The following is a 288358-nucleotide window of genomic DNA, read 5'->3' as shown; positions in this document are numbered from 1 at the left end:
TGGGATGGGGAATACATGTAAATCCAGGGCTAATTCATATCAATGTATAACAAAAACTACTGTAATGATGTAAAGTAATTAGCCTCCAACTAATAAAAATTAAAAAAAAAAAAATGCAGACCAACAAAAAAAAAAAAAAAAAAAAAGAGGGCTTAATCATACTTTTTCACAGCTTGCCATTGAAATCATTCTTGATAACTTTTGATTCCTTTTTTATTCTTAGTTTTCCTGTGTTCCAATAAAATGTATTAGTTGTATGTCAACAAAGAGACACTCATTTTTATATAATTAGAACCTGTTAGATATCCAGATAGCTGGCTCCTTATACACAAGCAAAAGAACAAATAAAACATATATTTGTAAAATATCACCATCATAATTTTAAATCTGCACTAATCATTGCTCTAATTTTCAATCAGTTGTGTGTCTTTCTCCTTTGATCTTCACCCAAATTGTTCCCATTAAAAGACCCTCAGATTGTAAGTTTTGAATACAACTAATTCTGGGCATAAGGAGATGAAACCAAAAGAGTGCCAAGAAAAGAAATTTTACAAAGGCAGCAAGGAAAGAATCTAGTGTAAATTTGTTCTATTTAAAGATTACTCTAACCTGACTTTGAAGATGCACAAATATTACTTATCATTTCAACAGGCGTTAATAGCTTCTCAACATATAGAAAAATCACAGTTACTTAATTGATACCATCACTGCAACTTTGCACATCCTACTTTTTTTAGCTTTATGAATTTTATAGTAAGTTTATGAACTTTTAATTAGAACTAAAAAGTGGGCAGGATTGTGAATATTAATACCTATATATTTTTATATGTCTTCAATTCAGTTCAGTTGCTCAGTCGTGTCCGACTCTTTGTGACCCCATGAACAGCATGCAGCATGCCAGGCCTCCCTGTCCATCACCAGCTCTCGGAGTCCACCCAAACCCATGTCAAATGAGTCGGTGATGCCATCCAACCATCTCATCCTCTGTCGTCCCCTTCTCCTCCTGCTCTCAATCTTTCCCAGCCTCAGGGTCTTTTCAAATGAGTCTGCTCTTCGCATCAGGTGGCCAAAGGATTGGAGTTTCAGCTTCAACATCAGTCTTTCCAATGAACACCCAGGACTGATCTCCTTTAGGATGGACTGGTTGGATCTCCTTGCAGTTCAAGAGATTCTCAGGAGTCTTCTCCAACACCACAGTAAAAAAGCATAAATTCTTTGGCGTTCAGCTTTCTTTATAGTCCAACTCTCACATCCATACATGACTACTGGAAAAACCATAACCTTGAGTAGACAGACCTTTGTTGACAAAGTAATGCTCTGCTTTTTAATATGCTATCTAGGTTGGTCATAACTTTCCTCCAAAGAGTAAGGGTCTTTTAATTTCATGGCTGCAATCACCATCTGTAGTGATTTTGGAGCCCAGAAAAATAAAGTCAGCCACTGTTTCCACTGCTTCCCCATCTATTTGCCATGAAGTGATGGGACCGGATGCCATGATCTTAGTTTTCTGAATGTTGAGCTTTAAGCCAACTTTTTCAGTCTCCTCTTTCACTTTCATCACGAGGCTCTTTAGTTCTTCTTTGCTTTCTGCCATAAGGGTGGTGTCATCCGCTTATCTGAGGTTATTGATATTTCTCCCGGCAATCTTGATTCCAGCTTGTGCTTCTTCCAGCCCAGTGTTTCTCATGATGTACTCTGCATAGAAGTTAAATAAGCAGGGTGAAAATATACAGCCTTGACATACTCCTTTTCCTATTTGGAACCAGTCTGTTGGTCCATGTCCAGTTCTAACTGTTGCTTCCTGACCTGCATACATGTTTTTCAACAGGCACGTCAGGTGGTCTGGTATTCCCATCTCTTTCAGAATTTTCTACAGTTTATTGTGATCCACACAGTCAAAGGCTTTGGCATAATTAATCAATAATAAAAAATATAGGTGTTTTTCTGGAACTCTCTTGCTTTTTCGACGATCCAGCGGATGTTGGCAATTTGATCCCTTGATCCTCTGCCTTTTCTAAAACCAGCTTGAACATCTGAAATTTCACGGTTCATGTACTGTTGAAACCTGGCTTGGAGAATTTTGAGCATTACTTTACTAGTGTATGAGATGAGTGAAATTTGCATATTTTGAGCATTCTTTGGCCTTACCTTTCTTTGGGATTGGAATGAAAACTGACCTTTTCTAGTCTTGTGGCCACAGCTGAGTTTCCAAATTTGCTGGCATATTGAGTGCAGCACTTTCACAGCATCATCTTCCAGGATTTGAAATAGCTCAACTGGAATTTCATCACATCCACTAGCTTTGCTCATAGTGATGCTTCCTAAGGCCCACTTGACTTCACATTCCAGAATGTCTGGCTCTAGGTGAGTGATCACACCATCGTGATTATCTAGGTCATGAAGATCTTTTTGTACAGTTCTTCTGTGTATTCTTGCCACCTCTTCTTAATATCTTCTGCTTCTGTTAGGTCCATACCATTTCTGTCCTTTATTGAGCCCATCTTTGCATGAAATGTTCCCTTGGTATCTCTAATTTTCTTGAAGAGATCTCTAGTCTTTCCCATTCTATTGTTTTCCTCTATTTTTTTGCATTGATCACTGAGGAAGGCTTTCTTATCTTTCTTTGTTATTCTTTGGAACTCTGCATTCAAACGGGTATATCTTTCCTTTTCTCCTTTAATTTTTGCTTCCTTTATTTTCATAGTTATTTGTAAGGTTTCCTCAAACAGCCATTTTGTTTTTTTTTTTTTCCATTTTTTTTTCTTGGATATGGTCTTGATTCCTGTCTCTGTACAATGTCACAAACCTCCATCCATAGTTCCTCAGGCACTCTGTCTGTCAGATTCAGTCCCTTAAATCTATTTCTCACTTCCACTGTATAGTCATAAGGGATTTGGTAGGCCGTACCTGAATGGTGTAGTGGTTTTCTCCACTTTCTTCAATTTCAGTCTGAATTTTCAATAAGGAGTTCATGATCTGAGCCACAGTCAACTCTTGGTCTTGTTTTTGTGTCTTATCTAATCTTAGTTCAGAGAGAGTGTTTTCTACTGCCATTAGTGTTTTCAGCATTTTGTCTCAATAATATGACAGTTTCTTTTCTTTTTTTATTAATAATTCTGTGGGTGACAATGCACAAAGAAAGTTTAATGCTTTATGTGGGTAAAAATTTCTCTTCATGTAATTACTCAAAGCAACCAGAAAATAAAAGTTTACATAGGCCATCACACTCAGTCTTCCTTCCAATCATTAAGTATAAAGAGGGAAAAAGCTGACACATGTTATTACAGTGGAATGTTGCATAAGCATGAAAGTGAATGTCTATATGGTCATAGACCAGAGCAGTTGCCTAACTGCATAAGAGAGTCGGGGAAAAAAAGAAATCTGAGGCGAATAAAACCATGCAGGTCTTTTTTTTCCCCCACAGCTGATCTCTTAACACTGAAGCATATTTTTTAAAAATATGAAAGGTTCTATACATCTGAGTCTCTTTTTCTGTTTTGCATGTAGGGTTATCGTTGTGGACTCTGGGAGAAGGCGAGGGTGGGATGTTTCAAGAGAACAGCATCGAAACATGTATATTATCTAGGGTGAAACAGATCACCAGCCCAGGTTGGATGCGTGAGACAAGTGCTTGGGCCTGGTGCACTGGGAAGACCCAGAGGGATCAGGTGGAGAGGGAGGTGGGAGAGGGGACCGGGATGGGGAATACATGTAAATCCATGGCTAATTCATTTCAATGTATGACAAAAACCACTGCAATGATGTTAAGTAATTAGCCTCCAACTAATAAAAATAAATGGAAAAGAAATATGAAATGTTGTGTTTTAGGATTGAAATTGAGAGTGTAGAAAACCAATATGTTCTACAATGTATGTTTATATTGTTCCGAACCTGAGTAACCACAGATTGCAGCTAGCTAGAGAACAAATATGAATGGGTTTATATGTACCTTCTTGACTTGAAATTAAATAATGCAAAACTGAGTTACTGAGCAGTGAGAAAAAAATAGATTAATATACTAGAGCATAGAGTACTTGAATGTATTGATAGTATTCCATTTGATTTTGCATTATATGCATTAAAGCATTTCTAATTGGATGCAAAGGGAAATCCATAATGAACTGAAGCACTTTTTCACCTTATAGTTAAATCTCACATCAATAGTATTTTTAAATGTCTATATTACATTATAATATTATATTATATATTTTAAATAGCTGAGTGCATTTAATTCCATTGGGTGTCTTTATTATCCCCTTGGACTTCATGGGTGAAAATGACTGTGTCACAAGGCAGAACACGTGAAAAAGACATGACTGAGACATGAGGTGGAGAAACAGAGAGATGGACAGGCTGTGGTTACTGGAGATACAAAGACATTCAGTAGTCAAGAAGTTAGAATGTCAGGAGGGAAGTTCAGAAAGGACAGAAACTAGAAATGAGATATATATCATATAGATCAGTTCAACAGAAATTTTTCTGAAGATAGTCACAATTTCAATTTGAATCTGTAATGTCAATATCCCAGTTGCAAGGGCCCAAACTGTGGGGAATTCTAGCAGAGACACCATCCTAAGACTAGAGATTCGCTGTGTCTTAGTCACTTACTTATTACTTGTAAGAAGGTGAGAAGACTGGGGAGAAGATTGACATATGTTTTTTTTTTTTTTTTTTCATTTATTTTTATTAGTTGGAGGCTAATTACTTTACAATATTGTAGTGGGTTTTGTCATACATTGACATGAATCAGCCATGGATTTGCATGTATTCCCCACCCCAATCCCCCCTCCCACCTCCTGACATAGGTTTTTGATAGATCTGAGGTCATAGGGAAATCTAAGGGAAGAAATAACTAACATTGATTGGGAAGAGGTAAAGGGACCTTAGTTTTTGAAAACAAATTGTGAACTGTGAAACATGTTTGTTCTGATAGCCTTCACTTGTCAAAATTGAGAAACAGAGATGTTTTAAGTTACTGTTTGACTTTATACCTTTCTTCCCTCTCTAAAATTTTTCCATCAGTGTCAAGGAGAAGACATCTTTTCAATTTTGATTTTGGAAAAGCAATACAAAATATGACTATATTAGATGTGTTTATTTATTTAACTTCACTTCAGAATACAATTGCCTGAGATGTGGCAGAAATGCAGTAATGTGAAACAGCAGACTCCATACTATAAAAACTGAGATTAAATTTCCTCATTCTTATAAGACAATACTTATATCTATCACCCAGTGTTATATATAATAATTATTATATAGTTATTCCAAGCATTTTCAGTGTCAAGAAATTTTCTAGTTTTCTTATATTAATTTACTTGATTCTCACAACTACTCTATGACATAAATATTTTTTATCATTCTTTCCTATATAGCAGGAAACTGAAAACCAACACATTTAAGTAAATTATAATCACAGACTCATATGTAATAAGAGATATTTGAGTCTAATCTGGCTTCTAAGTCTGTAATCATATATGTCATATCATTCTTACTATTTATGAATCCACACTGCACATCATAGCTCTCCCAGGTAATTTGGGTTACATCTTAGTTGAAATTCAGTTAGATGACTTAAAATTTTAGGGAACAGATGGGCAAGAGATCATGGAAGAACTGAGGCTAGGTTTTGAAAATGGCTTAGGTTCCAAATTGGTAAAGAAAAGAGTGCATGAATGTGTCTTGCCCCAGCCTGCTAAATGGTAAGACCTATGTTTGGAAAACTAAGTTTAACAAATAAAGTAGCTCTCATAAAGATACATATGATTTTTCTTTCTTTCTTTCTTTTTTTTTTTTTTTTTTTACTATTTACTTGAGCACATAGGTAGATCCTCAGTAAAATATACAGAATGAAGCAGTCAAAGGATTAAAATTATTCCAATATAGGTATTCAGTCATCTGTTGTGAAAGATTAGATAGAGAACCAACAGAATCCTCAGGGTTCCTAATCTGGATACAATGAAGCATTGGCCATCTTCCCATGTGGAACCCATGGATATGTAGAACCCATGGGGAGCACATTGTATATATGACTATACTAGGAAAATAGAGAATGATTGGTAGGGAGCTATACCTACCAGTATGTCCAGGAGAAGAAAAGAAAGATGGAGAGTGGGAGGGGGAGAGAAAGAGAAGAGAGAGTGTTAGGTGTGGAAAAAGGGACTAATCAGTTGGAAAGGTACTGTCACAGGATACTTAAATTTTCTGTCTAAATCTTCTGTTTTATTTTTAAAATTTTATATTTGAGACAAAAATTGGAAGATTATATGATTTGTATATAGCTTCAAAACTAGCAAGTAATATAACAACAGTTCTAACCTAAGTACCATAAAGCTTGAACTGTTTTCTGCATTCTTCTAGAATGAAAAGATTGTGTAGGTAATCATTTTAATGTGAAAATTTACCTACTATTGCAAATGTATTATCTCCCACACATGGAAATAAATCAATGATACTGGTAAGCAAATCACATGTTTGGTAATTTTGAAAGATTTCTTATAAGTTGTGCATTGCCATGGTTACAGAAATGTATGGAATTGAGAGGATGTTAGATAAAATATCTTAATAGGAGGCAGCACTTTACGAAAATTGCTATGAAGGTTTCACTTCTGGCAAGGCAGAATGAAGACCTCCAAAAATGTAGCCCTTTGTAAAAGCAATAAGACCTCTAACTAAATTGATAAACCAACTTTTTCAAAGAAATTAATCAAAGACTTGCAACAATCTAAGTAAAGTTTACTCAAGAAAATGACAAAAACTAGACATGTGTACATCTTGTGGCATTTTAACTTGCACTATCCCCAGGAAACCAACAACTAACAACTAAGTTACTATGAAAATCATAAACAACTATTGGAGAGCCATATGAATTTGGAAGTCTTCAAAATGCCAATCCCAAGAGTAGTCACTATTTGACCAGCCTGGCAGTTTATTTAAAGATTTCATTCTTGGAGTTGCCTTTATTTGATATGACTCAGATTTTACTTGGTACAAACAACATTCCCTACAGATCAATTATTGAAAATAATCAGTGACAACTGTTAAATGTCTCATTTGCTTGAGACAGGATTACAAATTATAGCCAACAAAAGCCTGACCAAAAAATAAGGAAAGAAATAGCGAGGGGGAGGGGGGAATATTGTTCATAAGGGACTTTAAAATGTTCAAATAACAATAACAATGAATTCTGAAGGAGGATTTGATTTTTGAAGTCATCACATTATGTTATTGCAAAAAATATGAGACATACACGAAACAAGTCAGTTTGACTCACACACTGAACAAAAACAAAGCAGTCAATAGACACCATTCCTGAGAAAGCTCAAGCATTGGACAGAGTAAACAAAAACTAAATCAGCTATTACATAAATATGTTCCAAGAACAATATAAAATGTGGCTAAATAATTAAAGTATGAAAACAATCTCTCATCAAAAAGAAAAATATCAATAAATAGAGAGAGATTATTTAAAAACTCCTAAACATAAAGTCTATAGTTGAAGGGTATAATAATAAAAATGAACAACAACAAAAATTACTAGAAAGACTCAAAAGCAAATTTGAAGTGGGAAAAAAAAAAAACAATCTGCCAAGTTGAATGACTTGAATGCAGGTCAATGAAGATTATCTAATTTGATAGAAAAAGAAAAATTAACAGGAACTCAGAAACCTCTGGAACATCAACATACACATAAAAGGAGTCCCAGAGGAGAAGAGAGAAAAGCACAGAAAAAAACCTTTAAGGAGATAATAGCCAAAAACTTACCAAACTAGATCGAATACATTACTCAACACTTATTTTCTCCTCTAAATGGGAGATGAGAAGATAAGAATCACTTATGAATGTCACAGCCCAGGAACACATTTCCATTAAATGACTGAAATATAGTCAACTTTATTGAATGTTTCCACTTCCTCCACAACTTACCACTATATCAAAAAAAAAAAAACAAAAACAAAAACAACCAGTATAATATCAGTTAATAATTTTCAAAATAATTACAAATTTCTGAATTCAAAGAAGCCTAGGGAAAAATGAGGAGTCAAAAGAAAGGACTTTAGAGGATATTAATGTCTCTGACAATTATGATGACAAGAAATGTTAAAAGAGTCCACTTTCTAGCCAGACTAAAATGAAAGTTCACTGAAAAGACCTATTTGAATCAGTTCTTATTATCTGATACATCATGCCAGCCTTCAACAAAAACTTACAAAGTATAATATAAGGCAAGATAAAACAATATGAAGAGACAAAGCAAGCATCAGAATTAGATGCATATACAAAAGGGAAATACAAGAAAAGTTGGAAGTCCTTCAGAGAGAATAAAAATTATTTGTCACAATCCTGAATTTACATAAAAAGAATATTATTATGAGAAATGGAAATCAAAACTACAATGAGGTGCCACCTCACACCAGTCAGAACAGCCATCATCAAAAATTCTACAAACCATAAATAATGAAGAGGGTGGTGAAATGGGAACCTTCCCACACTGTTGATGGGAATGTAAATTTTTGCAGTCATTGTGGAGAACAGCAAGGAGGTTCCTTAAAAGACAAAAAATAGAACTACCATATAATGCAATAACTTTGCTTCTAGGTACATACACAGAGAAAAACACAATTTGAAAAAAATGCATGCGCCCAATGTTAATTTAGCACTATTTACAATGGCCAGAACATGGAAAACCCCTAAATGTCCATTGCTGAATGAATGGGTAAAGAAGACATGGTACATACATATACACAGTCACAAAGAAGAACAATATGATGCCATATGCATGAAAAGACCCTGACACTGGGAAAGATTGACGTCAGAAGGAGAAGGGGACAACAACTGTTGGATGGCACCACCAATTCAACGGACATGAATTAGCGTGGACTCCAGGAGTTGGTGATGGACAGGGATGCCTGGTGTGCTATGGTCCATGGGGATGCAAAGAGTCAGACATGACTGAGTGATTGAACTGAACTGAACCCAACTTATGAAGGCAGATGTACCTAGAGACTATCATACTGAGTGAAAAAAGTTAGACAAAGAAGGACAAATATCATGATATCACTTATATGTGGAATCTAATAAAAGGGAATAAAATGGACTTATTTACAAAACAGAAATAGAATCATAGACGTAACAAACTTATAGTTACCAAGGAGGGGAAGGAAGGAAGGATAAATTTTGGAATTGGGATTGACATATACAGTTCAGTTCCATTTAGTCAGTCAGTCATGTCTGACTCTCTAACCCCATGGACTGCAGCACTCAGGGCTTCCCTGTCCATCACCAACTCCCACAGTTTACTCAAATTCATCTCCACTGAGTCGGCAATGCTATCCAACCATCTCATCCTCTGCCATCCCCTTCTCCTCCCACCTTCAATCTTTCCCAGCATCAAGATCTTTTCCAGTGAGTCAGTTCTTCACATGAGGGGGCCAAAGTATTGGAGTTTCAGCTTCAGCATCAGTCCTTCCAATGAATACTCAGGACTGGTTTCCTTTAGGATGGACTGGTTGGATTTCCTTGCAGTCCAAGAGACCCTCAAGGGCCTTTTCCAGTGCCACAGATCAAAAGCATCAATTCTTCTACATTCAGCTTTCTTTATAGTCCAATTCTCACATCCATACATGACTACTGGAAAAAGCAAAGCTTTGACTAGACACACCTTTGTTGGCAAAGTAATGTCTCTGCTTTTAAATATGATGCCTAGGTTGACCAACTTTTCTGCCGAGGAGCAAGAGTCTTTTAATTTCGTGGCTGCAATCACCATCTGCAGTGATTTTGGAGCCCCCCAAAATAAAGTCTGCCACTGTTTCCCCATCTATTTGCCATGAGGTGATGGGACCAGATGCCATGATCTTAGTTTTCTGAATGTTGAGCTTTAAGCCAACTTCTTCACTCTCCTCTTTCACTTTCATCAAGAGGTTCTTTAGTTCTTCTTTGCTTTCTGCCGTAAGGGTGGTTTCATCTGCATATCTGAGGTTATTGATATTTCTCCCGCCAATCATGATTCCAGCTTGTGCTTCATCCAGCCCAGCATTCCTTATGGTGTACTTCACATGTAAGTTAAATAAGCAAGGTGGCAAAATACAGCCTTGCTGTATTCCTTTCCCTATTTGAAACCAGTCTGTTGTTCCATGTCCAGTTCTAAGTGTTCCCTCTTGACCTGCATACAGATTTCTCAGAAGGCAGGTCAGGGTGCCTGGTATTCCCATATCTTTAAGGATTTTCCACAGTTTGTTGTGGTTCACACAGTCAAAGGCTTTGGCATCCTCGACAAAGCAGAAGTAGATGTTTCTCTGGAACTCTCTTGGTTTTTCAATGATCCAACAGATGTTGGTAATTTGATCTCTGGTTACTCTGCCTTTTCTAAATCCAGCTTGATCATCTGGAAGTTCACAGTTGATGTACTGTTGAGGCCAGGCATGTAGAATTTTGAGCATTACTTTTCTAGCATGTGAGATGAGTGCAATTGTGTGGTAGTTTCAGCGATGTTTGGTATTGCCTATCTTTGGGATTGGAGAGAAAACTGACCTTTTCCAGTCCTGTGACCATGGCTAGGCTTTCCAAATGTGTTGGCTTATTGAGTGCATCACTTCCACAGCATCATCTTTTAGGATTTGAAATAGATCAACTGGAATTCCATCACCTCCACTAGCTTTGTTCGTAATGATGCTTCCTAAGGCCTTTTAGACCGCATTCCATGATGTCTGGCTCTAGGTGAGTGATCACACCATCATGATTCTCTGGGTCATGAAGATCCTGTCTGTATAGTTCCCCTGTGTATTCTAGGCACCTCTTCTTTTGCTTCTGTTAGATCCATGCCATTTCTGTCCTTTATTGTGCCCATCTTTGCATGACATGTTTCCTTGGTATCTCTAGTTTTCTTGAAGGCATCTCTAGTCTTTCCCATTCTATTGTTTTCTCTATTTCTTTGCATTGATCACTGAGGAAGATTTTCTTATCTCTCCTTGCTATATTTTGGAACTCTGCATTCCATGTGTATATCCTTCCTTTTCTCCTTTGCTTTTCACTTCTCTTTCCACAGCTATTTTTTAAGGCCTCCTCAGACAGCCATTTTGCCTTTTTGCCTTTTTTTTTTTCCCTTGGGGACGGTCTTGATCCCTACCTCCTGTACAATGTCACAAACCTCTGCCCATAGTTCGCCAGGCACTCTGTACACACTACTATATAGAAAATATGTAACTAAGAGGACATACTGTATCACACAGGAAACTCTCCCCAATACTATGTAATGGCCTATATAGAAGAGGAATCTAAAGAAGTGTGGATATGTGTATGCTTATAAATGATCTACTTTGCTATATAGTGGAACCTAATGCAACATTGTAAAACTATACTTCAATACAAATTAATTCTAACAGGTCTTCAAACACAGAGGATAAGTAGCATGATGACATTTCTAGAACAAAATATTCCTTTCATCTGTTTCTGTTGGAATGATTTTATACTCAATTATTTATTTTCAATCTCATTGATCTATAAACTTATAGAAAACAAAATACGTGTGACATTAGACATCAACTGATTTCATTTCTTTATCAGTTATACTGCCAAGCAGGAGATGCAGGTTTGAGTCCTGGATCAGGAAGATCCCTTGGAGAAGGAAATGGCAACCCACCCCAGTATTCTTAACTATGGACAGAATATCCTATGGACAGAGGAGGCTCATGGCTACAGTCCATGGGATTGCAAATGAGTTGAACAGGACATAGTGACTAAACAGCAGCAATATATATGTATTTAGAAACTATATTGTTAGATGCATAAAATATTTATGCCTATATAATGGTTTATTCCTTTTATTGTCTTGATGTATCCTTTCTATCTGAAAATTATATATTGCTTCCTTAATACTTTTAATTATAATTTTTTTTCATTTGTTTCAGATTTTCTGTTACTTTATTTTTGGTATAGCACTTTTTTTTTTAATGTGTAATTCACTTTATTTTTTTTCTCCATTTATTTTTATTAGTTGGAGGCTAATTACTTTACAACATTTCAGTGGTTTTTGTCATACATTGAAATGAGTTAGCCATGGATTTATATGTATTCCCCATCCCGGTCCCCCCTCCCACCTCTCTCTCCACCCCATCCCTCTGGGTCTTCCCAGTGCACCAGGCCCGAGCACTTGTCTCATGCATCCAGCCTGGGCTGGTGATCTGTTTCACCCTAGATATACATGTTTCGATGCTGTTCTCTTGAAACATCCCACCCCCACCTTCTCCCACAGAGTCCACAAGTCTGTTCTATACATCTGAGTCTCTTTTTCTGTTTTGCATATAGGGTTATCGTTACCATCTGTCTAAATTCCATATATATGTGTTAGTATACTGTAATGGTCTTTATCTTTCTGGCTTACATCGCTCTGTATAATGGGCTCCAGTTTCATCCATCTCATTAGAACTGATTCAAATGAATTCTTTTTAATGGCTGAGTAATATTCCATGGTGTATATGTACCACAGCTTCCTCATCCATTCGTCTGCTGATGGGCATCTAGGTTGCTTCCATGTCCTGGCTTAAGACCACAAAATTGTATCTAACTGAAGTTCAATTTAATTTTTCACATTGAGTTTAGCAAATTTGTTTGCTGTATTGTTATATTAATACATTTTAAGTTATTACTGTGATCTTATTTTGCATTTTTTGTTAACCAAGTGTTTTTGCTTCCTGTATTTAATATATATTGCAATTTTAACAAATATTTTTCAACATTTTTTTAAAAGGCTTTACTGAAATATGATATATGATATTGTATAAGTTTAAGGTATACAAAGTGATGAAACATTATTCAACCTTAAAAAGGAATGAAATTTGACCTCTGTGTCAATATTTGTTACTCTTCATTGATTTGAATGCTACTAATTATTTTATATATTTTTGTTACATTGAACAGATTTAAAAGTCCATAACATTTTCTAATGTAGTATAAAGTTCTTAGTAAGTTTTAGGTATCAATTCCAGAATACTCTCAGTCCTTTATCCTTATAATTACTCTCTGGAATATTAAATCAAGTCTTTATAGATCATTACTTATTTGTGATTATATGGGGCTTCCTTGGTGGCTCAGACTATAAAGAATCTGCCTGCAGTGTGGGGGACCTGTGTTCAATCCCTAGGTTGAAGATCCCATGGAAAAGGGAATGACTACACTCCAGTATTCTTGCTTGAAGAATTACATGGACAGAGGAGCCTGGCAGATTATAGTCCATGGGGTCACAAAGAGTCAGACATGACTAAGCAAGTAACATTTTCATTTTCACTTCACTTCCATATAAGTATGTATTAAAAAAAAAAATATGGAAGGCATTTTATGCTAAATCACACAGTTTCCTGGTCCCTGTGCTCATCACTCATTTATCTTCATATGATTTTTCTGCTGAGGTTGTTACTTCAGTAGTTCTTTCAGGAAAGAGTGGACCTCAACAGAAATTTTGTCATCTAATATGTCTTACACATGCTACTTTATTTATTTATGCTTTGAGTATACATAATATTTATATTATATACATAGGCTTCTCTAGTTGCATATTTCATGTATTCTAAAGATACATTCTTCTTTTTAAATGTTTTACTATTTTCTACTTTGATATGAGATTTATAGTTGATTCTGTCTTACCATATAATAGGCAGTATAGGGTAAAATTTTAATGGGCAGTATCTTAGTGGTAAGTTAAAATAATTATGTATCTGGCTTCGGTTCCACAAAACAAGGTATTAATGTTTATTGAGACCTTTCTTTATCCCTTATTTTTATCCCAGGTATTATTTTTAAAGCTTTAAATAAAGCATCTTTTAAAATTAGCCTGAAAATCAAATAACTGACAAGGGAGCAATATTGAGACCCAAAACTAGTCACATCCCAGAGCTCACTCTTTTGACAACCATAAAATAGTGGGAGTTTGTGAGCCTCTTTCTAAATTTTATAGAACCCCTCACTCCTTAGTTTTTTAGAGTCCCAGATAACTAGCATCACATTGAATAAATAGTAACAATGCCAACTTTTGCCTTTGACTGATGATTACTGAAACAGAACCTCCAGAAGAAGGGCTTTGTTTGCTGTGTGTTATTGTATGTTCACAGTGATTTACATATTCAAGCTAGTTAAAACACTGCCTTGGCGTAGTTATTCTGAGTTCGTTCCTTTTTAGTGTCTATTACTTCTTACCAACAAGCAAAGTCTCAATATGCGAGCTATATCGGACCATTGCTGTTTAACTCAGCAGGAAGCAAGAGTTTTTAATATTAGTTGCTTCCTGAGATCTGAGCTAAACCCTACATAGGGAGCTTGTCCTTTACTATTAGCGAGGAATATTTCAATTTCAACATATTTGGGACATCAGCACATCTCATGACTTATGTGTCACTTGGATCCCTGTTGAGGACTTCTGACTTACTAACAAGAATCAAAGAATGCTGTCTCTAAACCACTTGAGCTTTTAGCCTTTGAATTTGGAGCTTATTTCTTTGCAAAACTGTCTTACAATTCTAAAAATATTTGATAAATATCAATCTTCAAATATACTTCCATCCTCCCCATTTCTCTCTCTCCTTCTCCTTTCCATCTCTCTTTCTCTCTCCCATCTATTCTTTGTGTTATGATTCTGTGGCTACGAGAGATAAAGCAGATTTTATATTTTGTAAGTTAGTTTCAGACTAGGCAATAATATTGATGGAAAGACTCTTAGGTCATTGCATTTTACTCTATACAATGGAATATTTTCCATTTTGGTGTATTTCTTAAATGAATACATGATAGCTTCCTCATTTAATTCCTTGCAGTATATTGGGCTAAATGTTATTAATGTGAAAGTCTCTATCAGGTGGAACTCAGATGAACTTTTAGGTTCAAATCAAATCAATTTGAATGAAATCAAGTTGAAAGTTTGATCTGACCTTGATGTCAAGCAAGATTCTCTCAATTTGGCTGGGAAATTGTTCTTTCAAGAGCCAAATTCATTTTCAAGCTTTATTTCATTCCCCCTTCTTTCAACTCTATTTCCCTGAAGTAAAAATGCATCAAACCTAGAAGCATCTTTATTATTTTAATTGGATAATTTCAACTGACAGACTGTATTTCAAAACTCTATTTCTAATCTTTTATAGTGGAAAAGTTTAGAGAACTTGGAAACAACGGTTTTGTAGAAAAGATCATTATTCCTTGAGCAGAGTGAAAAAGGTTTTGGAGAGGGTGCTACAGATTTGGCAGGGTTAGAAATAAATAAATACAAATTCAATAAAATAACTTAGCTAGTAATTAAGTGTCAAGGTCACAAATGTGTCCCCATACCTCAAGAACTCTATTAATCTGTATGTAAAGTTAAGTTGGTAGTCAACATAATCTCCTCTTTAATAAACTTTAGAAAAAAATACATTAGAATATGGGCCTTCAAATATAAAAATGAATTAAAATATATGTCTTTTGTTCCTAATATTGAACATAATTATTATATCAAACCAGGTTAATTCATTCCAAGTCTGTGAGGAATCTTGAAGTAAAAATTCCAGTTATTTATCACCAGCTGCCCTGATCTAAATTATGATAATGAAGAAAGATTCAAATTTGTTGTATCTCTAGTATATTTACTTTGTTTCTCTCATCTTAAAATCTAAAATTATATTTTTACTAATCAGTTCCTAGTAAAAGCATTAATATTTATTTTCTTATAATTTTCCTAACTTTTAAAACATATGCAAAGTTACCTGAGACAATTATTGACTGAACTTTTCATATACATTAAAAATAAACTTTGTACATATCACTATTTTGTGTTTTTTTCTTCTTGATTCAATACTATTTTCCCACATTTACCTACTTGATTATCATTTACCTACATTTCACTTATAGATCCCACATAATGACAACTTTAAGACATGTAGAGATAAAATTTGAGTCTTTATATACTATTTTGACACAACAACCCCTAGTCAAGACAGTAAAAATGATCATATCATCACTTTTTAATATACATGTCTTATTTTTTTGTTTATTTTTAAGACCTTGACTCTTTCATATTTGAATAGATTAACTTTATACATTTTAATTTTTATTAAATTTGTTTGGCTTCTTAAACAGATACTGTCACTCTTATTTTACAGAATACCAAGCCTCAATGTTTGATAGCTATTATCTTCTGTGTTTACTGTTTAATCATGCCTGGGTATTATTTCCATGAATCTATTGATCTAATATCCTTCCCAGTAATAGTGGTTCTCCTTTTATGGACACACTTCAGCAATTTTTTTGTGTGCTTCTTTACCATGCTTGGTAACTGGGCTATATTTACACTTTCTTGGAGTCATAGACTGTTCATTCTGCTTTTAGAAATTTGTCAACTAACTCCAATTTTTTCTTCAGTCATACATCCACATGAAGTTAGGCAAACTATGAAGTGAGAAGGTACCATGTTCCAAATCATACTCACTTTTAACCAACACCAACTGCAAGTTTTGGGAAAGGGAGAAGAAATGGACCAAACCATCCTCAATGATTCACAGGACCAACTGAAGGCAATTATACTCACAGTTGGGTTTCCCTTGATCAGCTAATAAAGACTGTGTCTGCCAGTGCAGGAGACACAAGAGTTGCAGGTTCAATCTCTGCAGCAAGAAGATCACCTGGAGAAGGAATTGGTAACCCACTCCAGTATCATTGCCTGGATAATCCCATGGACATTGGGATAATACTGGATAATCCAGTATCATCTGCCTGGCAGACTACAGTCCATGGCGGTCATGAAGAGTCAGATGCAACACACACACACACACACACACACACACACACACACACTCACAGTTATGATTTATCATAGGTTAAGACCAAAGATTAAAATCAGGCAAAGGAAAAAGAGCAGAAAACTACTAAATGCAGAGTTTCTATTGCCCTCAATAATGTATCACAATTTGCATGGAGTATCACCAACCAGGGAAGCTAACCTGAGCCTTGTACTCTGAGCTTTTAATGAGACTCCCTTATGTAGACAAGGTTGATTGTTCATATGGTTGGTCTCAATCTCCAGTTTGACTATAGCATGTGATCTAATGCCTCCTTCCTAAATCACATCCTTGATTTTTATAACATAGCTACACCAACCCTAAGTCATATTAAGATATGGATGTGCCAAGGACCTGGGACCAACAAAGATTACCTCCTGGGAACTGAGAATAAAGGTTAGACCTCTTTTTGTGCAAGATTAAATGTGTTACTACATAAGCTACCTTCTAGGCTTTGACGAAGTCTCTCTTACAATAAAGGAACAGTATTTGGACATATGTATTCAGTATAGAATTTACATGACAAACACAGCTATAATATAATGGATATTCCTAACATTTGGATGAGCCCATGTCACGTAAGAATAAATTTAAAGAAATACATTTATGTACTATGCTGACACTATACATATTTTCAAATTTGTGTCCCTTGATCTACCATAATTTCTACTTTATGATTAACATATACAGAAATATTTAGCATAGAAATCACTTGATGGATAGCTTTAGGCCAGTCATTTTCCATCAATATTATATCTTTGGGTGTGACTATTCAATTTTCCAATATATTTGGCCATAGAAATCAGTATTATAATTTTACCACCAATGCCAGTGTTAGACTAATACTGGTATCACAGTGGAGGTAACCTGAAAATCAAGAGTCAAAAAATCACGCACATATTTAAGTCTCACACAGTCATTAAAGGTTAGTCTAGACCTTCATTATATTATATGACTAAAGTATCTCCCAGAGTGGTGCTACTCAAGTTTGCTGGCTTCCATTTTATTTTGCCATATCCCAAAAGCAGAAGTGGTCTCAGCAACACATGATTTTACTCTCTTATGAATCAGGTATAACTGAGCTAAAAGTCAATATTATCTCTGGCTCTGAAGCTCTTTTGGGGAATCACTGTAAAACTGGATTGCTCTCATTGCATAACCGATTTATCTTTCCCTATGCCCTCAGCTACTCTTCCCCTTTCTCTCCACTTGTACTCAAAATCTTGTACCTTTGGAGGGTACATTAGATTCAGCCACTGTGCTGGTCTGGATTTCCAGCAGCAATACTAGTCTATCAAGTGCCTTGTCTTCAGTTTACTGTCATTCACATAAAGTAAGATTGCTTATAAATTAGGGTTACTTGGATTTCCATAAGAGCTATATCAATCACTAGACAACATGGCTACATTCATTGTGTACAATTTTGAAAGATGGGATGAAGGTGGAACTTACTCTATTGGGCCTTTAGGAATTGACCAAAATTTTAAAGGTATAGTTGCAGTTCCTTGCATAAAAATTATCCACACTTCTAGCACCCACAGATATGTAGCCTGGAATTTGAGACTACTGCTTCACATAGGAAAAAGGAAAAAAAAAATTTTTTTGAGGTAATCTTGAGAAATTAGAAAAATAATATAGTCATTCCACCATACTAACTTACTTCTTTCATACCCAGTTCCTCCAGACAATTGGAGAAATCTATTTAATAGGAACCCATCTTTTGATCCCCTCTCACTTTGAGTTTGAGTGTACACTTGTGAAGGTGTGTAACCTTCATGCCTTCATCCCCCTTGGAGAATTTCTGCTGTCATTTATACCCAAGTGTCCACATTAGTCTCTAAACCAGGTAAATTTCAAACACACACACACACACACACACACACACACACACACACACAGAGCTTCTATTAATGTTTAATAGATATGATATTTACATAAAGGAGGTCATTCATCATATTCATGTTTTCATACAACTTAAATATGTTTATGAGTCAGTTTCAATTTAAGCCTGTGGAAGGGGACAGCAAAGAATCACTACATACACTCTATAAATAGGAAAATAATACTCAAAGAAGATAGTTGATTTACTTACATTGATTCAGCAAAAAATGGCATATGTATCACTAAAACTAAATCATTAAAAAAAAATTATATGGACATTTCTAAACCAGTGTTCTAAATGTCCTGCAAGCAAGCTCCAGAATTTACCTGAACCTTTACTCTGTTTATATTTCCACAATGGCATATTTCCTGCTGATTGCCAATGTGCTTCTTGTATAGAAAGAAACTAGGGACTAAAACCCCAACATGATCATCATGAAGCTTAGCACAAGCAAGTAATTGTGGTAACCCCTCAGATAATTTAGGTGAAAACCTATTCCAATCCTTCGAGCCAAAGTATCAGAATAATATGAAATACTGGATGTTGCCTGTTGGGTATGTGACAATGTGTATATTTGTAAGATTGCAAATTAATGAGTACTCAATTAATATCTGTTTTCAGTTCCATCAGTTCAGTTCAGTTGCTCATTTGTGTCTGACTCTTTGCGACCCCATGGATTGCAGCATGCTAGGCCTCCCTGTCCATCACCAACCCCTGGAGTTTACTCAAACTCATGTCCATTGAGTCAGTGATGCCATCCAACCATCTCATTCTCTGTCATCCCCTTCTTCTCCTACCTTCCATCTTTCCCAGCATCAGGGTCTTTTCAAATGAGTCAATTCTTCATATCAGGTGGTCAAAGTACTGGAGTTTCAGCTTCAACATCAGTCCTTCCAATGAATACTCAGGACTGATTTCCTTTAGGGTGGACTGGTTGGATCTCCTTGCAGTCCAAGAGTCACTCAAGAGTCTTCTCCAACACCACAGTTCAAAAGCATCAATTCTACTGTTCCATGTTATAAGGTTAAAGTGAGCTACAAAGATAGTGTAAGAGAAAACCCAATTTATTATTGGAGTAGAGTTGATTTAAAATGTTGTGTTAGTTTCAAGGGCACAGCAAATTGGATCAGTTACACATATATTTAGATCCACCCCCTTTTTTTGATTCTTTTTCCATATAAACCATCATGCAATATTGACTAGAGTTCTCTGTGCTATATAGCAGTTTCTTATTAAATATCTATTTTATATAAAGTAGTGTGTGTATTTCCATTCCAAATTACCAATTTACTCCTCCCCTTATCCCCTGGTAACCATAAATTTTCTCTCTACATCTGTGGATGTAAGTAAGTTCATTTTTCATCCTTTTTCAGATTCCACATATAAGCAATATTATAGGATATTTGTCTTTTTCTGTCTGACTTACTTCACTCAGAAGGACAATCTCTAGATCTATCCATGTTGCTGCAAATGGCATTACTTTGTTCTTTCTTATGGTTGAACAATGTTCCATTGTATATATGTACTACATATTCTTTATCCATTCCTCTGTTGATGGACATTTAGATTGCTTCCATGTCTGGCCATTGTAAATAGTGTTGCAATGAACATTGGAGTGCATGTATCTTTTTGAATTATGATTTACTCTGGGTATATGCCCAGGAGTGAAATTTCTGGGTAGTACATTAATTCTGTTTTGAGGTTTTTAAGGAACCTCCATACTGTTTTCCATAGAATTTGTACCAATTTACATTTCCACCAACAATGTGGGAGGGTTCCCTTTTGCCCACCCTCTCTAACATTTATTGTTTGTAGATTTTTTGATGATTGCCCCTTTGACCTGTGTGAAGTGATACCTCATTGAAGTCTTGATTTGAATTTCTCTGATAATTAGTGATGCTGAACATCCTTTCATGTATTTGTTGGCCATTTGTATGTCTTCTTTGGAGAAATGTCTATTTAGATCTTCAGCCATTTTTGATTGGGTTGTTTATTTCTTTATTTATTTTTGATATTGGGCTGCAAGTGCTGTTTAATCACTTGTCAGTTGCTTTATTTGTGAATATTTTCTTTCATTCTGAGGACTGTCTTTTTGTTTCATTTATGGTTTCCTTTGCTGTGCAAAATCTGTTAAAAGCTTAATTAGATTCTAATTGTTTATGTTTGTTTTTATTTTCATTCTGAGAGATGGATCATAAGAGATATTACCGTGATTAATATCAGAGAGTATTTAGTCTATGTTTTATACTATCTGGCCTTACATTTAGGTCTATAACTCATTTGTAATTTATTTTCTATCTGATATTGGGGACTGTTCTAATTTCATCCATTTACATGTGGCTTTCCAGTTTTTCCAACATCACTTATTGAAGAGACTGCCTTTTCTCCATTGCATATTCCTGCCTCCTTTGTCATAGACTAGATGACCATAGGCAGATAGGTTTATCTCTGGGCTTTCTATCCTGTTCCATTGATCTATACTTCTGTTTTTGTGCCAGTGCCATACTGTCATGATTACTATAGTTTTACAATATATTCTGAAGTCAGGGACCCTGATTCCTCCATCTCTGTTTTGCTATCTCATGACCACTTTGGCTATTCATGGTTTTTTGTGTATCCACACAAATTTCAACATTTTGTTGTTGTTGTTGTTCTAATTCTGTGAAAAATGCCAATGGCAATTTGATATTATTGAATTGAATCTATAGATTGGTTTGGATAGTACAGCAATCTTCACAATGTTGGTTCTTTCCTTCTGAGAACATGGCATATTTCTCCATCTGTTTGTGTCACCTGTGATTTTCTTTTTGGTATCTTTTAGGTTTCTGACCACAAGTCTTTTGCCTCCTTAGATGGGTTTCTTTCAGGTATCTTATTCTTTTGTTGTGATGAAAAATGGCATTGTTTCCTTAATTTTCTTTCTGATCTCTAATATTAAAGGCCATATACAACAAATTCATAGCTAACATCATTCTCAGTAGTGAAAAAACTGAAAGCATTTCCTCTAAGATCAGGAATGTGATAAAGATGTCCACTCTCACCACTATTATTCAATATAGTTTTGGGAGTCCTAGCCATGACAATCAGAGAAGATTCAAAAGAAATGAAAGGAATTCAATTCAGAAAAGAACTAAAACTGGCACTGTTTGCAGATGACATGATATTATACATAGAAAATCCTGAAAATGCTACCACAAAAGTGCTAGTGCTCCTCAATGAATATGGTAAATTTTCAGGATACAAAATTGATACACAGAAATCTCTTGCATTCTTATACACTAACAACAAAGAAGCCAACATTTAAAGAATATCCTAAACCAGATATACTTCAAAAACTTCCAATCAGAATAAAATAATATATATATATACATATACATATATATATATATATATATGTATATGTATATATATATATAACCAGAAAATATATATACATATATATATATATTTTACCAGCAAATATGTATAAACACTTCTAGCCTAACTGTTATATTATTTTATGTGTTTGAGTAGCATAAAAAACTTTAAAAAACATCTGAAATGAGCTAGTAATACATTTGGTTCTTTTGGTTATATAAAAAGACTGAAACATTGTGATGAGATGTCAGTATTGCAGGTAGGTAAATAGTCATATGTTAAAATTCATCAGATCTGTCTCATTGGCACATTTATGTAATTGCACATTTTGGTTGGGTATGGTGTTTTAATATTTCAAAAGGTCTTCTCAGTAGTTAAATACCAAAGGCATTTCCTTAAAAATCCAGTTTTCTAGATTCTAGGACTTCCTTACTTATACATAGAAATGCAATGTAAAAGACTTGTCCTCTTATCATATGTAATTATAAAAAAAAAAGTGTAAAATACAATACCCTGTATGAATTAATATTTATTATAAGGGGGCTTTCCAAGTAGTGCTAGTGGTGAAGTACCCACCTGCCAATGCAGGAATTGTAAGAGACTTGGGTTCAATGCTTAGGTTGGGAAGATCCCCTGGAGGAGGGCATGGCAACCGACCCCAGCATTCTTGCCTGGAAAATCCCATGGACAGAGGAGTGTGGCAGACTATGATCCATAGGATCACAGAATCAGGCAAAACTGAAATGACTTAGCATGCACGTTGACAGATAATGAAGCAAGAAAATAAGCAATTCATAACAACTGACACTGAGATAACAGGATGTTGGAATTAGTATAGAATAGCACAGCTATTTTATACATTATCAAGAACTTAAAAGAAACATGATTTTATCAAATACTAAGATTAAGAATTTATAGAAATGGGAACTATAAAGAAAACTCAAATAGAAATTTTAGAAGCAAAATATAAATAATCAAAATTAAAAATTTATTGGATAAGTTTAATAGAAGTATAGAAACATCAATCTGAAGAAAAATAACAAGCTTGGGGAAAATGAACAGAATCTCAAGTAACTGGGACTTCTCTGGTGATCCAGGGGTTAAGAATTCACCTTCCAATGCAGGGAAGGTGGTTTATATCTCTAGTCTGAGAACTAAGATCTCACAAGCCACAAGGCAACTAAGGACATGTGCTCTTGAGCCCCAGTGTTCCAACTAGAGAGAAGTCTGTGCATTGCAATGAAAGATCATGTATACTAGATTCTTTACCACCTGAGCCATCAGGGAAATCCATAAGTCTTCTAGTTTGAAATATAATTTGCCTTTCCTGAATTCTTAATCACTTGAAACATTGAATCATTTTTTTTTCAACTTAACATTTCAATGTGCATGTTCCCTTTTGCTTTCTCATTCATAAAAGTGATCCAATTGCTACCAAATATTCAAGTGGGGCTCTGGAGTTAATACATTTTGCTTTTATTAATTCTCTTCACTCTATTAAAAACAAGCAAAAAAAAATTTACAGACTAACTCTCATCTATTTGAATAGCAATTTTTGGTTGAAGGGAGTTAGAGCAATCTACAGACCTGAGCTAATTTTCTCAGTCAATGGGACTATAATGATTTTTCCTACCATCAGGGATTAATGAGACACTGTCTAAAAATAAAAAAATTAAACTTGTCAGAAAATATTGTGGCATTCAGCAAAGGCCCTGAAGGTAATCAATGCACTCATGTAAATTTCTAGTTGAAATTACTTTTTTTTTTTTGGTATGCTGAGTTTCTTTGTGTTTAGTTCCTCAGTCAGACCAGTTGTCTTAATATGCAGCCCAGTCATTGTAGTTGATAAATCACTTAGCTTCCTTTTGTGGTCTAAAATACTTGTTTTTGTTTTATAAACTTTTGTTATGTTCTGTCTCAGAGTTTCTTACTTTGTGCAATTTAAAAGTTAAATAATTAAATAATTCTGTCAAAGATTATAAATGGTTTATAACTTACCCTGGTTGCTGGAGAACCAAATTAGCTTTCAACATTTTCATGGATGCTGGCAGAAGACATGATACTTGTGGGTCAGAAACAAAGAGGCTTCATTACTCATAGCACACCATGCATCATGTACTTCACATTTACATTGATATCTTCTGCTTCTAAGTCCCAGGAGGGTGACAGATAGAAACCTCAAATGCAGGGACTTTTCTTCACAACTCAGAGAATCCAGAAGTAAGGGAGCTCAAGTCTTTTATAATCAGCTTTAGGCAAAATTGCCTAAACTTTCCCTAGAGGGAAATATTGTATTTCTCGTATTAGACAGCAAAGATCCTCACCCTTTACTCTGAAAAGAGGCATTATCATAATCTCCCAGAATTGTTGACTCTATAAGCATTCTTGAAAAGACAGCTAGGAGTAAAAATGTCAATGTCTCTGCTGACGAGATTAGGTAGATGTCAGACACTCAGGGAACATTTTCTCTCATCAAAAATTCTTACCTAGATAGACTGTTTCAAGGATTAAAAAAGCATGATTAATAGCTTGAGATTTAAGGCATTTTTCCCTAGCAAATGTAAATGTTTCCCCAATGAACTTATTTCATTTACCAGTTATTGGTCTCTAACACTGATGTGCAAATATTTATTGGATACACTACAGTTAAAATATACTAATGGATGGCTTTGATGTGAAGTATCATTTATATTCCAAGTCAGTATCTCTACAAGATGGTTAAGGGCCAACTGGAAAGCAAGGATATACTTAGTCTTTGTGGGAATGGGGAGAAAGGAATGACTAAAAGTCAAAATTGAAGAAGAGTTCAAACAATTTTAGCCACATTCTTACCACTTTTACTTCAACTTGTGTAATTTCGATTTATTCATGAGACAATGCATTGAGAGCAGCAACCTTTTCCTCTTCATAGTAGATATGCATAAATTTGTCTCTCTGAATGAACTTTTCCATGATGTTCAGACTAATTTAGTCTCAATGTCTTTCCGTCATCAAACCAATACTGTCATTTTTTTCTTAGTAAGCATTCTCAGATTCCATTTCTCTTTCTCTTTCCCTCTGACCTAACCCCCTCTTGTGTGTGGGAATATACATCTCTTCAACTTTCCTGCTGTATGATTGTGTAAAATACTACCACAAAGTTAGTGGCTTAAAAAAGAAACACTCACTTATTACTTCACAGTTCTGTAGGTCAGAAACCTGGGCACAGCAGAGCTAGGTTGTCATCTCATTGTCTTCTAATGCTGAAACCAAATTGTTGGCTGGATTGAGTTCTCATCTGGATGCTCTGAGGAAGAATCAACTTCCAGGTTGTCAGCAAATTTCAGCTGTTTGCAAATTGCAACATTAATACACCCATTTTCTTTCTGGCTATCAATTAGGGGCCACTCAACATCTCTTGAGAACGTTACTTGAAGTATGTGCTGCCCTATGCCCACAGTACCTTAGGCCAGTCCAGTCCAGTCATTACCATTTGGATCAGAGCCCATGTCAACATGTCTTGCTCTCAGCTTGCTGCCACACTTATCCCATTGTAACACCCAGTTTCACCTAACCTTTGATTGAGCTGCCTGTAAGGTAGATTGAGCCAGAACCCTTATTATCATATCTGGGTCTGGGAGACAAGGGGCCTCTAGCAGGCAGGGTTTCTAGATGTGACTCACTTATCTGAGGATTCTCCCTGTTTCTTCAAGCATTCCAAGTTCCCATGGGATTGGGCTTTTGCCCACGAAGGGTGGCCAGGGCTCAATCTTGGCCTGCTTCCACAGTCATCTGAGATCCCTCTGGTTCTTGACACCTTTCCTTGCTCTCCTACCAGTCAGACTGGGGTCACTTTATAATTCTATCACAGGGATATTTGGTTAGAACAATCCACTTAGGATAATCAATTCCCCTTTTAAGAGGACAATTGGTTCAAGTAAAATAACCTAATCACAAATGTGATTTTCTATTGTATTCATATATTACTCCTAAATGTGCTGAGAAGGATTATACAAGTGTGTAGGTCACCTAGGTTCTGCTAACCTACTATATAGGTTATATATCATATAGGTTATATATATATATATAAAACCTATATTATATAGGTTGTATATCATTAAGTTATATATATTATATATTATATAGTCTAACCTATATTAGACTTCTGCTAACACTCTTCAATAGTACATGAACTGGGAATTTCCAGATGTTCAAGCTGGATTTAGAAAAGCCAGAGATCTAATTGCCAACTTCCCTTGGATCGTCGAAAAAGCAAAAGAGTTCCAGAAAAACTTCTACTTCTGCTTTATTGACTACGCCAAAGCCTTTGACTGTGTGGATCACAACAAACTGGAAAATTCTTAAGAGATGGGAATACCAGACCACCTTACCTGCCTCCTGAGAAATTTGTATGCATGTCAAGAAGCAACAGTTAGAACTGGACATGAAACAACTGGTTCCAAATTGGGAAAGGAGTAAGTCAAGGTTGTATATTACCACTCTTCTAGTTTAACTTATATGCAGAGTACATCATGCAGAATGCTGGACTGGATGAAGTACAATCTGGAATCAAGATTGCTGGGAGAAATATCAATAACCTGAGATATGCAGATGACACCACCCTTATGGCAGAAAGAGAAGAAGAACTAAAGAGCCTCTTGATGAAAGTGAAAGAGGAGAGTGAAAAAGTTGGTTAAAACTCAACATTCAGAAATCTAAGATCATGGCATCTAGTCCCATCACTTCATGGCAAATAGATGGACAAACAATGGAAAGAGTGAGGGATTTTATTTTCTTGGACTCCAAAATCACTGCAGATGGTGATGTCAGCCATAAAATTAAAAGATGCTTGCTCCTTGGAAGAAAAGCTATGACCAATATAGACAGCATATTAAAAAGCAAAGGCATTACTTTGCCAACAAAGTTCTGTCTACTCAAAGCTATGGTTTTTCCAACAGTCATGTGTGAATGTGAGAGTTGGAATATAAAGAATTGATGCTTTTGAACTATGGTGTTGGAGAAGGCTCTTGAGAGTCCCTTGAACTGCAAGGAGATCAGACTAGTCCATCCTAAAGGAAATCAGTCTTGAATATTCATTGGCAGGACTGATGCTGAAGCTGAAGCTCCAATACTTTGGCCACCTGAAGGGAAGAACAAACTCCTTGGAAAAGACCCTGGTGCTGGGAAAGATTGAAGGCAGGAGGATAAGGGGATGATAGAGGATGACATGGTGGGTTGGCATCACTGACTCGACAGACATGAGTAAACTCTGGGAGTTGATGATGGACAGGGAAGCCTGGCGTGCTGCATCCATGGGGCTGCAAAGAGTTGGACACAACTGAGTGACTGAACTAAACTAAAAAACTTTATTGTATAAGGAAGCTGTAACTTTTCATCACAAATCAAAGTTTCTCATAAAACACTTCAAATTTTACTTTTAAACTAAAAATTAAAAGAAAGCATTCTTTTATTATCAAGCTGTTTCATCTTTTATAGCTTTTATATGTGAAATGACAATTTATTGCAGAATCATGTAAGTCCTCATTACAATATAAAGTTATCACTTGGAGACTTCATTACCATTTAATAAGTAGCAGATATATCTTTTTCTTGTTGAAAATTTACATTGTTTTCTAGAAGCAGAGAAATTTAATAGATCAGAATTAAACATCGGCAAAAAGAAGCTCAATACATCAGTAAATGCCAACACATACATTATTAACTGAAAATTTGGTTGAAATAACAGTATATTCTATAGGAAGTATAATAATTATATATTGCTGAGTAATATTATTACATCAAGCATAAAATCTTAAAATACCATACATTTGTTATCTCTTAGTTTTTGTCAGTTAAGGCTTAAATAGATCCTCTGCTTAGTTTCTCAGAGTGCTATAATCAAAAAATTGCAAATCTATGGTCTCAACTAATAGTTCCATTTGGGAAAATTCTACTTTCAAGCTCACTCTGTTGTTTGCAGGGTTTATTTTATTGCAAGTGTGGGAGCAAAAGCTTCAGCTTCTTGCAGTATCTCAGGTAGAGACTGTCTTCAACTCTTAGAGATTTCTGAAGTTCCATTTCAGAAATGATGGTTAATTCCCAGCATTAACCCTTACTTCAACTAGCAGCAAGGAGTCTGTAACAGGGGTATGGAAGCAAGACAGAGTTTTGTTATAAAGTAATGTAATCACAGGAGTGACACCCCATCACCTCTGATATATTCTGTTAGTTAGACGAGAGTCACAGGTCCCAGTTGATGTTGAGGGCTTTAGATTTTATAAAGCAATTAGCACCAGAAAGTGGGGGACAGGATGTGTGCATGAGGTGAGGGGTTACAGTCGATTCATCACTAAAGGACAAGGGTGGAGAAATCACCATGGGATGAAGATTTCTGTGAAAGAAAGGATAATTATGGGTCTTGAATAATTGGTAATGATAGAAAAGATAGATTCGGAGGGTGAGGGATTAATAATATTTTAAGCTCTGCTATATCAGACAAGGATGTCTTTTTTTTGGTGTTAGTTCTAAAAGATCTTGTAGGTCTTCATAGAACCATTCAGCTTTAGCTTCTTCAGCATTACTGATTGGGGCATAGGTTTGGACTACCGTGATATTGAATGGTTTGCCTTGGAAATCAACAGAGATCATTCTGCCATTTTTGAGATTGCATCCAAGGACTGCATTTTTTAATCTTTTGTTGGTCATGATGGCTACTCCATTTCTTCTAAGGGATTCCTGCCCACAGTAGTAGATATATTTATCATCTGAGTTAAAGTCACCCATTCCAGTCCATTTTAGTTCGCTGATTCCTAGAATGTCGACATTCACTCTTGCCATCTCCTGTTTGATCACTTCCGATTTGCCTTGATTCACGGACCTAACATTCCAGGTTCCTATGCAATATTGCTCTTTAGAGCATCGGACCTTGCTTCTATCACCAGTCACATCCACAACTGGGTATTGTTTTGGCTTTGGCTCCATCCCTTCATTCTTTCTGGAGTTACTTCTCTACTGATCTCCAGTAGCATATTGGGCACCTACCGACCTTGGGAGTTCCTTTTTCGGAATCCTATCATTTTACCTTTTCATACTGTTTATGGGGTTCTCAAGACAAGAATACTGAAGTGGTTTGCCATTCCCTTCTCCAGTGGACCACATTCTATCAGAATGGAATGCAAAATTAGGAAGTCAAGAAACACGTGGAGTAACAGGCAAATTTGGCCTTGGAATATGGAATGAAGCAGGGCAAAGGCTAACAGAGTTTTGCCAAGAGAACACACTAGTCATAGCAAACACCCTCTTCCAACAACACAAGAGAAGACTCTACACATGGACATCACCAGATGGTCAACACCAAAATCAGATTGATTATATTCTTTGCAGCCAAAGATGGAGAAGCTTCATACAGTCAGCAAAAACAAGACCAGGAGCTGACTGTGGCTCAGATTATGAACTCCTTATTGCCAAATTCAGACAAATTGAAGAAAGTAGGGAAAACCACTAGACCATTCAGGTATGATCTAAACCAAATCCCTTATGACTATACAGTGGAAGTGAGAAATAGATTTAAGGGACTATATCTGATAGACAGAGTGCCTGATGAACTATGGACAGAGGTTCATGACATTGTACAGGAGACAGGGATCAAGACCATCCCCATAGAAAAGAAATGCAAAAAGACAAAATGGTTGTCTGAGGAGGCCTTACAAATAGCTGTGAAAAGAGTAGAAGCAAAGGCAAAGGAAAAAAGGAAAGGTATTCCCATTTGAATGCAGATTTCCAAAGAATAGCCAGGAGAGATAAGAAAGCCTTCCTCAGCAATCAATGCAAAGAAATCAAGGAAAACAACAGAATGGGAAAGACTAGAGATCTCTTCAAGAAAATTAGAGATACCAAGGGAACATTTCATGCAAAGATGGGTTCGATAAAGGACAGAACTTGTATGGACCTAACAGAAGCAGAAGATACTAAGAAGAGGTAGGAAGAGTACACAGAAAGACTGTACAAAAAAGATCTTCATGACCCAGATAATCACAATGATGTCATCACTCACGTAGAGCCAGATATCCTGGAATGTGAAGTCATATGGGCCTTAGAAAGCATCACTACAAATAAAGCTAGTGGAGGTGATGAAATTCCAGTTCAGCTATTTCAAATCCTAAAAGCTGATGCTGTGAAAGTGCTGCACTCAATATGCCAGCAAATTTGGAAAACTCAGCAGTGACCACAGGACTGGGAAAGGTCAGTTTTCATTCCAATCCCAAAGAAAGGCAATCCCAAAGAATGCTGAAACTACCACACAATTGCACTCATCTCACACACTAGTAAAGTAATGCTCAAAATTCTACAAGCCAGACTTCAGCAATACATGAACTGTGAACTTCCAGATGTTCAAACTGGTTTTAGAAAAGGCAGTGGAACCAGAGATCAAATTGCCAACAACTACTGAATCATCGAAAAAGCAAGAGATTTCCAGGAAAAAATATCTATTTCTGCTTTATTGACTATGCCCAAGTCTTTTACTGTGTGGATCACAACAAACTGTGGAAAATTCTGAAGGAGATGGGAATACCAGACCACCTGACCCACCTCTTGAGAAACCTATATGCAGGTCAGAAAGCAACAGTTAGAACTGGACATGGACCAACAGACTGGTTCCAAATAGGAAAAAGAGTATGACAAGGCTGTATATTGTCACCCTGCTTATTTAACTTATATGCAGAGTACATCATGAGAAACGCCAGGCTGGAAGAAGCACAAGCTGGAATCAAGATTGCCGGGAGAAATATCAACTATCTCAGATACGCAGATGACACCACTCTTATGGCAGAAAGTGAAGAGGAACTAAAAAGCCTCTTGATGAAAGTGAAAGAGGAGAGTGAAAAAGTTGGCTTAAAGCTCAACACTCAGAAAACTAAGATCATGGTATATGGTCCCATCACCTCATGGGAAATAGATGGGGAGACAGTGGAAGCAGTCTCAGACTTCATTTTTTTGGGCTCCAAAATCACTGCAGATGGTGATTGCAGCCATGAAATTGAAAGACGCTTACTCCTTGGAAGGAAAGTTATGACCAACTTAGACAGCATATTAAAAAGCAGAGACATTACTTTGACAACAAAGGTTCATCTAGTCAAGGCAATTGTTTTTCCAGTGGTCATGTATGGATGTGAGAGTTTAACTGTGAAGAAAGTTGAGTGCTGAAGAATTGATGCTTTTAAACTGTGGTTCAAAGTTGGTTGGAAAAGACTCTTGAGAGTCCCTGGGACTACAAGTAGAACCAACCAGTCCATCCTAAAGGAGATCAATCCCGGGTGTTCATTGGAAGGACTGATTCTGAAGCTGAAACTCCAATACTTCGGCTACCTCATGTGAAGAGTTGACTCATTGGAAAAGACCCTGATGCTGGGAGGGACTGGGGGCAGGAGGAGAAGGGGATGACAGAGGATGAGATGGCTGGATGGCATCATTGACTCGATGGACTTGAGTTTGAGTAAACTCCAGGAGTTGGTGATGAACAGGGAGGCCTGGAGTGCTGCAATTCATGGGGTCACAAAGAGTCGGACACGACTGAGCAACTGAACTGAACTAACTGATTCCAGACATGGGCAATGGTCTTTGCTATGAAAAAAGATATGACTGAGTACTTTGATTTTCAGGAAAACCTATTAAAAAATTAAGATCAGTGTGGTTATGTTCATGGGAAAGTGCCCCAGAAATCTATTCCACAAATGGCCCCAACTTGGTCTTCTTGTCCATTAAATCAGGCTGGACTCAGAGACTGTAGAAACCAAACCCAAACCAGTTTAAACATTAAAGTTTATTAACATAACAATGGAAGTTGATATATAGTTTATTGCATCCACCAGTTTTCAGTGGTCTATCAAAAGCTGATAGTCTTATGATACAGTATCTTGTTTATTATTTAACAATTTATTTTTCTTTTTTGTAGTCCATCCTTAGATAATTCCATTATATGGAATAACAAGGATTATTTGCATTTCCTCCGCTTGGTTAGATCAGAATCAAAAGGAGAATCTCACTCTCCAAGATCACAGAACCATCAGTGAAAACTTGCTGAGATTTCTTATTCACAAGTTAAATATCCCTGTATATAAATATCTTAGCTTATGGAATGGAAAACTGTAATTGACTAGTCTGCCTTATGTGCTCTTTATGTGGCAGGATGTCACCTGATTATCAACTTCAAAAACAGAGGAAATGAGCAAACCTCACAGTTAAAAGAAGAAAATGGCAACAACACCTCTAAAAATGTAATAGAAGAGTTGTATTACCAAAAAAAAAAAAAAAAGTGATGCAGAGAAGGGTTGAAGACAAAAAAAGAGTGGGCAGCAGAGGATGAGATAGATAGCACAACTGACTCAATGGATATGCATTTGAGTAAATTCCAGGAGATAGTGGAGGATAGAAGAGCCTGGCATGCTGCAGTCCATGGGGTTACAAAGGGTCAGACACGACTTAGCAACTGAACAGCAGCGACAGTATTTGTACATATTTGCAATGAACCTTTTTTTTTTTTCATATAAAGCAAGCTAAATTTAAATATGTGACTGAATAATAATAAGCTGAAATACTGACCAGCACATGAAAATACTCTGTAAAATATAAACTCACCTAAATATGTTCATTAATTTTAGTAGATTATATTTAAAATTATGTATTTAAGGACTTATGTTCAAAGTAATGATGATAAAACAGAGTTTCAATATGGTATTAGATATATTTTAATGGATAGCAATAATGGATAATTTCTACATCAAACACTCCCACCTGCTCTGAACTTCCTATGACAACTGACCAAAATTCTTTCTAAAGAGCTGAACCAGGAATGTGAAATAGAATGTCTTTTGGAGTATACCTTCTGCACAATATTGTTGGCTTTGTACTGGAATCTCCAGAAGGAATTGCGCAGAGTTTCCATAGTAAGCAACATATTAAACAAACAAATAGTGAGATATTACAGAAATATTTGTTTTCCAAGAGTATTGCATACTTAATTTGTTTCTAAGCACAGGTGAATATGTTGGATGATGATCAAGTAATCTGTGAAAAATAATATTTCATTTTTTCTCTCAATGTTTTTGTTTGTCTACATCATTCGCCAGAATACTCTTCACTTTCTTTTCAGTGTGACTTTCTCCTTGTCCTTGTCATAAATATTCTAATTAAATCTAGGCTTTGTTGTTGCTGTTCAATCAACCATTGTGTCCAACTCTTCATGACCCCATGGGTTGCAGCATGCCAGGTCTCCCTGTCCCTCGCCATCTTCCGGAGTTTGCCAAAGTCATGTGTATGGAAACTGGACAATGGATATGAACTTGGGCAAATCTAGACTAACAGATATTAATTTATTCTGTTGTGTAGAAGGCATTATGTTTAGTCTATCCACTTGAATAGACATGTGGCTATGGAATGGGTTAACAGTCCACGTGTGCTGTGCTATACTTAGCTGCTCAGTTGAGTCTGACTTTTTGTGACCCCAGGCTCCTCTGTCTATGGGGATTGTCCAGGCAAGAATACTGGAATGGGTTGCCATGTCCTCCTCCAGGGGATCGTATCAACTCAAGGCTCGAATCCAGGTCTCACTCACTGCAGGTGGATTCTTTACCATCTTGGCCATGAGGGAAGTCCAAGAATACTGAAGTGGGTAGTCTATCCCTTCTCCAGGGATCTTCCTGACTCAGGTATCAAACTGGGGTTTCCTGAATTGCAGGCAGATTCCTTACCCCATGAACTACTAAGGAAGCCTAAACAGCCCATAGATAGACATGTTAGGTTTATGCATGTTGTCCCAGAAAAATTCCTAAAAACTCCTTTCACTTTCATGTTCTGGATTGGATGATAAATTATATGGTCTCCCTAGGATTACAAGCCTTCCTTGGACTCTAACAATACTACTGGATTATTATTTCAAAATCTCAAACGTTATATAGTTCTATCTGTAACTATTTTATAAGGACACTTAAAAAAAACCATACCAGTAGCACAACAAAAAATAGCAATAATTTTGTGATACCATTACATATACAATCAGTGTTCAAATTATTCCAAATGTCTAATATTTTCAGAGCTTATTTGTCTGATTCATGATCTAAATACATTCTCCATGTTGCAATTGGCTTACATGTCCCTTAAACCAGTTAAATCTCTGTTTTTCTACTCTGTTTATCTTACTGTTATATTTGGAGAAATTAGATCATCTGTTTTCCAGAGGTTCTTCATTCTCAATATTATTGATTCTATATGTGTACCTTCTGTGTTCATTTAAACTGGAGTATATATCAAAATTTTATTAAATCTGCTTATTTCTTCCCTTGTTTCCTTGCTTACTTCTTCTCTCTTTTCTTTCTCTACTTCTTCCTTCTTCCCTCCTTCCTTCCTTTCATTTGTATGAATATTGCATATATTGTGTAATACGAGGTACATAATATCTGCTTATTTAACTTATATGCAGAGTACATCATGAGAAACGCTGGGCTGGAAGAAGCACAAGTTGGAATCAAGATTGCTGGGAGAAATATCAATAACCTGAGATATGCAAATGACACCACCCCTATGGCAGAAAGTGAAGAACTAAAGAGCCTCTTGATGAAAGTGAAAGAGGAGAGTGAAAAAGTTGACTTAAAGCTCAACATTCAGAAAACTAAGATCATGGCATCCTATCCCATCACTTCATGGCAAATAGATGGGGAAACAGTGGAAACAGTGGCTGACTTCATTTTTTCTGGGCTCCAAAATCACTGCAGATGGTGATTACAGCCATGAAATTAAAAGACGCTTACTCCTTGGAAGGAAAGTTATGACCAACCTAGACAGCATATTAAGAAGCAGACACATCACTTGCCAACAAAGGTCTGTCTAGTCAAGGCTATGGTTTTTCCAGTGGTCATGTATGTGTGTGAGAGTTAGACTGTGAAGAAAGCTGAGCACTGAAGAATTGATGCTTTTAAACTCTGGTGTTGGAGAAGACTCTTGAGAGTCCCTTGGACTGCGAGGAGATCCTACCAGTCCATCCTAAAGGAAATCAGTCCTAAATATTCATTGGAAAGACTGATGCTGAAGCTGAAGCTCTGATACTTTGGCCACCTGAGGCCTAGGACTGACTCATTGGAAAAGCTCCTGATGCTGAGAAAGATAGAGGGCAGGAGGAGAAGGGGATGAGAGAGGATGAGATGGCTGGATGGCATCACCGACTCAATGGACATAGGTTTGGGTGGACTCTGGGAGTTGGTGATGGATAGGGAGGCCTAGCATGCTGCAGTTCATGGGGTTGTAAAGAGTCAGACATGACAGAGTGACTGAACTGAGCTGAACTGAATAGCTGGTTGTGCTTTTTTTTACTAAGTATAGGGTTAGCATTTAGTTGCTCAGCAGTAACCTTAATCTCTATTTATCTCCAGGGATGCCTGGAGCCATAAAAAAAGATCCTCACAAGGAGCCATTGATTCTCACAAGAAGAAGTGCCCTAGCTAGTTGGAATGCCTTAGCTAGAAAATAGTCAAACTATGTAATGCCCAATACTCATCTGGAGGGACTTTATGCCAGTGTGCCCTTTTATCTATAGTGAAAATTGGTTTGTATAAATTGATGATCTGTGATGGTTTGTCTGGTTATGCAGCTTGATTTTGGCTCTATGGCCAAAGAGTTATAAAAGAATCATCAGTAAACATATGACTTAACTTCCCTGAGACTAAAATTTCTCACATGTATGTTGTTGATTCATAATCTAAAGAAGTAAATCTGGTGCAACTGAGAAATGGCATTGAAACCTGCATTGCACCTGAATATGCACCTAGGCTTTCTTTCTCCAGGTTTTTTGAATCCCTTGTCTTTATTAAAGCATTAATTAGCGATACCATGGTAGGCTATTGTGAGCTTTCTCATGTATGTGGGATGATGAATAATTAATGTAGTTATAAGAGCAAACAACGATGATTATTACTTAACTCCCTCATATATATATAATTAAAGAGACTATTATTAAAATTTACACATGGCTTATTTATTTGCTGGATAATGTATATCTTCAATTATGAGTCTCTTGATCTATTATTTAGTTCCTTGAGGTACAATTGGCAATAAAAATAAATGCTTGATATTTTCCCTTAATTAACAGTTTTCAAAATTATGCATTATTTCCCTGTAAGTGTCCAAAATTACCAAGGATTCTCTATATGTGTTCATGTATATCTTAATGTTTGCTTAAATTTTAAATATTTCTATGTATTTAATCAATTTCAAGTGCTATTCATTCTGATATTTAAGGTTTCTGACATTAAATAATGATACTTAGGGAAACTCCAGTGGAAACCTTTTCAGGTTGACACTGTTTAATAGTTACCTTGATGTTTGATGTCAAGAAAGTTAGAGAGATGCATATGGTTAAAATATTAGCATTGAAGACAACAGTTCAGTTCAGTCTTTCAGTCATGTCTGAATTTTATGACTCCACAGACTGTAGCACTCCAGACTTCCCTGTCCATTACCAACTCCTAGAGCTTGCTCAAACTCATGTCCATCAAGTTAGTGATGGCATCCAACCATCTCATCTTCTGTTGTCCCCTTCTTCTTCTGCCTTCAATCTTTCCCAGCATTAGGGTATTTTCCAATGAGCTAGTTCTTCACATCAGGTGGCCAGAGTATTGGAGCTTCAGCTTCACCATCAGTCCTTCCAATGAATATTTAGGGTTGATTTCCTTTAGGATTGACTGGTTTGATCTCCTTGCTGTCCAAGGGGCTCTCAAAAGTCTTCACCAATACCACAGTTTAAAAGAATCAATTCTTCAGCACTCAGTTCTCTTAATGGCCCAATTCTCACATCCATACATGACTACTGGAAAAACCATAGCTTCGACTAGATGGACCTTTGTCAGCAAAGTAATGTATTTGCTTTTTAATATGCTGTCTAGGTTGATTATAGCTTTTCTTCCAAGGAGCAAGTATCTTTTAATTTCATGGCTGATGTCACCATCTGCAGTGGTTTTGGAGCCCAAGAAAATAAAATCTGTCACTGTTTCCATTGTTTTCCCATCTAATTGTCATGAAGTGATGGGACCAGATGCCATGATCTTAGTTTTCTGAAAGTTGAGTTTTAAGCCAGCTTTTCACCCTCCTCTTTGACTTTCACCAAGTGGCTCTTTAGTTTCTCTTAGCTTTCTGCCATAAGGGTGGTGAAGACAACAATATGAACTGTTTACTACATGTGCATAGAGTTATATTGCAAAAAAGAAACAAACAAACCAAATACAATCACAGAGATATGTCAAGAGGACATGTGTCAACTGAAAGAGATTCCAGTGGCCAAAGCTGGAATATTTTGACCTACACAATAAATAAAATGCTATTGAAATCTAAATGATAGAATAAATCTAAAATCTAAATGATAGAATAAATATGCTACATGAATCAATACTGATATAAAGTAATGATTGAATTAATCAACAGGTAAGGGAAATTAAAAAACTGTCCCATTTCATAGAATAATTTAAATGAATTCATATAAGTGTAAATCAAATAAGTGCAGTATAATTTCAGCTTTCATAAATGTGTGCTGTGCATGGCGACTTCCTTCCTAAAAGTATAGTATGCAATATGGGGAGAAAAGTGTAACTTTAGAGTATAGATAACTGATAATCACTTTCTCAATATAGGTGGTCAAGTTATACATCCAAAGTGAGAAGTCAAGGCCATGGTATGTTCTCTTGATGTGAAAAAATTAAATGGTTAAATGGTATTTACTTATATTGTTTTCCTCTTAAAAACACATTTTCTCAGTCTAATTTAAGAAAAAAAATAGGGAAAACCTAAATTGAGAGACATTCTACCAAATATTTGACCAGTGTTCCTTAGACTTCCAAGTCATCAAGACCTGAAAGACTTGAGAAACTATCATGAGGAGTCTAAAACACCTGATTGGTAAATGAATCTAGATCCTGGTTCATTAATAATAAAAAAGTGTGGTTCATCAATAATAAAAAAGTGTACCATACCAATATAAAATGTAATAATAAGAGAAACTGGACACAGGTATATGATAACTCTGTGTTCTCTCTTCACATATTTTGTGAATTTTAAGCTACTATATAAAAGTTTATTAAAAATATGTATTAGTGAGGAAAAGATACTACCAAAATTAAACTAGTGGAAAATTTGAGACTGACCACTTCACACAATGAAATTTTAAAATTCTAGGAATGGTTTAAATACTTGTTAAATTCTGGTGGAGAGAAAAATTATTAAATGAGAAGATAGCTCTGAAAATTTCACAATTTTTTTTTTTTTTTTCAGAGGAGTAGAGGTATGGAGAGTGACACAAAAAGAATGCTGGGTATACACAGAAGAAAAAATATATATGCTGTGTCAGTTTTCTATTGCTGGATAACAAATTAACTTTATTGGCTACACGCAACACTCATCATTTCACAGTTCTGTGGATAAGGAGTCTGAGCAAGACTTAACTGAGTCATAAGTTTCTTTTACAAGCTACCATTAATACGTCAACAAGGCTGTCTCAAGATTTGACCAGGACAGATACACTTTCAAGTTCACTTGTTTGTTGGCAAGGCGGTAGGTTCTTAGTACCAAGGGCCTCAGCTCCTCAGTTGCCATTGGTCAGAAGTTTGTCTCTGTTCCTTGCTACTGAACCTCTCTGCTTAGCCAGCTTGGGTGATCAAAATGTGTCAGTGAGAAAGCAAGAGACACTGTCTGCTAACAAGATCAAAGTCACAATCTTTTTTCACAGAAGTGATATCCCATTATCTTTACTGTATTCTCTTAATTAAAAGCGAGTCATTAGAAGAAAGAAAGAAAAGAAAGTGAAGTTGCTCAGTGATGTCCGACTCTTTGGAATCCCATGGACTATAGCTTGCCAGGCTCCTCCGTCCATGGGATTTTCCAGACAAGAATACCAGAATGGGTTGTCATTCCCTTCTCTAGAAGATTTTCCTGACCCAGGGATCGAACACGGGTCTCCCACACTGCAGGCAGACTCGTTACCGCCTGAGCCACCAGGGAAGCCTAATCATTAGAATCAAGGCATACTTAATTACTATTATACAAGGCTTAGTTGTCAGGAGATGGGTGGTATATTAGAAGTCTGCTTATCACATATGCATGCACATATCGTCTGATATTCAGAAGGAATACTCTCTTTTTGAGTTGATGTTGACAATGAGAAAAGTTAATGTTCTGAGTTTATGAATAAATGAGTTAACATAAATTTGTACAGTCAGAAAAATCAATATAAAACAAATAAGATAAGTACACTGAAAAACATCCACCACCAAAAGACACATTCAATGAAACTATAAAACACCAAAGACAAAGAGAAGAGTTTTAAAAAGCTTAAATATGGATCACCAGTGAAGGATTAATATTTATGCTGACAACAGATTTCACATCAGCATAATGGAAGTTAGAGAAAAATAAAGTAATACCTTCAAAGACACAAGCAAAATTTCAAATTCTTTTGAGATCCATGTATTAGCTGAGAGAAAAGTTAAATACTGATTAACAGATTTTGTTGCAAATATATGGTAAAAAATTAGAGTAGTCATTAAAATAATGGAAATAGAAATAAAACTGATGTAAAAAAGGGAAGGCAATAAAAAAGAAAAAAATGGGGAAAGTTAAAATGCATAATATCAAACAATCATTATTTATAGGACATTGAAGTACATTTAATGTCATTTAAGAGAAGAGCTTTTCAGATTTCATATAAAAAAAAATCAGCTATGTTTTTGCTAAAGGAACATATTAAAATAAATGAAAGTGATAAAAATAGAAAAAAAAAAGATTTTCCAGGAAAATGTAATTATATTTCCAGGAAAATAAAAGAAGAAACTATTGTAGCTACCATACAAATTAGAGTTAAAATGATACCGATTATTAGGATGAAAGATTTTTATTCTGTTATAATAAGTCATTCAAGTCCTATACAATAAGCTATTACAGTTCAAACTTGCAATTTCATGATGAAAACTTCATATTAATGTCAGAAACAGATATAAATTAATAAAGAAAATGTTATCCTAAATATTATCATAAAATATATGTTAATTATTCATAAATCATAGATATGAAACATTAAGAAAATATGTACTTTAAAAATAGAAGTAATAAGGTTTACACTATGGATACATAGAACGTCCTGAACTGAACAATTAGAAAGCACAGTCTTCCCAGGCTTGTAGAGTTGGTTTATAATAATTGGTTTGAATATTATTATAAAGCAAGTAAAGCATATAATTAAAATTATTTTTATTTTATAACCCATATCTCTGATGATAAGACTGTGTATTATATTAAAAGGGAATCACATTATGACATCTGAAACCCCACCACTCTGTATAATGGGCTTACTTCGCTCTGTAAGCCAGAAAGATAAAGACCATTACAGTATACTAACACATATATATGGAATTTAGAAAGATGGTAACGATAACCCTATATGCAAAACAGAAAAAGAGACTCAGATGTATAGAACAGACTTGTGGACTCTGGGAGAAGGCGAGGGTGGGATGTTTCAAGAGAACAGCATTGAAACATGTATATTATCTAGGGTGAAACAGATCACCAGCCCAAGTTAGGTGCATGAGACAAGTGCTCAGGCCTGATGCACTGGGAAGACCCAGAGGGATGGGGTGGAGAGGGAGGTGGGAGGGGGGACCGGGATGGGGAATACATGTAAATCCATGGCTAATTCATTTCAATGTATGACAAAAACCACTGCAATGCTGTAAAGTAATTAGCCTCCAACTAATAAAAATAAATGGAAAAGAAAAAAAAAAAAAAAGAAACCCCACCACTATGACAAACACTGATGTATTTCCACCTGTATCCATTTTCCCTTTCTATTTTAAATAATAAATTATCATATAAATTTTAAAGGAAGATAGATGCCATGTCAAAGAATCATGACCAGATGGATAAGATCTTGGCAGGGAATTTTAAATGCAAATGATATGTGCAACTTCTACATAGTTTCCTTAAAAGTGATTGGCTCTTCTACTCTTTCCTAATTTCCATGTGTGCTGGTGAACCACCCAATATTGATATTTCAGAGTAGGAAAACATGCAAGTAATGAGACTGAAACAATAGGACTCACAAAAAGACATGGATGCATGAATGACGAATGAAGCAAAACTCTCCTGGCTCTGGACTTACTAGTTATCTCTAAATCTTGGATAAGAAGTAAACTTCTACTTCATTTAAGCCACTGATATGAAGATTATTTATTATTGACATTGGCTAATTATATTCTCAGATATATGGGATTAAAGTAATTTCTCTTTGTAGCTTGTCTTTGTAGTTTTATTTTGATAAACAGAAATTTTAAATCTGAAATTAGATGAAAGCATAAATGGGCTTCCTTGGTGGCTCAGTGGTAAAGAATCCACCTGTCAATGCAGGAGACTTAGGAAACATGGGTTCGATCCCCGGGTCAGGAAAATAACCTGGAGAAGGAAGTGGTAACCCACTCCAGTATTCTTGCCTGAGAAATCCCATGGACGGAGGAGTCTTGAAAGAGTCAGGCACAGCAACAAGACACATACATATTGTCTTCAGTTTAGTGTTTTTGTGTCATATTAATAAATTCATTTTCTCTCTCAAGGTTATAAACTACATTGTGTAACAGTTGTTCAATATTTCTAGACTTTCAGCTTTTGCATACCCAGAAAGTTCTTACAAGTTCCTCAAGCATATTTAGTTCAGAACTTAAAGTCTTTTCACTGAAGCGTCTGCAAGGGTTTGGGGGTTTGCTTTTCTACATTATTTTTTTTTTCTTTCTAAAATTTACGTCTTTACTTTCTGTGTGTTCTGGAAAGTCCAGTTGTATTCCTCAGTTCATTTTTACATGGTCTTACACCATCTTGAACCACCTAGACTGAAGAGAATCTTCTGAACAAAAGTCACAAAGCACAATTCCTAGTCATTACATTGCCTCTCATTCAGTCATCAACTGCCTTCATTTTCTGCCAGATTTTGGCAACTTTCCAGTGCCTTCACGTGGTTAATTTTATTTTATTTTTTCAGTTTTATTAATATTACTTGTAACAGTAGGCTTGATCTAACATGAGCTAGCATTACTTGAAGCAGAACTCTATTATTGGCAATTTTTGTTTAAATATAGGCACTGAATTACTTTGTCTACCAAGGTCTGTTTAGTCAAAGCTATGGTTTTTCCAGTAGGCATGTACAGATGTGAGAGCTGAACAATAAGGCTGAGTGTCAAAGAATTGATGCCTTTGAACTGTGGTGCTGGAGAAGACTCTTGAGAGTGTTCAGAGGATAATCTATAGCTTTATCTATAGTTTTTACAAAACATAAGAAATATAATGATTTATATGTCTACCTTCAGAGAAGCTAGAAAAAGATAGTGAAATTAAAACCAAAAGAAGTATAAATCACTAACAGGGTAATAAAAATATAAACAAATCAATTAAATTAAAAAACAAACTATAAAGAGAATCAATGGCTCAGCTGGTTCTTTAAAAATATCAATAAACTTCATAAGCTTTAGTCAAATCCTTATTACAGCTTCCATTCTCACTTCCTCATTTTGTGCCTTGGACTGCAAGGAGATCAAACCAGACAATCATAAAGGCAATCATCCCTGAATATTCACTGGAAGGACTGATGCTGAAGCTGAAGCTCCAATACTCTTGTCACCTGACGCGAAAAGCTGTTAGTTTTGTTATTCTGCTGATCACCCAGAGAAGCTTTAACATCCACTGCAACTGTCACTTATCAGTATTGGTCTCTAGTTTCCTGAACCAACTTTATCCATGAATAGGCAGAAATTTCTTAATCACAGACAATCTAACATCTCTCTCATTTGTTTCTATGTATGTATTTTATTAACATTTTATAAGATTCTCAAAGCAAAAAGAAGAAATCTTGGAGCTTTAGTTAGCCACCTTGAAATTACATCATTCACATGCATCATTTTATTAATTTAAACTGATATCATGGACAGTAAAAATGTGGACTTTTTATATCAAAACTTTTCAAATGAATTTCTCCTTTTTTAACCTTGAAGTGTCACTTTTAAATTCCAGATGAAAATATTTTAGCAGTAATTATACTTGATTTTATTTCAAAATTTGTATACCCTCTTGTTACCCCTTTAAATTGCTTTTGACTCTATTTTGTCATCTGAAATATCATAGCTCCCTCCTGCCAGTAGACCATCTGTAATGACATATGGTGGTTTAACTTTTACAGCACGATTTGAAAAGGATCACTGCATCACTGTCAGCCTGAATCCTACCTTAGATAACTAACCTAAGGCCTATATCCAGGTGCAAAGGCAAATCTTTTGGTCATTTTGAATTGTTTCCTTGATACAACTAAAGCTTTAGTGCATTATCTCTATTAAATCTCAAAGATGTAATGATATACTGCTCTAATAATATGGATGAAGATACAGAAGCAGAAGTTGCTTATGTGATTTTCTTGGGGTTACTTAGACAGTAATTGAAAATAATGAGATTTGAACACACAATCTTTCCACTTCTGCACTTTCATTTTAGTGTGATAAAATAGCAGAGCTCAGTAATTCCAATTCTTCCTATATGCTGATCCCAGGCTAGACTTTCCAAACCATATTTTATTCTTCCTTAGTTTGTTGTTTCAGAAAGGACTATGTTTGCTGTAATTAACAACCAACAAGATTTCAGAAGGTTGGCAGTTTAACTCATTTTCACAAAGTTGTCAAATGCCTCTGAAATTCTCTTTATCATTCTCTCATGAACAACAACAACAACAAATCACTGTAAACCATCAGGCATTTCATCTGCACCCCAAAGAGGGAGAAGGAGAATGCCAAACAAAACATGCCATAGATTACTATGCTTCCTTTAAGATTTTTTATTGAAACAGAATTGACTTACCATGTTATTAATTTCACATATACAGCATAGTGATTCAACATCTTTACACATTATGAACTGATCAGCACAATTAGATGTCTAGTAAGATCTGTCACCACACAAAATTATCACAATGTTATTGACTATATTCCCCATGCTGTGCACTGCATACCTGTGACTTATTCATTTTATAACAGGAAGTTTGTACCACTTATCAACTATTTTGCCCATTTACCCAACTTCTTCCACTGTGGCAAACACAAGCTTGTTTTCTATATTGATTTAAAATCTGGAGATCCAGGAAAGCCAGTGGTATAATTCAGTTTAAGTCTGAAGTCCTGAACCAGGAGAGCCAATCATGTAAATACTAGTCTAAGGGCCAGAAAAGATGAGTCCCTAAGGGCAGACAAGCAGAAAATTAATTCATTTTTCTCTTCTTCTGTTCTATTCTGCTTGTCAATGGATTGAATCATATCCACTCATAATAGAGAAGGCAATCTACTGAGTCCACCAGTTCAAATATTAATCTCATTGAGAAGCATTTTCACAGACACATCCAGAAAAAATCTTTAATCTGGGCACTACATGACCAGTCGAGTCAACACATAAAATTAGCCATCAAATTACTTAAACTTACCATTATTTTCCTCATATCTTTAGTTTTCAATATCTGTTGACATTTGCTTTTCACTGGTAGTCTTGCCTTTTCTTCTCAATTTGTAAGAGATCTTTAAAATTTCAGATGTTATTCTTATGTCAAATTTAGAAATGGAAATGCAGACATGCCTTGAAGACATTGTCTGTTCTGTTCTAGACCACTGCAATAAAGTGAATTTCACCATAAAGTGAATCACACAACTTTTTCTTTTTACTCCCCAGTGATATAAAAGTTATGGTTACTCTATACTGTAGCCTACTAAGTGCACAATGACATTATGTTTAAAAACAATGTACACACCTTAATTAAAAAATACTTATGGTTAAAAGGTGCTAACCATCACCTAAGCTTTCAGCGAGTCCCAATAATTTTGATAATGAACTATCTTTCTTCAGTATTGATGACTGCTGTCTGATTAGGACAGTGGTTGCTGAAAATTTCTTAAAATAAGACAACAATAAAATTTTCTACATAAATTGACCCTATCTTTAATCAACACAATTTCAGTAAAATATAATGTTTTTAATAGTGTTTTACCTATAGTAGAACTTCTTTCATAAATGGAGTCAACCTTCTCCAAGCCTATCACTGCTTTATCAACTAAGATTATATAATATTCTAAATATTCTGTTGTCATTTCAATAACATCCCCAGCATCTTCACCAATAATAGATTCCATCTCAGGAAGCTACTTCCTTAGTTCATGTTGTTGTGCTCAGTCACTCAATTGTGTCTGACTCTTTGTGACCCCATGGACTGTAGCCTGCCAGGCTCCACTGTCTATGGGATTTTCCAGGCAATAATACTGGAGTGAACCGACATTCCCTACACTAGATGATCTTTCTGACCTAGGAAATGAACTCTGACCTCTTGGGTCTCCTGCATTGTCAGGGGTATTCTTTACCACTAGCACCACCTGGGAAGTCCATCTTTGTTTATAAGAGGCAGCTTTACATCCTTCAGTTTGTATTATGAGATTGCAGCAATTCAGTCAGATATTCATGCTGCACTTATAATTCCAGTATATATTTTTTTTTTGCTGTTTTCATTTACTTCCTCCACCTTAACTCTTGTTAATGTTGCTATTGTGACCCTACTCATGACCATAAATGTTATTAGTGGCATCTAGAATGATGAATCCTTTCCAGAAAGTTTTCAGTTGACTTCGCATGGATCCATCAGAGGAGTCACTGTCTATAGAAACTATGGCCTTATAAAATGTGTTTCTTAATGAATGAGACTTGAAAGTTTAAATTACCTCAATTCATAGGCTGCAAAATGGATATCATGTTAGTAGACATGGAAACAACATGGAAGCAAAATTAATCTTGTACACCTTCAGAAGAGCTCTTGGATTCATTGTCAATGAGAAGTAAGATTTTGAAAATAATTTTAGCTTCTGAGCAGTAGATCACAACAGTAGGATTAAAATAGTCATTAAATTCAGTTCAGTCAATCGCTCAGTCATGTCCGACTCTTTGCGACCGCATGAATCGCAGCACGCCAGGCCTCCCTGTCCATCACCAACTCCCAGAGTTTTCCCAAACTCATGTCCATTGAGTCAGTGATGCCATCTAACCATCTCATCCTCTGTCGTCCCCTTCTCCTCCTGCCCCCAATCCCTCCCAGCATCAGGGTCTTTTCCAATGAGTCAGCTCTTCGCATGAGGTGGCCAAAGTATTGGAGTTTCAGCTTCAGCATCAGTCCTTCCAATGAACACCCAGGACTGATCTCCTTCAGGATGGACTGGTTGGATCTCCTTGCAGTCCAAGGGGCTCTCAAGAGTCTTCTCCAACACCACAGTTCAAAAGCATCAGTTTTTTGGCACTCAGCTTTCTTCACAGTCCAACTCCCACATCCATACATGACCACTGGAAAAATCATAGCCTTGACTAGACGGAACTTTGTTAGCAAAGTAATGTCTCTGCTTTTTAATATACTGTCTAGGTTGGTCATAACTTTCCTTCCAAGGAGTAAATGTCTTTTAATTTCATGACTGCAATCACCATCTGCAGTGATTTTGCAGCCCTAAAAAATAAAGTCAGCCACTGTTTCCACTATTTCCCCATCTATTTGCCATGAAGTGATGGGACCGGATGCAATGGTCTAGTTTTCTGAACGTTAAGCTTAAAGCCAATTTTTTCACTATCCTCTTTCACTTTCATCAAGAGGCTCTTTAGCTCTTCTTCACTTTCTGCCATAAGGGTGGTGTCATCCGCATATCTGAGGTTATTGATATTTCTCCCGGCACTCTTGATTCCAACTTGTGTTTCCTCCAGCCCAGCGTTTCTCATGATGTATTCTGCATATAAGTTAAATAAGCAGGGTGACAATAGACAGCCTTGATGTACTCCTTTTCCTATTTGGAATCAGTCTATTGTTCCATGTCCAGTTCTAACTGTTGCTTCCTGACCTGCAAACAGGTTTCTAAAGAGGCAGGTCAAGTGGTCTGGTATTCCCATCTCTTTCAGAATTTTCCACAGTTTATTGAAACCATGTTGTAAACATCTGTGCTGCTATCCAGGTTTTGTTGCTCCCTTTGTAGTGCAGAAGCAGAATAGATTTAGCAGAATTCTTAAAGGCCCCAGAATTTTCAGAATAGTAAATGACATTGGCTTTAACTTAAAATCACCAGCTACATTAGCCCCTAACAGGAGTGTTGGCCTGTGCTTTGAAGTTTTAAAGTCAGGCATTGACTTCTCCTCTCTAGCTATGCAAAGTGGCATCTTCTTCCAACAGAAGATTGTTTTACTTACATTTAACATTTGTTGTCTAGTGTGGTCACTTCCATAAACTATATTAGCCAGATTTTCTGGATACCTTGCTGTAGTTTCTCCATCAGCATCTGCTGTTCTCCTTGCACTTTATGTTATGGGGATGACTTCTTTCTTTAAATCTTATGAACCAACCTCTGCTAGCTTTATTATTATCATTATTTTTTTTTCCTGCATCTTTTTTAGCTCTCTCAGCTTTCATAGAACTAAAGAGAATTGGAACTTTCCTCTGGATTAATTCCTAAAACTTTCTCCAGATCAGCAATAAGGCTGTTTGTTTTCTTACCATCCATGTGTCCACTGAAGTAGCACGATTAACTTCAAAAACTTTTCCTTTGTAGTCACAATCTGGCTCACTGTTTAGCACAAGAGGCCTAGCTTTCAGCTTATCTTGACTTTTGACATGACTTTTACTAAGCTTAAACATTTGACTTAAAAATTAATGAACAATAGATGACTCTTCCTTTCCTTGAGCACTTAGATGTTACTCAAGGGTTATTAGAGGACATAATTTCTACATTTCTATATCTCAGGGAACAGGTAGGCCCAAGGGAAGGGGGACATGTGGGAAAAGAGTAAATTGGCAGAGCAGTAGGAACACACTCATTGATTAAGTTTGCCAACATATATGAGCTTGGTTTGTGGGGTCCAACAATAATTACAATAAAGACATCAAATATCACTGATCACAAATCAGTATAACAAATATAATGATAGAAAAAAGATTGAAGTAATGTTGAAATTACTAAAATGTGACACAGAGACAAGAAGGAAACAAATGCTGTTGCACAAATGGAACTGATAGACTTGTTTGAAGCAGGATTACCAGTAATCTTCAACTTACAAAAGAAGAAGTTGCAATGTCTGCAAAGTACAAAACATAAAGGAGAATAAAATAAGGTATGCCTGTATATTGTTTTGGATTTTATTTTAGCAATTAGCTTCATGAATGAAATTATTTAATTTTAATACCACCAATTCATTGAATGAAAGTACATAATGGTAATAACATCAACCATATTTCTTTATTTTCCTTTACAAATTTTATTTTGAGTTTTTATTTAAAAAGTCTTTCTCTACCTTTGCTTTCTTCAGCTTCTACTTGTGTTTCTTGTTCACTTCTACATATTCCTTCTACAAAGCACATTGATTCAATGTCTGTTTCCATTTACGTATCTTATTTTTTTTTTTTTTTCTGAATTAGATTTCCTTGTGCCTGTCTTACAAGGAGTCTTGTGATTACATTAGACTGACTTGGATAATCAAAAATAACCTCATAATTTCAAGATTCTTAATTCACCAAATCCATACCATCACAATGTAAGGTATTAATATCATACTCATAGGTTCCAGGTATTAAAACACAGATGCAAATTTGTGAAGCATTCCATATTTTTTGGAGTAGCAACCTACTCTTATTTTTGCCTGGGAAACCCCATGGACACAGGAGCCTGGTGGGCTACAATTCATTTGGTTGCAAAGAGTTGAATAAGACTGAGCATATACCTCTCGCTTCTCATCATTTTGGGACCATTATTGATCTTGTGCTAAGATGCTTCAGTTGCATCGGACTCTTTGCAACCCTATGGACTGTAGCCCACCAGGCTCCTCTATACATGTGATTCTCTAGTCAAGAATACTGGAGTGGGTTGCCCCACCCTCCTCATTACTGATCTCACCACATAGTAAAAAATTATGAAAAGATAAATTAAAAAATAACAAATCATAAGAAAACATAAATTAATGCTTTGATATCATATAGTAGACTTCAGGAAAAGAAATACTACCCAGGGAAAAAGATATTTTAATACTAATAAATTCATGCAAAATGTATAGTCTAAATGTATATGCACACAATCATAGGCCATTACTAAACACATAGAACATGAACTGATCAAATAGAAATTATAAAGAAGCAAAGCACCAATTGTATTTGGAGAGTTCAATATTTACTACTCAGTAATTGATATTACTATTAAACAAATTAAAATTAATAGGATATGATTTAAATATATGGCTAATTTTCATTTAAAATTAAAGTTTCTTATTAATTTAATTATAACTAAACTTAATTAAGAAAACTAGACTTGAATGACAATATTTATCAACTCAACCTAAATGATATTTATATATGATCCAAAATATCAGCATCAGATGGAAAGTTCACTAAGAACCTTTATAGTTGGTAACATTGCAAATTTAAATTCTGCACATAACTGAAACACAACAAAATATAATATCTTTATGCAGTAAAACTAAGTTAGTGTTTAGAGGATGATCTATAGCTTTACATATAGTTTTTACAAAAATATAAGAAATATAATGATTTATATGTCTACCTTCAGAAGCTAGAAAAAGATAGTTAAATTAAAACCAAAAGAAGTATAAATCACTAACAGGGTAATAAAGATATAAACAAATCAATTAAATTAAAAGACAAACTACAAAGAGAATCAATGGCTCAGCTGGTTCTTTAAAAATATCAATAAAATTTATAAGCTTTAGCCAAACCCTTATTACAGCTTCCATTCTCACTTCCTCATTTTGTGTCTTGGACTGCAAGGAGATCAAACCAGACAATCCTAAAGGCAATCATCCCTGAATATTCACTGGAAAAAAGTAGAGAGACATAAGTCATAAATTAGGAAAGAAAGAAAATTAAGAAAGAATTCCACTACAATTGATAAAATGAGAGACTGTCAATTTCAAATGCTGTTAAGGAAGATACAGTCAGTTTGGAAAATATTTTCACATTCTGTTGTAAAAGTAAATATCTCTTTATTAAACATTATTATTCAGTAATTTCATTTTTATATATTTAGGTAAGTAACAAAAAATTTGATCATGCAAAGATTTTACATTAATACCCATAGAATATTCATTTCAAGCTAAAATGAACTAAATTTCAAATACAACATAGGTAAATGAATAAACATATTTTACTATATCTATACAACAGGATAATATTCAGCAAAACAAACAAACAAATCCCCCCAAAAAATGATATCTCAATATTCAAAGCACATGGATGAATGTGACAACAATTATTCTAAAGGAACAAAGATAGACATTAAACATAAACATTTATATTTCCATTTATATGGAACTCTAGAAAAGCCAAATCTAATATATAGTAACAGCAAATGTATACATACACACATATAATGGAATATTGCTCAGCCACAAAAAGAACAAAATATTTCTACTTGCAACAACACAATCAGACTTGAATGGTATTATCTTGTGTGCTATGCTTAGCTTCTCACTCATGTACAACCCTTTGGGATCCCATGGATTGAAGCCCATCAGGCTCCTCAGTCCATGAGATTCTCCAGGTAAGAATACTGGAGTGGGTTGCCATGCCTTCCTCCAAGGGCTCTTCCTAACCCAGGGGTGGAACCAAGGTGTCCCACATTGCAGGCAGATTCTTTACCATCTGAGCCACCAGGGAAGCTGGGTATTCTCTTATCCTTGGTGAAATAAGTCAGAGAGGGAAAGACAAATTGGAATCTAAAAACTAATGTAAGTGAATGAATATAGCACAGTAGAAATAGACTCACAGGTATTAAGAACAGGCTGGGGTTTACCAGAAGGAAGAGGTAATGGGGAGACATGGAATGGGAGTGGAGGATTGAGAGCTGAAAAAGCAGTTTTAAAATGGATATGCTACAAGGAAATATAGCCATCATTTTGTGGTGATTTTAAGTGGAGTAATCTATAACAAGGTTGTTATATTATAAACATGAAACTAATATAATGCTGTAAATCAACTACATTTTAATTAAATATATACATACATACAAGGACTCTGGAAAAATTAAATAAAAATAGACTACCTAAATCCCAAAATTTTCACATGTTGCATGGTGAAATGAAAATTCCTAACCATATTTGGTGATTGAAAGGGTTTATTTTGGCTTGTGTCTGTCTCAGTGATTTGGAACTTCCTAGGAATTTATGATTTTGTTTCAATGTGTTTGATACCCCTGGAGAGATCTAAATTAATCAGAACTCTAGCTTTGCCTTAGCAGTGTACAATTTTCAAATATGAAGGTAATTAAAAGTGTAAGCTGGAATCAACTCCTTTTTATACTTCTTGATTTCACCAGCTATTGTATGATCAACTAGTTTGTGTTAAGGGAACAATAAACAAACACGGGGCCTGAGTGTCTCTCAAGAAAACATGTCACTCTTAATAGGTTTGCTGTGAGAGACAAAAACATATAAAAGACTTGCTTATTTACTGGCACAGAGTGAGTATAGGATTCAGTTCTCTTTCAAATCTCCATCTCTCTATATTAAATACAAAATTGGGAAAATAATTGCTTTTTTTCCCCTTTTTTTTTACTGTTGTGAAGGTAGAGATGATATAATCTACATGAAAGCATATTCCAGAGTCTTAACACATTTATAAATAGTAGATCTCAACTGTTAATGACAACAAAATTCACATAGTTTAATAAATGAACCAATAGTGCAATGACTGGGGAGCAGGATTCCAAATGGCAAATAGTACTGCTAGATTTTTGGAGAAGGCAATGGCACCCACTCCAGTACTCTTGCCTGGAAAATCCCACGGACAGAGGAGCCTGGTAGACTGTAGTCCATGGGGTCGCTACTAGTCGGACACGACAGAGCAACTTCACTTTCACTTTTCACTTTCATGCATTGGAGAAGGAAATGGTAACCCACTCCAGTGTTCTTGCCTGGATGGGGGAGCCTTGCAGGGATGGGGGAGCCTGGTGGGCTGCCATCTATGGGGTTGCACAGAGTCGGACCCAACTGAAGCGACTTAGCAGCAGCAGCAGGAGAAACTGCTAGATTTTAGAGCTTGAAGAAGAACATAAGACATAGACAAAACCTGAGCATGTATTATTTGTCACTTGAGGTGATTTTTCACATTTATTTATTTATTTCACATATGCATGGTTGATTTCACACAAATTTGTGTTGAATTCATGGATGTGTCAGTAGATTAAGAACTGTTTCCTGATGACTTGTCCACTCTTTGCTTTTGATGGGCTCTCTTGGAGATGTCTCAAACTCCCCTAGATTCTGTTTGCATCTTATTTTTCCACTCTCTGTAGTTATGCCCTAACTGCCATTCATGATCACTAAATCCATTCTTTAAGTCAGTCTCTGGCACAGGGGTAATCTCCTCAGATCAGCTTGTTCACCTCTCCTTATTCACACCAACTTCACCAGATTCAGACAGTCAAAGCTTCACAGATTACTTGCTGTATTGATTTGAATAAAAGTTGGCAAGTTAGATCAACTCACCTAAGTTTCCCTCACCCTTTTTTTCCGAAAGATTAGCTGGCTAGGATAGGGGAAATATTCTTTGATCTTAAATTACCTACTGATTATTTTCCTTCTTCAATCATTCAGTTTATGACTGAAGGGCAGGGATACTACATGACATAAGAAAGTTACTTAATCTCTCTGTGCCTCAGTTTCCTCATATATAAAATGAGAATAAAAATAGCACTTAGGTCTTAGGGCAGTTTTAAGTAATAAATACTTTTATACTTATAACATTTAAAATTATTCCTAGATTCTAGAAGTGAGTAATTATTAATCTTTCTCCTTAGCATATTACTGACCCTCCTTAGCATGTTTCCTAATATGTCTTCTCCCTAGTTGCATCCATACATCTCTATACACTGTGTGTGAATATGTGTATAAAAATCTCTATATACAAATAGAAAAGACCTGTTTTCAATTATTTATTTAAAAATGGGCTCAACAACCCTGCTCACATGAAGAAAGATATTGAAGGTTATTCAAAATCAATGTGTGTATCAACATACTTAGACAAATGGTCAATTGGCCTTGTGATAAACACAATGAACAAATCAATGAAATCCATTAGAAGGTACTTAGGAATAATAAATTTTAAAGAGCCAAACAACACTTCAGCAATGGTTTGGCCTTGAGACCTTGAATGGAAGGTGTCAGGTTTAGAATCCACCTAAATATTCCCTGTATAACATATGCAAGGTGAAATATATAAAACGTTTTTAAAGAAGCAAAACTTCTCTATATAACAAAGTTTCTTGGTCAATTTTCATGTAAGTATTTCTGTCTGTAAACTCTCCTTTGCTTGTGTCAGGAGCGCTCCCCTCCCAGCCAACGTGGTCTCCCTCCAACCCACCTCCTATTTATAGTCACAAAGGAGAAAGCATTGGGTCAGAAGACCTAAGCCATCATTACCACAGATGCATAAGCAGTACGGGAAATTTGTCCTGACCCAGTCATTGAGCAAAAGCTTATATTTCATTATAGCATATGTGTTTATTCCTGGTTATTTTTCCCACACCCATTATTGTTAATGTGCTTATAGTAAAAGATCTGAGTCTGGGGTCAGTGGAGGATCAGCTACAACTGTAGTTAAGTGGAAAGCACCTAAATAGCTATTTATACTTAGCTTCTTAAAACCTCCAGGGGAAGTTCCATTTCAGCAAGGGATAAGACCTAAGTCACAGAAATGAATCTATAATGTTATAAGTTGAGGTGTGAGTTGAGCAAGTTAGGAGGAATTAGGGCTATAGAAGGACTGGCCACTTTCCCTGAAATCACATATTCTATTCAGGTAGCACTTCTCTTCTCAATAAGACCAGAGTCACCCTGGCTTTTGGATAAAAATATTATCAATCTGCTCATAGCCTTCTGGAATTTTGTACCCAATTAAACCATCTGTTGGTGCCCTGGAGCACACCCACTTACAAATTTCTCAGCTAATGAGTTGCTCATTGGTTTCAGTAAGATTTCCTCCTCAAGGGCAGTGCCTTATCCCATTAAAAACCTTGCAAGAAACTGCTAGAGCAGAGAGAAGTACAAGAATATATAGTTTCTATGCTGTAAAAAAGTCAGTGTCAGAACAAGTGTGAGAAAAGTAGATTTGTTCAGTTCAGCAAATGGATGTCCTCTTCATGGCATTTCCAAGTTTACCACTCTTTAGAAAGAAATTAACAGAGTCCTGAGACACTGGCTTCTCTGACAGTCATGAAGAAGATATCATTCAAAAACATCCTCAAAACTGGCCAGGTGCTGCTTACTGATATAAATTTTGTTATGATCCATAGTAAGCAAGTGTATGATGGGCATGTACATTGCTCAGGTTCCTTGTGTGTGAGGGTCCTGAAATAATTACTGATATATCACTGAAAGAAGTGGTGAGGGTCCTGAAATAATTACTGATATATCACTGAAAGAAGTGGTGAGGGTCCTGAAATAATTACTGATATATCACTGAAAGAAGTGGTGAGAAAGAGAAACAGAGATAGCAAAACAGAGACAGACACAGAGAGTTAAGGAGAGGGAGAGAGAGAGGGAGATGTAAAGAAAAAAAAAATGAGTAAAGAGAGGAAGGAAGGAAGAAATTAAAAGATAAACTAGACAATAAAGGGGGAAAGCTATAAAAAATAATAACCTCTTTATCAAATTACTAATTTAAGTTTTTTCTAACTGAAGGGTTTTAATATACTTGTTCAGAAAATATTCATTTTATATTTAGTCTTTAGTAATAGTTGATTTAATAAATGTTTACAGGTATGCTCTCCCAACACACAATTGCAGGAAGTTATTTTTTAGAGATAGCTTGCTGTAAATCAATTATTTAATCTTATTTGCTCTTTTTGTTAAAACTGATGATATCTGAGAATCAGTTCATAGGATTGATGATTCACTACTGCCATAGTTAAAGGAAAACATCATGACCAAAGAAAAATTTTGTCTGTTAGCTAGAAGCTTATATGGATATTGATATAAGCTCATCTTATATGTCACTTCTCAATAGTGGGTAGTAACTGCCTGGGGGTTGAATTGAAGAGACTGAGGTCAAGGACAGGCACAGAAGAAATGAAAGACAAGTCTTACGCTGGCATAAGATGGGGAATTGTGTCATATACCCCAGATATTTGTGACCTGTTCCAACATTGCATTATTTGAAAAAACTAGCCACAAACCACATGCTACTATTGGAAACTTGGAATGTGGCTGGTCTGAAGTGAAACAAACTATATGAGTAAAATGCTCACTGAATTTCAAAATTGTCTCCAAAACATGTAAAATATATTGTTAACAATTTTTATATTGATTAGAGGTTAAAATGATTTTTTAATGTGAATATTTGAAAATTTAAAAGTACATATATAGCACACATTGTATTTACACTGGACAGGGCTGATTCAGAAAATCAACTCAAATGTTGGACTTGCTGATCATTTCAAAAACATGTAAGGTCAATATCCTTTCATTTTTTTATATGATTCCCACATTATAATAGAATTTGCTGACTTTTTAATACTAAGAAGATCTGAGTACAGAATACAAAAAGGTAATATTAATAATATCCAACACTTGCTATTTATGATGTCCCACAAATTATACACCATAGTCCTATTTATAGATGGGGAAACTGCTTAGTGTGTGTGCTTAAGGAACTCACCGAAGTTGACAGTTGGGAAGCAGTGAACATATGACTAAATCCTGGGAGTTTTATATAATTATTGTGCTATTCTCCCTGTCTTAGGCTTATAAAACATGAAATTCAGTATTATAATGGACTCTGTTATTCTTAATTAAATATCACAGAATGGCACATCTCAAGTAAATCAGGACTTTCACCTTGTAGGATCTGATTTGTAGAGGATTTAGAATGTGATATAAATCACTTCTTCTCAAGGAAATGCAAGAAATATATTTCTATTGTTTACATCACCCAGTTTACAGTACTTTGTTATAACAGCCCACACTGACTAAGATGTCATTAATGATTCTGGGTGAGCATGGGCCTCTGCGTGTGTACCACTACATATGACTAAGTATCACAGATACAGTTAACATCTTACCTGTTCAAATTTTTGAGGATCAAATATAATATGTAATTTGTGATATAGCCTAAAGAATTAAAACTTTTTTTAACATTTTCCCCCCTAAACCTCATCCTTAATGTTTTCCCCTTAAATCACATGCCACTGACCATAAGTAGGTTAAAACTTATAAAGATCATTTATTTAACTATATTTGCATATAGGTAAACCTCCAAGGTCATTGAAATATATTAACATTACATTTGGGGGAGGGAAAACTACCTTTGACTAATGGGAATGAAAGGAAATTTCAGCAGGCAGAAGGAGCTACCTTTCTAATTTCTCTCAGTGGAATAAATCACCCCCACATTTCTCTTTTCATCAAATACACACACACTCACATACAAACAAACACACACACATCCTTGTAGTGGTTCAGCTTGAATATCCTTTGTCTTTTCCTTACCTTGAACTTATTATGAGATGCTTGACATGTGGAGTCAGCTCATGTTTCAATTCTTTTTAGAGTTTAGTGCTTGTATGTCAAAACTGCATAGGTTTAAAACCACAAATAAATTGTACCACATTTACTCCACTTACTTCGATGTAATGATGTGGAAACCAAGAAGATGTAATTTTTTTATTAAAAAAAATGCAAAACTTTATTTAGTTAGTTATTTGATTGTACCAGGTCTTAGTTGAGACACACAGTATCATTGATCTTCATTGCAACACGTGGGATCTTTAGTTGTAGTGTGTGAATTCTTAGTTGAGGCATAATGGAATTTAGTTCCCTGACAAGGATCAAACTCAGGCACCCCACATTAGGAGTGTAGAATCTTAACCTCTGTACCACCAGGAAAGTTCCTTTTATAAAATAGTCTTTTAAAATCACTTATTTACTGCAGATTTATTCAGTACAACAAAACATTGTTTAAAATAAAATACATCTATCTCAAATAACCTTCCTCTAACTAACCTATTAATTTGAGTTAGGGATGGAAGGCCACAGTAACTCGATTCCAAGGTAAGTCATCATGATGGTCATGCAGACATGAATGGTTACTGTCTCCCAGTGAGTGGCCTAGGACTTGACTGCGAGAGTAGGTCTTCTTCTGAGAAAGCTGAGACTTCCCCTTCAGAACATTCGGAAAACTGATATGATATCACTGCAGTAGGAGTAAATGTCAAAATCTCAAAAATTCAGAGATTTTATACTTGGAAATCTTGAATACGTTTGCCTCAGATTGATATTGACAAGGTCCTTCAGCTAGAGGTGGGAGTAGACTCAAGATTCATGTATACAAATACTCTGAAACATCTAAAAGCTATTGACCTCCCTCCCCAAAGAAAACCATTCTTCTTCCCACCTCTCTTTACATTTTGCTATCTCTGCTATTTATTTTTCTCTCCTTTTTCAATGGAACTCACTACCTTCTTTGAACACTTGCCTTCTTTAAAATCTATAATTTTCTTATAACAACTTCCATTACTACATATAATTGTCACTTAGGTTAGACCTAAAATATTGTAAGACAAATCAAAACAAAAAAGAGTGAAACTTGAAAGTGTTAGCCTCTCAGTCATGTCTGACTCTTTGCAACCCCATGGACTGTAGCCTTCCTGGCTCCTTTGTCTGTGGAAGTCTCCAGGTAAGAATATTGGAATGAGCTGCCATTCCCTTCTCCAGGAGATCTTCCTGACCCAGGGACACAACCCAGTTCTCCTTCATTCCAAGCAAATTCTTTACCATCTGAGCTAGCAGAGAAATCCTAGGGTGAAACTTAGCATTTGTATAGTTGCAATAGATTGTATAAAAGGAAATTATTTAAATGGAATGAATATTTGAAAATATGGTGATGTCTCAATTTCTTATTAATATTTATTTCCCTTAATCTTCATTGTGAAAGAATGTATGTATTTCTGATCTTACAGATACTTATGTGTGACTATTAAGTTTCAACATCCCCAGCAACTAGATTGCTTGAGTGTTCCATTGTAGTAAAATTAATCTCAATTTCCACGGAATTAAACTATAATTGGATTCAGTGTGACTATTTTGCAAAAGGGGTATCTTATCTGGAGTTTACAGCTATCCTTACTGGGTAGTTTGAGAAATAACAGAAAAGAATGATCCCCAGGAAAGTGCCATATGTTTGTCATAGTCTGTGAGATGACACCATCAGTGATTCCTTAACTTTCTGATATGTACTGCCTTCTGTGGACTAAAGCTTTGAAATGGAAAAAAAAAAACAAAAACAAAAACCTCAATTATTTATCAATTGGTGTGAATTTACTATTTCCTCTAGAAGAAGGAGATTCTGAAACAGATGAAAGTATTGCCGCATACCAGGAGGAAGAAACTTGAATTCAACTTGGGTCCCCAGGGGTGTTCTAGACATTAAATACAATTTTCTACATTTTATAGACAAAGTACATAAGAATAAGTGAGGAGATGATTTGCTCTATACTTCATGTGTTTGTGCTATTACATGCCCAGTGTATCCTGCTTTTTTGGTCATGTCTCCTTTATTTTACCATCCCACATCCTAAAAAGACCGTCCAAATTTGGAATTCTAGTATAAAGACAAGGATGTCAGCTTCACCACCAAAGCCAGTATTTCTAAAGGTCTTTCTCAAATGGCAAAGTATAACTAATTGGGAAAATACATCACTTTATATATTCTTCAGTAATTTCTGTTGATAACTTGCTTTAACTCTCTTTTGAATGAATTGATTTATGCCTAAACTATGACTATAACCATCTGCTTCTTTTCTTTTGTTTGATGTATTTTATTTTCAAAGCACCCTTATCTTATGTTCATCTCCTTGGTAAATGTAAAACAGCCATCACATGTTGGTTACAACACTGCTACCTTATGCCTCAGCACCTAAAGAATTGTTGTGTCTATTTTCTTCAACTTTTATCTATGCTGGAGATGAGAGAGTAGAAAGAGGCGAGACAAGACAGTATTTATAACTGTGATCCACTTCAAAAAAGCTCTGATCATAAAAGAAGGTAAGAGCTTTGCAAGTTGACTTTCTCTTCTTGCATAAAATTAGCTTCAAATTAGCTAATTTACTCCATAATTACTATGAAACCAGATGGCCTCTAAAACGAGGGACACTCTTAACATGAATGGTTTCAATTCAAATTTCTTTCCACTCAAAAGTCTATATTGAATTATACCAGAGAATGGATACTGTTGTGGGAATCAAGACTGTAAAAAATTTAAAATCCAGTGCATTTTCTCAGGTTTCATTGTTACTCTGTGGCCCAAATATACAAAGTATCAGGCATAATATATAGCACCTTGGAGAAGGGAAAACGTATTTTAAAATTTTATGGATAGTATACAGTGAGCAAGTATTAAGAGGTAAATGTAAAAACTCAAAACTGAGGAAAGCCTAAATGTCTACCCTGTTTTTTTTATAGTTATTTATTTATATTTATTTTTGGCTGTCTGCGATCTTTCTTTAGTTGCATCTAATGGGCACTACTCTCTAGTTGTGGTGTGCAGGCTTCCTGTTAAGGTGGTTTTTCTTGTCTCCTGTGTTGGTAAACATATTCTTAACCACTAGACCATTGGGGAAGTCCTACCTTATTTTTAAAATATAATTCATTGAGTATTCTGAAATAGACATTCCTCCCTGCCCCTGATTCCACACTTTCTATAGACAGGACTAAGCTGACCATTCTACCACAGATTATTTATCTTGACAAATGCAGTTATGAACCATCAATTGACCAGTCAATTTCAATGGGAGTAAAATACAGTCAAACTGATTTTTTAAAACAATTGGCCTTTCTCTACAGCATTGGGTGGTTTGTATGGTTCATGAGGACAAAACCTCATGGATGATAACCAGGGTACCTTGAGCTCATTACACTAAGTTTGTATTATTTGTGAACTACTTACTGAAATGAAATTTGGATTAAATTAATTTGTAGTATGCTAGGTAAGTCAAAAAAGGTGGATCTGAGTTTACAGTCTTTCATTTCCTATTTGTGAACACTACAAAGAACACAAATGGTATTTGAGACAGGAATCAAGAGAGAGTGTATGCTGCTTTACTATGTCTTTCTGACCCACAAAGACACAATAAAATTCTGCGTTCAATGCAGCAGAAAACTCATCTCTGTGGTCTCTCTCTAACACAGTTAGTTGCAGCTGAAGTTTGGGGCATATCAGCTCTCAAGATGACCTAGTCTTCTAGGGCTGCTAAAATAGACTACCGTAAACTGGATGGATTAGAATACAGACTTTTCCTTGCTACAACTCTAGAGGTAGGGAAGCCCAAGGTCAGGGTGCTGGGAGATTCCAGCCTTGATGAATGCCCACTTCTAATCTTGCTGAAAGTTAATTTCCAATAATACCATCACAGAGCAGAGAGAGAGAGAGAGAGAGGAGAAGGAAATGGCAACCCACTCCAATATTGTTGCCTGGAGAATTACATGGACAGAAGAGTCTGGCAGGCTACAGTCCATGGGGTTGCAAAGAGTTGAACATGACTGAGTGACTAATAAGCTCATGTGTGCATGCGCGCGTGCACACACACACACACACAGCAGAGAGAGAGAGAGAGAGAGAGAGAGAGCTTTTGTCTCTTCCTCATCTTATAAAAACACAAATCCCAGTGTGGGGACCTCACCCATATTCCCTCATCCTAATCTATTACTTCCCAAGGGCTCCACCTCCAAATACTATTACAGTGTGGCTTAGACTTCAACACATAATTGTGGGGTTAAACAAACATTCAATCCATAACACAAGAGTCTACCTACAACAATATAAAGCAGTCTTTATGCTCTCACTCCACAGTTTCATATGGAAAATATGTTTCTGTTGAGATTTAAAGACAATTGGGATGATGTTAAAAAGGAAGTTTAAGAATACATGCCTCTCAACTCCCTTGTCTATAACAATGTGTGTGTGCTTAGTCATGTTGGACTCTGCAACCTCACCAGGCTCCTCTGTGCATGAGATTTTTCATGCAAAAATACTGGAGTGGGTTGCCATTTCTTTCTCCAAGGGATATATTCTTGATCCAAGAATCAAATCAGTGTCTCCTACATTGTCAGGCAGATTCCTTACCACTGAGCCATCTGGGAAGTCCATCAATAATGAGGTGGAGGGTGTAACATGAATGATTGAAAGCTGAAAGTTTGAAGGGAATTATCTTGCCCTCTGCACTTGAAACTTAGGAAAAGTGAAATCTAAGCAACCATTGTGTATAGAGATAGATTTGACCATTTCAAGGAAAATGCAGGAATATACGGGCTTCCCAGGTGACACTAGTGGTAAAGAACCCACCTGCCAATGCAGGAGATGTAAGAGATGCAAATTCAATCCTTGGGCCAGAAAGATCCCCTGGAGGAGGGCATGGCAACCCACTCTAGTATTCTTGCCTGGAGAATCCCATGGACAGAGGAACCTGGTGGGCTATGGTCCATACGGTTGCAAAGGGTTGGACATGACTGAAGTAACTTAACATGCATGCATGCAGGAACATAAAGGAATCTTTTTCTCAAGAACATGCAAAATACCAGATGGAGGTGGTGTGGGAGAGCACTGATTGAAATGTCTGCAAAATTCAGAGAGAGCTCCAAAGCTAGATGATTAGAATCAGCTTTTTAAAGACTTTCTTAAGTACGAATATCTCTGCTCTCTTGAAGAGGTCATAGTCAGAGTAAACAAGATGTGGAAGGAGAAATGGAAGTGCTAGGTAAGAAAAGTAGTAAGTTAGATGTTTGACCCTTTGCCGAGCTGAAGCTTTCTGTCTCCTGGTTTATTACCAAAAATTATTATATAGGGTATAAATAAGCATCTAGATGGGAGAAAAGCATAGGGCAAGGTATGTGGGAAGGGGTGTAGATCTTCCATGCTCTCTCTGGGTGCGTTATGCTCCTAGAACCTCCACATATATGCCAGTATGAAAGCACTCTGAACCTCACAATTTTGGGATATTTATGGAGGCTTTATCACATAGGCATAATCAATCATTAACTCTATTTCTAGCCCCTCCCTAGCAGATGGGGATGGTGCTGAAAAGTTCAAACTTCGACTCATGACTTGGTATTTCTGTTGACCTGCCCCCACCCAGGAAGAGTCACCTCATTAGAACAATGGGGATTCCTATTGCCTTGGAAGTCCAAGAATTTAGAAACTCCATGTCAGCAGCTAGCATTAAATATCAAATATTACACAAAAGAGACTCCTAGAGCTCTTATCTTTACTTTCACTTTCAGAGCTCTTATCACTCAGGGACAGAAATGAATATACATATTTTTATAAATTATGACACAGCATCTTATCAAATTTTCAGAAAGGGAATGAGAAAAATCTGACCCTACTGACTATTCAAATGGAGAGAAGGAAATCAAAACATATGCATTAATAATTATATCACATGTGGAGCCAGTTAAATGTAATGATTACATGTTTACTACTGTATGATTAAGCCTAAAGCAGGCTAAAGCATAGCATACCACACTTGGCATAAGTGATTAATTGCAGGGTTGCAACTCTTTACAGGTTTAAATTAGCGATCCCAGTGCACCAGCCCTGAGCACCCTGCCTCATGCATTGAACCTGGGCTGGAGATCTATTTCACATATAGGGTGGAGACAAAAATGAACCAATAAAATAAAATAAAATAAAATAAATTAGCATTCAACTTAATTTTTCCAATAATTGCTCAGCAATTTGATATAACCCCCTTTCCATTGATCCCTTTTATAATTTGTGACTAAATGCCATACAGCCAGTCACTTCAGTTAATTCAAACTATATCATTTCAGTTTCAAAATGTATTCCTACTTATTTTAGAATTTCACTTAAAGTACTTCTCCCTACTTCCTGTACTGTAGACAACATCTATATTACTATAGCAGCTTGGAGTCTTGAGATAGGATTGAAGTGAAAAAAATAATCTCATCTTCACTTTCCTGACCTAATCTTTCTTCTGTGCATCTTCTCTGCTATTAAGAAAAGATAGGGGAAGGAACAGAGGTCTAAATAACTGGGAACTTTTCTTTCTCTATTTAATAAGAACTGTCTGAATCAACATATTGTGTGTTTGGCAGAATGCTTGTGAATTGTCTGGAGGGTACTATAATTCCAGGTTTCTGATCTTAAACACCTAGTTCATTATCATCTTATTCTTTGTTTCTTTGTCAATGGTCTAAAGATAAATCCAATCCACAACACCATAGCATATATCAGTCAGACTCCCAGATATAACAGATAGACTCAGAAGGAGTGGTTTAAAAAAAAATCTTAATAAATAAGTTATTTGCATAGGTGTGCACTGGATTCAGTGAACCAACAAAGGATGGTGATACACCCAGGGATTAGAAATGTCTGGAAACTGTTACTACCACTAGTTCTGAAGAGCAAAATAAAGAAACAATTACTGAAGCTCACTGAAAGCTAGAGTTGTGCAGATGGAATCATCTGGCAGGGCTATGACTTTTAGGCACTGGGAAAGACCCTCTAACAGAAGCCATGGCATAGGTAGACTAGCACAATCCTTGTCAAGTATCAGGTATAGAAGACATGGTTCTGGGGAATAAATATTCCTCCTTTTCTCTCCTCCCATCTTCTTATGCCCTTGGGATGCCTCTTATGGGAGGAATCCACCTGGAAACCAGAGGGCAAGAGAAGGTGTCTGTATGCCAATATGCCATCTCAAAGAGCAGAGAATAGAAAAAAGTATATTTAAAGAGGTGAAAAGAAAACACACATCTCTCTCTCTCTTTTTTTTTTTTTTGCTTGTTTCCTTCATTCAATGAGTAATCATTCTCTTGACAATTTAAAAAAAAAGGTGGTTCAAGTTCATCCATTCCAGTATGGTCAAATGGACTCTAAGGGAAATCCATATTTAAGTCACATCACATATTTATTGTTCTTTACCTATCATACCCTTTAAGTTCTTCCATGTCTCAATACTTCAGGAGCCTCAGGAACTCTGAGTACTCAGAGGTACAATGACTTTCACAGGGGGACATTTTAAAGTCCTTGATTTATCTCTATACATTACAAGTGATTCTGCTTTGTTATGGGGAGTAAGAGCTCTGCCATTTCTCTCCAAAAGGAGGTATGATAATTTCTCTGGAAATACACATACACACACACAATAATTGTTTCTCTCTGAGAGAAGCCTTGACATGAATTAAGATAAAATGGTAGAACCCATTATTTCGAAATTGGGATCACTCAGTAAAGCTTGACAAAAGATGCTCCCTATTGTGAGTGGTTGTCTGCACTCACAATACAGGGGAAAATATCATCGGTTTTCAGGTAAAAATTTTAAACACCAGGAAAAAAAGAGCATTCTATAAGTTATCACAGATTTAGAGAAAAGAGAAATCTATAGGCTGGAATCAAGATGTCGGGAGAAATATCAATAATCTCAGATAAGCAGATAGCGCCACCGTTATGGCAGAAGGTGAAGAAGAACTAAAGAACCTCTTGATGAAAGTGAAAGAGGAGAGTGAGAAAGTTGGCTTAAAGCTCAGCATTCAGAAAACTAAGATCATGGCATCTAGTCCCATCACTTCATGGCAAATAGATGGGGAAAAACTGGAAACAGTGACAGAGTTTATTTTGGGGGGCTCCAAAATTACTGCAGATGGTGACTACAGCCATGAAATTAAAAGATGCTTGTGATTTGGAAGAAAAGTTATGACCAACTTAGCATATTAAAAAACAGAGACATTACTTTGCCAATAAAAGTCCGTTTAGTCAAAGCTATTGTTTTTCCAATAGTCATGTATGGATGTAACAGTTGGACTATAAAAAAAGCTGAGTGCTGAGAAATTGAGGCTTTTGCACTGTGGTGTTGGAGAAGACTGTTGAGAGTCCCTTGGACTGCAAGGAGATCCAACCAACCATCCTAAAGGAAATTGGTCCTGAATATTCATTGGAAGGACTGACGTTGAAGCTGAAACTTCAATACTTAGGCCACCTGATGTGAAGAACTGACTCATCTGAAATGACCCTGATGCTGGGAAAGATTGAAGGTGGGAGGAGAAGGGGATGAGAGAGGATGAGATGGTTGGATGGCATCACCAACTCAGTGGACATGAGTTTGTGTAGGCTCCAGGAGTTGGTGATGGATAAGGAGGCCTGGCCTGCTGCAGTCCATGGGGTCAGAAAGAGTCAGACATGACTGAGTGGCTAAACTGAACTAATAGGCTGGTAGATTCAAGGGTGAAAGTTAGCAGAAAAGAGAAAGGCATGTGTGAACTTAGAACTTTTAGCAGAAGCTGTTCTTTTCTGCTGTATTCTATAATTCCTGCTGTGCTTGAGTTCTGATTGCTGTTGAGGCAATCATATAATGTTAGTGCTTGAGTGGCCTAAAGAGATACTCCAGTATAAACCATTTTTAAGATAGAATTATACTTTATTTCTTTAAGATGGAGAAGTTTAAATGGAAGAGAAATAGAAGCTTATGCTTATATGATTTTTTAATTGATGCAGATTCCCAGTACTACAGTAAATATCAAATACCTTTTCATGCTTTTCATAGATATGTGTGTGTGTGTGTGTGTGTGTGTGTGTGTGTATTCATATTATGATGTTCTTGAAGGGAGAACTTTCTTCCATTTCTGTATTCTGTCAGACTTAACCTCACTGGAGAATACAATAAGTGTTCAACAAAAGTTGATCAACTGTATGTACTAGGCAGTGAGTATATTATCATTATTCCAGTTTATAGGACTTTATAGGTATTTCTTAATTATCACATATAACCTTATTACTAATGATTCATCTTTTCATTCCGGGTTCTAAAATATTTGCTCTTAACTTAAGGTCAGGAGACATACTATATTATATGTAGAACTTTGCATATTTGTCTACTTTTGAGGGAAATAAATTTGTTTTGTTTTATAATGAAATTCCAAAGAAACAGGTAGCCTAAAATATATAACAACTAAATTTTCTAGTGAATGAAAATTTTAGAGAAAAAAATAATCTCTATTAAAAGCTGAGAATTGGAAGCCTAGGATTCTATACTGACACAGCAACTACTCAGCTGTCATTTTTTTGCAGATCTTTTATTAAATGATAGCATCTCTCTTGCTAATAATTTAAATCTCTCAATCTGTATCTCATTCTCTCAGGCATCACCAACAAATTTGCTGTGATGATAGTACACTTCTTGATAGTAAAAACATGAGCAGTGGAAAACTCATGCTCTCTAAATTTGCTCACTCACAGAATAACTAAGTAGGTGCTCTGAACTGAACCTTTACAAAGTCCATGATGTAGTAGAAGAACCAAAACTTATCCTCTAAGGCCTAAACAGATTTATCAGTATTGGTCTTCCTCGATATAGCTCAAAGGAATCAGTATTGTAGAAGTTTCAGTTCCCGGGACAGAGGAGCCGGGCAAGCTACCATCCATGGGGTCACAAAATCATATACGACTGATCATGAGCGTGCACACAGGACAGATTATTCCAGTAATGTGGATTTTGAAGTCAGACAACTCCAACTCCTGTCTCTCCCCAAACTATGCTGGGAACATGCACAACACATTTAATGTATCTGCTTCAGTTTACCGTTCTGTAAAACTGACATAATATTATTATTTGATTTACTTTTAAAGAAGGTATTAGCATGTGAATATTTTTATATTTTATCAGATTGTTACCTGTATTGTATTAATTAATGTACTAATTAATCTACCCAGCTTTATTTATGTATAATTGACAAATAAAAATTGTAAATATTTAAAGCACACAATGTGGAGTTTTATATAACACACATTGTGAATTGATTACTATAGTCAAGCTAATTAATGTATACATCAGCTCACATTATTTTGTGTGTGATTAGAAAGCTTAGCATCTGTTCTTTTAGCAAATTTCAATTATACATTACAATATTACTAACAGTAATCATTATGCTGTACATTAGATCTCCAGAAGTTATCCATCTTGCATAAATGAAAACTTGTACCCTCTGAAACACATCTCACCATTCCCCCACTCTTTAGACTCTGGCAACCACCATTCTACTCTCTGCTTTTGTGAGCTTCGCTTTGTAATGAAACATACATTGTTGACAGGAATGTAAATTGGTACAGCCATGTAAGAAAACAGTATGGAAGTCCCTCAAAAAATCTAAAGTAGCATTATCATAGGTTCTAGGGGTCCAACTTCTAGAACATATGAACATAGAGCTGACTCTTTTTTTTTTTTTTTGATGATACTGAAGCTCCTTGCTTTTATTTTTTTTTTAATAGGCTAATTACTTTACATCATTACAGTAGTTTTTGTCATACATTGAAATGAATTAGCCATGGATTTACATGTATTCCCCATGCCAGTCCCACTCCCACCTCCCTCTCCACCCGATCCTTCTGGGTCTTCCCAGTGCACCAGGCCCGAGCACCTGTCTCATGCACCCAATCTGGGCTGGTGATCTGTTTCACCCTAGATAATATACATGTTTCAATGCTGTTCTCTTGAAACATCCCACCCTTGCCTTCTCCCAGAGTCCACAAGTCTGTTCTATATATCTGAGTCTCATGGACTTTAGAGCTGACTCTTATTAGCAGCATGGAGGTTCGGACGCTGTCCCTCTGCAAAGTCAAAAATCACCATATAACTTGTAGTCAGCTCTCCTTACATGTGGTTGCTTAGTACCAGTAATTTCCCATCCTCAGATTCAACCAATCTCAAATTGGTTAATATATTTAGTCAGTTCAGTTCAGTCACTCAGTCATGTCTGACCATTTGTGACCCCATGGACTGCATCACATGAGGCTTCTCTGCTCATCACCAACACCTGGAGCTTGCTCAAACTCATGGGACAATTTGATGGAGGTCGCCATTATCTTCATTACCTCCACCATAGTTTGGCCTCAGGTCAAACAACAAGGAGGGAACACAGCGCCGCCCATCAACAGAAAATTGGATTAAAAATTTACTGAGCTTAGCCCCACCCATCAGAATATTTCCATAAGCCTCTAATCCTTCTCCATCAGAGGGCAGACAGTATGAAAATCACAATACAGAAAACTAACCAATCTGATCACCTGGACCACAGTCCTGTTTAACTCAATGAAACTATAAACCATGCCATCTAGGGCCATGCAAGACAGGTGGGTCATGGTGGAGAATTCTGACAAAACGTGGTCCGCTGGAGAAGGGGATGGCAAACCACTTCAGTATTCTTACGTTGAGAACCCCATGAACAGTATGAAAAGGCAAAAAAGATAGGACACTGAAAGATGTACTCCCCAGGTCAGTAGGTGCCCAATATGCTACTGGAGATCAGTGGACAAATAAGTCCAGAAAAAATGAAGAGACAGAGCCAAAGCAAAAGGAATACCCAGTTGTGATGTAAAGGGTGTAGTACCTTAGCATTTGCTATTATAAGTGGCTCTTATAATAGCTCTTATAAGTGGGTCTGCTAAAATGGCAACCCACTCCAGTAGTCTTGCCTAGAAAATTCCATGGCTGGAGGAGCCTGGTGGGCTACAGTCTATGGGTCGCAAAGTGTCGGACACGACTGAACGAGACGTCTGTCTGTCTGTTAAATCAAAACTACAATGAGACATCACTTCACACCAATAAGAATGGCTATCATCCAAAAAAAGAAAAAAATCTTCAAACAATAAATGCTGGAGAGCATGTGAGAAAAGGGAACCCTACTGCATTGTTGGTGGGAACATAAATTGATACAGCCACTATAGAGAACAGTATGGGCATTCCTTAACAAACTATGAATAACTCTACCATATGGCTCAGCAATCCCACAACTGGGCATATAATCTGAGAAAATCACTATTCAAAATGACACTTGTACCACAATTTCATTGTAGCACAATTTACAACAGCCAGGACATGGAAGAAACTCAAGTGTCCATCAATAGATGAATGGATAGAGAATACGTGGTACATATATGCAATGGAATATTGATCAGTCATAAAAAGGAACAAATTGAGCCCATTCTAATGAGGTAGATGAAACTTGAGTCTATTATACAGAGTGCAGTGAGTCAGAAAGAGAAAAACAAATATCATATGTTAATTCATATACATGAAATCTAGAAAAATGGTACTGATAAACCTATTTGTAGGGAAGGAATGGAGATGCAGATGTAGAGAATGGACATGTGGACACAGTAGGGGAAGGAGAGGGTAGGATGATTTGAGAAGCTAGCATTGAAATATGTACTCTACCATGTGTAAAATAGATAGCTGGTGGGAAGCTTCTATAGCACACAAGGAGCCCAGTCTGGCATCTTGTGATGACCAAGAGGGGTGTGAGGGGAGGGAGCAGGAAGGCTCAAAAGGGAGGGGATATAGCTACATTGTGTGTAGTCGCTCGGTCGTGTCTGGCTCTTTGTGAACCCATGAACTGTAGCCAGCCAGGATCCTCTGTCCATGCGGGTTCTCTAGGCGTAAATACTAGAGTGGGTTGCATTGCCCTCTTCCTGAGGATCTTCCCAACCCAGGGATCGAACTCAGGTCTCCCACATTTCAGGCAGATTCTTTACCATCTGAGCCACCAGGGAAGCCCAAGAATGCTGGAGTGGGGAGCCTATCCCTTCTCCAGAGGATCTTCCAGGCCCAGGAATTGAACTGGGTTCTCCTGTATTGCAGGTGGATTCTTTACCAGCTGACCTACCAGGGAAATTCAGTGGATATATTTGTGTGTGTGTATATATATATATATATATACGACTCATTCACATTGTTGTACAGCAGAAATCAGCACATTGTAAAGCAATTATCCTCCAGTTAAATTTTTCTTTTTAAAATAAGAATCAAATCTCCCCTTCCAAAAAAAAAAAAATGGATCTGTCCTGTTCAGCCCATGGTGTTCAAAGGTCAACTGTGTATCTGAAAGAGGTGAAATCATTATCTCAAAGAAAAATCTACATTCCCATGTTGATTGAAGCATTAGTCACAGTAGTAGATGCAGAAAAAACCTAAGTGTCTGTCAACAGATGATAAAGAAAATGTTATATACAAATGTGATGTCCATACACAGTGGAATATTATTCAGCTTTAAAAAAGAGGAAGATCCTGTCATTTTCAAGAATATAGGTTAACCTGAGAGACACTATGCTAAATGAAATAAGCTAGTTCAGACATATACATTATGATCTCATTTATATATGGAATCTAAAAATTTGAACAGGTGAAGTATTTTAAATGATGTCTTCTTATGGAAAATTCTTATACAATCTTAGTAATGATCATATATAAGCATTATAGCTAATACTTATTTACAAGACTAATTTGAAGCATTCTAAGTAGCATCAGTACTAATGAGAAGAGGCACACTACAGGAGTAAATATTAGTAGCATAGATTCCAATTTTAGAATGTATCCTGAGTTGTTATATGTCCTTGGCATTAATCTCTAATGGTTAGCCTTAGGTTTCTGTCCTGCAGAGATCTGCATACTATACTTTTAATGAATCTCTATAATGAGTGGGTTTGATTTGGTAATATCTATACAGCAATTACTTTCCAGATTTATTTATAATTTTAATTTTTGCTTTTCTTTAATCTTTTTTCTAAAGTCAGAATGAGTATCTTCTATATACCAGACAGCGTGTTGTCTGCCTTCTTACCTTCAGAGTATTAACTTGACATCTTTCAGGTCTCATGAAGCTTCTCTTCTCCAAACAGTTTTTCTTTCCCTCCCTCCCTGTTTTATTCCCATCATTTTCCTTTCTCATGTCAGAAGACTATGCAAAAAGAGCATATGCTTTTTCTGCTTATATTTCTTTTCAGACAAATGGAAATACAATGCTACTTTGGTTCAAGTGTTCCCCACACCCAGCTAATGAAGTCCTTACACATAATATCACTTTGTCAATAAAATTATAAAGGTTCCTAATCTTACTTATCAGCTTCTTGCTCCCAAATGCATTTCTAAGCAAAATTGCATTAAAAAGTCCTCTCTTTGAAACTACTTGTTCCTCTATTTTTTTGTTCAATTTTTTATTATTTGTCAGATATCTGCCTTTTGTAGCTTTCTCAAGGCTGCTTTGGACAAAAGACTATTTTGTCAGAGAATCATGCTTAACTTTAAATGTACCTCCAGAGGCATAAAGGAGAATATGAACAATACAGAGTCAAGAGACTTAACTAAGCCCCAGCTTGATCACAAGAAGGCTAGATAATTTTAACCAACTTCTTCCTCTCTTTGGGTCAGTTTCTTGATCATCAAGAAAGAAATAATATAGAGGGAATGACAGGGAAGAAACAATAGAAAGGTGACAGATTTTTAAATGGACACCTTGTTCATCATGCCATCAAGTTATGGTTCCATCCACATACAGGAAAATGTGGAAATGTTAGGGGATAAGTTCTTGCTCTAACCCTTCTTAATATGTGCATATTCTGTAAAATCTCTTCTTTGCATTAAGTCTGCTCATAGTTTGAATTGCCATGTATATATTATCCTTTCCTGCAACCTACCCTCAAGACATAAAACTGAGTAATATTACAATTTGGCAATTTAAACGTAAATAAATGTGTGCACAAATTATGTACATTTAAGGCATCTCTACTTCAGATTCTAATTATTTTTATGGTTTTGCTTCATTAAGATGATCAGAACCTTGTTCAAATATTCCCTAGCTTATATTTTATGTTTATATTTCAGGTAGTAAGCAGTTCCTATCAATTGTGGACTGTATTCTACTAGAAATTATTGACATCTAATAAGTCGCAGCTCTGGGTTCAGTATGCAAAGAATATTTGTTTAGGATTAAAGATTAAATCTTATGTATGAATATTGCTTTTAAAAGAGCTTTTCAAAATTAAACATTTAAAAATTCTAAAAAAAACCCTGTCCAAATAAATAAATAAAATTAATTAATTGATGAAATAATTAATAATTAAGTAAAATGTGAGTAGTGTCATGTGAATCAATTTCTATGTTTTATCATATTAATAATATATAATCATATGTAATATTCTAGTCATGTCAAATTATTTGGATAATATGCATAATAACCCATAGAAATAATTTAAAATATACCAAACACTGAGTATTTAAACTAGTCATGTCAAATTATTTGGATAATATGCATAATAACCCATAGAAATAATTTAAAATATACCAAACACTGAATATTTAAAATGGCAAATTAATTTTACTTTAGTCTTATAGAAGAATTAAAACAAAGCCAAAGTATTTGCTGAATTTCAGATAAATCTTTTTTTTTTTTTTTCTCAAGGCATGTTTTATTGTAAAATACATCCCTAAAATTAAGAAAAATATTATAGAATGCATCAAATACATGTTTTAGTTTTGAGTAGAATTGACTCCTCATGTAGTAGGATAGAACAGTGGCCCCTGTAAAATCATCTTTTCCCTCCATTTTCCAAACTATTCTCTTTGGAAGGAAATTACCATGTGCAGTCCTTATTTAAAAAGTTGAAAGTTATTTTTCTTTCTTAAAAGTGTATAGTATCTATACAAATTGTTTGGAATACCACATGGAAGATGTTTATCGTTTGCCATTTTATTCTTCACTCAATTATTTGTCACTATGGGCTCATGGGAAGTTGCTATATACTTTAAGTTTTAAGACAGCAGTACTTATTATGTCTAATGTTCTAGTTTTGGAGCTCTTCCAGTTGATTTCTTTGACATACTCCCATCAATGGGTGTTTCGTTTTGTTTTGTTTTCTTAGCACGCCTTCAGTTCCTAGCACCACAAGGTATTATAGTTTAATTTGTATTTTCTCTGACCCAGTTCTGGAATCAGCCATTTTCCCAGCAAATCATGGTTCAGTTTTTAAGAGAAGATATTAAAACTAGATACTGTGTGCACCCAGTGTTCCTAAGAAGTCATTGATTATTTATCCTTTCAAGTGACAGAGTAAAATAAAGGATGGTTATTCATCCTTTCAAGTGACTGAGTAAACTTTGTGCAAGCACATATCTATACATTTGTGTGTGAGCAAAAGCAAATTGTGTGTGAACACATATCTATACATTTCTAGAAGTATCCATCTGTATACATGTATAAAGTTAAATCCAGTTTTACACTGATGTCTCCAACTCTAATCCAGGACCACATGGGTCATTCTAGCCCTCCTATATTGCTTATCTATAACCTATCACTCCAACAATGAGAAAACTGGGTCCCATTGTCTATCATCCACTGGCTTAATGCAAAATTCCATACCAATGTATAGTGGTATTAAATTTTATTGAATTGTACCTTAATGGGAAAAATCTTTATCAGCTAAAGTGCTTAAGTATAACACCTTTTGCCATTAGTCTCATAATCTGAACTAATTACCAAAATTGCTTAGGTGAGCAACTTATCCCTAGGTGACATTGTTTCATATATCTATCATAAATTTGAATGCCAGGAGTGTCTGAGGTCAGTTGCAATTACTCCTGTGTTACTTTCATTTTATGCAGCTGTTTAATATGTAGTCTCTTATCTTTTCAGATCTCTGTCTTAACCACAGTGTGCTTCACTGGTAATATTTGTATCATTTTTACTTGAGATTTCTCCAAAATTCAGATTATTTGCTCTCTTTATTTCAGGGAATTTTAATTTGTTTATTATTGTGTAACATGTGCTACACATCTCATTTACCACAGTGTATTAAACTTTAGGAATTAACTTAAGGTACTTAGATGTTTAACATATTTCATTTAAAAATGTTTCTTTAAATCACATTTTTTAATTAGTAAATGGATTAATTTGGCTGTGTTGTTTCTTATTTGTGGTATGTGAGGTTTTTATTTTGTCATGCAGGATCTTTCACTGGGGCATTCAGATTCTCTAGTTGTGGTTTAGTTGCCCTGCATCATGTGTGGTATTAGCCCCTTGAACCAGGATCAAACCCATGTCACCTGCATTGCAAAACAACTTCTTAGCCACTGGATTATGAAGGAAGTCCCTTAAGTGCATTACTATATTAACTGCACATCGCTGGCTTTTGTCCTCCTCCTCATTTTATTTTACATCTCATAACTATTCATAAATATTTATGCTGTTTTTTAACCAATATCTATATCAAAGTGTTCATCTTTTTGCATTGTTATCTAATGAAACTGTCACTCCTTTTCACTCATCAATGATTTAGGGAAACTTGGGCAATATTTCTTGAACCCTTTGCATATTTTCAATACAATGGCTCTTGTTTTATGAGGCTTATAGCTTCATACTTCAGCTAGATCAAACTGAAAGCTTATAAGCTCTAAGAATGAGATCAACACACTACAGTTTCACCTCCCTAAACATTCATTGCTGATCTGGCATAACCTCACCTGTCACTCATTGTTCTGCTGCAGAATGCCTACCCTTGTTTAAAGAACCCCATGTTAAGCTATGGGCAATATTATTTCTGTATCATTAAATGCAGTTGGGATGTTGTCCTAAGACGTAAGTTGCTCACCTGGAATGATTCCTATGGAGGTCTTACCTCAATAGAATATCTGGGAGTCATACCTCCAAGGGTCAATGATCAGCAGACTATCATCTTTCACAATATTTCAGAATCCACTTTCCTGTTTGCATAAATTCTTCTGATTCTAGCACATTTGGTTTACTTGGCTAAGGAACATTCTGAGAAATTACTAAAAAATTAGCACTTTAAATTACTCCAATTTAATATCCATATATATAACATAGTGTAGCTAGTATTCAAATATACCTTAAAAAATTAGGTATTAGTTTATATTCAAGAAACCAGCATAAGCCTTTCATTTTGAGAACTATGCTTAACCTATGGTGAAGGATATGAACAGTTCAGGAAAGGGAAAATTGGGTGAATAAAATGAGAAAGAAAGAAGAGGTAAAGTGTTTTATAAAGACAGGTAGAAAGGCTCATTTGGCTGGAGTAGAGAATTCATGTGAGAAAAATCTACTCAGTGTTCTGGGGTGACCTAAACAGGAAGGAAATCCATACATATGTGTATATACATATGTATAATGGTATATTATATGTGTATATATACATGTATATATATATATATATACATATAATGATATATACATATGTATAAGTGATTTCCTTTACTGTAGAGTAGAAGGTAACACAACATTGTAAAGCAGCTATACTCCAATAAAAATTAATTTAAAAAAAAGAAATAATAGAAAGGTGAGAAAGTACAAGACATTGCACAAGTACAAGAAAGTACACAGGGCATCAGAGATTCTGAATTCACATCCACCCATGGACACAATAAATCTACTACAACTACATATGGAATTATTCCCTCTGAAAAGGACCTGAAACCTAGATGGACAGAGTCTCAACAATAGAACTACAGTAAATGAAATACCAAGTTTTATAAGCCTCCACACAATCTCACTCAAGCCTAAAATCTGTGCAAAATATCAGATTAAAGAACGCATGGATCATAGATAAAGGGGACTCATTTAACTATCTTAAAGCATCCGGTGGAGAAGCAGGGACTGAGACTCTGGTAAGAGCTATTTTTGTGATCTCGGGCCACCTTGATAATGGGTGCTGGTGAATGTCATTTTAGAACTCTCCCTGTAAATTGATAATGCCAGTGGGCCCACTCTTCTGAAAGCTCTGCATACGCCATGCCTTAGCTAGTGCTCACAACCAACTGGGCAATAACTTAGCCCACCAAAAGTTGGCTGAAGCTAAGGCTTAGCCCCACAGCCATTCTGGGGTCCAGTCCCACCAAAAGGGCCTACAAGCAGCTGCAACCAGAACCCACACTCATTCCAGGGGCTAGCTGTAGCTCACTACAATAGGAGGGCATACACTGAACCCCTGGATCTGGTGGCCAGGAAGCATTGAATTTATGAGCTCCAGTGCATCTTGGAGCTACTTAAAGTCACTACTATATCAGTCACTACTTAAAGCCTGGAAGAAGTAGTGTATGTACCTTGTTGTTATTGTTGCTGTTTAGTCCCTAAGTTGTGTCCAACTCTTTTGCAACCCCATGGACTGTAACCTGCCAGACTCCTCTGTCCATGGATTTTCCAGGCAAGAATACTGGAGTATGTTGCATTTCCTTCTCTGGAAGATTTTCCTGACCCAGGGACTGAACCCATGCCTCCTGCATTTGCAGGCAGATTCTTTACCACTGAGCCACCAGGAAAGTCCTATTAACATAGAAGCAAATTGAGCAAGTAAGGTAAAATGGGGAGACAGAAGACTAAGTTCCAATCAAAAGAATAAGATAAAACCTCAGAAAAAAAAAAATGAAAGAGAGATAAGCAATTTACATAATAAAGACTTAAAAGTATGGAATATAAAGATGCTCACTGGACTTAGAAGAATAGAACAAACACAGTGAGATTTTCAACTAAGAGAAAATATAGGAAAATACTAAGCAGAAGTTAAAATTGAAGGGAAAGATATACCAAAGGTGTTCAACAGGAGATGGATAAGGGAAAAAATAAATCAGTGAGCAGGAAGACAAAGGAATAGAACTCACTAAAAGAAAGCAACAAAAATGAGGGGGAAAGAAGAAAGAATTTTAAGAAGTAAAGCTACTTTATGGGATTTCTGGAACAGCATCAAGGATGCTAACATTTGCACTATAGGTGTCCCAGAAGCAGAAGAAAGAGAAGAACCAGAAAATTATTTGAAGAAATAATGGCTGAGGGACAGATCCAAGGCTGAATCTACACCTATATAGAGGGTAATTCTCTTTAAGGAGACCCTAAGCCTAATTGAACAGCTTCTGCACATAGAGAAACCACATAGAAAATAGTAGAAAAGACAGAGATATGATATGCATAGGAACACCACCTCAAACACGGGGACCTGCAGTATGGAAGGATATCACTTAGGGACCTGAGCACAGACCCTGGAACACTGCGAAAACAAACAAAACAAGCAAACACAAATAATAGTTTAAAGGGCACCTATCGTCTACAGGAAGGAGCTCTAATCACTAATCTGAGAGCATTTGCTATAGGGGTGGAGAATTGCTAGAACTCTCTCTGGGGTCAAAGGTGTCAGCAAGCACCAAGGTTTGAATCCCCCAGGCAATCCCTACAGCATACACTTGCTATGGCTACAGCTGTCCTGCCAAAGTGGTTTTCATGAAGTATATCCCAGGATTAGTTCTAGCACAAGACCATTCTAGCTCCATACCCCAGAAACGTGGCCTTGACACAGCCTGTTTTGAGATTCCTCATGGCTGAGCCCACTCCAGTTTCAGCCATGTCACCATGGTAGCCTTGGTGATGATCATCTCAGGCCTGATGACCTGTGTCCACTCCAGTTCCAGTTATTCCACATAGGCTGCTGTGGTGGGATGTATCTTTGGACTCCCCTCAGCCCCCCAGATCTGGCTTTCTACTAAAACTTCAAAAGTGCAGAATGCCTCAAGAGATACTCCAGCTTGCTCCAGCTACAGCCTTCCTGCCAAACTCTCCTGACACACAGAATTAACACAGGGGATACACCTAAACAACACCACTACAAAATTGGAAAACATAGCTGGTTTACTTAATTAATAGAAATTAAAATGAAAGTCAAACAAAATGAGACAGAGGAATATGTTTCAAGTGAAAGGGAGAAAAAAAAAAACAGAAAAAAAAAAAACCCTAAGGAAGTGGAGAAAATTGATTTAACTGGTAAAGAAGCCAAAGCAATGCTCACTGAACTCAGCAGAAGAATGGATGAAGACAGACAGGTAATACAGAAGAGTTGTGACAAAATGTGGTCCACTATAGGAAGAAATAGCAAACCATGTCAGTATTCTTCCTGGGAGAAACACATGGACAGTATGAATAGGCAAAAAAATATGACACTGGACGATAAGTCCTCCAGATCAGAAGGTGTTCAATATGCTACTAGGAAAGAGCAGAGGGCAATTATTAATAGTTCCAGAAGGAATGAAGCAACCAGGCCAAAGTGGAAATGACACTCACTTTTGGCTTTGTCTGATGATGAAAGTGAAGTCTGATACTATAAAGAACAATATTGCATAAGAACCTGGAATGTTAGGTCCATGAATCAAGGTAAATTGGAAATGGCCAAGAAAGAAATGGTAAGATTGAATATCAACATCTTAGGAATCAGTGAAGTAAAATGGATAGGAAAGGGCAAATTTAACTCAGATGACCTTTATATCTACTACTGTGGGCAAGAGTCCCTTGGAAGAAATGGGGTAGCCCTCATAGTCAACAAAACAGTTAAAAATGCAGTGTTTGGCTGCAATTTCAAAAATAACAGAATGGGCTTGTTCTGTTTCCAAGCCAAACCATTCACTATCACAGTAATCCAACTCTTTGCCCCAACAACTGACATCAAAGATGCTAAAGTTGACACATTCTTTGAAGACCTACAACACCTTCTAGAACTAACACTAAAAAAAAAAAAAAAAAAAAAAGAAAGAAAGAAAAGAAAAAAAAAAAGTCCTTTCCATCAGTAGGAAATTGGAATGCAAAAGTAGGAAGTCAAGAGATACTTGTAATAACAGTCCATTTTGGCCTTGAAGCACAAAATGAAGCAGGGAAAAAGGCTAACAGAGTTTTGTAAAAAGAATACACTGGTCATAGAAACACCCCTGCCAACAATCCAAGAGACAACTCCACACATGGGCATCACTCGATGATCAATACCAAAATCAGATTGACTATATTCCTTCCAGTCAAAGATGGAGAAGCTGTATACAGTCAGCAAAAACAAGACCAGGAGAAAACTGTGGCTCAAATCATGAGCTCCTTATTGCTAAATTCAGGCCTTAATTGAAGAAAGTAGGGAAAACTACTAGGCAATTCAGTTATGACATAAATTAAGTCCTTTATGATTGTATAGTGGAAGTGACAAATAGATTCAAGGGATTAGATCTGATAGATAGAGTGCCTGAAGAACTATGGACAGAAGTTCATAACACTGTACAGGAGGCAGTGACCAAAATCACCCCAAATATAAAGAAATGCAAGCTGACAAAGTGGTTGTCTTGAGGAGGCTTTACAAATAGCTAAGGAAAGAAAGAAGTGAAAGACAAGGCAGAAAGATAATGATATACCCAACTGAACGCAGAGTTCCAGAGAATACCAAGGAAAGATAAGAAGGCTTTTGTTAATGAACAATGAAAGAAATAGAGAAAAACAATCATGGAAACAGTAGATATCCCTTCAAGAAATTTGGAGATACCGATGGAACATTTCAAACAAGGATGAGCATGATAAAAGCCAAAAACAATAAGGGCCTAAAAGAAGCAGAAGAGATTAAGAAGAGATGGCAAGAAAACACAGAACTATATGAAAAAGAACGTAATGACCTGGATCATCACAATGGTGTGGTTAGTCACCTACAGCCAGAAATCTTGGAGTGTGAAGTCAAGCAGGCCTTAGGAACATCACTATGAACAAAGTTAGTGGAGGTGATGAATTTCAGCTAAACGATTTAAACTCCTAAAAGATACTGTTGCTAAAGTGCTGCATTCAATATGTCAGCAAATTTGGAAAACTACACAGTCCCCATAGGACTGAAGAATGTCCGATTTCATTCCAATTCCAAAGAACAACAATGCCAAAAAAAAGTTCAAACTACCATATAATTGTGCTCATTTCATTTACTAGCAAGATTATCCTCAAAATTCTTCAAGCTAATCCTCAGCAGTACATGAATGGAGAACTTGAAGGTGTACAAGATGGGTTTTGAAAAGGCAGAAGAAACAGGGATCAAATTGCCAACATTTGTTGAATCATGGAAAAAGTAAGGGAGTTTCAGGAGTTTATCTACTTCTGCTTTATTGAGACTGTGCTAAAGCCTTTGACTTTGTGAATCAAGACAAACTGTGGAAAATTCTTCAAGAGATGGGAGTAACAGACAACCTTACCTATCTCCTGAGAAATCTGTATGCAAGTCAAGAAGCAACAATTAAAACCAGACATGGGACAATGAACTGGTTCCAAATTGGGAAAAGGGTATGACAAGGCTGTATTTTGTCACTCTGCTTCAGTCAGTCAGTTCAGTTGTTCAGTCATGTCCAACTCTTTGCAACCCCACAGACTGCAGCATGCCAGGCTTCCCTGTCCACCACCAACTCCCAGAGCTTGCTAAAACTCATGTCTATGGAGTCGGTGATGCCATCCAACCATGTCATCCTCTGCCGTCCCCTTGTCCTCTTGCATTCAATCTCTCCCAACATTAGGATCTTTTTCAATGCGTCAGTTCTTCCCATCAGGTGACCACAGTATTGGAGTTTCAGCTTCAGCATCACATTTTTTATTTAAATTTAAAAGCAAACTATGATTTCCTGTGCTGCATAAATCACAAGCTGGAATCAAGATTGTCAGGAGAAATACCAACAAGCTCAGATATGCAGATGATACCACCCTAATGGCAGGAAGCAAAGATAAGCTAAAAACCTGCCTGATGAGGGTGAAAGAGGAGAGTGAAAAAACTGGCTTGAAACTCCACGTTAAAAAAAACATTGAAATCATGGCATCAGGTCCCATCACTTCATGGCAAATAGAAGGGGTAAATAGTGGAAACAGAGACAGATTTTGTTTTCTTGGGCTCCAAAATCACTGTGGATGGTGACTGCAGCCATGAAATTAAAAGATGCTTGCTCCCTGGAAAGAAAGCTTTGAAAAACCTAGACAGCATAGCAAAAAAGAAGAAACACCACTTTGTTGAAAATGGTCCATATAGGTAAAGCTATGGTTTCTCCAGTAGTCATGTATAGTTGTGAGAGTTGAACCATAAAGAAGTCTGAGTACTGAAGAACTGATTGTTTTGAATTGTAGCTCTGGAGAAGACTCTTGAGAGTCCCTTAGACAGCAAGGAAACCAAATCAGTCAATTTTAAAGGAAATCAACCCTAAAATTCTTGAAAGGACTGATGCTGAGGTTGAAGCTTTGATCCTATTATGTAATGCCCTTGATCTTTATGCTCATTCTTTTTCTCCTCAGCCAGGTATCACAGGGAATTAATTTTTCAATAGTTTTGGTAGTACTAGAAAAATTCACCTCTCCTGTAAAACTGGACTATCATGCAGAAAAATAGTTCATAATTACTGAGCATTTCATATATCCCAGGCATCTGTTCTGAGTATATTTTATAGCTACCTATCAAGGCTTCCTTACTCCTCTACATAGCTTACTGGAATTCCACAATTTCTTTCTTGTTAATTCAGTGTAGGGCAGTGTGTGTAATAATGTCAATACCTTTGGGAGGGTTAATCTATTAAACACTGCCAGTCATTTAAACTTTTCCCTGACCTTATCTTGGAAACAGATGCAGATAAAGGGTAGAGAAGAGAATGTGAATGTCCTAATCTAGCCTGAGTCATTCATGACCATTCTGCCCTCCAGCTTGTTAGGGGAAAGTAAGGGTGATTTTAATGTATGCTTGCTTAGAAATGCCATCTTGCTTCCTCCTCTCTACTGCCTGTTCCAGCTGTAGCCCAATTAAATTCAATAGTTCACAGGTGTTCAGTGAAATGCTTTCAGCATAAAACCTCAGTTGTCTTTAGGGCTCTTCACTCTTTTCAGTGCTCCTTAAATTTAAAATATCCTTCCAAACAAATAAACCACATTTACAAATGAAGAAAAAAACACAAGAAATGGTAATAAGGATGCTAATAATTATTTTAAAAATATTTTCAATAGCCAAACTGAGAGATTCTTTTAGTACCAGCTGGAATCCTAATACATTTAATTTAAAAGTGCAGAAAATAACATTTTCTTGATTGAAGAGGATAAAGGGTGAGGATGAGATACAGTTGTGCTACATTCATCATAAAGATAAAAAAATAATTAATATTTCATCCTTTTGCACATTTAAATTATTAGCCTGCCCAATCTCCCAAAATTTCTGCATTTAATCACTTAGGTTATATCTCATGCCACTCATACCCTACTGTTTCTAGCTAGCAAATAAGCCAAATATTTCTCTGTCCAGGAACTCTTATCCTCAATCCTAAGAGAGAAAAATATGGCAGCCAATAATTGTACCCTGATTTGAAATTATGAATAGATTAACTTATTTCTAAAGCATGCATGCATGCTAAGTTGCTTCAGTCGTGTCAGACTTTTTGAGATCATGTGGACCACAGACAGCCAGGCTCCTCTGTCCATGGGATTCTACAGGCAAGAATACTGAAGTGGGTTGCTGTGCCTTTGTCCAGGGGATCTTGCTGACTCAGGTGGGTTCTTTTACAACCAGTGCCACATGGGAAGTCCAAGGACTTTGGAATTACTATGGATAACTGAGGTCTGAAAAAATATGACACAAGATATGTGACCTTACTCTAAGTAACACCCTCTTCCAACAACACAAGAGATGATTCTACACATGTATATCAACAGAGGTCAATACCAAAAACAGATTGATTATATTCTTTGCAGCTGAAGATGGAGAAGCTCCATATTGTCAGCAAAAAAACAAGACCAGGAGCTAACTGCAGCTCAGGTCATGAACTTGTTATTGCAAAGTTCAGGCTTAACTTAAAGAAAGTAGGTAAAACCACTCGGCCATTCAGGTATGACCTAAATCTAATCCTTTATACAGTGGAAGTGACAAATAAATTTGAGGGATTAGATCTGATAGACAGAGTGCCTGAAGAACTATGGGTGGAGGTTCATAACATTGTACAGGAGGCAGTGATCAAAACCATCCCCAAGAAAAAGAAATGTCAAAGTAGTCATCTGAGGAGGCTATAGAAATAGCTGAATTTAAAAAAAAGCAGAGGGACCAGAGATTAAACTGCCAACATCCATTGGATCACATAAAAAGCAAAAAATTTCCAGAAGAAACCTCTACTTCTGCTTCCTTGACTATGCTAAAGCCTTTGATTGTGGGGATCACAGCAAGCTATAGAAAATGTTTAAAGAGATGGGAATACCAAACCACCTTACCTGCTCCTGAGAAACCTATATGCAGGTCAAGAAGCAACAGTTAGAACCAGATACGGAAAAATGGACTGGTTCCAAACTGGGAAAGGAGTACATCAAGGCTGTATAGTGTCACCCCTCTTATTTCATTTACATGCAGAGTACATCATGCAAATTGCAAGGCTGGATGAAGCATAAGCTGAAATAAGATTGCTAACAGAGATATTAATAACCTCAGATATTCAGATGACACCACCCTAACAGCAGAAAGTAAACAGGAACTAAAAAGCCTCTTAATGAAGGGGAAAAGGGGGAGTTAAAAGCTGGCTTAAAACTCAGCATTCAAAAAACTAAGATGATGGCATCCGGTCTTATCACTTCATGGAAAATAGATGGGGAAACAATGGAAACAGTAAGAGACTTTATTTTCTTGGGCTCCAAAATCACTGCAGATAGTGACTGCAGCCATAAAATTAAAAGATGCTTGCTCTTTGGAAGAAAATCTATGACCAACCTAGACAGCATATTAAAAAGCAGAGACATCACTTTGCTGACAAAGTCTGTATACTCAAATCTACGGTTTTTCCAGTATTCCTGTATGGATGTGAGAGTTGGACTATAGAGAATGTTGAGCACTAAGGAATTGATGCTTTTGAACTGTGGTGTTGGAGAAGAATCTTGAGAGTACCTTGGACTGCCAGGAGATCAAACCAGTCCATCCTAAAGGAGATCGGTCTTGAATATTCATTGGAAGGTCTGATGCTTAAGCTGAAGCTCCAATACTTTGGCCACTTGATTCGAAGAAACAACTCCTTAAGAAAGATCCTGATGCTGCAAAAGATTGAAGGCAGGAGGAGAAGGGGACAACAGAGGACAGATGCTTGGATGTATCACCAACTCAATGGACATGATTTTAAGCAAACTTTGGGAGATGGTGAGGGACAGGAAAGTCTGGCATGCTGCAGTTCATGGGGTCACAAACAGTTGAACATGACTGAGCGGATGAACAACAACAACATTTTATATAAATCTGATCCTTAAGTATATGTCTAGTATTTGAAGCAGTCCTTTGTAAGCTCTGAATTTGAAGGGTCATTGTTGTATAGAAATTTAAGATATATGAATTTTGCAGGAGTAAACCAAGATTAAACCCATTTGCTTAGTCATTCACTCAGCAAATATTTACTGTGAGCCTACTCTGTGTCAGGCACTGTTCTAGAAACTAGGGTGTAGCAATGAACAAAAGAAACTAAAGACCCTGACTGAGAAAATCTTATAACAGATAATAAACATTAATTGTATAAAATAAATTATCCTGTATGTTAAAAGGCATGTTTTCATGCATATAGAAAAAAAGAAGAAAAGAAAAGTAAAGCAGGGAATGGGGAATCCAAATTTCAAAAAGAAGGGATAAGGATAGGCAAATTAACCCACTTCATTTGTCTGAAAAATTCTTATTTCCTGAGTGAATCCTATATTGTTTCAAGACATTTATATTTACTGAAATTAGAATTATGAAAGTGAAAGATTCACTTGGTAATGATAATGATGGTAATAATTAAACTTTCTTTTAAAATTATTTGTGTGACACCAGTGCTAACATGCATGAATTAGTTTATATAATATTCACAAATGATCTGTGAGACACACTGCTACCCCATCAACTTTAAAGATAAGGAAAATATGTTTAAAAGAGGAATATTAATTCATCTGATTCTAGACCTTCACAAAGCTGAGATTTAATCTCTGTTTTTGTTCCAAAAGCCATGACACCAAAGTAAAGTAATGTTCAAAATTATCCAAGCCAGGCTTCAGCAATACGTGAACCATGAACTTCTAGATGTTCAAGCTGGTTTTAGAGAAGGCAGAGGAACCAGAGATCACATTGTCAATATCTGCTGGATCATCAAAAAGTCAAGAGAGTTCTAGAAAAACATCTATTGCTGCTTTATTGACTATGCCAAAGCCTTTGACTGTGTGGATCACAATAAACTGGAAAATTCTGAAAGAGATGGGAACACCAGACCACCTGACCTACTTCTTGAGAAACCTATATGCAGGTTAGGAAGCAACACTTAGAACTGGACATGGAACAACAGGAAATAGGAAAAGGAGTATGTCAAGGCTGTATATTGTCACCCTGCTTATGTAACTTATATGCAGAGTACGTTATGAGAAACGCTGGGCTGGAAGAAGCACAAACTGGAATCAAGATTGCTGGGAGAAATATCAATAACCTCAGATATGCAGATGATACCACCCTTATGGCAGAAAGTGAAGAGGAACTAAAAAGCCTCTTGCTGAAAGTGAAAAAGGAGAGTGAAAAAGTTGGCTTAAAACTCAACATTCAGAAAACTAAGATCATAGCACCTGGTCCCATCACTTCATGGGAAATAGTTGGGGAAATGGTGGAAGCCATGTCAGGCTTAATTTTTTGGGATCCAAAATCACTGCAGATGGTGATTGCAGCCATGAAATTAAAAGACGCTTACTCCTTGGAAGGAAAGTTATGACCAACCTAGATAGCATATTAAAAAGCAGAGACATTACTTTGCCAACAAAGTCCATCTAGTCAAGGCTATGGTTTTTCCAGTGGTCATGTATGGATGTGAGAGTTGGACTGTGAAGAAAGCTGAGCACCGAAAAATTGATGCTTTTGAATTGTGGTGTTGGAGAATACTCTTGAGAGTCCCTTGGACTGCAAGGAGATCCAACCAGTCCATCCTAAAGGGGATCAGTACTGGATGTTCATTGGGAGGACTGATGCTGAAGCTGAAACTCCAATACTTTGGCCACCTGATGTGAAGAGTTGACTCATTGGAAAAGACCCTGATGCTGGGAGGGATTGGCAGCAGGAGGAGAAGGGGATGACTGAAGATGAGATGGCTGGATGGTATCACCAACTCGATGGACATGAATTTGAGTAAATTCCGTGAGTTGGTGATAGACAGTGAGGCCTGGTGTGCTGTGACTCATGGGGTCTCAAAGAGTCAGACACGACTGAGGACTGAACTGAACTGAATGTCTTTCTTGTGTATTTTTGGAATATATTCTGAACTCTATTTATTTTTCTATTTATGTAAAAAATAGAAAAATATTTCTGGATTGTTCATATATTTTTATTGACTCATTTTCATCATGCAAATAGTAGATGTATATTCTAAAAATTCTAGGAAAAATGCAAAAGAAAAAAATGTGTGATTCTACAGTGAGAGCATTCTTTATGTTTTCTTTGATGATTATCCTTTTTTAACTGTGTATCTTGATCATTTCCCTCTATCATTAAATTCTTTCCAAGAAAATATTTAATGAGTATGGAGAAACTGCTCATATGAGACTATCACAATCCACAATCTGTTTACCAATCTATAATAGATGGAAATTGAGGTAGGTTTTCATTTTTCTATTTACTGAAAGCACAGCATTAATCATTCATGATTCATGAAAATGAATCATTTTAATAACACCTAAGTATGTAATGTCTACATCAAGTGAAGTGACATTTACTCAGTTGTGTCTATGGACTACAGCACACCTGACTTTCCTGTCCCTGGCCTGGAAATATTCAGACCAGAATAGTGGAATGGGTAGCCTTTCCCTTCTCTAGGGGGTCTTCCCATCCCAGGGATCGAACCTAGGTCTCCCTCATTGCAGGTATATTATTTACCAGCTGAACCACAAGGGAAACCCAAGGGAAGAAAATGTGCTACAGGTGAGGATCGAACGCACAACCTCGGCATCACCTGCACATATACTGCTGTGTAATTAGAAGCATTGTAGAGCGCTATATCGCTACCCCACTCCCAGAAAACTGGAATATTCTTACATTCCCCAGGTAGCATGTCAGCTTGTTCATTTCCCAACGTGCTAGTCAATACTGTGAATATATAAGTATGTATACAATATGACGTGTTATGTATTTATTGGTTTTTCAGGTATTTTTACTGCAAATAGCTTGCTTATACAAACATGTTTCATTATTGAACATGTATGACAGATCAGGAGCTTTTAAATGCTTCAGATATTTTAATTCATTTTAATTCTTGAAGCAATTTAATGGATAATAAATTAAATATTTCTAGAACTTTGTGGTGGGCTAAAATAACAGGCCTCCACTGATATACTGTAGTCCTGTTCCTGGAACCTATAAATGTGTTACTTTATGTGGCAAAAGGGACTTTGCTTGTGCGATAAAATTAAGGATCTTAATATTGCTCTGGACTTTCTGAGAGATTTCAACGTAATCATGAAGGTCCTTTTAATCAAGTGGTATAATGAAAGAGCATGATCAGAGTCAGAGGAGACAATATGAAGCTAGAAGCAGAAATTAAAGTAAAATGGACCGTGAGACAACGAATACTCTCAATCTCTACAAAACGTAAAACACAAATAAGTGGACTCTCTCCTAGAACTTCCAGAAGGAGCCCAGTCTTGCCAGCCCTTTTTGGGCTTCTGACTTCCGTGTTTGTGTGGGCGCACTCAATCATATTTAACTCTTTGTGACCTCATGGATTGTAACCCACTAGGTTCATCTGTCCATGGGATTTTCCAGGCAAGAATACTGGAGTGGGTTGTCATTTCCTGCTTCGGGCAGTGTTCCCAATCCAGAGATGGAACTGACGTGTCTTGCGTCCCCCGCATTGGCAGGCGGATACTTTACCAGTGTGCTGCCTGGGAAGCCTACTATGTCTTCCATAATTGTATATAATAAATCTGTGTTGTTATAAGCCACTGATTTTGTAGGTGATTTGTTAAAACCACAATCAGAGATTAATATTGGTTTTCACATCTAGAAGAGGAATACTTGTATAACACATAGCTGAACATGTGAAAATGGCACCAGAATACAGTAATGGGTAGAGGCTGAAAGAATTTTGACAGCATAACTGAAACTGCTCTGTTTGCCTGAAGCAGAGTGTTAGCAGAAATATGAATGCTAATGATTCCGCTAGTGATGATTTCGAAGAGTGAGAAGCAAAGTAGAGAAAAACCTATATTGTCCTGATAATACTTAAGTCATCACAAAGAGATGGTTGGTAGAAATATGGACCTTAAATGCACTGTTCATGAAGACTCAGAAGGAAGTGAAGAATATGTTATTGAAACATGGAGGGAAAAAAAAAACACCTGTTGGTTTAAGGCAGAAACTTAGTGAAATTGTGGCTACATAGAAAACACAACTTGAAGCAAAGGTCTTGAATATTTAGCTGAAGATGTTCCCTACTAAGAATTGAAGGCACAGTCTGCTTTCAGGTCCCTACTTACAGTACATAAATTGAAGGAATAACTGTTAAGCAATAGGAACAAAGACTTGGTGATTTTGAAAAGTATCAGCCTACCAAGACTGAAAAAGATGTTGAAATTAAGAGATACATTGTCAGGTAAGCATATTCTGGAGAGAAAACCAAGAGGCAAGTACAAATTTTGCCAGCGTGTTGGATCAAAGGCTTAGAATATTCAGTAATATAGAGAATTCTTTGTAACTTATGGGTCCCCTCAGAAATCTCAATAGAAAAAACTGAGATGTAATTATTCCAGGAAAAACCTTTCCAGGCATGTCATGTTCCATGTTCCTGAGCTGACACCATGTACCATGTTGCAATCAAAAATCAGTCAATAGAATAGCTAGTACATTTGGGATACTTAGATTTAGTTTACTCTTGCATTATATACTTTGGAAAGTAGGGAAGAATGGTAAACTTGATGATTGTTTTAAAAATTAAAAGCTATCTGGAGATTTAAACATTTTTAAAACATGAGACATATAGAGAAAAGTGAAAAATGAATGACTCACTGTGTGGTCTAATATTGTAGTGTGTGTGTACTAAGTCACTCAGTTGTGCCCGACTCTTTGTAACCCCATGGACTGTAGACTGCCAGGCTCCTCTGTCGATTAGATTCTCCAGGCAAGAATACTAGAGTGGTTGCCCTGACCTCCTCCAGGGGACTCTAACCAACCTGAGGGTCGAACTCGTGTCTCCTGTGTCTTCTGCATTGGCAAGTGGGTTTTTTACCACTAACATTGTAGTAGGGGTTGAGAAGGGAGGGAAATGTGTGGATGATTTGAGTCTTTCATGAAAGAGTATTAGATTAAACTGAACTTTTAAGGATAGATACTATTTTCATGTCCGGCAGAGTGGGAGACAAGCAATGAGGAAAAAATAACTTCATACTGTAGGTATAGATTGGTGGCTCAGTCGTCAAGAATCTGCCAGGCAACACAGAGAATACAGGTTGGATTTCTGAGTGGGGAAGATCCCCTGGAGAAGGAAATCATGACCTATGCCAGTATTCTTGCCTGGGAAATCCCATGGATAGAGGAGCTAGTCGGGCTACAGTCCGTGGTGTGGCAAAGAAGTGGACACAAGTTAGTGACTAAACAACGACAACAAATAGGTATAGATTGACTTTAAAGAGAAATATTTAGTTTGGGCACTGGGGGAGATTTTGTTAGATGGGTAAAATATGGTCAGAATATATTGAAGGTGAAGTTTAGATATTCCTCTTTTATTAAAGAAATGGTAGGTTACTACTGGAAGGATTAAATTGCTAGAGCTACTAAATTACTACTTGAATCAATCAGCCTTGTGCTTGTTTTGAATTAAAAAGCTTATTTTTTTTTTTCACAGCACACAAGATTTAGGAAATAAATGTGAAAATTATTAGGATGTGAAAAGAATAAACTGAAGAATGTAGTATTTTTTATAATCACAGCATTTAACTACTTGTATGTGTTACATGTTTCTATTTGTGTCCATGTGTACCTGTGCTTATAAAATATTAACTGTAAAAGAATTTCATGTCTGTTTATGATAGGGTGCAAATAATTATGTTGAATTTCCTGTAAATCAAACATCAAGCCAATGTTTACCTAAAGGTGGAATGTGAAATGTGTCACAATTGTAGGTTTTATTTGCTCTTGTTAAGCTCTAATTAATTTTATTTCTAGTATTTTCTTTTTTAATAAATTATTTCATCAAATTTTATGTTTTCTTGAAGACCTAGCTTTGCCCAATTATTTTATAATTACTCTGATCTTTTGTTAAAAAATAAAAAACAACCTTCTTAGATTCAGAGACATTTTGAAGTATTTGAAATCCAACTTGCTAAAAAGAAGCATATAATAACATCATTAAGCTTTGTTTCCCATTTGAGACAAAAGCTTATTATTGCCTTAAAATGTACTAATTAATCTAGTTTCAGATCCTTAAGGAGTTGGAATCTGAATAATCTGATTTCATGGTCTTTGATTTTCTGCTTTTTAGACCACATCCACATAAAATGAAGCAAAAAAGTTTTGTTAGTCACATACTTGTTACCATTCCTATTCCCACAACTATCCTGCTTTGATTTCACCATGTCTGGTTTAGTCTCTACTTCCTTTCTTCTACATCATGTTCTTCAACACAATCATATTCTTCAAAGTAATTTTGTGAAAGTACTCTTGGCTCTTAGTGTTTTCTAAATCTATGTATGGAACATTTTCAGGCATATTGATGAACTTCTAAATAAAGAATTTAGGTAAAAAGAAAGGCAGAATTGAGACAACTATCATATATCTTGGTTCTAAAATTATTCTCTACACATTAAAAGGAAATAAAAAAAAATTACCTTCCTCATTGCCCAGGAGAGTATAAAAGATACACTAATTGATATAACTATGAAAAAATACATTCCATGAGAAATCAAAATTGTAGTTACAAAGGGTGTGCTTGTGACCAACATGGAATAATAGAACTTAATTTTTCTCCTGCCCTTAGCACCTATAAAAAAAAAATCACAATATATGAATGAATGGATTTCAAAGAGTAAATTGAAAAAGAGGAAACAAATGAGGTGCCCATATAATTGCCCCTGGTTACTGACTGGGGAGAGTTTCTAGACTGTAGTGCAACAAAGTGAAAACCGTTGAAGTCTGGCAGTCTCCCTAAATCGAGAAGACAGATCTGGGAGTCCCAATAGATCAAAGTATTGAGAGCCCATAGGTTAGATTAATGAAGAAGAGGGAACATTAAAGAAAGAGTAGGGGCTTTTGATATTCGCTAAAGGTTTAACTTGATGCTGCTAAGCAATGCTCAAGACATGTATGTTAGGAAACTACTCAAGGTCTGAAAAATAGCCACCCAAAAGTGTTAGTCTCTCAGTTATGCCTGACTCTGTGATCTCATTGACTGCAGCCCACCAGGCTCTTCAGTCCATGGGATTTTCCAGGCAAGGATACTGGAGTGGTTTGCCATTTCATTCTCCAAACTATCCAAAAGGAGCAAATAAAACAATTCTCAAAGATCACACAGCACTGGGATTATTTCATGGAAATAACCCACTGGGCCTTGGACTGATGATTATAAGGAAACTCCAACAGTAGTAGGACAAAAGCAGCTATAGATTAACTAGCCTGCAAGTTTAAAGGGAAATCTTGGAAAAATGTAAACTGATCCTAAGTAACTGTAACACAAACAAATTTTAATCCTACAGAAATATGAAAATAAAACTCAAAAGCATAAATTCACAATATCTGTCACCTTTATAGAAAAGGCAGAGGAACCAGACATCAAACTGCCAACATCTACTGGATCATTGAAGAAGCAAGAGAGTTCCAGAAAAACATCTACTTCTGTTTTATTGACTATGCCAAAGTTTTGACTGTGTGGATGACAACAAACTGTGGAAAATTCTGAAAGAGATGGGAATACCAGACCACCCGACCTGTCTCTTGAGAAATCTGTATGCAGCTCAGGAAGCAACAATTAGGACTGGATGTGGAACAGACTGGTTCAAAATAGGGAAAGGAGTACATCAATGCTGTACATTGTCATCCTGCTTATTTAACTCCAATGCAGAGTACATCATGAGAAATGCTGGGCTGGATGAAACACAAGCTGGAATCAAGGTTGCCGGGAGAAATATCAATAACCTCAGATATGCAGATGACATCACCCTTATGGCAGAAAGTGATGAAGAACTAAAGAGCCTCTTCATAAAAGTGAAAGAGGAGAGCCAAAAAGCTCTCATTCAGGAAGCTCAACATTCAGAAAACTAAGGTCATGGCATCTGGTCCCGTCACTTCATGGCAAATAGGTGAGGAAAGACTGGAAACAATGACAGACTTTATTTTTTGGTGCTCCAAAGTCACTGCAAATGGTGACTGCAACTGTGAAATTAAAAGACACTTGCTCTTTGGAAGAAAAGTTATGACCAACCTAGAAATCATATTACAAAGCAGAGATATTACTTTGCCAACAAAGTCCATCAAGTCAAAGCTATGGTCATTCCAATAATCATGTATGGATGTGAGAGTTGGACTATAAAGAAATCTGAGTGCTGAAGAATTGATGCTTTTGAACTGTGGTGTTGGAGTAGACTCTTGAGACTGCAAGGAGATCCAACCAGCCCATCCTAAAGGAAATCAGTCCTGAATATTCAGTGGAAAGACTGATGCTGAAGCTCCAATATTTTGGCCACATGCTGCCAAGAACTGACTCATTGGAAAAGACCCTGATGCTAGGAAAGATTGAAGGTGGGAGGAGAAGGGGATGTTAGGGAGTGAGATGGTTGGATGGCATCACCAACTCAATTGACATGAGTCTGTGTAAGCTCTGGGAGTTGGTTATGGACAGGGAAGCCAGGTGTGCTGCCGTCTATGGAGATGCAAAGAATCGGACATGACTGAGCGACTCAACTGAACTGAACTAACAAAAATTAACAGTGTGAAAAGAGGCAGAGAATGTGATCCTTGGTGAGGGGATAAACAAATCTTTACACAATGACACAGGAATGCCACTGATTCTATAACTAGCACATAAGGAACCTAAACTAGTTATAACTTCATTCCATATCTTCAAGAAGGTGGAGGAAAAAGTAAGCTTATTAAGTAAGATGCAGAAGAAATTTAAAATGACCCTCAAATTGAATTCCTATGTATTAAAATTATGATTTCTGACATGAATAATATACTTGATCATATGAATAGCAGATGAGAATGTTATGTATTCAGTTGACCAGTTATGTCCAACTCGTTGCAACCCCATGGGCTATGCCCACCAGACTCCTTCTGTCCATGGTGTGTTCCAGGCAAAAGTGCTAGAATGGGTTGCCATTTCCGACCACTGTGTATATTCCTGACCCAGGGATTGACCCAGCATCTCTTGTGTCTCCTGCATTGACAAGTGGATTCTTTACACTGTGCCACCTCGGAAGCCCCTGGGACAATTAGTAGGTTAATGAACATGAAAACACAGTGTAGAAGCAACCAAAATAAAACATATTAAGAAAATAAGACATTAAAATGTTGAATAAAGCATCAGTGAAATGTTGAACCATCTCAGGAGCCTAATATATATATAATAGCAGTCACTGAAGTAGAGAAGAGGAATTTAGGTCAGATAAAATTTTAAAGTAATGATGAATAAAACCTTTCCCAAATTTGATTAACACTACAAACGCAGAGATCCAAGAAGTTCAAAGAATCCTGAGCAAACTCTTGAAGAAAAAAATTACAGAAAAGTTACATGATATTGACTTCCTTGAACACAGAAAAAAAAATACAGAATCAGCTGGAGGAAACAAAAGAGATTTTGCACACAGTAGAACACATATTAGAATTACAGCAGAGTTCAATTGAAAAAATGAGTCAGAAGTCAAAGCAGTATATTTGAAGTATTAACAGAGGAAAGTCAACTTAGCAAGAATATACTTATATTTTTGAAAGAAAAATGAAGACTTTTTAAAATGTAGTAAAGCTAAAATAATTGTTACCAGCATAATTCTGCATTGAAAATGTTGAAGCAATTCTTTCAAACAGATTAAAAATAATATTAGATGGAAATCTATATCTAGTTCAGTGAATTATGAGCACACACCCCCTAGAAAGCCAAAAAGGTGGGCAAATAAGAAAAAAAGTTTTTATCATAAGTTTGAAATCTCTTTACAGATATTGCTTAAAGCTAAAACAATAATGATGCAACTTAAAGTTAATTAAAATGTATGATGATAATATAACAAATGCCAGGAGGAGAAAATGGAACTGTACAGATGAGAGGTGGTTATATTTTACATGAAATATTATGTTATCAGTTGAAGATTGACTGTAATATTATAGAAAAGAGTTAAAGCTAGCAAGAATATTGGAGTAGGTAGCCTATCCTTTCTCTAGCTGATCTTCCTGACCCAGAAATCAAAACAGGGTCTCCTGCATTGCTGCTGAGTTCATTACCCACTGAGCTATCAGGGAAGCCCATATAAATTAAGTAAGAAGTTCAAATAGTACTATTAAGATATACACAATACATGGCAGAAAGGAAGAAATGGGGATAAAATAAAATGAAATGAAATAAATAGTAATATACTGTATTTAAACTCGGCTATATCAATAGCAACCTTAAATCAATATAGCTTAATCACTCCAATATCAGAAATTTACTAAAGAAAAAAAATGACTTTAAATATAGCATTAAAGTTAGATAATTTAAAAGATTTGGAAAAGATATACCACGCTAACACTAATTTTAAAAAAAGGATAGTACACTTATTTATATATCAAATGAAATTTCATAGCAGAAAATATTACCAAGGATGAAGAGGAATATTTATTATTGCTAATATAATTGATTCACCAGAAAGATAACAATTTTAGTATCTATGTGTCTAACAATAGCACTTAGAAATACATGAAACAAAATTTAATTGAACTAAAAATTAAGAAATATACAGATCTGTAGTTTTATTTGAATATCATTATTTGAGCATTGATACAAGCAGATTGAAAATCAGTAAGGTATAAAAGACAACACTGTCAACCATAAAAAATTCCTCAATAGATTCAAAAGAATGAAAGCTGTAAAAAGAATTTTTTCTAATTACAATGGAATTAAGTTAGAAAATATTAGTAAAAAGACCTTTTGAAAAATCAGGAATGTTTGGAAACTAAATAACATACTCCTGAAAAACAACTGAACAAAAGCAGAAACCAATAGGGAAATTAAAATCCATTATGAACTGAATTAAAAAATAGCACCAAAACCTATAAAAAAATTGAGAGCAAAATATAGCAATGTTTTCTGGGAAATTTTAACCATAAAGAACTATATTAGCATAAATAAAAGAAAATTCCTAATTACCAAAATTCCTACATTAAAATTTAGATAAAAAAAGAGCAACTTAACTGGTGGGCCAGCCCAACTGGCACAGGTATCCTTTTAACTTCCTTACTAGGGGCTTGCCCTGTCCCACCCAAGTGGGTGGCCTTGCCAGCAGGAGTTCCCTTCAAAAGCAGCCCTTGCTCCAGGCAGCCAGAACTGCCCACCATCATTACCACAATAACTGTGGCCAGGCCTTGCAGGCAGTCATACTAGGGACGACCCTGAAAGTCAGTCTCAGTTATGGCCAGAGCTCTCATCCAGCTTGGCCAGGGGCCAGTCCAGCCCACAATTGTTCCTGTAGTAACCACTGCCAGTTTCCAGAGCCTCTGATCAGCCAAATCCAGTTTGCAGGTCAGTTGAGGGTCAATCATTTTTGATGACCTCTGCCAAAATTAATCCATTAAAAACAAATATTAAAGTACCAGACTTCAAAAACTGTGGGTTTGATTGCTGCACAGAACATCTACTAATTGGCAAAAAAAGCATGGATGACATTAGCATATTAAATGATCTCTAATATCTATTAAATAAATACTGCAATTAATTGATTGTGATGAACCCACACAGCTAAATAGGCACTATCATTGTTGAAATTTGCTTATCTACTTTACAAATGTTGTTGTTTTTTTCTCAAAGGATAAAAAGTATGTTTCTTTTAAGCATGTTTACAGATGAAGAGTATGTTTTATTTAAAAAAGTTTGTAGATGGAAAGATTAAGTATATTTGTTAATAGTTTAATCTACATTAACTAAATTGTTATCTGTATAAGGAAAACATACATATTCAAATAACTATATTGTCATTTTAGTTGAAAAAAATTTAATGGATCTCTTTCCTTTTAGATAGAAAAAAATCCCACATGCAGTGGAGCGCATACACACTCAGTCATTTTAGTCCTGTCCAACTGTATGGGACTCCATGGACGATAGCCCACCAGGCTCACCTGTAAATGTTATTTTCCTAGCAAGAATGCTAGAGTGGTTTGCCATGCCCTCCTCCATGGGATCTTCCCAACCAAAGGATCAATCCTGTGTGTCCTGCTTCACAGGTGGATTCTTTACCCACTGAGCCACCTGGGAAGCCCCATACACTGAAGAGTTGGTATAAATTCCTAAAAACAATCCAAGCTGAAGAGTAAGACTTTATCTTTGAAATCAAGGGGAAAAGGCAAGAAAATAAAGGTGAGCTGCACATTTATTTTGAAAAGATTAAATGTCCTGTTTACTCTAATCCTTACTTTCTCATAAAGACTTTTGAAAGTGCCTTTCAAAAGTCTTTATGAGAAAGTGGACTGCAAGGAGATCAAACCAGGCAATCCTAGAGGAAATCAGTCCTGAACATTCGTTGGAAGAACTGATGCTGAATCTGAAGCTACTATACTTTGGCCACCTGATGCAAAGGACTGACTCATTGAAAAAGACCCTGATGCTGGGAAACACTGAAGGCAGGAGGAGAAGGAGGCAACAGAGGATGAGATGGTTGGATGGCATCACCAACTCAAAGGACACGAGTTCAAGCAAACTCTGGGAGATGCTGATGGGCAGAGAAGCCTGGTGTACTGCAGTCCATGGGGTCCCTAGGTGTTGGGCATGACTAGCAACTGAACAACAACAAAAAAGTCTATGGGCACAGGACACCATGTAAATCCTACTACTGAACTAAAGAAATGACATGCATCCATTGCAGATTGAGAAATTACATCTAATTTATTCAAAAGATGTCCTCTGAAATCAACATATTGGAGCGTGAATTCTGATCTTGCCTAGTTTTGTGTCAAAGTAGACTATTTGTTCAAAATAGTCTTTTGGCAAATACATTTACTTTTCTGAGTCTCTTGTTATTTCATCAATAAAAAAGGGATAAGAAATAAAGATTGCTTCAAAAGTAGATTACAAGGATTAAAAATGCATAAATAGCTCAGAAGAGTCCCTGGTATTTATATCTAAGCAGTTAACAAACATTACTTGTGATTGTTGTCATCATGATGGTAAAGTGCATTTGTACCTTGATTCCAGCTTTGAGTTTATGCTTCTCTCTTGCAGATCACTAGTCTATAAGTCGTATCTGATTAAATTAGTAATATCAAAGAATTAGAATCAAAAGCAAACATTTCTAATCAAATTTTGGAGATTTCATTTAAAAGGTACATATTCTTGAACTGTTCAGATTCAGTATAGGCTTCATATGAATATTGATTATTAAAATCATATGGGATTTCTCAAAAGTATCAGCACTCTTTTAGCTGAAACTCATGAATATCAGGAGTTTATCATGATTCTTACAAATGTGAAACCAACATAGATGAAAATCAACTGAAACTCTTACTCAAGAGGTTTGCAAATTAATTTGATTCATATAACAGCAGACAGTGCAACCTTTCTTTAATTAAGAAAATCTAGGTCAACAAACATATTCACACATATGATTTATTGTGACTTTATTTGAGGATTATAGAGTTTACAAAACATACTTTATTATTATTTAATCCTTTCTAATTACCTACAAATTCCTTTGGGGGGCTTCTGCAGTTTTATGATTTCTATGCAACTGGGGATAGATATATAACTTGCATTAAATGCTAAGGCAATTCTAAAATGTCTGTGTCCTTTGGATTGTATTCTTTTTATTAAACAGGTGTTCAAATGATATTAGGCTATTTCTTTTAAAAGAAATGAGCAGCCATGGTGGAGTAAATGGTATTTGAAATTTCGTCTTACTCTAACCAACTTTGAAATAAATAAAATGATTTTTTTCAGACAATGTGTAACAGGCAGCATATCCTATGGTTCCTTAAACAAGACCACAAATTATTTAAGTCCTGTTATCACACTGGTTTCTGGATTGATCTTGCTTTCAAGACCATGGAGAAGCAAGTATGGATGTCTTGTTGAGTTGAGGAAACAAGTAATAGAGCTGAGGAAAGTTGAAGTGGGTAGATTTTACAGGGTAAATTATGAGGGCTTTGGAAATCTGCTTAGAGTTCCACTTGATGCATTGGTTAAATTCTAAGGTATACGTGTTTAGGGTTAACTACCCAGGGTCAAGCAAATAACAATTACCACGAAAAGAACTACTACTAAGGAGCTGTAAATTGACCAATTTTTAGGACTCACTAATTTATATTTCCTCTGAGAGTATATAACAGTCCTATTGCTGTATATCTTTAATAGCATTTGTTATTTTGAAACTTAAAAAAGCAGAAGTTTGCTTGATGAGTGTGATATGGATATATTGTTTTGTCAACCTGACAATAAAAATGCTATTAAACATCTGTAACATTCAGTGGTAATTTTAGAAGAGCCATGCCTTAGATGGAATTAAAACAAAACAAAACAAAAAGCCTATGAAATGTGTTTAAGGGTCTATATAAAAATATGAACATAATATAGAAAGAAATGGAAATATTAAGAAGAACCTAAAGTAGCATCTAGATCTAAAAACAATGCAAAACTAAAGTGAAGCCAGTTCACAGAATGGGCTTATATCTGCAGATTTGACACTTATTTTTAGTTTTGACAAGAAAGTGAAGATCACTGCTCTAGAAGACACGGGGGCGGGGGGGGGGGGCGGGAAATACACTCTGAAATGTTAAAGAAGAAAAAACAATTCAGCTTGGGGAAGGGGGAAGGTGAGAAACAACTTCAGTGATAAGTTGTCTAATACACTTATACCTGGAATATTAGCAAAAAAAAAAAAAAAGATGTAAAGGAAAAAAAATTCATATTGAAAAAAAAAATCACACGTACACATCCTTTTTCATGAAATATAGTGTTTCAAACTTAAATGCACTTTTTATATAACAAAGAGGAAGGGAGTCAGCAATCATGTGCAAAACTACCAAGAAAGTTAAGATGAGGACTCATATTAGGTTTTGATTTGCAAATTTAAAGGACATTTGAACCTTGAATGTAATTTCAATATAAAGATGAGAGCTAAACAGATTAGGATAAAAGGTGGAAATTTTTAATTTCTCTTTTTTTAACTATGTACATATTATGAAAAGTGAAAGTGTTAGTCACTCAGTTGTTTCTGACTCTTTGTAACCCCAAGAACTGTAGCCTGCCAGGCGCCTCTGTCCATGGAATTCTCCACACAAGAATACTGGAACAAGAAGCCATTCCCTTCTCCAGGGGATCTTCCCTGGCCTAGAGATTGAACCTGGGTCACCTGAAATGCAGGCAGATTCTTTAATGTCTGGAGCTACTAGGGAAGCCATGTATATAATTTCCATCTACTTATTTTTATTGAAAATTTTATGCATTATAATCACTATTAAAATAAATACTTGCAAATTATACAATATATACCAATATGTGTGTGTCAGTTACTCAATCATGTCCGACTCTGTGACCCCATGGACTGTAGCCCACCAGGTTCCTTTGTCCAAGGGATTCTCCAGGCAAGAGTACTGGAGTGGGTTGCCATTTCCTTCTCCAATATACTAAAATAGTTAACCTAATTTAATAAATATTAAAATTTAATAGAAATTCAATATTCTTTACTGTTTTCATTTTCCCTTCCTTGGATACTATTAATAGATATAATTCTATCATAACTCTTCCTTTCCTGTGGTTTATAATTTTATGACACATGTAATATAAAAACAGAGTTTTTATGTATACTTTTAAACTGTGTGTAAAGCAAATATATTGTATGAATTCTTGTAAATTGTTTTTATTCAAATATATTCAATTTGCAGGTATATGAAGTGCACCTAAGCTGACATGTGTGGCTTCAGTTTATTAGTGTTAATTGTGACTGTATAAATGTGTGACAGGTTTTATCAATTCTTTCTTTGACTGATATTTTTGTTTTTTGTTATTTTTTAATGTTAGGAAAGATGATTTATGTAAATGTCTGTTGGTGCACATGTACGCCTATATATTTGGATTATTGGGTCCAATTTTGACATCTGCTATTATTTGCTACACATTTTCATATTTGCAGTTTCTTCTCAATTGTAAACTATTTTGATGATGCATGCTTAGTCACTCAGTTGTGTCCAACTCTTTGCTACGCTTTGGACTATAACTTGCCAGTCTCCTCTGTCCATGGGGTTTTTCAGGCAAAAAAATCTGTAGTGGGCTGCCATTTTCCTACTCCAGGGGATCTTCCTGACCCAGGGATTGAACCTGCATCTCCTATGTCTCAGCAGATTATTTGCTGTCTGAGCACACCACTTTAGATTTCCTCTAGTAGAACATAACTGTGTGTCACAGTTTACCTTTGGCACCTCTTGTTTTTGTAACTTAAAAAATGCTTGATGGGTATTAAAAGATTTTTATGTTTCCTATTTGACAACTCTCTGTTAAATAGTCAAAGTGACCATCTTTACCAATATTTTAGGAAATTCAGTTGATCCTTTTTTGTGGATTGTTATTTTCTTTTGCACATATTTTTAATACATTTTTTTAATCTGTATATCATTGTTTTTAATTTTAATTAATATATAAAATAGATTAAAATTTATATTGATGAAACATGGTTAAGTGTATTATAACTATATTTTCATGGAATATAGTTGTATTTTAATTTTCCTAGTTGCAGTTAAATACATTTTTATTTTAAATATAGTCAAACTGCTAATACTTCAGTTTAGTTCAGTCACTCAGTCATGTCTGACTCTTTGTGACCCCATGGACTGTGGCACGTCAGACTTCCCTGTCCATCACCAACTCCTGGAGCTTGCTCAAACTCAAGTGCATCAAGTCGAAGATGCCATCCAATCATCTTGCCCTCTGCCATCCCCTTCTCCTCCTGCCTTCAATCTTTCCCAGCACCAGGGTCTTTTCCAGTGAGTCAGTTCTTCACATCAGGTGGCCAAATACTGTAGTTTCAGCTTTAGCATCAGTCCTTCCAATGAATATTCAGGACTGATTTCCTTTAGGATGGACTGGTTGGATCCCTTTGCAGTCCAAGGGACTGTCAAGAGTCTTTTCCAACACCACAGTTCAAAGGCATCAATTCTTAAGCACTCAACTTTATAGTCCAACTCATATCCATACACGACTACTGGCAAAAACCATAGTTCTGACAAGTTGGACCTTTGTTGGCAAAATAATGTTTCTTCTTTTTAATCTGCTGTCTAGGTTGGTCATAGCTTTTCTTCCAAGGAGCAAACATCTTTTAATTTCATGGCCAAAGTCACCATCTTCAGTGATTTGGATCCCAAGAAAATACAGTCTGTCACTGTTTCCAGTGTTTCCCCATCTATTTGCAGTGAAGTGATGGGACTGGATGTCATGATCCTAGTTTTTAGAATGCTGAGTTTTAAGCCAGTTTTTTCACTCTTCTCTTGTACTTTCATCAAGAGGCTCTTCAGTTCCTCTTAACTTTCTCCTATAACAGTGGTGTCATCTGCGTATCTGAGGCTATTGATATTTTTCCTGGCATTCTTGATTCCAGGTTGTGCTTCATCCAGCCCAGTGTTTCTCATGATGTACTCTGCATATAAGTTAAATAAGCAGGGTGACAATACACAACCTTGATGCACTCCTTTTCCGATTTGAAACTAGTCTGTTGCTCCATGTCTCAGTTCTAACTGTTGCTTCCTGACCTGAATACAGATTTCTCAGGAGGCAGGGAAGGTGGTCTGGTATTCCCATCTCTTTCAGAATTTTCCACAGTTTATTGTTATCCACACAATCAAAGGCTTTGGCATAGTCAATAAAGCAGAAATAGATGTCTTTCTGGAACTCTCCTTTCTTGATGATCCAACGGATGTTAGCAATTTGATCTTTGGTTCTCTGCCTATTCTAAATCCAGCTTGAACTTCTGGAAGTTAGTTCACAATTCAAATACTGTTGAAGCTGATTTTGAGAATTTTGAGCATTACTTTGCTAGCATGTGAGATGAGTGCAATTTTGTGGTAGTTTGAATATTCTTTAGCATTGCCCATCTTCAAGATTAGATTGAAAACTGACCTTTTCCAGTCCTGTGGCCACTGCTGAGTTTTCCAAATTTTCTGGCATATTGAGTTTAGCCCTTTCTCACCATCATCTTTAAGGATTTGAAGTAGCTGAACTGGAATTCGATCACCTCCACTAGCTTTGTTTGTAGTGAGACTTCCTAAGGCCTACTTAACTTTGCATTCCAGGATGTCTGGCTCTAGATGAGTGATCACAACATCGTGGTTATCTGGGTCATGAAGATCTTTTTTGTATAGTTCTTCTGTGTATTCTTGCCACCTCTTCTTAATATCTTCTGCTTCTGTTAGGTCCATACCATTTCTGTCCTTTATTATGCCCATCTTTGCGTGAAATGGTCCCTTGGTATCTCTAACTTGAAGAGATCTCTAATCTTTCCCATTCTATTGTTTTCCTCTATTTCTTTGCATTGATCACTGAGGAAGTCTTACTTATCACTCCTTGCTATTCTTTGGAATCCTGTTAATACTTGCATCATTATTTATTTAATTTTTTTTTCTAGGATGAAGGCATATATTTAACATGTTTCCTTGTTGAACCATGGGATTCTGACCTGGAAAGCTGATGGACGGCTGAAATCCATGGCTAAGCTGGTTATTTTGAGGTAGCCTTGGTCCCATATGCTGCTAAGTTTGGTTAACTGTTGGAGAGGTTACGAGTCATATCCCTATTGGAAGGGGGCGCGTGAGGATGCAGACTTGTTGTTGAGGTGAGGCTGTACAGGGGGTTTGGGGCCTTAAAGGGCCCTCCTTGCAAGTTCATCTTAGGAGCTGTTAACTGGACTGGGTTGTTCATCTGAGGAAAATTTCTTTGGGCTCCTGAAGCTTGCTGCTGCAAAAGGTATATGGAGGAGGAGAGCGGGAAGTTGTCTGTACGGTGGTTAAAGACGGTCTTGCCTGGAGATGCTGTCACACTGGGCCAGGTGGGGGAGCATTTCCTACCCTTGATTTGCAGTCATTGTGCCAGAGAACTGTAGGCTGGAGGAAGCTGAACAACTCCAGAAGGCAGCTTGTTCCAGCCTAGAGGAACAGGAACTTGCTTTGGGGCAGTAAACTGGAGTTGGATCCCCTATGGCTGCTGCTGCTGATGTTGCTCTGGGGTTCTTGCCTGCATCTGCTGCTGCTGCTACTGCTGGGGAAAAATTAGCTGGGTTTATTTGTCTGTTCACTGGGACAGGCTCTATTGGGTGGTGCAGAGGAACGAAAGATCTTGAGCAATGACTTCACTGCTGAATATGGAGCCCAGAGAAAAGTGGATCAATTGTGTCTGACTAGAAGCAGGACAAACAGTCCTAGGCTGCATTTCTGAATTGAGGCCTGATGCCATCATGGAATATGACACATTTCCACCCTGGGATAGCATAATAGTTGCAGTGTTGGTCATCCTTATTATCATGGAGCACCTGTCATGGGAAATCCCATCTCCTTCATAATTTAATTTCTGCTCCCATGGATCCTTTATTTCTCACATCTTAGCTTTGGTTCTGAGACAAAGCCAGGTTGATAGCACCTTCTGCTTCCATCTGAATGAAAAAAATTCCCAGATCCTGAAGACGCTGATTGTTGCTCTGAGTCAGTATCCATAGCCTCTCCGCTGCTTCCCAGAAGATGTTGAATGCCACATGTAGGGTGTTCCACGACTCTACCTTTCCATACCTTTAGCTTGCTGGATTCCATGTGTAACAAATTGAGTGTATTCTCTAATATTGTGTCCAAGTTCCGTTTGAAGTCTTTATCATCTCTGTTTCCTTTAAAGGCCAAAAAATCCACCTCTGAATCTTCCACTGTTAATGAGCAAAAGGAAATATGTTGTTGCTGTTGTTCAGTGGCTAAGTGGTGTCCTAATCTTTGTGACCCCATGGACTGCAGCATAGCAGACTTCTCTGTCCTTCACTATCTTCTGGAGTTTGCTTAAATTCATGTCCATTGAGTCAATGATGCCATTCAACCGTTTCATCCTCTGTCATCCCCTTCTCCTCCTGTGTTCAGTCTTTCCCAGCACCAGGGTCTTTTCCAGTAAGTCAGTCCTTCACATCGGGTGGCCAAAGTACTGGAGCTTCAGCTTCAGCATCAGTTTCCTTTCAGTGAATGTTCAGGGTTGATTTCCTTTAGGATAGTCTGGTTTAATATCCTTGCTGTCCAATGGACTCTCAAGAGTTTTCTCCAGCACCACAGTACAAAAGCATCGATTTTTCCATGCTCAGCCTTATTTATGGTATGTCTTCTAAATTTGGAAGGCTGTCCAAAACTATGGAGACTATTATTCCAGAAGCATGTGTGTGTGTTATTTGCTCAGCTGTGTCTGACTCTTTGCAATCCCATACTCTGTCCATGGAATTGTCCCAGCAAGAATACTGGAGTGGTTTGCCATTCCCTTCTCCAGGGGATCTTCCCAATCCAGCAACTGAACCCTGGTCTCCTGCATTCCAGACAGATTCTTTACTGCCTAAGCTACCAGAAGCACATGTCCACCATATTCCAGGTGGACAATACAGATAAAAACAACAACAACAACAACAACATATTTTTCTTAATTTTTATCATTTATATAGATCATCTTCTAAATCTACATAATCTTGCATTTTTAGGACTTGTATTTTAAGGTAGCAGCCAATTGCAAACACTGAACTTGGCCCCAGCCCACCAGGGTGGACCTTGAGCAATGCCCTTTAAAGTGGATGCCCTTGGCCCTCTGTGCATCCCTCCATCCATTGGAGTTGACCTTGAGCTATGCCCTTGACAGTGGATGCCCTTTACCCTCAGTGCATACCTCCATCCATCCTTGCTTGCCTCTATCTGTCCAGCCATCAGCACCCAGCTACCCAAAGCCAGACCCATCCGGGACTCAGGGAGCCAGTGAGGAGGGACATGGGCTAGACCAGGCTAGGGAGAAAGTAGGGATAATTTACTTTGTGTCAAAGAATCCTTTTCTTTTCAGAAGTTTTCAATATATCATTGCATGTTTTATTCTAAAAGTTCCATGGTTCCTTGTCTTTGCTAATGTTTAATTCACCTGTAATTGAAATGTCTAAATGGTGTGAGGTAAGAGTTCAATCCTTTTGTATGATTACTCCAGCAGCATTTATTGAACTGTTCATTCTTCCCACAGTGGTCTCAATGTCAGACAAATAAACATTTGTCTCTTTTTCCAACATCTTTATTCTATTACTTCATATCATTTGTTTAACTAAGCATCACTTTTCATGTGTTTTTCCAAGTTAATATTTATCAAGAGATATCAATGGCTACACAGAGAAGATAAATGCAAATCACAGATCTATTCTAGGGCACATATGGATGTGTGCTCAGTTATGTCTGACTTTTTGTGACCGAGGAACTATGCCCACCAGGCTCCTCTGTCCATGGGGTTTCCCCAGGAAGAATACAGGAGTGGGTTGCCATTTCCTTCTCCAGGAGATCTCCTGACCCTTGGATCAAACCTGAATCTCCTGAATTGCAGGTGGATTCTGTACTGCTGAGTCATCTGGAAAGCCCATGCTAGGGCAGATAAACATTTCTTACTTCTCAAATGACGCCCTTTTGAACCCATACCCATTTGAAGACAGTAGGTGAATGTTATCTCCCTTTGAGAGTACAGTGCATTTTCCATACCATCTTTCACTGAGAATTTAACGGCATGGGTTCCATTTTTCGGTAGGTGTTCCAATTATCCTCTTTTCAGGGGGTCCAACAATGTGCCCTGCTTCCTGAGCAACCGCTAAAATAGTTAGTCTCTTAGTTATCAGTGTCTGTATAGATACCAGAGTAGCTTCAAATCTCTGCTGACTTACTTCTGGCTTCTAGTTTCCTTTTTATCTATGACCACTGAGGTTTCTTTTACTTTTTTGAGCAGTACGGAATAACCTGAAGCATGTAAACCAAAACCAAAGAGGAACAAAATCAATCAACCAAACAAATAATGTTTGCTATAATACATTCCCAGGTGGCACTAGTGGTAAAGAACCCAGCTTCTGATGCAAGAGACATATGAGATGCAGGTTCAATCCCTGGGTGGGGAAGATCCCCTGGAGGAGGGCATGGCAACCCACTCCAGTATTCTTGCCTGGAGAACCCCATGGACAGAGGAGCCTGGCGGCCACTGTCCCTAAGGTAATGCAGAGTCAGACACAACTGAAGCAACTTAGCACACACATAATATATTCAGTATTCACGGGTGTTATGTACTGAAATATTTTTTTCAGTGCGTCTTACACACCACAATACTAGAATTGGAAGTCCAGAGAAGAATTTCTAAGATATTTGATATAAAGGACAGCAGAAAAGGAAGAATTGTTGGACAGCATTTTCCAAATAGAGTATATTTTTATTTTTTACAATGGAGTGTGAATCCTTTTAGATAAAGATGAGTTTTCCAGTTCTCAACAGTACCACATTATTCTCATTTTTTAACGCTCTGCATGTCTCTCTTTTGTTATCTCTCTGGTGCCTATAGGCATTAAACTGTGTGATACCCAATTTAAGGATTAATTATTTCTTTTCTACATTTACCCCACTCTTAAGTTTGAAGAGCTTCTACTTGATGATGGAAATAGAAGAAAAATTATAGTAAACCAGACTCTTTTTTTGACTTCTTTGAGATAATAGCACCTGCTTCAAACAGTTTGACCTCTCTTGCTCATTTGCCTTTCTCTGCAAACATTCCCTGAAGTCTCACTTTTCTTATATTCAACATGCTCACAAGTCACAGCTCATTTTGAGCTCAGATCTTCCTGATATGCTCTTTCTAAATTTTTGTCACACTCTTGTATTCTTCCTTGATTGTGGGTGCCTCTTCTAATCTCTTACAATTAAACATGAAATTATTTAACAAATAAAAAAAAGAAAGGAAGGATGTATGGAAAGGAAGAAGGAAGAACATATAGCATCTTGCAAAAGGTCTTTGGGCTTGCTTATGCCACATTTTGAGAAGGGCATGGCAACCCATTCCAGTATTCTTGCCTTGAGAATCCCCATGGAGAGAGGAACTTGGTGGCCTACAGTCTATAGTGTCATAAAGAGTCGGACACTGAGTGACTAAGCACACATGACACATTTTAGTTAATTATCATCTAATTTTCTCTTTTATGTTATTTATGGTTATGTGACTAGAATTTTATTTTTGAGGTGTCAATTCATTTTGAATTATATCCTTGTCTAAAGTTTCTGGTCATCAGATCAAGGTTATACTTTGTCTCTTTCCAGAGAAGTTTATGAGAACTCTCAAGCTATGCTTAGCGTTTCTTTCCTTTATAACCAACACTCCATATAGTCCAGTTACACCTATGTCATAAAATACATTGTTCTCGCTGACAATTTATTTTACTCTTAAGGTTTCAAGTGATTAAATATATCAGAAATTTTTATTTAAACAAAACAGTATTAATAGAAATTATCTGGACCAATGAAATTCTTCAAACTACTTTTTATTCTCTCAGTGGTGGAACTTTTAGAAAATTTTACCTGTTTGATAAGGCTTCCCTCATGGTTCAATGATAAAGAATCCACGTGCAGTGCAGGAGTTGCAAGTTTGATCCCTGGGTTGGGAAGATCCCCTAGAGAAGGAAATGGCTACTCACTCCAGTATTCTTGCCTGGGAAATCCCATGGACAGAGGATTCTGGCAGACTACAGTCCATGAGGTCACAAAAATTGTATAATACTTAACAACTAAACAACAGCAACAACAATGTGTTTGATAAATATCATTACTGAATTGAAATTAATCCAAATTGGGAGATTTGGTCTGAGATATTCTTGACTTACTAAGCATAATATCATAGAACTCTACTGGGTACATATCCAGCTGTGTGTTAATATTAATTAGTGTTCAGAATGATGGCACCACAAACTAGCAGGGCCTTAGTTCAATAAGTAATTTCACTGCAGTGGAGCCATTAATCTGATCTCATGGCATCAGACATTATTATATGAAGATTTCCTATAATAAAGCTTGATGTTTTACAATCATTTTTGACCCAAGATAATCCAGTCTTCTGCCTATCTGGATTTCCTAGGCATTTGAACAAACCACTATCTTATCGTTGTTATTGATGATAATGACATGCACACATACACACATATAATCTGTTTTGAAGTGTGAAAGTCCAGGACAACTGCAGAGCAGTCTTTATAAATTGAATTATCAAGGCAAATTACCTAACATTTCACACTTTCTATTTATCTCTAGTAAAAGACATTTTAAAAACAGTACTTCATATGCATGAATGTCCATCAAAAATATTTTAGTGGTAGCTTTCCTTTTTAAAGTTTGAGGTTGAAAGGCTCATTCTCACCTTTTTTTTTTTATTCCTACCTATTGAGTCTTTATATCATTAGATTTTGATGTTCTGGATAAAAGTCACCTAGTGAGTGTTAGCAATTTGTTTATTATTTTTAATGCCAAAGAGTGAAGCTTTTCACAACTGAGTGGTTGAGTTAAATAAACTATGCTTTTCGTTCAGTAGTTTAGAAAAGTAGTCTAAAACAAAAGAAATTTTTTAAAACTACATATGTTTATTAATAGTCTAGTTTGAGTTCTAGCAAACTCTTTTGAACTAATACTTTTTAACACTTCTTACAAAGCAATATATATCTTGAATTTTCTTGTGTATAACACATTTCACTAAAGAATATATGAACAGCATAACTAAAAAGAAGTGTGAAGTTAAACTTTACTGACAATTCTTTTACACTTTCCGATAAATTCTTGACTGGTAGTTTCCTCTTGGAGGGAACAGTTGCCCAGAGTAACAAATGAAGACCATGGAATAGCTACCCTGGGAAATAGTCATTACCTATTTCTAAAATATCACTTTGAAGCAGGGAAAACCAGAACAGTAAACCCAGTAGCGTGCCTCCTACAGCAGCTGCCACTACTTACTTGCAGGAGTCAGATTTCAGGGTTAGCAGAGAGGCAGAGCCAGCAGGAAGCCTACTCTCAATAATTCTTTCCTGCTGCAGAGTTTCACAACAATAGAACAATTAGAAATCTTTGCTTATTAGATTTTTCCACCATGTTGCACTTTCATTTTCAGCTCAATGTCTTCAAGGAGCCTTCTTTACTTGAGGAGTTATTTCAGACCAAGATGACATTCTCGCAGAAAAGTCTATAGAATACATTCAGGCTATAATTAGAGATTGACTAGGTATTCTTTAAACTCACAAGACATCCTTAGGTTTTATAAATTGATAATTTTGGTTACAATTAGCTAGCTTTACAATTGAAGCTTTAATACCCATATAACTAAAAATATAAACTTTGGGATGCAGACTGTTACCAGTACTGGATGCTCCATGTCAGACTTCTTCCTCCAAAACCTGCCTATCCACATCCATTCACAGACAGAACAATTGGAAGGAGAAAATTTTAAACCAAAAACTGTGAAGGAGGAAGGAATCAACCTAAGAAAGAAGAACATGAACAGGATGGAAGAGTAAAGTACTAAAATGCAAGGATGCTCCATGTCAAAGAAAGGCAAATGTGAAGGCAGATTAGATGATAGTCTTCTTGAAAACTAGGAGTGGAAATAATAGTCATGTGACTGGAATGTCTGATGGACAGAGGACAAATGAGCACTGGTGAATTAAAGACTAGAGCCTCAACACCCCGTGTGCCATGGGAGTATATTTAGAATCTATTTAAAGTGACTGGATAGCTATAAGCTGGTGAGTGACATGACCTGTTGTGTGTTTCTAAAACAGGTCATTCTGGCTTACCTGTGGAAAAGAGAATTTAAGAGGAATAAGACTGGAGACCCAGAGATTGTTTAGGCATTTGGAGTGCCAATGAAAAAAGTGATGCCTGCTATATCAGTAAATAAAGGATGTTACAGTCATCAAGTCATCACATTACAACCCCCTCAGTGATGCGTCCTGACAGAACCCAGGACAGAAATAGGATGCCTGCCGTCAAGTAGTCAACCTCTGCAGCAACTCGCAGTGGTGTATCCTGAAGAGACTGAGGATGTGAAAACACAGGATAGAGGTCCCAGATAGCTAAGGTCATATCAAAACAATGATTTCAATGAGCCTGAACTTTTGCATCTTCCTATACATATATAAGTGCTAAATTCCTTAACTTGAGATATCTGATTTTCTTTAATTAACTGTAATCTTTTGATGCTCTGACAAACTAGTCTTTGTTGCAAAAATTCCCATGTATCCTGGCTTCGCCCTTAGCTCTTCCGAGCAGTCTCTCAGGGCTGAGAGGTTGCATCCTGGGCTTAAGTCCTCATTTTTGTGTACCAAATAAAACATAATTCTCAGCTTTTAAGTTGTGAATTTTTTTCAGTTGAAGTTACTATTCCATTAACAAATCATGTTGGCTATTCTGAAATAATGAGCATAAGATGAAGAGAATTGAAGAAATTTGAGGCTGATTTATGAAGTAGAATTGTGAGTATCGGGTGTAGAGAGAGCAAGAGAAAGATTACAAAACTTACAGCACTTGCTAGTAAGACTCACTGTAACTGGGAAAGGTTAATTCTGACTCCATACTGAATCTGCTTCTGTGACGTTAACTCTTGTTTTGCCAACTTTGTTATATTAGGCATACACAATGGCCTGCCTCAGGGAACCCTTCCCCCCTCTGCCTGACCCTTAAATTAAAGTGCCTTTGTTTAGCTCACAAGGAAATATTCCATTTCACACCACCTGTGAAATATCTCTAAGGAAATTAAACTGACACGGCCACCACTCCCCCCACCTTATATGTGCCATTCTAGGAGCTATCTGCAAGAATAAAATGGTCTTTTTACCTTGTTACTTCACCTCCCCCATCTCTGATCCACAAAAGAACCTGGCATCCAGGCCCCAGCAAGACAGTCTTTTTGAGACATTAGTCTGCCATCTTCTCAGTCATCCAGCTTTCCAAATAAAGTCTTGTTTCTTGCTTCAACATCTTGTCTCTCAGATTTACTGGCCAGCCTATGATGCAGTGAGCAGAGTGAGGTTGGACTTGGTAACAAGAGAAATATAAAAAAAATTACAGCAAATTTTGTTTACACCCACCAATATTGTTGCTGTAACAACATTTTGCTGTAAAAGGCCAATATTAAATATTTTAGTTTTGCAGACCATGTATGACTTTTGTCAGTATTTTTTGTTGTTTTACATTGCTTGCAATTCTTTTAAATATTAAAAATGTTCTTGGATCTCAGACCATCCTAAAATTAGTCAGAACAGAAATTGACCAGCAGAGTATATTTTGTTCACCTCTATTCTAGATACTTTTCATATGTGTTCTCAAGAGCACCTTTCTCTTTACTTAAGTTAGAACTTACCAACATTGTAGTTAAGTGATTTTTAATTTATGCAGATTTTAGTACCTGTTTACATGTTACCTAGCTTCCCCTTCTGCTAATATATGACCATAATATTTTATTAAATCTAGGAAGCTTAAATTGGCGCAACATTGGCAACTAAATTAAAAAATTTATTGGATTTCACTCCTAAGTAGTTTTTTCCTGTGGTTTCAGGATCTAACAACAACAACAACAAAATATTGCTTTTAGTCATTGTCTCCTTTGTCTTTTCTAACCTGTAACATTTTCTCAATATTTATTTTTCATAACTTTGATACTTTTCAAGGACACTGGTCATATTTTTATGTCTTTCAATTTGACTTTTTTTTCTGATGTTTTCTTGTTCTTAGACTGTGCTGATGAATTTTCAAGAAGGATACCACAGAGAAAAAGTTTCCTTCTTCTGACCTCATGTCAGTAAGTATATGACATTAACGTACTTTATTCCCAAGGATGTTAGTCTTAATCACTTGGTTAAGGTAGTGTCTGCCAGGTTTACCCTCTATAAAGTGACTATTCTTCTTTTCCCCTTTCACCCACTTTTTCTTTGGAAGCAACTAACTCTTGATCACCAGCTCTTCCTTAAAGAGGATGGAAATTGCATGTGTTTTCTTTTGACATCAGTGTTGAACCTAAAGGCTTCCCTGATGGTTCAGATGGTAACAAATCTGACTATAATGCGGGAGACCTCAGCTTAATCCCTGGGTTAGGAAGATCCCCTGGAGGAGGGATGCAACCCACTCCAGTATTATTGCCTAGAGAATCCCCATGGACAAAGGAGCCTGGTGGGCTATAGTCCATGGGGTCACAAAGAGTCAGACACAACTGAGTGACTAAGCAGAGCACAACACAGCATTAATCCTAAAGAGTAGGAAACATTTTTTTATCTTGTTTATTTTTATATGCCCAGCATGCTATCAGACACTTGTTAATTAATTTATGTGGAATAATATCTTGGAATATTAGCATTTATTTTCCAAACTATAATATTATAAATATAATAAAATATTTTAAAAGCTTCTATTACTCCTCTTGGGATGACTTATTATTGAGATAGTGCTATTTTAATAAACCATATCAAATGTACCATAGGAAGAGGGAAATTTCATGCAGAACACCTTCAAGCTTTAATATTTGAATCTGAAAATGGAAGCTAAGAGTAGAGTTGAACACATTCAAATAGAAAGTTATTATATATGTGTAGTGGGAATATGGGGGGAAAAGAGCCTTCGGCAAGATTGGGCATTTTATGAGAGCAAGAATCATAGGGAAAATGAAATAAATCATGGTTCATTCTATTAGATAACTTTAGAGGGTTTTTTTTTTTCCCCTAACTATCAGTATGTGACCTAATACCTCCTTTGTTGTGTTTAGTCATTTAAGTCATGTCTGACACTTTTGTGACTCCATGGACTATAGCCTACCAGGCTTCTCTGTCCATGGGATTTTCCAGGCAAAAGTACTGGAGTGGGTTGTCATTTTCTTCTCCAAAATATCTTCCTGATCCAGGGATCAAACTTGCATCTCCTGTGTCTCCTGCTTGACAGGTGGATTCTTTACCACTGAGATATCTGAAAGGTATCTCTCCTTGGTTTTCAGGAAATCCTACCTTTCTCAATAATGATTACACAAAAGTGTATCCTTTAAAGATAAGTTAAGAAATGCTAAATTATGTGTTCAAATAGTTGCTAGGAGAAAGTGACCAAAAATAATAAATAAAGAGATAGATGATTTGTCATTTACAAAATACTAAAAATGCATCCAAACTAACAGGCCAGAAGCCTGAGAACTGATTTATTTCTTTTTGCCACTTCAACTTCCCTATTCAACAATATCACTGAGATGTCAACATAAACATTTAAATCCATTTCACAGCCATAATCATGATGTAGAGTCTTATATCTTCAGCTGCCTTATTGTAACATCTTATGGTGACTGATTTGGTACTGAACATTGAGTAAAGTTACTGCTATCAGACAAAGGTAAATAATGATATACAGGGAGTATTTTCAAGCCAAGGAGAGCCAATTTCTATCTTGAGTCCCAAGTAGAAGTAGAAGTAGGTTTCTCTCAATGTGATTTAGAGTTTTCTTCCACTATACTGTTGCCAGAGTAGATATAAATTTGTATAGTAAAGAGAACTGAGGAACAAAAATAATCCAGACATATGACATTAAAATTGTATTTATGGGGAAAAAATATCAATATTTGTTAAGCAAAGTAGGCCAATGACTTCTGCTGATTATATGCAGAATTAAAAGAGTGCTTAGAAATTAATCTTTAGAAATGCCCTTAATTAAAAGACTTAAGCATAAGTTATTACGCATCTATTTTTGTCACTGACTTTACTTCGGAAGCTTAACATGTACTATTTCCTACAACTTTGCAAAACTTTAGGAAACTAGTTATTACCCTTTTTGTGTTAGTCTCTCAGTTGTGTCCAACTCTTTGCTATCCATGGACTGTAGCCCACAAGGCTCCTCTGTCCATGAAATTCTCCAGACCAGAATACTGGAGTGGGTTGCCATTTCCTTCTCCAATTACCCTTTTACTCGAATGAAAAATAAGAAGTGAAGTAATTTGCTTAAGGTCTCACAACTGGCACGTTCTAGAGTTAGAATTTGCAGCTAAGCTTACAAAGCTATACATTTATCTTACAGCACTTCTCATAAAATGAGACAAGGCTCAAATCCATACACTTTATAGAATTTTGCCTTATCAAGACTTATATTGAATGAATACACTTTAGTCATTGACATTTTAATATCTTTAAATGTCTCCAAAATTAGTGAGTCTTGTACAGTGTTACCTGATTTGTCCCAAATAACAAATGCCATCACATCTCTTTCCTCTTTGAAAACTTTTCATTAACTGTAGCACATCTACAGTTTCAACTCTGGGCATTTACACTCTTTCATGATGTGGCTTCATGTACTCTTCAGGTTGTTCCTGTGTCATGATGTAGCCACATTTAATTTCTCATACTTCCTCATCACAGTATCCTTTCATAACTCTGTGGGTTGCACATGATGCAAAGTTTTTGTTCTTAAAACTTTCTATTTTAACCTAGGGGTGGATTGGGGGAGGGGAGAAAGGTTCAAGAGGGAGGTGATTTGTGTATAATTATGGCTGATTTGCTCAGCCACCTCCTGAGGTTAACCTCAAGCTTGGTCTTACAAGCAGATACTATCAGAGACTCTATGTACCACTCCACCTATGTTTTCTTCTCCCTAAGAGGCTCAGAATCTGTTACAACCAAAAAGTGAACTAGCTCTGTGTTAACACAGTGGGTGATGAGTTTGAACTTGAGACATTACAATAGCATCTTTTCAGTTTCTCAGTGAAAGCTTCTGAGAAAACAGTTAACCAGAAAAATAGATGGAAGATGAGCAATGAAGATTTACATAGAGGAAAAAAAGAAACTCACAGTTAAATTCCTTCAAATGAAAACTGTGACAAGACAGAATCAAATACCAGACCATACTGCAATGTTTCAGAAACCTCATCCTTTCAGAGTATCAGGGAACTGATTAAGGGAAGAGCTGGGGGAAGTTCTTAAGCCAATTGCTATGAAAAGAGCATAAAGTAATCTGAAGTAGTTGGATATTTACAGGAAAGGGCTATAAGCAAAACAATGATAATTTAAAATGGAATAATATTAAAGACCAAATTCTCAGGACTCAATTTATAAAATCTAGAACTCAATAAGCAGAGAAACCATTATACTGCAAAAGCTAGAAACATAGGCAACTCTTCCCACACATGTTTGCCTTCTAACTAGGAGGTAAAAGAAGAAAGTAAAACAGGTATCACAGAATAATTAGGAAACAAATTAACAAAGGCTCTAAAAAACATAACCTGGACAAGAGGTCTAAATATGCACATTCATAACATTAAATACCTTTATGATTATTAGGCAAAAATTAATGTTAAGTAAGCCTTTAAACATAACAGAAGTTAATTTGCTCACAGGGAGTGATGATGCATTTGGAAAGCTTTTCTTCAATATATCCAGTTTTGCAATCAACACTAAGCAAATTGTACTTGTGTTTGTTTGCACCAGATTTCTGGATCTGATAAGTACACAAGCACAAGGTCAGCATCTTCAGAATGCTTACACTTAGGGAAGGAGGAGAATATAAAATTCTTTGTGAAGACGTAAAAGTCAAGCCTCTCACGTCTGTGTTTAGCAGAGTTCCTGAAATAACTATATGTTAGACAAGAGCATCGAAAAATAAAATTATTTAAGAGAAACATAAAAGACTTATTGAGAAAAGCATGGAGGAAGAGATAAACAGTTTACTGAAAATCTTCTCCACTGCACTGAAATGGTATCACCATTCCACATCAAAAGACTATGTTTGCATTTGATTCTGAGTTTCTATTTTATTCCATTGCTCTATTTGTCTATCCTTGCACTAATATGCTGTTTCATATTATGACTCTAAAATTATCCTTGGTATCCAGTAGATGCCTCCATCTTTATTGTCAGCTTGTGTTGGATATTTTCCCTATATGTCTCCAGAAGTGTCAAACAAGCTTATGAATTCACACCTTCACCCTCCCAACACCCCCTCCCCAAAACTCTCAAGATTCTGAGTAATTTTTATTGCTATTGCATTCAATTTATAGATTTAGGGCTTATCTTTATAACTTTCACTCTTATGTATCTATAATGACCTTTTAGTAATTTCAACTTTCTTTAATTTCTCTCAGTAGCGACAGCAGCAGCAGTACTAACTAATGTTCTGAGGAGATATTGAATGTCTTTTATAAAACTTATTTTTCTGTATTGGGCACATTTTTATGTTATTATAAATGATATCATATAAGCCTTCACATTCTATTTTTATCACTAATGTATGTAAATATATGATTTCTGTGTACAGGTCTTGAATCTAGAAACCTTTAACAATTTTCAACCAATTATTTTGGAGTGCCCATGTACACAATATGTCATTTATTTTAAAAGGGAATGTTTTTTCCTTCTTTTCTATTGTACATTCATTTAATTTTTTCCTTGCTTGTGGCACTGGGAAGAATTCCTGTGTCCCATTCCTATTCACAAGTAGAAAGATTTAATATAAACTATTAAATGAAATCTTTGCAGAATTTTGAATATACTCTTATTCAGATAAAGGCACTTTCCTTTTAATCAAATTTTCTAAGCATTCTAACATGAATAATCATGGATTTCAGCTCCATCCCCTGGAGAGGGCAGTATTTACTTACATTTTATTTAATTCTTCCATGAGGAGGATTTGTCCCTTCTCCCCCATTGATTTACTTGCTCAATCACTCATTTGTATCAGTATGGATTCATTTTTATTTGTTTTATACATTGGTTTTTAACCAGTATCACACTATGAAATTTATTACTAAAATTTTTACAGCTTTGACCATCAGTAGCTCTTTCAATTTGACTTCTGGATTCTTTTGATATTTCCACCCCCTTAGCTTTTTGAAGAATTATTTGCTTTCTGGAACGAAAAAGTTCTCCAGCCTCATTGGGTACATTACCTGATCTGGCCTTACCATCAGCCATTTCTATAAGGATCCCTTGTTCTTTTCATTGAGTAATGACATTTAAAAACCACAGAACCACTACAATACTGTAAAGTAATTAGCCTCCAACTAATAAAAATAAATGAAAAAAAAAAATAAAAACCACAGAACTAGGTACCAGGTGTGCTCTTAGCTATTGAATTATTATTGCTTCTAGAGTCTTTTACCAAATTATCTAGGATGTATATGCATGTAACATGAGTTTGAGCAAGCTCCAGGAGTTTGTGAAGCACAGGGAAACCTGGCTTGCTGCAGTCCATGGGGTCTCAAAGAGTCGGTCACAACTGAGTGACTGAACAAAAACAACAAGCATATGTACACACACGTCTATTATTATTTCTGTATCTATCCATCTGTACCTATGGATAAAGCTAAGTTCATAATGATGTCTCCTACTCCACTTCAGTACCATTTCATTCTAGTGTTTTTCTCTTATATTTCTATATTTACCCTGTCCCACACTAAGAAATTTGACCTCACAATCCACTATTCACTTATATACTTGGTTAACCTGTATAGACATAAAGCAGATTCAGAATTGTTATACTGTACCTCAGTATGGCACACAAGTACCAACCAGAGTACAGTGTTTATCATGGTTAAATTTCTCTTTAACTTTACAGTTTTCAGTCTAAATACTGTCTTTCAGTGTTAATTAGATCAGGTTCTTTTTTGTTCTCCATTCCCTGCAGTAAGAGTATGTAATAAAGTTTTTATTCAGTTAGATTCATCTATCCCAGTCTGTATTACATTCTAGGATGACAGGTCCATGAAGAGTTTTTTATTTACATACTTTGCAACTCATCCTTTGTGATATGCAACTTTATGGGCTCTGATAAATGCATAAAGCCATGTATCCACCACTCTAGTACCATTCAAAACAGTTCCATTATGTTAAAAATGTGGATCCTATCATAAGTCAGCCACCACCTCCTCAACCACTGACAAACATTTCTGCTTTCCATTTCTTAGCTTTGGTTTCTTAGAATGCTATATGATTAGAAGAATATAATATGTAGTCTTCTGAGTCTGCATTCTTCCACTCAACAAAATACATTTCATCCATGTGTTCCAAAACTGCGCCTGAAAATACCCAAATGAGTCTGAGATATCTTCATGAAGAAAGAATGATTTCAAAAAAGGCTGGGATAGCATTTTAAAAATATTAAGAGATTATCCTGAAGAAAGACCAAAAATGAAAAGCTGAATATTAAGTAAATATTTATCATTAATTAGAACCAACAAAGTTTATAAGCAAGCATAGATCACTAATAATCAAAAATGATTAATAATTTAAAATGAATCCCTGGTAGCTCAGCTGGTAAAGAACCCACCTGCCAATGCAGAAGACATGAGACATGGGTTCAGTCTCTGGGTCAGGAAGATTGCCTGGTGTAGGAAATGGTAACCCACTGCAGTATTCTTGCCTGGGAAAATCCCATGGACAGAGAAGTCTGGCAGGGTACCATTAATGGGATCACAAATAGTCAGACATGATGGAGTGTGCATGCACAGACTTAAGTCATGCTGGCCAATAAATAGACAGAAAGGTAGTTATGCTAACTCTTTGCCAAAAAGTGAATTAATTAAATTTAAATAAAATAATTTGTTTAATTCACATACCTCATTTTTTTTTTTTTTTGAGTGCTTAATCGCTCAGTCGTGTTCAACTCTTTGTGACACCCTGGACTGTAACCTACCAGTTTCCTTTGTTCATGGGATTTCCCAGGCAAGAATCCTGGAGCAGGTTGCCATTTCCAACTCCAGGGGATCTTCCCTGACCCAGTGATCGAACCCATGTCTCCTATGTCTCCTGCATTGCAGATGGATTCTTTACCCATTGAACCATCGGGGAAGCACAGTATACCTCATATTTCCCAGTAAATTGTTCAAAACACTTGCTATAGTAATAATAGTAAATTTGAGTTTCTGTCATTTTGTCTGAAACATGTAGACCTACTCAGTTCTCATAGAGTTAGCTTTTCCTAATGAGTTCAGAATCAAACAGTCACAACCTCAAGAATGATTATATTCAAAAGGTACTTTATTTAGAAAATAAAAAGAACACACCTTGAGCAAACGTCAGAAGGGCTGGCACTGGGGTTAATCTCACCCCTGTTGGTGGTGTCAGCATCCGTGTGTCTTTGTGACAGGTTTTCATGTTCGTAAGAAGCTTTTACCTCTGCTTAAATTTTTGCTGTGTAGTTTCTTCCTTTAGAAAATCATTTTCATAAGTCTCCATATTGTCTATGAAAGTAATTAATATCACTTTCAAATTTTTACCTTGTATTTTTCTTTATTCTTCCTCTTTTTAATCTTTGCATTAATCCAACCAGAGATCATTTTTGCTTACCACTCAAACATTATTTTCAAGAAAAATAAGATAAGTGTAAAGGCAAATTAAAGAATGAAGTCCAAAAGAAACATTAATAACATAGGGAAAAAATAAGAGGTAAATTATTAATTTAGTGCTACAGCTGAAATATAAAAGCCTTTAAAAATTGACATCCACATAATAGACAAATAGATCAAGAAATGAAAACACACACACACACACACACACACATACACAAAAACAAGATAGCTAATAGTGAATTATCTGAAAACTCAAAGGACATAAAAATAATTTCCTTCACCATTAAGTCATTAATTATGCCTCAGTAAGAGATAGAAAACTTAAATCTATTCAATGACCTTGAAGAATTTGAATTTTATAAACATAGGAATCCTCCATATGCAACAGGCCCATATTGATTCACAGGTGAGTTACTTTCAACTATTAAAAACTATTTAAACTATTAAGAAACTAATAAATATTATTATTTACCCCTTAAGAAAGAATGCTTTTACATTTTTAAACAGTCTAAAATATACAAGAATACATCATAATGATTGCAAAAGAAAATTTTACACATATCATTTTTTGAATATTAATATAAAAAATCATAAAGATATGAAACTCAAATAAATATACATAATTTATAGTGATGTTTGTTTTGTAAAGCAAGAATGGAATTTGATGAAGTCTATGAGTATAATTCCGCTTACCAGGTGGCTCAGTGGTAAATAATCTGCCCACCAATGCAGGATACTCAGGAGAAGCACATTCAATCCTTGGGTCAGGAAGATCCCCAGAGGAGGAAATGGAAACCCACTCCAGTATTCTTGCCTGGAGAATCTCATGGACAGAGGAGCCTGGTGGACTGAGTGCATGCACACACACACACATACACACATAGAGATAAATATAATTCAAAATTGAAAAGAAGTTTCCTTCACAAAAACTAAACTTGTAATATACAATAAGTATTCTTTTAAGCAATATTTATTTATGTCACTATAGGCAGGTATTTCTTAAATGTGATCTTAAATTAACATCAAAATTGGGTTTAATTGTGGACATGAAAATCACTACTATCAATATTAGGAAGAAAAAACTTTCCTGACTTCAATATATCTAGTTAACATTCTCTGGCAGTGACTGACTTAAATAGGAAGGAACAAATTGATGACTTGTTCCATTAATGTCTTTAGAACCACTTGTTCATTTACTTAAAGAAAGTTAATCTGGTTTCTGGTTTTATTCTATAATTAAATTGAAGCTAAGATGAAGAAATGGTCCAAACTAAAAGAGAGAAAATAACAAATAAATGAGATTTTAGTGATTTGATTTTTAAAATATTTTATAAATAGCAAATAAGCAGAAGAAAATATGTCAAAACTTTTAAATAAAGAAATGGGATTTAAAATAAGTGACATGACATCATCAACTATGCCTTAAAAAGAGATAGAAACTCAAACCTATTAAATATCCTTGAAGAATTCGAATTTTCTAAACACAAGAATCCTTCATATGCAACAGGCCCATATTGATTCATAGGTGTTACTTTCAACTATTAAGATACCAATAAATTCCATTTTATTTACCCCACCAGAAAGGGAAATTTCTTATTTTTATGCCAACATAAAATATATAAAGTGCATCACAATAATTTCAAAAAGAAGAATGTTTACAAATATCATTTATTGAGTATTAATGTAACGACTTCCCTGGCGGCTCAGATGGTAAAGCGTCTGTCTACAATTCGGGAGACCTGGGTTCGATCCCTGGGTTGGGAAGATTCCCGGAAGAAGGAAATGGCAACCAACTCCAGTGCTCTTGCTTAGAAAATCCCATGGACAGAGGAGCCTGGTGTCCATGGGGTCGCAAAGAGTCAGACATGACTGAGCGACTTCGTTTTCACTTTTTCAATATAACATCTGACAAAGACTGGAAATTGAAATCAAATGCACGTTAATTTACTGTGATGTCTATTTTGCCAATACAAGAATAGAATCTGATTGTCTATTAATACAATTCAAAATTAAAAATAAATTTTTCTTAACATAAACAATATATAACAGGTTTTCTTTTTGTTAAAAAATAGTATTTTATGTAGATATAGGCAGATATTTCTTTTTTTTAGCTTTTCATTTATCCTTATTTTATTACTTTATAACTATATTATAACTTTTTTAAAAAATGTGCTTTGGACTCAATTGTATTTTGTTTTGTTTTTAATATAAATTTATTTACTTTAATTGGAGGGTAATTACTTTATGAAACTGGAGCCTATTATACAGAGTGAAGTAAGCCAGAAAGAAAAAACACCAATACAGCATACTAATGCATATATATGGAATTTAGAAAGATGGTAATGATAACCCTATATGCAAGACAGCAAAAGAGACACAGATGTAGAGAACAGTCTTTTGGACTCTGTGGGAGAGGGCGAGAGTGGGATGATCTGGGAGAATGGCACTGAAACATGTATACTTTCTAATTAAGAAAAGTTAGCTAGCAAATAATGTGATTTATTAATAAATACTATGAATACAATATTTTTATTGATGCATATAGAGAATCTGGAAGAAAATAAATAAATGCAAGGATTTTAACAACTGTACAAGGTAGAATTGGAGATGTGGCAAAGAAGTGGAATTTTCTTTTTGCCTTTAGAAGTGATCAGATGATTACTCAAGGAAAATTACTATAGGATATATTTATAGGACATATTGAAAAATGGGACACTTCAGATGGTGAAGAAGTCTGTGGAAAACAACTATATAAAGAAGGGAGAAAGCATGAAACATACAATTTTAATTCATATTAAGAGCATACTTAGCAGTCTGTTTTAAAAGTAAAAGTTTTGGTTTTATTTCAGTGCCCACATTCGATTTATTTTGACACACTTTTTATTACCCCAGAATAATGAGCAAAAAAAGAAGTTGGTTTTTAAAACGCCTAGATCTTCATTTTTATTTGAGTTTGTAGGCATCTATATTGGGGAAAAAATAATAACCTAGCCATTATTAATAACTTATCTCATTAGCTACAAAACCTAGGAAAAGAATCTCAAGTAAATTTACATTGGCCAATATATATATATATATATATATATATATTTTTTTTTTTTTTTCTTCCCAGAACTTTTTAAAAGTACAGCCTTTGCTGCTTTTTGCAGAACTCTGTCAGCCATATAACTCTTGGGTATAGTTTACAACTAAACATTCTTCTTTTCATTTGTAAATATGAATAATAGTCCTCTACACCTGGTACCATGAGAATCATAGAAACAAAGAAAAACAAAACATGGGAAACTTTCTCCCCAGATAGAAAGTAGCAACTAATTCAATCACATTTCAGTCATTTATTTTTTTCTCAAGGTCCAAAGTCACAATGGTCACTTTTTTCTTTTTCTCATTCATTTAAATATTAAATAACAAACAAAACTTAATACTCTTACCCTAAAGTACTCTTACTGACAAATCAGTTTTGGATGATCATCAATAAGTTTAGAAAGTTTTTATTAAGCCATTAAAATGATGTGATTTGTGGGAGGAAAAAAAGCCCCTGATTGTCATTCATGTCAACTACATCTGTTCAGCTCTCTTCTTCCTGTTGGGGCTGAAAAGGCAGGTGAGCCCTTGGAGCATTTTAGACAGGAGTGTGGGCAAGCAAAACTGATCAGATATAAACTTTAGAAAGATTATTTGAGGTTAAGATGAAGAAATGGTCCAAACTAAAAGAAAAGAACAAGTAGATGAGATTTTAGTGATTTGATTTAAAAGTAGTAAATGGTCCCAATTAAGTATGATAATGAGAAGAGTAATGTGAGGATCTTTGGGGAAAATGTTGAGTAAGTAGTATTCTCCAGAGTTAGTAAATGTTTGATGATATCATAAGAGTAGTAGTACAATATTAATAAAAATTGTACATGGGCTCTGGAGCTCAACAGATACTGGTACCTTTTATTCTATTAGAGAATAGAAAAATGGAATATGTTTGGAGTCAAGAATATGTGTTGAATGTGTTGTGTTTAGGGCTTCCTTTATGATTCAGCGGTAAAGCATCCACCCGTTATACAGGAGCCGCAGGAGACATGGGTTAGATCCCTGGGTCGGGAAGATCCGCTGAAGGAGGGCAAGGTAACCCACTTCAGTATTCTTGCTTGGAGAATCTCACGCACAGAGGAGCCTGGTGGGCTACAGTCTATAGGGTCACAAAGAGTCACACTGAACTGAAGTGACTTAGCATGCAGGTACATCTGAATTTGGCTTAAGATACTTGAAAGTGATTTCTGTGAAAATGTCTAAAATTGTAATTACATACTAATAGAGATAGTTCCTCCATTATATATAAACAGAAATAATTATTAATTATGTTTTATCAAAATAGTGCTAGCTGTATATAAGGAAACATGGAAATGGTACACACAGTTTGGAGATCAAAACTTAAAAAAAAAAAAAAAATCCCTAGAGAAGAATCATCAAGAAAAGAAGAAATGATTATAAATGTAAGAAGAGGACCAACAGAATACAAATCATAAAAGTGAAATGAGCTGACAAATGTGATGGTTGTCAGTTAACGATATCCAAAAGATGGGGCAATTTTTAAGGCGGAGACAAAGTGAATGTAAGCTGTTAATTAGAATAGAGAGAAAGCATCGATTTGAAGATAGGAAGGGAGGAGAAAATCTGTTGCACATTACTTTGGGGTATCTTGACAAACCATAAGTCCTGACAAAGGATTGGTGAGTCAAAAGCCAGATGTAGATTAAGTTGCATGTGCAATACAGTAGTTAATAAATTAACACCAGTACAAAGAATGAGTGACTTTCAAGAGATAAACAGGTCTTAAGGAGGAAAGAGGCATCCAGGGAGCAATTTTCAGAGAAAGACAAGGAAACAAAGACCTCTGGATCTGAAAAATGGGGACAAACCTGACTTGCAGACTACCTCAGAAAGTAAGAGATAATATGTGCTTAAAGGTTAGAGAAAGCAAGACTAGAGAAATCTTGAAAAGCTATATAATGGAGGTTGATGAAATGCTGTTAAAAATTATAATTTTGATGATGAAGAAGTCATTCATTCCATTTTCTCAAAATATAAGTTTAAAAAGTCAAATTGCTCAAAAATATCACTTTATGCTAAAATGATTACCAGTCCTGCTTTTAGTACAACCATATGTTAAAAGTATTCTTTTTTTCACTTAACTGAGTTTTTAATGGATTAAAATTTTCAAAACATCACTATTATGCTTTTGGTTCTTTTAGTCATCACATAACTGCTATGTACTTTCTTCCAGCTGTATATTAACATAAAAATACAATTTTTTTTCACAAACATTGCATACCAAAGACAAAAATTTAATTTGATAATATGAAAATATGACAAAAACACTTTAGAATTATGTACAGTTCACAGGATCTGGTAGTTATTTGCATTTTTAAATGGAACACCCCAATTTAATCCTGAATATTTAGCATTTGCTAACTAAAATATTTAAGGCTAAAATTTAGATTAGAGAGTGTTAGTCACTCAGTTGTGTCTTACTCTTTGTGACCTCATGGGTTGTAGCCTACCAGGCTCCTCTGTCCATGGAATTCTCCAGGCAAAAATACTGGAGAGGGTCACCATTTCAATCTCCATTAGTTTAGATAAGTTGACACAAAAAAAAATAGAGCTATAGTTTGACCAATTTACATCAGTTTTCATGGAATACATCAGTTTAAGTACTTTTTTAGATCTCATAGACTCCCCAGAGTAAACTAATTCTAGAACTAGAAGCAGACAAGTGTCCAACAGAATACCGCCTGGACGTTCTTAAGATGCCACATCTAGTCTCTTTTTTCAGTTATACATAGATTCCCAGTATCTCTCTGTATTTCATCCCAGTGCACATATAATCAACTTGGTTTCTTTTTAGGTAGATAGCATCTCATCTCCAGCTTCTTTTCTTCCTCTGGGGTGGGGGTGGGGTAATAGCAGAGTTAAAGGTAGATTTAGTTACCTCTTTTCTTAATCCCCAAGAACAAATGCATTGACAGATTCTACCTTTAAGAACTTTAAATCTATGTTTTTATGGGAAAGCCAAGGGAGAGAAAGTAAACCAATTATGGTTATTAAGAGACAATTATTCCCTTTTTTGTGTTCCAGTCATTTCACATACTCATGCAAACTTTGCCACCACCTGTGGGACAGGACCTTTTTAAATTCTAATTGTGCAATAAATCAAAAGCAGAATAAATACAAAAAAACCTGACATATCATAGTGAAATCAAATAACTAGGTCAAAGAGAACAAAAATGACCTAAGATAAATGAAAGAGACCCCATATTTATGGATTGGAAGCTTCAATAATGTAAAATCCTCCCCAAATTGATCTATAGATTTATTTCAACTCTAATCAAAATCCAGACAGGTTTTTTGGCAGGACTTGACAGACTGATTGAAATTCAAAGGGCCAAGAATAATGGAAGCAATCTTAAAGGAGAACAAAGTTGAAGGATTTGTACTGCTAACTATAAAGGTTTATTTTAAAACTATTAATTAAGCATATGGTTTTTGTGTGAGGAGAGACTAAGTTCAAATGAAACAGTAGAGCCTACGACCCATACACATATTTATGATATGTTTATGATCCACATTTGATTTATGAAAAAGTACTACTGAAGTATAGTAGAGGAACAATGTTTTCACTTAATGTGCTTATATGTTCAGTCATGTCTAATTCTTTGCAAACCCATAGACTGTAGCCCTCCAGGCTCCTCTGTCTATGGGATTTTCCAGGCAAGAATACTGGAGTGGGTTGCCATTTCCTCTTCCAGGGGAATCTTGCCAATCCAGGGATCGAACCTTTGTCTCCTACATCTCCTGCATGGGCAGGAGGATTCTTTACCACTGAACTGCCTGAGAAGCTTTCATTTAATAGTGCTAGCTGACTGAACAATCTTATAGAAAAGTAGGAATCTTGACCATTTCTCAGCATACACATTCACACACACACACACACACACACACACAACCCCCCCCCACACACACACATTCCAGATGTCTCTTAGTCCTTAATGTGAAAGATTGAAGACTAAAGCTTGTAGAAGATCATGTAAGAGGATATCTTCATGACATAGGACACAAAAAACATAAGCTGAAAGGAAAAAGATTCACAACATGGACTTCATTACAATTAATAAATCATATCCATCAGAAGTAGATATGGACATAAACACTATACTTAAAGCATATATACTACTCTGTATACATGTAATATTTTATAATAACTGTGAAATTTAAGATAAAGTCTAATTTTGCAAGTGAGAAAATTGAGTTTTGGGCAAGATACTTGCTCAAAGCTACAGAGAAGTAACGGAACTGAAAGTAAAAACTAGGATATCTGATTATAGAGTCCCAAATCTTAACTTCAGGATCATAACGCACCAATAAACAATTTAAAATTTAAAAAATCCTAACTAGTTCTTATAGATATGCTTTATAACTTTCTCTAAGATGTTAAAAATAAATCTATCCATGAAACTACCACGCTTTTGATTATTCCCTTCAATTCAGTTCAGTCGCTCAGTTGTGTCCAACTCTTTGCGACCCCATGGACTGCAGCATGCCAGGCCTCCCTGTTCATCACCAACTCCTGGAGTTTACTCAAACTCATGTCCATTGAGTCCGTGATGCCATCCAACCATCTCATCCTCTGTTGTTCCTTCTCCTCCTGCCCTAAGTCTTTCCCAGCATCAGTGTCTTTTCCAATGAGTCAATTGCTTTACTAGTGATCAATCTACTCAGAATTTCTGTTTCATAATGATTCAGTCTTGGAAAGCTGCATTACAATTTATGCATTTCTTCTAGGCTGCCCAATTCATTAGCATACAGCATAATATTCTCTTCTAATCCTTTGTATTTCTGTGATATCTATTTTTGTGTTTCCTCTTTTATCAGTCTTCTTTTTGCTTAGTGAATCTCCCTAAATGGTTTTCAATTTTTTTTTTTTTATCTTTTCAAAGAATCAGCTCTTAGCTTCATTAGCCTATTATCTCTTTATTCTTAATTTCATTTATTTCTACTCTAATCTTTATTGTTATTATTATTTCTGCTGACTTTTGATTCTGTTTGCTCTTCTTTTTCCTTTAGGTGAAAGGTTAGGTTTTTCATTTAGGATTTTTTGTTTGTTTGTTTCTTATACTGCTATCAACTTCTTAGTACTGTTTTTTCTTTATCTGATATCTTTGGCATATCATTTTTTAATTTTCATTTGACTTTGTGTATTTTTTAAAATTTCTTTTATTTCTTCATTGGCCCAATAGTTGTTCAGTAGTGTGTCATTCAATCTCCGCATATCTTTTTCCAGCTTTCTTCTTGTAGTTGATTTCTAGTTTCATATCGTTGTGATAGAAAAAGATGCTTGATATAATTTTAATCTTTTTAAATTTATTGAGACTTCTTTTGTGTCCTAACACATATGGTGCATATTTGAAAAAGTTCCATGTGTCCTAGAGAAGAATATGTATTCTGCTGCATTTGGATAGAATGTTTTATACAAATCTATAAAATCCATCTGGTCTAATGTTTAATTTAAAGCTTGTATCCTTCTTGACTGTTTGTCTGCATGATCCGTCCATTGACATAACAGAGAGTTAAAGTCCTCTACAGTTGTTGTATTGCTGTCCATTTCTTCCTTTAGGTTTATTATGTATTTTATATCTTTGTATGTTTTGGTGCTCCTATGTTAGATGTATATGTAGTAATAACTGCTATATCTTCTTGATTAACTTCTATAAATTTTCTTGAGGTTTGTTTTAGGGTGTTGCTAAAATATTTAAAAAAATGACTAATTCTTTTGAGTCTAACTTTTAATTTACATTAGGTGATGCCAGAGCTGTGTGACCACTGAGGCAAAGTCTTCTGAATAGTCTATTCAGAACACCACGGATTATGAGGCTTACAATTCTGGATAATGGGAGTAGGTAATTTTCCCCACTCTATGTTAGTATTTGACACTGTGTCCTTTATCCTTTCAGGAGGCTCTTTACTTGGGTTTCAGATACTTTTCTTACATACTGGTAACCACTACTCTGTCGAATATTGAGGAATCTTCTTTGTATCTCTGGAGTTATATCTCTGCAGATCTCCAGATTTATCTTTCTATGCTGCTATTTATTTTCTCTTGCACTGTTCATCCAAGTCTATCCCCCTGATTCTACCTGCATTTGCATTTCCATTTTCATTGTTATTGGGTTCCATTTTCTTTTCCTGCACCTGAAAACTCTAAAAGCAGAGAATCTAGACAAGCTTAGGGATCTCCTTGTTTACTGTACCACAGGGAACATGACCCTTTTGTTTCCTGATAACCCTTGACTTGAAAATTATTGTTTCATATATATTTTTTCTCATTTTGTCTTTGTTCCATGCAATAGTCCCATTATTTCATCTTGGATAAAATGTCCATCTCACTTTTAAATTTGAAAATAATTTCTACCATTCTCTCTGGGATAGGATGTTGTTTCTGATTTACTATTTGAGTGGCTTTGAAGAGAGGTAGCTATAGATGCTTCCACTTTATAAATACCTCTCACTCAGGCCATGTAGCCAATTTTTGAGTTCTGCTAACATCTTCATATGCTCTTTTCAAGTAGACCTTTGGGAACACGGAACATAATTACTCACTGATTCTGTGGAAATAGCAGACACAGTGAGACCTCAACTGTGCCAAAAATTCATTTATTATCTGGCCTCTCATATGCTTCTATTAGTGGCATGACTTTTTTGGTCCCTGGATAGAAATGTTCAGCTTGATTTCTCTGTCCAGAAATCTTCATAATGATGTGTACTCCCCTTTTCCAGTATGTAGTTAGCTAAGTAAACAGCCATAGACATATTTGGGAAATGACTGGGAGAATCATTACAAAATGTATATTATCTACCTGTTGCATTATATTGTCTTTCCCCCAGAACACCCAGTGTTTCCTATGGTCAAAGTGTTCTAGTTATGGAAAACTGGACTTAATCTGGAAATTAATCCAGGATTTATGGCTTGTTTGGGAATGACTGCCCTCAATCTCTTCATGAGTCATCTTTTATTTATTTTTACTCTATTTTCCTTCTACATATGGCAAGGTTTTTCAACCTCAGAATTATGGAGATTTTGCATGGTCCTACATTTAACAGCGGGTAGTGAATCTCTTATATAAGCCCTAAGTCTTCAGAAGTATTTGAGTATTTAACATGTTGGGGCAAATTTACCCAGATAACTCTATCATATACTTCTGAGTTCCAGTCCTTCCTAATTAGGAACCTAATCTTAGTAGGAAAGATATTCCAAGTTTGAGAATTCAATCTCTTCTAAGTTTTACTTCTATTATATTTAAATCCTAAGCTTGATTCCAAGCTTTTTTTTTTTTTTTCTGTTTCTCAGCTGTTGGGAAAGAAAAGAAAACTTTAGTATATATACTACCAAGGAGACCTTCTAGCTTTCACTTTTAGCTTTCAACTGGTGATAATCAACCTCTACCTTGAATTTATATTATTTATTTAATACGTTAATAGCCCCTAGTAAGAACCAGTCAGTTCCACTATCCAAATGATTAATTCTTACACATAATTCCTTAAACACATGAGAGATATCCCTTCTTGGTTTTCTAAGGCTAACATCTCAACAACTGAGATGATAGTACATGCAAGGCCCTAACAATGTTCCACATTCTACCAATGATGGAATTCTCATTGTCACCTGGCTGGTGGCTAATTCTGCTCCAAATTTCCAACTTAATGTCAATCTTTCTCAGGAATTATTGGTACCATCTGAGGTCAGGTTTCCCAAGAAAGATTCTGAAGCTGAGATTTGTGGGCAAAAGTTACCTCAAGAGTACCTCTGGGGTCAACAGAAGAGTAAAAGAATCAGGACTAGGCAGAGGGACATGTAGTCACTGCAAAGCCTTCACCTGGTCCCATGAAGAATTCTGGAGTTGGGGTAAACTTACAGAGTTGCTTACTTAAAGCCAAGAAGCCAAATCTTTATATCCCTGCATTGACCCTTCATTGGATGTAGGCTGTTCCTTATCAAGGAGATATAACCTTAAGCAAGTCAGTAGTCTTCTAAAGAGTGCAATTTCCAGAGAGAGATTCAGTTGAAATTTTACCATGCCAACATTTCCTGAAACTGGGAGAAGAGTGTCCCAGTCCTGAGATGGGAAATGACATCTCTATGGTAACCACTGCATCCAGTATGCTCATTAAACAAATAAACAAATGACAACAACAAAAAATGGTTAACAGGCTTTAGTGAACTAGATAGAAGAGATATTTCTGACATGGGATAGTTTCTTGGTATCTAGAAATATGTCTTTTTTAATAACTCAGGCTCAATCTGTTTAAAGACAATTTCCAGATATGAACGACTCTGGGATAGTGCTAAGAAGGCCATGGGCTGCCCTCTCACCCTCCTGCATTAATTTTGTTGTTTACTGCATTCCAGAGAGTGCAATTAATTTGTGATGTTTTTCTCAGCAACTGGTTTGAATACTGATTTTCCTAAGTAGCAGCTCAGAAACTTTTCTCTCTGAAGTGACCCAAAAGGCAGTAAAGTAGCTTGAGAAATATATTCTGTACTATTATGTCCCTGAGCATTTGCTATAATAAATAATATATGATAACGTCTTCCACATTGTCTGTAAATTATTAAGTGGGGCGTGATGCTTCTGAATTTAAATAGTACTGCTAACTAGCTGCAATAAACTCTGCATTCATGCACACCCATGTGCGTTGTGTACACTCACGCATACACTTCCATGATAACAGGTAATCTCTGCAGTAGAAAACAATGTAAGAGTAGTTGATGATAAGACTTTTAAAATGTCTATTTAATTGTATTAAGAGAAACAGTTTTTTAAAGTGTGAAATTTCTCTTAAATGGCATATCATCATTTGTAATTTTATTGACATTTCTTGCATGTGCAATGAAAATTAATGACTATTTTCATTTTCTTTTGACACTCATATTTTCAACCACACTTGGTAAGCAAATATTGTTTCATGGCAATTATTTCAGTTCTGTCTTAGTGAGCCAGGTCATGGCTAATTATATTTTTGCTGTTGTTGTTATTTTGTATCTTATATTTTCTCTTCTGTTGAGTCCACATTTTTCTTACTTCTGTCTCTTCATTCTCCTTTTCATAATACTTCTCCTATTTGTTCATTTGCTTTAATAGATTGGATGTCAGGTGAAAATATACAACACATTTGTATCACTGTGGTAAAATTATTTATTGTGCATAAATATTTTTGTTAACACAAATATTTCATATACTTCATGGGTTATGCTCACCAAGTGCATACCAGGCACAAGTTCTTTGAAATTCTAAAAAGTGAAAAATTTACAATGCAATAGCTGCCTTTCACTTCCACAAAATTGCTGGATTTAGATAAAAATTAATCACACTGTAATTTTGGAACACTCTGGAGTATTTTCTCACTTGAGAGATTTCATATTTTTTTGTTTTTCTTTTGTGGCCTGTGTTCAGTGAAGCAACAACAAAAAGCAGATCACACAGGTTCCCTGATACAATATCATCATCATATAGTGGTATCCGAGTTTCATATATTTTCTCAATTCCTCCAAATGCCTATACTCTTTCTTGGCAAATTATGTAAATTATTATTTTATACATATACCGTGCCCAGGAGAGTGTCACACCATACTCATCTGTCTTTACTTAAATTTCCTTCCTCTGCCTTTCTCCCTAAAGAAAAGGTAAGTAGTCTGTAAGAATAATAGATGTCATCTCTTGCAATCTGGAGACCTAATTGTCCCTTTCTCTGTGTTTCTACAGTCATGTCTTGTGCTCCCTCAACATGGCAGTTACTAGTTTTTATTTTATTATTTTTATTGTCTTCATTTCTTCATGTGTCTGGCTTAAGCACAAGGAATGCGTCCTTTCATCATCGCATTTCTCATAGTATTTAGTGAAAACTATTGGCAAATGGAGTTTTGTCTTTAAACGAGAGATGGATAGTAGATGGACATGGGAAACTCCGCTGAAATGATGCTTTTATCTTGAGAGATGCATGTTGTATAAGAAGAGTCTGGAGTGGTGGAGCAAGTGGGAAAAGCTCTGTACCTGAAAGTGAAAGTGGAGTCGTGTCCTACTCTTAACGATCCCATGGACTGTAGCCCACCAGGCCCCTCTGTCCATGGGATTTTCCAGGCAAGAGTACTGAAGTGGGTTGCCATTTCCTTCTTCAGAGGATCTTCCTGGCCCAGGGATCAAACCTCCGTCTCCTGCACTGCAGGCGGATGCTTCACCGCCTGAGCCACCAGGGAAGTCCCTGCTCTGTACCTGAGGTTCATGGAGATCAGATAGAGTGGTTTTCCCAATGTCCTCATATTGAGTAATGCTGGGGTTGCTGCTTGAGTTCTCTGACCTTCATTCTCTTTATCTGCGTATTGCAAACAGGGACCCTAATCTTATCTTCCTGCTTCATGGACTCATGACTCAGAGTAGCAATTATGAAATTATAGTCACGAGTAAAGTTTATGAGAAGAACCCTAGCACAGTGGCGCAGAGCACAGGCTGCAGAAACACACCGAGTTTATACACATCCTCTGTGACCTGCCTAGGGAAACAACCCTGGCTATTTTTATTAATTTCACTAAATTCTAATTTCCTTAAAGGACAAATAATATGCTCTTCATTTTAATATTGTTTTCATATTGTTCTAAGAACTTAATGAAACAATGCATGCAAGATGCAAAAAGCACTTTTGTATGTACTAGCAAGAACATAGTAAGTGCTCAATAAATGATAATGGTGGTTGTAGGGAGTGGTACTAAGGAGATGTTTCAGATGATATTTGGCTTCAAATAGAAAATATAGGAACACTGATTAGTGTCAGCAGCACCCTATTTATACAGCATCATGTACAAAATATCCACACTTTATTTATGCAAAATTCTTTTGTTTTAATTAATTTTAAAATAAGTAAAATTTAATAAACAAAAATCATATGTCTTTTTTCCTACCACTTGACATCCTTCCACATATACCCATGGAATTACCATCCTTTCCAGCCCCTTATTTTTTTCATTATTCTATTGTTCTAATTGATTTTATTTTGATAGAATTTTATTAAATGCATACATACTAAAAATAACAATCACAAAGTGTATCTTAACAAAATTTAAAATAATAATTAGGTACATTTTCATAAAACTTGAAACATGATCAAATTTTCTCAACCTTTTTTGATTCAGAGTGAAACTAGTGGGGTTCCACACTCATTATTTCTCTTCATATAAACACACTGAGGTTTCATATCTGAAGTGTTCTTCACAAATGATGTCTCTCCACTATCAGAGATTGTTCTCAAATCAGAGAAACAGGATGATGGTAGAAAATTATATTTCCTGTCTGTTTGATGGGACTACCTGTTAGTTACTCTTAATTGTCCTGTATTTTGCATTAACATCAAAAACTGCATAGGATGTATTTTATTTCAGTTTGCTTTTACATAAGACTCATAAACCCTGTTTTTTTGTTTGTTGTTGTTTTTTTTTTATCCAATGTGAAGACAATATTACATGTGAGAGAAATATCAGGTTGGTGAAATTCTTTGCAGAAAGTAGATCACTTTATAATTTAGAGCCATGGATGTATAAAAACTCTTACATTATTATTTTGTTTATTGGGATGAACTAGGAAATGATATTGATACTCATGGTATATTATAAATGTTACCAGTGTTCACAACTAGGCTGGTAAAGCAAAACTAAAAGTAAAGACTCCATACCTTATATACTAAGGAATAACAGCTTAGGGATTCCTATTCAGATTATGAAAAGGTGAGAGACTAGTGAATTGATGCAGGGAAATTTAAGACATAATGTCAATAATTTTCTTGGGCTCCAAAATGTCACCACAGTGGAAGGTGACTGCAGCCATAAAATTAGAAGATGCTTGCTTCTTGGAAGGAAAGTTATGACCAACCTAGATAGCGTATTGAAAAGCAAAGACATCACTTTGCCAACAAAGGTCTGTCTAGTCAAAGCTGTTTTTTCCAGTAGTCATGTACAGGTGTGATAGTTGGACCATAAAGAAGGCTGAATCCTGAAGATTTGATGCTTTTGAACTGTGTGTTGGAGAAGAGTCTTGAGAGTCCCTTGGACAGCAAGGAGATCAAACCAGTCAATCCTAAAGGGAATCAGTCCTGAATATTCAATAGAACGACTGATGCTATAATAATTTGGCCAATAATTTGGCCACTTGATGTGAAAAACTGACTCATTGGAAAAGACCCTATTTCTGGGAAAGATTGAAGGGGAGTAGGGGGCAACAGAGGATGAGATGGTTGGATGGCATCATTGACTCAACTGACATGAGTTTAAGCAAACTCCAGGAGATAGTGAAGGAGAGGGAAGCATGAGTGCTGCAATCCATGGGGGTCTCAAAGAGTTGGACAGGACCGAGTGACTGAAAAACAAACAAATAAAATCAACCTAGTTGAGGAGGTAAATTGATATGAATTTGTTTTTCAAAATCCTTAGCTAGATGCTAAGTAGGCAATTATCATTTCTACATAAACTGTAATCATGAACAAAAATGTGAAAACCCATCATGCCTTTCTCAACTGAATAATTTTAATTTAAATGGGTGTTGGTTTAGGATAATTATAGTCTTGTCCATGTGTATTATCTCCAGTTTCTAGCTAAGCTTCTATATCATTTTTAGATATATTCATCTCTAAAGGAGAAGAAAAGCAATATGAGCTTTCAGTGTGGGATAAACATTGTATTTTATGTGGTACAATATTATTTGCAGCCTTTGACATATTTACATGACTGTGTGGGAGTCATGTTTACATTTCATTTCCCAAGATATCCTTAAATTTCAACATGCATTAGAGTTCCTAAGGAAGAATCATATCAGCTTATCCATTACTTCCTAACAGTTCCCTTCAGACACATTCACTAGGCAGAACTTTATATTTATCTATATTTCCATAATTATATATTTAAAAAATAAAGTTGAGTGCTTTCTACTGGGTGATGCATTTTAGTATTAACTGAAGTAGGAGAAGGAAATCTGAGCTGGCCTGAAAATGCATGGGACCATTAGTGGATTGGCTGGAAAAGAAAGTGTTTAAAATTAATGACATATTTGCTAGCTTATTTTTTCACTACATCTTCAGCCATTGACTTAAGTGTCATAAATACAGCATCCATAGAAGCTAAAATAATAGCTTATAACTCTTATAGTTCTCTCATTATTCAAGGATGGACATAAAAGGACAGGATCTACCAGGTATTTACAATGTGTCTTATATTATTCTAATAAAATAACAAATTAATTTTACTATATCATTTTCTGTTTAATTTGCAAAGTGGAGGCAGTTACTTGGAATTCTTTGCACTTACTTTTTTAGTAGTATAGAGGTCTTATTCCCTATTGCTCACTTTGCTCTAAAGTAATTTGTGAGTAGATGGGACCTTTTTTCTGTCTTCTCTTACATCTTCTTCTACTTTTTGATTTGCCCAGACAATTGCACTGGTAGAATTTAAATATGAGTACCCATGAAAGTGAAAGGGAAAGTCTCTCAGTTGTGTCTGGCTCTTTGAGATCCCATGGACTCTACAGTCCATGGAATTTTCCAGGACAGAATACTGGAGTGGGTAGCTTTTCCCTTCTCTAGGGGATCTTCCCAACCAGAGTACCCAGGAAAGTGTTAACTCTTAACTCAGGCCAGGTTGCTCAAACCCTGTGCATTCCTTTGTTGTTGTTCAGTCACTAAGTTTGTCTGACTCTTTCCAATCCCGTGTTTTATAATGTCAGGCTCTGCCGTCCACTATCTCCCGGAATTTGCTCAAGTTCAGGTCCATTGAGTTGGTGATGCTATCTAATCATCTCATCCTCTGCCACCCTCTTTTCCTTTTGCCTTCAGTCTTTCCCAGGATCAGGGTGTTTTCCAACGAGTTAACTCTCTGGATGTCTGTTTTTAGGGTTAGCAGTTGACTGGTTCCTGGGAACTAAGCTCTGGCAATGTTCCATTTCATAAGAAAATTTTTGCATGCCTGAGACCTGGAGCCACACCTCACTAGTTTTTCCAGATAGTGTATACTATTTAATAACAATATGATTTATAGTGAACACCTGGTTTTTCTCTGAGGGTCTGGAATTTGAGTCACTGGAATCAGTCACACAGTGCTGCATATGTATCTAACTGACCCTATGTTCTTGAGTAAAACATCTGGACATGTAGACAAGGATGAAGTCCCTGGTTGGCAACATGTTTTTGTATGTCGTCATGCAACATTCTTGCAGGGATTAAATACAATCCATATGCTTCACTGGAAGGGGGCACTTGGATGTTTGCAACTGGTTTCCTCCACAACTGGCCTCATGCATCTTTCCTCTTTTCTGATTTTAATGAATATTCTTTTGCTCTAATAAACAGTGGACATAAGTAAAACAACTTCTGAGTCTTTCTAGAAAACCATCTAACTTGAAGGTTGTCTGGGGGACCCCAACATAGTAGGCTACTCCCCAGTTAGCTATGGCAGTGAGAATACAATGTGGGCATCACAGACCCTCAGTTTCTGGTTGCTAATCTTCTTTTGTGTCACCTGTTCCCTTTCTCATCTTCTTATCTTGAATCAAAAATGCTTCTTCTCAGCCTCTTACTTTTCACTATTCTCTTTTCTTCTAGACAGAGATAAATCAGTTAAGGCTACAGAAGAGAATTTTGAGAGGAAAAAGACTGAAATCAATGGAATATCCCACCTTGCTGCATGCTTAGTCACCCAGTCGTGTCCAACTCTTTGTGACCCCATGGACTATAGCCCACCAGGCTCTTCTGTTCATGGGATTCTCCAGGCAGGCATACTAGAGTGCATAGCCATTTCCTTCTCCAGGGGATATTCCCAACACAGGGATCAAACCAGGTTTTCCTGCATTGCCAACAGATTCTTTACTGTCTTGTTAATAATCTCGACTTTTGTCTCTCAGTTCATCCTTGCCATCCTCTCTACTGACTCTTTATTTCCATCAAATCAAATTGAAACTTTTTTGCCTAGCTCTCAAGGAAACACAAATCTAGTTTGCTATCACCCCAATTGCCTTTTTTAGAACTATTCTTCAATTAGGAATTTTTCCCCTGAGTAAGCTTGGTTTCACAGGTGGCCTCAATAAGCCAGATTTCCCAGGAGGCTCAGAGGTAAAGAATCTGCCTGCAAATGCAGGAGACACAAAAGATACAGGTTTGATCCCTGATTCAGGAATATCCCCTGGAAAAGGAAATGGTAACTCACTCCTGTATTCTTGCCTGGAAAATTTCATGGACAGAGGATCCTGCTGGGCTGCAGTTCATGGAGTCACAGAGAGTCAGAAGTTACTGAGCACACAAGCTTGGTCTGTCCACTTTTCCATTCCCAGACCACATTAATTAATTTATTCAATTACACACTCAACTAGTCTCTTGACGAAAGTCCATTTATACTGTAATGATGTAAAGTAATTAGCCTCCAACTAATAAAAATTAAAAAAAAAAAAAAAAGAAAGTCCATTTATTAGGTAACACCTACATGCCACAAGCATTGCTATACATTGTAAGTATATAAAAGAAAAGACAGATATCTTTTCTGCTTTCATGGAATCTAGAGGTATTTAATGAACACATAAATATTTAACCCCTTACAATTACAGGAATTCTTTAAAAAGAAGCACAACATTGCTTAAACTTCTTTATCTTATGTAAGTATTATATACTTATATGCATATTTTCTCCTATCAATCAACATCGTTCCACCTACACCCATGGAATTACCAGCTATTTATAGATATGATATTTGAAATTATTCTAAGAAATGCCAGCAAATTCAGACACTTCTGGGCAATGTAATTTACAGTGAGCTCTCATAAATTTGCCAAACTGGGGAATAAAGCAAAGGTCTTTTAAAGAAGCACAGATATCTTTCAAAACATGTTATTCACTGTGGGGTATCTCCTCTCAATTTTCTCCCACATGACATTTAGCAACAGGCTGGAAAAGGCTCCCACCAATGACGCTTTTAGAAATAGTACATATCTTGCTCCATGTGTATTTACTAAAGCAATTAAAAATGTTTTTCTGTGATTGTTTTTTATTGCATAATTGAAACAAAGTACTCTTTGTATTGTTCTACTGTTTGTGTTTATAGTTTTGTCATTATATTTAATAATATCTTACTTTTGTATAAGATCAAAATAATTAAATACATATGATTCCCCAATTCAAATTCTCCTAACCACACACACACACACACACACACACACACACAGACATAATCTGGTTAAACAATTCTTCTTTGATGTCCATTTAAATAAAGTCAATATAGCTGTTGAATCATATTCCTCATTTGCTCCCCAAAATTTGTTATGTTTTGGGTATTCTGGGAATTATAACATTGGCAAGACTTTGATATTTGGCAAGCTCTCTGTAGAATTTAATTTTTTGTAGAACACGTAGAGCCAGTTGAAGTAGGATAAATTTAAAATTAAAATGAGGACCCACACTCCTAGTATGTGAATACTATAGAGAACCTCTAAGTTGTTTAAATACAATATTCAAAACATCAATATAGTCAAGAGGGGCTTCCCTAGTGACTCAGTGGTAAAGAATTCACCGGCCAATGCAGGAGATGCAGTTTCGATTCCTGAGTGGGGAAGATTTTCTGAAAAAAGAAATGACAACCCACTCTAGTATTTTTGCCTGGGAAATCCCATGGCAGAGGAGCCTGGTGGGCTACAGTTCAAGAGGTTGCAAAATGGTCAGACAGACTTAGTTACTAAACGATAAAGGGAAAAAAGACACTTCCCCCCCCTACATTCCTTCTTCTTAGTCACATACGATGTTTTTTCTTAAGTTCCGAGTTGTTAAGGCAGTAATGTATTTATTCTAAGGCTAATTTTCTTTAAGCCCAGAATAATGATTACACAACAAAACAATTTATCTTGCTCAAGGGTATGTTTCTCCTTAAGTTCTGCACTAATGATTATATAACAACAATGTGTCTTGCTCAAGGACTAGTATATCCTTCTTAGCAGGAACCTTCTCACTAATCTTTTTATCTTAAGATGTATGTTGTGGAAGTCGGTCTGGTAAGACCTTTCTATTGTGAATAACCAACTGACAAAGTGTATAAGGCCTTGATAAGGCTAGCAGATAGGACACTCTCTGCCCCCTTCTGATGTCTATGTCAGAAGCTTTCACTATCCCTTTTAAGTTCAGTTCAGTCACTCAGTCGTGTCCAACACTTTGCAACCCCATGGACTGCAGCACATCAGGCTTCCCTGACCATCACCAACACCCGGAGCTTGCTTGAACTCATGTCCATGGAGTCGGTGATGCCATCTAACCATCTCATCCTCTGGCATCCCCTTCTCCTGCTTTCAATCTTTCCCAGCATCAGGGTCTTTTCCAGTGAGTCAATTCTTTGCATCAGGTGGCCAAAGTATTGAAGTTTCAGCTTCAAAATCAGTCCTCCAACGAATATTCAGGACTGATTTCCTTTGCGACTGACTGGTTGGATCTCCTTGCAGTCCAAGGGACTCTCAAGAGTCTTCTCCAATACCACAGTTGAAAAGCATCAATTCCTCAGTGCTCAGCTTTCTTTATAGTCCAACTCTTACATCCATACATGACTACTGGAAAAACCATAGCCTTGAGAAGACACCTTTGTTGGCAAGGTAATGTCTCTGCTTTTTAATACGCTGTCTAGGTTGGTCATAACTTTTCTTCCAAGGAGAATACATCTTTTTTTTTTCTTTTTTATAGTTTTCTTTTTTTTTTTTTCCATTTATTTTTATTAGTTGGAGGCTAATTACTTTACAATATGGTAGTGGTTTTTGCCATACCTTGACATGAATCAGCCATGGATTTACATGTGTTCCCCATCCTGATCCCCCCTCCCACCTCCCTCCCCATCCCATCCCTCTGGGTCTTCCCAGGGCACCAGCCTTGAGCACTTGTCTCATGCATCCAACCTGGGCTAGAGATCTGTTCCATCCTTGATAGTATACTTGTTTCAATGCTGTTCTCTCAGAACATCCCACCCTTGCCTTCTCCCACAGAGTCCCAAAGTCTGTTCTGTACATCTTTGTCTCTTTTTTCTGTTTTGCATATAGGGTTACCATTACCATCTTTTTAAATTCCATATAGATGCATTAGTGTCTTTTAATTTCATGGCTGCAGTCACCATCTGCAGTGATTTTGGAGCCCCCCAAAATAAAGTCAGTCACTGTTTCCACTGTTTCCCCATCTATTTGCCATGAAGTGTTGGGACTGGATGCCATGCTCTTAGTTTTCTGAATGTTGAGCTTTAAGTGAACTTTTTTACTCTCCTCTTTCACTTTCATCAAGAGGCTCTTTAGTCCTTTGCTTTCTCCCGTAAGGGTGGTGTTATTTGCATATCTGAAGTTATCGATATTTCAATCCAATATTTAAATATTGGGATATTTCAATTCAATCTGGGCTTTATCCAGCCCAGCATTTCTCGTGATGCACTCTGAATATAAGTTAAATAAACAGGGTGACAATATACAGCCTTGATGTACTCTTTTCCCTATTTGGAACCAGTCTGTTGTTCCATGTCCAATTCTAACTGTTGCTTCCTGACCTGCATACAGATTTCTCAATAGGCAGGTCAAGTAGTCTGATATTCCCATCTCTTGAAGAATTTTCCAGTTTGTGGTGATCCACCTAGTCAAATGCTTTGGTGTAGTCAGTAAAGCAGAAATGGTTGTTTTTCTGGAACTCTTTTACTTTTTCTATGATCCAACAGATGCCGGCAATTTGATCTTGGTTCCTCTCCCTTTTCTAAAACCAGCTTGAACATCTGGAAGTTCACAGTTCGTGTACTGTTGAAGTCTGGCTTGGAGAATTTTGAGCATTACTTTACTAGCATGTGAGATGAGTGCAATTGTGTGGTAGTTCGAGCATTCTTTGGCATTGCCTTTCTTTTCCTTTTCTTTTATCTTTTTTTTTTTTTTTTTTTAGTATGAAATGGCAAAAATCACCCTTATGCCCATGTTACATTTAAAGAAATAGATCAAATCCTCTAACTCTGGCCTCACTGATGTTTGCTTTGTAGATCACTACCCTTTTTTTTGAGGGGGAGATGGTCTTTTCTTTTCCATTAAGACATAGTTCCATCTTTTTATTTCTTATACTAATTATCCATTGATGTGCATATATAGCTTTGCTGTAGGAGTATTGACTAAAGAAGCTGTTATCAATTTCTTATAGAATTGTCTCAATGTATTGGACAACTGTATCAGTAAAATTCATAGGGTGACTATTTAAATTCCTTATTTGTATTATTTCTTCTTTGTAAATAATTTGAGATGGCTTAAAGAAACAGACAATAGCTTTAGAAGACAGGAATAAAAGAATAGTTTATAAATTGCTAGTAGATAAAAAAACTCTGCTTATAAGTTTCCTAGCTACTCAAGTAAGAACTATGTAGTTAATGGATTTTCTTTAATAAATTGATTCTCAGGTATAATATTTACTCATATGCTTATAATACAGTTGTTAAGGACTTAGGTTTGGAGTCAGAGAACTTGTTTCCAAAGCAAAATGTCAATCACTCCTTAGTTCGGGGATTTTAGGAAGCTACTAAATATATGTAACCTGCAGTGAGGTAGGAGAAGGCAATGGCAACCCACTCCAGTACTCTTGCCTGGAGAATCCCATGGACAGAGGAGCCTGGTAGGTTACAGTCCATGGGGTCGCTAAGAGTTGAACATGACTGAGCGACTTCACTTTCACTTTTCACTTTCATGCATTGGAGAAAGAAATGGCAACCCACCCCAGTATTCTTGCCTGGAGAATCCCAGGGGCAGGGGAGCCTGTTGGGCTGCCGTCTATGGAGTCGTACAGAGGCAGGCACGACTGACGTGACTTAGCAGCAGCAGCTGGAGTGAGGTATCCAAAACTGGGAAATATAATAATATACTGTAGGGATAAAATGAGAAGATTAATGTAAACAACTTCACCCACACATAAAGAACTCAATAAAGATTAAGTACTTTAAAAATCACATAGACTCAACCTTAATAAAAGTACTTAACATGCAAAAATCTTTTAATGTATTACCTCTTTAATCTTCCACAACCATACTAGAAAGGATTTACTATTAAGGAGTCAAAATAACCTATGAAAGCCCTGTGGATAATACTTGCCAAGGCTGGCTACTGAACTCAGGCTTCAAAGCTTATTCTTTTTTTTTTAATTTTTTTAAAATTTATTTATATTAGTTAGAGGCTAATTACTTTACAACATTGTATTGGTTTTTACCTTATATTGATATGAATCAGCCATGGATTTACATGTGTTCCCCATCCTGAACCCCCTCCCACTTCCCTCCCCATTCCATCCCTCTGGGTCATCCTACTGTACCAACCCTGAGCACTTGTCTCACGCATCAAACCTGGACTGGTGATCTTTTTCACAATTAATAATATACATGTTTCAATGCTATTCTCTCAGATTATTCCACCCTTGCCTTCTCCCACATAGTCCAAAGTCTGTTCTACACATCTGTGTCTCTTTTTCTGTCTTGCATATAGGGTTATCATTACCATCTTCCTAAATTCCATATATATGCGTTAGTATACTGTATTGGTGTTTTTCCTTCTGGCTTACTTCACTCTATATAGCTTATTCTTAACTCCTCTGCTCTGTTTATCTCTCATACATGGGCAATAAAATAGCATATCCATCAATTCCTAGTTTTTTATTAGTACCCATTTAGAGACATACATTGGAGAAAGAAATGGCAACCCACTCCAGTATTCTTGCCTGGAAAATCCCATGGATGGAGGAACCTGATCTGACAGGCTACAGGTGTCACAAAGAGTCAGACGTGACTGAATGATATCACTTCACTTCACTTCAGAGACATATATGAGAATTGATGCTCTTGAACTGTGGTGTTGGAGAAAACTCTTAAGAGTCCCTTGGACTGCAAGGAGATCAATCCTAAGGGAAATCAGTCCAGAGTATTCATTGAAAGGACTGATGCTGAAGCTCCAATACTTTGGCCATCTGAAGTGAAGAATTAACTCATTGGAAAAGACCCTGCTGCTGGAAAAGATTGAAGGCAGGAGGAGAAGGGGGTGACAGAGGATGAGATGGTTGGATGACATCACTGACCTGATGGATACAAATTTGAGCTAGCTCTGGGAGGTACTCATGGACAGGGAAGCCTGGGATGCTGCAGCCTATGGGGTCACAAAGTGTTGGACACAACTGAGCGACAGAACTGACTGATTAGAGACATATACATTTCTATTTACCATGCTAAACTTACATCTAGTGATCATTTCTGGCCAATTTACTGCCACAAAACTAATGTTGACAGTAGTTAGGTAACAGTCTACTACATGTTTTATGATGATTTCTAATCCCTTTGTGAAGAGCCAAAGTGGAAAGAAACCTACCTGCAAATGATAGAAGTTGGTGAGAGATTATGCTGAACTATGTAAAGCACAACTATTGTTATCAGAACATGCTGAGTTTTTTGCTTTGACATACCGAAGTCAAGAGTGACCATGGTGGACCAAGGTCAGGTTTAGGATTAGCTGGTCAATTACTATTGATTGCCTGGAATCTCACCTGTAGTATGTCTCAGAGATAGAAACTGGCCTTTTCAGATTGCCAAGTCTCAGGTTTTGCACAAGCTAAATACAGTATCACTTACAAACTCATTTCAAAAAAAAGCGATTGAAAAATAAAAGATGTAGTCTGGTACTATCTGTCCTTGTGATGGGCAAAATTAATCAACAACTGAGACCCAATAGAAAATTATTTTAAGAGTTTTTTTTTGGGATTCTTCTTATTACATAAAATCAAGGGGGTTGGGATGGGAAATACATGTAAGTCCATGGCTGATTCATGTCAATGTATGACAAAAACCATTATAATATTGTAAAGTAATTAGCCTCCAACTAATAAAAATAAATGAAAAAAATTTTTAAAAAATCAAGAAAACAAATTTTGCTTTACCTACATATAGGTAAAGAACAATTTGTTATATATACACATGAAAGTGAAAGTGTTAGACATTCAGTTTTGTCAGAGTCTTTGTGACTCATTGGACTATAGCCTGCCAGGCTTCTTGATCCATGGGATTCTCCAGGCAAGAATACTGGAGTGGGTGGCCATTCCCTTCTCCAGGGATCTTCTTTACCCAGGTATCAAGCCCAAAACTCCCGCCTTGCAGGCAGATTCTTTACAGTCTGAGTCACCAGGGACATATATATATTATACTTGTGTGTATATATATATAATATTCCCTGGTAGTTCAGATGGTAAAGAATCTGCCTGCAATGCAGAAGATTGAGGTTCAGTCCCTGGGTTAGGAAGATCTCCTGGAGGAGGAAATGGCAACCTACTCAAATATGTTGCTTGGAGAATCCCATGGACAGAGGAGCCTGGTGAGCTATGGTCCATAGGGTCATAAAGAGTTGAACATGACTGAGTGAGTAATTGGTGGTATACAAAGGCTTATACTAAACTTAGTGCATTTGGATATATATTAAGCAAGATTTAAAATTCAAGGGGCTTATAGTCTTGTAAGAGATAAATAGAATAAACAACAATACCAGTGTAATAAGTCCAGGGATAGGGCACTCATATTCTGCATAGGCAGTGGTAGAGATAGGTCTTATAATCATGTAAATATAGTAAAAGATAATGATAAAATTTTGGTGAAAATGATAGAAAGGTAGTAGAGGAATTATGACAAAGAAGCACATTCAGTCCAAAGGAGAAGTTTGAAGAATGGAAGTACTTCAAAGAATGGTAAAGAACTCTTCCTGGATGAGAGAGAAGTATTCAAGCTCATAGCAACCACTTATGTTGCAAACATTTATGTCACTGCAAACATTTATGTTGTTGTTCCAATGTATTTTATGTTTTCCAGGGTCTTATTCAAAGTTGGGGCCAATTTCTGATGAGCTCACAAACTTCCTATTTTTTTTTTTTTTCTCATAGGGTATATCAATGCAAGTGTATAATGTAAATCTACCCTGCTTCAAATTAATACAACTAATGTACTGGTAATAAATAATTTAAACCTCCCCCAACACCATTTAGTACATCAGGTTACTAGAGGCATGGATGACACTGCCACAAAAAGAGCACATGGGTGAAACGGTCAAGGACAGAGAGAGACATGGGAAGTGGTTTACTTGTGTTGTTTTTCTGAACTTAAAGCCTGCATGCTCTCTAAGAAGCTTTTCTCTTTACTTTAGGGTCTAGTGTTCACTTTGCAAGTTGTCCTATACATCTATAAATTGTTTTTCTCTGTCATGCTCGCTAATATAATGTTTTTACAAGAATAGTGATGGAAACATGCAGTTCTCAGGGGCAATGACATCTCCCTATGCTGGATCTTACACAGAAAGAGCATATAATTGCTCTTATTCTGGTGTAAAGTTTAAAATGATGCACAGTAAATGACTTGACCTGACAAACTCTCCTATGGATATCCATTCCTCAGAGTACTCATTAGCTTTGCAGACTTCTGCATTATTTTAGCTCCTTCTCTTTCTGAATAGCAACTCTCCTAGGATTCAACTTTTTTTTCTTTCACTCTTAAATTGCTTTAACAAGATTTGTAGATGATAACTATTGAGAGTACAGCCCATTGAGCAAGTAGAGGTTTACAATGTTAACTTTCCTGTTCTCCAAGACTGAGGCATGATATGTACTATTGTAACTAAGACACTGCAAATTTCCTCCCTAGAATTTTTCTCATCTCTTAAAGAAACTGTCTTTCTGTTCACCTCATTCACTTATTGTTTTTATTCATTATCCTGATTTCTCTCAACAATAAATATCTGCCATATATTTCTTCTCTACTATTAGTCACATCACTAAACAGAATGTTTTAAATGATCCTCTTTATTACATTTTGACCTCATATTTACTGGAGTTTATGCCAATACTTGCAGGCATTTAAATGTGATACATTACTGGGAGTATAAGCATTTTTAATCTAATATTAAAGGTGATGTTAAAGATAATAAAGCATGACTTTGTTACAAATCAGATGAAGTAGGCAGAATAAAATGTGAATTACAAACCATCTCTTCTTTAGAATAAATAGGACATACTTTAAAAATCCTTCATATTTTAGGGGGCCAGGCAGCATCAAATATACAAATGTTGTCTCTGGCCTTTCATTGCTAAGTTAACAAGTTGCACATTCCAGAGATTCAAATATAAATAAAATACCAAAGGCTCCAGAAACAAGAATTATTAAATAAAAGGAGATAATGAACTGAAAAATCAATGTCTCCACCTACTAAAAGCCCCATAGGTGGCCCACATATGTCCTTGATCATTTAAGAACTCATTCGAGGAACGCCAGGTCTTCAATTTGAGGAGGGAATTGAAGGTGTACTACTAATATTATCTAACTCTTTATGTGAAAACATGACTGTACCATCACAATATGCCTCCAGAAAATTTAGAAGATCCTTCAGCAGTTGAGTGACTATAATGTAGAAGACAAAAACTACAACAAAAAAAGCAATAACATGGATTGACCAGAAATATAACTTTGAAACAATATTTCATAGCAAGCCTACTCTAGAGAATCTTAAATCACTTAAATATATTAAGAATATTACTGTAATCTATCAGTTAAGTTCAGTTCAGTCGCTCAGTCGTGTCCGACTCTTAGCGACCCCATGAATCGCAGCACGCCAGGTCTCCCTGTCCATCACCGATTCCCGGAGTTTACTCAAACTCATGTCCATCAAGTAGGTGATGTCATCCAGTCATCTCATCCTCTGTCGTCCCCTTCTCCTCCTGCCCCCAATCCCTCCCAGCATCAGGGTCTTTTCCAATGAGTCAACTCTTCGCATCAAGTGGCCAAAGTATTGGAGTTTCAGCTTCAGCTTCAGTCCTTCCAATAAACACCCAGGACTGATCTCCTTCAGGATGGACTGGTTGGATCTCCTTGTAGTCCAAGGGACTCTCAAGAGTCTTCTCCAACACCACAGTTCAAAAGCACCAGTTTTTCGGCACTCTGCTTTCTTCACAGTCCAACTCTCACATCCATACATGACCACTGGAAAAACCATAGCCTTGACTGGATGGACGTTTCTTTTTGGCAAGGTAATGTCTCTGCTTTTTAATATGCTATCTAGGTCGGTCATAACTTTCCTCCCAAGGGTAATCTATATCATTTAATAATTACATCAGTTCAGCTCAGTTCAGTTGCTCAGTCGTGTCTGACTCTTACATATGCTTATATATACACATACATACATGTATACATATATCAACTTTCAATGCCAGATCTTAACACTTGAATATATATTCATTATCACACAATCATAACAGTTGAACTTCACAAGTTCTGCACAACAGAAAAAAATTGTTATCATTTTTATTTTATAAGTGAAGGTATTGAGACTTGGAAGAAAAAAATATTAGCTAACGGTGAAGACAGTTCTAAAGAATGAGTTGTAGACTTTCAAATCTTCTTGTGTGGAAGTATCTCAGTCATTTGCTTCTATGTATATTGCCAATGCTTCTTCAAATGTCATTGTATCTAAAGGAAGCACAGTATGCATGTGGTTGCTGCGGAGCACTTCCTCAGAGAGATCATGATTTAAAAACCCTGTTATCTTATTTTTTCATCTTGTATAGATTTAATTTTTCACATCATATATATATTTCTGGGGAAGTATCCAAGACAGGTCTGATCTTTGAAACATCATTGTATGTTCATTGAATATGAGTCTCTGTGTTCCTTTTAGTGGCTTATAAATCAAAAGAACCTATTGATATTTTTTCCTTGATTGACTGACAACAAAATTTCTAAGATGGCCAGAAGAAAAAGCTATAAAATACTCTGCATTTGATTCCTTGATATAGATCCATTTTATAAGGAAAAAGCAAATATTTTGCCCTTTTTTCCTTGGTGGGTCAAATATTTTTTGAGGTACACATAAACAAATGCATTGCACTCTTCTGTCTCAAAGGAATGTAAAGATGGCCAGGATTTATTCTATCAAATTAGCACCCCCCCAAGAAAAAAGGAAATTTACTCAGTTCCTTACAAACTGTCAAGGCAAGGAAGTTGCATTTCTTACAAAAGTCACGCACAGAAGTAGAAATAAACTTCCAGAATCTTAGATCTACTCCTATCATAAGGAAAATCTAAGTCTAATTTCCTTTGCTCACAATTAAATGCAAAACTCCTTAATAGTAGCTGTCATCTGCAGGAAAGAGGAAAAATCTAGATTCCTGAGATGATCAACTTTGTGCAGAAGAGAGCAAATGAAAATTGCAGGGAAGGATGTTGATGCTGAAGGGACAATAGGAGAAAACACTGAAGTAAAGGGTTGATACAAGGAATAAATTGGAAACCATCATGAAAGCAGGATTACCATTGTTTTCGCTTGTTTGTTATCCACAAACCAAGCCTGGATAGCAAGACACATAGCCCTCTGCTGTGATTTTTTTTTTTCCTTTAGACTCTCTCTCAACTGTCTCTTGGTTGTCTTTGTCAGGATAACCATGATTAGTGGATACAGTTATTAGAGTGACATTGAAATCAAGTGGAGTTAAGGATGTATAGTCAGCACCTTTAAAATAGAATGTGAAGACAGATTTAGTTATCCCCAGGAGGTAAAGTGGACTGGGAAGTTATCATCAATATAAGGAGCATTTTGAATGTGATCCTAAGGTAAGTGCAACTTCAGCATTTTGACTGTATTAAAGGAATAAACATAACAGAAACCCTGGTTATCAGGAGACTCAGAGAAACAAAGGGCAACACTTAGGGCACTGGTTGCTGTTGTTCAGTCACTAAATTGTGTCCGACTCTTGGCGACCCCATGAACTGCAGCATACCAGACTTCCCTTTCCTTCACTATCTCTTAAGAATTTGCTCAAATTCATGTCCATTGAGTCACAGATGCAATCCAACAGTCTCATCCTCTGTCACCCTCTTCTCCTGTTGCCCTCAAACTTTCCTAGCATCAGAGTCAACTCTTTGCATCAGGTGGTCAAAGTATTGGAGCTTCAGCTTCAGCATCAGTTCTTTCAATGAATATTCAGAATATTGATTTCCTTTAGGAGTGAGTTGTGTGATCTCCTTGCATTTCAAGGGATCCTCAAGAGTCTTCTTAGGCACCACAGTTTGAAAGTGTCAATTCTTCAGTGATCAGCTTTTCTTTATGGTCCAACGCTCACATCCCTGTATTGCTACTGGAAAAACCAAAGCTTTTATTATATGGACCTTTGCTGGAAAAGTGATACCTCTGCTTTTTAAGATTCTGTCTACGTTTGTCAAAGCTCTTCTTCCAAGGAGCAAGTATCTTTTAATTTCGTGACTACAGTCATCATCTGCAATGATTTTGGAGCCCAAGAAGATAAGATCTATCACTGTTTCCACTTTTTCTCTATCTATTCACCATGAATTAATGGGACCAGATACCATGATCTCAGTTTTTTGAATGTTGAGTATTAAGCCAGCTTTTAACTCTCCTCTTTCACCTACATCAAGAGGCTCTTTAGTTCTTCTTCACTTTCTACCGTTAAAGTGGTAACATCTGCATACCTGAGGTTGTTGATATTTCTCCCAGCAAACTTGATCCCAGTTTGTGAGTCATCCAGCCCAGCATCTCACATGATGTACTCTGGATAGATGTTAAATAAGCAAGGTGACAATATACAGCTCTGACATACTTCTTACCCAATTTTGAAACAGTTCGTTGTTCCATGTCCATTTCTAACTGTTGCTTCTTGTCCTACATACGGGCTTCTCAAGAGACAAATATGGTGGTCTGGTATTCCCATCTCTTGAATAATTTTCCACAGTTTGTTGTTATCCACACATTCAAAGGCTTTAGCATAGTCAATGAAGAAGTAGATGTTTTTTCGGTATTCCTTTGATTTCTCTGTGATCCAGCAGATGAGGGGGATTTGGTTTCTGATTTCCTTGCTTTTTCTAAGAAATTTGAACATCTGGAAGCTTGAACATCTGGAAATTCTTCCAGTTCAAACTTCCAATTTGAACATCTGGAAGTTCTCAATTCATGTACTGCTGAAGCCTAGCTTAAAGAATGTTGAGCATAATCTACTAGCATGTGAAATAAGTGCAACTGTACTGTAATTTGAATATTCTTGTGGCTCAGCTGGTAAGGAATCTGCCTGTGATGCAGGAGACCTATGTTTGATCCTTGGGTTGGGAAGATTCCCTGGAGTAGGGAAAGGCTATCCACTCTAGTATTCTGGCCTGGAGAATTCTATGCACTGTATAGTCCATGGGGTTGCAAAGAGTTGGGCAGGAATGAGTGACTTTCACTTTCACTTTTTTTGGCATTGCCTTTCTTTGAGATTGGAATTGAAAAAAGACCTTTTCCACTCATGTGTCCACTGCTGACTTTTCCAAATTTGCTGGCATATTGGGTGCAGCATTTGAACATCATCTTTTAGGATTTGAAATAGCTTAAATGGAATTGCATCACCTACACTATCTTTGTTCATAGTAGTGCTTCCTAAGGCCCACTTTACTTCATATTTCAGGATGTCTGGTTCTAGGTGAGTGACCAGACCATCATGGTTATCCAGATCATTAAAACTTTCTTGTACAGTACTTCTGTGTATTTTTGCCAGTTCTTATTATTCTCATCTACTTCTGTTAGGTTCTTGCTGTTTCTGTCCTTTATTATGCCCATCAGTGGAAACAGTGTCAGACTTTATTTTGGGGGGCTCCAAAATCACTGCAGATGATGATTGCAGCCATGAAATTAAAAGACGCTTACTCCTTGGAAGGAAGTTATTACCAACCTAGATAGCATATTAAAAAGCAGAGACATTACCTTTCCAAAAAATGTCCGTCTAGTCAAGGCTATGGTTTTTCCAGTGGTCATGTATGGATGTGAGAGTTGAACTGTGGAGAAAGCTGAGCACCGAAGAATTGATGCTTTTGAACTGTGGTGTTGGAGAAGACTCTTGAGAGTCCCTTGGACTGCAAGGAGATCCAACCAGTCCATCTTGAAGGAGATCAGTCCTAGGTGTTCACTGGAAGGACTGATGCTGAAGCTGAAACTCCCATACTTTGGCCACTTGATGTGAAGAGTTGACTCATTGGAAAAGACCCTGATGCTGGGAGGGATTGGGGGCAGGAGGAGATGGGGATGACAGAGGATGAGATGGCTGGCTGACATCACCAACTTGATGGACATGAGTTTGTGTAAACTCTGGGATTTGGTGATGGACAGGGAGGCCTGGCGTGCTGCGATTCATGGGGTTGCAAAGAGTCAGACATGACTGAGAGACTGAACTGAACTGAACTCACATGAAATATTCCCTTGGTGTCTCCAATTTTCTTTAAGAGATCTCTAGTCTTTCCCATTCTATTGCTTTCCTCTATTTCCTTGCATTGTTTACTTACGGCTTTCTTATCTCTTCTTGTTATTCTCTGGAACTCTTCTTTCAGTTTGGCATATCTTTCCCTTTTTCTTTTGCCTTTCACATCTCTTCTTTTCTCAGATATTTGTAAGGCCTCCTCAGACAAACACTTTGCCTTCTTGTGTTTCTTTTTCTTGGGGATGGTTTTGGTCACCATCTCCTATACCCTGGGATTGATGATAAATTCCAACCATAGACTTGTGAGATGTGCAACATGTGTTATATCAATCTGTTAAGCACAATTTTATGTCAAGTTGTGTGAGGAAAAATAAGAACACAGGTGAGATGTGTTTGTGCTTCCTGGATTTTGCTGTTGTTGTTGGTTGTTGTTTTGTGTTTAACTTTGAAAGAAAATGCTTTTGTCTACAGGATTCTTTGTATCCCAAGTTGAAACCCTTCAGGGTGCTTTTGCTGGGAGACCCAGGAATATCAACAATTTAGGAAGGTTATTCTTGGTAATATATCTGATTATGATTTTCTGCTCAAGGCAACAGAATAAATTTAAATCTCCACTTCTGTGACATGTGGGGCTCTAAATTTACAGAGAAGATCACCTCCAACAGCAGTCTCAAACTTGGCTGCACTTTGGGGTTGGCCATGGAGCTCTAAATAAATATGAATGCTCAGTTATTCTGATTTAATTAGTCCCCATGATATAACCTTGGCATCCTTGCTTCTTGGTCTTTTGTTGTGCATTTGTTTGTTTTTCCTCCCCACCAGGTGATGCTAGTATGCAGCCAAGTCTGAGAATCACTGCCTTAGAGACAGTGCTCTCTCTGCAAAGTCAGCACCTTTCACAGAGGGTTCAGCCCTTTTCTTTAGGATGCTGGGCTTATGAACATCTCTGTTTCCACTCCTATGACCTTGTCTGGTATCCTGAGGTGATTTCAAACCCCAAGTTTCTAGAGCATAAAGAGCAATAACCTCCAGTGTCAATATAGTTCAGCTGCAATATTAGTACACATATTTACTAATCTAGTTGTCAGTTTTCTTTTCTTTTTAAAAGTTGAGAAGTTCTTTTTCCTATTTCTTTTTCTCTTATAAGCATAAGACTATCTTGTTTTATTTTATCTGGAAATTCTAAGTGTTTATTGATGGCAGTTTTTCTATTGATTGTATCCCACTCTTTCTTTCTTTTTTTTTTTTCTTATTTCTTGGACTCAATTCAAATGTCACATCTTTGAGGAAGCATTTCCTTTTAATCAGATGTAAATTCCTTTCTCTGTATTCCAGGAGTACTGTGTGCTCTCCTATAACAAGCAACACATGAGTGTCATAGGATTTTTCATAAATATCCCTGTCATTTTTAGTAGTCAATGTACTACCTGAGGACCGTGGACCATGACTTAAATAACATATTGTTGTTGTCATTCAGTCCCCTAGTCGTGTCCGACTCTGCAACCCCATGGACTGCAGCACGCCAGTCCTATTTTTCCTCTACCATCTCCCAAAGTTTGCCCAAATTTGCATCCATTGCATCAGTGGTGCCATTCAGCTGTCTCATCCTCTGATGCCCTCTTCTCCTTCTGCCCTCAATCTTTCCCAGCATCAGGGACTTTTCCATTGAGCCTGCTGTTCACAACAGATGACCAATTCAGCTTCAGTATCAATCCTTACAACAAGTATTCTGTGTTGACTTCCCTTAAGATTGACTGGTTTGATCTCCTTGCTGTCAAAATAACATACTATATCAAGTCATTACCAAAATCCCTGGCACATAGATATGCTAAACAACAATAAGAAGATAGAGTAAAATCCTAAGCATTTTTTTTAACTATGGTTGAGTAAATACTACACAATAGGTACTTCATAATCACATATAGTGTCAAGATTTTTAGGTTCAAGAGGGAGGGGATATATGTATACATATAGCTGATTCACTTAGTTGTATGGCAGAAATTAATACAACATTGTAAAGCAATTATACCCCAATTTTAAAAAAATAAAATAAAAGATTTTTAAGAGGTATAGCCTAGAATCTGTGGTGTTCAACATAGTAGCCACTGACCACATGTGACTATTCCAATTTTCATCATTTAATATTAAAAATCATTTCTTCATTCACAGTAACCACCTTTCAAGGACTTGTTAGGCACAGGTGCTAGTATCCACTGTATTGCACAAAATCAATATAGAATATCTACTCAACAATGTAGGAAGTTCTATGGCACGCAGTGAGAGAGAATACCTTTTCGAGGCTATCAGCTCCACTGCTCTGACAATTATGCCGAAAGACCTTGCTGTCCATTCTCACCAGTAAGTTTTTAATTAAATTATAATTAAGTTATTTGAAACTCAAGTGTTAGAACATTTCTCAGATCATAGACCAGTTACACAGGGTTTTACCTGCATTTCAGCTTTAAATAGAAACAGCATCATGGTGAAGTTTCTCAATTTACAACTAGACAACCTAAGATTCAGAGAAGTTTAGCAGCTTTGTCAAATCCACACAGTTCAAATAAAACAGGGTAAACTGCAATGGAGAGAAACTAAGCCAGAGAGGGACTCATCTAAGGCACAAATGAGTTTACTAAGATGTACCACGGCACTTGCAAAGCACCTAACTCCACCTGTTGCGACAGACTTGGAGGGGCTGCCTTTGTGCTTCCATAACCCCAGCACGATATTCAATTATGTGCGGATGCAGGAATTATAGACAACAAGGTAGTATCAAACATCATGTCTATGCTTGCAGCTAGAGTACAATCCTCAGGAGTCTCTCCCTTAGATTAGCTCTGTATTTCCAGAGCCAGATCACGGACACCTCTGGTAAACTATTTAGCATTATAATAAATCAGTGCTCCCTTTCTGTTCCATCAGCCCTCTCTCTAGCCTCCAAGGACTGAAGCTGCCCAAGATGTTTATAATGCATTCCAAATATACATGCTTTTATACAGTTCATGGTTATGAGAATGCCTTTGGATATTCATAAGGCTATCTGTCAAATAAGAGAAGACAAATTCTTCTTGGTAATTAATTTCATATGAATTCAAGTAAATGCCAGAATGGAGGTTTTTTTTTTTTTTTTAAATACATTCCTTCAGCACACACTCCCTTCAATTATCTGAGTCTTAGGCAAAACCATTTCTTTTGGAACTCACATTTTTATTAACCAAGCTGCTTTAGTGGCTTGTTTGAAAAAACTCACATCAGAGACTTTTAATTTAATAGGTACAAAACACACTTAACCCTATAAAACACTGATGCAAATATATTTCTCCCTCATGATAGAAAAATAGACTAGTAGTATCCATCAGTAGCAAACTATTTGAACTTAAGAAAAAAAGGCTTAACATGTTTGGTACTGATTTTCCAAACTTCTTGTCAAAGTGTGGGCAGCTGTAAATCCACTAATTAATAATGTCTGTATTTTCTTGTTTTCTTTTTGTTTGTTTGTTTTGTTTTGATTTGGCTTTGAGTGTGAAAGAGCCTGTCTTATCTAGTTCAAAACTTTCTTTGGTTCTATGAGCCCCAGAATCACTTTAAGAAACAGCTTTTCTCAGAGATCCTGCAAGAGTTAAGACAATTGCTGACATCAATGTCTACTACATCATTTTTTAGAAGAAAAGATGAGGATTTTGATATAAAGTAAAATGATTCTGCTGAGTCTTCAAAAGTTGGTGCAAAATGACTGATTGAAGATAACATGCCACAATTGTTACACCATCCCACTTTTTCTAATAACTTTCTCATAAAACACAAGGAAAAAATAATTATTTGAAATCTATGTTTTAGCTCCCCTTATGTGAGAAAATAAAAAGTTCCAGAGTTGTGGTAGAAGTAGGGAGATGCCTGGTAAGGCAAGTGCCTTCCAAAAATAAAGAAAAAGTGAAGAAGGAAGGCAGAAGAGCAGAGGGAAGGCAGGGAGGGTAGAAGGTAGGAGAGAAGGGAAGAAGGAGTTGGGGAGAAGAGTGAGAATGAAAGAGAGTAACAGAGAAGAAGAAAGAGAAGAAGGAAAAAAGAAAGAAGAAACAGAAGGAGGTAGGAAGGAAGTAAAGAAGTTAGTTGTAGTCAAAGATAATGGAAGAAACTAGTCACACTTTAATGATGTATTGAGAGGGAAAAGAAAAAAATTGAGGGAGACAATTTTCTGCTCAACTTTTAAAAATTTTATTCATTTTTAATTGAAAGATAATTGTCTTATAATATTGGTTTGGTTTCTGCCATACATCATCATAGACTAGCCATAGGTGTGCATATGTCCCTTCCCTCTTGAACCTACCTCCCACCTTTTCGCACTCCTCTAAGTTGTTACAGAGCCCCCGTCCGAGGTCCCTGAGTTACACAGAAAATTTCCATAGGCTCTCTATTTTACATATGGTAGTGTATATGCTTCCATGATACTCTGTCCATTCATATCACCCTCTCCTCCTCTCCCCCACCCTTGTCCATAAGTCTGTTCTCTATATCTACGTCTCCATTGCTGCCTTGCAGATATGTTCTTCAATACCATCTATCTAGATTCCATATATATATGTTAATATATAATACTTGTTTTTCTCTTTCTGACTTACTTCACTCTGTATAAAAGGCTCTAGGTTCATCCATCTCATTAAAAATGACTTGAATATATTCCTTTTTCATGGAAAAAGCAGCTGGAACTTAGAAACTCCACCCAAATCAGTATGCATTGACCATTGGGCTCATTTTATCTCCATTTTCTATTATTTCCTAAATTTGTCCTGCTTGACTCACTTGTATTATTCCGAGAACAAATTGTGAAGAATAACAAATCATTATTGTGTTGTTCTTTGTTTTCATACAAGCCAGAATGAGATGGTTTGTGCATCAATTAATAAAAACTATCTCTTTTTCATTCATTTTAAAACTTTTAAAGCTAGTTTTATAAATGCATTGATATGGAAAAGTATTCAACTAAAAATGAAATCAAACCAATTATTTGAAAGTTTTATAATTTTGTTGGGCTTGTTTTGCTTCTTTGTTTTAATGTTGAATTCAGGAAAAGAAGCTTCAATTTTGTGTAATTAAGCTAGGTTTCAAGTACATTTTTTTTTCTTCTCTCATGTAACTAAAGGCCTTATCTACTTCCACGGCTAACAGTAGATCATCTGGGAAGGAAGTGAGAGCCCCTGACATAGGGAGGGGTTAATCGGGAGGAGGCTCTCAGGTTTCGCTGTGGAAGAGATGCTAAATAAATTTTAAAAAATAATCTCAGCAGGTAATTCTAAGAAACTGTTCCTCCAATACCAAAATTACTCCCATAGAGAGTCATTTATTTTGAACCTTTCCAAACTTGTCTGAAAAAACTTGGAAGCCCCTCCTGATTGTTTAAAAATACATGAATGGATGCATATAGGGAATGGCTAATAAAAAGCCATATTACTGAGCCCTGATGAATGAAGAATTAAATTAGCCTCAGAAATGGAACCAAGAGTCATAATAAAAAGTCTTTCTGCTCACCTCTTCTTGATGATTTTGTCTACATTCCATTTCCTTTAACTCAGAAGCAAATAAGAAATAGAATGATAAACTAAAAATGAATTAACCCATTCATTAATAAATGAATTCACATAACTGTGAATAAAGTATTTCATATCCAGAGCCATTATGTCTTTCAGATCTATCCTGCTTACGATAGTAGAATTGTCCTTCTTATTTCTTGCTTTCCTTTATGCCTAATGAACTGTTTTGCTGTTTAGTTGTCAAGTCCTGTCCTACTCTTTTGAGACCCCATGAACTGTAGTCCACCAGGTTCCTCTGTAAATGAAATTCAAAGGGCAAGAATGCTGGAGTGGGTTGCCATTCACTTCTCCAGGGGTTCTTCCTAACCCAGAGGCCACATCAGTGTCTCCTACATTGCAGGTGGATTCTTTATTGCTGAGCTTTATTGCATTTGTGGCTTCCCTTGTGGCTCAGAAGGTAAAGAATCTACCTGCAATGTGGGAGACTGGGTTCGATCCCTGAGTGTGGAAGACCCCCTGGAGAAGGGAATAGCAACTCGCTCCAGTATTCCTACCTGGAGAATCCCATAGACAGAGGAGCCCAGTGGGATACAGGCCATGGGTCACAAACATCTGGACATAACTGAGCAATTAACACTTCACTTATCCCATTTTAATCCACCTCTTTCACATTCTCTCTCTTAATACACTGCATGTCAATCACTTTAATGAAAAAAAAGACCTTAAAAATATATAGGCCAGTCACAGTTTCCCTCCAACTCAACTCAGTGTTTTGTCATGTCATCCAAACATTACTTCATTTAATTCCATTCTCCCCAAACCCAGTTTATTTTTTCTCTCTCATCTATGGCCTGAAATTAAAATGATCGGGTTCCTACTGCCAATCTTGCTTTTGTATCAGCAGGATCTCATCTCTGAGCCTCAGTTTCCTCATCTGTAATCCCTAAGTTTCATGCCATTACTGATTCTTTTCTGGAATCCTATACCTCAAGCCCAGATGCCTCCCTTACATCCATGATACTTTGTCTTGGTGGACCAGGGCAGGAACCACTGGCCTAAACAAGTTATATGGTGCATAATCTATGGTTTTCCTATCTTTCCCTTTGGACCATTCATCCTTTCATTTATCATTTCATCTTTTAAGCATCCAATCTTTAAGCATCCAGGAAATGAATGGACAAATGAATGTAATGTCTGTTAGAAAATCCATTTGATTTTACTGAATGAATTGACTTTCCAGATGAGAAAAGAATATAAATAAGATATGCTGTCTACTTTATAGACTAATTGATAAATAAATCCTTTTTTTGTTTTTTTCTGTGAAGATAAGAGTTCAGTTCAGTCATTCAGTTGTGTCTGACTCTTTGCGATCCCATAGCCTGCAGCATGCCAGGCCTTTCTGTCCATCACCAACTCCAGGAGATTACTAAAATTCATATCCATTGAGTCTATGATGCCATCCAACCATCTCATCCTCTCTCATCACCTTCTCCTCCCGCCTTCAATCTTTCCCAGTATCAGTGTCTTTTCAAATGAATCAGTTCTTCGCATCAGGTGGCCAAAGTATTGAAATTTCAGCTTCAGCATCAGTCCTTCCAATGAATATTCAGGATGGATTTCCTTTAGGATTGACTGGTTGGATCTCCTTGCAGTCCAAGGGACTCTCAAGAGTCTTCTCCAACACCACAATTCGGGCCTGGTGCACTGGCAAGACCTAGAGGAATCGGGTGGAGAGGGAGGTGGGAGGGGGGATCGGGATGGGGAATACACGTAACTCCATGGCTGATTCATGTCAATGTATGACAAAACCCACTGAAATGTTGTGAAGTAATTAGCCTCCAACTAATAAAAATAAATGAAAAGAAAAAAAATAAATAAAAGGAAAAAAAAAGCAATTCTTTAGCACTCAGCTTTCTTTATAGTCCAACTCTCACATACATACATACTGGAAAAACCATAGATTTGACTAGATGGACCTTTGTTGGCAAAGTAATGTCTCTGCTTTTTAATGTGCTGTCTAGGTTGGTCATAACTTTTCTTTCAAGGAGTAAGCATCTTTTAATTTCATGGCTAAGAATTCTTTTAATTTCAAAACAAGAATTACATTAGTTTTATAGAGCATGTTCCACAGTATAAACTCAGGAGAAAAAATATGTCCTCCTATTGTACATGTGATTGGCAAATACTGAGGGACAGATCCACAAATAGATCTTTTTATATTTCTTTAAGAAAAAAAAAAAACTGTAGTAAGAACACTTAACATGAGATCTACCCTCTTAATAAAAATTTCAGGGTTACAATAGACTATCACTAACTATAGGTAGACTGTAATATGGTAGATCTCTAGAATTTATTCATCTTCTTTAGCTTAACTGAACTAAAATGATTCCTTGCTTCACATAGATAATGATTAGAGCTTAGATTTTCATTACAATATCAGTTCACTTTTCACAAGAATATCAGTTCTCCTTTTACATTCCTTTGGATACTTAAGCTTATTTTTAGCTGGCAGGTTACTAATATCACAAATCATCTACAGAGAATGAAAAATATGGTTGCTGCTATGGGAACAATATCTCTTTGCATTCCTGACTTTTAAACTAGAACCAGCTTAACATTGCATTTATGCAAAGGAATGTTTGATTTCAGAGAACCTAGAGCTCCTTCAGCTGTCATTTAGAAAGATCTAAACATTTTACACAACACGATCTTAGAAAATTTTTGACCTTTTAAGATTTTATCTTATTTTTTTAAAAATATTTGTTCCAAATGTCAGGAACCATCAAGGAACTTGTCTTAAAGGAAAAGGTCACCCCAAAGAAGAAAGTTAGTCCTTGGTTGAGTGACAGTGTTTCTCTGGTGTCTAATCCAGAGTGTCAAGCACTAATTGTGGAATGCCTGAATGATAACTTACTTTTTGCATTGGTCCTAGATGTACAATAATGTTTTAGGAATTTTTTTAGCTATTTCCAATGCAAATTTGGTGAAATGTGACAATTAATACAAATTCAACTGTCACGGTAAATGTAAGTCAGTATCTTGAAGTGTATAGCTTTTGTGAAAGCCAGTTATATATACTCTAAATGGAAGCAGTATTTATTTGAAAGTGATTCATCACTATTCTAGGTTATCATTATGAAAGAAGCTCTGTGAACTAATTGCCATGTAAGAGTATGGCTTTTGTTTACAACCAAGTATCCTTGATTGAATATCAGTGCTACTTTCAATTTTAAAATAGAATCAGTATGTAAGAGCTCTGATTTGTTCCAATAAAACAGCATCACATTCAAGACTTTTCTTAAAAGCAAAATGATCCTAAAAGTAAATGAGGCCACACCAAGTGAATATTACAAAAGTATTATAGTTGCTGTAAAATGCTATAGTTGTGTTGGAACTTCCCATCTATTGTTGAAAAGCAGTTTTGTGTTGCAGAACACAGAACAAATGAAGCTGCAGTTAATCACATTGCCCAGGAACTACAGCTCATTAGTGACAAACTTGGGGCTAGAATCTTGTCTCAGCTATTCTTCTCCAGGGTAGTCAGTGCCCATGCAATTTGTGCTGGCTAGAATAAACCATACTTGGGACTTTGTAATTTGATTACATTTTAATGATTGACTGGCTTCAGGTAATGTCACTGTCAAGCCAAATTTTTATTCCAGGTGGTATACAAGAATAATATAACCCAATAACTTAAGACCCTGAGATAACAAAGTTGATGATTTAGTTCTTGAGTTTGAGACTTAAACAATCTATAACTTGAAATATCAAAATATGTACTATTCTATTCTATCCACGAGGTTAGATTTGTTTCCTTTTTTTTTTTTTTTTGGCCACACCACCTGACATGTGGGATCTAGTTCTCTAATCAGGGACTGAATTTGTGCCCTCTGCATTGAAAACTGGAGTCTTAACCACTGGACCACCAGGAAAGATCCAGGCTCCTAGATTTAACAGTATCTAAAATAGATGTAGTAGTAGGAATGTTAGTCAGTGAGTCGTGTCTGACTCTTGATGACCCCATGGACTGTAGCTACCAGGCTCCTCTACCCATAGGATTTTCCAGGCAAGAATACTGGAGTAGATTACCATTCCCTTCTCAGCGGATCTTCTTGACCCAGTGATTGAAGCCGGGTCTCCTGCATTGCAGGCAGATTCTTTACTACTGTGTCACATGGGAAGCCCCAGAATAAATGTAGTTTTGGGCAATAAAAAAATGCCAATCAAGATTGTAAACTTCAAAAAAAAAATGTACAGGCTGCTACTTAACAGATTTTAAAAACATTCAGATAAATTGCCTTTTTAAGGGAAATACTGGGGATATACAAACAGAAACCGTGAAGTCCATAACAAAGTACTAATCATTACCTTCTCTCAGGAGTCAAATAATGATTCTAAGGTGAAAAAAGTGGAGCTGCTAGTTGTTGAGATGCAAAGGAACATTAACAATGAGTGTGATTCAGGATTCTAGGATAGGATACATCCCCAAGTTTTATCTCTAGTTTATTTATCCACAAGGACATATCAGTCATTAAGCTGAGTTGATGGACAGAAACCTTTTAAATTGGAAACACAGTTGCAAAGTAGAAAGAGTCAAAGTTATGTATGATTTATTTGTCACCGAAAATCTTGAAAACAAATGAATACTTTATTATTTATTTTAAAAAAGTATGAAATACTTTATTATTCATGTCACCAGGATTATAATGAGCTTTAAACATTACTAAAATAAAATATATTTTTTATTTTATATTATATTTTATATATTTTTATATATATATATTAATTATATTTTATTTTATTTTATATACACACTTACTATTTTATGTGTGTATAGCTGTCTTTCATTGATATGTGATATCAACAAGGAGACTCCCTTAATATCTTATGTGCAATAGACTCTACAGTCAGATGTATGACATAAAATCTGAAAGATTAAAAAATGATCTGAAACAACCACTAGAATATATAGAAGACTCTGCTCATGTGTAGGAATTCAGAAAATGCTAGGCAAAAGCAAGGGGAAATAATGCTGAGATGTTAACAGACAATATAGCACATTTTTTTTGCTGTAGAGAAAATGCAGCTCAAAGCAAGTGTCTATATTCTTTATGACCTTTGCCCCTCTATTTTGGCAATGTTTCTGTTACATAAATGGAATTCAGTCTTATATTGTTAGAAGTTGATTTGGTTGATTTCTTCAGGGGAGATCTCCATCTTGGCCTCATTACTTTCTCATTTTGGCCTGGGGCATGAGCATGAGCAAAGACAGGTAGTTGCATATTGCCTGATATCATTGACAGGTATTATCAGGAGGGAGACTCCCTTAATATCTTATCTGCAGTAAGCTCTACAGTCAAATGTATGACATAAAATCTGAAAGATTAAAAAAAAAAAAAAAAAGATCTGCAACAGCCACTAGAAGGTATGGAAGACTCAACTCATGTGTAGGAATTAAGAAAATGCTAGATATCTTACCTGCCTGAAGCATCAAATTGAGTGAAAACAGAAAATGTTACAAATTCCCTCCATCCAGGCACACACACCTGCCCTGCACACACATGCCTGTTCTCAGTGGCATGCAATCAATTTTTTTTCTTATTTGTGGAGACAATTATCCAGGATTGAATGATTGAATAATGTTTAACTTCTAAAATATTCTAACTAAGAGATTTGCATAGTGTGAATTTATTTTCTAAAATGCAGAGAAGCCTGTGCAGCTGGACACACGGAGTCTTCTTTGGAAATGCAATTTTCAGTTGGACCTGGGAGTGGTTTTGTGCTGATTTCATAGCAACAACAGTTACTTTGTAGCAGTTGTCCTTTGATCAGTAGCATCAGCATCACATGAAACTATGCTAGAAATACAAATTCTCTGGTCCTTTTCCACAACTAGTGAATTAAGTCTCTGGATAGGGCCCAGATGTTTGTATTTTTAAAAGCTCTGAAATAATTCTAAGCCAATTTGACAACTACAGACCTGTATTTTGAAAAATTCACTTCAAGATCTGCATTTGATCCAGGAAAACTTAATGAGAGTTTTGTGGAGGTGACTGTGCTTAAGGTGTTATTAAGAATCATCACTTAAGACTAAAAAATTAATATAATCAGAACAAAGACTCCACTAAACTTCTCCATTCTTCCTTTTTGTTTCTCTTTTCTTTATTGATTCTCTCTCAAATTACAGATGCTAGCACTTAAGTTGAGGTGGCTTTTGTGATTAATATTCTCCAACAAGCTGCCTTTGATGTACTTTTCAACTTGCATTTCTAGGTTTAAAGATAAAATTTTAATCTATTTTACTTTATTTCTAACATCTACTTTCAAACTTATCTTTGAGGTATTTCCTCCCATCCCAACATGGCTGCAAAATGTAAAATTTACCTTCACACCCTACTTTTTCTCAGTGTTTATTCTTATTTCTTCACTAAACCTGAAGGTCAGCAAGCAGGTAATTATTTAATAGATTCATATATAACTTATATGGACAGAATAAAGGAACAAAGTAGATAAGTAAATAGTTAATCCCAATAGGGTTGTAAGTAAAGAAGAAATATAGGAGGCCCCTGTAAGTTAATGATCACTAAATAAAGCAGGTTTGTTTAACCACAAAACCAAGCAGGCTTATAATATAATTAGTCACTCAGTTGTGTCTGACTCTTTGAAACCCCATGGACTGTAGCCTGCCCAGACTCTTCTTTCCATGGAATTATCCAGGCAAAAATGTTGAAATGGGTAGTCATTCTCTTCCCTAGGGGATTTTCCTGACCCAGGATTAAACCTGGGTCCCCTGAATTGCAGACAAATTCTTTGCTGTCTGATCCACCAGGGACACCCAAGCAGGTTTGCTTAGCTATGAAACATGTGGTAGAAGCTTGAGACAAGCCCCAAAATAATGAGTCATGGCATGAGATTCACATTCTGCCCAGTGAGCTCAGCAACTTAATACTTTCTAGGACACACTTCTCTGCATGCACTAAAGACAAAAATTTAAGGAAAAGGTGACATTATGCTAAAACCTGAGATGACTTATGATTTTGTGGCATATGATGCTGTCTTTTTGCTCATGTCCATGTGCTATGACAAACCCAGCTTTACTGTGTAGGGACAAGAAAACTGCCCTTTCCCAGGTGGAGGAGGAACTGAGGAGGGAAGCCTGATGTCTACTCAAGAATGAGGAAGAATGTGGTCTTTTTCTCCCTTCCTACTTTTCCTTTGATTGCAAAACTGTAGCCCATTAGGTACTCTAGGCATGGCAACCTCTCATCCATCTGTTTCTAAGCTTCACAAGTGTCCTATTCTAATAAATCACTTTATATATCGTTTTGCCTCTAGTTGAATTTTTTTCTGCACTGAGACATAAGGAATCAGAGATCCCTGAAGCTCCCCAAATTGTCACCTAGCGGTTTCATAACTTCTGGTGGTTGGTGGAGGAGTTACAAAATTAGAAATGTGAACAGGATATAAAAGCTAACATCCATTCCTTTCAACCTGAGTTTCCATGTACTCTTTTAACCATAGTGCTCAAAAAATAAGGAAATTATTTTTCATTTTTCTGTTCCCTTTCTCTCTCATATTCTCTTTCTTTCTTTCTGTCTACCCCTAAACACACAGCTATGTACCATGCTGAAGGTTATGTGCAATCATTCTGTGCTATCACTGGTAATGTGATCTAAAAAAAAATGAGAAGCACTGCAGTGAACGCTCAAAAAACTAAAGGCAAATTAAGGCTGCTTGCTTGCTTGTGGTTAGTCTTCTATTTCCAAACAGATTGTAAGTTTATTAAAAGTGTTCACCTCTTATATACTATTGCTTCTGTTACTTATACAATTCATTCTCATGCATGTCAGTTCTAGTACAGTGTTACCACATAAGAACAGTTCATAAATACATGTTTCTGGTCTTTTTTTTTAAAAAAAATATTTGAAGGATAACCGTTTTACAGAATTTTGTGGTTTTCTGTCATACATCAACAAGAATCAGCCATAGGTACACCCATGTCTCTTCCCTCCCAGACCTCCCTCCCCTCTCCCTCCCCTCCCCACCCTTCAGCCTGCCGCAGAGTCTCTGTTTGTGTTCCCTGAGTCATATAGCAAATTCCCAGTGGCTATCTGTTTTACACATGGTGTTGTAAATTTCTATGTTACTCTCTCCATACATCTCCCCATCTCCCTCCTCTCTTTCCATCTTGTCCATAGGTCTATTCTCCATGTCTGTTTCTCCATTGCTGCCCTGAAAATAAATTCATCAGTGCTCTCTCTTAGATTCCCTGTATATGTGTCAGTATACAATACTTATATTTCTCTTTCTGACTTACTTCACTCTGTATAATGGGCTCTAGTTTCATCCACCTCATTAGAACAGATTCAAATGCATTTCTTTTTATGGCTGAGTAGTATTTCATTCAGAGAAGGCAATGGTAACCCACTCCAGCACTCTTGCCTGGAAAATCCCTTGGACAGAGGAGCCTGGTGTGCTGCAGTCCATGGGGTTGCTAAGAGTCGGACACAACTGAAGTAACTTACTATCATCATCAGCAGCAGCAGTATTTCATTGTATATATGTACCACAGCTTCTTTATAGATTCATCTGTTGAGGGACATCTAGGTTGCTTCCATGTTCTAGCTATTGTAAATAGTGCTGCAGTGAACATTGGGGTACATGTGTCTTTTTCAGTTTTGATTTTCCTCAGGGCATATGCCTAGGAGTGGGATTGCTGAGTCATGATGATTTTATTCCTCGATTTTTAAGTAGTCTCCATACCATCTTCCATAGTTTACATTCCCACCAGCAATGCAATAGTGTTCCCTTTTCTCCACACCCTCTCCAACATTTATTGTTTGTAGACTTTTTGATGATAGCCATTCTGACTGGTGTGAGGTGGTATCTCATTGTAGTTTTGATTTGCATTTCTCTGATAATGACTGATGTTGAGCATGTTTTCATGTGCTTGTTAGCCACCTGTGTGTCTTCTTTGGAGAAATGACTCTTCAGATCCCTTTCCCACTTTTTGATTAGGTTGTTTGCTTTTCTGGTATTGAGTTTTATAAGCTGCTTGTATATTTAGGAAATTAATTCTTTATCAGTTGTTTCCCTTGCTATTATTTTCTCCCATTCTGAGGGTTGTCTTTTCCTGTTGTTTGTAGTTTCCTTTGCTGTGCAAAAGTTTTTAAGTTTAATTAGGTCCCTCCCACTTGTTTATTTTTGTTTTTATTTCCACAGCTCTAGGAGATGGATCATATGATTTATGCCATTGAATGTTATAGGTTCTCTTCTAAGAGTTTAATAGTTTCTGGTCTTACATTTAGTCTTTAATCCATTTTGAGTTTATCTTTGTGTATGGCATTAGGTAGTGATCTAATTTCATTATTTTGTGCATAACTGTCCAATTTTCCCAGCACCACTTATGGAAGAGGCTCTCTTTGCCCCATAGTATATTTTTGCCTCCTCTGTCAAAAATAAGACACCCATAGGTGTGTGGGTTTATTTCTGGGTCTATCTTGTTTCATTGGTCTATATGTCTGCTTTTGTGCCACTGCCATGCTGTCTTTATGACTGTAGCTTTGTAGTGTAATCTGAAGTCAGGAAAGTTGATTCCTCCAGCTCCATTCTTCTTTCTCAAGATTGCTTTAGCTATTCAGGGTCTTTTGTGTTTTCATATGAATTGTGAATTTTTTGTTCTAGTTCTGTGAAAAAAGCCATTGGTACTTTGATAGGGATCATGTTGAATCTGAAGATTGCATTTGGTAGTATAGTCATTTTCACAATATGGATTCTTCTTACCCAGGAACATGGAACATCTCTCCATCTGTTTATGTAGTCTTTGATTTCTTTCATCAGTGTCTTAACAGTTTTCTATATACAGGTCTTTTGCTTTCTTTGGTAGGTTTATTCCTAGATATTTTATTCTTATTTTTGCAATGGTGAATGATATTGATTCCTTAATTTCTCTTTCTAATTTTTCATTATTAGTTTATAGGAGTGCAAATGATTTCTGTGCATTGACCTTGTATCCTGCAACTTTGCTGAATTAGCTGATTAGCTCTAGTAATTTTCTGATAGTTTCTTTTGGGATTTCTATGTACAGTATCATGTCATCTGCAAACAGTGAGAGCAATGGATATTGGGTTTTGTTGAAGGCTTTTTCTGCATCTATTGAGAAGATCATATGATTTTTATCTTTCAACTTGTTGATATGGTGTATCACATTGATTGATTTGCGTATACTGAAGATCACTGCATCTTCCCTTGCATCCCTGAAATAAACCTGATTGATCATGGTGTGTGAGCTTTTTAATGTGTTTTTGGATTCTGTTTGCTAGAATTTTGTTGAGGATTTTTGCATCTATGATAATCACTGATATTGGCCTGTAGTTTTCTTTTTTCATGCTGTCTTTTCCTGGTTTTGGTATCAGGGTGATGGGTGCCTTATAGAATGAGTTTGGAAGTGTTCCTTCCTCTGCAATTTTTTGGAAGAATTTCAGAAAAATAAGCATTAGATCTCTCTAAATGTTTTATGGAATTCCCTTGTGAAGCTATCTGGCCCTGGGCTTTTGTTATGGGGAAGGTTTTTCATCATGGTTTCAATTTCAGTGTTTGTAATTGGGTTGTTCATAATTTCTATTTCTTTCTGGTTCAGTCCTGGGAGGCTGATCTTTTCTAAGTATCTGTCCATTTCTTCTAGGTTGCCCTTTTAATTAGCATATGGTTGCTCATAATATTCTCCTATGATCCTTTGAATTTCTGTGTTGTCTATTGTAACCTCTCTTTATTTCTAATTTTATTGCTCTGATTTTTCTCCCTTTTTTTCTTGATGAGTCTGGCTAGTGATTTGTCAATTTTGTTTATCTTCTCAAAGAACCAGCTTTTAGTTTTACTAATCTTTGCGATTGTTCCCTTCATATCTTTTTCAATTATTTCTGCTCTGATTTTTATGATATCCTTCCTTCTGCTGACTTTGGGGTTTTTTGTTCCTTTTTTTCCAGCTGTTTTAGATGTAGAGTTAGGCTGTCTATTTGATGCTTTTCTTGCTTCTTGAGGTATGACTGTATTGCTATAAACATCCTTCTTAGAACTGCTTTTGCTGAGTCCCATAGTTTTGGTGTTGCCATGTTTTCATTGTCATTTGTTTCTAGAAATCTTTTGATTTCTTTTCTTATTTCTTCAGCAACCTCTTTGTTATTAGTAATGTATTGTTTAATCTCCATGAGCTTGCATTTTCTGCTTCTTTTTTTTCCCCTGTAGTTGATATCTACTCTCATAACATTGTGGTCAGAGAAGATATTTGATACAATTTCAATTTTTTTAAAAATATATTGAGGCTTATTTTGTGGCCCAAGATATGGTCTATCCTGGAGAATATTCCATGTGCACTTGAGAAGAAAGTGTATTCTTCTCCATTTGGAATGAAAGTCCTGAAGATATCAATTAGGTCCATTTGGTCTAATATTTCATTTAAGGTTTGTGTTTCCTTATTAACTCTCTGTTTTGATGATCTGTCCATTGGTTACCCACTCCAGTACTCTTGGTCTTCCCTGTGGCTCAGCTGGTAAAGAATCTGCCTGCAATGTGGGAGACCTGGGTTCAATCCCTGGGTTGGGAGGATCTCCTGGAGAAGGGAAAGGCTACCAACTCCAGTATTCTGGCTTGGAGAATTCCATGGACTGTATAGTCTATGGAGTCGTAAAGAATCGGACATGACTGAGTGACTTTCACTCCACTTCACCATTGGTGAAAGTGGGTTTTTAAAGTCCCCTACTATTTTTGTGTTGCTGTTGATTTCTCCTCCTATGCCTGTTAGTGTTTGCCTTATGTATTGAGGTGCTCCTATGTTGGGTACATGCTGCTGCTAAGACGCTTAAGTCATGGTCGGCTCTGTGCGATCCCATAGACAGCAGCCCACCAGGATCTCCCGTCCCTGGGATTCTCCAGGCAAGAACACTGGAGTGGGTTGCCATTTCCTTCTCCAATGCATGAAAGTGAAAAGTGGAAGTGAAGTCGCTTAGCCGTGTCCGACTCTTAGCGACCCCATGAACTGCAGTATAGCAGGCTCCTCCATCCACGGGATTTTCTAGGCAAGAGTACTGGAGTGGGGTGCCATTGCCTTCTCCATGTTGGGTACATAGACATTTACAATTATTATGTCTTCTTCTTGTATTGATCCCTTGATCATTATGTAGTGTCCTTCTTTGTCTCTTGTGATATTTTTTATTTTAAAGTCTATTTTTTCTGAAATAAAGACTGCCACTCAGGCTTTCTTTTGGTTTCCATTCATGTGGAATACCTTTTTCCATCCTTTTACTTTCAGTCTGTATGTGTCTAGGTCTGAGGTGGGCCTCCTTTAGGCAGCATATATATGGGTCTTGTTTTTGTATCCATCCAGTTAGTCTCTATCTTTTGGTTGGTGCATTTAATCCACTCACCTTTAAGGTAATTATTGATACTTGTGTTCCTATTGGAATTTTCTTGATTGTTTTGGGTTTGTTTCTATACTTCCTTTCTCTTGTGTTTACTGGCTATGTAAGTCTCTTTAATATTTGTTGCAAGGCTGGTTTGGTGGTGCTGAATTCTTTTAACTTCTGCTTGTCTGTAAAGGTTTTGATTTCTCCATCAATTTTGAATGAGACCTTTGCCAGCTATAGTAATTGTGGTTGTAGGTTTTTCTCTTTCACTGCTTTAAATATATCCTGCCATCCTCTTCTGGCCTGTAGAGTTTCTGCTGAAACTTCTGCTGTTAGTGCTGTGGCTTTTCCCTTGTGTGTTACTTGTTGCTTTTCCCTTGCTTCTTTTAATATTATTTCTTTGTGCTTAATCCCTGTTACCTTGATTAATATGTGTCTTGATGCATTTATCCTTGGGTTTAACCTGTAGGGGACTCTTTGTGCTTCTTGGACTTGATTGACTATCTCCTTTCCCATGTTGGGGAAGTTTTCAACTATAATTTATTCAAAAATTTTCTCAGTGCCTTTCTTTTTTTCTTCTTCCTCTGGGGTCCCTATAACTCAAATGTTGGTGCTTTCAGTATTGTCCCAAAGGTCTTTGAGGCTTTCCTCAATTCTTTTCATTCCTTTCCCTTTATTCTGCTCTCCAGCAGTTATTTCCACCATTCTGTCTTCCAGCTCACTTATCCATTCCTCTGCCTCAGTTATTTTGCTGTTAGTTCATTCTAGAGCATTTTTAATTTCAGTAATTGTGTTATTCATCTGTTTGATTATTCTTTATTTCTTCTATGTCCTTGGTGATTGTATTAACTATGTTAAATGCTTCTTGCATTTTTCTCCATTCTATTTTCAAGTCTTTGGAGCATCTTTGCTATCATTATCCTGAATTCACTTTCAGGGAGATTACTTATTTTCTTTTTGTTTATTTGGTCTTGTGAGTTTCTACCTTGATCTTTCATTGGTAATGTATTTCTCTGTCTTTTCATTTTTTTTCCCCCTGACTTGCTCCACTTGAGGTCTCCTTTCCCCAGCTGTAGGGTTGTATTACTTCTTCCTTTTGATTTTTTCCCTTGAAGGGAAATGTTGGTTTGGTGGTTTGTGTTGGTTTCTTGTTGAGGGTGATTTGTGCCTGTGTTCCCATTTCAGGGAGCTTAGCCTATCCCCCTGGAGGCCTGAGGTCTTCTCCTATCACCTAGAGGTTGCTTTGTAGGAATTTGTCCATATCTTGATGCATTCTTAATGTATCCAGGGGAGGCTGGAAATCTCCCTGTCTTACTCCTCTGCCATCTTCTTCTGAATTCCCCATGTTTCTGAATACATTTGTGCCAGATAGGCTTCCATCATTTGTTTATGGCCATCTGAGTTTCTGGTGGAGCTAGTTCTCTACAGTATAAATATATCCCTAGCTGAGATATTGTGTTTGAAAAGAAGTTATTGTTATTCTCTTTTTAGCATCAGAGGGAACTGTTGACTAAAAATAAATAAATAAATAAATAACCTAAATGAGAATGAAGCTTTATTTCGTGGACAGAACTGAATCTGAGGTACAGACTCTTAGATAGATCTGAGAGACAGACTGCTCAGAGAGGTAGAGGAGAAACTTTTGCAACAAAGACCTGGTAGTTGGAACTTCAAAAGATTGCTGTTAGTTAAAGAAGGCCAGATATCTCAAGTTAAAGATGTTAGTGCTTTTTTATGTATGGGAAAATGCAAGAATCTGGGCTCATTGAAATCACTACTTTAATGTGATATCAGTTATGTGGGCCCAGTATACTGTGCTTTCTCACCCGCAGTCTCCTCAGGGTGCACTGCTGGGAAGTGGTTGTAGTAGTTGACTGCTTGATAGTATGTATTATATTTACATCCTAAGTTTCCCTGAGACTTACTGTAGGGGGCAGCTATCATGTGACGGTTTGATGGCTGAAAAATTTTTTATTTACTGATATCAGTTCAGTTAAGTTAGTCATGTCCAACTCTTTGTGAGCCCATGGGCAGCAGTATGCCAGGCCTCCCTGTCCATCACCAACTCCCGGAGTTTACCCAAACTAATGTCCACTGAATCGGTGATGTCATCCAACCATCTCATTCCCTGATATCCCCTTTTCCTCCCACCTTCAATCTTTCCCAGCATCAGAGTCTCCTCAAATGAGTCAGTTCTTCACATCAGGTAGCCAAAGGATTGGAGTTTCAGCTTCAACATCAGTCCATCCAATGAACACTCAGCATTGATTTCCTTTAGGATGGACTGGTTGGACCTCCTTGCAGTCCCAGGGACTCTCTAGAGTCTTCTCCAACACCACAGTTCAAAAGCATCAATTCCTTGGCACTCAGCTTTCTTTATAGTCCAACTCACATTCATACATGATTACTGCAAAAACCAAAGCTTTGACTACACAGAACTTTGTTGGTAAAGTAATGTTAATGCTTTTTAATATGCTGTCTAGGTAGGTCATAACTTTTTTTCCAAGAAGCAAGTGTCTTTTAATTTCATGGCTGCAATCACCATCTGCAGTGATTTTGGAGCTCCAAAAAATGAAGTCTGTCACTGTTTCCACTGTTTCCCCATCTATTTGCCATGAAGTGATGGGACTAGATGCCATGATCTTTGTTTTCTGAATGTTGAGCTTTAAGCCATCTTCCTCACTCTCCTCTTTCACTTTCATCAAGAGGCTCTTTAGTTCTTCTTCACTTTCTGCCATAAGGGTGGTGTCATCTGCATATCTGAGGTTATTGATACTTCTCCTGGCAATTTTAATTCCAGCTTATGCTTCATCCAGCCCAGTGTTTATCATGATGCACTCTATATATACGTTAAATAAGCAGGGTGACAATATACAGCCTTGACATACTCCTTTCCTGATTTGGAACCAGTCTGTTGTTCCTTGTCTAGTTCTAACTGTTGCTTCTTGACCTGCATACAAATTTCTCAGTAGGCAGGTCAGGTCATCTGGTATTCCCAACTCTTTAAGAATTTTCCACAGTTTGTTGTGATCCACACAGTTAAAGTCTTTGGCATAGTCAGTAAAGCAGAAATAGATGTTTCTCTAGAAATTTCTTGCTTTTTCAATGATCCAACAGATGTTGGCAATTTGATCTCTGCTTCCTCTGCCTTTTTTAAATCCAGCTCGAACATCTGGAAGTTCATGGCTCATGTACTGTTGAAGCCTGGCTTGAAGAATTTTGAGCATAACTTTACTAGCATGTTAGATGAATGTAATTTTGCAGTAATTTGAGCATTCTTTGGCATTGCCTTTCTTTGGTATTGGAATGAAAACTGAACTTTTCCAGTCCTGTTGCCACTGTTGAGTTTTCCAAATTTGCTGGCATATTGAGTGCAGCACTTTCACAGTGTCATCTTTTAGTGTTTGAAATAGGGGAACTGGAATTCCATCACCTCCACTAGCTTTGTTCATAATGATGCTTCCCAGGCCCACTTGACTTCACATTCCATTTACTGATATGGCAGGCAACATTTTTTCACTGACAAGGTAAACACACATTTCACCCTTACACATGTAACAAACTGAACCAGAAATAATCATGAAAATAACTAGTGTGTGTGTGTGTGTGATGGGGGTTAAATATTAACAGACAGAAATATCAATTAAATTTTAGAGACCAAAAAGAGAAGCTCTCATGCCTAAGATGATAGCAGATCCCAATGGGATCTTATTTCTTCCTTCCTAACAAGAACTCTGCCAAAGAGAAACTCTCAAGACTCAGTCAATGAAAAGCCACAGACTCTGTTTACTATGGAATTCCCATTTCCCTATCCCTCCTATAAAACAGTTATCCATTTCCTACTGGGGCCTTGCAAGTGGCTCAATGCGATGATTGCAGACCTCAAATTCAATTCTTTGCTGATCCTGAATAATTCCATTTTTGCTGGAAAAATAATTAACATTCTATTTGTTTTAGAACAACAATATGTAAAATATTGCTATAACTGTTATTTTTTTGCTTCTCAACACAGTTTTGAAAATTTGTTTGATGAGTGCTTTCATTTATAAAAGTATTCAACAGCATTAATTCATTCATTTTACTCACTTAATAAACCAGTTTTGATACAATTTTTAAGTATTCAGTAGCATACATAGAATGCTGCCAGAACAGTCTACTACAATAATTCTCTGTGCTTATAATCAATCATTTATTTAACCTGGCTGATTTGTACTGCACAATAATGTGGGAACACCATCCTATTACTTTTCTGAATTGCATATATCTTAAATGAGTATGTGTGTATACATGTTGAGTATTTATGTGTTTAGATATGTTGTATGTTTTATACATACAGAGAAGCATCTTACATAAAACTGAGGGCATAAAATCAAAATTAAACAATGGGAAAATAAAAAGCAATATAATATGCTGTGAACCTTTGAATAATTCAAAGCTTTGATGATTACACAATTCCACATATATGTTTATTTAGTGCTCAATCATAGAACTTGACTATAATGCAACACCTATGTCTCTCTTAGCACTATTCATATATTCCTGGGGTACAGAAATCTCCTTGTTTTTCTGTGTCCTCTACAACTAGCTCAGCACCTGCCACATAATACGCACTCCAGAAATAATTGTTGAATACTTAGTTTCATGTCTGTCAAGGAACATTTCCATGGGCCCTTTAACCAATGCTGTTTTGTTTATCTAAATCATCAAACAAACATTTTTAATGCCTTCAATATTCTATACATTGGTGGTTACAAGATGAATTTTCAAGGACCTAATAAGATCATTACATACACACTAAATTAAAGTATGTGAATAAAGTAAATAATTCGAGAGTTTTCAGTGTTTAAGGATAATTAGGATGATAAAGGGAAAATAAGATGTTAGGAAAGAACTCAATAAATGTAAAACATTAAACAATTACAGTATATTGCCATTTCAAGCATAGTAAGATTACTTGACCATTGTTTGAAAATTAACTCCATTTGTACAACAGTAAAGTTGTAAATTCCTGTCATGAACTATAATATGTAATCATATCTTGAAAATGTAGATAAAAATGAACTTACCACTGGACCAAAACCACTAAGAAGTAGGAGATAGAAATATGGGAAATTTCAGTGTTTAGAGAGGAGGCCAGAAGTTTTAAGAAAAGGTGAAAAGGGCAAAGAAAGATGCAAAGATGTGGGAAAAGAGGGGGAGGAGAAATGACTGATTTTTTTCAGAAAGAAGACAAAAGAAATAAAAGGAAAATTTCACTGGCAAATTTCTGTGTCAGCAGTGCACTGTGAGAAACAGTTTGAGTGTAGGCAATGCGGATAAAACTAGATTTCAAAGACCCTAGAAACTATCATCAAGTAGGTTCAAGCAGAGGCAGTGGATTAAGGGATATCATAGAGAAAGTTCTCTTTCAGAAAAAGGAAACCTTGAACGCATGTTAGATGTGATGAAAAATATAAGAAGTGAGGGGAAAATTGAACATCAGTTATAAAGAATAATTGATGTGGCAAGTTTTCAGGTTATTAAGGAGTAGGTTAGATATAAAAAATGTTCAGGTAATGGATTTTTCAAAAAGAAGCACAGATGATTATTCTGAGACAAAGGAAAATAAGTCAATATGATAAACATTCTGAAAAACACTGAAATAGAAAGAAGGGAAAGTGGTTTTTAAGGAGGAGGTTACAAGCTTTTTTTTTTTTTTTTCCATTTATTTTTATTAGTTGGAGGCTAATTACTTTACATCATTACAATAGTTTTTGTCATACATTGAAATGAATTAGCCATGGATTTACATGTATTCCACATCCTGGTCCCCCCTCCCACCTCCCTCTCCACCCGATCCCTCTGGGTCTTCCCAGTGCACCAGGCCCGAGCACTTGTCTCATGCACCCAACCTGGGCTTGTGATCTGTTTCACTCTAGATAATATACATGTTTCAATGCTGTTCTCTTGAAACATCCCACCCTCGCCTTCTCTCAGAGTCCATAAGTCTGTTCTATACATCTGAGTCTCTTTTTCTGTTTTGCATATAGGGTTATCGTTACCATCTTTCTAAATTCCATATAGCTTTTTTAAAATAGGAAACTATTAAAGAGTTCTCTCTTTTTTTTTTTTGTTTTCATTTCTGAAGAGGAAATTTGGAGCACTGGTAAGAGCTGTAGACATAGAATCCACAAGTCCTCTTGTGGTTTCTGGGTCTATATTTGGAAAGAGATTGCATACACATTAATTTTGTTTAACCTCTCTCCTACTTTAAAAAAGAGGTTATAATGGACACAGAGAAATGCTGCCCAGATTATCCTTCAAAGAAAGACGTTGCCCTGGTTGATGGTAGTGTTAAGTACAGGCAGCCTTCAGCCATCAGCCTCTAGGATTGCCTCAGATGCCACCTCCCCTAAGGCCAGAATCTTCTGGGGACAGCTAATATGAGCGACTGATGCAAACAGGTATATAAAGGTTTGGCCATTTCAGGCCATGTAAGACAATTCTGAAGGGATAGCATAGCCTCAGTCCTGCCTTGGGGTTGGTCTCAGAGGTTGTTTGAGTCTGCTATGCAACCAGGCTTCTCTTTTGTCATGCTGAGATGTGTTCATGTTTATCCTATTAACTCCTCTCTAATAAACTCCTCCTCAGAGTTGCGTTTGAAAAAATCTAACTTATCACTGATGTTGCTGTGAAGACTAAAGGAGGAAGTGAATGTAAAAATATTTCAAACTGGATAGGCGTTCCTAGATACTATAAGATAGCATTTTACTTACAGCTTTTATTTCATAAAGAAGCAGGATAGTCTTCTGAATATTCTATAATAACTCATCTTAACTAAATATTTTTTGAAGCTATTTTGGAGTATCTACTTTGCAAAATGCTCCTGGATTTTTAGGGTCTTTTCTTGGAGTGTGAATGAGTAGTTTTGAAGGTATTCCTATACATTCACTATGTGACCACAGTTTTCATGAAAATGTTACCAAATTCAGATCTGGCTGCTCATCACTTGAAAATCCATATTTGAGAAGGAAGTCTTGGTAGAAGTGGGAAAAAATTGCTTTTAATCAGAAAACCAGCAATCTGGGGAGAAGGTGGACTGATGTCTCAAAACCAACTCTGAAGAGTCTACTTGGCCATAGAAGGTTTTAAAAGGAAAGGGAACATAATCTCAAGTTAATCATTGAGAGAAGGGATTAGAGTCACTACCGTCTCCCATCGTGTGCAGGTTTGTCTACTCCTTGTGATCTTTCTTTAAATGCTATCTCATTCACATAATTTGTTTGCAAGACTACTGAAGAAGCTAGGCATCTGTTAATTGCTTATTATTTGTTTTTACATCTTAGATCTACAGAAAGAAACAACTGGTTAGCAAGGTATTGTGTGATCAAAAACTCTAAAAGGTGTGCTTGGGCCAGTGATGAGTAGAACATGGGGTGGGATGGTGTCTGCTTTAAGGTTAGTTACAATATTCCTTTGTTAAAGTGACAAGACAAAGGGGGCATCTTGCAGAAAACTCATTCCATAAGAGCTCTCTGCTGCCAAAACCTGCTTACAAGTCCCCACTTACAAGAGCATCATTCTATTTATATGGGATAATGAGTGAAAGACCCATCTTCTGTAAATTATTCTTGCTAACATTAGGGCACCTTATTTTTGGAGTGGAAGATGCCAACACTTGGGTCTGTAGCATCTCTTCACTGACAATTTTAGATGCCTGCTTACCTATACAGAGAGAGCAAACTACATTTATTTTGATGCTCACAAAGATATAGATTATTATGAGTGATAGTGCTAATCCCATTCTCTTATGGCCAGTTCTTCAAATTGCCCTAGCCATACATTCAGTATACATACACTCAGAATGGAGCAGTTTATGCCATGGTTGTAGTCTGGTCATCATGCAGTTGGCTTTTTTCCTCTGGTGGCAATTATAGTATCTGTAAAATGACTCTGAAATGTACATCAGACATTGAATCTGTGACTCGATTGTCCTAATCATTGACTGCTTGAACTCTCTCTTTTGTGACTCAGGAAGGCTTGGAAGATGTCAGCTTTTCTATAAAAAAGGCAAGAGACATGGAAGAAGATTTTTATTTGGGGGGAAGGGAGACACAGTGTTCTACTTGGTTTCAAGAGGGCATTATTAACTGGCCTGTGGCCATGTTTAAGGTTTCATCCATGTAATTAGAGTTCAGGCTTAGCTAACAGTTACAAATCTAGAAAAATGGTACTGATGCACCTTCTTGCAGGGCAAGAATAGAGACACAGATGTAAAGAACAGACTTATGGGCATGTGGGGAGGATGCAGAAGGTGTGCCAAAGTAAGAGTGTAACATTGACATACATACACTACCATCTGTAAAATAGATAACTATTGAGAAGCAACTTTATAGTACAGGGAACTTGTCTCAGTGCTCTGTGATGACCTAGAGGGATGGGATGGGGAAGGGGGGAATGAGAGGTAGGTTTAAGAAGGAGGGGATATATGACTGTACATAGCTGATTCACTGTGTCATAAAATAGAAACTAATACAGCATTGTAAAGCAATTATACTCTAATTTAAAAAAAAAAAAGAAAAGGAATCATGCTGTATCTGGTATTTGGAGCTGCTCTGAGACATAAAGGAACACTTTAGAGCTAGATTCATGGGGGAAGCCTGTGTCTAAGGAGAAATGGAGAAGCAAAAGAAAGTTTCACTCAAAAAGTGTCACTGAGTTTATTCTATCTGTAAAGGAGTGTTAAGGAACCCAACCATTCAGCCACCTATATTAACTGCAATGTTATATTTGGTTTAGGCTGCAGGTATTATGACTAGGAGAGTTTTCTTTCTTTCTTTGACTCCTATTGCTAAAGATTTGTTGTCAATAGAAGCTATTCAGGTGCAGTGTCTAGTGCTTCGAGAACTACAGCTTCCCTGAAGTGAATGGAGATTCATAGCTGATAGCAAACCATTGTAGAGAATGAGTTCACACCAGCAAAGCTATAACTCCATTCAAAAGACCAGCAGTTCAGTCTGATAGTGTCCTCTTGAGAAGAATAGGTTCCCATTTAAGCACCAGGATGTGATGAAAGGGTAGGGAATGGTTGCTTTGTCAATATTTCTCACTGGATTTACTTTGGATAGCTATGACCTACCTCTGCTTTATAAATCATCTCAAAAGTTAACTTTTGATTTCTGAAATATGCCTTTGCTGGGACCAATCTGCCACTGATAGAAGAGTTAATAAAAAGCACTTTTTTCTTTTGTCAGGGTAATCTTGCTTCTTTTTGATATTTCCCACTATCTTGCTTTGGTTTAATTTCACCAAGTGGACAAAGAACTTGAGAAAAGCAACGGCTTAGGTAATGAATGTTATGAAGAAAAAAGATCATTTATGTTCGTGTGTCTGTACAGATTACGAACCAACGATTTTGCTTTATCATTGGTAAAGCAATGATGGTAAAAATGAAACCTTGAACTCTGTATATGTGATGATAGAACGATTTCTCAAATGAGTTAGTTAGTTCACAAAGGGAAAAATCAGCAAAACAGAACTATTTCCTTTGTTTAGGAAGCCTAGTGGTCCTGTTAAAAATGAAATATGAATGTATCTAAAATTCTTCATGATGGATGTAAATCTTTAGGTGATTCAGCTTAAAAAAAGGCAAAAATTTATCCATCATTTGACACTTTCTTTTATTTTCTATTTTCAATATAATTTGGCTAACCATATGTCCCTACTCAATGTTTGTTGTTGTTCAGTCACCAAGTTTTGTCCAACTCTTTTGTGATCGCATGAACTTCAGCACACCATGCTTCTCTGTCCCTTACCATCTCCTGGAGTTTGTCCAGGTCCAAGTCCAGTGATTCAGTAATGCCACCCAACATCTAACCCTCTGTTGCCCTCTTCACCTTCTGCCTTCAATCATTTTCAGCATCAGGATCTTTTCCAATTAGTCAGCTGTTCACATCAGGTAGCAAAAGTATGGAGCCTAAGCTTCAGCATCAGTCCTTCCAGAGTATTCAGGGTTGATTCCCTTTAAGACTGATTGATTTGATCTCCTTGCTGTCCAAGGAATTCTTGAGTCTTCTCCAGCACCACAGTTTGAAAGCATCAAATCTTCAGCATCTTGCCTTCTTTATTGTCTAGACTACTGGAAAGACCACAGTCTTGACTATACAGAATTTTGTCAACAAAGTGATATCTTTGCTTTTTAACATAATGTCTGTGTTTGTCACAACTTTCCTGCCAAGAAGAACTTGTCTTCTAATTTCATGGCTTCAGTAATTTTGGAGCTGCAGAAGAGGAAACCTGTCACTACTTCCACATTTCCCCCTTCTATTTTTCATGAAGTGATAGGACAAGATGCTATAATCTTAATTTTTAATATTGAGTTTCCAGCCTATTTTTTCACTCTCCTCTATCATCCTCATCAAGAGGCTCTTTGGTTCCTCTTTGTTTTCTGTCATTAGAGTGGTATTACTCTCATATATGAGGCTGTTGATATTTCTCCTGGCAATCTTAATTCCAGTTTGTAACTCATCTAGCCTGGCATTTCACATAATGTGCTCTGTGTAGAGTTAAATAAGCAGGATGACAATATACAGCCTTGTTGTATTCCTTTGTCAATTCTGAACCAGTCAGTTGTTCCACACAAGGTTCTAACTGTTGCTTCTTGACCTGCATACAGGTTTCTCAGGAGACAGGTGAGTTGATCTCCTATTCCCATCTTTTTGAGAGTTTTCACAGTTTGTTATGACCCACATAGTCAAAGGCTTTAGCGTGGTCAGTGAAACAGAGATAGATGTTTTTCTGGAATTAACTTCAATGCTTAATTCTGGACATATTTGTATGGAATAAAACTAACAAATTAGAAAAAAAAAGTACACTGTGAAATTTGTATAAATTAAATGCCCTTCCATATGTCACCTAGGCCACATAGTATTCTTATCAAAGGTGACCACTATTCAGAGCTATCATACTAATATACAAATTAACACATGTGCACATACAGATACATATTTTGTTTTTCTTTATGAAAATGATAGCACACAGATGTTAATATTTTGAATTTTGACTTTTCTTTTTTCTTAGCAAAATATATTTGATCATAAGATTATATATATATACACACATATATATATAAATACTGCTGTGTTGTCCAGCATTGTATTAAAGCCATCATGGAGTCTATAAATTTTTGATAATACTTCCCACCCAAAATAGAATCATTTTGGGGTAGATAAAAGTTTAACTGTAGTTATACTGGCATTGACTTCATTTACAGCTTTGTTGAGCTTCTCTAGTTGAAAAATTCACTGTTAAAATAGAGTTTGCACCTTTTATCTCCACTTCTTTCTTTTCATCTTTCTATTGGTCTATACATTTATTAACTTTGGGAGCAAATTAACCATATATCAGACATTTAATTAAGCATTGGTTTCATAGAGGTAGTTCAAATGGCAAGAGGCAGAAAGGGACTGGATTAAAAAGTAATACAACATACAGTCCACAGTGACCCATATCGTAAAAGATGCATAGGCTGGGTCAAGGGCTTCCCAGGCGGCTCAATGGTAAAGAATCAACCTGCCTATGCAGGAGATGCAAGAAGCATGGGCATGAACCCTGGATTGGGAAGATTTCCTGTATTAGGAAGTAGCACCCCACTCTATTATTCTTGATGGAAATTCCATGAGCAGGGGAGACTGGTGGGCTACAGTCCATGGGGTTGCAAATAATCTGACACAGCTGAGCACACACACACACACATAAACACACACACACACAAACACATTGGTGGAACAAAGGGAAGATCATTGGTTGTTTCCTGAGTAAGTCAGAAAAATCTTGTCAAAATAAGTAACACTTCAGTAGAGTTTTGGAGCAGGACTTTTTTTTTTTTTTTTTTTTTTTTAACAAAAGTAGACAGACTGGGATTCAGTAGAAGAGCTTCTCAGATTTTTTTCTGTTATATCAAGGTGGTCGTTCCTGCTTTAGTCATCATAGAAAGAAGAAAAGACTAGATTACCAAAAGTGTTTGTATGAGAGTTGGACAATAAAGAAGGAAGAGTGCTGAAAAATTGATGCTTTCAAACTGTGGTGATGGAGAAGACTCTTGAGAGTCCTTTGGACTGCACGGAGGTCAAACCAGTCAGTCTTAATGGAAATCAATGCTGAAAACACTTTGGAAGCACTGATGCTAAAGCTGAAGCTCCAAATCTTTAACCATCTGATGCAAAGAACCCACTCATTGGAAAAGACCCTGATTCTGGGAAAGATTGCGGGCTAAAGAAAAAGGGGGTGGCAGAGGATGAGATGGTTATATAGCACGACTGACTCCATGGACATGAATTTAAGCAAATTCCAGGAGGTAGAGAAGGATAGGGTTGCCTGGTGTGTTGCAGTCATTGGGTCACAAAGAGTTGGACTTGACCTAGCAACTGAATACAACAACAGTATATCTTACTTTGCTTCTGCTTATTCCAAACTCCAAAGAAACTCTCAGACTTCAGCCCTATTTCCCTCAAGTCACTGAATCAATGCCAGAAACCACTTGAATGAAGACTTCAAATATAATTAAAATAAATCTCAGTTAATCACTACCATTTGATTTATCTATGATAGATCAATGCTATGATATGAAGCAGAGTACAAACCCTATGTAATAAATGTACTGTCCAAGTGTTATACATCCCAGTCTGTAACTGAGATCCAGTATGTAAAATATTACTGACTCCACTGATCAGTGAAAGGAAATCTCTCAATATAATGGTAGGCTGGGTTTTCAATGTCTCAGGTCAAAGTACTGAGCCTCAGAGACCAGGATTTCATCATTGGCTGCTGGGTGAAGTTCAAATGGACAGAGGCTGGGAAGAAAGTGTAAAACTTGGAATTATGGCATATCCTAAAATCAGAGACTTGCAATCAAAAGCAAAAAAATATTCCACTACTTTGAGGGAAATGAATATATGCTAATATAATTGAAGTGCAATATGAACTTCCCAAATTACAAATCAATAAATCATCAAAGATACTAATATATTGCTATATTTGAAGTATCTGTCTAGCCAAGAAATTCTGGTACATCAGTAAAAAGGACATTTAAAAGTGAGAAAGAAATTGAAGTTGGAGACTTCAGCTCAGTTCAGTTGCTCAATCATGTCTGACTCTTTGAGACCCGATGGACTGCAGCACACCAGGCTTCCCTATCCATCACCAACTCCCAGAACTTACTCAAACTCATGTTCATCGAGTCAATGATGCCATCCAACCATCTCATCCTCTGAAGTCCCCTTATCCTCCCACCTTCAATCTTTCCCAGCATCTAGTCTTTTCTAGTGTGTCAGTTCTTCACATCAGGAGCCAAAGTATTGGAGCTTCAGCTTCAGCATCAATCCTTCCGATGAATATTCAGGAGTGATTTCCTTTGGGATAGACTGGTTGGATCTCCTAGCAGTCCAAGGGACTCTCAAGAGTCTTCTCCAACACCACAGTTCAAAAGCATCAATTCTTTGATCCTCAGCTTTCTTTATAGTCTAACTCTAACATCCATACATGGCTACTGGAAAAATCATAGCTCTGACAAGACAGACATTTCTTGGCAAAGTAATGTCTCTGCTTTTTAATATGCTGTCTAGATTGATCATAGTTTTCCTTCCAAGGAGCAAGCATCTTTTAATTTTATGGCTGCGGTCACCATCTGCAGTGACTTTGGAGCCCCCCAAAATAAAGTCAGCCACTGTTTCCACTGTTTCCCTATCTATTTGCCATGAAGTGATGGGACCAGATGCCATGATCTTAGTTTTCTGAATGCTGAACTTTAAGCCAACTTTTCACTCTCTTCTTTCACTTTCATCAAGAGGCTCTTTAGTTCTTCCTCACTTTCTGCCATGAGGGTGATGTCATCTGCATATCTGAGGTTATCGATATTTCTCCCAGCAATCTTGATTCCAGCTTGTGTTTCATCCATCCCAGCATTTCACATGATGTACTCTGCATATAAGTTAAATAAGCAGGGTGACAATATACCACCTTGACATACTCCTTTCCCTGTTTGGAAACATTCTGTTGTTCCATGTCTAGTCCTAACTGTTGCTTCCTGACCTGTATACAGATTTTTCAGGAGGCAGGTCAGGTGGTCTGGTATTCTGATTTCTTTAAGAATTTTCCACAGTTTGTTGTGATCCACACAGTCAAAGGCTTTGGTGTAGTCAATAAAGCAGAAGTGGATGTTTTACTAGAACTCTCTTGCTTCTTTGATGATCCAGTGGATTTTTGCAATTTGATCTTTGGTTTCTCTGCTTTCCTAAATCCAGCTTAAACATTTGGATGTTCACAATTCACGTACTGTTGAAGCCTGGCTTGGAGAATTTTGAGCATTAGTTTGCTAACGTGTTTGGAGACTTAGTTACAAGAAAACTGGGATTCAGTGGAAGAAATCTAGCCACTTAGAAAGTTTAGCTTATAGGGTAGAAGCAAAAATGATTAAGTGTAAGGTAGGAATTCTGTCTATAGGAGAGGCCCATAGAACAGATATATTAATACCAAAAAACTTGGGGATTATAAAAGAACCCAGTCAGTATGGACTGAGACAGTAGATTACAAGACTTAATAGTAAGCTCTTAAGCTTATGCTATACAACTCCTTACAATACTTCCTAAGTACCAATGTAGGTTCAAGAATTTGGGACAAAACAGAAATAAACCCTAAAGTAGAGGTCAAGTGACTTACTAACGGGGATATGAGGAATTTAGCAACACAAAGTCTAAGTAGGTCATTAAACTTGGGTATAATTTTGAGATTGATAAAATGTTCAGATATATAACAACGAAATAGTTTATAATGCCTATAATGAGTTCTATTTTAAGTTAGCATAGGATGCAATTGGAAGTGAAAGAAAAGAGTGAAAAAGTTGCCTTAAAGCTCAACATTCAGAAAACTAAGATCATGGCATCTTGTCCCATCACTTCATGGCAAATAGATAGGGAAACAGTGGAAACAGTGGCTGACTTTATTTTTCTGGGCTCCAAAATCACTGCAGATGGTGATTGTAGCCATAAAATTAAAAGACACTCTTTGGAAGGAAAGTTATGACTAATCTAGACAACACATTAGAAAGCAGACACATTACTTTGTCACCGATAGTCCATCTAGTCAAGGCTATGGTTTTTCCAGTGGTCATGTATGGATGTGAGAGTTGGACTGTGAAGAAAGCTGAGCACTGAAAAATTGATGCTTTTGAACTTTGGTGTTGGAGAAGACTCTTGAGAGTCCCTTGGACTGCAAGGAGATCCAACCAGTCCATCTTGAAGGAGATCAGTCCTGGGTGTTCATTGAAGGACTGATGCTGAAGCTGGAAAACTCCAATACTTTGGCCACCTGATGCCAAGAGTTGACTCATTGGAAAAGACCTTGATGCTGGGAAAGATTGAGGGCAGGAGGAGAAGGGGACAACAGAGGATGTGATGGTTCGATGGCTTCACTGACTCAATGGACATGGATTTGGGTGGACTCTGGGAGTAGGTGATGGACAGGCAGACCTGGTGTGCTGCTGTTCATGGGGTCACAGAGTCGGACACGACTGAGCGACTGAACTGAACTGAAACCGAGGGACTCAGTTGTATGTAAATTGAAAGATGCAGGAGTTCATATTAGTATGAAAAGCCTTAATGAGAAAGTGCTATACTGTATTGCTATTATCACTGAATTTCAGTTTAATTTCATTTTAATACCATTTTAACAGTATTCATTAAGGCAAATAATGCAGTAGAAATTGATCCTGTTGAGGAGTAATCAGAATTGATATTAGCAACAAATATAGGTCATAAAAGGATATGCTGCAGACTCTGTTTTCATGCTTTGCTTTATAGCAATAAAAGAAATTGTTAGAGATCAAGAAAGAATAGAAAGACATAGACATTTTACTATGGTTATAGAGACTTATGGAAACAAATATAGATAGAATTAATATGTAAAAAGTGAGTGACTTCTTACCTTTGTAGTTTTAAGCTGTGGTACCTTTAGACTTTTTTTTTTTTTTTAATGACAATGACCTTGAAAATTTCACATTTTAAATTGTCACCTACTAATAGAAAAATATGAAGTACATCAGTTCAATTAAGCAAGCATATACTTATCACTATTAAGTTAACCATGTATACAAACCCAACTAAATCCTTCTTGGTAGACTTCTCAGATGCCCCTAGCGATAACTGTCTGGTATTTATTTCTGCCCCTTTGTACGTAGGTGGGGCCAAATGATTCACTTTTAACTATTAATAACAGAATGTGGCAAAGGTGATGGAGTATCACTCCTGTGATTAGGTTAAGAAGAATAATGACTCTTGCTAGCACTCTGTCTCTATTGTCTTGGCCTACACATTTCAATAAGCAAATTGCCATGTTGAAGTCCCCATGGTCTATGTAGACATGAGGGCAACCTCTAGTCCAACAGTTCTTGATAGACTAAACTCTGCTAATAATCTTGTACTTTTGGAAGGAGATACTTTTTGATGACTCATTCCCAACATGTGGATTGCCCACTGTGTTAGAAAAAATACCTACACACACACATATATAATTTACATTGTATAATGTATATGTATAAATACACATATAGGGGATAGAGGTTCCCTCGTGGCTCAGTGGTAAAGAACAATCCTGCCCAGGCAAGAGACATGGGTTTCATCCCTGTGTTGGGAAGATCCCCTGGAGAAGGGAACAGCAACCCACTCGGGTATTCTTGCCTGGGAAATCCCACGGATAGAGGAGCCTGGCATGCTACAGTCCATAAATTTTCAAAGAGTTGGACACAAGTTAGTGGCTAAACAACAACCATAGATAGATTAGATAGATAAGGTGCTTTTTGAAAGCACTGGAAAGCAAGAATAGAGAAAAAGAATAAAATAGTTTGAATGGGGTTTTATCAATCATGTTTAGACTTGTTCTAGAGAGAATGAATATGGTCATATCAAATGGATGGGAATGCATACTGTTGCAGCTAGGGAAAGCACTTTTGTCTACAATGTGGGACATACAGAGGGATGAGATATTTGGATATGAATGTAGAATAGAAAAATTCCTTATATAAAAGTTATAGAAAACCTTCAATGCAAAACTGAATATTTTTGGTTCTACTTCTCAAGGGGAGATTGCTTTCCTTTAGCTTTCTGTGTGCAGCCTGATCAAGAGAAGAGGACTAAATAAATAATAGGCATTATCTAGACAACAAAATTCATGCATATCAGCATTTGAAATGAAAAGCTCTTGTTGGAAATGAGAAAATGGAAATTGGTATAAAGGGAGGACACGAGTACCAAAAGATAAATATAACTTAAAAAAGAAGGAATTTGAAATTCATAAGAAAACAATTTAATAGGGACAAAGTGAAAGAAATAGGGCACTCCTTCTCATCAAGATTTTCAGCTTTTTCATCTGCCTGTGAGAACAAGATACCCATACACAGGATTAGAGTCAAACACATTTGTGGGAAAGAGAATTTGGTGGCACATCCTTCTCAGCTACCCTTCCCCACAGGGGGTGTTGCACTTTTACAGAAACACTAAAAACAAAGCTGTCAACATGACAAACAAATGCAATATTATGCCATAAGTAAAATGAGCAAAACAGCAGATGTAAGTATCAAAAAGCAAAAGATTAATTATCAGGGACATTTTAGGTGTTTCATGTGTATAAAAAATGTCACATGGAAACAGGACTAGAGCTGTTCATGTGAACCCAAAGGGCAATGTAAGATCCAGTGACATGAATGCTGTAACTCAATTCACAAACAGTTAAAAAAATTTGTGGCATATCATGCACTCTGATAGATACTTGGAATAAAAATGTGAATGAGACAAAGTCCTCAACCTTAAGGAATTTACAATTAGCTGAAAAGACAGAATAAAAGCTGATGAAAATTTATGATGAATGGGAAGAAGAGATTAGAAATTTACTGAGGGGCAAGAACAGGGTGGAGTTAGACGACATACCTCCACATATAGAAGGAAACAATATGCGATGTTAGAAGCATGTTTTCTGCTTTGTTAGTCGAAGAAATGTGAAGCAGAGGCAGTAATCATGATCTAATCATTGTCCTAAACAGTGCTGACACTTCCTTGGAGCAGACCCTATGATATAAATTGAGGGATGTGTAAGAGAAGCCCAGAGATCCCTTCCTTCTAGTGGGCATCAGAAATCTGGAACAACATTGAGCTACTCAGACTGCTGTACCCAGATAAGAGACTGATCACTTATAAAGACCTCAAAAATGGCAAGAATGGAGTGTGATACATCAAACTTTGCATATTTCCCCAAGGCAACTAATATTAAGACTCTAGTCTAACTTACCCAATCACCACTTTTTATATTAGAATATTTGACTATGTTGATTGCACTGCATACATTTGGCAGGAAATACTGAAGCCATGTATCAAGTCAGCCTTTTTCCAAAGCTCTTTTCCCAAAAGTGACCAGCACTTAGTATTAAGAAAAAAACTGTTTTATTTGTTACTCCTCTATTGTTCCCTGGAATGAGTGATGGTTGTCCACAAAAGACTAAAGCATTCTTGATAGATCATAAAATTAATTTTAAAATCTCAGTGATTCCTGACACCTAACCATCTTGACTCCATACCTGCTACCTACTTTTGAATCAAATACTAGTAAATTCTGGACTGAATCTATTCCTGTATCTCTCATATTGTTACCAGCTTCCAGCCCATTCCCAATCCACCCTATCACTCCTTTCTGTCATTTTCTGATCTTATTTCATTACTTCTGTTTTTTGGGTCATGATCCTGCGCCCTTTGCCCACTATCTGTCTGCCTACTCCAAGAGGCCTTCATTTCTATCAGGGAACAAAGAACCCACTGGTCTTCACAAAAAGACCTAGACTTATTTTAGCTTTGGCTTTCTATGTTGAAGTGGTGCCATTTTAAGTCAACCATGTACATTCTAGATCTCCATTTCCTCCTGTGGAGATGTTAAAAGTAAATGCATGCAAAGTGTCTAGTGCACAGTAGGCACTTTATAAATGTGACTTATTTTCCTTCCTGTTTTCCTCAATCTTATATAAATTGTTTTGAAGGAAATGCTCAACTGTGAGAGAGGGGTGGAAAAAATTAACAAGACAGATTTTCTGAAGAGAACTCGCCATTCTCAACAGTTTTTCTGTTAGAATAAAGAGCTGTTTTCACCACATTCTTTAATTCTTAGAAGTGGTTGCACTCTAGGACATGTAGTGATGAAAGGAACATACCTTATTCACTTGCACAGTATGGCATACTGCTATCTGGTGAATGTTTCCATAGAAACAGAAGAACAGCTGCTGGGGCAGGGGTACATGGGACTCTCATTATGGGGCCTGTTTCTTGCCTCCAGCAGTCAGCAGCAGCCCTAGGTTTGGCTGAACCTCTAAGTAGGCAGACATTGATTTGAAGCTGCATGAATTTCAGAGGAACTAAGCTCAAAGCAAACCTTGTTCATGGAGTCTTCTGTGTCTAGGCAGAAAAGGGTGCTTTGGACATATGTTGTGCTGACAATAAATCAATGAAAGTGTCAGTCACCCATTATTCTGTTAAAGTAATACTTGAGCCTTGCAAAATCAGCAGAAATTCCATGCATTGGTAGTTATTGATTTACATTCTTTGGAATAAAGAGGAAGACAATAGGTCTATCAACCTATGAAAGATTCATCTCTACATTATAACTAATACTTGGTTATGTGGACTTCATCATTTCTAGGATCGGGGACCTCTCTACTGGTATAAACAGTCCATTCTGCTGTTGGACAGCTTTAACTATATTTCTCAATTTCATGGAAACTTGCTTCCTTCTATTTTCCAGGCAAAAGAATAACAGTACGTTTGATACCCTTGGCAATATTGGATTAGGTGTATATAAGAGTGGCATTTTATAGATGTTGCTCATAAATTTTCTTGGTTGTTAGTTTCCATCATGAAAGTGTTTGGGAATTTGTGTTTTCTTTGTGCATTTTCAAAAAATGCAAAACCTATATACACAGGTGTTTGGTTTTTTTATGTCTCATATTTATCTTCACTTTAATATCACTCATGTCTAAAATAGCTTACTGGAACATGTCCTGGGTTCTATCAAAATGTTTACAGCCCCTATTTTTCACCATTACCCTTGACTTTTGAAGAAGAGACATATATTGCAGAATTTTTTTCTGTAGTGCTACAGACCAAGTGATTTTAGGAGTTTGAAAAGCTTATTTGAGTAATCAATGGCAATTTCATCTTGAGAGGAAAATATAGGTATCCATACCCCCTCACCTATAACAAACACATTAAACTCTTAACTTTTTTTTGTCTAAAGCTGTGTATAGAAAATGTGTGTGTGTATGTGAGAGAGAGAGAGACAAATGTGAGTAAGGTGGAGAGGGTAATTCATATCACAGGACAAACTCTTGTTATTCAAGAAAATCTTCTATCCTTTTTTCTCGAATAACAAGGATGAGATGGTTGGAAGGTATCACTGATTCAAGCGACATGAGTTTGAGTAAGCTCTGGGAGTTGATGATGGACAGGGAAGCCTGGCGTGCCGCAGTCCAGGGGGTCACAAAAAGTTGGACACAACTGAGTGAATGAACTGAACTGATTCAAGAAAACAATAGACTTCAAATAAGCATATTGACTTTGCTTTATATTGTTATTTTAACACAGACAACATAGATATATGTCCAGAAATATTCTATAATTGCTCAGAAAATATAAAGAAATTGAGAATATAATCATTTACTTGCAGAAAATCTGCGGACTAGATAAAGAGTCAAAAAGGAATAAAAAGTTGAAACAGAAAAAACTAATCACAGGAGAAATTTATATTTTATTTCCTATATGTTTATTTTCAATGAAGTTTTCTTTCTCTAACATGTTTCTCTGGTATTTAAGACTGCTACTTTGGTTGCAGAGTTCAGAGTTACTGATTATTCATTATTCCCTGAAATCTCATCCACATAATATAATGTCTCTTCAGCTGATCCCATCATAACCTTTTCTCCCATGTTTTACCTCTTCACTGGCTTGTGCGTATTCAAGTTCCCTAGTAGTCTCAGATTCTTTTCTGGAACACTTTCCCTCACTGTCTTGCCTTAACTAAAATCTGACTCTCTTCTGATGTGTTATCAAATCCGTTCTCCAGAAGATACATCACATCCTCTTACACCCAAAGTATCTCAAGATAGGAGGTGGGAATATCTTCATTCTCATCCCTTAGCGTCTCCTCCAGATCATAAATTTCCTCATTTTTTAAAATTCTCAAGTTTATTCATATACCTATAACCTACTCTTCCCTCTTTTCTTGCTGAAATTGACATTCTTCATTTAAATTTTCATCTGTGCTTAGTTAATAATAACCTTATCTTCAAAGTCCTTTTCATCATCAGTGCCAGGGTCATTTTTTGTTGTTAATAATCACTTCAAGTTACCGACAAAATGAATTCAAACATTCTATAGGCTTCTCTGATGGCTCAGTGGTAAAAGAATTCATCTGCAATGCAGGAGACACAGGAGTTGTAGGTTCGATCCCTGGGTTGGAAAGATCCCCCAGAGAAGGAAATGGCAACCCACTCCAGTATTCTTGCCTGGGAAAATCTCATGGACAAAGGATCCTTGCTGTCTACAGTCTATGGGGTTACTAAGAATCAGACATGACTGAGCATGCATACACAATAACAGCATAACTTTCTATATTTCCAGCTTATGTAATTAATGTTGATATTGAAAGCAAACTTTGGCCTCAGAAGCCTAGAAATCATCTGTCAAATAACTCACATAATATGCTCCCTTAGAGAAATTCAATTCATGCAGTTAATTCTGGGTAAAGTATAGATAATGAGAGGATGTGCATTTTCTACTTCTTACTTTTACACTAAAATGACTTTGGAAGACATATATTGAAATGATAGCACAACTAAATGGAGGGACTCTAAACCAACCAGTTGCTAGATGGAATAAAGTCCTGACTAGTATATTTCAAGCCTTTCTTGCCCCAGAAACTACCTTTTCTTGTGTTGTCAATGACAATCTGAGGATTTGTTTGTTGAGGCAAACAGTGCTACTTATTCCTACTAATACAATCTCCTGTCACTTACAATCTATTGATTCCCTGACTTTTTATGCAATATTGAGCACATTTTTTCTGCTTCTACTTTCCTTTATATCCAGCTGATATTTTATGCCCCATACTTATATTTATCATTCTTATTAATTCACCCGTCTCTACCAGTCCTTTCTACTTCTGTTAAATCCTTTCTACTTCTGTTAAAACCTCCACCTAAGAAGCAAGAAACCAATTGCATTCCCTATTCTTCACCAACCTACCTGATTGATCTTGTCTCTACAATGTCACAATTATCTACTTCAAAAAGTCCTTGGCACTAGAAGATGGTTAATTATATTTCTCTAGTGTGTTTACTCTAAAAGGTATCTATTGGTTGACTGAATCATAATTCTAAAAAGAGTATTTCTCTTCTGCTTTAATTTTCAGCCAATTAACATTAATGTGTATTGAGGAAAAAGAACTAAAAGAAGAACTCCTTCTTCTACCACAAGATATTTTAAAAGTATTAATTTTTGCACAAATCATTGTCTTCTCCTTCCATCCACTTCATTTCACCTCATGATGATGAGGTAAGTCTTTCTATGAAATACAAAAATCTCCACCTGTGTTCACATTCTATCACCTCTCATTTTCCCAAGGAATCTGGTTCTCTCCAACATGAAATATCTCTAAAAATATCTCATCTATTTCATATATCCTCCCAGCTACTGCTCTATTTATTGTTCCATATCACACTCAAACTCTCTGAAGGAAATATTTCAACATGTGCTATATCAACTTCCTCACCTTCCAATCTTCAGTGCTTTATGCCTGTGCAGACTATTATCTGAAAATTACTCTTAAGAAATAAAAGTGTTAGTGAAAGTGTTGTCCACTCAGTCATGCCCAACTCTTTGCAACACCATGGACTGTTATCCACCAGGCTCCTCTGTCCATGTAATTCACCAGGCAAGAATGCTGGAGTGGTTAGCCCTTCTCCAGGAGATCTTCCTAACCCAGGAATCGAACTCAGGTCTCCTACATTGCAGGCAGATTCTTTACCACTTGAGACACCAGGGAAGCCTTTAGGATATGAAAATGACCACTATATTCATGTGTTTAAAAGAACATTTTCTTTTCTCATCTTTTTGGAACTCATGGCAGCATAAAATAGATTTGAAAATGTGCCCCTCTTGAAAAACATTTCTGTGCTCCCAGATCATGTATCTCTTTATCTTCCCCACTAGCTTGTAGTAAGCTAACCAAATGCTTAAGTTTTTCATGGTTTCATCTTTTTTGTTTTGTAATGTTTCTTTCTAGATGACTTCACCCATTTCCAAGTTTGCGAATATCATTTACAATGTATTAACTACCAAATTTTATTTCTTATTTTGACCTTTCTTCTGAGCAGACTGTTGACTGCTTGATATTAATATCTTCACTTGCATGACTTAAAGCTTCCTAAACTGAACATGTCCAAAACAAAATTCTAGATATTTTTGTCCCTGCATTCTCCCTTGTTTCTACACATCTCTGTTAATTTTCTCCTACCAGAATGTTAGAAATCTATGCCATCATTTACTCTAACTCAACCCAACCACAAGCTATAAGCAAGTTTTCCCATTTTATATTCAAAATATACTTCAAATTCAGGTACTTCCACCCAAATATTCCCAGATACCATCATTTTTTTTAATCTTCACTATTACAAGAACTTCTTTAGTGTTGCCCTTGTTTTAATCCTTACATCCTTGCCCTCTCCACTTTCAATTACAATCCATTCTTCACAACTACTAGAATTCTATCACTATTTTAAAATCATAAGTGAATTGCATCACACACCAGATTTAAATGGATCCAGTTGCTTCCCACTGCAGTGAGAAGAATTTCCAAAGATATATACATGGCCTACAAAGCCCTTTGTGACCTGACCCTTACACAGCTTTCCATGTTCCCAGGGTCTTTCATTTTTTAAAAAACAAATTTTAGTTTTCAGAACAGTTTTACACTTACATAAAAACTGAGAAGAGTATGAGAGTTCCCATAAGCTCCACAGCCAGTTTTCCCTAACAGTAACATCTTATATTAATGTGATATATTTGTTATAATTAATGAGCTTATCTTGATATATTATAAATAGTCAAAGTCCATATCTTATTAACATTTTCTTAGTGTTTTACCAAAGAACTCTTTCTCTTGTCCACTGCTCTATCCAGGATACTGCATTAGAAATAATCATTATGTTTTCTTATGTTCCTCATAGCTATGATAGTTTTTCAAACTTTGTTTATGATAATAACCCTGAAGATTCTGAGAAATATTGGTTAGATATTTTGTAAAACTGGCTTCTATGGGACTTGTCAGATTTTTTTTTTTTTTCTTTCATGATCACACTTGAGATTTGGAGAGAAAGATCACAGAGATAAAATGTTCCTCTGATTGCATTATATCAAGGGTATCTACTTTCAATATGAGTCATCACTGTTGATGTTGACTTTGATAATCTGGCTCAGGTAGTGTTTGTCAAAGTTCTCCACGGTAAATTTACTCTTCTTTTACTTACTTTATAAACTCTCCTCTTTGGAAGAAAGTGACTATGCACAAACCAAGCATAAGGAGTAAGGAGCTGTGTACCACATTTTTCAGGGCAGGGTATTTATAAACATTATTTGGTCTTTGGTTGGGAGATTTGTCTCTTCTCTTTGCCAGTTTATGTAATATATTTATGTATGTATGGCAGGTATTTATGTCAATACAGACTCTGGATATTTAGTGTATACTTTGTGATTTAATCCAGTACTACTTAACTTTGTTGGACAGCTTTGATTATTAGAAACTTTTTTGTTATTGGCTCCAGTTCCCCTTTGCTATATATTCATTAATTTGCTTTTTCTTTTGCTTTTGTGTGTGTGTGTGTATTTCTTTTCTTATTTGTACTACCCACAAGGTCCATGTCCATCTTATTTGTTTATGGCCTCTGTCTTAGAACCAGCAATTTCTCCAAAGACTTCTGATTCCATTTATTACAGAATGCTATTAGAAACCAAACCTGTTGGTAGGTGTATCATTGCTACTGGGATAACATCACTTTTAGGTTTTGCCAGCTTACAGAGAATGAAAATACATGTGCATATGCTAATAGTTACATCCATACATATTTATATAGTAGCAATATGCATCCATGTTAAGTTGGAAATGAGACTGCACTGATGTCTCCAGTTCTAATCTATTCCCGTATTGATTTTTATGACTTTCTCCCTTGCTCATAAGTAACCTTCTACTACAACAGTGAAAAACTTACCTACAAAAAATAATATCCATTTACTTAATTTTTCATTTCCAGTAAACATGAATAAAAGCACCTGAATTGTTAACATATTCCCTTGAGACATAATTTTGTCAGTTAGAGTACAGTGTTTGTGGAAACATCTTTTGCCTTTAGCTTTGTAGATTCCACTTTCCAAAGTTACTTAGGTCAGCAATTTTTTTCCCACCCCATTCAAGGAGGTTGTTTACACATACATAATTCAGATTATTTTTTTCCCAGTCTTAATCACATGCTGGATTTTCCACTGAACTCCTGAATATTTATTAATTTGCATATATTAAATTTCACTCTTTTTATGTAAAGTTCAATGAATTTTGACAAATATATAATGTAATATATTCACAATTACAGTATCATACAGGGTAGTTTCACCACCCTAAAAAATCACTGTCATTTAGTGAAACTGACTTATCTCTCTTCCCCCTAAACCCCTGGAAACCACTGATATTTTTCATTGTGTCTATAGCTTTGTCTTTTCCAAAATGTCAAATAATTGGAATTATGTTGTTTGTAACCTTTCAGACTGGCTTCTGCAACTTAGAAATATATATTTAAAATTTATCTATATCTTTTGTGGCTTGATAGCTCATTTCTTTTTATCACTGCATGATATTCCATTGTAGAGATGCACTGCAGTTAGCTTATCCAGTCACCTATTGAGGAATATTTTAATTGCTTCCACTTATTTCTCCCTTTAAAATTTTTTCTCACTTTAGTTACCATCTAGCTTGACTCAGAGGCTTTATATCCCCCCTTTTGCCTAGAAATCTTTTAATATTGTTCAGATCTCAGCTTATGTATCATTAGCTTTTCTTCTACCTTACAGTATATCCTATCAAATTCTTTCTCATAACTTCTTGTTTTGAATCTTAGCAGTGCCTACCACTATATGCATGACATATTAAAGTATTTCTCCTCTGCATGTCTGTAATCTCATGTTGACTGATTCAACATTGCATCACTGGCACCTACTAATGTCTTAACACATAGTAGATTCGCAATATGTGTTTGTTGAATATATTTGTTAGTAAACAATCTTTGTACATTTTTACAATAACTATGACATAGATATTCACATTTAGAAACAGTTACAGGAACTGAGACTAGGAAAGTTAACATATTTGCTTGAATTTATGTAGATTATAACACAGCTAAGATTTAAACTATAATATCCCAGTTTGAAAGTGAGATGTTCCTTTTCCTTAAAGATGCTGCAAGTAAAGCTGTTACACAAATGATGGTAAGTATTTTCCTATCAGAAGAAAGCTATTTCAGAAATCTACTGCTTTGAGGACATGGAGGTAAATGATCTAATCAAAATCTTGAAGAATTTAAGTTCTTTTAAAGTTTACCTTATATTTAATTATTAATTGGTTAAGGGAAAACTACTTATTTGAATGTCAAATATAGTTTCATGTTTAAACCTATTTTGTAGATTATCTGTGCCTAGAAAATGGTTATGTTACCTCTGAATATTTTTCTACTGGCAACTAAAGTAAATACTCATGAGTCTCTACCCATTAAAGGTTGCGTGTAGAGTCCCAGTGACTTTCAAAATTTTTTTTTTCCTGCACTATCACTGAAATTGAGTCCTTTGTCATTGAAGTTGAGCCTGGACCCTGTGATCTATTTTCTTAGCTTTTTCTTTTCAGCATGGGATAGTTTGAAAGCCTTTGCCATGGGTTTAAATCCATTTTAAACATGGGCAAAATATACTCACCAAAAGTGTCCTAAGCTTACAAAATTGTAATACCTCCATCATCAGCATAGTAAGTCCAATTTTTCAACAAATTTCATTTTATAGAAACCTTCTAAAATCACTGAAAATGAGGGATTGTGCAATTAAAATAACACTCATGAATCAGTTCAGTTGCTATATTAATGTTCAGTCATTTTTCTATGTTCATAATGGTTAAGCCCCATAGCACTACAAGGGCTATTTTTTCTACTAGAATTAAGAAATTAAAAAGCAATAAAGAATCATTAGTTCATCAAATCCATTTATCTCAATAGTAGAACAATCTTTGGAACAACGGACTGGTTCCAAATTGGGAAAGGAGTACATCAAGACTGCATATTGCCACCTTGCTTATTTAACTTCTATTCTATGCAAAGTACATCATGTGAAATTCTGGGTTGGATGGAACTCAAACTGGAATCCAGACTGCAGGGAGAAAAATCATTAACCTCACATATGCAGATGATACCACCCTTATGGCAGAAAGTGAAGAGGAACTAAAGAGCCTCTTGATGAAGGGGAAAGAAGGGGCTGAAAAAGCTGGCTTAAAATTCACCATTCAGAAAAGTAAGATCATGGTATCCAGTCCCATCACTTCATGGCAAACAGATGGGGAAACAATGGAAGCATTGAGAGAGTTTTACTTTCTTGGGCTCCAAAATCACTGCAGATGGTGACTGCAGGAATGAAATTAAAAGACACCTACTCCTTGGAAGAAAAGTTGTGACAAACCTAGACAGAATATTAAAAAGCAGAGACATTACTTTGCAGACAAATGTCCATATAGTCAAAGTTATGGTTTTTCCAGTAGTCATGTATGGATGGAAGAGTTGGACCATAAAGAAAAGTGAGCACTGAAGAATTGATGCTTTTGAACTGTGGTGTTGGAGAAGGCCCTTGAGAATCCCTTGGACTGCAAGATCAAACCAGTCAATCCTAAAGGAAATCAGTCCTGAGTATTCACTGGAAGGACTGATTCTGAAGCTGAAGCTCCAATACTTTGGCCACCTGATGAGAGGAACTGACTCATTGGGAAAGACCCTGATGCTGGGAAAGACCAAAGGCAAAAGGAAAATAGAGCGGCAGAGGATGAGATGATTAGACCGCATCACCGACTCAATGAACATGAATTTGAGCAAACTCTGGGAGATGGTGAAGGACAGGGAAGCCTGGTGTGCTGCAGTCTATGAGGTCACAAAGAGTCAGACATGACTTAGCAACTGATCAACAACAAAAACATTCATGAAATATGCAAAGAAACAAAGAATGGCAACTCTTTGTTTACCTTTACCACCAAAGAGTGGGACATGACTGAGTGACTGAACTGAATTGAACTTTGTTAATGAGGTTCCATTTAAAATTTATTGTTTTTGTCTGTCATCCTTATATTTAACATTTTCTTAAACCACATACTTGGAAAGCTATTACATCACTGAATACAGTGCATTTCTTTTATCTATTTAGTTTTTAACACATAGATTTCTATATCAAGGAATTACCTGGAATAATGAAAAGACATGCTGCTGTCATTACCCTTCTCCTGGTATGATATTTCCTTTTCCCCCCTTACTGTAGTCAGACCCATTGGAATAAATTGAAATAATTCTTTGTGACACATGGATGAAAAATAATATGCTAAGCTGCTTCAGTGGTATCCATCTGACTCTTTGCAACCTTATGGACCCTATGGTAGCCCACCAGGTTCCTCTGTCTATGGGATTCTCCAGGCAAGAATACTGGAGTGGATAGCCATTCTCTTCTCCAGGGTATCTTCCAGACCCAGGGATCAACCCCCAGTCTCATGGCTCCTGCATTGGCAGGTGACTTCTCCTGATCTGATATCTTTTTCTCTCTCTTCACCATAGTCAGACCCATAGTCACCATAGTCAGAAATGATTCTTTATTTGACAAATGGATGTAAAATAATGTACTTTATATGTCATAATATTTGAACTTGGTTCCACTGTTCTTACTGGTTTACACTCTTGAATAAAGTCATTTTTTTTAACCACACACAAAAAATCAAAAAAATTTAAACTGTTTAGTTTTAAATGTACAGTCTCTAACCTGACTTAGAGAGCACCTGTGCATGACTTAGTGAATATGTATAAGACTATTATCTTATTATGAAGATAGTACATGGTCATTTAAGAAAAATATTAAATGAATTAAGCAAACATTCTAACTATATAGAAGCATGAAGGCAGGAGAAGAAGGGGACGACAGAGGATGACATGGTTGGATGGCATCACCGACTCAATGGACATGAGTTTGGGTAAGCTGCAGGAGTTGGTGATGGACAGGGAGACCTGGTGTGCTGCAGTTCATGGCGTCGCAAAGAGTAGGACACAACTGAGTGACTGAACTGAACTGAACTGACTGATGTATCCACACTGCCTGTGTATAATATTACCATTATTTTGATAGCTATCCAATGTGATGTGTTTGTATGATTATATTCTATAAAACTTAGTTGACTGCCTCACAAATGGGACAATATATATATTTTCCATATATATGACCAACATTATATCTAAATTTATATCTATCAAAATGCTACACCATATTTTATTTAGTATCTGTAAGTAGTTACCAAGATTTTGCCTCATTTTTCACAACTCAAATAAGAGTGATATACATCCTTATACACATATAATTTTCTATTACATTTTCTTCAATACTATTTATTATAAGGGGAATTTTTGAGTCAACACTTGAGCATATTTTTTATATCCAATATTTCTATTAAATATTCTGGAAGTATTTTACTAATTTGCATGCAGTGTATGATATTCCCCATCAATTATTACTTTTAAAATCTTGACCAGTCTAAAAAGCAAAGCATGTTTACAAACCTTATTTTTGAGTTTTCTTTCTAAGTATGTTGACCTTTTATATTATTAATTGAACATTTTTATTTCTTCTACACCACAGATAAAGTCTGAGGAGTCAGAATACTGAAAGGAAGACATGACATATGTTGCCTACAATTTGTCACAAATTATTTCCCCATTTTAGTAAGAAAACTGATATAAGCACATTAGTGAGAATGTAGTGAACCTGTTCCAAGAAGTAAAATAAATGACATCTCAGACTTGGCTGTCTTTATACAACATCCCTTTGAGTCATCTTTAACTTACTATCCAACATATCTCACATTTTTTCAGCCACTGCAGATATTTTCATGGTTACTTTTAAGTTTACTAAAAGTAAGTTATTAGATAAGAAAGTTTGAAAAATAATTTAAGTAGGAGTACATGCTACATCATTATTGGTATGGAGATCTTCATTATGATGTTTAGAATATAACATTAAAGACACTGGCTAAATTGAAGTCCATTTTTACAGTAGATCTTCAATCAGAATTATGCTTTCTGACAACAAATATATTTTAATATTACTGTTTTGACTGCTGAGTAATTTTTGAGTTAATGCAGGAGAGGCACATAAATTTACTTTCCATCTATGGTTTTTCCCAGTAAAAGGCTGAATAATTAAGTTCTACTACAAATACCCAGCTTATATGTGTTTATTCATTTTGTAGGTTGACATGGACCAAATCCATTTAAAATCAATATCTTTCATAACACAGTGATGTTTCTTAGATATATAAATTCATATCAGTAAAGAAGATGATCTTATAACCAACAAATATTCTTTCAGATATTCCTCACCTATTAGTAAATGTAACTGCTCACAGTCTGATGAGTTTCAGGTCATTGACAACATCAAAAATTTAAGTCACTAGTATTACAAGCTAAATGTCTTTAGTATCAAAGATTTGCTTCAATATGGTAGACCGAGATCTTTTCTCATTGTTTAAGATGTTACTATTTTAAGGCATAATTCCCTGATGGCTCAGATGTCTTCCTGCAATGCCGGAGACCTGGGTTTGATCCCTGGCTCAGAAAGGTCCCCTGGAGAAGGAAATGGCAACACACTCCAGTACTCTTGCCTGGACTATTCCATGGACTGAGAAGCCTGGTAGGTTACAGCCCATGGGATCACAAACAGCCACACACAACTGAGTGACTTCCCTTCCTTTCCCTTTTCTTTTTCATTTAAGTACAGAATATCACATGCACACACATATGCTGCTGTTGAGTCATGTAGTATAGGCTAGGTTACATTACAGCAATGAATATTCCCAATAACAAATGGTATATGTTTCTGACTAATTCTACATGCCTACCACAGGTTGGTTAGAATCTTAGATTGATGAAGACTTTATCTCAAAATATGTTCTACCATCATTCTAACAAAGGGAAAGGATTTGGCCAATGGATTCTGGCACTGAATGTTCCTACCAGAAAGTGATCTTGATGGTTAATTTTATGTGTCAAAGGAGTTAGATTATGGTGCCCAGTTGTTCAATCAACAATAAAATTTTCTAAAGGAGAAAAATTCTGTCTCCGGATTATAACACAGAAATCTTTCTTGAGTTTCCAACCTTCTCTCACACAGAATTTGGACTCAAAATTGAAATATCAACACTTGCTTAAATTTCCAGGCTTCCAGTGTGCTGGCCTACCATTCAAAATTGAGACTTTCTAGCCCCCACAATTGCATAATTCTGTGTTTAACTTTTTGAGGAATCAACAGAATGTTTCCCATGATGAGTACACCACTGTACATTTCAACAGCAATGTATGAGAAACCCAATTTTTCCACATTCTCATGAACACACTTGTCATTTTCCTTTATTTTTTCTCCTATAATTTTAGCCATTTTAGTGGGGATGAATTAGTAGATGGTTATTTTAAAATCAACTCAGTTTGATATTTTGTTATTAATCTTGTCCACTTTTATGTTTTCTATTTTAAACATTTGGATCACATATTAATAGTCTTTCTAATAATTTTATTAAATTATATCCATGATTGCTTTGATTTGGCTTATACTTTCATATTATGAGTTTTCTTCTGTTTGAGCTCATATTTTCTAGGGGAGAAATAATTCTGTGAGAATTATTAAAGTCCTGGATCGAGTACTTTTTTCCTTCAAAAAGGATTTCCTGAAGAGTGACAAAGATGGCAGAGTAAGAAAATTCTGATCCCAACTCCTCTCACAGGCACACCAAAATTACAACTATTTACAGAACAACTATTAATAAAAAACTAAAGTCTATCAAAAAGAAATATATTCTACAACCAAATATATAAAAAAAGAAGCACACAAAATGGGCAGGAGTATGCATTTTCAGTAGAGTTAAGACCAACAGGAGGATAATTACAACTTCAGAGATTCTCGCCAAGGAATAATGGGTCTGAGCCCCACATTGGACTCCCCAGCCCTGTGTTTCTGTACTGGAAATATGAGCTCACAGAAAGTTTAATTTTGAAGGCCATTAAGGCTTGCTTTTAGGAGATCCAGAGGCTGTCACAAACAAATATTCCACTCTTAAAGGATGCACACAAAATCTCACATGCTCTGGAACCCAGGGCAGAAGCAGTAATTTGAAAGGAGTCTGGGCTAGACTGATCTACTTGTTTAAAGACTCTCCCAAAGAGGCAGAACACGGTTGGAGCTTACCCTGGAGACACAGACACTGGCAGCAGCCATTTTTGAAAGCTAATTCTACTGCGCAGACAATGATGCAGACAAATGCCATTTTTTAACCTTTCTTGTAGCTTATTAGCACTGGACACTACCCGACCTACTGGCATGCAGCATGCTTTAAGACTCCCTGATCCCTGTGACACTGCCCTATCCACCAAAGTAAGCAGGACAAGACTCTCTCCACCAGTGAGCAGATATTAGTCCCCAGGACTAACAAGGCCCTGGTGTAGAGGCCCCAGGAATTATCTCTACCCATCAGTGAGCTAGCCCCAGCCCCAAATATCCCTGGGGTTCTCCAGCCAGCCAAACTCATGATCCCACCAACCAGTGGTAACCAACTGGAAGGAGGCCAGCCATGCCCACCGGATTGCACATAGGAGAGTCCACCACAATAGAAGGACACATGGAGCCCAAATAGGGGGCATCCCAAGAGCATGTAGTCTGGTGATCACAGGAAATGTGATGCTGGGAAGCATAGGGCATTTCTTATAAGAGACCACTTCTTCAAGGTCAGGAAACATAACCAGCTTACCAACTACACAGAAATAAATATATCAAATGAGGCAACAGAGGAACATGTTCCAGACAAGAAACATGATAAAATCCCATAAGGACTAAGTGAATTGGAGATAGGCAATCTACCCAATGGGCTTCCAAGGTGGAGTCAGTGATAAAGAACCTGCCTGCAATGCAGGGGATGTAAGAAAGACTTGGGTTTGATCCCTGGGTCAGGAAGATTCCCCTGGGGGATGGAATGGCAACCCACTCCAGTATTCTTGCCTGGAAAATCCCATGGACAGAGGAGCCTGGTGGGCTACGGTCCCTAGCATCACAAAGAGTTGGACATGACTGAAGCGACTTAGCATTCATGTACACTATCTACCAGATAAAGAGTTCAAAGTAATGATCATAAAGATACTTAAAGAATGTGGGAGAAGAATGGACAAGCAGAGTGAGAAGTTAGACACTTTCAATAAAGAGCAAATATAAAGAAGAACCAATGAGAGATCAAGAATTCAACAACTGAAACAAAAGATACACTAGAAGGAATCAACAGTGGATGATACAGATGAAATGCTCAGTGAGGCTAGTATATACTGTAGTGGAAATTACTGCATTCAAACAAAGAGAAAGAAAAAAGAATTTAAAAAAATGAGTACAGTTTCAGAGGCCTCTGGGACAACATCTAGCATACTGGCATTTGCATTATAAATGTGAAGGAAGGAGAAGAGAGAGAGGGAGAAAGGAGCAGAGAGCATATCTGATGTAATAATAGTTAAAGACTTCCCTTACTCGGAAAGGAAACAGATATCTATGTCCAAGAATTACAGAGAGTCTCAAACAGAATCAACCCAAAGAAGACCACATACTATAATTAAAATGGAAAATGTTAAAGATAAAGAGAAATTACTTGCCAGGCGTGGTGGCATGTGCCTGTAGTCCCACCTGCTTGGGAGGTTGAGGCTGGAGGAGACCCAGGAGTTCTGGGCTGTGGTGCATTGGCCGATCAGGTGTCTGCACTAAGTTTGGCATATGGACACCTCCCAGGAGCAGGGAACCACTAGGTTGCCTAAGGAGGGGTGAACTGGCCCAGGTCAGAAATGGAGCAGGTCAAAACTCCCATGCAGATCAGTAGTGGGGTCATGCCTGTGAAGGGCCACTGCATTCCAGTCTGGGTAACATAGAGAGACTCTGTCTCTAGAAAAATAAAGAGAGAGAGAGAGAGAGAGAGAGAGAGAGAGAAAATATTAAAAGTATCAAGGAAAAGTAGTAATTTACATACAAGAGAAATCCCATAATACTATCAGCTGACTTTTCAACAGTTTATTAATAGATTTACTTCCAAAATGGAGAGAATAGCAGTACTTCCTTTCCCTTTCAAATAACTGCCCAGTCCTTAATTTCTCTACCTCATTCTTAGTTAACTGCCAGTTATATTTTTTATCTCTTATTTTTGCATGATCAAGGTTGTATTGGGCCCCAAAACACTTAATCTTGTGAAACCTGTCTTAGTAATTTTAACAGAGAGACAAAGTCATTACTATTGGTATTACTATCACTATTGGTCCTTACTATTGGTTTTTGGTGGATGTGGGGCTTGAGGGTGACAGTGGAATTTATCTACAAAGTAAATTCTCTTGCTCATTAAGATGCTTATGAATATTTCTCCCACCTAACTGCAATAGTCTCCATAAAACTCCTGCTTTACGGTTCATATTCCCCAGTAACTTGGACATTTCTGTAAATCAAACAACAATGTTAAAGAGGTACAATCCAAGAGTGCTTTTGAACCTTAAAATTAACTCTAAGAGAATAATATATTGTTCATGGGAGCAAAGCCTACAGAACCCAAAATCATGCTATATGGCAACCATGTCAATGTGCATGGTTTGCTACAGTTATATGTAAAACAGTAAAAAGCAATATTTAAATAGCACTGATAATACTAATAGAGAGCTTGTTTTGAGCCTAGCACTGTTTTAGGTGCTGGACTTTAGAGCAGAGTTTCTAAATTCAGGTCCAATATTTGATAGTTGTGTGACTTGACACAGACTTTTAACTGCACTGATTTTCTGTTTATTTCTAAAATGAAGATATATAAGTTGCTTAACAGGATTGTTGTGCAGATTTAATACATGATGAACTTAATGTCTTTAGAAAAGACCATGCACAAAGTGAACATTTGCTAGTATTTAAATTACTTCCCACATACTAGCCTCTGTATGTGGATTTATGTGTGAGTGTGTGTGTATTGTTGTCTATGACTTAGAAAATCCAGCAAATTAGCTGTTCCACTTTGGTCAAAGGATAAGCTAATGAATTTTCATTTTCACATCTTCTTTAAAGCAATTATGTTTAACTTACATTTCTTTCATTCTCCCAGTTCTTTATATAGTCCTTCACTGGCTTTGAAGTCATAGAGTTTGACACCAAGGTGATGAGATTTCCATTTCAAAATAGAAAAAGTCATGTAATTTTTAAGTGGTTTAAAGCATAAAGTTCTCAATTTTGTTATGCCAGAAAACATAAAATTACTTTTACTTGCTTCTCTGTTTTTGATGAATGCTGTGGTCTCAAAGACTAAATATTTAGCTCATCCTCAAACCCTCTTTCATATAGAAAAATAAATGTGGATATATGTATAGATAGATAGATTTATACATATTTATAGAGATAGATTTTTATTCATTGATTTTTCAATAAAAGCACTGCTGCTGCTGCTAAATCATTTCAGTCGTGTCCGACTCTGTGCAACCCCATAGATGGCAGCCCACCAGGCTCCTCTGTCCCTGGGATTCTCCAGGCAAGAATACTGGAGTGGGTTGCCATTTCCTTCTCCAATGCATGCATGCATGCTAAGTCACTTCAGTCGTGACCAACTCTGTGCAACTTTATTGACAGCAGCCCACCAGGCTCCTCTGTCCATGAGATTCTCTAGGCAAAAATACTGGAGTGCATTGCCATTTCCTTCTTCCAGTAAAAGCACATCCACTCACAAACAAAACAGAGGAGGGAATATTATTGATAACCTATAGTCTTTAAGATTCCTGCTAAAGTGGGCTGCATAAACAGGAAGAGTAAGTGACTGCCTTTATTGAGTGAACCAGAGGGTGCTGTTTAGACTAAAAATGCCACCCCCTCTAGGATTTTTAAGGTCACTATGTGAATGCAAAACTACTTTCCGGGGGAAGTAAAAAGAAGTGAAAATAATGTGAGGGAGAAAATGCTTCCAGATCATCAAGGTCAAAAAATTTTGATATCTTAGAAGTTTTTAACTTTTAATTAGAGTATAATTTCAATATTGTGATGGTTTCTGCCATACATTGACATGAATCAGCCATAAGTATACACAAGTCTACTCCCTCCTAAATCTCCCTCCTGCATCCCTCCCCATCCTACCCCTCTAGGTTTTCTTAGAGCATCAGTTTTGGATTCCTTGCATCATACAGCAAATTCCCACTGGCTATCTGTTTTATATATGGTAATGTATATATTTCAATGCTATTCTCTGAAATTATCTCACCCTTTCCTTTACACCTTCAATTTTAATATTTTTTTTAAGAAATCAAGTCTTTCAGAGTCAGAAGATATATTTATGGTGTGAATTGAAGATGAGAGAAATGTGATGAGCAATGAAGAATGACCTGAAACCCAGTCACCTGCTTAAGATTACTGTCCCCTCTTCATTTTAATATGAATGATGAGAGGTTTCAGGATGCGGCAGGCATGACGTAATTGGAAATACATATTTACAAAAAACTTCTTTTCTATTTGAATGAAGGGACTCCAGTTTCTCTATGGCATGCATTGACCTAGTGCCATGTTTTGTATGACCAGAAACTAAGGACACTAAGTAAGGTCTGGGGCACTTGAGAGGTTTCTTTTTATAAATCTGAAGGTTTCTTACAGGTGATGTTGATGGCTGAGTTAGAATTGATGGCGTCTGTTTCATGTAATCCTATTACCACTCAAGTGAAGCAAGGCTGGATGACAGGAGTGGCTTTACAAAATGTATCTGCTTGTGAGGGTACAACTGGGATCTGAAAAGCAGATCTCAAGCTCTAATTATTTAATAAAGTTTTATAACTGAATAGAACAAGAGGCTACATGCAAGCAAAATAGTCTTCACAGTTGGTGCTAAATATTTCTTTGTTAAGTAAATTAATGAATAAGTAAATAGCATTGTTCCTCAGCTCAGTGGGATATTTTGTAGTGTGTTAAGATCATAGTATAATTCTGTTTGTTCTTGGAATGCACGGGAGACTTTAAATAAAGACCCAGATTATATGAGATAGAGTATGCTGTCACCCTGTCCTCTCCATTTTGAGGCTTTGATGTAGTTCATCTAAAAAATCAAGAGAAAAAAGGTTTTCTTAAATGATTAACCTTATCACTAACATTTTATTTTTAGAGGTACATACATTTGAGCCTTCAGAGTTCTTAAGCATCTTCTTTCAAATAATAAATTCTAGGTTTCATTCAGCCTCTAATTTCAATAATGTGCTCAATCACACTTGGATAAATATTGGAAAATATGACTAACATTTATTGTTTCTGAAGAATCAGCCAAGAAAACTATATTTTCTATATTATAGCTTTGATGAGAAAGAAAAAGGATAAGGGCATATAATGTTCAGATAACTGGGCATTTAAGGCCTACATAAAAAGGGGATTATTTACAAAGTGACACGGCTTTATCATTCAATAATATATACTATATCCATATTTACATTTTTATCCATTTAAGTGGATTAATAATTTGACAATAACTCCAAGTGATCGATAATGAGTGCTGACAGTTTTGTTTTTTGGAATGATAATGGAGTCACCACTGGGTGTATCTTCAATGTCAATTATAACTGATCAATTAATGGGAAAATGACAGCATAATACTGTGTAGTTGTCATCCTTATAAACATGCATTCTAAGGAATGCCAAAGTTGTTACTGTTGCTGTTTAGTCACTAAGCCATGTCCATCTCTTTGCTACTCCATGGACTGCACCACACCAGGCTTCCCTGCCCTTCACAATCTCACAGAATTTTCTCTAACTCATGTCCATTGAGTCAGTGATGCTTTCCAACCATCTTATCCTCTGTCACCTCCTTCTTCTCTTGCCCTCAATCTTTCCCAGCATCAGGGTCTTTTCCAATACCGAAGTAATAGTAACAAAATTATGATACACCCCCAGAGCAATACAATCAAAATGGTACAGAAAAGACAGAATAGTGAGGCCCAGTTTGCCTTTCTGTCAGCTTTAACCTGTGTGTATCTCCTTAAGCAAACAATAGCATCGTGGATGACACCAGCCCATAGCCCAGGTAATTTCTGTGATGAATTGGCACAGAGGAACAGTGATCATTACATTTTTACTTTTACCCTTTGTATTCAGTTGCACAAATTAAGGACAAGGATTCAGCTTTTTATCTGGATTTGTGTTGGGGTTTGTTATGTGAAATGTCTTCAATATTTTCAAATAGCCTCTCCTCTGAATATAAAAACTGTCACCCTCAACAAAACACAGAAGTCCAAAGAGACCAACACTCAGTCTCTTTTTCCAGATGTTGTAAAGAAATGAGTGAGTCCCCAGAATGCCCTGGATTCATTTCACTGTGAGATGTGAAAAAACTACAGGTTTTCTCACTCCAGTCAGAAACCTGTTAAAGCTCTGAAGCATAACACCAGATATTTGTTGCACAGTGGTTTTGTCCTATTGATTATCATGTACATGCTAGTCTTATTCCTATTTAACCAGCCAACCAGTATTCCCCATAGAAATTCAAAATGGCTAATACCTGATGGTGAATTACACACCACTGGAAAAATGTTTATTTTTATCTACTTCAACAACTGCTGTACATCTATAAGATAGGTGAAAATTATAACTTGATGAGGGAATATATCTTTTCTGCATCTTTAACTTCACAACAAACTGTTTCTTCTTTAGAGGCAGAGATCAGATATGTGTCTGTCCATACAGATGCCAAAAAAAAAACACATGAAAAGATGCTTTACACCACTCATTATCAGAGAAATGCAAATCAAAACCACAATGAGGTACCATTATACGCCAGTCAGGATGGCTGCTATCCAAAAGTCTACAAGCAATAAATGCTGGAGAGGGTGTGGAGAAAAGGAAACCCTCTTACACTGTTGGTGGGAATGCAAATTAGTACAGCCACTATGGAAAATAGTGTGGAGATTTCTTAAAAAGCTGGAGATAGAACTGCCATATGACCCAGCAATCCCACTTCTGGGCATACACACCGAGGAAACCAGATCTGAAAGAGACACGTGCACCCCAATGTTCATCGCAGCACTGTTTATAATAGCCAGGACATGGAAGCAACCCAGATGCCCATCAGCAGATGAATGGATGAGGAAGCTGTGGTACATATACACCATGGAATATTACTCAGCCATTAAAAAGAATTCATTTGAATCAGTTCTAATGAGATGGATGAAACTGGAGCCCATTATACAGAGCGAAGTAAGCCAGAAAGATAAAGACCATTACAGTATACTAACACATATATATGGAATTTAGAAAGATGGTAATGATAACCCTATATGCAAAACAGAAAAAGAGACTCAGATGTATAGAATAGACTTGTGGACTCTGTGGGAGAAGGCAAGGGTGGGATGTTTCAAGAGAACAGCATCAAAACATGTATATTATCTAGGGTGAAACAGATCACCAGCCCAGGTTGGATGCATGAGACAAGTACTTGGGCCTGGTGCACTGGGAAGACCCAGAGGGATCAGGTGGGGGGGGGGGGTACTGGGATGGGCAATACACGTAAATCCATGGCTAATTCATCTCAATGTATGACAAAAACCACTGCAATGTTGTAAAGTAATTAGCCTCCAACTAATAAAAATAAATGGGGGAAAAAAAAAAAAAAACAACCAGTATGTGTCTGTCCTGTGGTATCATTATTCTATGCCAGAGTCCCAATGGCTCACTGGGAAAAGAATCCACCTGTAATGTAGGAAACACAGGAGATGCAGGTCCAATCCCTTGGTTAGGAAGATTCCCTGAAGAAGGACATGGCAACCCACTCCAGTATTCTTGCCTGGAAAATCCCATGGACAGAGAAACCTGGAAAGCTACAGTCCATGGGGTCAAAAGAGTTGGACACGACTGAACAACTAAACAGCAGCAGAAGAGTCCCAATATTAGTGCCAACAAAGACCTTGACAGTTATTGAAATATGAAGAGGTTATATTACGCTCAGGCTCTTATGTAGCTACACTAAATTTAATTGTAGATTGAGAATTATTTGCAAGTATTTGTGACTTATTTAATAGCAAAACAGTTTCCAAAATCCAAATCCATGAATCAAAAAAAAAAAATTTTTATGCTATAACCACCATTAACATAAATCTTATCACTCAGTCTTTGTTTTTAAGTACAGAAGGTGAAAGAAAAGGAGAAACTATGATTTACACATGTGTATATGTATTTGTGATGAATAAAACATTAGGTTAAATATTACCACATATATCTACCCTAATGTTTGACCATGACCATTTTTTTTTTAATTTTAGAAAAGTAAAATTAGAATGTTCAATTGCTTTTGTCCAATGTCCCAGGGTTACTAAATAGCCAGTATTCTACCTTGGATAATTCTATTACCAAAGTTCGACTGCAAAAAATATGGAAATTCCTTTGAATTTCTTTCAGGGACATCTTAGGGTGTTCAGATTAAATAGTGAATATAAACACTGGGGTTTGTTAATCTTCTTTGTTGTTCTTATTCATCTTGTGGGATTTTCCTGCACACACTAGTTAAGAAGCGAACACAAGAGAATTTGGGAAAGCCAGCAATGAGAGGGAGTGTGCTTTGCCTTTGGGCCAGCACTCTGTGCAGCACTGCGGCTCTTTCCTTCTGTTTTGCTCTCATTCCCCTCTTCACAGTGGAGCTCACCTCTTCTCTTTGCTAGTGCCATCCAGGTAGCCTAGGCTTCTGGCTTGTTTTCCAGTATGTATGGTTCTGCTGCAGAGCCCCGTGGTTTCACTAGTTGTCACTACTCATGGCCAGGATGTTCCAGGATCGAGTCACTGCCAACACAATGTTATTCCAGCCTTCTGGTTCAAATCTTGCCAGAGCTGAACTTTTCATAATTCCTACCTTGGTTGTCATCACTGCTGTGTCTGTTCCTGCTAATGTCAACTTTACCAGTTCCCTCAGAACTACAAGATTGCTCACAGAAGTAGGAGAGTATTCTCTAACCCTTTAACCAGGATTCAAAAATACCCATCTCCTTCACCTTTCCAGTAGAAACACTGGCATCACAAATGATGTATTGAAGCTTGATCTTTCACTTTTGAGTAAACATTGCTGGATGACTTTCAGCATTTATCTCAACATCTCAACATAGCAGAGACCATATTCCATCCCAAAGAAACACTTTCTCCCTTTGTCTGGTGTTGGCACACCTTTCACTTCACTCTCCTAGTATGACTTTCATGCTTTCCAAGGGCACCGTTTCTGAAGACTGGAAAGTGGCGTGTGTCCCAAATTTCATTTGAGAATGACTTTAGAGACTCACTTTACAGTCCCAATATGATTCTTCAAGATGTTTTTCTTAAATATTCATCAAAAGCTCATGAAAAGAGAACACCTGTTTTATCATCTGATTTCTCAGCACCCCTTTAGAGAATATGTTAATAACAATTCCATCTGTGTATCTCTAGATGCTTATTCTCACCAAGTGAAATAGCTGCTACTGCTGCTAAGTCTCTTTGGTCGTGTCCGACTCTGTGCGAACCCATAGACGGCAGCCCACCAGGCTCCCCCATCCCTGGGATTCTCCAGGCAAGAACAATGGAGTGGGTTGCCATTTCCTTCTCTAATGCGTGAAAGTGAAGTTGCTCAGTCGTGTCCGACTCTTCACCACCCCACGGACTGCAGCCTACCAGGTTCCTTCGTCCATGGGATTTTCCAGGCAAGAGTAGTGGAGCAAATGAAATAGATTCTGGGTAATTTGACTCCTGGTGCTATTAATACATACATTTCCAGAAAAGTTCGATTCAACCAGTAGCTATAATCACATCTTATGGTAATACAGTGACTTAACCTAGCAGTCACAAACAATTCATTGTTGATAAAATTTGAAGTGGTTCCTAGAAAAGAGGTTGCTAAGAAATTATTTTGATTCTGCTAAAAGTCAAAGCATGGGACTCTTCTAAGGGCAGCTATTTAGCATAAAAAAAGGTAAGATAGGGCTTAGATAAAAATCATACGAAGGAGTCCAGCCAAAGCTAGTGAAACAATAATGAAAAAAGACATTGCAAGTAAAAGATAAATTGCACAAATAGAACCCCTAAATTCTGGATCAAAATGTGTATGCGTTTTAATCACAGGATAATATTGCTCTGATGTGGGAATAGTATTGGTCAAGGGACAAGAAGCTGTAATTTTGATGAAGAGATAAGATAACATTTTATTTACCATTGGAAAATAAGCCAAAGCAATATTCTGAGGTTACCTCAAGTTCCTGGCTTTTTTTTTTTTTAATACTTATTTATTTATTTATTTTGGCTGTGCTGGGTCTTACTTGTGGCTTATGGGGTCTAGTTCCCTGACCAAGGATTGAACCTGGGCCCCCTGTATTAGGAGCATTAAATCTTAGCCACTGGGCCACCAGGGAAGTCCTCTCTGCTTATGTTGCTTCCTCTTTTCCCTAGTGTTCCTGCCACTAGTTTTCCTTTCTGAATTTCTCTTATTTTGGCTTATCTTCTGCAAGATATCTTTTGATTTATCTTTGATTGAGGGCTAGATCCCTAGTGTCACCCCCAAATGGGCTCATACATATATTTTTGTTTCATTTACTTAAATTTCTATCCCAAGTGCCCAGCTGCACTCAGGGCCCAATGTCATTCAGACTGTAAATATTTCTTCTTTAATTAATTTATTTTTTAATTGAAGGATAATTGTTTTATGGAATTGTGTTGGCTTCTGCCAAACATCAACATGAATCAGCCATAGGTATACATAGTTAATGATTGTTCACTAGCAGTGATTCTCTTACCATGTCATAGAGAAGGTATGATCCCAGCTGACATAGCTAATACGGGCTCAGCTCTCCTCCTATATCCTCCCTAGATGCAACCTCATGTAATTAAGTACTGGTCTATAATATTTCTTGTTGCCCTCTGTCTTGGTGATAGTAGAGAGGCTAAATCCAGTCTCCATACCCTGAAAATAAATTAAATCTCAGGGACAGAGTTTGGAGTGAAGTAGAAAAGAATAGCTCTACTGTTTTACCAGGCAGAGGGGACCACAGAGGGATAGAGCCCTCAACACTGTGTCTCAACCTGGATGGAGTAGTGAGGAGTTTTATAGTAATGGTTCAAAGAGGGTGTGATCAGATTGTGGACATTCTTTTTTTTTTCCATTTATTTTTATTAGTTGGAGGCTAATTACTTTACAACATTGCAGTGGTTTTTGTCATACATTGAAATGAATTAGCCATGGATTTACATGTATTCCCCATCCCGGTCCCCCCTCCCACCTCCCTCTCCACCCCATCCCTCTGGGTCTTCCCAGTGCACCAGGCCTGAGCACTTGTCTCATGCATCCAACTTGGGCTGGTGATCTGTTTCACCCTAGATATACATGTTTCGATGGACATTCTTTTGATTGATTGGTGGTGAATAAGTGGAAGTCAGCATCATCCCTTCTGGTTCCAACCAGTCTGGGTTCTGCTTGTTTGTGGGCAGGTACTGTTGTTAACTGTTAACTTCTACCAACTGATAGGAATTTCAGTCTCTGTAAAACAAAGATATTTTTGTGTGTATCCCTTGAGAGGGAACCATGACCTTTCTCTGAGACTACATAATTGTTTCTCTTGACTATATCTCCATTATCTTGCATCCCCTGATTAACACCAACTTTAACCTGTCATCAGGACTTAGGGGAAGTCATGAAGGTTGAATGAAGCCTATTTACTAATGAAAGAAATGGGGGACACAGAAGGATTTTGTGCCCAGGAGTCCCACACAGAGGGTCCTGTTGATATCAATAGGAACACAAGTGACAGCAGATGTGTCCTGTCCAGTTCCTGATCTCTAATGAGAATGCCCACCAAGTCAGCCAACTTAACTGCATTTCTGACAAACATATTTCAGCTTTGCCTACTCTTGGAATCATACCTGACAAAAAAACTAGTTTGCATGCTTATCTGTTAATCCTTTGCTATATCAGTAACTTTAAGTAATGGTATTCTCAAACTGCTTGAGAAGGTTTTCTTTCCTAGGAGCAATAGACAGAACAATACCCTGGATCACTATTGGGTTAAAACACAGTGTAGAATAAACAGAAAGGAATGGAAATGATTAAAGAAGGGAAAAGTTCTGAATTCAAACCCTATGCTTTTACTTTCCTACTGGGTAATGTGATTTAGCTTTTGAGAGCCTCATTTTCCACTAATTAATACAGAAGTGCATGTGTACAGGGAAATTGTGAAGACTGCTTGAGACACTGTACTGAGTGCAGGCCCTGTACAGGTCAGCACTCTTTAAATCAAATCATTAGTATGATGATGATTAAGAATTGCAAACATCATATTTCAGATTGCAGCATCTCTCTGAATATTCTTCTTCTTTAAATACTTTCTGGAATGTTGGTTCTTCTTTGTGGTTGGCCTAGTCTGAACAGGGTTGAGGTTTCCTCTTGAGAAGTGGAATAACATGCCATATCAGTAAATAAGGATGTCATAGTCATCAGTGATTGTAGCTCTCCAATGAGAGCCAGCAAGCTGTAAGGGAACTCAAGAAGGAGAAGAATACCAGCTACCTAGAAGAGATTAGACTGCAGCCACTCCCTATGGTAAGCCCAAAGGAGCTCAGGATGTGAAAAGCACTGGCTCCAGATAGCTGGGATGCATATGAAAGGAATAATTTCAATGAGCCTGGATTCTTGCATCTTCCCATACATAGAACACTAAATTCCTTAACTTGGGATATCTGGTTTTCTTTAATTAACAATAATCTTTTGATGTTCAGACTACTTGCCTTTTGTTGTAAAACTTCTTTATAACCAGGCTATTCCCCTTGCCTCCTCAGAGCAGTTCTCTCATAGTCATTTGAGATGCTGTCTCCCAAGCCAAAAGTCCTAAAAATCCCCACCACATACAATATAAATCTCAACTTTTAGCTTGTGAATATCTTTTAAGTCAACAGTCCTGACTGGGGAGTTACCAGACTTAGGGTTGATTAAACTCTTGTCTATATATGAGAGAGTCATTTTATTTTCCCTTTGGCAAGATTTTGTTTAAGTTCTTCTTTCATTGTTTCTTCTTTCCACAGGATAAATAACCGTAGAAAGATATGAATGAGTACAGCCTAGAAGTAAGTTCAGTTCAGTCGCTCAGTCGTGTCCGACTCTTTGCAACCCCATGAATCACAGCACGCCAGGCCTCTCTGTCCATCACCAACTCCCGGAGTTTACTCAAACTCATGCCCATCAAGTCAGTGATACCATCCAGCCATCTCATCCTCTGCCGTCCCCTTCTCCTCCTGCTCCCAATCCCTCCCAGCATCAGGGTCTTTTCCAATGAGTCAACTCTTTGCATCAGGTGGCCAAAGTATTGGAGTTTTCCAGCTTCAGCATCAGTCCTTCAGTGAACACCCGGGGCTGATCTCCTTCCAGATGGACTGGTTGGATCTCCTTGCAGTCCAAGGGACTCTCAAGAGTCTTCACCAACACCAAAGTTCAAAAGCATAAATTTTTCAGTGCTCAGCTTTCTTCACAGCCCAACTCTCACATCCATACATGACCACTGGAAAAACGATAGCCTTGACCAGACGGACCTTTGTTGGCAAAGTAATGTCTCTGCTTTTTAATATGCTATCTAGGTTGGTCATAACTTTCCTTCCAAGGAGTAAGTGTCTTTTAATTTCATGGCTGCAGTCACCATCTGCAGTGATTTTGGAGCCCCCCCAAAATGAAGTCTGACACTGTTTCCACTATCTCCCCATCTATTTCCCATGAGGTGATGGGACCAGATGTCATGATCTTAGTTTTCTGAATGTTGAGCTTTAAGCCAACTTTTCACTCTCTTCCTTCACTTTCATCAAGAGGCTTTTTACTTCCGCTTCACTTTCTGCCATAAGGGTGGTATTATCTGCATATCTGAGGTTATTAATATTTCTCCCAGCAATCTTGATTCCACCTTGTGTTTCTTCCAGCCCAGCATTTCTCATGATGTACTCTGCATATAAGTTACACAAGCAGGGTGACAATATACAGCCTTGACGAACTCCTTTTCTTATTTGGAACCAGTCTGTTGTTCCATGTCCAGTTCTAACTGTTGCTTCCTGGCCTGCATACAGTTAATTGCTTATGCTGGTTTTCAGGCAAATCTCTTTCTAGTGCTTTAGCAAGAGTTTATAATAACCATGGAGATTTTATACAGTTTAGTAGTCTACACTGAACTTGTACACGGTTTTCACTTTAAGCAAAGGCATAATAAAGTTATCATAGAATTGCCTTTGTATTTTCTGTGTATGATAGCTATGTATATTTCAGTAAAAATTTAGAATTTTGGACTCTTGTCCAGATATAATTTCAACTGTCCATTACACATTAAAAAAAAAAGTTCTCACTGAGTAAAATAAAAAATAGTGGGTTAATAACTGTGTATTTTAATCATTGGAAATATCTTGTAAACTTAAAATCAAAGCAGACATCCATCATTGCCATAAATTATGATATTCACATTTTTTTCCCTTCATTTTTTTAAGCTGAAACATTTTAATTTGGTTTAAACTGAATATCCTTTGGAAAAATTAACAGGCATCATCTAAGAAGGTCTTAAAATAAACAGAAGCATTTAAGCTTAGCATATGGCTTGAGATCCAGGAGGGAGAAAATCATTATCAGGGCACACAGAATATGCCAATTAAATTAAGGTTACCACCTGCCTGGTTTCAATTAAGATATTTCAAAATAAAAGTTTGTGTTCAATGTCTTGATTGACTTCATCTCTGAGCCAATATATTTTTTTATTTTTTTAAATTTGAAACCTTAATTTTCAGTCATTCAGCTACTCTTTATTCCCACTGTTATGACTAATTTCAAAGAGTCTCATAATTTCTCTTTAGGATTGTTATAACAGGATTCTAACAGGACATCCAGACTATAGTTTTGTCCTCTTCTCATCTGTCTACATTTCTTACAGAACAATCTTTCCAAATTGCGTACATAATCATATCACTTTTCTGTTTCATTTGATGAACCAAATTTTTCTTCATAAAAAATCCTAAACCTTTTGAAATATAGTTAATCTAAGGCCTCCGTTTATCTTCTTTATGTCCTGACCCTGTAACTCAGACACTCCAGATCATCTGTAATTCATCACAGATTGCAGGCAATTTCTTTTGCTATATTCTCTGAACCAAATGTGAATGGCCGTCTTCATTTCTTCAAAAAGTGAAAGTGAAAGTGAAGTCGCTCAGTCTTGTCCCGCTCTTCACGACCCCATGAACTGCAGCCTACCAGGCTCTTCCATCCATGGGATTTTCCAGGAAAGCCTCTACTAATTCCTTAGACCACTAAGCAGTATAGGGCAATGATACTGTTGACTGAGCTCACTTTTATATTCCCAGCACTAATTATAGTGATAGCTACACAATAGATATTTTCTGAATAAATGACAAGTTACCCAGTTTAAACATGTGTGTCTTAAACTCAGTATTTTAGTGAAAGGTAACAATTTATATATTTACTACTTAATTATTAAGTAATTAATCATTAACTAATTAATTATAATTAATTATATGTTTGATTCAATTTGCATGTCACCACTCTTGATCATGAAATACTAAGATGAACTACATTTTTTCTGTACCTCATTATCTAGCATGTGGTTGGTTCTTGGTCCAAATATTCTTGTTCTTTGTTTCATCCTTCATGTTCTATCAAAGTTCATGGGAGAAACAAACAACAACAAAAAAAATTAAGGGAGTTTCAGCCATACTGTGCAAAGTAGATTTGGTAGACAGAAAGAATTGAAAAAATGGTTCAGAAATGAAGTGCTAGAGCAGCATGGGGCAGAAGCTGAAGTCAGGTTGTGAGTTGAAACAAGTCTGATCAGGGACAAAGGGATCAGGGAATGGAGAGGCACTTGCATAAATTCATTTATCTATCAATCTGTGAAAAATGGCAGACACTATTCCAGGTGCTAGGAAAAAGCCATGATAAGTAGAAAAAAATCTCTGTACTGTTGAATCTGACATTAACATGTTTCTCCTAATCCCTTAGGCCTCCAGGCTACAAGAGGACAGTGACAGTGTGGAGGAGATAGGTGATGACAAAATAAATAACTGAATAATCTTAAGTGCCAAAAAATATAGATGGTGAAGGCTGGCACTGAGAAAGGAAAAAAGAGAAATAAACCAAGGCAAGAGGGAAATTTAGTTTCATGACAATTTTTATAGAAGTACAGTTAATTTAGAATATTAGTATCAAGTGTCCATCATCATGATTCAATATATTTATAGACTGTACACCTTTTAAATTTATTAAAAAATAAAGGTTATATTCCCTGTGCTGTACATTGTATCCTTGTTGCTTATTTGCTTTATACATTGAAGCTTGTATTTCTTAATCCTATACCCTGATCTTGCCCCCACTTTTCCTCTACCCACTGGTAACCAGTGAATCTCTTTCTATTTTGTTATATATATTCATTTGTTTTCTTCTTTAGATTCCACTTATAAGTGATAACAGAATATTTGCCTTTCTTTGGCTCATTTATTTCATTAAACATAATGCCCTCTAGGTCCATCCATATTGTGGCAAACGGCAGAATTTCATAGTTTTCTATGGCTAATAACATTCTTCCTTTGTATGTGTGTATATATATATACATATAAATACCATGTCTTCTTTATCTGTTGCTAGCACTTAGACTGCTTCCATATCCTGGCTCTTCTAAATAATATTACTGTGAACATTGGGGTGCAGATATCATTTTTGGGTTGATGGTTTTATTTTCTTCAGATATATATCCAGGAATGGAATTGGTAAACCAAATGGTAAGTCTATTTTTAGTTTCTTTAAGGAATTTTATTCTGTTTTAAGTAGGATCTGCACCAATTTACCTTCCCAATTATGTGTACAAGGGTTACTTTTTTATGCATCCTGCCCAATGTTTGTTTATGTTCTTTTTGATGATAAGCATTTTGGCAGATGTAAGTTGATATCTCATTGTGGTTTTGATTTGCATATCTTTGATGTTTAGCCATGTTGAGCATCTCTGTGTGTGTGTGTATTTTAAGTGGCCAGGGGATTTCTTTCCGAGAATGTGACTGTTGGCAAGAGATCTGAAGGAGATGCGTACTATTCACAGCAGTGCTAGCCTAAACTTCAGTAAAAATTTGACTCCAAAACTCCATTGAAATAATGCAACTAGAAACTATTTCTTGCTTTTGTTATATATTCAGTGAGAGTGGGTAACATGCTCTGCTCCACACAGTCTTTGAAGCAATAAGGCTGATGGCAGCTCTAACTAGTATGGGCTGCACAGGGGCACACAACCTTGGATGTCTCTATGTTGTGGGAAGAACGATGAGAGGGCCTTATATCAACCTGTCAGTACTTTAGCTCTACCTTGGTGGTTCAGTGGTAAAGAATCCACCTGCCAAGCAGGAGAAAGTGAAAGTGAGGTTGCTCAGTCATGTCCGACTCTTTGCGACCCCATGGACTGTAGCCTACCAGGCCCCTCGGTTTATGGGATTTTCCAGGCAAGGGTACTGGAGTGGGTTGCCATTCATGGGTTCAGTTCCTAGGTCAGGAAGACCCCCTGAAGAAGGAAATGGCAACTCACTCCAGTATTCTTGCCCCAGAAATCAATCCCATGGAGACAAATCTGCCAGGATACAGGTCATGGGGTCATAAAGAGTCAAACATGACTGAGTGGCTAAACTACAACTTTAGCTTCAAGGTCATGCAAATGTATTCTCACAGACTACTGGGCAGAACCAATCATATGGCTCAATCCTGCATTAAAGGGGGCTAATAAGGTAAACTTGATATGCTCAATTTCTCTTATCATTGTAACAAATCAACACAAACTCTGTGGCTTAAAGCAGTACAAGTTCATTTTCTTTCACTTTTGAAGTCAGAAACTCAAAAATGGATGTCGGTAGCTGTGTTCTTTCTGGAAGCTCTTGCGGAGTTCATTAACTTTACTAAGTTCTAGCACCACTCCTTGCTCTTCTGTTTATGGCTCCAAATCACATAGCATTTTCTCCCTTTGTTTTCATAATCGCATTGCCTTCTCTCCAAATCTGACCCTCTTGCCTCTCTCTTAAAGTACCTTTACAACTATATTGGGCCCTCCTGGGTAACCCAGAATACTCCCCATTACAAATAGTTTACCTAATCATCCTGCAAAGTCAAGGTTCTTTATCATGTTAGGTAAGACACACAGTTTCTAGGAATTAAAATATTGGTACTTTGGGTAGCAGCACTCTTCTGTTTTCCACACTTGATATGCCTAAGGTAAATAATCTCTGGAACTACATTTGAGCCAGGTGGAGATATGAATCAAAAACATTTCAAATATTTACTTCCAATCTATAGATGTCTTTTCATTTTGCTTATTGTTTCCTTGCTGTGCAAAAGCTTTTACACAGGTCCCATTTATTTATTTTTATTTCCATTATTGTGGGAGAAAAATTGAAAAAGATATTTCTGTAATTTATGTCAGAGATTGTTCTGCCTAAGTTTTCCTCTATGAGTTTCATAGTATCCAGTCTCACATTTAGGCTTTTAATCCATTTTGAGATTATTTTCATATATGAAGTTAAAGAATGAACTAATTTAATTTTTTTTTTGCATGTAACTGTTTAGTTTTTTCCAGCAACATTTGTTGAAGAGAAATGTCTTCACTCTGTAGTGAACAATGTGTAGTCTTGCCTTCTTTGTCATAAATTAATTGACCATAGGTTCATGGGCTCATTTCTGGGTTTTCTATCCTGTTCCATTGATCTATAGTTCAATTTTTATGTTAGTACCATGCTTTTTTGATGACTGTGGCTTTGTAATATAGTCTGAAGTCAGGGAGCCTGATTCTTCTACTTTGTTTTTCTTTTTCAAGATTTCTTTGGCTATTTTTTTTCTTTTCTCCATACAAATTTGAGATTTTTGTCATTATTGCTGTTCTATTTCTGTGAAAAATGCCACTAATAGTTTGATAGGGATTTCATTGAATCTGTAGATTGCCTTGGAAAGTATAATCATTCTGATAGTGTTGATCCTTCCAATGCAGGAACATGGTACATCTTTCCATCTGTTTATGTTTTCTTTGATTTCTTTCATCAGTATCTTATAGTTTCAGAGACAAGAGAGTATTGTACTCTTTTGTCTCCTGAGGTAAATTTATTCCTAGGTATTTTATTTTTTGATGCAATGATAAATGGAATTGTTTCTTGAATTTCCCTTTCTGATCTTCTATTGTTAGTATATAGAAATGATGTTACTGATAAGGGACTAGTCTCCAAAATTTTCAACTAGCTCTTGACAATTAACAGTATTAAAATAAACAACACTCTCAAAAAATGAGCAGAAGACAGACATAAATAGATATTTCTCCACAGAAGACATACAGATGGCCAAGAGACACATAAAAAGCTATTCATCATCACTGATTATTAAAGAAATGCAAATCAAAACTATGAGATATCACCTCATAGCAATCAGAATGACTTTCATCAAAAAAATCACAAACAAAAAATGCTGGAGAAGATATGTAGGGAAAAGAACCTTCCTACACTGTTGGTGGGAATGTAAACTGGTATGGCCACTATGGAGAACTCTATGGAAGTTCCCTAAAAAAATAAAAATAGAACTTATTATATGATGTGCATTCCTACTCCTAGGCATATATTCAGAGGGAAAAAATGATCTGAAAGTATATGTTCACTTCAATATTCATTGCAGCACTTTTTACAATACCCAAGGCTTGAAAGAAACCTAAATGTGCATCAAAATAGGAATGGATAAAGATGTGGTACATTTATACAATGGAATACTTCTCAGCCATTGAAAGAATGAAATAATGTCATTTGCAGCAACATTGATGGACCTAGAAAATGTCATAGTGAGTGAAATAAATCAGACAGAGGAGACTATCCTATGACATGTGGAATCTAAAAAGAAATGATACAGATGAACTTACAAAACAGAAAGAGACTCACAGACTTAGAGAACAGACTTATGATTGCTGGTGGAGGGATGGTGGGAAAGGAGAATTAAGGAGTTTGGGATGGGCGTAAACACTCTGTTATATTTAAAATGGATAACAAACAAGGACATACTGTAGAGTGCATGAAACTCTGTTCAATGTTATGTGGCAGGGTGGATGGGAGGGGAGTTTGGAGAAGAATGGATACACGTATATATATGGCTGACTCCCTTTGCTGCTCACCTGAAACAATCACAAGATGGTTAATGGCTATACCCCAATACAAAATAAACCTCTTTGAAAAAATAAAATAAACATAGTGCTGTTTTTTTAAAAGTTAATTAGAAAAACATCACAGGTAAAAATAAACAAACAAATCCAGTAATTTTCTGTGTTTAGAATATAGTCAGGGCTTAGCAGGAAAACCAGTGTGGATGGAATGAGCAAAGAGAAGTGATAGGAGACAAAGTCAGAAAGGTAAAGCAGGAGTGGGTGGGAGGAGTTTATGAAGGGCCTTTCTTGTGGCCCACAAGGAGGATTTTGGCCTTTACCCTAAGTAAGTTGGGAAGCACATTTGAAGGTATTGATCAAATGAATGACATCATTTGAGACTAGACTATAAAGTTGAAAAACTGGAAGGAGCACACAAAAGTGAATCAAAGACAGAAGAATATCAGAAATGATAAGAGGAGCAGAGCATAGCTAACCATATCCCTTATCTAATTCATCCTACCCTGCTAAGTAAGCATGTGTGTGTGTTCTCAGTCACTTCAGTCGTGTCCAACTCTTTGAGACCCTATAGAGTGTAGTCTGCCTGGCTCTTCTGTCCGTGGGATTCTCCAAACAAGAATACTGTAGTGGGTTGCCATGCCCTCCTCCAAGGAATCTTCCTGACCCAGGGATCGAACCCACATCTTCCACGTCTCCTGCACTGTAAGCAAAGTCTTTACCACTGAGCCACTGGCAAAGTCCATATGCAGGCTAAATTTTATTAAAATTCAGATTTCTTTCTTAGGAGCCCAGTAGGTTCTGGGAGCAAAGAAATTATGTAAGAAAGAATTGAGATGATTTGTCTACTAAGCTATGCATGCACAGTATCAGGTCACACTTGTTCCCCATCTTGTCATAATAATTATATACACACAATGATTTATACTAGAATAAGTTGTTTTTTTTTAATTCTATGTTTATATTTAATGTAGAATTTAGGTGAAGGAGGGTTAAAGCAACACTATCATAAGGAGGATTTTGTGAGTGTGTATGAAATTTTTATGTATTAGAATTTAATTTAACAGAGACTAAAAACAGGTTCTTCTCTCCCATGACTTAATATTTGATCAACAGAGAAAGTAAGCTAGAGGGAAATAAATAACTTCCCTACAAAAGGCCAGCTTCTAGGGATGATTATATTATTAAGCACATAATGGTTGTGAATTACTGTGCTGAACAGGAAATGTGTGATCAGTAGTCTTAACATCAAACTTTACAGATGAGGAAACTCAGGTCAGAGAGGTTAAGAATATTCTCAATCTTTACATATAACTTCAAATAAATTGTATGGCCAGGGTTATAAACAGTCTGACTCTTTTACTTTGAGAACAGACTTGTGGTTGTCAAGGGGGAGGCGGATTATGGAAGTTTAGACTGGGGGGTTGGGAAGAGCAGATGCAAGCTATTACATATAGAATGGATAAACAACAATGTTCTACTATACAGCAAGGAGAACTGTGTTCACTATCCTGTGATAAATCATAATGAAAATATGAAAAAAATACACACACACAGACACACACACATAACTGAATCACTTTGCTGTATGATAGAAATTAACACAACATTGGATATTAACTATATTTCAGTAAAAATAAATTGTCAAGAACTTTAGTCTGACTCTAAAGTGAAGTGAGTGAAGTTACTCAGTCTTGTCCGACTCTTTGCAATGCCATGGACTAGAGCCTGTCAGGCTCCTCTGTCCATGGGATTTTCCAGGCAAGGATACTGCCATTTCCTTCTCCAGGGGATCTTCCTGACTCAGGGATTGAACCCAGGTCTCCCACACTGCAGGCAGACTCTAAAGCCCATCTTCTAATCAGTACACTGAATGCTTCCATTAGCTAAGGTCTGTTCCCAAACCAACTAGATGTGTGCAACAATTTTCAAAGTAACCAACAAATTAGCAAATTAATTTCCAATTTATCAAATTAATTATCTAATTAGTTAATTATTAATTCTGCAGTCATGAAATATGATCCTCATTTGATAACCCTAAGTTTGTGAGAAAGGATTCAACTAATATAGATCACTACAATCTCTGATATCAATACCTAAGATTATAAAGCAAATCATACTTTATGAAGCCATCTGATAAGCTGTAATGAAAAGGTAAAAGTGCTTTTGAATTAAAACTTATTGACACTTTTAATCTATAATTTTTGTTTAAGTCATTTTTGAAAATATTTTTCTACCTAGGCTCTTCAACCTTGAGGGGGTAGCAAGCACCTTAGTTTTGCTTTTTACTGTTCAAGATATTCAATTTATTTGAACTAATTTAAAGATAATTCAAGCATTTTGGAATTTTTGTGGTCAAATTTATGCTATAGCTCCATCTCTCTCTCTTGATTTTATTGGATTAATCATATCATACAGGCCTTCTTGCTTTCAGAATTTAGATGTCTATGTTTATTTAATCAAGTATAGACATTTAATATGTGTGTGTATATATATAGTAGTATATATTGTTTCTCTATATAATACGTATACATGGATATATACATATATATGTACACAATATAATTAGGGTGGAACATATATATATGGAGTCTTTTAATACTATATGGTAGTTATCATAACCTGTTTAAAATGCTTAGAACCCATATTCACATACATGTGCATAGACAAACAGCCATTAACATTACTATTAAATATGTGCATGATCATTTTTGTGATACAGTGGAGTTTGTATCTAAGAAGTGCCCTAACTGAGGAAAAGTGACCCTTTTTGAGAAAATAATTCAATCAGAAACAGAGAACAAGGATGTAAGAATTAGCCAAGGAGGCAAAAACCCTTTAATTTTTCTGTGTGTGCATGTGTGTGTATGTATGTGTGCACCTGTGTGTTACTTCACACCATTTCATTCAGTGTCTAAAATAAGATTTAGGAAATAGTTTTTGATTTCTAAAATGAAATGAGAAGTCTAATGAGAAAAAGGAAGAATGCATTTTTAAACTCGAAAAATGTTTAGGTAATTTTTATAAAAGTACTTTTAAACTTGTAATTTATTTTAGGGTATAATTATAACAACTGCCTTTTATTATGCAAAATTCCTCATCACCATTTTCACATAGAGAAACACGTTCTAAACTACTTCTTATTTTCATTTTTGCTTTTGAGAAATGCTGTTCTTTGATCTCAACTGTTTCAGGTTCTGTACCCCTTCTCGTACTAGAAACAATTAAATCACAGACATACCCGTTCTCTGAATCCCTTCCTATCATTTATAGAATTTAAAGAAACAGTTGTATCCCATACTGAGGTCAGTAGTCAGTTGATTATTTGAGTCTTTCTTGTTTTGTAAATGTTTTAGAAATCTTCTGAGCAAAAAAGATGATTACCTCAAGGATATATAACCATATATCTTTCATCTTATGACCATTCTGTCTTCCAGTCATGGGCATCATAATGCTAAAAAGATACAGAACCACTGACTATAGACCAATGGAAAGAAGAGGAAATTACAAATTGAAGCAACTTTTTGTGAAACTATGTACAGTAATCTGAATGTTGTGTCCCTCCAAAATCCATATGTTGAGATTCTGATCCCCACCAGGATTTCCCTGGTGGCTCAGATTGTTAAAAAAAACAAAAAACAAAAAACAAAAACAAACAAACAAACAAACAAAAAAAACCTTCCTGAAATACAGGAGACCCAGGTTCAATCCCAGGGTTGGGAAGATCCCCTGGAGAAGGGACTGGCTGCCCACTCCAGTATTCTTGCCTGGAGAATTCCATGAACAAAGGAGCCAGGCAGGCTACATTCCATGGGGTCGCAAAGAGTGGACATGACTGAGCAACTAACACTAAAATTCCTATGTTAAGATCCTGAGTCGCAAAGGTGATAGTCTTAGTAGGAGGGCATTTGAGAGGTGATTAAGTCTAGAGGATGGAGCCTCATGAATGGGATCCTTGCTTTTATAAAAGAGACCTCAGAGACCTCCCTAGCAGCTTCCACCATGTGAGGATACAAGGGAAACTCTGTGATCCAAAAGAAGATCCTTACCTGACTAGCTGACACCTTGATCTCAGACTTCCATTACTCAGAACTATAAGCAGTACATTTCTATTTATAAACTAGCCAGTCTGGTATTTTGTTATAGCTGCCTGAATGAACAAAGATGCTAGGAGAAACATGGCTTCTGAAGATGAATAAATGCCATGATGAAAAGCAAAAGAAAATTGCTATGTCTAAACTAGAGCCTTCTTTTGCAAAGACATTAGAGAGAATTAAAAATAATCAGGAAGAGAAAATGGGAGAAAATTACTGGTGTATTCATAACTTGTAAGAGAAACATTTCTGTGAGAGAGTAAACAAAGAGGACTTACCAAATGTACAGTTGTGTGTGTGTGTGCTAAGTTGCTTTCATTGTGTCCGACTCTGTGCAACCCTATGGACTATAGCCTGCGAGGCTCCTAGTCCATGGGATTCTCCAGGCAAGATACTGGTGGGTTGCCATGCCGTCCTCCAGGGGATCTTCCTGACCCAGGGATTAAACCCAAGATGCTTAAGTCTCCTGCATTGACAGGTGGATTATTTACCACTAGCACCACCTGGGAAACCCTCTAATTGTATGGCAGGTTGAATGATTTGGTAATCCTAAAAAGTTATATATATATGAAAGAAAGATATACTCATTTGAATACAGCATTCCAAAGAAAGGCAAGGATAGATAAGAATGCCTTCCTCAGTGATCAAAGAAATAGAGGAAAACAAGAGAATGGGAAAGACTAGAGATGCCTTCAAGAAAATTAGAGATATCAAGGGGATATTTCATACAAAGATAGGCTCAATAAAGGACATAAATGGTATGAAACTAACAGAAGCAGAAGATATTAAGAAGAGGTGGCAAGAATATACAGAAGAACTATATAAAAAAGATCTTCCTGACCCAGATAACCACAATGGTGTGATCACTCACCGTGAACCAGATTTCTTGGAATGTGAAGTCAAGTGGGCCTTAAGAAGCATCTCTATAAGCAAAGCTAGTGGAGGTGATGGAATTCCAGTTGAGCTATTTAAAATCTGAAAATATGATGCTGAGAAAGTGTTGCATTCAATATACCAGCAAATTTGGAAAACTTAGCAGTGGTCTCAGGACTGGAAAAGATCTATTTTCATTCCAACCCCAAAGAAAGGCAATGCCAAAGAATGTGCAAACTACAGCACAGTTGCACTCATCTCACACACTAGCAAAGTAATGTTCAAAATTCTCCAAGTCAGACTTCAACAGTACATGAATCGTGAACTTCCAGATGTACAAACTGGTTTTTAGAAAAGGCAGAGGAACCAGAGATCAAATTGCCAACATCCGCTGGATTATCAAAAAAGCAAGAGAGTTCCAGAAAAAACATCTACTTCTCCTTTATTGACTACTCCAAAACCATTGACTGTGTGGATCACAAAAAACTGTAGAAAATTCTGAAAGAGACGGGAATACCTGACCACCTGATCTCCCTCCTGAGAAATTTGTATGCAGGTCAAGTTAGAACTGGACACAGGATGACAGACTGGTTCCAAATCACAAAAGGAGTATGTCAAGGCTATATATTGTTACCCTGCTTATTTAACTTATATACAAAGCACAGCATGAGAAATGCTGGACTGGATGAAGCACAAGCTGGAATCAAAATTACTGGGAGAAACATCAATCACCTCAGATATGCAGATGACACCACACTTATGGCAGAAAGCAAAGAATAACTAAAGAGTCTCTTGATGAAAGTGAAAGAGGGGAGTGAACAAGTTGGTTAAAACTCAACATTCAGAAAACTAAGATCATGACATCTGGTTCCATCACTTCCATGGCAAATAGATGTGGAAACAGTTGAAATGGTGGCAAACTTTATTTTGGGGGGCTCCAAAATCACTGCAGATGGTGACTGAAGCCATAAAATTAAAAGATGCTTACTGCTTGGAAGAAAATCTATGACCAACCTAGAAAGCATATTAAAAAGCAGAGACATTACTTTTTCAACAAAGGTCTGTCTAGTCAAAGCCATGGTTTTTCCTGTAGTCATGTGTGGATGTGAGAGTTGGATTATAAAGAAAGCTGAGTGCCAAAGAATTGATGCTTTTGAATTGTGGTGCTGGAGAAGAGTCTTGAGAGTCCCTTGGACTACAGGGAGATCCAACCAGTTCATCCTAAAGGAGAGCAGTCCTGGGTGTTCATTGGAAGGACTGATGCTGAAGCTGAAACTCCAATACTTTGGCCACCTGATGCGAAGAGCTGACTCATTTGAAAAGACCCTGATGTTAGAAAAAATTGAGGGCAGGAAGAGAAGGGGACGGCAGAGGATGAAATGGTTGGATGGCATCACTGACTCAGTGGACATGAGTTTGAGTAAGCTCTAAGAGTTGGTGATGGACAGGGAGGCCTGGCATGCTGCAGTCCCTGGGGTCACAAAGAGTCAGACACAGATGAGCAACTGGACTGAACTGATCACATATGATGTATTACTCACTTTGGGGTACACCTGAAACTAACAGAACATTATAAATCAGCTATTCTTCAATTAAAAAGAGATTGCATATTAAAAAATTCAATAGACTGTATAACTTAGCTTGTTGGACTTTGTGATTTCTACAAATTTTAGAATTATTTGTTCTAGTTCTGAGAAAAATACCATTTAAAATTTTGAATGGGATTACACTGAATCTTTAAATTGCTTTGGATAATATCGACATATTAACAATATTATTTTTTTCCAATCCATGAGCACAGTATATCTCTCATTCACTTGTATCTTATTTAAGTTCTTTCACCAATGTAATAATTTTCAATGTAAAGGTCTTTCACGTCCTTGGTTAAATTTATTGTTAAGTATTTTATTCTTCTGTGATTTTTATACATGGGATTGTTTAATTTTCTTTCTGATTAGTTCTTTTTTATTTTATGGAAACAGAACAATGTGGCCATTTCTTGACATATGCAAATGTTGACTAACTATGCTATACACCTAAAACTATTATAATATTGTTTGCCAATTACAGCTCAACAAATAAATGTAACTTACTTCAAAATTAAAACATAATCATGAACCTGCAGAATATGAATGTGAATAATTTTCCCTTATGTAGAAAATTAACAGTATTGAGAAGGGATGGCAATAAAAGACAAGCTATTTCACAACCAAGAACAGGATGATTATATTTGATAAATTCTTCCTAAATTCTTTATGAATTCAGTGTTATTGCAACCACAGGAAACTGAAAAAGTAACTAGTTCTAAATAATAAATGAAAAAGCAAAATATTAATAAAAATGTGATTTTAAATAAAAACAAGGTGTGTCCCACTTTGCATGTGTGCTTGCTAAGTCACTTCAATCATGTTCGACTCTTTGCAACCTCATGAACCCTAATCCATCTGGCTCCTCTGTCCATGGAATTATCCACTCAAGACTTTTATATATATTATAGATAACCAACAGGACATACTGTATATATCAGAGAACTATATTCAGTATTTTGTAATAATGTATAAAAACTAATCTGAAAAAAATATATATATAGATACATATGTGTGTGTGTGTGTGTGTGTGTTCAGCACTGTGTTTAGTCACTCAGTTGTGTCCAACTCTTTGTGACCACATGGACTGTAGTCTGCTAGGCTCCTTTGTCCATGGTGATTCTCCAGACAAGATTACTAGAGTGGATTGCCATGTCCTTCCCCAGAGGATCTTCCCAATCTGGGGATCAAACACACCTCTCTTATCTCTTATGTCTCTGCATTGGCAGGCAGGTTCTTTACTGATATGGCCACCTGGGAAGCCCCATGTCCCACTTTTCTAGAAGTCAAAATTTATATTAGTAAATAATAGAAATTAAAATAATATAGTAATGGAAAATGATAGGCCGAAGTTAGTATAATGAAATCAAGTCCAGACACATTATTTTGAATGCCTGAAAACAATGTGCAAGTGAACTAGCAAATGAGTTAGAGAGAGATGTTCAAAGTAACAGTGCTAGCACAATTGTTTCCCATATGAAAATAAATTAAGTCATATTCACCATAGAATGAAAAAATCCAAATGAATTGAATAATATATAGAAAAACAAACTTTAAATAGAAAAGTGCATGCCAATTTATTTGAGATAAAGATGGTTTTCTCAAAAAAGATGCAAAAACACTTAATATAAAGTAAAACTGATTGAATTTAGCAGTGAAAAAGGATCATCAATGAAATGATAAATAAAAACAAAAAGACAAATCATAATGGAGAGAAAATATTTATCACAGAGATGAGAAAGATACAAATCCAGAAAATATTGTCTACAGATCAAAAGAAATACACAACCCAATGGAAAATAAATAATTCATAAAAGAAATATAAGTTCAGTTCAGTTCAGTCGCTCAGTCGTGTCTGGCTCTTTGCGACCCCATGAATCGCAGCACACCAGGCCTCCCTGTCCCTCACCAACTCCCGGAGTTTACTCAAACTCATGCCCATCGAGTCAGGTGATGCCATCCAGCCATCTCATCCTCTGCTGTCCCCTTCTCCTCCTGCCCCCAATCCCTCCCAGCATCAGGGTCTTTTCCATGAGTCAACTCTTCGCATCAGGTGGCCATAGTATTGGCGTTTCAGCTTCAGCATCAGTCCTTTCAATGAACAGCTGGGACTGATCTCCTTCAGGATGGACTGGTTGGATCTCCTTCCAGTCCAAGGGACTTTCCAGAGTCTTCTCCAACACCACAGTTCAAAAGCATCAAGTTTTCAGCGCTCAGCTTTCTTCAAAGTCCAACTCTCACATCCATACATGACCACTGGAAAAACCATAACCTTGACCAGACGGACCTTTGTTGGCAAAGTAATGTCTCTGCTTTTTAATATGCTATCTAGGTTGGTCATAACTTTCCTTCCAAGGAGTAAGTGTCTTTTAATTTCATGGCTGCAATCACCATCTGCAGTGATTTTGGAGCCCCCAAAAATAAAATCTGATACTGTTTCCACTGTCTCCCCATCTATTTCCCATGAGGTGATGGGACCAGATGCCACGATCTTAGTTTTCTGAATGTTGAGCTTTAAGCGAACTTTTCACTCTCCTCTTTCACTTCCATCAAGAGGCTTTTTAGTTTTCTTCACTTTCTGCCATAAGGGTGGTGTCATCTGCATATCTGAGGTTATTGATATTTCTCCCAGCAATCTGGATTCCAGCTTGTGCTTCTTCCAGCCCAGCGTTTCTCATGTTGTACTCTGCATATAAGTTAAATAATCAGGGTGACAATAGACAGCCTTGACATATTCCTTTTCCTTTTTGGAACCAGTCTGTTGTTACATGTCCAGTTCTAACTGTTGCTTTCTGACCTGCATACAAGTTTCTCAAGAGGCAGATCAGGTGGTCTGGTATTCCCGTCTCCTTCAGAATTTTCCACAGTTTATTGTGATCCACACCATCAAAGGCTTTGGTGTAGTCAATAAAGCAGAAATAGATGTTTTGCTGGAACTCTCTTGCTTTTTTGATGATCCAGTGGATATTGGCAATTTGATCTCTGGTTCCTCTGCCTTTTCTAAAACCAGCTTGAACATCTGGAAGTTCTCGGTTCATGTATTGCTGAAGCCTGGCTTGGAGAATTTTGAGCATTACTTTACTAGTGTGTGAGATGAGTGCAATTGTGCGGTAGTTTGAGCATTCTTTGGGATTGCCTTTCTTAGGGATTGAAATGAAAACTGACATTTTCCAGTCCTGTGGCCACTGCTGAGTTTTCCAAATTCGCTGGCATATTGAGTGCAGCACTTTCACAGCATCAGCTTTCAGGATTTGAAATAGTGCAACTGGAATTCCGTCACCTCTATTAGCTTTGCTTGTAGTGATGCTTTCTAAGGCCCACTTGGCTTCACATTCCAGGATGTCTGGCTCCAGGTGAGTGATTACACCATTGTGATTATCTGGGTCATGAAGATCTTTTTTGTATAGTTCTTCTGTGTATTCTTGCCACCTTTTCTTAATATCTTCTGCTTCTGTTAGATCCATACCATTTCTGTCCTTTATTGATCCCATTTTTGCATGAAATTCTCCCTTGGTATTTCTAATTTTCTTGAAGCGATCTCTAGTCTTTCCCATTCTGTTGTTTTCCTATACTTTGAATTAATCGCTGAGGAAGGCTTTCTTATCTCTCCTGGCTATTCTTTGGAACTCTGCATTCAAATGGGAATATCTTTCTTTTTCTCCTTAGAAGAAATATAATAAACCAATAAACACTTGTCAAGATTCAGAACTTCAGTAGTAATCATGGAAATGTAAAATAATCCCATTATTCAGGGGAATAAAATTACTATTGTACAAAATTTAATCTCCTTCTCATTAGAATTACATGTTTGTTTTTTTTTTAAGTGTCAATTGCAAGTAAAGGGGAAAATTTAAAGCACCATGTACCCTCAGACGCTGATGAAATGTAAATTGTATGACATTTTCCAGGGAATGAACTGGTAACATTTACCAGTATTGAGGATATATATACTCTATGGCCAGCAATTCTGTTTCAAATTGTAAAACTTAACAAAATCCTCCTACATGCATGTCTGGGGATACAGAACTTCAAATGCATGTTGTTGTTGTTGTTGTTGTTTTCTTTTTTCCCAAAGATCTTGAATCTTTATTATTTCTTTAGAATTTTATTAGAGTAGAGCTGATTTACAATTTTGTGTCACTTTCTATTGTACAGCAAAGTGAATCAGTTATACATATGCATATGTCCACTCTTTTACATTTTATTTATTTATTTATTTATTTTGCATATAGGCCATTACAGAGTATTGAAGAGAGTTCCCAGTGCTTTACAGTAGGTCTTTATGTGTTATCTATTTTATATTCATGGGCTTCCCTTGTGGTTCAGCTCGTAAAGAATCCACCTGCAATGCAGGAGACCTGGGTTCGATCCCTAGATTGGAAAGATCCCCTGGAGAAGGGAGAGGTTACCCACTCCAGTATTTTGGCCTGGAGAAGTCCATGGATTCAGTCCATGGACTCACAAAGAGTTGGACACGACTGAGTGATTTTCACTTTCACTTTATATTCATAGTAGTGTATATATGTCAATTGCCATTTCCCAGTTTATACTTCCCTTTTTCCCCTTGTAATCATAAGTTTGTTTTTCTATATCTGTGACTCTATTTCTGTTTTGTAAATAAGTCCATGTGTACTGTTTTCTTTAATATTCCACATATAAACTGTATGATATATTTGTCTTTCTCTGACTTACTTCACTCAGTATGTCAAGTCTCTAGGTCCATTCATGTTGCCACAAATGGCATTATTTTCTCCTTTTTATGACTGAATAATATTCCATTGACTATATGTACCACATCTTTACCCATTTCTCTGTCAATGGACATATAGGTTGTTTCAATGACTTGGCTATTGTGAATAGCACTGCTATGAACGTAGGGGTGTATGCGTCTGTTTGAATTACGGTTTTCTCAGGATATAAGTCCAGGGATGACATCATTTGTTTATATGATAGCTCTACTTTTAGCTTTTGAAGAAAACTCCAAACTGTTCTCCTTAGTGGCTGTACTAATTTATGTTCCCACCAGCAGTATAGTTGAGAACTCTTTTTTTCATATCCTCTCAAATATTTTTGGTTTGTGGATTTTTTGATGATTCCCATTCTGACTAGTGTAAGGTGATATTCCATGGTAGTTTTGATCTGCATTTCTCTAATAATTAGTGATATTAAGTATCTTTCAGTATGTTGTTTTTGAAAGCATAACAAAAGAAAACCTAGTCTTCTCATAAGGACTACTGAAAAAAAATTGTTGTTTATTCCTATAATGGAATGCTCTAGCAAGGTTTTATTTTTTGTAGTGTTCTCTCTCTTAATCTGATAGGTTTTGGTAATCACTGTGCTATTTTTACACCATTTTCACATTCAAATATTGCATTTTATTATACCAGGGGAAAAAGGCGAAAACTAGAACCATTCATGGACAACTAGGGGTGTGATGCCACTCCTAAAGGGGCATGCCCCTTCCTCTAAAGGTCACTCCCCTTTCAGGAAAGAAAGAGAGAAAGAAAGAAAGATAATGCTAAGTCGTGTCCAACTCTTGCAATCCTGTGAACTGTAGCTTACCAGGCTCCTCTGGTCATGGGAGTCAACAGGCAAGAATACTAGAGTGGGTTGCCATTTCCTTCTCCAGGGGCCAACCAGGAACTGAACCCAAGTTTCCTGTATTGTGGGCAGATGCTTTACTGACTGAGCTATACAGAAAGCCCCTTTCTGGGGGCTGCTCTAAACAACTTTCTACATTCTCTGGATTCCACAATTCAGAATAAGCAGCCATCTTAAGGTAAAATTATCATTTAGTCTTTGGAAAGTATTACTAAACTTTAGTCCCTTCTCTTCATTTCTAATCACCAGCTGACATCATCTTTCACTTGGCAAACTGCAAAGGTTTCTTAACGGATCTTTATGCACCTATTTACAATCCCTTCCAGTCTTTTTCCCACACTTGGTTGCAGATGAAGGAAAACTTTAAAAAGTCCATGCTTAGATCCTTGTATCACTTTAATGATAAGATTAAAATATGTAGTTTGATCTTAATGTTTTGCAGGACCATGCTTTTGTCCATCTCTCTTGCTCATAGTACTCCAGTCATAACCAGTCCTTTAATGTTTACAGTCACCACATTCCCTCCTATCCCAGGGCCTTTATACGTCTGTCCCTTTTAATTTAAGCATGCTTTCACCCCTTTTGCTTAATAAACTTCTTCTATTGCTTCATTTCTCCATTCAAGTTTACTGTGAAGAGAGCCCTCTTTGAATCTCCAGACTATGTTTCTATGGTAATGTTTTCATGGTTCCTTATCAGTTCCTTCATAGCATTAATCTCAGTTTGTAATGATGATCCAAATGAATACTTTATAATCAAATTAAATCTCTCTTTTCCACCATGTTAAGGCCCCACATGCATAATTATGTCTGCTGCGCTCCTCCTTGGGTCTTCCTAATGGCTCAGTGGGTAAAGAATCCTCTTGCAATGTAGGAGACACAGGAGATGCAGGTTCAACCCATGAATTGGGAATACTCCCCTGGAGAAGGAAATGGCAACTCACTCCAGTATTCTTGCCTGAAAAATCCCATGGACAGAGTAGCCTGGAGGGCTATAGCCCAAAGGGTCGCAGACATTGGACACAACTCAGGCAACTAAGCATGTTCCTCCCGGTAGCTCCTTGTCTGGCATAGCACTGAAATAGAGCTCAATAAATATTTGCTGCACAAGTGGTAGAGTAAATTGTCTTTATGAAAATTTTATTTAGAGGAACCTATGACTTTCTTTTATGAAAACAGAGTAGAAAAATTGTATAAGTGCCTTTTGTGATGGTGAGTATTCAAAGAATGTGCTATGCTTTGCTGTGCTAAGTTGCTTCAGTCCTGTCCAACTCTGTGTGACCCTATGGACTGTAGCCCACCAGGATACTCTGTTTATGGGGTTTCTCCAGGCAAGAATACTGGAGTGAGCTGCCATGCCCTCCTCCAGGGAATCTTCCCCATCCAGGGAATTAATCTGCATCTCTTAAGTCTCCTGCATTGGCAGGCAGGTTCTTTACCATTAGTGCTACCTGAAAAGCCCATTCTAAGGATACCAGAATATAAAAGTCATTTCTCTGGAGGAAGAAAACAAAGAGGAAAAGGAAAAGAAGTAGAAAGGTGACAGGAGAGAGGAGAAGAGCAAAGATGAGATGTAGGGGAAGAGTGAGTGAAAGTTGCTCAGTCATGTCTGACTCTTTGTGACCCCATGGATTGTAGCCTGCCAGGCTCCTCTGTCTATGGAGTTCTCCAGGCAAGAATTCTGGAGTAGGTAGGAGTTTAGAAAAATGTTGGGAAGATAAGTGAGTAAAAGATTAGAAGTGAAAACTATGTACTGTTATGCAATTATGAATTTGTCCATCCACTTATTCAGTTGGCTGCTCAACCTGTTAACATTTATTGCATATGTACCATGTGCCTGGTACAAGGTCTACAGCAATAAACAAAATAGACTAAGACTGATCTCCTTGCTTATAATTCAGTGATGAAAATATGTAATGGCGAAGGAAAAATCTGATTCCATATTAGGTCTCTTTTTTCCACTTTAAGCTTTATATTCTATTGCTTTTGCTTTCCATTCAGAATGATATCTATAGCTTGAAATACATGGGAAAGCCCATTCTCAAGGTTCTGATCTTTAAGGGTATAACACTTTTTACTTCATATAGAAATAAAAAGATGCAAAAAAGTGAATACTATTTTCTTTTTAGAGATTTATAGGATCATTGTTACCTGACCCATGTGGACAGTTGCAAAAACAAAGGAACCCTACACCAAGAAGTTTCCAACAACCAAACACTCCCCTCCCTCAGTTTGCCTTTAAAAATGTCTTGCTGCAATCCCACTACTGGGTATATACCTTGAGAAAACCACAACTGAAAAAGACACATGTATCCCAGTGTCCATTGCAGAACTATTTAAAAACAGCTAAGACCTGCAAGCAACCTAGATGTCCATTGACAGACGAATGGATAAAGAAGTTGTATTATATGTATAGAATGGAATATTACTCAGCTGTGAAAAAAGAATGAATTTGAGTCAGTTTTAGTGAGGTGGATGAACCTAGACCCTGATATACAGTGTGAAGTAAATCAGAAAGAGAAAAATAAATATTGTATATACTAATGCATATATATGGAATCTAGAAAAAGGATATTGATGAACCTGTTTTCAGGGCAAGGATAGAGAACAGACTTATGGGCACACAGGGGGAAAAGAAAAGGTGGGACAAATTGAGAGTGTGCCACTGAAATATATACATTATCATGTGTAAAACCAATAGCTGATGGGAAGTTGCTGTAAAGTGCAGGGATCTCTGTCTGATGCTCAGTAACAGCCTGGGTGGGATGGAGTGGGAGGTGGGAGGGATGTTCAAGAGGGAGGGGACATGTGTATACTTTTGCTTGATTCATGTCGATGTAGGGCAGAAAACAACACAACATTGTAAATCAATTATCCTCCATTTAAATATAGTTTTTTTAATTAAAAAAATCTTGCTAAAACCCTTAAGATTTTTTAAGGGGGTGGGGGTATGAACTACCCATTTTCCTTGCATAGCCCTGCAATAAACCTTTCTGTGCTCCAGAATCAGACATTTCACTATTGTTTGGCCTCTCTGTGAGTTGGGCATATGAATTTGTGTTCAGTAACAAATATTGAAAAATAATTGAGTAAATTAACAATATCATTTTAGATAGTGCTGTGTCCTATAGAATAAAACAGAGTGTACTGTGACAGGGCTACACATTATGAGAAAAAGAATATGTGATGTACTAGCTTCTCAATATTGAGTAAAAGTTTAAAAAACAATAGTAACAGTAAAAAATTGAAGAAGCAGAGGTCTGCACTTAAGGTTATTATCAGCTGAACTGAGACAGCATAAACACAAAATGTAAGAGGTAAAGAATATGAGTGAGCAAATCATGGGGATATACAGAAAAATGTGGGCAATAATCTGGATTGATATAATGTTAGAAAATGGAGCTTGGGCCAAGTTCACCTGTATTTATGAGGGGGAAAGAAGCTGTAGCTGATATCAAGTCTACATTTGAAGGAACAAGTGTATCTCAATCATAAAAAAAAAAAAACTTAAATCAAAAAACATTTTGGTTACTAACTCAACTTCATGAAAAGACTTAGGCATGTCTAGTACAGAGGTTATGATCTCATGCCTCCTTTCATGAAGTAATATGAAATTTCCTACCTAGGTTTTGAGATCAGAGTTAAGTGGGACACATTCAATGCAAAAGAAGTACATTTTGGGAGACTATTATCTTCTTTTAACTTTATTTGTTTATTTTTGGCTGTGCTGGGTCTTTGCTGCTGTGGGTAGGCTTTCTCTAGGCTTTCTAGTTGCAGTGAGCAAGGGCTACCCTCTAGTTGAAGTGCGCAGGCATCTCATTGATGTGGCCTCTCGTTGCAGAGCACAGGCTCTAGGCTGTGTAGGCTTCAGTAGTTGTGGCACGCGGGCTCAGTAACTGGTGCACAGGCTCAGCTGACCATAGGCATGTGGGATCTTCCCAGGCCAGGGGTCCAACTTGAGTCTTCTGCATTGGCAGGTGAATTCTTAACCAGTGGGCCACAGGGAAGTCTAGCACTTTGTTATCTCGACCCTGACTCAATTTTTCAAGTTCATAAGTGAGAGGACCAAAGCAACTCAGTGGAAACTTCAGGCATGAATAATTCGGCATCTGAAAAGGGAGCATATCTTATCAGGGTCTCAGTAGAACAAATTAAAAAATGAAGTAGAAATAAATGAATATATTCTTTCTTTTCTCTGGAATCAATAAAGAAAAACCAAACACCAGGTGTGACCAACAGCTTCCATTTGCTATTCCAATTTTCACCATTCTCTAATATGCTTTATGTCTTTTCAAATTGACCTGTGTGAATTATAGCTACAGAGTTCATATGCCACTGAGGCTTCCAGAGGGTTTGGGCACTGAAGATCATGCTGAAAGATGAGAGGGTAGGAGGACAGAAAGTCTTTATTTCCTTAGCTTTCTTGTAACACAGCTTAGCTTGGGATGACTGCACAATTTTTCTTCCAAATGGGGACATATCTGAGAGTGAAAGAAGTGCTCCTAATGGTTATACTTGTACAAGAGGTTTTAAATCTCACCTGGCCCAGGCAAATCTGTACTTACATTCAGCCTAATTTGGCCTGTCTTCCTCAGTTGAAGATTAGTGCTCCTTTCAAGTTGTTCAATGTGATTCTCTCCTTTTCTGAGCACCAGGGGTCTCTGTTTCTCCCAGCCCACTGTTTCTCAAATACTAGCATGTATCAGAATCACCTATTAAAATAGGGATTGGGTGGACCAGACTCAGAGTTTTAGGTTCAGGGGTGGAGGCTGAGTATTTTCATGTCTAACAGATTCCAAGTAACGTTAATGCTTTTGGTTCATGATTTGTACTTTGAGACACACTATCTTGATCATTTTGGGTTAAGCTTGATAAAAGCATTGATACTGTTAGCCATAAGTCTCTGTACTATACAAAGTGGTCCTTTTATACTTGTCCACACTTTTGTAAAAGCCTCTCTGTAACTATTTCTCCTTGGATTATGCAGGATACTATATAATGGTGAAAGTCAAGGATTATAAATTATGATCTCATTATAAATCCTTAAAGTTTGCTTTAAATAAAATGGATTCAGAACTGGTCCTTATCTCATGGTGAGAAAATTGATAGATTTTTTAGAGCAGTACAAGACATGTGCTTCAATTATCTCCTTATCACATTTCTTGCTTTGAAACAGACACTAATGAAGAAGCTATGTCCTGTTGCCTTTCTGATCATGTCTAGCAAGTCAAGGTTTATGACACAATGATGAGAAGTGATGGGGAAAACATAGAGTTGTGTAAGTGGATCCATATTGAGAAAATGACCTACAGTCTTTATTTCAGCAACGCACATCCTCAGCAACTGTCATTCTCATTTGGAGAAAAGTAAATATTATCATTTGATCTGGGGTTGTCAGTCATCTTAATGTTCAGTGGAATAGCTTAAGAAACACTTTATTGATTTATATTCAAATGAATAATTAAAAGCTGAAGCATCTGCAGCTGAACCAGTGGCACTCTAATCTACACAGGAAAAAGGATAGAAAGTTTATGCCCAAAAGAAAGAGAAAAGGGAAAGGAATACAAATAAAATGTTGCACAATGATTTGCGCTTTTGAAGGGGCCCTGCTCTTCGTCACTTCACAAATGTAATTTTCATATCAGCAATGGTAAGCAAGAGACTAAAATGCTGTTGAGTTTGGTGGTTGGCTGAAGTGGAAGAGGTGATTTTAAAAAGTCGAATTCATTCCTTTAAGGAAAAAAAATAAAATCCCAAAATTAATACCAAAATGTAAAAATGTCAAATGAATTAAAACTAAATGCCCATATGAAGGTATCTAAGTTTATTTTTTTTAGCATTGTGTTGCAATCTTTGAATGATGGAAATATCTTAATCTGCCATATATCAGTGAGATTTTCTACTAGTACTAACATTTTCCTAGTTTTCAAAAAAAAAAAAATTTTACAATGTGATTGTATTTATTTAGTCCTGTCAGTATCAGCCTCTGCCTGTAATTCTTTATATCTAATACTCTTGTGTAGCTTAAATTCACAGAGCCAACAATACATGGCAGAGTTAGATTCCAAACCTAGGTATGTGCAACTCCAAAGCCAGGGTTCTTAACCAGCAAACAGTTCTGCATCCTAGCCCCCATGTCTTTCCAGATCTCTTTCTTTTCTACTTCCCTGGAATATCCATTCATTCATTCACTGAAATACTATTAATAGTTGTGAAAGTTACTCAGTCGTGTCCAACTCTTTGCGACCCCGTGGACTATATATAGTCCATGGAGTTCTCCAGGCCAGAATACTGGAGTGGGTAGCCTTTCCCTTTTCCAGGGGATCTTCCCAACCCAGGGATCGAACTCGGGTCTCCCGCATTGCAGGTGGATCCTTTACCAGCTAGCTGAGCTACGAGGGAAGCCCGAGTATTGATAGTATTGACAGCTGCTAAACTCTAAAAGTATGTGTGTGCTCCGTCGCTTCAGTTGTGTCCAACTCTTTGTGACCCTATGGACTGCACCCTGCCAGGCTCCTCTGTCCATGGGATTCTCCAGGCAAGAATACTGGATTGGGTTGCCATGCCCTCTTCCAAGGGATCTTCCCGATCCAGGGATTGAACACATGTTTCTTGCATTGCAGGCAGATTCTTATCCACTGTGCCACTTGAGTAGCCCCAAAGTCTAAATAATATTTGTTAAACTCTAGTACCAAGCAGTATGTTGTGACTGCATGATTCAATATTCTAAGCAAAAGACAGGCAACAACCTGTCTGAGGAAATACATTCCTGAGATCAGAGATATATCTTGTCTATATCTACATTCTTAGGATGAGCAAAGTGAAAAAGTGAAAGTGAAAGTTGTTCAGTTGTATCTGACTCTCCATGGGCCATAGAATCCATGGAATTTTTCTGGCCAGAGTACTCTTCTCCAGGAGATCTTCCCAACCAAGGGGTCAAACCCAGGTCTCCTGCATTGCAGGTGGACTCTTTACCATCTGAGCCACCAGGGAAGCCCAGGCTTCAGAGATTTAAGGCTCACCTCCCTCATGGAAGCACAAGCAGAAGTCATTAGTAGTGCTTTTCATTAGTCATGGGCCTGGGGAGAAAGTCTCACAGAGGATGTGTCATTGAAGTTGCAAATTTGATTAAGGAAGGAAATGTAAGGCAAAAAACAAAAGGAACAAAACACAATCACTCTACCTGGGTGGTTCGTTGATTTCTCACAGGGGCCAAGGTTAGGAATCCTGATACTGCTTTATTTGCACACACAGATAATTACATACAGATGTATATATGCATGATTAGTGTGTGTTTGTGTACATACATATACTTACATCTATATTTTCTTAGTGCTATCCACTGAGCATTACCAGAAGCAGTGATATTTGTTAACAGTGAGCACACTAAGCACATCTTAGTTTCTAAGTCCATTTACTCATACAAGTGGAGAACACACTCTTTACACAATACAGTAAAGCTCTTTAGCTCTTTAATGAACTGGCTGATTCCAGGGCTTAGGTGAGGGAAAGAAAGGTAAGTCTGGTATCATGCATACAAGAGTGTAAGGAAGTACTCTGAAAATAATAATAACACAAACAAAATATCTGCAAGTTCATACTTATACTAAAAACTAAGTAAATAAATAAATAGGGATGGAGAGATGTGTCAAATATTTCTTGCAGAATAATTCAAGTCAATAAAGATAATGAGAAAAAATAGAAAATTGCCATTTATTATATCACAGTAATAATTTTCTGGGTGAAATTCATGCATGAATGCAAAAACAAGTGGGTGAAAATTTAAGCAGAAACAGAATATTTGCATAATCTCAAAGTAGTTAATGCACAACCTCAGTGAAATAATGAGAGAACATCAGACAATCTCAAGTTGAAGGACAATCTACATGTTAACTGATCTTCAAAAGTGTCATGAAAATATGAAAGAGAAAGCATGAAAAATATCTTGAAAGACAAGAAAGATTGAGGGACTCTCACAGATATGGGGAGACTACAGACGTAGGACAATTAAATCTACATGGAGTCCTGAGTTAGATTTTGCAACAGGAAAACAAAACAAAACAAAACTTGTGTATCAAATTGTTACATTAGCTAATATATTTTAATAAGGTAAAAAAAATAGTTTATGGTAATGCAAGTTACTAAATAATAGAAATTGGAGGAAGGGTATAAGGAAATTATTTGTACTCCATTTGATTTGTGAATTTAAAATTATCCCCCCAAAAAAGAAAATTAGAAAAAGATCACTCAGTTTGTTAATCTTGGAGGAAGGCTGCATCCAAACTCTTGCCTGCTGCCCTGCCTCGCAGAAGGGTTAGAGCCAGGAATAGTAGGGTACAGAGAATTTGGTGCTGTTTCTTCCCTTTTAAAGGATGTCAAGGAAGCATGAGCCAGTCTCTCCATGGGAAGATGATAACTTACAGGAAAATGGGACAAAACATAGTGCTTGGAAATGCCTGTAAATGTGGTTTAGCCACTTGATGGAGGAAATGAAATCATAAAACAGTGTTTACCAAGTCCTTGTGAAAACACAGAAAAATACCCAATCTAATGTAACAAGAAAGCAAATATAAAATATATACTAAATCATAATAACTATGTAAAAAACAAACCCACTCAGAAGGAGGGATAAAAGGATAAACTCAATAGCCACTGTTAAGATTTTAGTGTATGTCTAGATGATGAGAATAGATTATTTTTTTCTTTTTTCAAATACTGCTATATTTTGTTTATTGATTCCTTCACCTTGTTCAAAAACTGATTCAAAGTAGCTTAGTCTGAATTTTGCATTAATAAACATTATTTTTAACAATACCAAAAAAAAAGAAAAAAAAACGGTTGCACATTTTTTTCTGAGGCAGAGGAAGGCATTTCAGGCAAATAGAACTGTATCAACAATGACTTGAAAACACATGCCATATATTAAACTGTGAAGAAGTATAGTGGGTTTCCATGGTAGCTCAGACAGTAAACAATCTTCCTGCAATACAGGAGACCAGGGTTCAGTCCTTGGGTTGGGAAGATCCCCTGGAAAAGAAGTCTAGTGTGACTAGACTAAGAGTTATATGGGGTGACTAACAGTAGATAACAAGGCTCACGTGTAGGTTAACAAAAGAAAATTGTGGTCCAGCTTCCATGGATCTCTTGAGGAATTTCTATAGAGATAGACTGGCATAGATTTCACAGTGGAGAAGTGGTAAGTGGTATATTAGAAAGGAAAGCTGAGGTGGGAGAAGGACAGAGTAGGGGATATGGTCCACAGGCTGAGAGAGCAATTAGGGGTGGCCTTAGACTGTCTTCTGGGACCCTGAATGCCTGCATGTGCTTGTCATGGAACCAGAATTCATTAGTGTGAAGTACATTTTCTTCTGGTCAAACCTATTTAGATTTCATGTTAGAAAATGTGTGATAAACATATTCACATCACAGTATTAATGTATTCCATTGTGGTGAAATTTCAGTTATCACTTCCAAGACTTGACTACCAAGATAAATTCATGAAATCTATTTAAAAAATTTGAGAATTAAGTTGTTGATATTGACATAATGACAATGTAAAATATAACTCTTACTCTTAGTCGAAAAAGTAATTTCAGGAGTTTCCCGGTGGTCCAGTGGTTAAGAATTCATCTGCCAATGTAGGGAACATGGAATCAACCCCTGGTCTACGAAGATTCTAAATGTTTGGGGGCAGCTATTGGAAGGACTGATACTGAAGCTGAAACTCCAATACTTTGGCCACCTCATGTGAAGATTTGACTCATTGGAAAAGACCCTGATGCTGGGAGGGATTGGGGGCAGGAGAAGAGTGTGACGACAGAGGATGAGATGGTTGGATGGCATTACCGACTCGATGGACATGAGTTTGAGTAAACTCCGGGAGCTGGTGATGGACAGGGAGGCCTGGCATGCTGCAGTTTATGCGGTTGCAAAGAGTCGGACACGACTGAGCGACTGAACTGAACTGAACTGAACTGAAAACTACTACCACAACTCTTGAAGCCCATGCTCCTGTGATCTGCAATGAGAAGCCCGTACACCGCAAAGAAGAGTAGCCCTTACTGTCTGCAGCTACAAAAAATCTGTGTACAGCAAGGAAGACTCAGCACAGCCAAAAATGAATGAATAAATAAATAAGTAAATAATGTTTCATGTTTCTCACCATGGAGCTCCCTGATCCTCAGGCTACATGACTTGAGCTGAGAGCTTGTCATTTAAAATAAAGAAAAGAAAGTGCAATTGCATTATCATTCTTTTTTTTTTTTTTTAAATTGAGAGAGATGCAGACTAAATGTTTTACTTTATGTTATGTATTAGACACAATAGTTTCTATTGCCTCTACTACATTTATAGCATTTCTCCCTGCAAAAATGTTAATTAAAAGATATTTTAAAATAGTTTTTTTTTAAGTATTATAGGTTGCCTGAATTAAGCCAAACTGTCATCAATGGGAATACTTATGGCTAATAAAAGGAAGGAACTATGACTTATAAAAGGATTTAAAGAAGATTAACATGGCTATCTATATATTTTTTACATTCAAACTACATGATGATGAATTAAGGGCAATATTTTTGTGTTTTATATATTTGTTATAGTATAGTTTATTTGTATAAATCAAAAGACTCTGTATCTGTTGAAAGTCAAACATAGTTCACTGCTATGAAGGATAAGTCAACATACCACTTATGTACACAGAGAGCATAATTTTCTTCTCTGGAGCTAAAACATGCTGTTACTACGAGACAACCAAAATCTCAGGGTAGAAGAAAAAATTTAAATTGAACCTATCCCTGAAAAGGGGCTGGACTTCAGCAAAAGAGGGTCCATGAATTTATATTACACTAGCTCACTTTGGCTGTGCCTCTAAGAATAATCAGCATCAGTCTGGGAGTTGAAGGGAGTCATGGTGAAGAGTTAAGAGATTTTTGTAATAACTCAGGTGAGAACTGAGGGAGGTTTGAACCAGAGTGTTTTGGGTGGTGATTCTGAAAAGTGGTAAAAACATGAATGCAATGGTAAAGCTGGCAAGATTTGCTGATAGATGAGATATGAAATGTGGGAGAAACTAAGTAATATAAATAAATCACTACTGAATGCAACTGGCTAAATTAAGAAAATGTTATGTCTTGGAAGAATACTCTCCAATAGAAGCATTGTATTTAAGTGATTTTACTAAGGCTCAAATTTAATAAAACTTTGTTCTAAAGGCATTGATAAAATTTAAAGAATAAAGAAGCTTAATATTAACAAGAAAATGTAGACACTTAAAGTTGACTCCACATTTTAAAATTTTCTATAGGCCCGGCTTTATCAAGATGATATGTATTTACATATCTTGGAAAATGAAACAATGATAAGTAGTTTCAAATAAGCAATGACCAGCTGTTGAGAATATTAAAAATAGTTGTCCTTTATAGTCCCCATAATAAACAGATACTTAAAATATTTTTCACATTAATTAATTAATATTTTTTAATTAATTCTTCATTGCTTTTTAAATTATATTTATTATTATTTAAGTCCCACTGTAAATTTTGTTATCTAAATCTTTCATCATAAAATTTTCTATTCATTTGATTTATGAAATCTTTACTTTTTTCATTTTCTAGAAACTTTCAGTCTCTTTCAGGAGTTATTGTCTCTACTTTCACCCAAATGCTATTCATAAAAATATTTTATTTATGATTCATCTCTTTCAGAATGACAAAGATTAAGTCTCTCTCACACACTAAACTTCTGACAATGTATGATATATATATTATATATTATATATATTATATATGTATTAATACATAATATAATAATGTTCTCAAAAAAATATTTGTTCAATAAACAAATAGTGAATGTAGCAGTGACTCTCAAAGGAAATAGCATATGTAGGTGGGATAAATTCACACAGAATCTCTGGAAGTGCCTTTTTAAACTATAATAAAGATTAGGTGGCTCAGTAGTAAAGAATCCTCCTGCAATGCAGGAGACGTGGGTTCAGTCTCTGGGTCAGGAAGATCCCCTGGAGAAGGAAATGGCTATCTACTCCAGTATTCTTGCCTAGGAAATCCCATGAGTAGAAGATCCTGGCAGGTTACAGTCCTCAGGGTCATGAAGTGTTGAACATGACTCAGCAACTGAATACACACATACAAAGATTTTGGAAATTAAGTGCTGCCATCCCACTCCTACCCATCCAGGCTGATCTCAATGGTGAATGTGACCCACATGTACTCCTATGACAGTGATAGGTCTACAACTCTGACTTAGAACTCTTGTTTCCTCCCAGCACTTCAGCTGCCACCCATCTGCTAAAGTATTCAAATCTCCATCTCTAACCCTGTCCCCCTCTTTCCAACACCTTGGCTGTTCATGAACTCTGGTGTGCTTAGTCACTCAGTCGTGTCTGACTCTTTGCCACCCCACGGACTGTAGCCCACCAGACTCCTCTGTCCATGGGATTCTCCAGGCAAGAGTACTGGAATTGGTCACCATGCCCTCTTCCAGGGGATTTTCCCAACCCAGGGATTGAACCCAGGTCTTCCACATTGCAGGAATTCTTTCACAGGGAAGCCAAACCTGGTAAGTATCCTCTAAGATGACCCTCACCTTTTGAAATATTCATTCGTGTGCAGTACCCTTGCACATCATACTGGAACTGGTCTTTGTGATCAACAAACAGCATGTGGCACAAGTGGTGCCATGTCATTTCCAAAAGGAGGTTATAGAAAAGACTGAGTTCTCTCTTGAGTTCTTTCTCCTTTTCTCTCTTTCTCTGATGATTTGCTCTAGAAGAAATCATGTCATGAGCAGCCTTATGGAGAGTCCTTTATGAGGAACTAAAGCCTTCAGCCAACAGCCACATGAATTAGCTTAGAACTGATTTTCCCTAATATGAGTACAGACCTGCTCAAAATTTCACTAAGATCTCCTGAGAAACTGAGCCATAACCACTCTCCAAAGCCATTTTCTGATTCCTAATAGTGAGACAAAAATGTATGCATTAACAGATACTTGTTTTAAGCTGCTAAGATTTGGGATCATTTGTTATGCAACAATAGATATTAATAGAGCACCTAACACTCAAAGAAACTTGAGCTGTATTCTGTTGAATCTTGCCTGCTTTTCTTCCTGTATTCTCTACATAGGTCAGTGAGGCTACCATTAGCACAGTGGCTCACAAACATCATGAAATTTTCCTTCTCCCTTAAGTCATCATATTAAACTAGGCTCCACATATACTAAATTAATCCTCCTTTTTTTTTTCTTAAAAATCTCTATCCCCTCTGCCATTGCCTTAAGACCTATATCTGAGCCATGTGAAATATTACTTGGATTCTTGTCCCATTAATAATTCAGAACTTAACTCTTTGCTGTATTAGACACCTGCATGAGATTCTATCTCACAGGTCTTCTTTTTTTTTTTTTTTCACTTTATTTAAAATAATTACCTTTGTGAATTTAAAATACAGTTTACATGAAATTTCCATGACTGATCAGGATAAGAAATTCTGAAAAAAAAAAAAAGAGCAATATTGTTGTTAATTATAATTAACTCATATTAATTGTATATTACTTTCTATAGCATTAAAATATTTTGTGTTTATAGTGAACATAAAACTCAGCAAAGCTTCATGTTTTAAGCAGGTTATCTTAAATACACTTTATAATTCAGAATACTAAGCTTCTGAGAGTTTATAAACAGAGATTACATAAAAATAAACATTTCAGCAAACTCATGATGAAATTCAATAATCAATCAATTCTTTTTGAAGATATATGCAATGTGAGTCCCCAGACTTGTCTCTCTTATTCCTGTCCACATTATTATTCCTGAAACACAATCTGGCATAGTGAAGGAGTTAAATATTTGTTGGATGGGTAACTGCTCAATATAAAAGTTTGTGTATAGATGAAATTTTAATTTTGTATTTATATCTTTATAAATAAATAGTGTTGAACAACAGGATAATCAAGATAATTGTTTTGCTCATGGAAAGAGCAAATTGTCTTGTTCTTGCAAATTATCATCCAGTAAGATCCTTATGTAATGCACTGACATAAGAAGAACAAAAGAAAACTCTAGGAATCTGTTAGTAAGGGTCACTTTAATAGAGAGCTGTGTGACTCATGGACGCTAGACTACAACATAGGCAGTGGCGCTCAAAGAAGTTCATTTCCAAACACTTGAGCTCAAGGTCACAGAACAAAGATGAAGGGGTAGGGAGGCAGAGTACAGAAAACAAGGTTTCCTTAGGCACCAGATGGCCCACAGTCTTTTCCCTTTATGTTCTTTCATAAATTATCTATGTGGACTCTTCTCCGTTCCTCAAATATGCACTTGCAATCTTTTGTGCTTTTATTTATAATTTTCATTCCTCTTGAAGTATTCTTTACTTCACATCATTTCTCTACTTACCACAGTCTTTTGTTCTTTTCATCTTTGTTAAAATCCTTACTAGACAATCTCAATTAAAAAATCCTATTTTCCTCAGTATCCCATGTCTTTTCTATATTGAAGAATTTATTTAATCAAGTATGCTTATTTTAGTATAAATTTATAGATTAACACAGTACTGAGCTATAGAGAGTGTCAGACTTTATTTTTTGGGCTCCAAAATCACTGCAGATGGTGATTGCAGCCATGAAATTAAAAGACGCTTACTCCTTGGAAGGAAAGTTATGGCCAACCTAGACAGCATATTAAAAAGCAGAGACATTACTTTGCCAACAAAGGTCCTCTAGTCAAGGCTATGGCTTTTCCCGTGGTCATGTATGGATGTGAGAGTTGGACTGAAGAAAGCTGAGTACCGAAAACTTGATGCTTTTGAACTGTAGTGTTGTAGAAGACTCTTGAGAGTCCATCGGACTGCAAGGAGATCCAACCAGCCCATCCTAAAGGAGATCAGTCCTGGGTGTTCATTGGAAGGGCTGATGCTGCAGCTGAAACTCCAGTACTTTGGCCACCTCATGTGAAGATTTGACTCATTGGAAAAGACCCTGTTGCTGGGAGGGATTGGGGGCAGGAGGAGGAGGGGACGACAGAGGAGGAGATGGCTGGATGGCATCACCGACTCGATGGGCATGAGTTTGAGTAAGCTCTGGAAGTTGGTGATGGACAGGGAGGCCTGGTGTGCTGCAATTCATGGGGTCGCAAAGAGTCGGACATGACTGAGCGACTGAACTGAACTGAACTGAGCTGTAGAGATACATAATTTGTTTAAATTTGACACAATCACAAAGGTGGCTAATCCAACTTCCTCACCAAATTTTACTGAGTGGATGAAGAGACTAGTGTACACAAACCAGTGATATTGGATATTATCAAATCCTTTCCTCTATAGATATGACAATACCATGTGTGTGCTCAGTCACTTAGTTGTGTCTGATTCTTTGCAGCCCATGGCCTGCGAGATGTATTATATTATATTTTAAGGATTATATCATAATAATTCTGTTAAGAGTATTATATGGATTATGCCTATATTGCAATTATTTACATCACTCTTTTCCCTACTAGAAGATAGTATTTCAAAGGGAGTAACTATGCTTTTTTTATATATATTTTTAGTCTTTAAGTAACCATCATGGTATTTGACATAACAAAAACAAGTCTAATAATTGCTGGGTTGAATGGAGCTGAATAGTGAGTAACTTCCCAGTTCAGGGACCTCCTTGTTTCAAAAGAAAAAAAAAAAAAAAAAAAAGAGAGAGAGAGAAGAAACAGCAGCACAATTCCTGTAACAAAGCCAGCCCTTATTTCTGAGAAACCCCATGAAAGCAACTTGGTTTGAAAAGCCTTCTTAAGGACAATGATGCTGACCTTTTGTCTCTACCACATCCACTCCTTTATGGGAGGATGGCACTTTTCAGTGACAGCAAGGGAAAAGAGTGGCCATATTTTGTGAATTATCTCCTCTCTCTTGTGTTTAGTTCTAAGAGTGGCTCAGTATAGGCAGTCAGGGAAAAACACTTGAACAAACACTAGAAGGTGGGATGGTGTAAGAGTACGGTTGGTCATATTTAGAGAGGGGTTACTTTTTGGGGGGCCACACCACACACAAATACCAGACACACCTCCAGCAAAAAAAAAAAAACAAACAAAAATAAACAAACAAACAAAAAAAAGCCCCCGCTGAATCTGCTTTGATATCTCAGAATTAAAAGAACCAACAGCAAACAAGGAAAGTTATGTCTGAAGCACATGTGGTGAGTTGCTGCATCCTACACATCAGATTTACAGTAGTAGAATGATCTGGTCTCAGAAAAATTGTGAATCAAGCAAGTAGTCACTGTGCCTTCACATTTGGATATCAGACATGTCAGCCCATGGCTACAACTCTGTTTTTCTTTAACTATTGTTACTTTGAAGTCAGTGGTGAAAGTAGGGCATCCTTTCTTCTGCTTTGAGAAAATCTGAATTTGTTTACAAAACCTTTTGTTTTCATTTTTTTTAGACTGTTTCTGGAGATTCAGCCACTTCTTTTTACTCAGGCTTTAAAGTTATATAGTCTTGTACTCTCCAGGAACCTGGCACAGTCTCCAGGTAGCTGGTCAGGGAAAATATGATTGGCCTGGGCTAAGAGCAGGTCTGCACCAAAATGGCCATCTTCATACCCACAGGTTCAGCAAAAAGGTTTCCTTTCTAGAATGCTTTCTGCTTCCCATTGCCTCAAGTATTTCTCTATTGTAAAAATCAAATCTTTCCACTTCCATCTTTCTTTTTATAGCCTTTGTGCCCTCTGCCTCAGTCAGTAGGGATTTCCTATTTTAGATGATGTCCTGTTTACCAAGACTGCCTTATTTTGCAGTTGTATAGTGGATTTGTCTGTCTTATGCTTCAAATCACTTTCTCTTTTTATAATCCAGCCTATGTTTCATCCTGAGGACCCAATATTAATGTAAGCATCTTATCTGAAATTCCCTAATTTATATAATGTAAAGATGCTGAGCATAGCAACTTGTTACACTTAAACATGTGATTCCTTGATGCACCTGAAAGAGGGTTGTGTGCATGGACTCTTTAGAAAGCTTATTTCTTTCCTCATATATGCATTCCCTGAGGATTTAATATATGACTGATTTTCTACAAAATTGATATCCAACCCAGAGGCCAAATGTCATGCCTACTGTAGCCACTCACTTCTCCTGGGTTGCAGGGAAAAGCTCTTATAGATTCCCGCCAAGAATAAGCACTGTGATGTTCAAAGTGTGCCCAAGTGGTAATTATACTGTTTGGGTGGTCATTTCTCTGGGACTTCACTTTAATGTATATACATGGACCCACTTTCTTCATATACAATAGGCTATATACACTAATATGTGTGCGTGTTTTTGTGCATGCTAAGTCACTTGAGTCCTGTCTGAATCTTTGTGACCCCGTGCATTGTAGCCCACCAGGGTCCTCTGTCCATGGGATTCTCCAGGCAAGAATACTGGAGTGGGTTGCCATTTCCTTCTCCAGGGGATCTTCCTCACCCAGGGATTAAACCTGTGTCTCTTGTCTCCTGCATTGGCAGGCAGTTTCTTTACCACTAATGCCACCTGGAAAGCCCAATACATGTGATGCACCTATAATAACATAGACTTGGAGCTGGATTCCTTGGTTCATTGCCCAGCACTACCACTGTCTATTCTTGTATAGTTAGGCAAATGATTTAACTTTTCTGTGTCCATTCCAGTAACTTCTACTCTGACAGAGAAAGGCAGAAAATCAGACATCAATCTTGGTCCCTCTAGGTGAATGGAAAGATGAGGAATGATATGAAATTTAGAACAGAGAAGTCTAGGCATGTAAGGAAGAAAGCCTCTGGTAAAGGGATTAAACCACCAAAAAACAGCAAACTGCAAGGAGCTAAGTAGATCATGGTCTACAGGAAAAAAATCTGAAGTATTTCTTGACATGAGTTGCGTGCTTGGAAGGAAGGGGTGGAGAAGGACATCCTGAATAGCTGACCTGACCTGAATTCTTCCCCTCAATAAGACTTTTGTAAGACTCTAATCCCATCCAATCCAAAGGACTATCTGGCCTCTTCGTAATGATTTTAGTGTGAAACTGTAACCTGCACTGAATCTTCTAAGGCAACTCCAGGAGCTGTAAGAGCTGAACTTATGTTTTCCTCCAACCCCGTTTTACTCTTTCCTCCAGAACTCAGCTACACACATGCCTTTCCATCTCAACTCCAGAATACATATTAAGTCAGGATAGCATTCAACTGTTTGTTGGTTGGTTTGTTTTAATTTAACTTATGTAGTTTGTTAAATCTAAGCTTCTGTTTTCCTTCTTTAGTTTCACTAGAGTTGACTGTGAGAGAGGGTCCAACAACATGTACTATTTTTTTTCATCTTGACAAGAAATTACAGCTGGCTCTCCTAATTCCATGCACTTACTGCCCTTCCTAGCTTATCTGACTCCTTCCTCCCTTTTGCTTAGAAAATTACTGCTCATCTACAATTCTCAGGTCATTTGTATCCTAGTCTTTAAGTGTCTTTCTGTTTGAAGATAGAAAATCTATTCCTTTTGTATGCAAATGTACTTAACACATGACTCCATCATTGTTCTTTTGCATTATGCTATCATCCTTTCTACACTTGAGTGGCATAAGTTCAGTGAACAGGTATTTTATCTCTGTATACTAAACTCTAAGGGCTTGGTTCATTATATATATTAAGTGTTGTTGAAGTGAATTTGAGGGGGAAAAAAAGGACACCAAAATAATCTGTGATGTAAAAACCTGGAATAGAACCTAGGTCTCCTGATTATCCTGTCCATCAATTTTCTCAGCATAATTTATAAAGTCTGCAGTATGCAATCTTGAAACAATACCAGTTGCTTAATTGAGAATAAATCAACAATTATCATAAGAGCACTTGAGTGAATGGGCAAGCTGTGCCACATAGTATAATTAGGTAAAATGTCTTTAATATAAACAAGTGTCCTGAAGAATTTTAACAACTCGTAATGAAATTGCAAATGTAAATAAATTACAAGAGGAGAGAGGAAGAAATTAAAGAACAGTAACCACGATGAAGAAGGTAGAAGTAAATGGCTTGATTACAAATTCAAATATGGTGGAGCAGTAGAAAGGGAACCATGGTTTTAGAAATATTTACAGAGTACAGTGGTTTAAAAGAAAAGGCAGCCATTCTAAGTGCAGAGAAAAAAAAATTGTGTTAGATGGAGAAAAGCTGAGTGCAAAGAAAAGAGACAGTATGAGAAATGTATTTGGGAGGCAAAACCAGTGAGCTAAATTTATTCTGATTTTGATCTCTGTTTCTTTTAAAGTCAAGTATAATATCAAGTATTGGAAAGCTAGTTTAAGAGAAAAAACCTTGTATGTATTTTTTCAAGTTTCTTAGACTGTACTACAATGTAAAGAAATTTCTGTATACTCGGGAAAATAGGAAACAGACAGTAGTTTCCCTTGACTCTTATTTGGAGTAGTGGCTTGTCCCCTCTAGGCCTGGATTATTTTCCATTTACATTTAGTCATTCAGAATTTGTACACTATTAAGAATGAATTTTATGAATTCCTTGTAAATCCACTTAGGTGGGTCAGAGAAGATTCATCCTTATTTTGAATTTGCTGGGGTGTAGGGTGACTCAGACGGTAAAGAATATTCTGCAATAAAGGAGACCTGGGCTAAATCCCTGGGTCAGGAAGATCCCCTGGAGAGGAAATGGCAACCCACTCCAATATTCTTGCCTGGAGAGTTCCATGGACAGAGGAGCCTGGCAGGCTATAGTCCATGCTGTCGCGAAGTGTCGGATGTGACTGAGTGACTAGCACTTTAAATGAGTGTAGATTTTGCATAATCTTTAACATAAAAATAATTTCTATGTGACTTAGTCTGCTGATATTTTGTAATGTGTTCATTGATATAATGTAAATCTATCTTTTGGCATATTTTGACATCGATGAAATGGAAATTCAGTGCCCCCAAACCATATCCCATTAAAGGGAATTTAGGTAGAAATGTCATCTTAAAAGGTAGTTATACTGAAGTCCTTAGTTAGAGATGAGGAAACTAATTCATCAAAATATAAGTTTATAAAGAAATAAGTAAATACATAAATAAAATATTATAACTAGTATCAGGGTCAATTTCTGGTACAGTTAGGTGCAGAATCCCAAAACAGCTGATTTCCACTTCTGTTTTCTAGAAACAGTACTACCTCTTGTTGTTCTAGTTAAATAAATGATAATCTATGTTGGGGCTTCCTATGTGGCACAGTGGTAAAGAATCTGACCATAATGCTGGAGACCTGAGTTCAATCCCTGGGTAGGGAAGATTCCCTGGAGAAGGGAAAGACAACCCACTCCAGTATTCTTGTCTGCAGAGTTCCATGTAGAGAGGAGCCTGGCAGGCTACAGTCCTTGGGGTCCAAAGAGTTGGACACAACTGAGCAACTAGGTACTACTACTATGTTGCAACTAACCCTTATTATCCTCTAGCATGACACAGCCAGTATTAATCTAGGCAAACTGGTTTGTAATGAGGAGCATAAAATGATCCTTCCACTACAAAATAGAATAAGTAATAGATGAAAAATAATACAATACAATAAAATCATGATCTATCATTTGTATGAGATTTGGTTTAAGTCTTTAAAGAACTCTTCAAAAATAGCCCCTTCAATTTTTGTTTGTTTGTTTGTTTCTTTGTTTTTTGCTTTTTTTTCCCTAGAGAAAGAACACATTAAGAACTTAGGACAAATTCATTTATCACATCTCAGTCACTGACCCCAAAAAAGACTAGGAAGATGACATTTAGCATTTCATGGAGGAGTGGAATCAATAAATAGAAAGCATACAGATGGCTAACAAACACATGAAAAGATGCTCAACATCACTCATTATCAGAGAAATGCAAATCAAAACCACAATGAGGTACCATTACACGCCAGTCAGGATGGCTGCTATCCAAAAATCTACAAGCAATAAATGCTGGAGAGGGTGTGGAGAAAAGGGAACCCTCTTACACTGTTGGTGGGAATGCAAATTAGTACAGCCACTATGGAAAGCAGTGTGGAGATTTCTTAAAAAGCTGGAAATAGAACTGCCATATGACCCAGCAATCCCACTTCTGGGCATACACACCAAGGAAACCAGATCTGAAAGAGCCACATGCACCCCAATGTTTATCGCAGCACTGTTTATAATAGCCAGGACATGGAAGCAACCCAGATGCCCATCAGCAGACGAATGGATGAGGAAGCTGTGGTACATATACACCATGGAATACTACTCAGCCATTAAAAAGAATTCATTTGAATCAGTTCTAATAGAAAGCATTGTTGAAGAATAAGGATTTCACAGGTCTGTGATTGTTCCCTTATCTATGTCATAAGTATATCCACTGTTCTGGTTTCTCCTCCATTTAAAAAAATTATCTGGATGTCAGTTTTCTGGCTTCCAGTAATATTAATATAGCTTGAATATTATATTGAATTATATTTCATGAATCTCTTATTCTAGACTGCAAAGATAACTATCATAGCATTGAGAGATGTAGTCATAAGCTTCTAATATAGCCCCCAATAATGTCACCTCTTACTTTTTGTAATCTTTACTCCTCGGTTTTCTTGTATCCAACTATACAAGGTTGTTTGTTCAACCAATAGACTGTGGCAGAAGTGAGGGTGTGTCTTTTTTGAGAGCAGGTGTTTAAAGCATTAAGTTTTCATCTTGGGCTCTGTCTCTTCCTCCTCCCCTCCTCTGATCTCCTTCCTCTTCTCCTTTTATCTCCTTTCTCCCTGCTTTCCTCCTCCTCCCTATTCCTCCTGCCTCTCTTTCTCGTAGTCTCAGGAATGGAATGGCCATGTTATGAGGACACTTAGGCAGTTCTGTGAGCTCTGTGAAGATGCAGTATATAGAGGACCTGAGAATTCTACCCAACAGCCAGTGAGGAGTTGAGGACTCCACCCAACTGCTATGTGACAGTACATTTTAAAAGTATATGCCTCCTAAGTAAAAGCTTTAGAGATATTACAGGTCTAGCCAATGACTTGACTGTAACCTCAAGAGAAGCCTTGAACCAGAACCACCCAGTTCCTGGATTCCTGCTGCTCAGGAAATGTTAATAAGCTTTGTTGTCTTAATCCATTAAGTTTGGAGTTATTCAATGCAGCTATTGAGATCTACTCCATATGCATAGTGAGTTTTAAGAAATATTTAATATAAAAGGAATTAATAATAATTATGTTTTTTTATTTATTTTGTATTTATTTATTACATAAATAAACATGTGGCAAAGACTGCTGGTTGGCCAATAAAAGCTGTTCTAATCCTTGTTCTATAGCAATTGAACTGCAGTAGGAATTCTGACTTCCCAGGAAAAGACACATTTCCTTGACTTCCACTAGATTTAGATTGGGATATTTGACTAAATCTAGTCAATGGGATGTAAGCAGACTTAATATTTGTAACTTCTGATTCATCATCAGCTTAAAAGGTATGAATGTGGCCTCATCCATCCTCTATTTTCTTACTCAGGTGATACAATACTTTTGAGGATAGCAGAATTATAAAATGAAGGAAAATGCACCCCCAGGTGGTGATTAGAATCAGGACTGGCCTTGGGTTTGTCTGTAAGAAAGGAACAAACTTTTGTAACTCACTTGTATTGTTGAGTTTACTTACAACTCTTTAGTCTACTTTTATTAAAAGAAGTTATGGAAGACTATCATATACAATTTTTTATATGCATAAGGAAATGAGAGTGAGAGCAAATAGAAAAGAAACATGAGGAAATTTGTTTCCATTGACAATTGAGAAAGAGAAACTGAAAATAAGAATGAAATTCAAGAAAAACTGTGTACCATGGGAACCCCACTGAAATGCAGGATAGAGATAATGCAAGCATATAGTTTAAGATAGTAATTTATTACTTCAGACAAGGATGGACATTCTATTAGGTGTTTATTCAGAAAATAAGCATTAATTGTTTCTTGCCACCAAGCACAACATCAGACCCAGAGATAATTTCTAGACTCACCTCATTTAATATGAGAAGCACCAGTTTTTCTCAAAGCTTCTCTCCTTTTCCCTCCTTTGATAGTTTCTTAACTTACCATCACCTTACCTTATACGGTATGTCCAAAATGATATTTCTTGTTGTTGGTCATCTCTCAGTTTATTCTATCAAGGTTGGCTAGACAGGTGGCTGAATAGTATAGATGAGCCTAGAATGAAATTAGAAAGTACGTTTTGTCCTCATAAACCAACAGTTCTATTTCTCAGCTTTGTTTTTCGGTCAAGGTAGAGATAGATGTAATGGCGGGTAAAGATACTTTCAACATCTTTAATGAAAAACAGAAAGCAATTGATAACTAAGAAATGGTGAAAGACTCAGGAGAAAAAAGTGATAACAGCAACTTGAAGTTGACAATCAAAAGCAAAGTTACTATATAAATATTAATTGGTATTTTTTCCTCACTTAATTTCTTGATTCCTAAAATCTGCTTATAAAGGAATAACCCCAGGATTCATTTAATCACTGTGTGGTCAGGTAATACTGTCCTCTTCTCATTGATTGAAACAGTAAGATCAAATCTATATCTGTAACTGACAAGTAAAATATACTGAGTTAATGATTTAAAAACTTTACCATCAACAGATGGACTACTATTTCTTTAGCTATTTTTCAATTCAGAAGAAATTTCTGTCTCCTATTCAATGTTTCTTCATAATTCAGCCTTTTCTTACCTTAATAGCAGGGTACACATAACTGTCTCGTGAAGATCAGCTTACAGTGAATAGAGGTCATGCTCACACCTGTCTCAGTTGAGCGATGCTGTTTTAGATGTGCCAATCAAATCAATTCAATTATAAGCATTTTGGGCAATTAGCAGAATCTTTTTCTTTCTTTTCTTTTTTTTTCAACTCAAGTTTCTAATTTCTTAATTTCAAATATATTTAAGTATCTTGCATTTGTACTCTTCTCCCTTCATGATTAATCTTTTTATTTATTTATTAATTATTGAAATATACTTGTTTTATATTTATAAATATAGTCATTTTATACTTATAACTATAGTTGAAATATAGTTGGAGAAGTAAATGGTAAACCACTCCCGTATTCTTGCCTGGAGAATTCCATGGACAGAGAGATAGCCCATGGAGTCTCAAAGTCAGACACAACTGAGCAACTATCACTCACTCATAGTTGTTTTACAATGCTGTATTAGTTTCAGATGTACAGTAAAGTGATTCAGTTATACATATATATATATATATATATATATATATATATATATATATATATGTTCTTTTTTTAACATTCTGTTCCATTATAGGTTATTACAAGAAATTGAGTATAGTTCCCTAGGCTATTCAGTAGGTCCTTGCTGATCACCTATTTTGTATATAACAGTGTGTGTAACCCTAAATTTCTAATTTGTCCCTGTCCTCTCTCCTCTATTTCTATTTTCATTTGTATCCTATTTTATAATACGACTCTGCATATAATCAGTATTATATAATATTTGTCTTTCTGTCTGATTTACTTTCCTTAGTATAATAATCTCTATTTATTTTTCTATTTCTATCTTTATTAAAATCTTTATTGTGGGTTGTTCAAGAACCTTGACCACAATCTAAATATATTTCAGATGCTGAGTTAACATAGTTTTATTTGTTTTTTTTAAACATTTTATTTTGTATTGGAGTATAGTTTCAGGTGAACAATGAAGGGACTCAGCCATACAGATCCACGTATCCATTCTCCCTCAAACTCCCCTCCCCCATCCAGGCTGCCATATAGCAGTGAGCAGACTTCCATACAGAAGATCCTTGTTGGTTATCCATTTTAACTATAGCAGTGTATATACATCCATCCCAAACTCCATAACTGTCCCTTCTCCTGGCAACCATAAGTTCATTCTCTAAGTCTGCTGAGTCTCTTTCCCTTTTGTGAGTAAGTTAACTTGTATAATTTCTTTTTAGATTCCACATATAAGGGATGTCAAACAATATTCCTCCTTCTCTGTCTGACTTACTTCACTCAGTATGATAATCTCTAGGTCCATCCATGTTGCTGCAAATGACATTTATTTCATTCTTTTTAATGGCTGAGTAATATTCCTTTGTATATATATACCACATCTTCTTTATCCATTCCTTTGTTAATGGACATTTAGATTGCTTCCATGTCTTGGCTACTGTAAACAGCATATCAATAAACAGATAGGTGCATGTACACTTTCAAATCATATTTTTCTCTGGATAAATGCCCAGGAGTGGGATTGTAGGGTCATATGGTAACTCTGGTCTTCCCTGGTGGTTCAGATGGGGAAGAATCCCCATGTAATGTGGGAGGCATGGGTTGATCCCTGGATTGGGAAGATCTCCTGGAGGAGGGCATGACAACATACTCCAGTATTCTTGCCTGGAGAATACCATGGACAGAGGATCCTGGCAGGCTACAATCCATAGATCACAAAAGTCAGACATGACTGAGTGACTAAGCACAACACATGTTAGCTCTATTTTTAGTTTTGCTTTTTTTTTTTTTAAGTATAGTTAATTTACAATGATTTGGTAAATTTCTCCCATCTACTCAGTGTTCGTCCATTTTTTTTCACAGTTAGATGCAAGCTAACTCAGTGATATTTGTCTCAACTTATTTTATTTCCCACTTGCATTTTTGTTAGGCTGATGACTTTTTTTTTAATGTTTGGATGACATAATTAATTAGCTCAAGGCTACCTCTCATTTTCCTTTCACCCATTCTATGATTGAAAGTGACAATGCCTTCTCCTCACATTTAATCTTTTTTCATGACAAGCTTTGAAGACAGTTGACTAGGATGAGGAATACAAATAAGACTTTAGGATAGGATGAAGTTGATTATCTCACATTCAGATGGGAGAAAAGCAATCATTAGAATAAAAAAAATTCAGGTATTGGTCTCATTAGCTCTGATTTTTAAGGAATAGCTCAACTGTCTAAGAGCTCAACTTACAAGGTGAGTACAAAAGAAGAGTTTTCTTAGAAACTCAAGAGAACTATTGAATCCCCCCCCCCCCCGAGGGCTGAGTAATTCTCAAGTGAAAGAGGTGAGTGTCAATCTTCTGAGACCTCATATGCTCTGGAGAATTGGGATGCTCGCTTTTACTCTCTGACATACTTATTTAAAACTATGAACCCTTAATGAAGAGAACTTATGATATAGTCCCCAAGCTCATCTTATATCCACTGATAACTGCTTTAAATTGCACACCAAGTTATGGAACTGTAATGTGTACAAGTGCATCCACACACTCTCACCTCATTCTGTTACAGCCAAATATGTTCATTCTAATTGAGTAGGGCAAGAGAGTCAGCCTATGACAGTACCAACTCAACAAGCTCTTGTGGTTACTGGATAACATTAGCTTTACTAGCTCAGTAACTGGACGACCCAGTCATAAGGAAACAGGACTTTCCAATTATGAGGTTACATCAATACTCCCCATTTCTTGAGAAATAACATGCTACCCAAACAGGTAATTACAAGATGAGAAAATAATTTTAATTAAGAGCACATTACAATAAAAATAAAAATACATGTTAGGATAGTATCGCAAACACCAGAAAGCTCCATGGGTAATAGCAATAGTGCTTAGCCACTGGTCAGTCTTGTCTTTGGCTATAGCTTATTTTATTTTCCAGAATGACCTCTAACTAGACTTGTGAGTCAGACCCCCACAAACAAGCTCTAATTTACATTTGAAAAACTAGAGATTCAATTCCAAATATCCAAATATTCTGCATCTTGTAATACACAATTGAGAGTCCAGGGAAACATGTCCAGCATAGCAAGAGATGTCAGGGAACGTGAAGAGAATGTGTAATGCAGAATTCCATACTAAGTGGTTATCTTTTTTGTTTTTCTTTTCTAATGAATTAATACTGGAAAATTCTGTTTTTGAAGAAGTTGGATTAAAACCATAAATTGGTATCCAAGCAGTTAGGTACAGGTCTGACATTATCAGGCACAGGGAGAAGGGCTAAAGCATCCCACTGCTTGAGGTGCATCACTAATTATCTGGTTTTTCTATGTATATTTGAAAGGTCCAGATGAATCCAAGTTTTTCTTTGGAATCTACACTTGTATAATATTTTATATGTCCCTGAATCATTTTAAGTATTATATTTATAGTACTTGGAATCACAGCTTCTAAGTTTCTGCTTCTTAAACATTCTTGGGCTCTGACCATAAGCAGTGACTGCCTTAAGATTCTGATGTTGTAGAGATTTTGAGAGATGTTGCCTCAAGCCAACAGTGGGTGCTTTAAGCCTGGAGGTAACATGGTTGAGGCGGAATTTTCAGGATGTTCATACTACATCATGTAAACAAATGGATTCTGCACTGGCTAACCTGCTCTATTCATTGAATTTGATTTTCCCATGGAAAATGGGATTTGATCAGATCAGGAAAATGTCACCTGGATTATGGGATTGTGTGATTCTTTGTGCACCTTACAAAGTCAGTGCATGGTGGCATATTGGTTAGAAAACTAAAATCATCAAAGTTTTAAAGCTGTATTTTAGAACTTGCAACTTCTCTCTTTCTTTTCACAAATTTTCAGTATGTACTTACTGTATGCCAGTGTCTCCTTAACCAGAGATAAAGTAGTAAGCAAGGATTTAAAGGCTTTGTGCTCATGCAGTGTATACTATGAAGGGTAAGATAGATAGTAAATAAGAAAACAAAAAAAAAATGATAATTTTTATTACTTGTAATGCTATAAGGGAAAAAAAGTCAAAGAAGTTAAGGAAATGGAAGAAATAGAGGTGTCTATTTTATAAAAGATATACAGATAATATGGAGAGGGAAATTGCAATCCACTCCAGTATTCTTGCCAAAATAATCTCATGGACAAAGGAGACTGGTGGGCTACAGTCCATGGGGTTGTAAAGAGCTGGATACGACTGAGGGACTGAGCATACTCAGGTACAGATAGTAATTTACAGAAGCGATATTTAAGAAGATATCTAGCAACTAATAAGATAAACATGACTAATTTTATAGAGCTAGTTTTTGTACTTTCTAAGCACCTTACACAAATAAATAATTTAATCTTTATCACAACTTTCAGAAGTAGGTGCGAAGAGTATACTCATTTCTCAGATATACTGAGAGTGTCAGGGGTAATCTGACTATTTTCCCATAGTCATGCACCTAGCAGGTAAGTGTGAAAGCTAGGGCTTTAGCCGGGATGTCAGACTTCACTATCCGTATTCTTAACCACTGCACTGCCTTATTGACAGATGTCTCTAGACAGAAAGAACAGCAGTTGTAAGATTGTAAAGATGTCAGCACCATAGGAGGTCAGGATACTCAAGGAACAACGTGCATCTCAATGTAGCTGTGGAATAAAAAGTGAGGTGAAGAGAGGCATCAGAGAAAGTCAGGGAAGGAGATAGTTTATGCTGTTTATAAAATTAATATGACTATCATTATTGATACTATATATTGTATTGCTCCTGTAGACTGGATTGTGGTAAACAGTTTGGGGTTATTATGAACAATGAGAAAGCTTTCAGGTTTTGAGGGAGGGAAGCAACATGACTTCAGGTTTTGAGACTGTCACTTTTGCTGTTTCTTTGTAGATAGATTTTAGGTTAGCATGTCTGAAAACTCTGAACAATTCGAGTACCATACTGTATCCTAGGGATGACGGGGATCGTTTGGTCAGTGCAACAGTGTTAGAAGCTGGGAAATGTGCTAACATCGGGATGTACTTGAAGGCTGAGTGATTATGATTACATAGATCACACATGGGAAGCAGGCAGGAAAAAAGATATCAGTGTGTAGTGCTTTAGAGCCATTAATATGCCAGTTGAACTTTAAGACCATGTGCTAAATTGATGCATTAATATACTGAAAAAGACATATTGAGAAATGTTGCAACACAAATACTAATACATCATATTTCATTAATTCCAACTTGCACACTTTTCATGTTTAGCATATCTAAAATTGTTATGTCTCTATATGTGATCATAACTTAGGTTTAATAAAATATTATTCATTGAATTTGATTTTCCCATCGAAGAAAATATAAGCATTTGGTGATTTGTTAAACAGTTTTATGTTATTCTTTACACTTCATTGTATGCCATGCTTTCATAAATACACAATCTATTTTAAAGCAGGTGGTTTTCTCTGGTGTATTTTTGGTATTTTATAGAGTACTCAGCCTAGAGTTAGAAATGGAATAACTACCCAATAGATCACTTTTGAGTTGATTAAACAGATGAATTTCTTTTTATAATTTAAAATTTAGTTAAATATATATTTCTTCAACCTCATTTTTTGTTGGCTAATTAACTGTGAGAGTAAACAGAAATATAATTTTTGTAATCAATGTTCCAAAAGGACAGCAGGAAGCAAGGGGAAGCATACTTTAGGGAAATGATGAATAAAGACCAAAAAGTTTACGGGAGAAAGCAATATGGAGTAGAAATCCTTTAAGTAGAAGCACAGATCTTTATAATACCCTGACAGGGGCAAAAATTGTCTAAATAAGTTTTATTGTTTACCTTCTTCCAGACAAGCTCTTTCCTTTTTCTTCTGCCTTTTTAGCATTAACTTTTTGCCTAATAAAATGAAACAGGAAAAAACAACATGAAGAAATTCAAAACGCTCACCTTATATAAATGAGTTAAAAATACATCTTAACAGGTAAAGCAAACTTAGAAATGTTATAATGATAGTGTTCCTACAAATAAATCACATATGCATGCTAATTTAAATATATATATACATGCAATTTAAATACATATTGTCTTAACTACAATATCAACATGATAAAATCAGCGTTAGGAAGCAGAATTTTTGGAGAGGTGAGTACATGTTTTTCCCAAAGTGGCATGGCAGTCAATTAAGGTCTTTGGTGAAAAAAATTAGGGTAGATAGAAATTAATAAATCAAGAAAGAACAGAATATGGTCACAGTGAAGAAGCAGTAAAATATTTATAGGAATGAAACAACAGAGTTCATTAGGCTGCATACTTAGCAAGTTGATTTAAAAATTTAGACCCTATGTCTTTGATCTGCAGTGGAGTGTTCTAGAGCTAGGCATTCAAACATAGCCACACTGTGATATGTTCTGAGCCTGGGTAATCACAGATAGCTCAAAGTATAGTCTCTCTCTAAAACAATCCAGTTCACAGTTACCTTCACTCCTTTTAAGCACAAGACGATCATGAATTATCTTGAAATAATGGGTGCCTTTTCTATCCATAAAAATGCCAGAAATCCAAATATGACATTTTCCCACAGCCCTTAACTGCTAAACCAATACATCTTTGGTTCAAAGACCACTGTGAAATTTTAAGAATACCAAATATAAGCATATTTGATACTATTTAGGGTGAGATATAAAACACAGTATACTAAATAGATAAACATATGATGTGGATATTATCAAATGGAATAATTATGATGCCTAACAAAATTCAGAGCAAAAAGAAAACATGGAATAAGTAGTGAGTCACACATTTTTCTAGTTCTGAATTTATCTTTCAAAAGCCTCAACAAAGACACAAACTCTCTAAGTCACACAGGGTCTGGAATTTTTATTAAGTAATTATACATGTCATAGTTTATCCTGGAGATTAGCGCATGGAGAAAAATACAAAGTAAAAGTGCAGGCTTCTGTGCCCAGAGCTCTGTATGCTCAAGAATGTCACATTAAAGGAATTTCATGACAGTTGTCTGATCTCTTGCCCCAACAATACCCAAACCAGTCAGTAATAACACATATTTCATGCATGGAGGCTATCTGAGGAACCTGGACAAGAAGAACACAATTGGGCAAAGTAGAAACCAAAAGACTCAGGGGGGAAAATGAACAAAGTGCCAGAAGGACCTGCAAACCAGGGAAGCAGAGGAGTGACCACATAATCAGTAGGTATAAAGGGCAGAGGATGAGATAGCATCCCCTGGTGCTATCACTGACTTACTGATAGACAGCATCACTGACTCACTGGACATGGATTTGAGCAAACTCCGGGAGCCAGTGGTGGACAGAGAAGCCTGGCATGCTGAAGCCCTTGGGGTTACAAAGAGTTGGATATGACTTACTGAATGAACGACAACAATATACAAGGCATACTCTCTGGGAGTCAATTCAAGATAAGACTCAGAAATAAGATAAATTTGATAGCCACTGGAAATTTGCTATGTGATATAGGAAACTTGAATCTAGTGCTCTGTGACAACCTAGAGGGGTAAGAGGTGGGAGGGAGGTTCAAAAGGGAGGGGACATATGTATACCTATGGCTGATTCATTTTTATACATGGCAGAAATGAACACAATATTGTAAAGCAATTATTGTCCAGTTAAATAGAAATACATTTTTTAAAGAAATAAGATACGTAGAGATTTCAGGAAGTCACTCCTTTGAATTTAGCCTTCCCTGAAGGCCATGGAATTGGGTACAAATTAAATAAAATCAGACAGATAGATTACCTGTACTATATAATAAATTTTCACAGTTAAAAAAATATTACCTAGCAGATATAATAAAATGTAATACAGGAATTTAAGGCATCTTTAACTTCCATGTAGGCAGGGCTAGGTTATTGAGTTCACAGTTCACTGACTGCTTGACACACCAGGGACCATGAATCCTTATTTGTTGAGTGAAGGGTAGCATTATTAGATTTGGATCACCCATAATTCCAGAACAATGCAACAACTTATAAGTAGATGGGTTCACCTTTGAAAGGTCTTCATAAATACCTTAATTTGTGTATCAGGTATGAGGTTGTTGCAAGGAAGAGTCAATTTTTGACCCCATGTTGGAACTGTTTCTTTGACTTGTTTTTCATTGATTTTGTTTTTATAATCATACATATTGGCCTGCTTCAGAAAAACCTGTCTGCCTGACTATTAAACCAAAGTGCATTTTTTAGGACCCTGTCCACCTGTGGATGTCAGGAAGGAAGAAATGAACACATCCCCAGCCTGAGGCTTGCCATTCTAGGAGATATTTACAAGATTAATGCCCTTTTTACTTTGTTTCCTCACCCTGCCCCCACCCCACCCCCCATCTCTGTTCTTTAAAAGAATTTAAAAGAACCAATAAGATGGTTATTTTGAAACATTAGTTTGCCATCTTCTTGATCAGTTAGCTTTCCTAATAGTCGTACTCCTTGCCTAAACATCTCATCTTTCAGAGATTTATTGGCCTGACTTGCATGGAGCTGAGTGAGCTCTGACTTAATAACAAATTTGGCTTCCTCAGCCTGAAACCTTGCTGCTTGTGCCTAATCTGACCCAGCTGGGGAATATTTTGCCAAGGCCTTAGCAGCTGCCAGACCATTTGTCCTGAGAATCTTTCTGCCAAAATTCCCTAAAGAGGCAAAGTCTTCCCCAGCACTTGGCAGCTGAAGCAAGGAGCCAACAGATTTCTGTGAATCCATGGACTCAATTTTGTAGGGTAAGTTGCTCCATTGTGTACACAGGGAAATTATCCCCCTTCCTCCAGTTTGGGCTTTTACTCTACAGAACAAGCCAGTTTGTTTGGGGTAACTTGTTGGAGAGGAGAATTGTTGTTGGACTCTACCTGAGTCGAAACTTGTTCATTAGAAGAGCTAGTTCCTGTGGGCTTAAGCCTATCCTAGTTGGAATTAGTTACTTTGTTTTTTTTTAAGGGTAATTTTATTAACTTGAATTGGGAACTGGTTCTTCTGTGAATCAATGCTGGAATTTGTCTGTGCCCTTTTTTTTTGGAATTTGCATACATCTTTTTGTTTTGGTATTATCACACTTATAGAAATGGGAAGTACTTCTAACACAAGAAAAGCTCTTTGGGGAATATATTAAATATGTTAATTGTTATATGATCTTGCAGTTAAAAGTATTTTGCAAAGAAGAGGAATACCCTATTAATAAATGAAGAAGCCCATGGACTCCCTTGGACTTGAGATATCCAATTCTAATTTACCCACAAGAGCCCATGGTAACTGTGGCAGTAAGGAACAAGTTTATTGACTTTCTATTAGAAACCACTCTCCTTTGCAAATTAAATGCTCAAGTAACTGTTTCCCCAGAATAGTTTGATATCAGGGTCCCACCAGGGCCTTTTAGGGGAGCCTTTTCTGATTTGGGAAGCTTCAGCTTTAACTTGAGGAACTCCCCCTGTGAAGGAAAACTCTATCTATAAGGTGCTTTAGAAATAAGGTCACAGGTATAATCGGACCAGGAAGTCACATTTGGGGCACTTTTGCCATTTGACTTTGAATGTGACTTTAAGGCTGGCTAGTTACTTTGGTAATGTTCAAATATCTGGTATTAACTGCTTGAGCTAAATGTGAACTGCTTCCTCTAAGGTTCTACCTCCACCTGGGGGCCTCTTGGAAAATTATAAGTGATTAGTTGCCTCAAAAGCGTTTCTAAATAGATTACCAAAATGGGAGGCCATGGGTCTGACTAAATTAACCATTTCACACGTTGGCAAGGTAATGCTCAAAATCCTTCAAGCTAAGCTTCAACTGTACATGAATAGAGAACTTCTAGATGAATAAGCTGGATTTAGAAAAGGCAGAGGAACCAGAGATAAAGTTGCCAACATCTGTTGGATAATAGAAAAAGCAAGGGAATTCCAAGAAAACATCTACTTCTGCTTCATTGACTACTCTAAATCCTTTGTGTGGATCACAACAAAATGTGAAAAATAGTTAAAGAGATGGGAATAGCCCGACCACCCTATCTTCCTCCTTTAAAACCTGTATGCAAGTAAAGAATCAACAATTAGAACTTGATGTGGAACAATGGACTGTTTCAAAATTGTGAAAGGAGTACATCAAGGTTGTATATTGTCTCCTGGCTTATTTAACTTATATGCAGAGTACATCATGTGAAATGCCAGGCTAGATTAAGCACAAGCTGGAATCAAGATTTCCTGGAGAAATATCAACAACCTCAGATATGCAGATAATACCACTCTAATGGCAAAAAAATGAGCAGGAATTAAAGAGCCTCTTGTTGAGGGTGAAAGAAGAGATTTTAAAAAAAAAAACAAAAACAAAAACACACAACTAGCTTAAAAGTGAACATTCAAAAAACTAAGATCATGGCATCTGGTCCAACAACTTCATGGCAAATAGAAGGAGAAAACATGGAAACAGTGAGAGATTTTATTCTTGGTTTCTGAAATCATTGTGGATTAAGACTGCAGCCATGAAATTAAAAGATGCTTGCCCCTTGGAAGGAAAACTATGACAAACCTAGACAGCATATTAAAAAGCAGAGACATCATTTTGCCAACAAAGGTCTGTATAGTCAAAGCAATGGTTTTCCAGTAGTCATGATAACAGAGTTGGACCACAAAGAAGGCTGAGCACTGAAGAATGGATGCTTTTCAACTGTGATGCTAGAGAAGACTCTGCAGAGTCCCTTGGACTGCAAGGAGATCAAGCTAGTTAATCCTAAAGGAAACCAACCCTGAATATTCATTGGAAGGGCTGATGCTGAAGCTGAAGCTCCAGTACTTTGGCTGCCTAATGTGAAGAGCTGAGTCATTGGAAAAGACCCTGATACTGGGGAAGATTGAAGGCAAAAGGAGAAGAGGGTGGCACAGAATGGGAGGGTTAGATAGCATCACCTACTCTATCGACATAAATTTGAGCAAACTTCAGGAAATAGTGAAGGACAGGAAAGCCTAGTGAGCTGCAGTCTATGGGGTGGCAAAGAGTCAAACACGACTTAGCAACTCAACAACAACAATAAAAAACTAATTATAGCTGATATTGAGAGCCTAATAGGAATTTTGGATAAAGCTTTCTCCCCTAAGCTAAATGAGGAAAAGTAAAACTTTCCAATGTAGGTAAGTGGGTGTGTCAGTTCTTCAATATCGTTGAGGTAGCCATCCAGTGCTTTCAAAAAAACAAAACAAAGCTGTCCTTGTTTTACCACTGTAGTCTTTACAGGAGCCGAAGTGTATTTCCAAAATAATCTGAAGCCCACCAATCCTTTTATTACTCTGAAAACCTCTGTTTATCTTAAGCAATTTGCAAGTATTAAACTAAATTGCCTTTGTCTGTGCTTAGTCGTGTTTTACTCTTTGCAATCCCATGGACTGTAGTCCAGTCCATAGATAAGCTCCTCTGTCCATGGCATTTTCCAGGCAAGAACAATGAAGTTGGTTGCCATTTTCTACTCCAGGGGAACTTCCTGACCCATTGATCAGACCTGCATCTCCTACATCTTCCTGAGTTGGCAGGTGGATTTTTTTTTTTTTTTTTATCAACTATGCCACCTGAGAAGCTGCAATATTAAAGAAAGGGGAAATAAAGTCATCCTATGGAAAATTTACCTGTATTTTTGAGATGCAAATATCCTATCTAGCCTTCTCTGAAACCATCATCTCTGCCATCCTTTTAAAATTCAGATTTTAAAGAGGGTAAAGTAATTTAGATGTTGGCTTGTCCAGGGTATAAAAAAATCCTTAATGCCCTTTCTGCAAATATTTAGCCATGCAGCCCATTGAGCAATGCTTGTTCCCTCTGTGAGAAACCCAATTCTAACCCAACCTCTTTTGTAAACTTTGGGATTTTACATTACCTATCTGACTCAGGTTGAAGTCTTGAAATGAAAACAAACGAAGTCTCGCTGTTTTTCTGTTTGTATGTGTCTTTGCCTTTAGATAACATTGCTGAGGTTGATTTGTAAAAGAGTTCTATTTAATTGGCTTAAATGAAAGTAAGAGCCTATAAACCAAACAATTCTAAATACAATAGAAATTAAGCTAGATGAGATTCAGGTTCCCATGATCTGGGTAATATTTAATATTAAGTTAATACTTGATAGTAATATTTATTTTTTGTTTGTCAGCAAGGAAAGTAACTTGATATGAAGAAATTTTTAAGGAAAGAAAATGCAAATGAGATGAGTTTTGGGTGAAATTTTCTCTCTGGATGTTGTACATCTAGAAAGTTAAAGTCAAAATTATGCTAAAATAAGTGATGAAAAGTTTATGGAAAATGGGACCCCCCAAAAGGGGGGGGTTTATGCATAATAGGTCAGGATTGATTAAGATTAAAATAAATTTAATTGAGTAAATTATCCTTGAAAGTAAGCTGGTACAAAATTCAAATTTAGCTTTTCCCTTTGTTAAAAAAGACAAGTTTTCTCAAAAAGACAATCTACAGATTGGGAGAAAATATCTGCAAATGATGTGACTAGTAAGGGATTAGTCTCCAAAACTTCCAAACAGGTCATTATGCTTAACAGTGTCAAAACAAACAACCCACTCAGAAAATGGGCAGCAGACTTAAAATAAATATTTCTCCAAAGAAGACATAAAGATGACCAAGAGGCTCATGAAAAGATGTGCATCATCATTCTTTATTAGAGACATGCAAATCAAAACTGCAATGAGACATCACCTCACACCAGGTAGAATGGCTATTATCAAGAAAATCCACAAACAATAAATGCTGAGAGGATATGGAGAGAAGGGAAACCCCCCACACTGTTGGTAGGGATGTAAGTTAGAACAGCCACTATAAAGAACAGCATTGAAGTTCCTTTAAAAGGTAACCATATGACTCTGCAATCCCACTCCTGGGCATACATCTAGAGAAAAACATGATCTGAAAGGATACATGATCCCCAATATTCATTACAGCACTGTTTACAATAGTCAAGACATGAGAGCAACACAAATGTCCACTGACAGATGAATGGATAGAGAAAATGTGGTACATATATAAAATGGAATATAACTCAGCCATTAAAAAGAATGAAATAATGCTATTTGCAGCAACATGGATGGACCTTGAGAGTGTCATACTAAGTTAAGTCAGAGAAGGAGAAATATTGTATGAGATCCCTTATACGTGGAATCTAAAAAAGAAATCTTACAAATGTACTTACAAAGCAGAAAGAGACAGACTAAGAAATTAGTCTGTTGAAATTATAGTTGCCAAGGGGAAGGGATAGTTATGAATTTGGGGATGAACATGGACACACAGCCATATTTAAAAGGATAATCTATAAAGACCTACTGTGTAACACATGGGGCTGGCCAGTGCTACGTGGCAACCTGATGGGATGAAGGTTTGGGGGAGAATGGATACATGTATATGTGTGGTTGAGTCTTGACTGTTCACCTGAAACTATCACAACATTGTTAGTCGGCTATAAAAAATAGTGTCAGTCGCTATAAAAAAAACAGTCATGTCCGACTGTTTGTGACCCCACAGACTGTAGCTTGCCAGGCTTTGTTGTCCATGAAATTCTCTAGGCAGGGAATACTGGAGTGGGTAGCCATTCACTTCTTCAGGGGGGTCTTCCTCCAGGAATCAAACCCAGGTCTCCCATACTGCTACATCCCAATACAAAATAAAAAGTTAAATAAACAATTAGTATCACATTGTTAAAAAGAAAAGGCACATTTCCTGAATACTTTAAACTGTCTTTGATAACAGATCTTAACTTTCTTTATCTTTTAGGTGATCTTTTCTATATTTTCCTTTGAAATCTTTTGCTACTTTGCCTAAATTAATAACTAATGTTCCACAGTGACCTATAATCCTGTTACATTTTAAAAGCTACATTTTATGTTTTTATTTTGTCAAAACTTCCCAAATGAAATTACAGTAAATATCCCTCTACCTCTAGCTAAGTTTGTGATGCTTCAGAGGGCCCTGAAAGCACCCCAAAGGGAGATATTAAACAACTTAAGTTCACTTGGTCTGTTAAATTACATAGAAATTGTTATCAAATTAATAATAAACATTCAGGTTATATTGTACAGTAAAGGATATAGATATTCTAGAGAGTATATGGAATTCTGATATGTCCTGGTAATATATTATCAGTCTTTCAGGTAATATATTATCTGAAAGTTTTATGTCATGGTAGTGATCGAGTTGCTTTGTCAATTGCATTGTAATCCGATTTAAATGTGCATTCTTTAGTCTTTTGTTATTATAAACAGTTATGGTTTCACTCTAATGCCTTTGAAAAAATGTCTCCTCTTCAAGAAGATTTATAAAAAGGATTTTTAGATAAATACAAGTTTCTTACTTTCAATCATAAAGCTGAAATGGGTAACATACTGAAAAAAATCTAATTGGAAACCTAATGACTTCATAAAGGTGTTGAAATAAAGGATTAATTATATAGGATTGAGTAAACTGGTAAATATGGTTATAATTTTTATGGGTTCTAAATAAAAAGATTATTGGTTTAAAACTGTTTTCCAGGTATAAGAACGACCTTCTCCTTAAACTAATTATGACTTATAGTAACTTGGTAAATTATACCTTTTGTAACCAGAATTAAAACATTTATCTTTTTCTCTTTATGTTGATCCTACCAGTAACACATGCTTGTCTCTAAGATTGAGTTAGGCATAAGTTGTGGATAGGCTGTACAATAAAACCTGTGAATAGCTCATTAAATCAGTTACGGCTCTGTAGTCACTAGACTATTGCAACTGGATTACAACTTATTATACTAATCAATGTTTTAGTTTCTTCTTTGTTTTGAAATTAAACTTTGTGCCTCTCTCCTGCACCATGTCACTGTCAATGTCCCTGTCTTCATTACTTAATATCCTCTATGAGATTGCTGCTTCTTATAGTATCCTGTGTGTAACCAAGTCTCCAACAAAACTTATATGGCTAAAGAGCTTAAGGAAATAGGTCACATTTATAACATAAAATAGTTATAATAATGTGATTCTAGGTACAGGAAAAGGCAACAAGAGAAAATGTCTCCTAGATCACAATCAGAAGATCCAGAGAATCTTTATTGATGGGGCCAATCCAAAATTTAGCACTTGGAGTGGCATATTAACAATTTCCACCTGACCTGGGATGAGCCTCCCAGCACCTGGGACAAAATTTGATTACAAAATGTCTCCCAAATATTGGTCAAATTCCTGACCGTGAAGGAAGGACCTGCAAAATTTAATCAGTGACTGCAGTCCTCTGACATGAGCCACTCCCTACAGTGAGCATGGACAAAACTTGGGATATGAAAACATAGGATTATAGGCCCCAGATAACTGAGGCCATATCAGGGAAATGATTTTAACAAACTCTGACTCTTGCATCTTCTCATACGTAGAAAAAGTACTAATTCCTTAACTTGACATGCTGCCTCCTGGATTTGAAGTCCTAAAAAGAAAAAAAAAAAAAAAAAAATCCTGCTGAATAAGACAGAACTCTTAATTTTCAGATTTTAAATACCTTTTAAGTATACAGGTGTAAAGTAGAACTTTCCAGGGGGACAAAGGAAGACAAATCGCAACCTTTGCACTGGCACTGATGGTGGATACTCCCAGAAAGATACATCTGATGAAGCAGTTAGAAAGATTGTCTCCCTTTTTACCAAAAGACTGTGGAATAGACACTGACAGTGGGGAATAATTGCAGGGAAGAGCCGATTCTGACTCCATGTTGGAACCGTTTCTTTGACTTGCTTTTGTTATTATAATCATACATAATGGCCAGACTCAGAAAATCCTGCCCCTCTGCCTGACTGTTAAACAAAAGTGCCTTGGTTCAGGACCCTGTCCACCCTTGAATGTAAGGAAGAAAGAAATGAACGCATCCCCTGCCTGAAGCTTGCCATTCTAGGAGATATTTACAAGATTAGTGGCCTTCTTACTTTATTTCCTCATTTCCTCCCATCTCTATTTTTTAAAAGAACCTTTCATCTGCAGATTCATGCTATTATCACCATTATAATTACTAAAGTAGAAAGGAGTAAAAACTATTCCTAGTTTTTTCTAAACAAAAGTGCATCACTCAATAGCTGACAAAAATCTATCTAAAATTTTTCTATTCATTTCTAATGAAAAATAATTTAGTGACTCTTTAGTGATGGTTTTGGGCATGGTGAAGGGGGTAATGTTTGGTGGTTTTGAATCTTTCTATTAAAAAATACTTATTTGGGATCAGAATTTATTTTCATTGGAGTAGGATAAGATGCATTATTATCAAAGTCTGGTAAAAATATGCATTGTCATTAATACTATCTAACATTATTTTAGAAGTACTACTAATGGAAAATTATGATTTTTTAAAAAAAGTATAATTTGTGGATGACTACATATGCATCCTTAGAAAACCCAAGAGCATCCACTAAGATCCTATTTATAAAATTAATATGAGTATTAATGTTGTTGCTATATATATTGTACTGCTCCTATAAGATGTGATAAAAAGGTTATTTTTGTACTTTCAACAATGATATAACATACCTAGTATCAAATTTAAGTACAACTCTTCTCTGGCCAAAAGAAAGAAATTGAAATAAATGAAAACCCAGACTGTGTTCTTGAAAATGATTTATATTTCAAAGGATTTGATAACTTACAATTTTCCCTAAACTCATTTATGCTCTCAGAAATATTCATCACAAAATCCTATAGTGTGTAAGGAAGAGTATTTTAAAGGTACAGAGGAATAATCAATGAACTAATTATCTTATATCTAAATTATATGTAAAATATGTCAATGTTTAAAAGTCAAATAATACAGTAAATCTATAATTTAAAGGGACAAGTTTTGTCCCTGTATCTCCAAGACTGTTTCTCAGAGACAATTATTTCCTAAATAATTACTTTTATAATCACTGAAGTAAAATAAACCATCATTCTTAAATAATGGACTTGTATTAGTGTAAATTGATCTATCTTCTTACAGCTATTGACCTCCTACAATGATGACTGAGAGGTTTTTTGTTTTTGTTTTTGTTTTCTTTTTCCAATTTTGCTAAAATCTTAGCTTTACTTATTATATTGATTATCATTGTTGCTGATATGACTAGCTTCATATCCAACATCAATTTTTATTTCTCCCCTAAAAATAAATAAATAAACTGCAGTAATAATGTGACCAGACAAAAAAATGAATTTTTAGCTTGATGAGGGATAAAGAAATGTGAGCTTAAATTGTCATATAGAACTCAGGGCAGTCTCTTAAGTGATGTGGGTGACTGAAAAGCAGATACCCATGTTACTGTTATTCCTCCCTCCTACTCCAGGCTCATTTGATTGTTAGAGAGTCAGTGGTCATCCTGTGACTGGCCTGAAAGTAGTTCTGAGGATAGTCCTAAAAAGGGCAGAACAGAGAAAAAGAAGGACTCTGAACATTAACGACATTCTGATCCACACTAACTGTGTGTGTGTGTTTGCTCAGTCACACGAACTAATCCTGGATCATTATCCTCAGGATTTAGTGGATGTGAGAGAGAAGAAGCATCAATAATGTATAGCCAAAAATATTCTGGGTTTCTGTTTCAGTAGACTAACACAGTTAACAATATTATGCAACTTTCAGTAATGCACTTATAGCCTTATATCTGGTTCATTCATCCACACTTGGTATTCCTTCAACCCCCAGTTTTTAAGCAGAGATCAGTGGTGGTGTTATCTTTTCTGAGACCTCTCATCCTATCTGGCTTTAAGCCTCCTAACTTCTATAAAACTGTATAGTTATTTTCATATTTCAAGGTCAAATATATCTATATACTGTCTGTAACCACAGTTGATTATGTTATGCTTCATATATATTTTGAATTTACGTGAAAACATCAATAATTAGTATTTATAATTTATAAATCTACTAACACTGTTCACTATAGTAAAGTAGAACACTAAATTTATCTATCATTTTTTGTGTAGTTATTTTGTATTTTTTCCTAGCACAATTGTTGACTCTTTTTTCTTTTCCCATTGTTTCCTAATCATAACCCAAAATTCTTCAAAATTCTTAAACATCCCCTCTAGCTTATTTAATACTTTTTTTTTTCTTCCCAAGACATCCTGTTTGAAGTTCCTCTCAGTATGTCTGGGTGTACTGCTGTCAAGTCCAGCTGTGCAGATGGCATCTTGTGTTCTCACTTATCCTGTGTCTGAATTATTCTTTACTGTATCACTTATTATCTTTTTTCTTGATTTATATTCTTCTTCTATGAATTTCTAAGCAATTTTGTTTGTTAGGTAAATTTTCTGACATTTTGCTTCTTGGTAAATGTCATTTTGTTGCTTTCACACTGATCATTTCAGAATTAAAATGTTTCTTCTCAAAATTACAATGGAATTCTCCTATTGTTTATGGCAATCAAAGTAGTCAATCAAATATCTGACTGCTGTCTTCATTTTGTTTTTCTTTTTTAAGACCTTTTCTGTTTTCCTCCATAGAGAGAAAATTTTCAACACATATCTAAGTTTGGAATATGGCCCTTTTTATTATTAGCCTTACTTGGAAATTAGTAAAATTTTTCAATTTTTAGATGTATACATAAACTTTAGTTTGGAAAATCATTTCATATTGTTTCTTTGAAAAATTTTTCCTCATTGTTTCCTTTGTTCCCTCTTTCGGAAACTCCCATAAATACAATTTTGGGCATTCTGAGTTAATGTTCCTTTTATTATCTATTTCTCTATGTTTTTGTTTCCTGGATATTTGTTTTACTCTGGGGAAATATTCCCAAATTTACTACTTAGGATTCTTATGCCTATACTTGTGATCATATTGAAAACTAAAGTTACATTTCCAAGAACTCTTATTTTTTTATTCTCTTTTTTCTTAGGATTGCATTTTTGTCTTAAGGAGATTCTATGTTTTTGATTTTTGGTTTTTGTTTTTTTCTAATTTTTTTTGCAAACAAAAATCCAAATTCTAAATATTGATTTTCAGTTCTCTCTCTCTTTTCTTTCCTGTTTCTTTTGAAGTGTTTTATGTTGATCTTTCTTTCTTATGGTAAATTTTACTGACATGTTTGTGAATTCTTGTTTGGTTGTGTTAGGTAGTTAGAATAGGGAAAAGGAGTCCAAAATGGCGGTGGCTAAAAGACAACGAAGGGAAAAATCTGCAAAAATAGAACAAAGGAAGGTCTGAGGACCAGAGTCAGGACTTCAGGTAGAACAGCACTCCTGGCCAAGCCCAATTTGCATAGGGCAGGCCCAGGGGGAAGAAAAAAACATATAAAAAGAGGAGCCAAAGGGCTCTCTCTCTCTCCCCCTAGCACTGGGGTGTTCTTTTCTTTGCGTCTTTGGGTCGACATGCCCTCACACCTTGAAGATGGATTTTCCTGCTATTATCTAAATAAAACAGAGCTGTAACACTGAGCTGTAACACTGATTTGTCTAAGAGCTATCATGGTCCATTCAAGGCCTAAGAGCTATAACACGGTCTGTCCAAGACCCAAGAGCTGTGACACGCCTAGGGGGCTTTAATGTCCGTCACTCCAAACCTTTGCTGTGACGAGACAGAACCGAGGAGCATACACTCGCCTGACAGTTGTTTGCATATAAGTATGATACAATAGAAAGCCGGAATAGGAAAAAAAAAAAAAAAGATGTATGAAATTGTATTTTTAAGATGAAAAAGGAGACATGAAACACCATGTAAGGGTTTTATTCTGAGACATATATTGACTTGGTATCAGAGATGAACTATTAAATTTATATGAAAGATACCATTTTATTGCTATTATTTTTAACAAAGATTAAACAAATATTTATTGAGTTTTTTTTTTTTTTTTAATGTGCTAGACTCCATCACAGGTGTTGAAGATACAGCTGTGAATATAACACATGTAAACTCTTGTGATCCTGTGAGTAATAGAGAACATAAATAATAAGAAGGATAAGAAATGAGTATGTGCATTGTAAAATCAAGCAAATGCTTTGTTTTGTTTTAATTTGTCTTCCCGCTATTTATTTGATATATATATATTTTTTGCTTAGGGAGTAAATGCTTGACTATAAGAATAAATAAGTAGAAGTGGACAGTTTCCTATTAAAATAAGCCTTTCATTTCTTTTTTTGTAAAAAATGGCATAGTTAAATATAACTTGAACACACAGAACTATGGGCCATAAACAATTTCAATCCTATTACATATATGAAAAGTTTACCTTATATTATTCATTTGCTCTTCATACTAACCTATGGAGCAAGTTCTAACATTACTAGTTTTTAAAAAGACAAACCTTACCTTAACAAATTGTGATGAGGGTAAGTCTTGAGTCTTATACATTAATCACCCTTCTCTATAATTAAAAAATAAATAAATAAATCATACTCATAAATGTGAATTATAAATTGTATGCTTATGCCACTGTAATTAATCTATACAATAACTGTTTCTGGTTTTGTTAGGTTCTAACTAAAATCGAAGTTTCTTCCCTCACTTCAGGAATGCCTCTTGATTACCTTGTACACATGCCCTGCCACTATCTAGCAGTTTAGAAAAGAGAGAAATACATTCCAGAAAAGTTCAGTGTAGAGGATCCCTGCAATCCAAAGAGTGATTTCAGTTGTATCCTCAGGAATTTGTAGTATTTAAGTGCATGGAGATTAGCAAAATGCCTTCTGCATTCCTTATATATCACTAAAATACAAGGAGGTAGGAAAATCAAATAGTCATTTGAAAAACACTAAGTCAAGCTTCCCAGGTATCGCTAGTGCTAAATGCAGGATACATAAGAGATGTGGGCTCCATCCCTGGGTTGGGAAGATCCCTGGAGTAGAAAATGACAGCCTGTTCCAGGACTCTTGCCTGTGAAATCCCATTGACAGAGGAGCCTGGTGAGGCTGAAGCCCATGGAGTTGCAAAGAGTTGCATAAGACTGAGTGACTGAGCAGAAGCAGGAGAAGGGGACAACAGTGGATGAGATGGTTGGATGTCATCACCCATTCAACGAACATGAGTTTGAGCAAACTCCAGAAGACAGTGAAGGACGGGGAAGTCTGGCATGCTGCAATCCATGGGGTCAGAAAGTGTTGAACATGACTGAGAAAGAAGTCAGTCTGAAGGGAACAGGTTTCAAAGAGGAGATTAAAGGGAGAGACCTGAAAGACAGATTAGAGCTTTATCAAGACTTTATTCAATTAAGTGTGTGGATCTTATCCTTTAACAATGGGAGTTAAGGAAACACTTTGAAACTGGCTAGTGAGAGGGTGAACAGGTATGTTTAGAATGCCACCTCCTTGCTGCCCTTGACATGTAGCTCGCCGGGCTGCTTTGTCCATGAGATTTCCCAGACAACCATAGGGTTACAAGAGTCAGGCACAATTTAGTGACTAAACCACCACCACCTCACTGCCCATATTAAAAATAGCAGTTAAAAAGCAACAATGTAGAAAAAGATCTTTAATTTTCCTTTTCACAAAAGCAGCCAAAATATTTTAGATACCCTGAAATGAACGCCTTTTTCTTTCTTGATCCTCTTCAGTTCAGTTCAGTTCAGTCAGCCATGTCCGACTCTTTGCAGCCCCATGAACTGCTGCATGCCAGGCCTCCCTGTCCATCGTCAACTCCCGGAGTCCCCCCACCCCATGTCCATCCAGTCAATGAAGTCATCCAACCATCTCATCCTCTGTCGTCCCCTTCTCCTCCCGCCCTTAATCTTTCCCAGCATCAGAGTCTTTTCCAAAGAGTCAGCTCTTTGCATCACATGGCCGAAGTATTGGAGTTTCAGCTTTAACATCAGTCCTTCCAATGAACACCCAGGACTGATCTCCTTTAGGATGGACTGGTTGGATCTCCTTGCAGGGTCTTTTCAAATGAGTCAGCTCTTCGCATCAGGTGGCCACTTAATATCATAATTTCTTTTGGTGACTCCAAAATAAAACAGGTAATATCCTAAATAAACTTCCAATGACTGAAGTAGATGTTCACAGCTAGTAATACATACCTTGGAAATCTGGTTTCCTCACCTTCAATCCATGAGTCCTTAAGTCTTGCTCCCAATTAGCTTTACCAAATTGAGTAGTAAATGCCTATGACCAGTTTGATATATAACTATAAAGTGACATTAGTGCATTTCCCACCTATTATGAGAAATAAAAATTTATGCTCTAGAGGTTCCCTGCATGACTGATCTAGAGCAGTCATTTTCACTCCTGCCTCCCTAGGAAATACAAGTTTAGTATTAAAAATATTTTAATAAAGTATTTAAAGTAATTTTTTATTTTATAAGTTTATTATATATGCTTTACAAAAATACAAGTCATGATATATTATCTCATATATTGCTACATACAATCTGGTAATTTTAGTTCTATGTACATAAATTTATTTTTCCTCATACTAGTTATAATTTTGTTGTCCTTTTTAGGGGATCTTCCCAACCAAAGAATCAAGCCTGGATCTCCTACTTTGCAGGTAGATTCTTTACCATCTGAGCCACCAGGGAAGCCTGTCAACATTTTTACTGGCATCATAATATGTATTTAGTATTTATTTTCATTCATATTCTCTAGGAGATTTTGTCTAAAATTGGAATTACCTGTGAAAATTTAATTACACCTAACTACCAATCATGGAGAAGACAATGGCACCCCACTCCAGTACTCTTGCCTTGAAAATTCCATGGACGGAGGAGCCTGGCAGGCTTCAGTCCATGAGGTCTCGAAGAGTCAGGCATGACTGAGCAACTTCACTTTCACTTTTCACTTTTGTGCAGTGGAGAAGGAAATGGCAACCCACTCCAGGGTTCTTGCCTGGAGAATCCCAGGGATGGGGTCACACAGAGTCGGACACGATTGAAGTGACTTAGCAGCAGCAGCAGCTACCAATCAACCTGTCTTTATAGTTGCTTTTCAGAAATATTTTCCTTTTCTGCATGCATTTTTTTCCTCCATATGTCAGTAGTAGTAAACTTTATTCTTCTGAAAAATATTAATTTTATCTAAGCTTTCAGATAAATTAGCATAGAGTTTTGATGTTTGTCTCTTCTTTTCAATTGCTAATGTTACTAGTCTAAATTAATCTAGCCGACTGCATTCAATGTTATTATTTTTTAAAAAGGTGATTCTTGACTGTGTTCCTTTCCTATTGGAGTTCTACTTTAATAGAGTCTATTAACATTATCCTTTTTTCTGCTTCATTGAAATAATTCTAAAATATCTCCTTTCTAATATTTAAAATTGGTGGTTTTGTTTTAGATTTCATCATTATTAATATAAATACTTGATGCTATACATTTCATTTTTTGCCATCTTAGTATTATTTCTAAATCTTAAGTATACCATTTTTCTTTATTCTGTTTTAAATATTTTATGATTATTTATAAGTTGTTAATTACTTTTAATTTCTAAACATCATTCCTGTAATTACTAATTGAACTGTACTGTGATTGAAGTCTTGACCAGTTGAGTTCTAAACCTTTGAAATTTGTGAGACTTGGTCTACAGTCTAATACACTAGATTTTAATAGGTTTCATGTATTTTTTCAATTATTTATGCAATTTTCATATCTTCCCATTAAATCAAGCTTGTGAAGTGAATATCTTTAAATCTTCTAAATCACTCTTTGAATTTTTCCTTGAGAATTTACTAAATACGAAAATATGGTAAAAGGTTCATTACTTCCTCCTTTATGTTCTGTCCATTTGTGTTCAAGATATTTTGAGATACTGTTTGCAGGTGTATAACAGTTAAGGTTTGTTTAGTGTTTTTTAATCATTCTGATAAATTAAACTTTTAACATATTGAAGTAATTATTTTCATCTTTATTGTTTAGATGAGTTTATGTTATTTGCTATTAACAACTATTAGTGTACTATCCCAACTAGTGTCTGTCTGATAAATCTTTTTCTATTTCCTTTCTTATAACTTATCTTGTGTTTCTCTGTCCTTCTACTTTAGGTATACTCCAGTTGAGAGAATTAAAAGTTAATTTTTAGAATATAGCTTGCTGTTCATGTCTTTTAAATTAAGATCTTAATCTATTACTACTTTATAAATACAGTCACAATATAGCAGTAAGAAAATGAATACCGGAGGCAGACTGCTTTGCTTGAATTCTGGATTTGTCATTTACTAGATATGCATGTGGAGAAGGCACTCGCACCCCACTCCAGTATTGCTTGGAGAATCCCATGGATGGAGGAGCCTGTTGGGCTTCAGTCTATGGGGTCGCTAAGAGTCGGACACGACTGAGCGACTTCACTTTCACTTTTCACTTTCATGCATTGGAGAAGGAAATTGCAACCTACTCCGGTGTTCTTGCCTGGAGAATCCCAGGGACGGCGGGGCCTGGTGGGCTGCCATCTATGGGGTCGCACAGAGTCGGACACGACTTAAGCGACTTAGCAGCAGCAGCAGCAGATATGCATGATGCTGGGCAAGTCATTGAAACTTTTTGTGCCTCCTCATTATTTGCTAATTTAGATTTATACCAGCAGTTGTCTCATGGGACTCTTGTAAAAATTAAATGAGCTAGTATTTGTAAATTCAAATACTGTCTGGAATATTTGCTATTATTATATTTTAATTAAATTCTTCATCTTTTCCCCTATTTATGCACAATATTTTTATGGTTTTATTTGTCATTTTGCTCTTTTCTCCTTCTTACCATTTATTGATTCATTAAGCAATTTTAATCACATTTTATTTGCTTTATTGTCTTTTAAAAACTCCATCATAATTTTCCCAGAAAACAGTAAAAAGCTGTTCAAAAATTAAATATTACCATAGATGAAATAAGCAACTCTAACAGAACCCACAGCTAACAAATGTCTAGTAATTTCCAAAAACTAAGAATTTTGTATAATCCTTTCTGTTTTGCTAAAATTCAATATAAATATTCTGTCAGCTGACTACTAGTGTATCTAAAATATGTGCTAGGAAATTGGGGAAAAGGAACATACTTGTATAGTAAGAGAAGATACAATTATTTGGGCTAAAATTGACAGATGGTGAATTTTTAAGAGAACTTCAGGCAATCTATTAGAGGTTGTTTTTCAATTGAAAAATTTAAATTGTATAATTTTTTATTTATTTATTTATTTTTTCCCATTTATTTTTATTAGTTGGAGGCTAATTACTTTACATCATTGCAGTGGTTTTTGTCATACATTGAAATGAATTAGCCATGGATTTACATGTATTCCCCATCCCTGTCCCCCCTCCCACCTCCCTCTCCACCCGATCCCTCTGGGTCTTCCCAGTACACCAGGCCTGAGCACTTGTCTCAAGCATTAAATTAAGGCAAAATAAAAGCCTAACTGGTAGCCTTTTGGTGATTGACACCTTGGGCTCTTTGATTTTAAGATCAAAGAGTTTTTTTTTCTTTTCACATGCCATTAATACATTCTATTCTGTGAATCACTTCATCATCTGTGCAGTCTCTATGCTAACTATTTCCCATGCTTTAGTTTACCACTAGGCATAAAAGGCTACTTTCTTTAAGTTTCTCCACATCCACATTCTCTGGGTGAAAATAAATTTACTTTCAATCTGCAAAACCAAATGCTGAGTCTATGCAGATTCAGAATTAAAATTAGTATATTCTGCATCTCAAAATGGAGAAACAGATTGGCAAGCAGCATGCCTGTAGATAAAATCTAAAGACAGAAATGACTTTACCTGAGTGTGTTTTCTAATTTTGAATTACAGTTTCCCAGAATTTGTGGGAACTTCGGATATTATGTGGTTCAATCTCCTCATTTTACAAATATAGAACCTGAGATTCCAGGACAGAGTAAGTGATTTGTCTACTACATTAAAGATCTAAGTCTCTGTTCAGAGAAACACTGATTCCATGCTATTTCTCCTTTAGCTACCTTACCAGTTGGACATATTTGCATATATCAATTACTGTTGTTCTGTTTTTTGAGAAAGAGGGTTTATAGTTTTGCTTTCCAACTAGATTGTAAACTATTGAAGGAGAGCTATCCCTTATTAAAATCTGCACTGTAGCCCCAAATCCCTTCTTAAATTGAAGCCTAATCCCAGGTCTCACACTTACTCGGAATTCAATAAATTGTTCAATGATTTATTACTGGAGGAATAATTGTAGAAGCTTTCCTTTTTGTAAACTGAAAAGTAATAGAAATGGACAGTAATTTTACAAATGCTGGAGACAGAGATGAGAGACTAGGAACCCATCTCTGAGAATACTGTAGAAATCACCCATTAAATAATTTGGTATGTGGGTGACACCTCTTAAGACTTATATTAAGGGGCATCAGCTCAGCTGCTTAGTCGTGTCTGACTCTTTGTGACCCCATGGACTGCAGAAAGCCAGGTCTCCTTATCAATCACCAACTCCCACAGCTTTCTTAAACTCATGCGCATCAAGTAGGTGATGCCATCCAACCATCTCATCCTCTGTTGTCCCCGTCTCCTCCTGCCTTCAATCTTTCCCAGCATCAGGGTCTTTTCCAATCAGTCAGTTCTTCACATCAGGTGGCCAAAGTATTGAAATTTTAGCTTCAGCATCAGTCCTTCCAATGAATATTCAGGGCTGATTCCCTTTAGGATGGGCTAGTTGAATACCCTTTCAGTCCAAGGGACTCTTAAGCGTTTTCTCCAACACCACAATTCAAAAGCATCAGTTCTTTGGTGCTCAGCTTTCTTTATAGTCCAACTCTCACACGCATACATGACTACGGGAGAAACCATAGCTGTGACTAGATGGGCATTTGTTGGCAAAGTAGTGTCTCTGCTTTTTAATATTCTGTCTAGGTTTATCATAGCTTTTCTCCCAAGGAGCAAGCTCCTTTTAATTTCATGGCTGCAGTCACCATCTGCAGTGATTTTAGAGCCCAAGAAAATAAAGTCTGTCACTGTTTCCCTTTTCTCCTCATCTATTTGCCATGAACTGATGGGACTGGATGCCATACACCAAAATTTAGGGAACAAGCATGTTTGATCCATATTATGTGTTATAAACAGAATTCTAGCTAAGGAAATATGAGGCTTCAGTTAAGTAATGTTCTGGTAAAAGGACATTTAACACCAGCTCTGTGTTTTTAACAATAATCCTTTAAAAAAATCTTCTTATGAACCAGCTCTTTTAGAACAGTGGAATATAGAAGGAAAAAGAACAATTAGATCTATTTAGTTTGAAAGGCTTAATGCAATGATGAGTCATCAACCACCCTATCTTGAAGAAAGACTATAGGTAAGAGGAAGATAACTCTGGAAACTGCTGGAGAAAAGTAATACATTTCAGACATTTACCTGTACATAGAAACAAGCCACTTTCAAAATTGTGGTGACTCATAGAGCAATAGTTTATTTCTTTGTTCATGCTAGGTGTTCAAGGTGACTGTGCATTTAGCCATCTGTCCAGGGAGGCTCTCTTGCAGGGGAGGATACAGCAGTTCTCCTCCACATCAATACACACTTTCTTAAACCCAGTGGCCCTCTCACTAAATGTGGGAAGTAGCATAGTCACATTTTCATTCACATTTCACTGGTTGAACCAAGTCATAGGACTACACCCATTTTGAAGGTGGAAGGAAGTATCTATTCCTGTGCACTGAAAAAGAGGAAACCTTATCAATGAACAATGTATCATCTGTGAAACAGATGCATGTTGATCACTGATTTTATGTTTGCTCATACTCAAGGCAAAAGACAATGACATTTATTATACTCCTTAAAGTAACTAAGGCCTTCACATAAATAAAAAAGAACTTTACCTTCCATAGCCACCTGAAATTTATTTTGAAATAAAGAAGATAGCCTTTTGGTCCCTGGTCTCAGTTTAAGCATGGCTATAATTTTGTGACATTTCCTATGATGTTGAAAGCTACTCATTGCCCATCAAAGACAGGGACTCTCAGTCATCCTCTGCTCTGGGCACTCTGAACAAATTAGAAAATGACAAAAGTAGCTTCTTCTGCAATGTTTTAAAAATTAAGTTTCTTAGATTTTCTAATACAAGGCCAGTAGAGCTAGAAATAAGTATACTGCTAGACATCAAATGAAGAAATGGTAGCTGCAAAATATGTGTGTGTGTGTGTGTGTGTGTGTGTGTGTGTGTGTGTTTGTACAACCCTGGTTTAAGAAAGTTAAAAAAAAAGTGGGAAAAACAGTGAGGAGGGCTTCTTTTTTCACTTTTGGAAGCCATCTTTATTTATTTGTTTTGTTTTGTTTTGTTTTTTACCATGTTTGTCTGACTGTCTGGCTCTAATGGAATCAATATTTACAATGAACTACTGATAAATGGAGCCTATGGTGCACCTATAACTTTTATTTTTTTATTTTTTTTCACCTATAACTTTTAGTTTCTTAATTTTGCTATGATTTTCTCCTATCACTCTGTCAGTTTTTGTCTTTATATGGCAATAAATACTTTCTATGGTCTCAAATACAAATGCATTATCCATAGCTATAATAGGGTGGTCTAGGGTTTCTCTCATTTGGGTTTCAGCTCATGGTATAAACTACTATGAACAATGAGTGGAGTATTAATAAAACACTATGTTAAATTTGAGTCTCTGAGGTATTAAACAATGTCACAAAAGAGCATAGAAAGGAAGCTACAGATTTAGAATTCAAACTCAGTTTCCTCAGTCAGAATCTGGGCAATGTATCTTCAAGGAATAGCCATTTAAAACTGTTTTAATTTTTTTTTTTTTTTTTTTGCTATTTCTCTAACCAAAAACTAATACTTTCTTTCTTTAAAATAAAAATGATATATTTAAGAATCTTTAAAAGATATTTCATTTGTAGAATTGGATGGTTATGTTTTTGAGCTGCATCATTTCTGTACATCTCTTATGTACATAATAAAAGTAATTTTATTTCATTTTATACAAAGAATAAATGACTCCAAAAATTATGTAAAAAAAAAAATTTACATGATGTGAATGTCTTCAAATCCCTTACTGATAGTCACCAGGGAGTTTCAAATTTGAAGAATAAAAGCATCTTGAATTACTAAAATTTTCTATCCAATTGAACAGTTGTCCTAAAGAAGCATAATAATGTCTTTCGAATATTACACTTGCTTAATTAAGTAAAAATGGAATACTAAATATGCTTACACTTCCTACTCCAATCATCACTTAATAAAATAATTTAAAAAGACTCAGGTCTTTTTTATTAAAATTAAAATTTTAGGTTATTTCATTAAGAGAAAATATTTTGTCTATTTTTGGGCAGCAAAAGAAATTCGACAAGCAAAAGGAACACTGCTTCATAGTTATTTTGTATATTCTTCTCTGAGTTAAAAACAAAACAAAACAAAACAAAACCTTTGCAATGTATTTAAAATTGCATCTTATTTCTCACCTCAGGTATCTCCCCATAGGTGCCAACTGTAATATATCAATAGCTGAACAGCTCACTTCCCTGAAGTGTTCCTGCACATGCCTGACTGAGCTATCGAAAAGGCTGCTCAGATTTTAAACACTTGTAGATCACTGGCTCTGGCAGATGTTATTAGTTTGATTTCTTCTCAACTCCTGCTTTCTTCCATCAAAGGGCCACTTCCATAAAGTTCAATAAAAACTAGTGAATCAGACAACTAATAGTCTTTACAGTCTGAACAGAGTTTAAAAAAAATTTTAATAAGAATTCTTATTATTCCAGAGCAAAAATACTTTACCATTCATTTGAACTGAGTGATTAATGATCCTTGATAAGTTATAGTATGTTATTTCTGAAGGAAAGCAGTGTTATACTACCCTTAATTTCTGACCCAACACCTTGTTGCCTCAGGAAAGATGATAAAATCTAGGATCTTGTGTCATATTTCCTCTGTGTGTGACAGTCCTTTGTGCTCATTATCATATATTTCCAGGTATTATATCATTTTGAAGGTAAGCATGACCATATGACTTCCTTTAACTAACAAAAGTGACTGTGTGTTGATTACCATGTATTTCCAGGCATCATAACATTTCATTTCTCTGCTCCCTTTGAAGGTAAGCATGACCAACTGCATGACTTTGGCCAATAAAAGTGATGATGTATCTTACCCTGGAATGGAAGTTAAAAGCCTTTATGCAATTTTCCAAATTAATTCCTCCTGTTTCAATAATTTTGGGAATAAGTATTTAAATGAAAACTCTGGTTTCCTTGATTCTAGAGTAACTATGATGAGTAAAATCCTCAGCTGAGTGTATATGTGTGTAGAAAATACATTTTTTGTTGTATTCAAACACTTTTTTTTTTCCCTTTACCCAGCTTAACCTGCTGTCTTGACAGATACACTCTGTTCTCCCAGAGATAGCTCAATTACAAATGAATTAGAGTCAGAAAGATGCACTGGAATGCTACTGAAATGTAGCACTGCATGTGGCTTGGCTTTTATTTATGTAAAGTTAAATTCAGAGAAATTGGTTGTTGCTACTAGCAACCTGCTTCTTTATTAACCACTCAAATGATGTTAAGAACCCAAATTATGCTCACTAGATAGAATCAGTC

At 36.4% G+C, this 288358-nt stretch overlaps 1 long non-coding RNA gene and 1 pseudogene across 1 annotated transcript; one reads left to right on the top strand and one right to left on the bottom strand.

The window, feature by feature from the left end:
* Window positions 1-102493: 102493 nt before the first annotated feature.
* Window positions 102494-119034, bottom strand: LOC110146404 (nuclear receptor coactivator 6 pseudogene; annotated as a pseudogene).
* Window positions 119035-153849: 34815 nt separating this feature from the next.
* On the top strand, window positions 153850-277803 carry LOC110146384 (uncharacterized). Its single transcript, XR_002316529.2, has 3 exons — window positions 153850-153929; window positions 196060-196091; window positions 277738-277803. It is a non-coding gene; the product is annotated as an uncharacterized lncRNA (long non-coding RNA).
* Window positions 277804-288358: the final 10555 nt, after the last annotated feature.

This window comes from Odocoileus virginianus, chromosome 2, assembly GCF_023699985.2.
Source record: "Odocoileus virginianus isolate 20LAN1187 ecotype Illinois chromosome 2, Ovbor_1.2, whole genome shotgun sequence".
Lineage (NCBI taxonomy): Eukaryota > Metazoa > Chordata > Mammalia > Artiodactyla > Cervidae > Odocoileus > Odocoileus virginianus.
This window is presented reverse-complemented; position numbering and strand designations above follow the sequence as displayed.